The following is a 288,358-nucleotide window of genomic DNA, read 5'->3' on the forward strand; positions in this document are numbered from 1 at the left end:
GCGAGGGGTAAACGAGTGTCCCGGTTTTTTATTACGCGTTACGTTCTAGCGCGAGGCGTTAACAACTTTCCCTGTGTCTTAGCACCATGACTACGTAAAACGACGATTACGACGACGTAGACGATGACAGGAGACGCCAACATCCCCAGCCCCTAAGGGGCCCCTGCCCGCGGTCGGTATCGAACCTGGGATCCTCGCGTTATGGATACTGATTGAGCATCGCATTCCGGGCGCACCGCATTTCCTTTGGGTTCGTAGCGCGGGCGTTGACTTTAGACTCGACCGCCAGTTCTAGCGAGGGCGGCCCACTTTGGGAAAGATGTGGAAGCCTGCAGACGAAACGATCCAGGCCAGCCAGTCAAGACCTTTCAGCGGCCAGTTCGGAAATAAATGTGAGATGCAATAGCCTGCACTCTTAGTCAATTCCTGGTTATACGATCCGCATGCAGGCGGGCCGCCGCGTCAATTTAAAGCCGCTTATAAAGCGGCAGTTCAGGCGGCCTCGAGCACAAGCGGCCCGCAAAACACGCGGCCCACCGAACACGCGGCCCGGCGTTTAAGCGGCCATATTGAGGGCCGCCTAACTAGAGGGCCACCTAAATCCCAGGCCATGTGTTCGGCGGGCCGCTAGCCGTAATTTTTCTACCGTAGCCGTAATTTTTCTATTAGCCCGTTAGGCTAATATATTCCCGCTTACGAGCGGCCCCCAAATCATACGGCCCCTCAAATAAGCGGCCTTGTTGCTTTTCATCAAAAAAAAAAAAAGAAAAACAATCAATGCACTCAGCCAGGATCGGTTCTATCTGTTTTTTTTTCGTACGCATTGACAGGCCAACGCCAGCACCCCGTGGTGAATGCTACGCTACGTTATACAAGACACGCAAAGTATTTATAAGCACATTCACGTAACCCTACGGGGAATCGAACCTGGGTCTACTACAACACATCAAGGGGCGATCAAGGGGCAGACATCATAACCACTGCGCCACGACCCACGGGCTGCTGGGTAGTGCAAGCGTGGGCTTATAAGTATTCTGCATGCTGTTGCGCGTCAAGCATGAGTCTTAAATAACACATTCGGCGGCGGGTGGCTTTCTTTAGACCACCGTTTTTGAATCGCTCTACCAAAGAGGCATAATACTATATGGTTTGCGGGAATTTAAGTACACTGGTACGAGCGGAAACATTTTGTCATGCTGTGTGCCCGTTCCAACAGTATGATGCGCCGTGCGGGGATTTATTCAATCGATGCAAACGGAATTGATAACAGGTATTCTGCCTGGTTACCGAAAGCATTCTTGGCCATTGGTGCAAAGTGTCCCATATGACAATGCTTGCAAATAACTAACACGTAAGGCGCACTGTTGTACTGCAAATAAGAGCTGTCTCGTCACGAGTGGCAATTATACCAAGCATGAAATGGTGTACTAAATTTTTTCTGCTCGTCGTAGCTCTTCTGATGGTGCGGTTACATGCTTTGACCTTTGTTTTTGTAATAGGGGTGCGGTAGTAAAATACGCATCTGGTAATGTAATGAAGCAATATTAAATCACCCACTCTACCTAACATTGAGTCACGACGCCTGCAGAATTGCTGCGTCGACGCCCAGGTAAAGAGCCGTTGGGAGGCCAGATACTGCGTTTTCTTTTATGGATCGTGAGCACACAACAAATATCTTAGCGTTTTCTCGCGCAGGCCAGATAAGCGCCCGGCCGTGTAACTTGTAACGCCCTGCATTTCCAGACAAATGCTGGGGAAGTTTCACCTTTATTCATTATAATATCGTAAATGAAGATCATTGGTCAAACAAAATTTTGAGAAACTAAAAATTAGGAAAAATATAAAACAATGACGAAAAATGGCGACCTGTATAACGATTTGCATTTCCACAATAATGCAGATTTAGCTGAAATTACGCTTTTAATCGTTATCATAGCGTAGATGGAGATAATTGGTCGAACAGAATTATGAAAAACTAAAGAACAAGGACAGTAAAAAATACGGAAATGCTGAGCCTTGTTACGCCCTTCATTTACAAAAAATGCAGATTTGGCGCAAGTGTGTGATTGATAGGGTAAATGGAGATAATTGGACGGACCGGGCTTTGAAAAACCAATAAAATTGGCTCTAACAGACTTACACTCAAGAGAAGCGGCATAAAAATGCGGCGCATTAGCAGACAATTCTCGGAATTCGTGCAATTTTTTTAAGTGGCCTCGTTTCATTAGCGCTTCCGTTATTAACGAGTTATATTATTGTACGCCGGAACGCAAGGTCGCGGTTCAGCATTTTCAATACTTTCAAGGTAGTTCACCAAAACCATAGCACTTGGGGATGAACGCACCCTAGAGCATCGAAAGTTTAAGCCGTATAAAACAATGCCACAAATAAATGGGTTGCAATGGCTGCAATTTCCCTAAATCATTTTTAATTTGTGCCCTTCTGGAACATCTTCATGACCTGTTTTTATGCAATGAGGTTTTACCTTCATAATCTCAGTATATTGCAACCTGATTTATCAGGCCTCAATCAGGCGACGCGCCGCGTGTGCGCTGCCAATGCTATCATGTTTCTGCAAACCGCGAGTTGACACTCCAGACAGACGACAGCTGTGGCGAACACAACAAGATCGGTGCTGGTCTTACTTATACATGTTGCTTCATGTGAAAACTTTACCACTTAAACGCATCGTAATGAACTTTACAAATCGCCGCAGAAGCCAGACTACTCAACGCGCCAGAAAAGTCACGAGCCGAAACGATGACGCGAAAACCTTGTTATAAAAAAACGTTACATAACTTTTTGCTACGCCTACCGAAAATGGCAAGCAGTGGCCATGGAATATTGAAAAATACAAAATTCAAACTGGGTTTGATGTGCCTTGACCTGGACAATGAAACGCATGGAAAAATGCAATTTCTTTACGACACCACGGTACTCTTTACGGCAACGGAAGTGCATCACATGTGCAAGCGTTTTCATTTTTCGCCTGGATCCCAAAACGGCCGTAGCACAGGGAAACCAAATCATCTCTATAAAGCCCTTCAAATTTACCGTACAGCCCCGGGTATCGGAGAACGGTTTTGGCGCGGGCTTCTTACGACGACGAAAAAGGCATAATTTCATGGCCTTTACTAATTGTCTGCAAACACCTATTTTTTACAGTCTGCGCCCCCCACCCCTCGGAAAAAAAAACAAGAAGTCCAGGGATCTATCCTTTCGTGTTCAACCGGGCTATGGCCGCAATACACACACGAGCCGGCTTGAAATGTCGTCGCTGTTCGGCTTGCGTGACCGGTGGCCCTAATATTCCCATCGCATTTGCAGTTGTTTCCACTGTTGCACGAACCTCGAAGCACACATTCGATGTCAGCGGAAGCGAACGTGGTCAAGGAAGTGTGAACGCTCGGAACTAAGTATGAACTACACAGAGCAGGAGTCAAAGCGCGGGTCCCCAACTTGCTCCGCGGTCAAATTCCTCGCACGTGCGCGATAGAGACAAATCACCGTACGACAACAAGCCGCGCGCGAACTTTTTTCCACTTCTACTGCGCATGTGCGCGCGAGACATTTTTGAAGGTTTTTCGGCTTTCGCCGCGTCGTCGGGCGCGCGTCGTCGGCCACCGCAAAAATAGCTCGTGGGCGATTGTGTGAGGAGGAATACGCGCATGCGCCGCAAGCCACACATATCGCTTGGAGCTTCACGATTGCCCCCCTTTTTTATTTTATTTCTGGCGTCAGGCTGTCTGCTAGTTTATAGCCGTGACACTGGCCGTTGGTGCAGCATATAAGCGTGATGCAACCACCTGAGGTTTTGTCACGGAAAAGAAACCTGTCAGGGCCTCTTATATCACGGTATTGAGACTGCCCACCGCATACAACTAGGACGCCATCCGGGACGCGACTAAGAGTGTGGTCTCCGACGAAGGGAGCGGACCGCCAGCTCTGCCTTTTCCCTTGCAGTGCAAGCTGCGCCATTTTTCAAACAAGAAAAAATGTGTAGGCAACGCCGAGTCGCATAAGGTGGAAGAGAGCTTCTACATATTGTGGCACCTCTACATTCAATCGGAACTGCAAGGCTGGAAAATATTTGAATAGTATCGAAAGAACTGTGATACGCAGAGACTTCCAAAAAGTTTTGTAAGGGGGCCTCAAGGCAATAGCTTGTTATTATTATTTTTTATTATTATTATATACTCTGAGATTACCCCCAAAAATTGAAGGGATACTTCAAAAACGATTAGTGTAAGGGGTCGTTTCTATAAACCTTGATGTTGAAAAGGAAACAAAAGCCATTTTGAGTTTCATATAGCCAAACCTTTCGTCTTTCCTTTTTGAATTTTTTGGTTCTACACAAGTTCGTTTTCTCTTGGTGTCTGAATAGTTTTACCAAATGACGGCCCTGGCTTTTGCCCCTTTCATTTCAAACATTCTACATAGTGTAAAAATAAAGCTGGGACATGTTTTCGAGAAAGAGTAGCGGAATGTGAAGAGAAACTCCTACAGAGCATCTTGCAACCTCTATAATGTTTGTATACACTTTAAAATCTAACCAATTGCCGAGTGAGGCATTCCATAAAATCGTGCCCTTGTGTCGCTCTGCTGTTTTGACGCCGTGCTGTTTTGTCGATGTGCTCTTCCGTCGCGTGCGCTTTTGACGCCGTGCTGTTTCGTCGCGTGCTGTTTTGTCGTGTGCCCTTTTGACGCCGTGCTGTTATGTCGGTGCTTTTCTGTCGTGTGCCCTTTCGTCGTGTGCTGTTTTGACGGCGCCCCACTCACGCTATACCCTTCCGAGACCACTCGTAATATCTGTTACGGTGTACTTGTCTAGTACGTGGTTGATAAACACAGTGTCGCGAAGGGGTTTCGCGGAAAGTAAGGGGGGAGGAAAGGGGAATTGGAATGAACGACGCACTAAACAAAAGTGCCTGTACAGTCCCGTGCAACCCTTCGCGGCTTTTTGTTACGGTTGTAAATGTTTAGAACCGATCGAAATAACGGAATGAAATACTACAACTGCATGTGTACGCACGTGCATGGCGTCACCACAACAAAATCAAACTCAACATTGGCGCGAACGAGCGGCCAATCAAGCAATATATAAACCGACGTCGGTTTGTAAGACGTGCTCAAGAGTCGGAGTCTATCTAACAAATTTTGAGGCGATTCTTTAGTCATTCGCTTAGATAATTTAGACTCCCGTATGCACTGCGCCATTCATTTCAATCAGCTTTTCCAGCCGTGAGCGGAGTGCAAGATTCATAAGCAAAATGATAAAAGAATGGCCCAAACGTAACGCGAAAAGTCAGACGGCCCAGCGAGGCTGCGGCACAAAATATCGCAGCAGACATTCTTTCCTCCATGGTAGTAGACGACGGCCGCCACCGGATGTTCTTGCAGACGTCACCGAGAAGCGAGGCACCATGGGCAGTCACACTCGCGCGGTGCGAGGAGGTGGACGAAACGAGAGGGAATCGCGGCGCGGGCGAAAATGCGATGTTTTAATCTGCAATAACTTCACTAATACTGAACGCTTTAACGAAATTCTTGAAGCAGGTTATTACTAGGAAATTAGATTACCTGAAAATTCGAACACCCATGTATCGGCAAAAGCTTTTTCAGAGCCCCTTTAAGAAACAACATTTATGCCTGTCAAATTAATAAAAGCGTTTGATAAAACATCGGTTTGATGACTAGTTTCATTTTATTTATTTTTTCTTTACCAACTACTGTTGCAGCACTCCGTTTCCAATCGGCACACTTGATAAACTTTGTTAGGATCGTAAATATGTTCCCGTGAAAATGTACCTCCTGCATTTGCTTCAACCGCATAAATTAAAATGACGAGGTGTCCTTTTCTTGATTTCAAGCAGGTGGTTGACTATTGCGAGCTTTCCCGCAGTTTCAGCCGCGTGAGACGTGTTCGAGTATGCCTTCAAAATAATTGAGCTATAAGGGATTCCGTACTGGGAAAGACGCGTCTTCCCCGCGAGGGGAAGACGAGTAAATGCAGAGCATTGGGGCCTCAGTACTGGTTGAAGGCAGTGTTGCTTCCATCGCTTCTTCCGTGATGCTGGAGTAGCAGACACGAGTAAACGTGGGGGCGAGCGTCAACCAAGGAAGGAAGGAGCAACGCAGTGACTGAAGCACGAGCGACCGCTAGACGCTTTATATTTGCAGCGCGCGCAGTAGAGGGAGAGCAGTACGGGGGGGAGAGCGCGCATGCGCAAGCAGCGCGCGCCCTTCCACGCCCCACCGCGGTGCTATCACGCACCTGTTACGCCGAGACCGCGACGGAGCGAACGGGCTGACTACGACGCATGCGCGCGCCAGCTGCTGTTGAGAGAGAGGAGGGAAGGAGGAGAGGCGCACCTGCTGCGGACGCGGAGCTGTTGACACCGTCCGACGCAGGAAGAGGCGAGCCTGAGAAATGCTCTGCATTTAAAATAAACGGCCGTTGGAACGCCACGCAGTTGAAGGCAAGCGCACGGTGCAGCGTTTGCGTTGCATTTTTCCTATCTTAAGTACAGCTTGCTTCTCGTCATAATGTCGGTAAAACGTAAAGCTCTTGTCACTAAAGCATAAGATTAGACCGAAGTTGGATTTTGTATTTCAAAGGAGAACGTTAACGGTGTGTGGTGGTCGTTCACCGGCGCATTTCCAAGCAAGAAATAGCAGACGACGCACCGAGATTGATCTCAACTAGAGTTCCTGTATATCGCGTAGCATCGGCGACAGGCCCGGCCCGCGCCACGGTAATGAAAGGCCGAGCTCTTTGCCAACTCGAGTGCCGCCACTGGGCCTTCAAACAACACCTCCTCGGATGCAGATATGGATGCTGATGTCATACAAGAAGGTCACTCGACTGCAAATCAAGACCAGCAGCCATCATCCAACCCCTCAGCAGACACCGAAATGGACTCGATTATCACAGAAGATCACTGTGCCGTAAATCAAGATCACCATCAAGACTTCGTTGAGGTAGTCTCGCGAGCCCAACGTCGCCGACAGCGCAGTGCCGCCGCGGCCAACACTGCCACAACCACGACTCCACAACAAGCCAAGCAAGCCTCGCCGCCCGCAAGTGAACCATTCCTCAGACCTAAGCCCCTGCCGAAGGATGACTTCAAACTAGTATTGCGTCCCCAGGGCGGGCTGGCGCTCGGCAACGTTGAGTACGCTGAGCTGTCCCTGGCGCTACTGAACGCCATCAAGGTCACGTGGCGTCAAGCAAATCTGTGCCTCAGAGTTGATGTAACACAAAACACGGCCACTGTCAGTACTCCCTCCTCCGAGGCCGCACGAGCTCTGGGTCAAGTCCAATACGTAACACTTCATAACAAGCAGTACCCCGTCCAACTTTATGGCCTGGCACCCGACGACTCTGTTAAAGGCGTCATCAGTGGTGTCCCAGCTAGACTGTCTGAAGCAGACATTCTCAACAACATTGATCAGACTACGGATGAAGTGTACACAGCTAGAAGACTTGGCACGTCATCTACAGTGGTTCTGACTTTCGCGGGACCCAAGGTACCTTACACAGTCCGACTTTACGGTGCAGAATATTCATGCTCAATCTACAAGAAAACCATTCCCGTGTGTGCTACATGTCATACCGTAGGTCACAGGTCCACGGCTTGCCCGAACCCTACCAATCCGGTCTGCCATGAATGTGGGAATGTGGGATCAAGCAACCTCAACTAAACCAGACGTGCTCGCCCACCTGCGACCTCTGCGGTGGTTCCCACCTTTCGGGAGCACCAGGCTGCTCAAAGCGTTATGTCGAACCGTTTATTCTCCGGCAAAGGCGGCTCAGACAAGCCCGGGCAAGCGCTCCTGAAACAGCCCGGGTCTCCATACCGGTTCGTGGGCGTGGACGGGACCGTTCAATGACTCCTTCGTCAAGAAAACGCAGCCATTCTCGAAGCAAACCACCAAAGCAGTCCCAGGATCCACAGGATCCGCAGCTGACACCCTATACATCCAGTTCACCCAGCCAAAACAAGCAAACTGGGCCCATAGGGTCTCTCCGGCAGCTCAAACTACTTCCCTTCCGCCCCCGCCCCCACAACAGTCCCAGAATACAACTCCCTGCATGGAATGTAAGCATCTTACCCGAATTCTGGAACAACAAAATGCTCTACTAGCATCACTCAATGCTCGTCTCGATGCACTAGAGCACAACCAATCTACAGCCAGCGAAAAACGCAAAAAACCTAACCCCCCCGCTCAGACACCCGAACTGCCTAATTGGACGCCGCAGAAACAGACCCAGCCGCCGTCGCCCCCACCGGAGATCGAAGAAATGTTTACTAACCTAGCTAAGCAGCTTGCTTCCATAAACCAAGACCTCCAGAATATCGTGCAAGAAAACCAGAAACTACAACAAGATATTCAGTCCCTCCGCACGGAGTATCACACATTCAGGCAGGAAGCAATTTCTGTGAACACTTCACCCACTTCCCTCGACCACAGCAATGACCTCGGCTCCATCCCACAAGACAGAGCTTCAAAAGGCTCCTTAAGGAACCACACCTGTGCCGTCCCATACGCCCGAAACACAGACAACACCATCTCTGCCTCATTACCTGATGAACCGGAAGCAACCTAATCCAACTTCTACGACGCTCCTCCAATGGAATTGTAGAGGCCTCAAACAAAAAGCTGCATCCCTTACTCAATTCCTCACCACCCTTGATTCGAAACCAGCGGTCATTGCCCTCCAGGAAACGAACAGTCATATGGAACTCCCTGGATACATCGCCTACGGTTCCTCAGACAACTACTCAACGCTCACGCTTAATCGTAGCACTATATCTGCTGTTAATCATGTCACCCCACAGAGGGGATGCAATCACATCCTCACCGAGCTCCTATCTCCATCTCCTAAGAACAAGCTCAGCCTTTACATCCTCAATATCTATTGCCGCCCAACCCAGAAGGTTCCCGACATTTTATCACACACTTCGTGACGGTATTAATATAGCTGGAACGAAACCGCTCCTTATTCTTGGGGATTTTAACGCTGCTCATCCTCAATGGGGTTATCCTTACGAAACGAATGATGCAAGCGACTCCAACCCTTCCTGAAGAAAAACCTTATACTCAACAACACGTATGGCTTCAGGAAGCATCCAGCACACAAGACCTTCTCATTCGATTTAAAGAAGTCCCTCCAGCGACTGTTGCTCCCCTCGGGCCATTCTAACCTTGGACTTAAAAGGGGCATTTCACTAACAATTGCATTCTCCATTACCGCCTCAATCAAAAGTCTCCGGCCACCATACGTATTCATACAATCCAATTTTCTTACCCATCGGCAAGCTATTATCCGTGTCGGTGACATTAAATCACAAAGCCTATTGCTTTGGGGGACCAGGGCAAACCTCAAGGTTCAGCGCTTTCTCCAAGCCACTGAATACGCCCTCCGGATTTGCCCCAAAATTGACGTCATCCCTAACATACATCACCAATTTACGAGACGACATCACTTATGGACAGACCCAACTCCATGGGAAACATCCAAGTTTACTATTACGAATCGGCCAGCTCCGCAGTACTTCCCCGCATCACTCCTCGGCTGTTCGGCGAAGCCACTAGATCGCCTTTGAAAACAGGGCCAAATGTCGGTGACAAGTTGCGCCCCGCGTGAGACGCCACTTTCGGCTTATTTAAAACTTCGGCGGCTGCTGGAGGCTTCGTTCCACGCATTCAAGGAACAGAGGCCCCGGAACCAGCGAAGCCTCCTTCTCCCCTTCTTGCCAACGTGGCGGAGGCTACCGACGACCGATCACTCAAAGAGCGTGGTGTGTCTGTGACGTTGTGCGTGAAGCGCTTGTTGCGTTTTGACCATAACCCCTTTTGGATAAATAGACTTCCGCAAGCGTTGTAAACCATTCCTGTTTGAGCAGCGAATCCATGCTGTCGCTCTGCTCGAGTCCTGTATTGTAACCTCACTTGTCGGGGCATTGTTCTTTGGCTTCGGCTCACCTCTCGCTATGAAGTAAACAGTTACGTTGGCCTATCGGCTCTGGACCTCTTCCCGGCTGCGGCTCGACCCGCCGGTCGCAACAACTGGTTGGCAGCGGTGGGATGGCAACTTCGTAAAACCTGGAGCCAGCGGTGCGAGAGCCAACACCACGGACGTCAAGGCGGCTTCGGACTTCGCAGAATTCACGGCGGTCAATGGTGAGTGCGGGACTTTTCTTCACTGAGTTTTTGCCAGGCTTCTGAGGATAGCTGGTAGGGCGTGTGTTTTTGTCGCGTGGGTTATTCGCGCAAAACATTTTTTGGAGCAGTGGGAAAGCAGTACTCTAGACCGGCCATGAGTTTGAAAGCGTTGAAAAAACCGCAGTTGTTGGAGCTTGCAAAAGAGTTGCGCTTGGATGTTACGGACGCGCTGAGAAAGCCAGAGCTGTTACAGGCTATACTCGCTGTCGGGGCTGACGATGAGGAGCTGTCGGAATGCATTGAGCTGATCAATGGCAGGGAGACTGCGAAACGTCAGGCCGCCGAGGATGGGGGGGGGGGGGGGGGGGGGGGGGGGGGGGGGGGGGGGGGGGTGGGGGGGGGGGGGGGGGGGGGGGGGGGGGTGGGGGGGGGGGTGGGGGGGGGGGGGGGGGGGGGGGGGGGTGGGGGGGGGGGGGGGGGGGGGGGGGGGGGGGGGGGGGGGGGGGGGGGGGGGGGGGGGGGGGGGGGGGGGGGGGGGGGGGGGGTGGGGGGGGGGGGGGGGGGGGGGGGGGGGGGGGGGGGTGGGGGGGGGGGGGGGGGGGGGGGGGGGGGGGGGGGGGGGGGGGGGGGGGGGGGTGGGGGGGGGGGGGGGGGGGGGGGGTGGGGGGGGGGGGGGGGGGGGGGGGTGGGGGGGGGGGGGGGGGGGGGGGGGGGGGGGGGGGGGGGGGGGGGGGGGGGGGGGGGGGGGGGGGGGGGGGGGGGGGGGGGGGGGGGGGGGGAGGGGGGGGGGGGGGGGGGGGGGGGGGGGGGGGGGGGGGGGGGGGGGGGGGGGGGGGGGGGGGGGGGGGGGGGGGGGGGGGGGGGGGGGGGGGTGGGGGGGGGGGGGGGGGTGGGGGGGGGGGGGGGGGGGGGGGGGGGGGGGGGGGGGGGGTGGGGGGGGGGGGGGGGGGGGGGGGGGGGGGGGGGGGGGGGGGGGGGGGGGGGGGGGGGGTGGGGGGGGGGGGGGGGGGGGGGGGGGGGGGGGGGGGGGGGGGGGGGGGGGGGGGGGGGGGGGGGGGGGGGGGGGGGGGGGGGGGGGGGGGGTGGGGGGTGGGGGGGGGGGGGGGGGGGGGGGGGGGGGGGGGGGGGGGGGTGGGGGGGGGGGGGGGGTGGGTGGGGGGGGGGCGCGGGGGGGGGGGGGGGGGGGGGGGGGGGGGGGGGGGGGGGGGGGGGGGGGGGGGGGGGGGGGGGGGGGGGGGGGGGGGGTTGGGGGGGGGGGGGGGGGGGGGGGGGGGGGGTGGGACGGGGGGGGAAAGCCAGGGGGGGGGGGGGGGGGGGGGGGGGGGGGGGGGGGGGGGGGGGGGGGGGGGGGGGGGGGGGGGGGGGGGGGGGGGTGGGGACTGCGAAACGTCAGGCCGCCGAGGCAGAGGCTGAGTCTGGGCGCCAGCGCAAGGAGCTCGAGAGGCAGAAACGAGAGCAGGAACACGAGGAAAAGATGCGATGGTACGACCTCGAGCTCAAGCAAATCCGACGGGAAAGGAGGAGGCTCGAGCGAGAGAGACTCCAACGGGAGAGTAAGGCACTAGAGCACGAGATTCAACTCTTGCGCGAAGAAGCGAAGTTGAGAAACCCAGAGTTAGAATTGTTGCTTGAAAAAGACCTCGCTGTCGAGGAAAGCACCGTGCCAGCGCTGCCAGTAGCAGACGCTCGGGAGCGCGAGTCGGAGGCGACAATTGCGGCACAGCAGCGCGGCAAGGTTGCTGAGAGAGATAACGACGGCGCACTAGCTCAGACTGTCGGCAGAGGGGGCAGAGGGCAGTGCGTGTCCACTGTGTGCGATAATGCGTCGGCGTTTGTTTTGGAGATCTCGGCAGAGTGTTCGGACGGTTCAAATTCGCGGGAGGCCTTGAGAACGGCTACCGGTCTTAACATGAACATTTCGTGAGGTAGTGAGGTTTCGCTGGAGTGCGTAAACCATGAGGTTACCGAGATGCCGAACGAGTTCGCTGAAACGGAGGTTGTTCCTTCGGACGGTAGTGCAGAAACGAGCGACGTGGTGGGAAAGCCTGCAGTCGAGGCAGCCAACGGTTTGCAGGGTTCAGTTGGGAGTCATGACGATCTCGCCACTGAGCAAGCCGATTCCGTCCTGCCACCAGCTCAGGTAGCTGACCTCGAGCAACGGTCAGCCGAGCTCGTAGAGATTCAGGTGTCTGGGGCGGCTGAGCCGTCTTTTGAGACAGGGCAGCTTGGATCTAGTGTAGCCTTGATAGCCGCAAAACAGAACAAAAACACCCTTCGGTGTTCGCTAACTAAGGGTGTTGCGGAAAAGGCGAGGGACGCCGAGATAGGATCTGTTGGACGTTACGAGGTGTCTAAAGAGTACGTCGTGCCCTTGTTACTCCCAGCTGATGCTCCCGACGATAGGCCAATATGGGCTAAGCTAGATGACGTTCCGGTGTCTCCTGTGGATGAGCCAGAGTCGGGAACCGACCAGCCTAGAAAAGAGAACGTGAACGCGTTCCGATGTTCGCTTGCCGAACGCGTTCGCGAAAAGGCGAGCAACGAGGAGAGAGAAAAAACTTCCGCGCATACTTGTGGCGCGTGTGTCAGTGCGGGCACGCGGAGGGGCAAAGCCGTGAGCTCGCATCGCGCCAGGGGAACGCCGCCTCCAAGAAGAAGTGCGCGCCTAACGTATGAACGGTGGAAAATCCAGCTCGCTTCTCGGTGCGCTCGACCTTTGTCGAAAACAACGGCCGGTGTCCTTTCACGCAGTCGCAGCAGTCGCTTTCAGGAAGCAGGCGCACCTAAAGTGCGGTACAAAAAGGGAAAAACTCAGTGCAATGATGAGAGCTCGAATCGCAGCTCTCAACGCGAGAAATGGCCTGTAGACGCCTGACTTTCTCAAATTCATTGTTTTTCCTGGAGCAGGTTTCGCCCTTTACGATTACATTTCTTTTTGTGTGGGACATTTCCAATCACGCGAAATGTAACCTTTCAAGTTTGTCACTTGTCTAAAGTACTGCTGGGAAAAAATATAACTAGAGTAGTTAGTTATTAGCGTATTTTATCGCAACTAAAAGCCTGGTGGATCTTCAGTGTTGATTTGTCTTCGCACTTGCCTGCGATGCGGTTGTGTCTTCCTGTGTTGTTCTGTTGCTTGCCTGGCCAAGCCAGAGACGTTCTTCGGGAGCCACTACTCGTCCAGTGACCCGCCCGGTGAAGCTCCAGCACGGTGTCGTACAGCCAAGGTCTGGAGTCGAGCGTCTGCCGAGCACTTCACTTCGAAAGCATCCCTCCGGACAACGGTTGAAGACCCTTATCCATCGGGATCTCTGACCCCCGGCGAAGAAGCTGTTACGAATCGGCCAGCGCCGCAGTACTTCCCCGCATCACTCCTCGGCTGTGCGGCGAAGCCACTACGTGCGCATTTGAAAACAGGCGCCACCATGTCGGTGACAAGTTGCGACAAGCCGCGTCAGACGCTTCACTTTCGGCGCATTTCAAAACTTCGGCGGCTGCCTGCGAGGCTCGTCTCCACGCTCTTCAAGGACACAGAGGCCCCGCGAACTCAGCGAAGTCCTCCTCTCTCCCCTCTCTCGGACTCAACGTGCGCGGAGGCTACCGACGACTAACGAACACTGGAAAGAACGTTGTGTGTGTCGTGACGTTCGTGGCGTGTTGCCGCTTGTTGCGTTTTGACCGTTACCGCTTTTGGGTATAAATAGACCCCCGCAAGCGTTGTAAACCATTCCTGTTTGAGCAGCGAATCGATGCTGTCGCTCTGCTCGAGGCCTGTATTGTAACCCCGCCCGTCGGGGCATTGTTCTTTGGCTTCGGCTCACCTCTCGCTATGAAGTAAACAGTTACGTTAGCCTACGGCTTCTGGACTTCTTCACGGCTGCAACAGCGGCTGGCCGCTCTCATCATACACGTTACCACTCGTATGTCCGAGGCCACGGAGATCGGATCGGGTGCCCCCGCCCGGTCGCAACACTACCTTAAACAGACTACCGACTTCGTTCACAACTATGCCTCCTCCGTGGGACTTGAATGCTCCCCCAAAAAATCTGAGCTTGTCATAATCCGTGAACATCCACCTGCTCTACAGAAAGAACCAGTCTGCATCCACCTCGACGGCCATACTGTACGGCCCGGCTCCTCCCTTAAGATTTTAGGCCTCACCATCCAGGCCAATACACGCAACAATGAAACTTTATCTAAGCTCTCCAAGGCTTTTAACCTAGTCCCCCACGTGCTTCGACGTGTTTCTAACCGCCGCCGTGGCATGAAGGAAAAAGACATGGTCCGACTGGTCCAGTTTATCCTTATTTCACGTGTCACGTATGTCGCACCGTACCTTATGCTCACCAAAAGTGACACGGACACCATTGACCGGCTTATACGGAAAGCATTCAAACAAGCGCTAAATCTTCCTATGAACACCTCCAAGGCCCGTCTTTTACAACTGGACCTCCACAACACGGTGTCAGAACTTATTGAAGGCCATTTATCTAGTCAACGTCTCCTTCTCACCCAAACACCTGCGGGCTTAGCCCTCGTGAAAAGTCTTCACGTCCCATGCCAATCCACTGCCTCTAAGCCCCTCCCTCATAACTGGAGAAGTGTTATCGGGGTTCGCCCCTTACCAAAAAATATGCACCCGGACCTACAACCCGGCCGCCGAAAAGCGCGAAGTCAAGTGCACGAAACCATCTATGAACAGCGTGCAGATGTCTCTTACACGGACGCTAGCACAGTACCCCAACGGACAGCATCAAGTCGCCGTAGTCACCACCAAGACCACCCTCGTAGCTTCAGCAACAATCGAGACGTCGTCAACATCGATTGCCGAGAGTTCGCCATCGCATTAGCCCTCATTCATACGAAGAACCCCGTAATCATCACAGATTCTCAAGCAGCCTGCAGAAGCTTTCTAGCCGGACGGGTGGCCCGCTCAACTTTAAAACTACTGTCTTTGCATCAACCCTGCCGGAAAGTCACCCTCGTTTGGACTCCTGGCCATTCCTCACTAATGGGCAATAACTTTGCTCACCAGCAAGCCTGCGCCCTGTCCCTCCAGGCTACTGAGGATACCGAACCGTCCGTCCCTCTACTGACTTTTCAAGCCATCACTCAATATTACCGGTTCGAACGACAGCACTTACCTCCTCCGCATCCTAAACTCTCAAAAGAAGAAGAATCCCTACTTCACCGACTGCAGAGCAATACCTTCCCTCACCCAGTCCGCCTCCATAGCATGCTTCCCGGCGACATGCAAGTTCTGCTTACAACCCGGTACACTTCCCCACATCATATTAGAGTGCAAGCACAACCCCAGCCTCCCCCCTCTTCCATCCCCCCTTCCCACCCCTGAGCTGTGAGAGAACCTGGTGACCAGCAGCGATCTGGACGTCCAGACACGTTTGGCCTCCAGAGCGAAGGCTGCGGGCTCATCGCATGGCTTCCTGGAGTAAGGAACCACTCCCACTTCACCGGCTCAATAAAATGTTTCTCACTCGCTCTCACTCTTTGCCAACTGACCTAATCTAAAAACGTTGGCACGAGAACGTTGTGGTCACAGCAGACCACCATGAAGAGCTACTGAAAAACGCGGGAATCATCCCGTCGCTGCCTAGTACGTCCTAACAGTGCTTCCGCACAAAATGCACTCCGTCACCGCCGGCGTCGCGTTACTCCGCACCCAAAAACCATCATAGATGCGGTTCCACTTTAAATCCATTCTCTAAAAAAATTAAAAGAATACAGAGCGAGTTTAGGTTATACACAACTCAATCCCACGAATTACTCAATCAAACAAACACATCTGAAAAAAAATGTATTGTTGTAATCACCTCATCACTAATAAACCAAGTCCGAAGCCATGCTTGATGGCTGGAATAGCTAAAATGCATAAAAATGTAATAAGGTTATCGATAATCTAACTACGAAGCCAGCGCATCTTAATGACTGAAATAGTGTCGACCTTGCATATAAATATCTTTAAGGTAAAGAAACAACGACAGAGTTCCGCCAAAATGAATTAAATAGTACTGGAGAAATGTTTAAAGGATATCGCTGAGACAATTAAGAAAGAAGTCTACGCAAAGATAATTACATATATTCTTAAGTACACTGAAATGTAAACGGTTCATTTTTCGAACATATTGTGCCCGCCCAAATAAATAGTGTTGAAAGTACAATACAAACTACTAGTATCAGACAAAAAAAAAAGCTTTGGTCATCATTTCTGGAGCTCCTACTTTTAGCTACGGTATACTTTCCTTCCCTTGCATTGTGAAACGTGCACAAGTAAAACGACGAAGGAGGTAATAACGTAATGTACCATCATTTTTTGTCCCGACACGCTGCACTACGTGCTGCTTTACTGAGCGCAAAAAAAAACCCATATGGCTGCAGCCGATTTTTAAAAAGGAGCACTCACGCAAAAGTAAAATGACCAAACTATTGTTTGATGTCGGTGCAATGCATGGGGTTGCTATTAACTTGTTCTCGTCGCATACGTTTTTTTTTTTCTTTTATTTATGTGCCTCATGGCAGCTGTTCGGGCTGCACGCGTGTGTCGAAACATGCCGTGTGGATGCATTCCGTCGGAGAGAACACGTGGAAAGGTCGGGCAGACATCAAGTTGAGCGTGGCCGCAGACGAGGGCCTTGTCCAACAACTACAGGTACGTCGGAGTAATCTCTTTTCGACTCCGCGAACAACTCGCACTTCGTGACGTCAGTGCCTACTGTGGGTCACTTTTCAGTATGGGTGTCTCTTTCGTGGGAACAAGGTCAGTTTAAAATCAAGAGAAAGCTAGGATACTCCCTACTAGAGGCTCTACTGTCGACCATTTCTCCTCGCAGCACTTCTAAATCGGTCCCTCCAGCTTAAACCGACCCAGGGTAGTTGAATATACGGCGCGAAGCGAATAGCGCTTCCCGAGACACTTTCGTTTTTGCTCTCAACCAGGCATTTCTCAACATCTCGCCTTATATTCCCCACAAAGTTTGGGAAATTCGAGGTAAACCTAGTTTCCCCTGAAAATTTAAAATAAATTAACATATTTATGGTCTCTATGGACTGCGCTATATCCCCAAACAATATTCCCCTAGAAAATTAAACACACGCTGTCGGCATAAGTGACCGAAAATCAAGAGTGAAGATGTCCCACGGCGAATCATTCGACTCTTACGAAATTCGTTTACTCCGACGAGGACCCATGGAAAAGTTGATTGGAAGGGCGTTCCGCCTGTGCATGCTTATAAAGGATTGCCGAAACATGACTGCCGGCATAAGAGAAAATTATTCATTGTCCTCGCACCTGCCGTACAATAAATGCTCACTCGCGTTTTTCGGAGTTGAATATTGTAGCGGTGGCTTGCAGGCCATGCGTGATCGAGCACCTCATTCTCGTACTCCTATACCTCTCATTTTGCTTACACTGCCCGAGTAAAATGGTTTTGTGTCGAATGATGAGGCAAAATAAAGCGAAAACCTTGTGTGTCTCGGCGTTCAATCGAGCCGAGCGAAAATCGGTCGTCAATACCCGTCGTATAAAATTCTTCTGGAAGCATAAGAGAAAAATGGGTACATTAGAGTTCACATGAAAAACCCGGTTGTTCAGGGTACGCAATGCATTACCACAGCGCTGCATCACTTGTTTTGTTATTTCCATACATGTGCCGCTGTTACAAAAGCAAGCATCAGTAACGACAAAAAGACCACATGTACTGAATCGTAAAATCACTGTACGCACCCACTGGGACACAACGCTTGTCGCTAAAGTATTTTCAACTTTGTTAACCTGTGAATGCCAGTCCGGAACACAATGTCGGGCCTTTTTTACTTCAAGGAAAGGGGAAATAGCCTCCTGGAAAGTTTTCCTGACAGCTATGACGCGCAACTGTACCGGAGTGCCGAACTGCCATCCGACACCTCCATATACTGTGCAGAACCAAAAGCATTGTTCGATCGAGGGAAATACCATCATCGTTTTCAACTGACAAATACCGAATACCGTGGGTATAGATTGACACATCTTTTTTCGGAATACGTTGCAGCACGTCCCAAAAGAAAACTCCGTCCTAACAGTGAATAAAAACAAGTTCGATTGTTTCCGGTTCCTGTTCTTCCCACGGCAAAAAAGACCCTTCTCTTGCACCAACGTGTTCGCAAGGAGAATACCGGTGTGTAGTTTGAAGGGGCCAAGATGCAAAGTACAGCTTCTATTTAAGAAGTAGTCTTTGGTAACGCTCGCTAAGCTCCATTCCAGCAACGTAATGCTTTTTTAAACGAAAAAAAAACGCAATAAATACTGAAAAACTCGAATTTCGCGCTGCAGTGATGTTTTATGGGCAAATGCGACGTAATATGCACCAACACTAAAACATTTTCATCAGTGTTAACTGCACGTTAGCATTCAAGTTGTTCAATCAAACGTGACTACGGGCCCCTCTACAATCGCCCGGCAGTAATTGTTTCTTGGCGGTGGCTCGGGTCAGCGGCCGCAAATTGCACGGACAAGATTGCACGAGCAAAACGCCATAATTGGAAGCACCCAAAATATGAGTTTATGAAGCAAGCCGCCGCAGTGGCTCAGTGGCTAAGGCACGGTGGCTTAGTGGCTAAAACGCAGCGTATAGAGAGTCGACAAAAGGAAAGAAAAAGCGCCAAGTACGCGGGTTCGATTCCCGGCCGCGGCGGCCGCTTTTCTGATGGAGGCGAAAAGCAAAAAAAAAAAAATTGAAGCCGTCTCACTCAATGTGAAAGCTGTCGGAAGTGCAGAGCAGTTATTCGCCATAATAGGCTGTACCGCCGTTATCCGCTTACTGCTACCACCCCATGCAATTCAAATTTCCCGCCTTCGCAGTGCTCGCGCGCCCCCTGCCTGAAACTGCGCCAGCGGGAGTTCTGTTCTCTTTGTGCTTTTCTCACCGCACGTGCCGGCGTGGCACTGCCGCATTTTGAGTTTAAAAAACCAACCCAACGGGCGTCCTTAACTAAAGGAACGCGGGCGCTGCCGGTTAATTACGTATATTTTTCCACAAATGTACCTATAGTTTTCTTTGCGCTAAACAACGGGAAGATGTATGACAAGCGCCAGCGTTTCACGAGTTTCGAACGCTTATGACTATATAAACCGCTTGGCTTTGGAAGCCTCTGGGGTACGCCGCGAACAACAGCGTTACCCCGGGACGCCGCCTTGCGCATCGAGCGCTGCCTGTAGGGGCGCCACTGAAATCCCCCTAGCGGCCCTTTTCGAAAGCATACGCGGGAGTCACCGGCCCGCTCACCACTGTCGCCGTTGCTTTTGAGGCACGTTAGCGACCGATATTTTCCGTTTGTATGCTTTGGAAGTACATATTTATGTGGAGCAATCACTCTGTTCGCAAATGTGGTGTATTTACGAGAGTGTAAATGCTTCTGACGCGATCTTACTGTGGTACATTTTGTCCGCATAAGCGCCAGGTGTGTGTCACAGCCCGGCGTCGCGAAACCAGCCTATGCATGGAGATGATTGTAATTACACTGCCCTGAAATTTACTAACAGTACCACTGTAAGCAGCGTTCGCTCAGATGCCCATGCCACCGCTATACACTGCGATGTAAATCGGTTCCGTGTGCTTTCATAATCTAGCGGATCACTCATACCTGACAGCCCGCCAGTTACGCTTCATATCTCGGATATTGATCACTACTCTGAACAAGCCAATGTGGCATAAATTTCACGGACATTCTACGCAATAAGTACGATGGATAATGCAAAATTACACCCGGGAGTCAGCACAAATAATTTACGGCTGGGTCATTTTGTCGCGAGGTGAGCTTTCCCAAACAGTCATCGGTTACATATATCCCCCGCTTATATCCGAGGCCGTGACTAAACGCTTCTTCGAAACATCATCAACTGACACAGGGAGCCTGCAGAATGTAGCACAAACGTGAAATCAGAAGGCCTTATCAGATACCACACTCTTCCAACGACACCTTTATTGCTTGTAAACTTCCGTACTGTATACTTCAAAAAATGTGTCCGCCGAGTGATCAGCTGGGGCGGTATTCTCGTAACTGTCCCTTTTGAAAACGTCCCTTTTGCGTCCCTTTCATCGTGACGTACTTCCGGTTAAGCAGTTAGGCCTTTGATTCAAATACCATAACTGTTCTTGCAAACGCATTTTAAAGAAATTGAAACCATATCAGAGTACCTTTTATGTGCTTATTTTTTCCGCGAGCGAACCAACAATAAGGCAACGAAAAATCGTCTGCTCCAAATCGTCTGCTCCGAGTAGCCACGACTCATAGCTCCGCCGTGCTTGCATGGCGTCACATCCGGGTGTTCTCTTTTAGCCAATCAGGGCTCGCTCAAAAGGGACACTTTTGAAAGGAACACAAATGGGACAAAACACGGAATACCGCCCCTGTTCGTTATAGTCAAAAAACAAAATAAAAGTGAACGCTCAGCTTGTGTGTGATTACTAAAACGGTCATTCATTGAATTCGCTCCGCATTTGTACACAACGACAGTTAGTCGCCCCCCTCCTCCCCCTCCCTGTCTTGAAAAATATCAGTGCATTTCGCATCTAGTTGGTCCAGTGAGTTCAACCTTGCTTAAGGTAAGACGAACGTCTCTAGGATTTCCGAAGCTGTACTGGGTTTTTTTCATTCCCGCACGAGCTATATACATTGCTTCCGGACTTGGCAGACCATTTATTTTTCCGTGGTTTTATTACTCTCATTGGTCCATTCTATCAGGCGGGAGTGGGCCGATATTTAACGACCCACAGACTTGGAATATACTTGACATTATCGCGTGGCCTCTATTTCTATAAGGGCACAAGCTATTGTCAGTAATCACCTCCCCGAATTATATTTTTCTACGACGTATACATTCAAAACAAGGCCGAATTCGTTGTCTGCGCTGCAAAACAATACAAAACCTCTTACTGTGCCAATATTAGGACTAAACGAGGCGTCAAGAGAATTCACTTGCGCCTGAGATATTCGGAGGTGACGACAGTGGTGATATGCCGGTGCCGTCGCCGACGGCCGCAAGGGCGGCGAAGAAGCGCGCAGTACCGCGTCCCCGGTTAGCTCTTGTCGGCGTTCGAGCACTTTAATCAGGACGCAGCTGTTTTTTGAAGTGCCCTAAACGTATTATTTGCTTACAGACATCACCGTAACAAAGATGTTCATGGCGCGGAAAGGTAAAAAGAAGCGAAAGAGAACCAAAACATTGCATGAGCCGCTATCAGCTGCGCAGCGGACATCCCGCAAGCGCCGCGGAGAAGCGGCGTTAGGCGGCGCAGCAATCACGAAGCTCGAGGCGTTATATTCGGTCGAGCCAGCGAGCTAGGACAAGGCGAGCGCCTAAAGTGCGCCGCACTTAAAACGCCCTTGTGTTCGAGATTTCGGCGCACGATATGGCGCGCCTCATCACCTGTGTAGCGTCGGCGCGTTAAACCCTACTACAATCAGTTTACGAAACACCCCCGCGCCCAGACACACACCACACCTCCTCCCCACTGCGCAGGCGCGGGGCGGTCTGACCCCGCGCGTCCTCTTTCTTCTCCGCTGTACCATGCATCGTTGGTTCGCCCCGTTCGTCTGCTCTTTTGGAGGCTCCAGAGTGAGCGAGCAGTTTTAGTGTGATCGACCCTCCCAGTGCTTGCGCACCAAACAGTTAGGGCAGGCATACTTACGTGCGTGATTGAGTCTGTAATGCCTTGCCGTCTAATTTACAGCATGTAAGCTTCACACGCCGCTAGCCGCTGGCACCAGCGCGGTTTTGCTACCCCGCGAACTGCAAACGGTTTGAGGGCAACGCTGAAGAAATTCATAGGGGCTAAATTTACGCGAAAGTACTTTCAAGACTGATGGCTCTTCTTCGAGCTCCATTCAAAAGCTGCGCTCTATTGGTATCGCTCTCTCGATTCGTTCGCTCCCTTTGAACTTTGCCTATTTAAATCATAGGTAGACGGGCAGACTGGTAACTCCATTCGTTTGGGATCCCTCAGGTTGAGACACTAGCATGCAAAAAAGGGGCAAAGAGACTTACACATATTGAACCTCGAAGGCTATGTGCTGGTTGACAACTACCAACGATGTCGCTAGTTTGAGTCTGAAATTCGTCGCTTTCGTTGATTGACTGTGGGGTTTAACGCGCCGACGCTACACAGGCGATGAGGCGCGCCGGGAGGGCTCCTGATTAAGTTTGACCCACCTGGGGATCTTTAACGTGCACCGAAATCACGAACACACGGGCGGTTTCGCTTTTCGCCTCCACCAGAAAAGCGGCCGCCACGGCCGGGAATCGAACCCGCGTCCTTGGGCTCAGAAGCACAATGCCTTAGTCAGTGAGCCACCGCGGCGGTTTCGTTTCTTACGTCCAGTACAAATGAACAGTGACAGGACTTAGTGAAGGCGCTTAAATAATGCCACGACTTTAATGTCATGAGTTCATATTATGCCTGCCATCCACTTCACTTGGTGTGCCCGAAAACTTAAACAATAATGCATCACGTACCCTTATGAAAATTTCTATGTCCAGTCAAAAGACAGTCTGCGTCCCGAAGGAAACAGACTGCGTGCGTCCTGTGTGTTTCCTCTGTGTTGGAATTTCGCCACCGACTTTCTGCGTACTCCAAGTGTCCCGTGTGTTTCCGTCCTCCATGCGTCCAGTCTATCTCCCAAAGGCAACACAGACACCATACGGCCTTTGTGTGTCCCCTATATGTCTTGAAGGCAACAGACCGCATTCGTCCCTTGTGTGTCCCCTGTATTGAAATTTCGCCACCGACTTTCTGCGTCCTCCAAGAATCCTTTATGTTTCCGTCCTCTACATATCCCACAAGCTTCCACCTTTTGAGTGCCCTTTGCATGCTGTCAAATAACAGTGCCCCACAGCCAGCTGCATGTAGAAAATGTCAGCCAGCTCCACAGTCACTGTTTCATGCTGCAGCTGTTTCTGTAAGAGCAAGCTGACGAAAATCACATGAATCACACGACTCTTGCAAACCTGACTATTTTATTCAGGTTGGATCCATACGTGCTGCTGCCGCCTGCCACACCAGGTGTCGCCTCATCTTTACCCCTCACAGGACGGGATAGCCACTGCCACGCTTGAACCTGAAATGACAAACGCATTGATCGCATATGAAGGGGTTTAAACAAACACGTCTCAAACATTTGCTGGTTATGCTTATAAATATAAAGGAGTGTTCCCATACAAAACTGAACCAAGTATCCTGAAAGAGAAGGTATAACTTCTAGGTTGCAAAATTAGCCACAAAATTTAGACCACATAAATTAACTAATGAGCTTACGAACATCAAATATGACATACTGTTACATAGGCAACACAACCCAAAACTAAGTACTGTTTAGATTCATGGCCTCCTCATGACGGGCATTTATACAGCCTCGCAAGAACATTTGAGATGAGATTATTGCAGCAGCACTGTGGGAACAAAGCAATATGGGGGGGGGGGGGAGGGGGGCAGGGAAGGCAACATAAAATTGCATGAACATGCTAAGACAGGCATTGATCAGTCGTCATCATGAGTAGTTGCTTGTGTCTACGCGTTCTTTGGAACCTATAAAGCCAGCAGTTTTATTGTGCATTTCGTTTACGAGACAGCACTTGCATTGTCTAGTTTGTTTGTCTGTGCTTGCTTACAAAAAGCAAAATGTACATCACCATGAACTGACCAACCTCTAGGTTGGCTCCTCACTTTTTATATTTCCTTGTGTCGATGGGTAGCAGACACGGGAACAGAAATAAAAAACAACCCTAGAAAAACGTGGTGGATAGCACACTTGCACCCATCATTGCACGCGTGCCACGTGGTCACTCATCCCAACAGATGTACAGTGCACGGAGTGACCCCCAAGCAGCGAAAGCTGGGCGTGGTCGCTCTGTACTTTGTGAAAATACAAGCTACTAGAAAGATTTGACAGATAGCACAAACAGTGCAGGTGCGCCAACTTTGCACCATGGCACGAATTTTTCAACGGACAACAGAAAACGCACCGGTATGTCAGTGACACAGTGCCACACCCTGCAATCTTATCCTTTTTTAAGGGAACCGTCTTTTTCCCCTTTTTCCTTAGTATGCTGCACCAGCAGTCCTGTTTGATATGGAAAGGGTGTTGCTTTGCGATCCCTATCCTAGCTTTTCCTGTTTTTTATTGAAAATGTTCTCGATCTAAATGAATGAGTGCAAAAGAAACCCTGCAGCATTCAATTCGCCAACGCTCATCCATGCACGTCCCTTTGCTGACTCCTTCGAGGTTTGTGTTTTTTTATGTTTACTGCGGAGCACAAGTTTGCTCCGATAATCTATATTTTTACAAAAACCCTGCATTATCCGTGGCTACATAACAATATTCCAAACAAAGTCTGATACACAAACCAGAACCCCCCACAGCTCTTTCTTCAATTGCTGAGTACCCTTCTACAATTGATTGATTGTAGGGTTTAACGCGCCGACGCAACGCAGGCGATGAGGTGCGCCGTAGTGGAGGGCTCCGGATTAATTTTGACCACCTGGGGATCTTTATCGTGCGCCGAAATCTCGTACACACAGGCGTTTTTACTTTTCGCCTCCATCAGAAAAGCAGCCGCCGCGGCCGGGAATCGAACCCGCGACCTCGTGCTCAGCAGCGCAACGCCTTAGCCACTGAGCCACCGCGGCGGGTACCCTTCTACAATTAGGACCATCATTATATTTGCTAGAGTAAATAGCTGTTCGGGGGGGGGGGGGCTACGATGGCCAGTGAGACTCATTACACTACATGAAACACAGTGGCAAAAAGGCACGCAATACACCCTTTTCACTGCTAGGCACAAGTTGCATCTAGGGCATTGAAGTGAATTCACCTAAATTCTATTTCTGGGTGCATGGAATTGTTTCACTCATGTAATGTAATCCATAATATGACTTTTGAGTAGAAGTCTAAAGATCTAGTTCATCTGTAATAGGCGGTAGAAGAAAAATCCCCACACACTGCCTGTGGGCACTGCGCAACTACCAGTGAACAAGGGTGACAAAGTCGTTATTAATTAATTCATGGAGCAAGGACGCAGCCCTGATGTGACAAAAAAAATAAGAAAGGTACCAGGAAGTTTCTCACCCTCATCGGTTCCTTATTTTTTGCCCCATCTCTGCAATGTTCTTATGTCTTAATATCACTAAGGTACCACAAGAATGCCACAATGGTTTTCTATGTTTTCATGTTCTCTCAGCCTTCAAAATCGAGATTTTCATGCATTTCACAGCCGTAATGAACTCCACTTACAGGTCGTGCAGGATAGAAACAGGAGGCAGCCAATTCTTCTGGTAGCTCACAACGTACATCCTCCATGTCAAACACCTGGCCCTGTAAAAAATGGAAGTTCAAGTAGTAAACAAGCCGTAAATATGCGGTATAATGCCGTGAAATACTCGCTCTGACAGGACATGACAGAATTTGTTTTTTGTAGGTGCAAAAAAGGCACCTTCAGTTCTTTCAAGCTAAAAAATAAGTACAGTGCTCACTGATTGAAACGCAACACTGCGAGCGCGTGGCTGCCAATACATGCAGCGCCGTCCATGGACGCCGCTGTCGCTGACAGCGCACCGCTGTCGCTGCGGGGAACCACTGCCCCGCTTATTGGCAACTGGAAGCAGCAAGCTTATGGTCAAAACACTCTCATCCTCGTGGTATACCACAATGCAACACCTAGCTTCCACGGGCGTCCACTGGCGGCGCTGCATGTAGCGCAGGCCACGCGCTTGCAGTGTCGCGTTTCAATCCGTGAGCACTGTACATACATGACAATCCTTACAAGGCCTTCAGCCATACTTTAAAGGAACAGAAGCATCCTTACACTGAATTAATGTTAAACTAAGCCTATTAAATATCCCTAGGTGGTAGAAATCTGTGGCCCCAGATTTCCACTGTGCAAGCATATTCTCTGGTCCAGAGGGTGCGAAACGTGGTTACGGCTTTTAAAGGAGCCATGAAGAGAAAACACAAGTTTGGTTCATTCAAAGGATTCCGTTGCTAGAATCACGCTGACACCATTTTTAACATAAACTCCATTCAAATAAGCTACAAATTAGGAACAAAGGAAATGGCCATGCGACCCACTAGCTCATTTCCCGCAACAGAACCTATGTCATACCAGCCAGCTCTGCAGTTAGCGGAGGGCGGCAACAGCAAACGCGAATTAGGCAGAGGCTATAAGCTTGCCGAACGAACCATTTGCGCTTAAATTTAGGGCACATTCTTTTTACAGTAGTAAGAATGGTGGGACCAACAGTAAAGGTTAGGAAAGCACACGTAAGCATAGAAGTACCGATGCGTACTGCTGTTGGTACTGCGCGCACTATGCTTGGTTTAGCTGCACAGGACTGCGGGGCTTTGGGGTTGTCTCGGACAACAATGGCCGATTGACACAAGCAACGGTGTCTTACGTGACCATATTTGTGGAGCGAGCACTATGTTTCACGAAACGATTATTTTCTCGCTGAACAAAAACAAGCCACGTTTAAATACGGTAAAAACAAAACAAAAGCAGAAAGCGGCTTGCCACGGTATGATGGCACCATCTAGGTTAACTAACGGTAAAGAAGGTTTCCCGATCGGCTGCAGAGCGGTCGGTTCCTGTGATGTCATTGCAGACCCTGAAAATGCACGATTTAGCGGGAAAACCAAAATTTTAGCTTAAATTAATGAATTTCTCAGTGAATAAAGCATCGTTTGCATTTGGACAAGTGCTGGGGGCACCATACCACACAAAATCTTTCGAATAACACAAACTTGTATTTTGTCTTCATGGCGCCATTAAAATTCTCTCTGAGGCACATGGTGAACGTCTCAGTGTGCCAATACCTCCAAGGGGTAGGCAAGTTGAAATGCTGACAAAACGAAAAAACAGGATGGTGAAGGAGCACGGTGGCAAGCCCACGCCCTGTTGAATCTTTTTTGCACCGCGATTGTGTCCCCATCACATGCATATTTGTAAGAATCAACACGTTTAACCCATGCTCAACATGTTACGGTCAACACAATTTATGCAAGCCAGCTACAAATAATGTCACACCACACAAGAATTGCTGTCTGATCATGACGATGCTGGATGAGCTTAGGAAGGTGGAAAAATTTCTTGCATTAAAACAGTGAAAGCTGCCCTGTGACTGCACCAGCAATGCAGGCTGGAACAGCATGTTTTCAAGCTGCGACGTCTAAACAATTATCTGGTCAAATGTTCACTGCCTAAAGACCTTGTGCATGTGGTACTACTTATAAAGTTGCTAGCAATGCTTAAATGTTGAAAATTCAACGTATATGCAACTCTTACGTATTATAACTACAAATGTAATGCAGCCTCCTTGCATTTCTTTACCCGTAAACGAAAACTACCCGTTAGAACAATGCTAAGCTGCCTACGTCCTGTAAAAAAAATATACTGTGGGTCAACTGCCTCCTAAAAAAAAAAAAAAATCGGGGAGTGGGCGTTTTGTTTTACAACCATTAACGCAGTTTTCTTTTTTTTTTTTTCATGTAACAAGCTTTAGCGTCGAATCCACCCAAGCCAAGCGGCGGCCGCTGGGCCGTCAGCATAATGTTTTCGTTGCCGGCAATGGCAAGGGGGTCGATCACTCACACAGCATACTGGCCGCCGCTCCTGGAAGCTCATTATGACCGCGCCGACGCAGCCGGTAATTTACAATAAAAGAAGCGCGGCGAGCCGAACACCAAGGAATATACTCAACACGTTTAACGAAACAGCACTGCGGCAACGCGTAATAAAATTTTAACATGCACCACGATAAACAATCACTTACGGCAGAACACGCAGCATTTTTCACACGTCGCGTCGACAGACTGGAACTTGCAGTAGAGACTCTTGATTCACGTAGGCACGCACAACTTGTCAGGTATTTTGTCAAATGGCGACCTCGATGTGCGTTTGCTACAGCAGCGCAGTACGGCGACGACACAGACGCTTTGCCAGCACTCACGATGTTTCAGGTGGCACAAGAGCACTAACACGTAATATTACGGCAGGAGGAGCACGTAGTAATTCACGTAACACCAGCAAATCGAAAACAAACCACCAAAACCACGCACAACGAACAAACCACGTCTTTTCTTGCGCACCTATAACAATGACTGCATATATGCTAGCCTAGACTAGACTTATTACTACAGTTGACTATCTAGCAGTCATAGAGTTTTAGCAGTTACTTTCTTCCTTCATCATCACCCCTGAAGCAAACTAGGCAGACGCCATTATAGTATTTTGTTAAAGTTGATAATAGCAAACATATATATAATGGCAGTATATTTTCTTGATGCGAGCAACGTCTTTTGTTGTCGTAAGTTGTTGCTACTCAAAAGCGAATAAAAATGGATTAACAAACGAAGTTATTATCATCGTCATCTACATCTAGATTGACTGTTTTGTGTTTTGTTCAGCGTCCAAGCATTCACCATTCACTGTTTGTGGGCTTTTCACAAACAGAACGGCCGGATAAAAAAATTATTCCCCGCAGACATACGCAAACACACGCGCACACGCGCACACGCATACGCGCACACACACACACACACACACACACACACACACACACACACACACACACACACACACACACACACACACACACACACACACACACACACACACACACACACATGCGCGAGCGCGCGCGCGCGCACACACACACACACACACACACACGCGCGCGCGCGCGCGCGCACACACGCACACAAAAGCACCGTGCGTCAAATCCACGCAGGCAAACAATTCACTCAAATGGAGGCTTAGCAAGACTATGTGAGCTCAAGTATTTATACCTAGGTTTACGACCTGATCGTGTACTGCTTTGGTGGCTTGGAGGTTAAGTACTCGCTTACTGATTCAAAGGGCGGAGGTTCGAACCCCGCTCGGCGACCTTTTTTTTTTTTTTTTTAACCCTGCCTTAATTAAAGTTTTTCTGCCTTAGGTTATATTTTGACATTGCTGTTGTTCTTGTTGCTCTCGTCTGGCTGTGTCCCTTTTTTTTTCTGTCGCAATATATTTCTACCGCAAGCTCTGCCCCAAAAAACAGTACACCGCTCAGCATTTAGTTGCAAGGATAAGCCATTTTACAACGACCCTGAAGGAAAGCACAGACTAGGACAATCGGAAGCCACTTTTTAGGTTGTTTTTGTTTTCGTTGCTTCGTTTTCTATTCGGCTTTTTGTGTTCTTTTTACTTTTTCTGTTCTGTATATTCTTCTCCCTCCCACTTTTTTTTCGTAATGGGAGGGACGAGGCACTTCGAACAGCCTCGTTCAATATGTATCCTTCTTACGCCACTAGGGGCATTTTTTTAACCTGAATTGATGCAGATTAGTGCAGTGTCGTGCAGACCAGTGCAAAGTGCTACTGGGGATATCAATCAGTAAAAAAAAATGAACATATATGCTGCACTGCTTGCCCCAGTGCAGCCAGTTCAGGTAAAAAAAATGCCCTAACTGTTTCATACAAACGTACCAGTTGGTAATATTAATTCTGCGAATTTATCAGACCTCACTAGCACGAAATAACGTATACAGTGCTGCAGAATTCCCACAAACCATCGGCATTGTTTCTTACCATCTCTAGCCAAGCCAAAAAACTTAACCTTTCGAGTATAATTAAGGCTTACATGCTCGACTTTATGTTTACTTGAGGAAGCACAATCTTCAGAAAAAGAATGTAAGGCAACAAATAGTTATCCTTCCTCCCAGTGTCCTAGAGGCAACACAAAAGACATAAGTCAGTCTTTTGACTTCATTTTGCCTTCAGTACATACATAAGCAACAGCATTACGGCACATGCACAGAAGAATTAAGACAGCAAATTCAAGTTCTATCTTACAGCCTTTGTCCTAGAGGCAACACAGGGGAAACAGGCCAAAGTCTTTTGACTTCATTTTGCCTTGAGTACACACATGGGCAATAGCATTGCGGAACTCAGAAAGAGAAGAAAGCAAGTCATTTTTAAAGTTTTATACCTCTCATACGAAATAAAATCTTCGTATAGAAATTTAAACTTTGTCTTTACCATAGTACATATAAAGGTAAAACATCATGGCTGTTTATCCGGCAGTCTATAAAAAGTACACAGCCTGTTTATGTCCTAGAGGTAACACAAAGGAAAAGTCAAAAGAAAGGCCACACAGTCAACATGCAGGAGACACAAAGTAAACAGAAAGGAAAAGTTCATTTTCATAAGGGTAATGGGGCCGCGAATTTAATGGCGTCGCTTACCTGAGGTAGTCGGACGATGTCGTGCATGGGGCGCAAGCGAATTCAACTCAGGCCAGCAAAGACTTCGTGGACAATGTAGAAGCGTCTGCCTGTATTAAGTTTCTTACTTGAACGAGCACGTACTTTGTCAACGAAAAGTCGAAAAGTCCTTTTGTTACAAGTGCAACTAGTCTAGGCTCTGATTTACTGCTCCCACAACTCAGACTTGGAGCATGTTCGCACCGTAAATGATTTGGGCAGCTTTGGCAAAAATTTAGAGCGCGCGAGAGAGGCGCGTTGACTAGACGCACCTCTTTTTGCTGGACTAGAAAGTACACTGCTTTAGTTATTTTGGGCCTTGAAGAGATGCTGTGTATACAACTGTGTATACTATAGACTCAAGACGTGCCGCTAGAAAAACGCTCCCCTGAATTATACTGACTGTTGCATATCTGTGGCTGCATATGCAATTTAACTCATGTAATCCATTATTTGACTACTTAGCGGAAGTATAGTGCCTTACATTTTGTAACGAGCGGTGCTAGCAATCCGCTAATTTTATCCCCGTGGAATTGTCACTGCGTCGATGAAGCCGCGGCATCAGCAATCGACGAACAGGATGGGGAAAAGTTTTACATTTGGGAGCTTTAATGCGCCGAAGTTGCTTGGGAGCGTTAAAGCTGGGTTATGGGCTGTGAGCTAAAGCTGGTCTATAAGGCGCTGGTCTATAATGGGCCATGATGGGCTGGTCTCTGGGCTAAAGCTGGGCTAAAGATGGGATATGAGGCGCGCCGTAGTATTTCTCGGGATTTATTTTCACCCCGGTGAGGATCTTCAACGCACTCCGAAATCTCAACACAAAGGCGTTCTCGTTTTTAGCTTCCATCTGAAAAGCGGCCACCACGGCCCGGATCTAGCCCTCCTCCTTCATTGGTTTCAGCAGACAATGCCTAGCCACTGAGCCACCGAGGCTGGCTACGATGGTGCAAAGAAATGGCGCTATTTAAAGCCCTGGAAAAACATGGTCTACTAATTGTATACATTAATCTGGAAAGGTAATTAATTGGAAAATGTTTACAACGAACTTCCGCGCTCGTTTGAAAACATTGCAGGAGAAAATGAGCGCCGTCACTTAGTTGAAGCCAGTTTGAAACTTTCTGGGGCGACGTTGTGCAAGTCATCCAAGGTTTGGTTGAGTCGTCTTTCGGCAGAAATGACGTAGCCAGTCATAAATTGCAAATGCAGGTCACGCACTTTCAACCAGCCGGTTGCACCGGCGTGCCGTTCGCTGTGCAGCTCGTGTCGACCTTTGGCAGCGCCAGCTGTCCGTACAAGCTGCTCGGCCTGGGTGCTTCCGGTGGCAGCAGCTGTTTGCGTCGAGGTTAGTCTGCAGGACAACCGCTTACGGATATTTTAGACTCCAAATATGTCAGTGACACCGGTGCGCCAGTGCGCCGTTTTCCATCTGACCGCCGTGTGCCCTCGTCGCCATTGCCTATGCATGGGGTACCGGTCACAGTATCAATCAACTTTGTCGCCCATGGCAAAAGCTTGTGTCCGGCAGAAATAATCTTGTCAGGATTCGCTCACCCGCATATCAAACAGAATGTTAATGACAGTGAATATACGCATGACCTTGTGAACACGAACAAAATGATTTCATTCTGGTTATTTGTAACGCGCGCAGCATCAAGATCAAAACAACAGAACTGCAACATCGACGCTTCCTGCACAACTGTGACGGTGAACAGTAGCTAGGTTTTCCCTCTCCCCCCACCCCTTCGTTGTATTTAGAATGACTCGAAAGCACCACTACACGCGTGGTTGGGACCTGACCATGACATTCAAAGAGGTAATTAAACTCGCACAACCACCTCATACCCCGCCGTGACGAAGGTATCCGGCGTAGGACAACGTACGGTGGATCATACTGCATTGTTGGTGCTTTTTACCGGCCCGAAAATGAAATACCAACCCCAATGTAATTTTCCACATCAGCACAAATAAGCTCTCATGTTAAATAGAATAGCCAAAAACGATCGGGTAAATTTAGGGCGTGATTTTATTGTGCCAGGCAAAAACTAGAGGGAAAATTATGAATAAAGCGTAAGGAAGCGTTGAGGGACACTGCATTTGCTAGTGACTCATCATGCAAATTATTACGAAGCCAGAATAGACCATAACACGCAGTCCCTATCAAACAATCTACTTATTGACGACAGGATAACAGAAGGAAGGAAGGAAGGGTGTAGAAGGAAGGCAGGAAAGTTAACCTGGCTAGAGCCTAGTGTGCTATCCTGCACGTGGGAAAGGGAAAATAGGCAAAAAAGAGAAAAGAAAGAATGAAGAGAAGTTGGAGTAGACACGTATACTCAGCGTTGAAGCACTGACACTGATAGACACTGGAGGCGTTCAGTCTATAGTCTGGTGTTTAAGTTCGTCGCCCGTAGAAAGCGTAGAAGTTCCTTAGTCGCCTTCTGAGCGGTTGACAGAGAAGGCCAGTAGCGCAGAATCTTCTCCTCCGAAAATGGCCGCCGACATTCAAGGTTCCTCAGTGCTGTCGACAGCTTTTTTCTTTCAGCCGAGTAGCGTGGGCACTCGCATAAAACGTGCCGGATCGTCTCCGGCGTGCCACGCGTTTCGCACTCCTCACTTGCTGCCATTCCTATTGTGTATGAATAAGCATTTGTGAAAGCCGCCCCCAGCCAGAGACGGCAATGAAGAGTTGCGTCAGACCGTGGGAGGCTGAGTGGGAGGGGACGCTGCAGGTGCGGGTCAAGGGCACCAATGTGTGCACATGTGAATTCTTCTGGAGGCCATTGGGAGATTGCTGTTTCCCGGGCAAGTATGCGGAGGGCCCTAGCTGCGTCCGTCCTAGACGGTGGAATGAGCACAGTCGCCGCTGTTTGATGCACCAACCGGGCGGCAGCGTCCGCACTTTCGTTGCCGACAATGCCGCAGTGGCTGGGAAGCCACTGCAGGGTGACATCATGACCCGCCTGGGTAGCACGGTCGTACACCATTCTTATTTCTGTCAGGAGCTGTTCGTGAGGTCTCTGGCACAGGGCTGACTGGAGTGACTGAAGTGCAGCCTTCGTATAACGTTGCTGCCCATGAGAACTTTCAGACCATAAACTTGCATTGCCTTAAACAAAGCTGTTGGGCAAGTTGGTGTATTATGATCGAAAAAAAATAGAGCGCGACTTAGACAACGACACAAGAAAGAACGACGGGACAAACGATCGTTCTTCTTCGTTCCTTCGTTGTCTAAGTCGCGCTCTATTTTTTTTTTTTTCGATTGTATTGCCTTCTTTTAAACGGGTGCTATCGAATACTACAAAGAGATGAATTACCGCATGTAGACATTCTTCAGAACTGATTGAGGCTTAAGAAAGATACTTGAAAAGTAGCTTGGATTACCCGGGATTGCAACTGTCCACGTTCCATGCGGCGGATGCCGTTAATTGGTTGTTGGACTACATAAAATGCATAGTTATAACTATTGTTTAAAAAATTATCTCCAATCTGGAAGAAAACTGCAGAAAATGACCCATCGATGGATAAACAGAGAAATTATTCACCTCGAGCGAAATCCCTCACCACCTACCACTTAGTCTTCTCTTGCCCACACCCCCCCCCCCTCCCCCCCTTGAGCAATGGGAGACCGCATTGACCTAGTCATCGCAGGAGAAACAGCAAGCCGCCGTGTTTAGAGCCTCGGAAGCAGCGTGGCCTCGCTCTCATGGACAGAGGAGGCTGAACTCTCCCCCTACTCTCCATTTCACGTCAATTAATGTTTATTACTACTAATGTGGTGTTCAAAGGTGAAAGGAAGGGGGGGGGGGGGGGGGGCGGGGGGGTTCGTCCAAGCGGTGCCTGCTAGGCTATGAGGCGCGTCGTAGTGGAGGGCTACGGATTTATTTATACGACCCGGGGATCCTTAGCGTGCGCCGAAAAGCGAAAGATAAGACACAAGAGAAAGAACAATGCTTGGATAGTGTTGTTGTTGCCAGAACAAAATCTGACCACCGCTAATTACTATTACTATGCACTCACATTAGCGCAGGTCACGAAAGAGTCCCCACAACTCTTTCGGCGTCATCTTCCTACCGATTTGTCACTCAATTTGTCGCTGTGAACAAGTCTATGAATGCTGATAAATCACCCAAAAAGACAATCAATATTCTGAAATTATGAGGTTTAACGCACTGAAGCTACACCTGGGCTATAGGGACCGCCGCAGTGGAGGGCTCGGGATTACTTCCAACTGGGGATCCTTAACGTGGGTCGAAATCTCGACATAATCGTGTCCTCGTTTTTCGACTCCACCTGAAAAGCAGCCAGCACGGCCACGGTCGAACCCACGTCCTTGGGCTAACGCCTTAGCCACTGAGCCACCGCGGCGGGCGACACCAATATTTTCATTCTGTATTTGAAACTACGGACTATACTGAAACCAACCCTTGCGGAAAGAACTTGCTAGATGTGTAGTTGGAAGAAGGTGTTGGAACTTTCGAAGGCGACGAAGGCGATGCAGGCACGTAGCTCAACAGACGCAATAGACGAAGGAGATGAAGACGACCAGGCGCGGCGATTAAATGGGCGCTTTGAAGACGGTTCTCGCTAAATAATGCAAATATATGTGCTTTTCTCCGACGACTGCCTCCTCCCTTGCCTCCCTGGACGTTTTCCACAGAAGGGTTAGTTACTCTTTTAATTAATCAGCATCATCGTCATCGTCGTGGTCTTGTCATCGTCAATATCATCCTGGGTCGGTTTGTGTCAACTGCAGGACGGAGTGTCTCCAACGTCTTGCCAACCATTCCTGTCTTGCGATGTCCTAATCCACTCTTAAAGCGACCCTGCAACACATCTTTCAACATTTTTTTTTCGAAATCTTAAATGCTTGCAGAGCATAGTCAACCAACACATCCAGTACTTAGATTAGGGGGTCGCAAAGTACCTCAGCCAACAATTAATGCTGTATGCCCATCAGATAAGTTAGGATTTTTCTCTCTTTCTCGCTGAGCCCAAGGACGGGGTTCGATTTCCAGGCCACGGCGGCCGCTTTTCTGATGGAGGCGAAAAGCGAAAACGCCCGTGTTTTCAAGATTTCGGTGCACGTTAAAGATCCCCAGGTGGTCAAAATTAATCCGGAGCCCTCCAATACGGCGCGCCTCATCGCCTATGTTGCGTCGGCCTGGAACAGGTGATCCTACAAACATGCATGTCTTGTCATTTGGGTCTAATCCCTGCATGGGCATGTGCTATTCATGAGGGGCAGAAACGGGAGCGTTTCTTAAAACGTTTCAGAATTTTTATGTGGACTCAACGACGAAGACCCTTTACCCGCCTGTAACACTTGCTGCGTCATACTTACACCGCATATGAAAATGCTATTAATAAAATGCGCTAGGGCCTGCATACTTTGATATCATAGTCCTTCATCGACCTGCGTAAACGTCTTTTCCTCATTGCATTTGCGTATAGTAGTGCAGGCGAGTTTGGAGGGGCTCGGTGTGTAGCGCTCCATAGCGATACAGGGGGTCTGATGGATTTATTTAATAAAAGGCCCTTGGTCCATCATGCTTTTATATAAGACCACTTATATTGCCCCTGTACAAAGGTATTCCCAGCAGTGCATTTGCGTATTGTAGTGAATCTGGCTCTAACTGGGCTCGGTGTGTAGCGCTCCATAGGTATACTCATGGAATTTTACATAAATTTGTTGTGGCAAGCTAAAGTGAAAGCACGTGAAGTGAACTATCAATTTGTAGGGTCTTCTGATGGAAAGATTTTTCGTGCGGAAGGAGCCAGGGGCACGCGCAATTCGAATCTCTACCGCGGAGGACCTTGAGAAGATGTCGTAGGCACGCATTTCCCATTCCCTTGTTCTCATGGTGGAGCTATAGAGTAGTCACGGTGTCATATTTCACAGCAGATTGTTTTAACGGTGTTCTAAGTAGCAACGAATATTCTCCTTAACGAACATTTTCTGCGCCTTAGTCTTATTCTTGAGGGTTTGTGCGTGTAAGCACAAAGCCTCAAAATAAGACTAATGATATTGAGGCCGGTCTTGAGCAATTGAAATGCTGTTTTGATGTCATTAAATTTACGGAAATTTAGCTCCCATCCGACGTTGAGGGGGCTTAGTTTACCGGATACGAAAGTATTTCCATATACAGAAAATATAAGCGTGGTGGCAGTGTTTCCTTGTACTTAAGAAACTCCATCACCTATAATACGTTGCAGGAATTTACCATAGCACATAATCATTATGAATCAGTTGGTATAGTATATAGTAATATTGCTATTCTCTTGATTTACCGCCCTCCACCGGTAGCATAAAAAATTCCTTGCGCTTACTTAATCTTTTCTGGAACTGGCAAGCACGAATTGCCAAACCGTGATTTTTCGAAACGTAAATATTAACCTTCTTTGTATCAGCGCTTCCAGAAGTAAACTACTTGAAATTATACTCACACATGGTTGTGACACCGTCATAAACATCCTTACGCGAGTAGCCCTACAGTCAGAAACGTTTATTTATTTATTTATTTATTTATTTATTTATTTATTTATTTATTTATTTTTATTTATTTATTTATTTATTTATTTATTTATTTATTTATTTATTTGTTTGTTTATTTATTTATTTATTTATTTATTTATTTATTTATTTATTTATTTATTTATTTATTTATTTATTTATTTATTTACTTATTTATTATACTGCATACCTTTAAGGGCTATAGCAGGAGTGGTTGAAATACAGAGCAGCGATTAGAAGTGCAACACTTCAGGGAACGAGAAAGACATATACTACATCCGTACACACATTGCAATTTATTCAGTACAAAAGTGCCCGATTCTGTAGATGCCAATGTACATAGAATCACCGTTATGCAGCCAATGAGTGAGCACTGTAAACACAACAAAGCAAAGAGCTATTGATTAAACACGACTTTCAAGAAACAGCTGAAATTGATTTATCAATGAGGTTCTAATTGACGTATGTTTCACAAACCTGCCCAAGAAAACAGTCTCGTCATGGGTTTTGCTCAGAATAAGCGATCACTTACCTTTCTTCACTTTGATTTCATTAACGAAAAAAAAAAAAAACAGCGAGCACAAGTTACATGCGGCGAGTCATAAACTGCAAAAGCATTGCTCACATTTTGCTCTTTCGTAGAAGAGACCAACTGGATGAGGTATATACTGAGTCAGACCCATCCGCAGCTTACGATGTATTTCCTGCAAAAATACTCGCAGCTACGAGATAGAATTTCCGTGCGTTCAAGTTAAAAAGCACAGTAAAGCTAAGAAAGTATGAATTGCACCAGCGCTGCTAGGGCGCATCAATATGAAACACCGGTTGTTCGCTTGTTTCTTGCAGGCGGGAGATCAGCATTGTCTAGGAGAATTTTAAAAATTCGGAAATAAGCTAAGCGCAGTCAGGAAAACGGCGAAATCTTCATATTATCAAAACAAATTTCCTTTGGCAATTCATAATTCTAAGTTACTTTGGCAAACATTTGACAATGTTCTCGTTAAACAAAAAGCGTCATTGACCTGCGAAATGAGTATTAATAGTATAGCTTTCTCAAGTGTGCAGTTTGCAAACACATTTAACAAAAAGTTTCTGAATGCCGGTGCTTGCAGTGATATAGGAACAATACGGCATGCAAAAGAAGTTCATTCTTTCATGATTGGTTCTTATCGCGATTCCTTGTTTTTGACACCTACGTAGGAAACGGAAATTCAAACACTTACGAATGCCAAAAAAAAAAAAAAACACTTGCTCACCCGGCAATGACACATTAGCGTTCCTCCAATCGAAACGGTTATCCCCCTTATCGCAGGTCTACTTGCGCATATTTGTAATAGAATGCTATCGACTCGTATATTCCCTGACAACATGTTCATCGCGCGTGTCACGGTAATCTTTAAAGCTGGATCCATATATGACTTCAACAATTACAGGCCGATCTCTGTGTTACCGCTATTCTCAGAAATTCCAGAACGTGTAATCTACGAAAGAATAAGTAAGTTTCTACAAACAAGAGAAATAATTCGTAAGCAGCAATACGGATTCTAGCCCTGCAGGTCAACCGAGACGGCGCGGCTCAGTATTAAGGGAAGCATATTGACTAACCTACAGCCAAAACCTTTCACAGTCGGCATTTTTCGGAACTTTCGAAACGCGTTTGATTGAACAAAGCAGAATAGTTTGATTCATAAATAAAAACATAGAATTCGCGGAATAACCAACAAACGTATGGAAATGGTGTCTGACAAAAAGAAAACAGTATACTCACCTTATTGGAAACTAATCGGAGATAAGTAACATCAGGGAGGGTGTCCCACAAGGCTCAATTCTCGGACCGCTAGTTTTTATTTTGTATATAAACGGCACTGTGAAGATTTCATTGACTCCGAACATAGTCCTGTACGTAGACGATACCAATGTTTTTTTTTTTTTCTGCGGTCCCGATCTTGCATCCATTCAGCGAGTAGCCAATGCCTAGCTAGGTGAAGTGCAGACCTGGCTCAATATTAACCAGATTTCCTTAAGTGTAAACGAAACAAAATATATTATTTTCCGTCCTAAAATTAAGCCTTTAAACTTTAATATACCAAGTACATTCCACTCTGAAAGTACCACTGAAAGTTCCACTCTTGTAAACTCTTGTGTGTCCATTTCATGTCGGAAATGTCCCGATCTGTAAGTCTTAGGCATATTCTACCAGTACACGTAAAAAGCAATTCTACTACTCCTTCGTGCATTTTCACCTTCTATATTGTCACTTTGTCTATGGCATGTGCAACAAAACAGATGCTGACCGGCTGTTTGAACTTCAGAAAAAAGCCTTAAGAACTGTACTGTACCCCAAACACAATAAGCAAACCTGTATGTTCGAATTTCTTGGTGTATTACCTTTTTCTTTTTCGCAACTTTAAAACTTTTCGTTGGCAATTTTGATGTATTCGAACATTAACTCTGGCTTTTCCCTGTTTACTCAAATATTTGAGCCGAAAATTGACCTTCAAACTGCGGACTATTACCTCAGTGGGACCAAGACCCCGAACAAACTATGGAATTCAGACAATAGAAAATCAAACAACATTCTTTATTACCACATATCCCTCAGTGATCGAACAAGCCCACTTGAGCAAAAGCGTGCATCGTTTCAAAAGACAATTAAAAACTATCCATTTTTAATACTCCGGACACCATTCACTGAACGCACTGGAGTGTTATTGTTACTACGGATGGTGTGATTTATTTCTTCCGTATATTGCCCCAAAAAACCAATATTATTCGTGTATCGAGAGACATTCCGTCTAATGGAGTGGCTACCAAGTGACCGTAAACGCTATAGTGGTCGGCCAAGGACTCGATGGAGGGATGAACTACGAAAATGTGGGCGCAAAGGGTGGACTGAGCTAGCACTGGATAGAAGTCGCTGGAAATCTTTGGGGGAGCCCTTCGTCCTGCAGCGGACACAACCAGGCTTATGATGATAGTGATGACCAAGAGATGTACTGTATATATGTCTGTGTATTCCTTACCACTGTTAAGATTAAATGTGTCGTGTTTATTGGCAATATATTTGTACACTGCTGTACACTCTTAGTCGCGTCCCGGATGGCGTCCTAGTTGTATGCGGTGGGCAGTCTCAATACCGTGATATAAGAGGCCCTGACAGGTTTCTTTTCCGTGACAAAACCTCAGGTGGTTGCATCACGCTTATATGCTGCACCAACGGCCAGTGTCACGGCTATAAACTAGCAGACAGCCTGACGCCAGAAATAAAATAAAAAAGGGGGGCAATCGTGAAGCTCCAAGCGATATGTGTGGCTTGCGGCGCATGCGCGTATTCCTCCTCACACGCGGCCCACGAGCTATTTTTGCGGTGGCCGACGACGCGCGCCCGACGACGCGGCGAAAGCCGAAAAACCTTCAAAAATGTCTCGCGCGCACATGCGCAGTAGAAGTGGAAAAAAGTTCGCGCGCGGCTTGTTGTCGTACGGTGATTTGTCTCTATCGCGCACGTGCGAGGAATTTGACCGCGGAGCAAGTTGGGGACCCGCGCTTTGACTCCTGCTCTGTGTAGTTCATACTTAGTTCCGAGCGTTCACACTTCCTTGACCACGTTCGCTTCCGCTGACATCGAATGTGTGCTTCGAGGTTCGTGCAACAGTGGAAACAACTGCAAATGCGATGGGAATATTAGGGCCACCGGTCACGCAAGCCGAACAGCGACGACATTTCAAGCCGGCTCGTGTGTGTATTGCGGCCATAGCCCGGTTGAACACGAAAGGATAGATCCCTGGACTTCTTGTTTTTTTTTCCGAGGGGTGGGGGGCGCAGACTGTAAAAAATAGGTGTTTGCAGACAATTAGTAAAGGCCATGAAATTATGCCTTTTTCGTCGTCGTAAGAAGCCCGCGCCAAAACCGTTCTCCGATACCCGGGGCTGTACGGTAAATTTGAAGGGCTTTATAGAGATGATTTGGTTTCCCTGTGCTACGGCCGTTTTGGGATCCAGGCGAAAAATGAAAACGCTTGCACATGTGATGCACTTCCGTTGCCGTAAAGAGTACCGTGGTGTCGTAAAGAAATTGCATTTTTCCATGCGTTTCATTGTCCAGGTCAAGGCACATCAAACCCAGTTTGAATTTTGTATTTTTCAATATTCCATGGCCACTGCTTGCCATTTTCGGTAGGCGTAGCAAAAAGTTATGTAACGTTTTTTTATAACAAGGTTTTCGCGTCATCGTTTCGGCTCGTGACTTTTCTGGCGCGTTGAGTAGTCTGGCTTCTGCGGCGATTTGTAAAGTTCATTACGATGCGTTTAAGTGGTAAAGTTTTCACATGAAGCAACATGTATAAGTAAGACCAGCACCGATCTTGTTGTGTTCGCCACAGCTGTCGTCTGTCTGGAGTGTCAACTCGCGGTTTGCAGAAACATGATAGCATTGGCAGCGCACACGCGGCGCGTCGCCTGATTGAGGCCTGATAAATCAGGTTGCAATATACTGAGATTATGAAGGTAAAACCTCATTGCATAAAAACAGGTCATGAAGATGTTCCAGAAGGGCACAAATTAAAAATGATTTAGGGAAATTGCAGCCATTGCAACCCATTTATTTGTGGCATTGTTTTATACGGCTTAAACTTTCGATGCTCTAGGGTGCGTTCATCCCCAAGTGCTATGGTTTTGGTGAACTACCTTGAAAGTATTGAAAATGCTGAACCGCGACCTTGCGTTCCGGCGTACAATAATATAACTCGTTAATAACGGAAGCGCTAATGAAACGAGGCCACTTAAAAAAATTGCACGAATTCCGAGAATTGTCTGCTAATGCGCCGCATTTTTATGCCGCTTCTCTTGAGTGTAAGTCTGTTAGAGCCAATTTTATTGGTTTTTCAAAGCCCGGTCCGTCCAATTATCTCCATTTACCCTATCAATCACACACTTGCGCCAAATCTGCATTTTTTGTAAATGAAGGGCGTAACAAGGCTCAGCATTTCCGTATTTTTTACTGTCCTTGTTCTTTAGTTTTTCATAATTCTGTTCGACCAATTATCTCCATCTACGCTATGATAACGATTAAAAGCGTAATTTCAGCTAAATCTGCATTATTGTGGAAATGCAAATCGTTATACAGGTCGCCATTTTTCGTCATTGTTTTATATTTTTCCTAATTTTTAGTTTCTCAAAATTTTGTTTGACCAATGATCTTCATTTACGATATTATAATGAATAAAGGTGAAACTTCCCCAGCATTTGTCTGGAAATGCAGGGCGTTACAAGTTACACGGCCGGGCGCTTATCTGGCCTGCGCGAGAAAACGCTAAGATATTTGTTGTGTGCTCACGATCCATAAAAGAAAACGCAGTATCTGGCCTCCCAACGGCTCTTTACCTGGGCGTCGACGCAGCAATTCTGCAGGCGTCGCGACTCAATGTTAGGTAGAGTGGGTGATTTAATATTGCTTCATTACATTACCAGATGCGTATTTTACTACCGCACCCCTATTACAAAAACAAAGGTCAAAGCATGTAACCGCACCATCAGAAGAGCTACGACGAGCAGAAAAAATTTAGTACACCATTTCATGCTTGGTATAATTGCCACTCGTGACGAGACAGCTCTTATTTGCAGTACAACAGAGCGCCTTACGTGTTAGTTATTTGCAAGCATTGTCATATGGGACACTTTGCACCAATGGCCAAGAATACTTTCGGTAACCAGGCAGAATACCTGTTATCAATTCCGTTTGCATCGATTGAATAAATCCCCGCACGGCGCATCATACTGTTGGAACGGGCACACAGCATGACAAAAGGTTTCCGCTCGTACCAGTGTACTTAAATTCCCGCAAACCATATAGTATTATGCCTCTTTGGTAGAGCGATTCAAAAACGGTGGTCTAAAGAAAGCCACCCGCCGCCGAATGTGTTATTTAAGACTCATGCTTGACGCGCAACAGCATGCAGAATACTTATAAGCCCACGCTTGCACTACCCAGCAGCCCGTGGGTCGTGGCGCAGTGGTTATGATGTCTGCCTCTTGATCGCCCCTTGATGTGTTGTAGTAGACCCAGGTTCGATTCCCCGTAGGGTTACGTGAATGTGCTTATAAATACTTTGCGTGTCTTGTATAACGTAGCGTATATTAGAGCATTCACCACGGGGTGCTGGCGTTGGCCTGTCAATGCGGACGAAAAAAAAACAGATAGAACCGATCCTGGCTGAGTGCATTGATTGTTTTTCTTTTTTTTTTTTTTGATGAAAAGCAACAAGGCCGCTTATTTGAGGGGCCGTATGATTTGGGGGCCGCTCGTAAGCGGGAATGTATTAGCCTAACGGGCTAATAGAAAAATTACGGCTACGGTAGAAAAATTACGGCTAGCGGCCCGCCGAACACATGGCCTGGGATTTAGGTGGCCCTCTAGTTAGGCGGCCCTCAATATGGCCGCTTAAACGCCGGGCCGCGTGTTCGGTGGGCCGCGTGTTTTGCGGGCCGCTTGTGCTCGAGGCCGCCTGAACTGCCGCTTTATAAGCGGCTTTAAATTGACGCGGCGGCCCGCCTGCATGCGGATCGTATAACCAGGAATTGACTAAGAGTGTATTAAGTGTAAACGCGAGGCATTGCCCCCGTCAGGAGATGTTTGGATCTCTTTTGTATTCCCTCGTGGGCATATGTAATTTAGTCCAAATAAAATATTTCATTTTTGAATATTTATTATGGGGACCTTTTATATTGCACTAAAAATGTATTTCCCAGAGATTACTTGTGTACGATATTGAAGCCGACTTCAAAGGGGCTCAATGTGTAACGTTTATTGGGATGCATCGGGTCTTTTAGACGCGTTTAATAAATGGCGCCTTCCTAATTTGGTATCAGACTGCTCATAGGGCACCTGTAGAAATTTCTACCCAGAATTCTATTTGTGTAGTAATGAAGACGGCTTTAAGGGTGCTCGGTGTATAGCATTTTATATATGGGTATACATGGGTTAAAGGTGATTTCATAAAATGCCCTAGGGCCTTTCTACTTTGCTACCAGGCTGCTCATATGGCGCCTGATAAAACATCATCCCAGCGATGCCTGCGCGTGCACTTGTGAAGCTCACTTTAAAGGGACTCCGTGAATAGCAGAGCCACTTAACTCGACAATTCTCGCATGGGAGTTTTTGAAATCGTTTTTTGAAATCGTTTTCCAACGAAATGTACAAGCCATGCCGAATTTTCATTCTACCTCCTGAATTTTACAACAGGTCATAAAACGTGTGTAGAAAATTCCAAAATTTTACCTTTTTACCAGCAAAAAATCGGGGTCAATGGGCACCCCATGATAGTAAGGCATCTGGAGACACCGAAACAGTGATCGTTTGTTTCATGGACATCACAAAGCCGGAAATTCCCAGAAGACAGGAAAATAATTGTACTGTGCAGCTATGGCTTAATCGGCAAGGTTTAGAATGTTTGAAAACGAAAGTTCTTGTACCTGGGGAAAGTGGCCTTCTACGAATTCGCCTACGAAAATCTTTACCAGGCAGAAAAAGGTAGAGAGATCTGTTTAGGGGTGCAGAAAAAAAGAATTGTTATTAAGTCCCTTGAAAGCACTTACCGCGATAATGGGAACAAAAAGTCGGCGGTTAAGCGAGTCAATAAGAACCTCAGAAGAAAGCAGGCTCTTGCAGAAATCTCCGCCACCATGGTTGGCAAGAAACAGTAAATAAGCTACAATATAAGAAAAAAAAGCTTCTGCGATGTTCACTCGATAAAAGTTTGTAACACAGGACACTCCGGAAGTACTTAGAACTAGTCCCCCACAGCCTGCGATACCTTGTAGCTCCCTACGGTGATGTGCCTTATCACCTAGCTTTTCCTGATATCTCTACAAACTTATGGAAAACACGCATGTTAGACATACACTTGGAAATGATGGTATCCTCGAAATCGTACTTCAGTGAAGGGATTATTTACGTAAAGGGTTTATATGACCAACTGGTATCACACGCCATTCGTATCATGTTCTGCTTCGGTGTCACAATTCCACGTCCTCATACCAGCAGGTATTAATAGCACAGTTTAGTTTTTTCACCTCATTCCAAACATCCCGCTTCACTTTGTATTCTAAGAACTGCGATTTGAAGGCAGTTGTTGTATAAATAGTTATATAAACGTGTATTAAATTATAGGAAAGAGGAAGATAAAAAATTGTGGCCGAGTGGTTAGGACTGCAGGATAGGGTCTGCAGGATTCGGGCCCTTAACTTCTGACAGCGTAGACGTTTTTTTTTTTTTTTTTTTAATTTATTGTCGTTGACGAGCTGTCTGCCCCAAAGACTGTGCTTGCTACGACGTTCGGGCCCTCCAATGCACCGGACTTGACTGTCTACGCTGATGTCGTTTTAGGGAACTAGAGCCGTGTTATTTTCTTTCGTTTTAAACGTCATTTTAAGCCCAGCAATATAAAAGGCGGGCGCTCGGCCTTGGCATGTGTTTTGTACAGAAGAAAGGGAGGAATTTTTACGGATGGTTCTTATTGCATTTCGGTGTGTAACGACAGAAAATCGCCTAGACCTGGTTGCAGGAAAATGATCAACCAAACGAAAATCTGGTCGCGTCCATTCCTTCGCGGAACATAAGGAACAGCGAAAGCCACTCTCGGTCATTCGCGCGTGAACCATGTTTGTCCCAACAAACTCACTCACTCACTCACTCACTCACTCACTCACTCACTCACAGAGAGAGAGAGAGAGAGAGAGAGAGAGAGAGAGAGAGAGAAAGAGAGAGAGAGAGGAGGCAAATAGAAAGAAAGACAACGGCATACAGACAAATGCATACAGACAACGGCATACACCGGCATACACCGGCATACACGAAGCGGAAGGGAAAAAACTGCACATGCAAGTTTTGTTCCGTGCTCCGCAACATTAGCGCTTGCTCTAAATGAAAGACTAGGCTCTCTCTCGCTCTTCTATGACTACGGAATCCGGTCTGTAAGTGGCTTTGGTGTGACAATAGAGATTTCCAATACTCGAAGATTTTCGCCTCGTTGAACGGGTGATTGCCTGCAGCCTGCACATGACAACAAATATACAGTTGTTCCCGTCGGGAGAGAGGGAAAAAAATAATTATGACGCCACTATCTGCGCAGGAGCGCCTGCGCTAGTGCTCACGGCTGCAGACAGCGCATCACACCGGGCAATGCTGTGTCCTCCGTTAGTAGACTCCCATGACGAGGGTGAGCTCATGCGGGGGATGATGGGCTGTAGGCGCTTGCGCTCCGAGGGGATGAATGGGTATGCCAATAGAATGTGTTGAAATGACGCATACTAGGTGGTGCAATACGGGCAAGCGTCACAGTAGCGTTGGGGGTGTATATGGGTGTGTATGGGGGTGTACTGGGGTGCTAGTCTCGGAGTAAGACGGGACTGAGTTTGTAGTCCTCAGTATGACGTGGGAGTGATGCATGTGGGGGTGGCAATATGTTGTCTGGTGCATATTTGATGGGCAAGCATGACCGAATAGGTGAGGAGGCTATCTCTTCTGGACATGAGAGGGGGATCGTCGGGTGAATGGGGGTCCATACTGAGCCCACAGGTAAACTGTAGCTCGTTCCCGTATTGGCGGGGTGATTGGTGTGGGCGGGTGCCCATTTGAAGATGCCCGTTCTGTAGGAGTCAGGACTTGCTTTAAGGAGGAGCTGGGTGGTGAAGTGGGGACATCATCGGAGATGTAGTTAGATATTGCAATTTGGAGTCACTATTTATGGTTGTAGTGGGTATGGGGTGTGTGGGCGATTGCCAAAGCTATGAAAATCTCTTCTCCGGCACCGGTTCTCGGTTTGGAAAAAAGGTTGAACGATATGACGTACATCGAAATTTACGACCGAATTCACTGCTATGGTACGTGTAGTAGGGTAGGTTGCCGCATTTGTGTAGAGTGTGGGGAAACCTGGTAGGTATGATTTTTTTTTGTTTTTTTGTTTTTGCGCCTTACGGCTTTATTTTGAAACACTTCCCTTACCCGATTTTACGTGCTCTAATGAGCAGGCCTTCATGCTTCCTTGACTGAGGAAGCCGTTGAAGGGGGTTGGCTAATTTTAAAAGAGTCCTTAGCTTGCATGTCCTTGAGTAAGAAAGCCCGCGGAAGCATCGAGGGACTCCGCTAATACGTAATGGAGAAGTATTAGCCTAAATCAGAAAACAAACACACATCACATCTGAAACACCGGATGTGTTTCGAAGTACATGCTATGTGCGCTCCTTTGGTGTTTCACGCCTATTTTGTAATGTTCTAGATTGGGAAAGTGCACTTGGTCTGGGGTCATCTAGTATTTAGAATGCAACTGCGGTGAAACAATGGAACGGACTATAAAACGGAAGCCACTATATTCGCTCGGTCCCCGCGGGGTCCATTCGCACTAAGCACTCAGTGTCCGTGAATCATATCCGGCAAGTTGTTACGGAAAAGAAAAGCAGCTGATTTGCGAGTTGGTCCGCAATCATCGAGCTTCCGTTGAAAAAGAAAGCCGCCGTTCTATTGAAACAGAAGACGAGAGCGCCGATTTTTTCAACAATCGAAATCGAAATAAAAAGTGTTGGTCGGCACATGGTTCTATCGGATTGCTCTTATCCCGCAAACACGGAAGGTAAATACGCGTGCATATCACCATACGCGAACTGAGCAGCACGGAAAGCATATCTGGGGAGTTGTCGACCTGCCGGTCGCGTTTACGATGTCCACCACGGACAAAGCTGCTACCTCGGCGTTGTGTGACTCGGCCTGCGAGTCACGCAGCGTCGGTGAACGATCCAGTTGTTCGCTCTGTACGCTGCATACATGCCACATGCGTCACCGCAGCTGCCGGAGCCACCCTACTGCGCAAGCGCAGAGTGTGTGGTTGTGCAGTGAAGCACACCTTCAGTCAAAGGAGTGAGGTAAAGTAGCATGAAGGTTCCGTTGTGCATACATAAGAAATGACGATTGCTTAACAAAATGCGTTTAATTAAAAAATTGGCAAGGGAAGGCAGGCCGCTCCTGAGGCATCCTCATTGAGGTAAGGGGTGCTCTAAAACTGAACACTTAGACCTTGTAAGCCAGCGTTCCTTATTGTATGCAGGGTGCATGTGTCTGGGAAAGGGGGGAATGGGTACATAGGCTCTGATGTCGGGTGGAATGGTCGCATTGGGGCTGGTATCGGTAAGCAAGGGATTCATGTCTAGCTGGCGCAGTATGGCGCGGCCGGCGTGGCTGTTAGTGAGGCGAATAAGTCGGGAAGTGCAGCGTGCTTCAAGAGCTCCGTTGAGTGCGGTGGGCCGCCAAGTTGGAGTAAGGTGGTTTTCGGGTAAGGTGGTAGCCCTACAGCTAAGTTGTAGGCTTTGCAGATTATTATTCTGCCTAGTTGTTGTGGTTCAGCTTGTGTGAGGTGGAGGAGTGATTGCCATCTTGGTGACCTTACCAACACCTACACCGCAATTAAGCCCTCACTCTACGTACCAACTCACACTTGTCTCCCAAGGCACCCCTCAGGGGGCCGTCATCTCTCCCTTTCTAGTCACCTTACCAATGAAAGACCCCTATACAGAACCATCTCGCATCCCTCGTTTCTGCTTCTCCTCCTACGCTGGCATTACCCTCTGGACTACACACAGCTCAGACGCCAACATTAAAGACACCCTGCAACAAGGACCCAGATAACGGAAAAGTACCTCGCACAAAGGAAAATCCTAATCTGATCATCCTATAAATCCGAAATTTACATACACGAGCCCTCAAAACAAACTCGACCCCAGATTAATCTTACCACCTTATCTAACACATCAAAACATAACAGTACAGTCAAACCCGGCTATAACGAACCCGGATAGAGCGAATTATGCTATATATCGAACAAAAAAATTCAGTTACGGAAATACACGGGAAACATATTCCTTATAACGAAGTTCACATCCGATATATCGAACTGCGCGCGCCTAGAATGGCCGCCGAAATGCATGGTCTCGGAGCGGCTATTGAGATGTGGATTGGCCGCGACCACGGAGCAAGAGCCGCGACTGGGACATTGCGCCTTGCACTGAGCGACGTGACGGCCGACACTTTCCGTAACTATTTCCGACGCGTGGGACTTACGACTGAACCCGCCCAGTCAGCGAGTCCGGACCAAGACAGCAGCATCGGTGAACTTTGGGAAGAGCTCGCCAACGTTGCCGATGATGTCGCGAGTGAAAGCCGCCCGATGCTTATAGTAAAGCGCTTTCGGCAGTCGATGAGCTCCGCCAATGCTTCCTCGATTTTGAAGAACGCAGACTCGTACTGCTCCAAACAGTGTTTCGTGTAGAGAATGCTATGCTAGTTGTAGCCGCCAAAACGAAAGTGAAAACAAAAATCACCGCTTTTTTTTTTTTGCAAAGTAGACAGTTAAGGCGAAAGAAGCTTTATGAATTGCAATAAATGAATTATTTTGGGTATGGTTAATGGCTACTTTACTGTGTTCGTTTCTGCATGCGGGGATGGTGGAGTTGAGGAGGGGGGGCTACCGCGCAATGCGAACTCGTAACAATAAGCTCGTTATAGGCGGGTTCGGCTATATCGAACTATTGGATATAGCGAATAAATCGCGGTGCATATTGCAGTTCGCTATAAACGGGTTTGACTGTAGTTGCCTCCGGTCCTGATCTCAGGACTCCGCCTCAACTGTAACAGACACCACACCGCCACCGTATAACCACACGACTTCTCGCAAACCTAACCGATATGCTGGCATAAAAGGTCCTTGGTTCGCCTTCTTCAGTCATAATTTCCCGCGTAGCATATAGTAGAACCCTCTTCCTCCACCCCTTAGAGAAGAGTGTCTATAGGCATTCTGGAGATACCACTGAGAAAGTTCAGTCTTTTTACGCTTTCTGAGGGAGGAAGGCATTATCCAGTGTTTTTTTTTTTTTTTTTTTCGGTGCCGGTTATAATTCACTCTCACTCGTGAAACGCTTTTTTGGCCGGCTGTATGCAGTGCTCGACAGTCCCTTCTCTACAAACGAGCCTAGGGCATCCCCTTTCAATAAAACTGCTACTCCTTCAGTGAGCGGCGGGTTTCGAAGGTCAGGATCGTACGTGACAATGTAGCAAGGGGAACAAAAAGAAGAAACAGAAATTCTCTCAGTGCGCTCCACTTCACTTCGTGTCACGTGGGTTTAAGGCAATCGCGTATATGCAGGTCTGCTAAAGGCCTCCCCTCGACGGGAGCATTTCCGCTGGTGGATCAGCCCTCGCACGCATAACTAAGCCGGCGTCGACTGGACTCATACAGGGTGCACGAGATATTTACAGCCTGGCGCGGGATCGACACACTGTCGCGGCTGCCGCCCAGTTGTCCTGGAAATAGGCCTTCTCGAGGGCAATTGCTGTAATTGAACGGGCTGGTTCTCGCTGAGTATACAGGGTGGAATTTTAATGGTTAAACCCATTGGTAGAATAAAAACGTGGCTCTCGATTCCGTTATTCCTGTATTTGTCGCCAGAGAAAATGAGGTCAGCGCGCGCCGAAACAAGGAGGAGGAAAGATCCGGTCGCGATCCGTCGTTGTGCCCTATAGCGCTGTTCACGTGTGTACCCAGAACAGCCTCACGGGCTCAGGCGAACCCCTTTTGCTAGAGACGCAGCAACAGAGTTGAGCGCGTTTCAACTTCGTTCAGCGGAGAGACTGTGTACTGATCAAACACCCTCGCGATGCGCCCCTCCCATGAAAAATATTAGCATAGCGATGCGCGTTCATTTTTAAAGCGGTGGGAAAAAACTGCGCGGTGCTCTTTGTACCGGTGATTATGCACGTTATTCGGCATTGCAGCCGCACTCGTCGTTTGGATGTGCGCTACTCTTAAACGTCTCTGTAAAAAACAGGAGCCAGTTGACTCTTTGATGGCGGATGACCTGCAAAGCTGCGTAAAATATCCACCGCACGCGTGGTGATAGAATGCACACGCATTCATTTTTCTCATCATTTGGCAGTTGTGCTGAGTGTGGCGTACATTTGTGGTTACTCAGCGAAACTAGGAAGGCATAAAGCAGTGATTCTCAAATGGGGATCCGCGAATTCCCTCCCCGAACCCCACCCCCTTCTTTTCTCCTCTCTGAGACGTTGCTGGCATTACAAAAAGTGGCTTTGCTGCATGACTTGTAGGTTTATTTTGTCTCCTCGTGGCGCAAGTTTTAACGTAGGATTTTTGCACAGCAGGCCAGCTATGCGAAAAAGCCAGACACGAAAAAGGCAGTATCTAGGTGTTTGGGTAACTTTTAGCTGCAACAGTAATTGTTTGACATTACGACACGCTTCAGCATAAAAGTCAGGCATAAAAGGCGGGCGTTGAATAAGCGCGTGGGTGACTTCAGCTACAAGTGCAAATTGTTTGACATAATGGCATCGATCAATATAAATCATCGCTGGGTCCCAGATCACTTTCACGAGCCCGCAAGGGTTCCCCCGCATGCTCATGGTTGAGAACCACTGGTCTGAGGTTTATCCTAGCAGCCACTCCTAGTTTCCTAGTATCGTAGTCCTAGTATCCTAGTAGGCTGTCCGTTTCGCTTTCGTAGATGCCCATGTAACGATAGCAGACAGGAATTCCCTAACCTTTGCAACTTCACTGTGCGCTACCTAATTATGACAAGCAAATGAAACTCATCGCAATGATATTTATCAGCTAATTGCAATATACTTTGTTTCGGATAGTTTAGGTAAAACGACGTTGCAGCCGTTCCTTGTATACATACTTTTCCAGTAGATGCATTGACAGCCATGCATTGACAACAGACGGAAATTCTCTAAGGTTTGCAGCTTCATAGTGAACTAAGCAGAACAACTAAATGAAACTCCGCGTAATCATGGAGGCGTCTTAGCGACCAATTGTCCCGCGTAATTTGTGGGTGGGGAGTCCTTATAAAAGAAGAGTTACAACTGTTTTCTGATAGTTTGCGATCAAGTTAATTGGCTTTGCCGCAAGGCGCTTTTGCACACACACAGGAAGAAGGCACAGAACCTTAGCCTTATAAAGCTTCGTTGTAAATATTTATGGCATTTATACAAAATAACACCCTGCCTCACGTCTTAAGCTTATATAATAATAATATCCCGCAGCAGTTTCGTACGATAGGGGGCCCCAGTCGGCAACGTCGCGCAGTGTTTTTTTTTTTTTTTTTTTGTAAAGGCAAGGGTCCTAAACAGGATAAAAGCATGCACGTTTTTTTTTTGTGTGTTTGTTTTGTTTTTTTTTTTTTTTTTTTTTTTTTTGTCTAGGAGGCACGCGAGACTCATCGTGCAACTTTGCACTCCGTAAGCCCATATGAAGCGGGAGTCGCACGCCGCTGCAATTACAGTCTGCCGCCATGCGTTTCTTTTTTGTGGTAACCGCTACCCGTAGTAGTCTCCAAAAATTGCAAACTATGCAAAGTGGTCGCACGTGGTTCCTCTGATCTGGAAGTGCGGCTTACGGGAACCGTTTGATTTTGTGTAGACGAGGTTCACAAATTAAGCTTTCAGCTGAAGTAGATGGCTGTGCGGGATTTTTTTTTTTCCTACAGGCAGGCGTTACTGATAATTTTGTCACGTTTTAGCTGCGTGCTTTCGTTTAGTCCACTACTGCATATCGGTGACGCGAACTGTGGTCAATAAACCCCTCGGGGCGGAACGAACGCGATGATGGGAGTCTCCTCCTTTCCTCTGTCATCATTCGCAGCGGTTCCCGACCCGCAGAGCGCCGGCACCATCACCGGCATTCATTTTTCAAGCAAAAGATCCCGTCTAATAAAGTTGGTTGCAGCGAGCGATGGGAAACCTGGATTGAGGAAAAAAAAATATTCCAACGTTGGGCCAGCGACTTACATACCATCAAAAACGGGCGAGGTTGAAAACCCACCGGAAGCGCCAAAATGCAAGACATTTCCTTTGTCTCGAAATAGCTCCAAAATTTCCCAAACGGAGGGAAACTAACGTTCAACAGCCAATTGAGAGAGAGAGAGAGAGAGAGAGAGAGAGAGAGAGAGAGAGAGAGAGAGAGAGAGAGAGAGAGAGAGAGAGAGAGAGAGAGAGATACTTTATTAAAATCAGGCCCTGTTAGGCGGGGTGGGTGGCCAGCAGCCGCAGGTGCTCAGCGACCTTGCCTGCTCTGTCCATCAGGGCTTGTTGCGTCGTCAGGTCAGAGCAGCTCAGCGCCGCCTCCAATAGCTCCGGTGGGGTGACTGGGGTAGGCGGTCGTCGTGACAGGCTCACTTGTGGTACTGCACGGTGGCCTTCACGCCGCATGATGTGCAGTTGGGAGAGGAGAATAGGGAGGGGGGTATCCGGTGAAGGAGAGCTCTGTTGAGTAAAGATTCTGTTTGTAGGAGTCTCCGGAGTCGCTCTTCCGTGTGACTGAGGGAATTGTGGGCGGGGGGTATCGGAGGCGAGAGAGGCGATAATACGTGGTGGTGTCGTGCTAGCCCAAGAGGCTGTCGCGAGCTGACCTGGCTCCGTGGGAAGCAATGGGGCTGCGGTATGCCCGGGAGGTGAGTGCTCGGGCCGTTGCATGAGCCGCCTCATTGCCTCCAAGCCCAGTGTGGACAGGAGTCCAGATCAGTTCTACTTGGGTGGTGGGTGGATTTTGCATAAGAAGTTTTAGGGCCTGGGGTGAGATGGCACCCGCAGCAAAATTTCGAATGGCCGTTTTCGAATCGGATAATATGAATTCAGGGGTTGGCCGGCGCGACAGGGCTAGTGCGATTGCCGCCTCTTCCGCCGTCGCAGGTTCCGAGGGAGTTGATAGGGGGGCATTAATGATCGCCAGTGCGAAAGAGTTCTTGTGCCGGTACTCGGCGGCATCTACGTACACTGTGGCGGGCCGTATGGGATAGCGTTCTGCTAAGGCTTTGATTCGTTGCTCTCTGCGGCGCTGGTGAATATGGGGGAGCATATTGCGGGGTAGGGGACATACTTTGAGGCAGGCGTGGGTTTCAATTGGTATGGGGAGTTTGGGATCTGTAATAATAGGCGCATTTAGCTGTAGGCGTTGAAGGAGGTGTTTGCCGGGAGTTGTTTTGGCTAGGCGGCGTAGTTGGCTCATCCGGCACTACGTTAACACGAGGTGGCGCTACCTACTTAAAAGCGCGCTATGTATCTCCAAAAAAAAAAGTTTGCGAGTTGTTGCTCCAGAGCAACGTTGGGCATCAAAGGGTTAAACCTGTGTTCCGCATACACACTCTACGGCAACTCCGTGGCTCAGCTTCCGTACGATGCACTTCATTGAGCAGTCCGTGCAGCCAACAATTGTAGCACTTTTTTTCGAAATGAGCTATATCCACTTAACGCGAATTTGAGAAACCAGCGGAAGTTTGCTACCGGCCCTAAATGCAACGCCGTCAAAGCTATTATATGATATGTTTTACACAGGGTGTCGAACCGGAACCGGAGCCGAACCGAAAACCGGAACCGAACCCGAATTTTTGCCCGGAACCGGAACTGAACCGGAACCGTATTTTTTCCGCCATTTTTGAACTGAACCCGAACCGGAACGAATCGAAGGAACCGTTCCGAACCGGTTCCGGGGCCTCAAAAATGCGATTTCTAGTTTTCCATTTCGGTACCCTACCTTGCGTCTGAAGATATTTTCCCACTCGCCAGACAGAACCATGAAATATTTTGCGTAGTCTGCAGTTCCCAAGGCCCATCATGTTCTTTTCTAATTATTGCCCTCAATTTAATGTAAAATCGTCCGTATATGCTATCAATTTGCGTTAGGTACTGCCCATTCCTCCCAATTATCTTTTATATTTACATAACTTAGTTGTAACACATATTACGAGGCAACATATCATGGAATATTCTTCATGGTTTCTATCTACATGGTGTTTAAAATGTGTAAAGTTTTCAATGTGTTGTTAATCCGCATGCATCCCTGTCCGCTTGTGAAGGCCTTCAGGGATACCATCAACAATAAATCCATATCTTCCACTTATTCTAGTTTGAATGGCCAGTTATATACAAACAGCACTGAGACACAAACACTCGCAGTTCTCAAAATTAACGTCACTTTTTCTTGTATACAGTGCCGTTGTGTCCTTTGGTTAGTGCTCTAAGAGAACATGAGATATAAAAAAATGGGGAATCCTAATTTCCACTTTTAAAGTATATTTGATAGCATTTTCATGTTATCTTGAATCTGCTCAACCTTAAACGTAAGAGGCGGATGGATTGAAGTCGATCTGTGCGGGTTAGCGGGTAGACTGGGGTGAATTAGTTAGGTGAGTGAATGAGCTAATATGAATTAGTGGGACTGGTGTGTTGATTAATTTGGATTAAAGGAATTAGCGGGTCAGTTAAAGGGACACTGAAGTGAATTTGTCAAGCTCCCGTTTTTGCTTGCACTGCGTAGACTGGCTCAAATTAGCACACTTTTCATCGTTTATCCGGTTGACAAATCGGTAATTATTTTACAAAGTGCGAAAGAATAAAAACTACCATGCGCGGTTTGCGGCGGCGGCACCAACTAAAGCTGTGACGTTAGGAGGAGCCGCACCGTGATTGGACGATGCCCAAGGTGAGCAACCAAACAAGTTTCGGTTTCGGTTTCGGTTCTGTAAAACACAACCGTTGGCGTTGTTAGATGGGCATTCTCAATAACTCAGTAATCATCGTACGGCGCTTCTGCCATGTTGTCAGCTGTAAAAATGCATAAAGATAAGCCTCCTAGGATGGCTTGGAATCGTAGCATTCACTAGCCGAAACCTACGCAGTGCATGAACGCCCTCCGCGTACCCGCAGATACCCAAATGTCATGCGCTTTTCCCCCATATTTGGAGCTTGCCTCACTCATGAATGTACCGTAAAAAGCGTGTTCCCACCAGGCCAATGGTCCGTTCATTCTGGCCTCTGCCCACTGCCCGCAAGCAGTCGGTGCATATGGCAACAGCACGCCAACGAGAACTCGCTAGCGCGCCAGTGCCAGCCTGCGCGCGTTCTGTGAACTAGTTCGTGGAGCCATGAACGTTGCGGCCCAAAAAAAAGGTGAACTCAATGTAGAAAACATCGGCAGAAAACGAAAAAGTTAACTTACCAAAAAAAAAAAAAAAGCACGTAACCGTGGGGACTCGAACTCCTGACTTGGAAAATACTGGCGGGGGCATATCTAGCGCCCCAAACTACTCGGCCACGGAGAGGGCTCCGCTGGCCTTGGTAATATAGGGTGTATTCACATGGCCTTGGACCGCGCGGCGGCGCTACCTGCGCGGCGGCGGCGACGCCATACTTGAGGTTGCACTCCGCCGCGCGGGCAGCGCGTTTCCCGACGCGAAACGTTGTTTGCAACGTGTTGCTGGCGAGAACGTTCGTGTGGACGGTGTTTTTTCTGCGTGATTCGTGGGTTTGCGAATGCCTCGTCGTAACGAGTAGCTAGCATTGTTCTCGCTTCGAAAATCCGATCTGCGCTGGACTCCTACAACCGCAGACGCGAAGCAGGCCGCACGACAAAATTAAAGCGCCATGTTTTTTTTTTTTTTTTTGCTGTTTCGAAGCGACGGCTAGGGCAGTGCTTGAAGGCTGTCTGTCTTCATTCGACGAATTCCCAAAGAAGTTATCGATAATATGGCTAATCAGTACCAAATCTGTTGGAGCCCGTTTCATTCAGGTGGGCCCCGGGACGATGGGCGTCGGAGCTTTCACCTCGCCCCTCGTCACATGTTTGAAACATTCGCACGCTTAAAATGTTCACAAATTAAGGTAGCCGGCGTACTTTATGGATGAGACGAACCATACTGGGCTCCCAGCCTCAACATGGGCTACTTCGAGTGTTGAGGTGAACGCACGCGTACATGCAATTTCGCTTCCCAGGTAATTGCGGGCATCCAAATCGATGCAATTCTTCTTCGGCGCCTTCGACTGTTCTCTAATGACCAAGCGCGCGTTACGTGATCGGGCACTAAAGCTTGACGATGGGTACACAGTCTGACTACTTCAAAAACAGCGTAGAGACTAAAACGTTAATGTATGCAGGGACAAACTAGAGCAGCCTTTATCACTTGCCTCTGCGCTGATTTCGAAGTAGCAAGGCTGGTTCTGCTTATAATTTCCGCTTCGTCTTTACCGAAAGAAAAAAGACTTGAAATTCATCAGTGGGATCTTTGTCGCCGCCACCATACGTCATTTTATCGCGTACTTACCCCGCGATGGTTTCCACCCAGACCCTGTGCGTAATCGTTCCGCTTCATTAGGAGCTCAAATGGACGACCTTTGTGCTTTCAACGCACAGAACACTGTCGCCAGAGAACCTCGCCGTCTCTCATACTCCTCAAGAAGCGCGCAACATGCCTGGGTGGCACGGTAAAACCAGCTCCTCATCTCACACGCCACCACATCAAATATCCTCGCAGCCTTGGGTGAAGAAATTTTTTAACTCGTGCCACGGTCGCTTCAAGCAACGGAGCAAATAAGGAAATCGGCGCACGGGGATGACATGTACCCCGATCGAGATAGCGCGAAATCGCCAAAACGGACAGGGCTATGCACGCCGCTGTCCGCGCCTGTCAAACCATCGGACAGTTGCATTCGTCGCGCGAAATCATACCGTCTTCAAGCACTGCCCTGGCCTTCGCTTCGAAACAACAACAACAAAAACGGCGCGCTTGCTTTCGTCATTCGGCCTCCTTCGGGTCTGCGGTTGCAGGAGACGTGAACAGCGCATCCGTAATTTCGCAGCGAAAACAATGCTGGCTACTCGTTACGACGAGGCATTCTCAAACACACGAATCACACAGAGAAAAACACCGTCCACACGAACGTTCTTGCCAGCAGCGCGCCGCAAACAACGTTTCGCGTCGGGAAACGCGCTGCCCGCGCGGCGGAGTGCAACCTCAAGTATGGCGTCGCCGCCGCCGCGCAGGTAGCGCCGCCGCGCGGTCCAAGGCCCTGTGAATACACCCTATAGGGTATATATTGTACAACCAGTTTACATTTTTATTTAGTTTTGGCATTTCAAGCAGCTTAGGTGACTATTTGTTGTATTGCGCTCGTGCAGTAAGCGTTGCCCGAGTTTCCACAATAGCTCACGTCTAGCAATTGCATTTCGTAAACGGAAAAGCGTTCGCAGATGCGTAGTCGTGCTGCTGACCGCTGTGCTTGTTCGCCCAGCGCAAAAAAGTGCTTCCCGCACCCTATTTTTACGCTGTACGGTAAAAATATCAGTTGATTTTATTTCCTTAGTACCTATTATGACTTCGCTCACTCTTCTCCCGCCTTCAAGAGGCCTTATATTTTCCTACTGGCGTACCAGTCAGCGAAGCGTCGCATGTGCGCTTGTGCAGCGCTTGTGTGAAGCGACCTTGACTTGGAGCTAGATACAGTCTTCCATTCACAAACGTGTCCTGGCTTCGTTTCAACTGAGCGAACGAATTGCGACGACCCGTCGGCGGCCGGCGGACGAAACGCTGGGCCGACTGACTCTGTCTGAAGGCCGGGGAGCCGTGCAGTAGCGCAGCCAATTACGAGCTCGGCTCCTCTCGACGTCACACGAAAACGCCGCAGAAAATGGGCGAGCGTAAAGAGAGGAGGACAGCATTTTCGAATTAATTTTTCTACTAAATAAAATCGCGTAAACGCGCCCAGAGTGGTCGTAACGTGGCCTGGGAACTCCGGACTACAATTTGCGCAAGTAATCCCGCAATGTTTACATATCACTTCAGTGTCCCTTTAAGGCGGATTCGACGGTCGGACCAAACATGATATCTTTGGGGTCCTTGGCATTTGGAAATTTTGCAGGGTTCTCCTTCTCGACCAATCAGGAAATTTTGTCACGCACAAAGTATCCGCAAAGTTATGTGACGACCGCCTGAATGCTATAAAAGGTATTATGTTGCTGCTATACTCAAATTGACATCTCGCACTAAAGTTAAAAACTAATTGCCTAATGCATATTTTATATTCATCAAAGGGTTTTCAAAACGTGTGTATATATGAGGGGAGACAGTTGTAAAAAACTAAACAGCAAGAAAAAAAGGGAGGAACGATCAACTGGTTTGATGCAAGAGACGCCCGATAGCATTCTTCAATACCTTCTCTTTCTTTGTGTTACCGTTATGCAGCCTCCCACAGGTGTAGTATATCAACCCCCGAACACAGCCCCCTCTAAGCTGAGGAAGCGGCGATAGCACGTGCGCTTAGCCAAAGCGGCGCCAAAACTCTCATAACAGACTCTTAGCAGGCGTAGCCCAACTTTGCCAACGGTCGATTGCATGTTACAACACTTCCGATGATCAATCAGAGACCACATACGAGACCAGTCGCGATTGTATGGGCACCAGCTCATACTGGCATCACCGGCAAACAAGATCAACAACCTCGTGGGTCGAGATTTGACTCGCTTAGTCAGCGCTAATGAAGCCCGGCCCGAGTGCATGCATCCTGCAGTCACAGGTCAGGAAGTTACTCGGCACTATGGCGTCTTTCATAGAACGTATTCTTCCCCGCACAAATCGCTACCGATTAACCGGGAAAGATTACTCCGCACCCTGTGGGCATACACCTCCCCATACAACACCAGATTTCGCCTCTTTGACGGGACACAACTTTCTCCATTTCGTTGCTTCTGTGGAGAGCCTGGGAACCTCATACACATAGTAGGCGGCTGCGTCTAGTGTGCCGTAGATCCATCCAACCTCCACGTTTCCATAGAGAATTGGTAGACAACCATGGCCAGCTCCGGTCTGGAAGATCAGTTGCTCTTGATGGAAACTGCTGTCGATTCGGCCCCCTCGAATGAGGACGCCTCTCTGAAACTTTGCCTGCATTGAATTAAACTCCATTTTCTCTCTCTCCCTCTCTCTCTACAAGTGATCATTACTGCTGCTTGTGACTTCACTTGGCTATCATCTTTCCTACAGCCCCATCTCTGTCACCGGTCGCTGAAGGGCCTTTAGCAAGTTCCTATCTCCGGTGGTTCCCTATCCAATGTCGTCCTATACACGCCGTCGAATGAGTCTTTATAGCCATTGTTTCTTTCTAACAGTTCTGTTAGGAGATAAAAGATGAGCAGAAGGAAATTTCTCTAAATGCCACCTGCCACGCTTGGCAGCCGGCGCCACATACTCGTCACACTACCATAGAAAACATTTTGCAGGTACAGTTAAAGGAGCTCTTCAACACTTTAGATAAACTCGCCACGGTGGCTCCGTGGCTTGCGCTGCTGAGCACACAGACGCGGTTTAGACTCCCGGCCGCGGCGGCCGCTTTTCTGATGGAAGCGAAAAGCGAAAACGTCCGTGTGTCCGAAATGTCGGCGCACGTAAAGATCCCCAGGTGGTCAACATTAATCCGGAGCCCTCCACTATGGCGCGCCTCGTCGTCGGCGTTGCGTCGGCGCGTTAAACCCAACAATAAATAAATAAATAAATAAATAAATAAATAAATAAATAAATAAATAAATAAATAAATAAATAAATAAATAAATAAATAAATAAAAAGCAGTAAATAAATAAATCAACACTTTCGATAAATGCTTTCACTCTTCGCATATGGAAGCACTGCGAAAACTATAGCAATTGCCAGCACAGGGTAACAGTGCGTGATTTGCTCGTCGCTGCGGATACACCTTCCGTTTCTGCTTCGCTTTTGTGGCTTTCTTTTTAAAGTGGCTATCAAATGCGTTCTATTCTGCAACCTAAGGAGAGCCGGCAAACAGCCGCTACACCGCTGTAATGACGTCATTCAGCGGTCGAAGAACGCGAAGACCGGTAAGGAGAGAAAAATATTTTGAGCAAGTTTTTATGTTATCTGACGAGGAGAGAGCAGTCATTTTTGGCTGAGGCAAATTGCGACCCCATAATCTAATGTGTTGGTTGACTACTTTCTGCAAGCACTTAAGATTTATAAAAAAGTGGAGAAAAGTGTTGCAGGGTCGCTTTAATTTGGCGCAGACAAAATATTTGGACAAAGAAACCTTCATTATGACTTTGTTTTTATGCCGACTTGATAAGGAATCGAAAAAGGAGCACAAAAAATTAACAGAAAAAAACACGCTTGCTTTATTTCTTCGAACCCGTTTGAACCTGTTTGAACCGGTTCAAACCGGTATGAACCGGAACGGAATGATGCTCTGGAACTGAACCCGAACCGAACCCGAAAGGCATGAACCCGAACCCGAACCGAACCCGAAAAAATTCCGGTTCGACACCGTGGTTTTACATGTCTGCTAGGGGAAGTTTATGGCCACAAGTAATTAAAAAATGGGCAATATCGGGATGATAAGTTTGGATTTGGCGCATATTGAATTCAAACACTCAAGTTGAGTCTGCATTCTTATGCAAACTTTATTTAATTTGACTTTCAAGCATTGCGCGATAGAGTTTTGGTGGAAACGGCATTAAAAATATGCAACAGGTCCTCAAGAATAGTAGAACTATACGTGGAGAGCACGTAAGTCCTCTTGGCACCATTACAAGCTCTTTTCGAATTCTTCCCTGAGATAATTATGTTGTCACATCTCAAGGCACTAACGAAGTGAGCAAGCAAGCCCTACATTGATTTGCCGTGAATTTCCACAACGCTTTACAAGAAGGCCGCTCATATCTAATTCTTCACCTTGATGAAAAGGTTCGTACTCTCAGAGGGCGAGGGGGGGGGGGGGGGGGGGGATTTGCCAGGGCTTGTAAGCGGCGGCTATTTAGTTAGGTACCTTTATGGTAAATATGGGAGTACAAAAATAATATAATAAGAGTTATTTCGTATCAACGGGGGGACGAAATGAAATCATTGTTTCACATCGTTTAATTTCGTTCACTTCTTCCGTTCACTCCGTCGTTGACATCTGGTGAAAGGTCTTTCGCCGCTCTCCTAATTGTCATCTGTCAGCTCCAAAACGCAAAAAAAAAAAACTTCCGAGAACACCCACGAAAGAGTCTGAACAGTCATGCCAAAAGAAAACTCCCATTGGGCAAATGGATTTGGCTCATTTTGATCCGTGAAACAGCAGGATGTTGCTCATTTCCGATACGAACTACGATCTGCGTACACGTTTGCAGGGAGTTATCTCTACTATTTTCCAGCCACCCCTTTTTTAGGGAAACGTTGCCGAGTTTTTCTTGTCACTGCAGTTTTATTCGACTTAGTTTTGGTTTCTGGATCTGGCTCACTTCGAAAAAAAAAAAACTCCTCAATTATAGTACTTGCGTGAATGGCGACGTCGAGCGTATACGTACGACTCAGTAGTTTGTACGGCGCAGTGGCCGTACGAAATGAAGGCGTGACGTTCTGCACTGCGCAATGCCACAGCTCAGATCGAATTTTTTGATCAAATTGTGTGATGGTCACTGTCATTCGCCGAATTCAATTTGTTGGCGGCATAGATTGGTAACTCTAGCGCCCTGTGGTGAAGCTGCACCGTTCGAGTGCATTTGCGTGCAAGCGCGCTCGAGGTTGCAACGTGAACAACCTTGTATACCTCCCGCGACAAATTCTCTCATACTGCGCCATCACTTGTCTTTTTCAAAGGGTTCTTTCTGCACCGCTTCCGATAAACACTTTCACACTTTCTTTGCTTCTGGAAGCATTGTAAAGTTGTAGTTATCGCCAACACGGAGCGGCACTACGTGATTTGCTCGTCACAGCAGATCCGCCTACCGTTTCTGCTTTCCTTTTTTGGCGATTCTCTTAATGTGGCTACCGAATGCGTTCATTGCTGCAACTGAAAGGAAGCTGGCCAATGGCTGCTGCATTACTCTAATGACGCAATTCGAGTGCTCGGAGAACGCCAAGATCGGGAAAGAGAGGAAAATCTTTTGAGCCAGTTTCTAAGTTATCTGATGGGTATAGAGCGGCAATTTTTGGCTGAGGTACTTTGTAACCCCCTATTGTAAGTACTGGATGTGTTTGTTGACTACGCTCTGCAAGCATTTAAAATTTAGAAAAAAGTTTTAAAATTGTTGCAGGGCCCCTTTAAAAGCATGGCCGCGACGGGAACGAGGACTGCGCCCATTGTGCAGAAATCATGCATGGTTTTAGTTGCGCTGTTGACAAGGCACCCATTACTACACTATCTCGCCAGACGTTGCGTTTTCTCCTCCCTCGCCCTTTTGCGGTCGGCTGGATCCCCTGACATGCATTTCCAATGGGGGCGTAGCGGAGCGGCGCCACAAGCTTTTCTCACGCTCCATATAAAAAGGGCCATGCTTGTTGGATGGTTTCCTTGAATTGTGTTTGTTGATGGCGTGAGGAGTGGACACGGGCTGATCTAGGCTGACATATCTTGGGATGGGGGTGGTGGCATGATGGGTCTGACGCCTTGAAGCATGGCTGAGAGGGTAGGAAGAGAAGACATAAAACCATGGGCACGGTGGGGCTACTTCTGGGCGAGCTTGGAGAGCACCGTCCCCTCTGGATGCGCCACTGGGACTGGAGGATATGTCCCCATAGGTGAAGTAAGAGGTGGGTTAGAATCAAGGAAGGGGTGCAAGGCCCACTTCCACGTTCAGAATTGAGCCCTGAGGGATACTAAATGTTAGGTAGAAGAGTGGAGCTCACGAGCCTGGGGCGTTAGTAGGAGTCGTGGGGTTTGATATCAAGGGCTTTGTCCTGGTAGCTGGTGTGGTCATTGTAGTAAATATGACCGGGTGTGGAACTGTCAAATGATTTCGGGGAGGCCTAGAACCAGCAGGCCGAGAAAAGTTTGGATAGTCGTACGAATCGTGAGAGATGCGAAGCAGCGTCTCTTGCGCGGAATTGCTGTAACGGAAGTACAGCCGGTAAAACGCTTGTCTATAACAGCGATTTCAACTTCAACCAGCTACATCCGAAAACTGCCGAAACATACTCGTTCCAAACATGTCGGAGGCAAAAGCGAAGGGCTAAGACTTCAGAATTCCGCAGCAGTTTTATTCAAGTCCCGCTCCGGCGGGGCAGCTGGATAGGGCTGAGAGTACGAACGCTGTGTTATAGACAAGCCTTTTACCGGCTGTAGGTTTGAGCGAGGAGGAGAAGTATTGTTGTAGATTACGTTCAAGATGGGTAAGCCCCACATCTTCCGACTAGCCTGGTTGGTGAAAGTGTGTACAGTATAGCGTCGTGCGCGTGCATCGCAGCTCCGATGGCGGCGCTAAACGTGGCCGGCTTGGTGACCATGAGTGTCCTGTACGTGGCCATCTTCGTCGTCGGCCTGATCGGAGCCCGCAAGAAGAAGGGGTCCCAGGAGGGCGCGGAGGACAGTGGACAGCTCATGAACGCCGGCCGCAGCCTCGGACTCGTCGTCAGCACATTCACCATGATAGGTGGGCGCCTTCTCACTCCCGTCAGTCTAGCTTCCGCGCGCTCAGTACAGCGAAGAATCCCATTTACACGTTTTTTGGAGAGTGGAACCGCTGTAATGGTTTGTTTGACAGGCGTGACAGGCTTTCTATTTTCCTTTAATATGATCTCCCCAAAGATCACAAGTAATGAAAGATATTGACACCAAATTTCAAACATGTCGACAGCAAATCGCGAGGGTGAAAAATAGCGCGTTTACAATTAAAGGGACAGACAACCGATTTTTGTCGAGTATATATTCTCTATCCCAAATGAAAGGGCATCACCTAAAGCACCTTGACGAGAAACGGTTTTGCTGATAACGCCCTAGAACTTTTTAAATCGAATTTTTTGATCTACGAGCCGTATGTGTCCCTCCCAAAACTAATGTTGGCAACCATGACATAGACTAGCTCGGCAACATACTTTTATCTGTATGCGAAATAAAAAACAATATTTAAAAACTTGTTCCCAGCCAAAAAAGTTTGAATCCCAGGCTTTCCTGTTCCTTTATGAGTTTTTTTAATGCAACGGTCTATTTTGCCCGAATGCGCCATCTGTTGGGATAGACGATAGGTAGAATCTGGCTTCACGTTGTGGAGGCGGGAAGTTCGATTCTCCCCGGGCGCGACGTTTTTTTTTTGTTTGTTTTTTTAAGCTGCCGTTGGCGTATTTGGAAACTGAAATCAAATATTTTGGCAGAATCGTCAAAGCTCCTTCACTGGGTCTGTTTACTGAACGCTGCCGTTGATCCTGGGCATGGAGGCTCAGTTAGCAACACTGAGAGCAACCCAGCGGCGGCGGGCGGCGTGTCTCAAAAAATTTCAAAATAATGCTAAAAAATACATATACAATTTAAGCGTGTACAAATACATGTGTTAAAAGGTTTCCAATACGTAAATAAACATTTAGGCAGTTACAGTAGCTGCTAGGTTTGCAGGTCACGTGACAGGTACACATATTGTAGTGCCAAGTTTTGACACTACGAACCGCCACCCTTCCATTTTCAGGAAGTTTGCTGCCAAATTAAAATTATTTCCGCCAGTTTGTTTAGAAATTGCTTGTGGTTACCGGGCTATATAAAACGCTGGCTTTCATATGAGCTAGAGAACATATACGCGACAAAAATCGGTTGTCTGTCCCTTTAAAAACGTGCTATCTGAGAAGCGAGCCAGTCGGCTGCAATTAAGCGTTACGTATTCTTCGGTAAATAGAATGAAGTCATAAAAAATTCGGGGCAGCTTGCACTTACGCGCAAGCAGTAGCGGTCCCAGAGATTGGTTTTGAAGGGGGGGGGGAATAAGAACTGCTCCTCTCCTTGCGCCAGTTCTGCGGAGGAGGTGATAACCATGCCGGCGCGTGCGCATATGTGGTTTAACCCGCTTGCGCACAAATCACTCAGCGACGCAGTGGTTTTTGACTCCCCGTAGGCAGTGCAACGGCTGACTCGAGCCCGCATTTCTGACGGTCGCGACACGTTTTCGACCTCGCACAAGTGGGATTTAACCTCGCGCAAGTGGAATGCTTCGAAAAAAACACAAAAAAATAAGAAGCTGACGACATCTTTTGGGGGGGGGGCGATCGCCCCCTTCGCGCCCCCCCCCCCCCCCTGGGACCGCCACTGCGCGCAAGGCTATAATGGTGAAGCTGTAGGCGAGCATTGACGGACACATAGTTAAGTTTCATTTTTTTATTCCGTAGTGCTAGTCATCGTCGTCGTATAAGTCAAAGAAGTGGTCGTCTTTGCGAGTGGTGGGTACAAAGTCACTGCGCAGACGCTGCCACGCGAAGCGCTCTTCTACGATACTGAGCGCATGCGCACGACGACACGAAGACTGGCTCTTATACGAACGAACCGAAATGCGCACACTATGACGTGCTTATTGTTCGAGCAGGAGTTGCGACCATTACGTCGTGGCTCTCGCTGTATACGAACGAGCCGAGGAGCACACGATATATAGGACGTGGCGTTCGTGTCTTTCCGTAGTCTAGCGGGTATTGCGAGTTGCGACAGCTGCACGAAGGCTACGCGATAGCGTTCCTCTCGGGTAGTTTTCTGCAACACCGAACTTACGGCCGGTAACAACAGCTACGCTGTTAAAACAATGGCTTCCAAAATTTTCAAAAGTTTGCGTTGACCAGAAAATTCTGGAATTTGAGGAAGGTCGATTAAATATCAATTCACATTTATCACTCACTAAAGACCAATGGGACAAATAACAAATAAAAATGGCAACATCTCCACTCAGTGGATGATGGCGAGGGTGCGGAGTACGGGGACTCGAAATGACATCCAAGTTGCGCCCCGAGTGGCATCCTAATTGCGCCCCGACCGTCATTCGATTTGAGCCGTGAATTGCATCTTGATTATTCCCTAAATCGCTTGATGGTTGTGTGCGCACGGATGGACGCGGACGGACATTGGGAGGTCCTAAGGTACTCCGCACCGTTACAGGCGAGGGAGTAAGCCGTTTGACTCTCAGTTTCTAACTCACATGAAAGCGAGACGAAAGAAAACGAGACAGCGACCGCCAGCAACCCGCGCCCCTCCCGCCCTGCGGCCAGCCAAGGAGCGCCCCCTCCGGAATAGAAGAATAGAGACCCGTCGTCAGGCGCGCGCCAAACATGCCGCCGCCACCCCTGACGGCGAGGATGAAGAGAGGCCCACGTCCAAACTCCAAAGACGCACTGCCGAGAATTCCCGAACAGCACAAAGGGGAACGGAGGCGGCAGCATGGCAGTCAAACAGCCTCCCCCACCACCACCGGCCCGGGGGTGAAGGAACCCGGCGACACAGGCGGCGGCGACCGCTGAAGTAGGGTGCCTCGATGCGCGCCCGCTCCGCTGAGGGTGAGGACAACCGCGTCGTCTGCTAGCGCGACCGCCATTTTCTTGCATCCGCTAGGCGCGGGGCGCGCGTTTGCTGCGTGACGCGCCTCGATAGTGCTGGTCTCGCTAACAGTGTGGGTTTGATTTGGCTTTACTTTTGATATACATTCTTTTTCTAGCGTAGATGAACAGAAGAGTAAGGTTTTGGTGAAGGATTCTCAATTTTGAGGTGATAAGTGAAGGTATGGTGAATGGCTTTCTTTTTTTACGATAGGTGACACGGCGGAAAACTTCACGCCGTCGTGTCATACCGACGCCGTGAACTTGCTGTCGTTGCGTTTAGATATAAACATAGCAGAAAGTAGGCGGAGTACACGAAGGAAGGGAACTGCTGCATATTCAAGTGTGAATGTCCGGCACGCTTACAGCCACTGAAACTATTATTCGGTACTTACATATACAGGATTGCCTGGCGGCAAAGTGTGTCATGCATGCACTGTGCAATCTGAACGTGATTGATTGACTGGTGAGGTTTAAAGCGCCTACGCTACATAGGTGATGAGGCGCCGTAGTGGAGGGCTACGGATTAATTTTGACCACCTAGGAATCTTTAACATGCGCCGAAATCTCGAACAAACGGGCGTTTTGTATTTTCGTCTCCATCAAAAAAGCGGCCGCGGCGGTCGAGAATCGAACCAGCGTCCTTGGGCTGCAATCTAAACATAAAGGCTTACACGGATGTAGGAAAATCATTTAATACCTTGAAGCAAAAATACACTATGCACAAAGTGATGAACGACATCCTCCACTGCTGATACATAATACATTATGTACAAAATGATACAAACACACTTCACTGCAGTTATAATACAGGTAATGATGATTATGCTCGAATGTTTTCGAACTTGCTCTTTGAGGTTTTGAATTGCGTTCTTAGCATGTGTGTGATGTTCTTGAAGTGCGGTGTATCTTCTTTCCAGGTCTGCCAACTGCTTTTTCAACTCAGCTCAATCCCTTTGTGTCTCACTAGCTGTGAGAGTTTTATTTGTCGAGTTTGCAATTTCGACATTCAAAGCTTCGACACCTGGGCTGTTGAGTTGGAGGTTTTCCGATGACGTCTCTTGTGATACCGTCTCTTGTGATACCGATGGCGTCTCTTGTGAGTTGACTCGGGGAGGATTTCCGCTGTCTGATGATGCGTGAAGTTTTTCACCGGGGTTGTCCACCTCTTCATTGTTGGATGTGGGCTCAGGCTGCGTTCTGTCTCCGGGTGGCTTTCGCTGCTTTGGACCGATTTTTAAAGTAATGTACGCACTTATACGAAAACACGCAGTGAATGAAATGGTAAATGCCGACCTCTGATTGGGAAAGGCGTTAGCACAGCATTTGGCTTCAGCTCCTTCCATCCATCTGCACGGATTTTTTCAAAACAGGATCCTTCAAAGTGAGCCTGCACGCTAAATTGTCAATGTAGGTGCCTTTTGCTCCCGAGAAATAAGAATAAATGACGTGAAATCAAGCCAATCAAAGAAACCGGCATCCATGCGTATCGGCTCACATCCCCACATGATTCACATAATAGAGGTGTAATTAACACATTTCTTTTCACCTCCATGCGCTACTTTTATGACATGATAAGCGTCAATAAATGTCTTAAATATTATAATTTTTGCGCACAACAAGATTTATAACAGACCTTAAGTTGGGACAACACGGAGAAACACGAGCATAACGCGTCGCATGCAGTTTTACGCTTTGGGATATATCATTCACACTGCCAAAAAATGGGCTTTTGGGGAAGTAAGCGTGATGCGCCGGGGTGACGCTTCGGGTCTGAGAAAGGTCGCACACCTTTTTACAACGAGCGCCTTATTTCGTGATACAAAGTGAAATGACTAAAGATGCAAAGCGCCACACGTTTTATATCGGCCCCCCGCTTTAAGAGGCCACGTCCGTTTGCATCGATCGAAATATAAAAAGGCCGCTAAAGCATGATGAAACCTCCAACATAAACACGTAAAACCGTGCGTCTGGTATCGAGAAACAGCCACACAGACAAGCTTACAATAGCCCCAAATAGATTTTGCACTGCTTGGAAGCCGGGTACTTGCACTCACTACATATGCAGGAATGCTTCGTCGGCTGCCACTTGTCCCGCTTGATCTTCACCGTCCACAGAAGCCGCCTTTTTGGGTCTCTAGGAAACGAAACATGCTCCAGAGATTTTTAGCGCTGCTAGAACACAAGAGAACGCAGCACCCAGACATTCTGCAAAGAGATTTTGTGAAGAGCGCCGCTTTTCGCGCGCCTAGCGCGGGAGTCGGCGGGGGCGGGATGCAAGAAAATGGCGGCGGCGCCTCGCGAGAACCGGTCTTGGCGGCGACGACCCCTTCAAAGAGTGGCACCACCCTCCGCAGAGCGGGCGCGCATCGAGGCACCCTACGCTGAAGATATTTGGTAAGCCCCCACCCCACAATGACGGCTCCCCTCAACGCGGTCAAAGTAGCGACGATTAACGTAGTAAGCCTCGTTTCCCTCAAACAAAAGAATTGGCTGCTCGACCTTTTGAATAACGAGAACATTGATGTAGCCCTGTTGCAAGAAACTAAATTAACATCTCTTGAGGATAGTCAAAATTTCGTACGCCTATTCGGTCATAACTTCTGGTGCTTCCACACATTAACTCCAGCCCGAGCAGGCGGTTCAGCCATCTTAATCCGGAAAAAACCTTTCTTCAAAATTGTCGACTGCGAGCTAGCGCAAAACGGCCGGTTTTGTATTGTGGACGTCCTCGTGGGGAGAGAGCTGGTGCGTTTCGTATGTATTTATGCCCCCAATGAGGCAGCTGTTCGCTCTGATTTGTTTACCGCCCTACGGCCTTACTTTTGTGTTTCTGGGGCAATTTTCTTTTGGGGTGATTTCAACTGTGTGTTAGGGGCCAGTGACAGGGCTGGGAGTGGCGGTGGCGCTGACTCATCGTCCCGTGTTTTGAAAGCTGTACGTGACCTGTCAGACGTGGCCTCGGTACGGAGCTGGCCAACCAAGCGCTTTAAGGGGTATTCACACGACGGAGCGTTTCAGCGGAGAAATCCGAGGGAGGTCGTGACGTCACCGCAGGCGGACTTCCGCTCGGCCAGCTCCTTCGCTCACACGGAGGATGCGTCTGTCGGACCGGCCATCAGTGTTTGCAGTCGCCTATCTCTAAAGCAGAGCTGCCGTAAAACCGCCGATTCCGCTACGGCGGCAATTTGTGCTAAAGCCCCTACGTACTGATCCTGTCAGCCGCCCGAAAATTGGCCGTGGACGCGATGTAGGCGCTGCGGCGGGTAGAGAACGGCGCGCGACGCGCGAGGCAGTGGGCGGGGATGCGCGCGCTGGGAGCAGCCGGCCGGTTCGCCTAACACTGCGGCGAATATTCAATTGCCACTCTCGCAAGTGGCGCAGATGTAGATTTTTAATGCAACTTTCCATCACATCATTATCCCCTTTCTCGCATGTGCAGCTCTGTTTGCGCCTCGGGGAGCGATGACAAGCTATCGCTCGAGGTACCTGCGCTGGTCTGAGCCACTTCGCGGCCGCCGCTCGCCCAGCGACCGTCAGTGCGCCTGTCAAAATCGCGGCGCATTTTCGCGTCCATTGTAATAAGAAGCAATAAAAATAGAGTGCCTGCAACCGCTCTAGAACTTGAGTCGCGGCCAGCTACCCGACGAGCAGACGAAATCCCGCCGCCTCCGCCGCCATGTGTCGGATCGTTTGTAGCTCGCGAGCAGAAGCTCCGACCTCCGATGGGAGCGGTGCGCCGGAGAGAAACCGTGACGTAGGGGTCACGTGATGCGCACTCCTGGGCGCCAAACGGCGGATTTCTCCTTCACGAGTGACTGCATACACCGTCACCCCTGTTTCTTTTTCGGATCACGGCCTTGTAACATGTACAGTGGCCTTCGATACATACAGGGGGAATCGGAACTCTGGCACGCGGTGGTTAATGAGTTCCACTGTGCTTAAAAGTAAGGCGTTCATCGAACAGGTTCAAGGTGAAGTCGATACACTGCGGTCGGGAACTATAAGCGTGGAAAAGTGGGAAAATTTCAAAGCTCAGATAAAACGTTTTGCAATTACTACAGGACGTGAGGAGGCCACCCAAAAAAAAATGCGTCGTCTCACGGAGACTCTTTGCGCGCCCATTGATGCAGACGAAGAGAGGCCAGGGTCGTTTCGAGAGGACATCCGGGTAATTAAAGAAGAGCTGCGGGGAGAGCTGGAGAAAGGTTACTGGGGTGCTCTGGTACGGAGCAGGGAGCAAAGGGTAGAGTTCGAAGCAAGGCCTTCGAAGCTTTTTGCAGTCTTCGAAAGAGAGCACACGGCCAGCAAAACAATCACGGAGGTCAAGCATCAAGCGGGCATGGCAACGGGCTGTGATGAAGTAGCCAATTCTTTTGCGGACTATTACGCCGACCTATTCTCCCTGCGAATGGTCCCAGACACGATCCCAACAGATGTGCTAAATGAAATCCCCAAAATACCCGAAGAAACAAAAGAGCTTATCAACACCCCCTTAACAGAAGCGGAAATGAGCGTATCATTCAGAACCTCCCGCGAAACAAATCCCCGGGGCCGGATGGCATCATTTCAGAGTTTTATGTCGCCTTCAAAAAAGAACTGAGCCCCACCCTTTGTATGGTCTTCGAAGAGATAAGAAAACAAAAACGGCTACCGCCCTCCATGCGCTCGAGCCACTTAGCCTTAATCCCCAAGAAGGTATCAACCGATTCTGTACTCGATGTCGCTGATTACCGATTAATCAGCCTCCTCACAACCGACTACAAAATCCTTGCCCGAATTCTAGCCGGACGACTTGAGAGCGCACTGAGCTTTGTGGTTGGTCCGCACCAGACATGCGGTTTTAAAGGGCGGTCTATTAACTCCAATCAACATCGCATGAGAGCCGCCTGTGAGGCGGCAGAATCGGGCATTTTACCTTTGGCAGTTGTTCAGCTCGACCTAAGGAAGGCTTTCGATCAGGTGCACCACAAATTTCTGCTTCACCTGCTCCAACACTGTGATATTGGGGACACAATGATTGAGTGGATTAAAACCTGCTACACGGACATTTCTACCAACGTTGTAATAAATGGGGTGGTAGGCACGCCCATAGACATCCGTAGGTCTCTCCGCCAAGGCTGCCCCATGTCGCCCATCTTATTCACGCTTTACCTCGAGCCACTGTGCCGTATGACCCTTGCATCTAAGGTCATAAATGTCTTAACGATGGGAGACGAGCAGCTCCGTGTCCTCGCCTACGCGGACGATGTGGCCTTCATTTGCACTAAAAAATCACAAGTGGGCGAGGTCATCAGGCTAGCGCATCAGTTCTGCCGCTTTTCAGGTGCAGAACATAACCTCCTCAAATCGAGGGGAGCTGGTTAGGTGAATGGGCCTCCAAACCAAGTTGCCTATTTGGAATGGCCTGGGAAGAGGAGATGTCTAGCTACCTGGGCGTCAAACTCAACCAAAGCACCCCAATTACGAATCGATGGAAACCGAAGGTGACAGCGGCAGAAAGAAAGCTTCATCCATGGAGAAACAGACACATCGCTCTGTTCACTAGGGCTCATGTCTGCAACATTGTCACGAAGCCACAGACGACGCAGTTGTCTTCGAGGAAAACACGTTTTTTGGAGCGAACTTGTGCTTTCCTAACAACACAAAGAATACAGAGGTGGCGAAACAGCAGTCAACAAAGTGACGTACGCATGCCGCATGCGAGCTCCGCGGCGAGTCAAATACCCCGGCTTCTGCACTGCAGGCTTTTTATCTTACGGCGCGCGTGGTTCTCGAACCGTCTATTCTCATCTAGAACATTGCAGATTCAAGAAGATTATTCTGGGCTGTTCACATTAGATCGGAATGCTCTCCCTATCAGAACAGATAACACATGCGGCACAGAAAGAAAGAGTTGAACAGGCGCTTCCCTTGGCACAGAGATAACACCGGCGCAGCCGGGTGGTAAAAGCAAAACACAAATAAACACAATGCATGGTTCGCGGCATTACCCCCCCCCCCTTTAAGAGGGCATCGACCCGATGCTAACATAAGCGACAGTTCGAACAAATAAAAATAAAAGTTCGTCAACGTCAGTAGAAAGGTTTTAAGCGAACCACGTGGACGACTTCGGGCCGCGTGTGTCGTCGTGATGTGCCGGAGTCACCATCGGGGATCACTTCGTAGGTAACTTGGCCAACACGTCGTAGAATCTTGTAGGGTCCGAAATACCGTTGCAGAAGTTTCTCACTCAGTCCGCGTCGTCGGATGGGAGTCCAAACCCACACACGATCCCCTGAGTGGTACTCGGCGGCTCGGCGTCGGAGGTTGTAGCGGCCGGCATCCACCAGCTGCTGGTCCGTTATACGAACTCGAGCGAGCTGGCGGGCCTCCTCCGCACGCTGAAGGCATCCTTGGACGTCGGCATCCAGCAGCTGGTGGTCCGTTTTACGAACTCGAGCGAGCTGGCGGGCCTCCTCCGCACGCTGAAGGCATCCTTGGACGTCGGCGTTCAGGTCGTCGTCTTCTACGTGCGGCAGCATGGCGTCAAGCATTGTAGTCGGCCGTCTTCCGTAGATGAGCTCGAACGGTGTCATCTGCGTGGTTTCTTGGATAGCCGTGTTGTACGCAAACGTATGATACGGGAGCACTTCGTCCCAGGTCTTATGTTCAACGTCGACGTACATGGACAGCATATCCGCAATCCTCTCGTTCAGACGTTCCGTTAGTCCGTTCGTTTGGGGGTGGTACGCCGTCGTTCTCCGGTGATCCGTGTTGCTATAGCGTAATATTCCTTGCATCAGTTCCGCAGTAAAGGCCGTTCCGCGGTCCGTGATTAGGACTTCCGGGGCTCCATGTCGCAGCACAACTTGGCTTATGAAGAACTTTGCGACTTCCTGTGCAGTCCCCCTGGAAGAGCGGCGGTCTCTGCGTAGCGCGTCATGTAGTCTGTTGCTACGACAATCCACTTGTTCTCGGATCGTGACGTAGGGAACGGGCCCAGTAGGTCCATTCCAATCTGTTGGAAGGCCTCGATGGGACGGCGATCGGCTGCAGAAGTCCGGCGGGTCTCGTCGGTGGCGTTTTTCGTCGCTGGCAGTCACGGCAGCTCCGGACGTAGTGGGTGACGTCGGATGTAAGGCGGGGCCAGTAGTACTTCGCCTTGATTTTTCCAATTGTATACGGGCTGTGCCGAGATGTCCGGAAGACGGGTCGTCGTGGCACGCTTCCAAAATTTCGTCACGAAGGTCTGCGGGGATGACAAGAAGGTAATTCGTTCTTGTTCCGGGGCTGAAATTCTTCTTCACGAGGACGGAGTTTCTCAGGCTAAATGCAGATAAACTGCGTTTGAAGGTCCTAGGAACGGCGACCTTGCATCCCTCGAGGTAGTCGATTATGATGGGTAAGTCGGGGTCGGCATGCTGCTGGGCGGCTAGGTCGCTCTCCGTCACGATTCCGAAGAACGCGCTGTCTTCATCAGAGTCTTGTAATGGTGGGTCGACCGGGGCGCGTGACAGGCAGTCGGCATCGGAGTGTTTCCTGCCGGATTTAAAGACGACTGTAACGAGTCGAACTCCTGCAGGCGCAAGCTCCACCGCCCAAGACGTCCAGAGGGGTCCTTCAAATTGGCGAGCCAACACAGCGCGTGGTGGTCTGTCACAACCTTGAATGGTCTTCCATACACGTATGGGCGAAAGTTTGAAATCGCCCATATGATTGCCAAGCACTCTTTCTCAGAGGCAGAGTAGTTTTTCTCCTCCTTCGACAGACCACGGCTGGCATAGGCGATTACCTTTTCGCAACCGCTTTGTTTTTGGACGAGGACGGCACCCAAGCCTATATCACTGGCGACCGTGTGCATTTCCGTCTCGGCGTTTTCGTCGAAATGACCGAGCACGGGCGGGATTTGCAGGCGTTTTTGCAGCTCGCAGAATGCTTTTTCTTGGTCGTTTTCCCAGCTAAAAGGGGTGCTATCTTTCGTCAAGCGTGTGAGTGGCTCTGCAATGCGTGCGAAGTTTGCGACGAAGCGCCGGTAGTATGCGCACAGTCCAAGAAATCTTCGCACGCCCTTCTTCTCTTTCGGCCTTTTGAAGTTGGCAATGGCTGAAGTTTTTGCCGGGTCAGGTAGTACTCCTGCGGCGTTGACGACGTGGCCCAGAAACTTGAGCTCCTCGTACGCGAAACGGCACTTTTCGGGCTTCAGCGTCAACCCCGACGAGCGAATAGCCTCGAGTACAGACTCCAACCTTGCAAGGTGTTCATCGAAAGTCCGGGCGAATACCACAACGTCGTCAAGGTATACGAGGCAGGTGTGCCACTTCAGGCCAGCTAGCACAGTGTCCATGACCCTTTGAAACGTGGCTGGTGCCGTGCACAGCCCAAACGGCATCACCTTGAACTCGTATAAACCGTCCGGGGTTATAAATGCAGTCTTCTCTCGGTCTCTCTCATCCACTTCGATTTTCCAGTAGCCGGTCTTCAGATCCATCGATGAGAAGTACTTCGCGTGGCAGAGGTGGTCGAGGACATCGTCGATTCGTGGCAGGGGGTACACGTCCTTTTTGGCGATCTTGTTCAATCGCCGGTAGTCAACGCAGAACCTCAGTGTGCCGTCTTTTTTCTTCACTAGTACGACCGGTGCAGCCCACGGACTTTTCGATGGCTGTATAATGTCGTAGAGCATGTCGTCGACTTGAGTCCGGATGGCTTCGCGCTCGTGTGAAGAGACGCGGTACGGTGACTGTCGGGTAGGGCGGCCTCCATCTTGGGTTATTATTCGGTGCTTCGCTAGAGGTGTCAGACGTAGTTTTGCGCTCGACGAAAAACATTCGCTATAGCGACGCAGCAAAGCCAATAATTTGTTCCGTTGTTCTTGCGGTAGCGCCGGATTCACGTCGAAGGGCTGCGGGAGCTTGAAGGTTTCTACGGGTGTGCGTTCAAAGTCGGCGACCGCGATCACATCACTTGCTTATTGCGTTTCTTTGAGGAATGCAATTGCCGCGCCCTTGTTTAAATGCTGGTACTCCTCGGTGAAATTAGTAACCAAAACATGGGATTGGTTTTCTCTGAAGCGCGCGATGCCTCTTGCGACAGAGACACCACGGTCGAGAAGCAACCTTTGATCACTGTCTACGATAGCATCGACGTCAGGAGCAGCATCTTCACAGTAGACTGCGATCATCAAGCTTGCGCGGGGTGGCAGGGTGACATGATCATCGGCAATCCTAACAGCAGCACGACGTTCGGGGTTCGGTTCCGGCGTCATAGAGCGATGGGGGGGGGGGGGGGGGGGGAGTTATTGACTTGGTCTGCAGATCGATTATTGCACCGTTGTCCATCAAAAAAATTGGCCGCGTATCTGCTCCTTTCGTTGCAAATGCCGTCAAAAGACGATAGTCTTTATCGGCTTGTGCGAAGTAAATGCCTCCTTTCGCTTTCCCGCTCCCTTTTCATGTTGTTCCTGTTGCGTCGCGCTCCTCCCAAGGTAAAGTCACCAAAGGTTTGCTTAAATCATTTTAAATTTCCCGCGTTCCACTGCTCCAAACCGGGTGTCTCGATGCGAACGCTGCCGTACGGCGAAGACGCGCGTGAATCCAGGCGCCCTACTTCAACGTTTATAGAACCGCGTTTACCTACTCCACGTGTGTTGCAAGCAGAACGTGGAACCTACCTAGTGGAAACTTTCGTAACTGTTGCCGGTTGATTTCTTAAAATGGCGCCAGAAGCTATAGTGGCACGGGCGACAGCAGGCGACGGCGGAGTGAATTCTCTTTCTGCAGTTGATGAAGTATTTAATTTCGCAAAAGTCAAGCATGTTTGATTTTTTTATAAAGGAACACTGCAAATATCACTTCTGTATTGATTTGTTGTCTCATATTTGCGTAATGTCTTGTTCTTCTTCAACAATGCTGACAAGTATGAACATTAAACTGGACATAGACGGGTAGATTTAGCTGTGACTATATAAGACTATTCCGCAGGCATTGTTTTGCTTTGGCCGGGTGGCTGAATCGAGTCACAGATAGACAGACGGACAGACGGACAGACAGACAGACAGACAGACAGACCAAAATTTCTGGGTTTAAGTAACCCAAGAAAGACTATCTTCTTTAAAATCCATTCCAAGAATTACGTCGCGGGAGCAGTTAGGCAGAACGACGAACGCCGCAGGGTACGTTGTGTCGTCTATGGTGACGCGCGATGTGCACGTTCCTCTTGGCGTCACGAGGTGGCCTCCTGCTGTGCGTATGTGCGGACCGTCCCATCTGGTCATAACTTTCTTCAGCTTAGACGCAAATGGTCCGCTCAATACTGAGTAGTCGGCTCCCGTGTCTACGAGGGCGACTACATCAAAGCCGTCGATGGACACCTCTACGTCGGACGCCGCCTTCCTCGAGTTCCGGGTGCGTCGGGGCGTCGCATCTCGGCTTGTGCGTGTTGAAGGTCGGGCACTGTGCGTCGTCGCCGCGTCGTCTTCTCAGGGGCAGGCTCGGTCATGTCGGGTACGCGTCGAGCCTTGTGGCCGTGTTCGGGAGTCACGTCAGGGTTAGGTCGGGTCGTCGGGATGAGGGCATGTCGTGAGTCACAGTCTTCGGCGAATCGTTGCGTCGTTGGAGGGTTTTCATTTTTCCGCCGTTGTGCAACTTCACCTCCAGAAGTTGCTGCCTTTAGTTTCCCCCGCGTGGGCTGGGGGACCTTCCACGTGCGATGTCAGCACTGCTACGACGGTCCGGCGACTGGTACGGGTAGGGCGACGGCGAACGGTTGAAACGGGTTGGTCCACGGCTGGTGTTGGACAGGTATTATTCGATCTCAGTAGGGCGCTGGCCGGGTATGGGGCGCGGTGCGTCGACGGAGAAGCCTCGCAAACCGAGCCTCTTGTAGGGGCAGCGACGGTAGATGTGGTCGGCTTCTCCGCAGTGGTAGCACAGCGGTCGATTATCGGGCGTTCTCCGCTCGGTCTTCCTTGGGGCGGGGGGTTGCACCGCAGGTGGTCGGGCCGGCGACAGGGGGCGATGGTACAGAGTTTCGTGACGGTAGGGCGCAGTTGGGCGAGGTCGGCGAACAGCAGCCGCGTAGGACATGGCTTGCAGCTCGCGGGGTGCTTCTGACGTCGTTGAGGTTCCCAGCGCTTGCTGCACTTCTTCCCTAATCACATCGGTAAGGAAAGCGACTTGCGGCTGCGGCGGTGTGGGGAGAAGTTTCCGCAGCTCCTCCCTCACTATTGCGCGGATAGTCTCACGTAGGCTGTCTGCCGGGATCGGCATGCTGTCGACGTAGTTCGCATTGGCCGTGCCAACAAAGTTGCGGTCATACTGCTTAGTACGCATTTCAAGAGCCTTCTCAATTGTGCTGGCTTCGGTCACAAATTCCGCGACGGTTTTGGGCGGGTTGCGGACAAGTCCAGCAAACAATTCCTCCTTCACACCGCGCATTAAGAAGCGTAACTTCTTTTCTTCCGCCATGCACGGGTCAGCACGCCTGAAGAGCCTCTTCATCTCTTCGACGAACACAACAACACTTTCGTTAGGGTGTTGTGTCCGCGTCTGCTGCAAGACTTCGGCCCACTCTTTTCGCACAACCGTGGTGAACGTCGTTAAAAATTGCGTTCGGAAATCGTTCCAAGACTCTAGGGAGCTCTTATGGTTTTCGAACCAGATCCGTGCTGGAGTCTTCAAGGTAGAAGAACACTTGCCTCAGTATCTCCGCGTCGTCCCATCGATTGAACAGCCTGACCCGTTCGACTTGCTCCAACCAGTCTTCAGGGTCCTCCGAAGGTGACCCATGAAATGATGGGGGCTCCCTGGGTTGCTGAAGAACGAGGGCAGGACTGGGAGCGATGGTCATGGTGCCTGTGTTGATCATGGTGGTGGTCACGACGTCTTTCTTCACTTTATCCGGAAGCAGTCCAAATTCCGGCTGAAGACCTTGTTGTCGGCGGCTGGCACGAGTGGGACTTGCTTGTCGGCCTGACGAGGGTGTAGGGTTTATGTACCCAGCACCTCCACCAGATGTCACGAAGCCACAGACGACGCAGTTGTCTTCGAGGAAAACACGTTTATTGGAGCGAACTTGTGCTCCCATAACAACTCAAAGAATACAGAGGCGGCGAAACAGCAGTCAACAAAGTGACGTACACATGCCGAAAGCGAGCTCCGCGGCGAGTCGAATACCCCGGCTTCTGCTCTGCAGGCTTTTTATCTTTCGGCGCGCGTGGTTCTCGAACCGTCTATTCACATCTAGAACATTGTAGATCCAAGAAGATTATTCTGGGGCGGTATTCTCGTAACTGTCCCTTTTGAAAACGTCCCTTTTGCGTCCCTTTCATCGTGACGTACTTCCGGTTAAGCAGTGGGCCTTTGATTCAAATACCGTAACTGTTCTTGCAAACGCATTTTAAAGAACTGAAACAGTAACAGAGTATCTTTTATATGTTTATTGTTCCGCGAGCGAACCAACAATAAGGCGACGAAAAATCGTCTGCTCCAAATCGTCTGCTCGGAGTAGCCCATAGAGTTTCATACTAATATACACTAGAGGGAAATCTGGCGCCACTGTCTAGGGGAGCCGCGCTTCAGCGAGCGTGCCGTCATGTACCCGGCAGGTACGTTCCACTTGTCCTTGGCATGGCTCACGAACAGGCTGAAAAGTTGACTTTGGCTGCAAAAATGCAACAATATTACTGCAGAAGATTAATAAAATTTGTTCTGTTATTATAAAATTAAAGCTCCAGAAAGATTTAATTGTCAGGGATTATTTAGAAGTTTCATGGATGATGAACAAAAGAACGATGCTACCCTTTTGGCTTCAAGACGAAAAAGAAGCCATGTGGCTAACCAAGCCAAGGAAGCGAGGAACGTCGCTAGCTGCAATGGCGCCGCCCACGGCGGCACGCGAATGCAGCGCCAGATTTCCCTCTAGTATACATTAGTATGAAACTCTATGGAGTAGCCACGGCTCATAGCTCTGCAGTGCTTGCATGGCGTCACATCCGGGCGTTCGCTTTTAGCCAATCAGGGCTCGCTCAAAAGGGACACTTTTGAAAGGGACACAAAAGGGACAAAACACGGGAATACCGCCCCTGGGCTGTTCACGTTAGACCGGAATGCTCTCCCTATCAGAACAGATAACACAAGCGGTACAGAAAGAAAGAGTGGAACAGGCTCTTCCCTTGGCACAGAGATAACACCGGCGCAGCCGGGTGGTAAAAGCAAAACACAAATAAACACAATGCATGGTTCGCGGCAATATGATAGCATACCCCGCTGTCCTGTACGGGGCCCGCGTAACCACCATCGACGCAGACTCCCTGAATAAGCTGCACCGTTCCTGGGCGGTATTGATTGATTGATTGATTGATTGATTGATTGATTGATTGATTGATTGATTGATTGATTGATTGATTGATTGATTGATTGATTGTAGGGTTGAACGCGCCGAAGCAACGCAGGCGATGAGGCGCGCCGTAGTGGAGGGCTCCGGATTAATTTTGACCACCTGGGGATCTTTAACGTGCGGCGAAATCTCGTACACACGGGCATTTTTGCTTTTCGCTCCTGGGCGGTATTCCTCTGGCGTTCCACGTACGAACCCATGCGCCGCTCAAACCTCTTCTGGAGTCTGGAAAAGGGTGGCTTGGGTCTCGTCAATGTGGACCTCAAACTGACAGTTCAGCGGTTCCTTTACTTCATCGACCTACGCGATCCGTTTCTTGTGGCAGCCACGCAGTGCTTGGGTGCCAGACATTTGACCTCATGGCTCGCTACGACAGCATCTCTCTGCATGGAGACGCGAGCAGTGAAGTTCTACAGAGAAGTCACTCTAGCTCTAGCCCTGCTTGAGCAGTATTTTTCCTGGGAGTATTTACTCAAAACAAAGCCCATGCAGGAAACTGTACTGGGACCTCGTGGAGAAGGTCTTGCCGCCCCCTCTCTACCGACAACCCCCAACATCTGACGATGTCTTTAAGAGAATAAGAAAACTCCCTGTTCCCACCGGTACAAAGGACTTCTTCCGCCTTCACATGGGAGTGCTGCCCATGGAGGAGAAGGAATTCTTTCTCCACGGCGGCGCGGAGCGCCCCATTTGCGGGAAGCGGGAAACGGCGGAACACGTTCTCATTGAGTGCAACACCGCAGCAGTCTTCTGGGACGAGCTGCAGACTGCGTTCGCTAAGCGATGGGACCTGTCGTGGTCAGATCTCCGGCGCCTGAGCACACCCACCGGAAACAAGGCGCTTCGAGACTGCGGGCTCGTCATTGGGCTCCACTCTCTGTGGAGGGCTAGAGTGGACGCAGTGGAGTGCGCTAGGAGCCCAAAGCCTGCCTGGCGGCACTTTACGGTAAAGGTTGAATGGACCGTGAGCGCGCTGGGGGATCCAGACGCCGACTCCGAGCTGCGCGACTCGCTGCAAATGGGGGTGCCAAGCCCTGCAGCACTTCAAAGAAAAAGAAATGCGTCGCTGGCAACGGCTGTCACTCGCGGGTGGTCCTACCACTGCGTCCTCGCAACGCCGTTTCTCACCGATTATGCGTCCCTTACATCAACCCAGAGTACACATATACATGTTAACACAGTACTTTTACAACATTTTCTGTTTAGCACTTTTGATTTTACAGTGTTTTGCGCCGTCATAGTTTCCTCTTAGAACCCTTCGTTGTACTTACAGTCTTATATGCGTTGTGTATTTTTTGACTAAGCGAAGACTCGCTGGAGTCGTGACTAAACGTTCCGTCACGACAGTATTTACGTCTCCCGTCGGCAGTGCCTCGTGCTTGTCAGTGCATCAATGTATATATGTATACATCTGGGTAAATAAACGTTGTGTTACAAAAAAAAAACGGTTGTAGCCCAGTGGGTAAGACGGCTGACACTAACTCTGTCCGGTCTACCAGACACAGGCTCGAATCCTGCCGGTGCCTGTGTGATTTTTGCGATTGTAAATGCTATGCGCACGGACGCGGACGGACATTGTGCGGCCCTAAGGTACTCCTCACCTAATACAAAAGACAGCCCTACTGTTTCAAACACTGTATTGGGACGGCGTTAGTTGTTTTAAACATACAGTTATTCATGTCTTGCAAAACATGACTAACGCATGTAACACAAAGTAGCAACGTCATTATTGATCATGTATTGTCGAATAAGCCTCCCTGTCAAGCTTTATTTGTTTGCAGGTATATCCGAAGCTTGCTTTATCACACCACAGCCCAGTGACATTTGTTATCTGTAATTCCTTGAAAAAAGTCAGAGCAAAAATGATGAGAGCGGAATTCCACCCTATGCACGCTAGAAAAGAATTGCCTACCCATAGCTGTAGCTGTCAGCGGGACTTATTTGTCGTCTTTGCACTTTCATACAGCAAATGCGCAGGGATGTTGTTTAAGGGGCAACCACATGGAGCAATTTTGGCGAGCGATGCGACAAATTTAACTCAATAGTTTACAGTGGACTAGTATTGTTCGCGACAGCGTACTGTCTCCCACACTGTTACCTATTGAGTTGCGCTTGTCTCGTCGCTCGCCAATATCTCTCTATGTGGTTGCCCCTTAATACTTAAAAATTGAGGTATCCCTCAGTGGTAGAATGACATAGATAACAACGTTCTGAAGCGCCGGAATAAAAATAAAAGCTGAAATTTTTAATGAGCAAATTTAATTCCCAATTTCTCGCCGGTTCGCAGCTTTCCAAATAACAGCCGTTTTCTCCACTAGAATATGAAAAATGCTAGAACCCGAAAACGAGTGACTCTGTATAATGTTGAGTCCTTGACCACCCCTCCGAAAAATCCTGGAGTCGCCCTTGAAATGCTTACAGTTACCATTACTGAGTGACTGGCGACCCCGTCCCGTGTAGAGCGCAAGTCTTTGCAGGATGAACCCTTCAAACTACTTTCATCGAGCATGAATCTCGAAAGGGCAAACATATGATCGGACCTTGTCTATATCTCTTTTTACTATTGTCCTCCGTGATTCACTCTGTGACATTATTCATTTTTAACATACTTTTTTTGGAAAATTGTATACGTGTCAATTGTAGGCTTGCACGTGTGATTGGCTGTTTTTGGTCAATTCTTGAATGATTATTGTATAGTATTTTGGCATAGTTTTGTGTATATCTGCGTAGAGTACGTTGTTGAAATTTTGACAATTTGCTGTGTTCTGAATCCCACAGCCAAAAAAAGTTGTTTTACTTTGCCGTGACAATGTATTGTTTCGCCCACTCCCCTCTACAATGCCTTGCGCGCTTGAGGGTATGTGAAAATAAATAAATAAATAAAAAAAAAAAAATAAATATTTGTGCTGCACTATTTTCTTTCAAGCGTGTTTTTAGTTGCTGTTTCATTATTTTGCATCGAAATCAAATTATTCTTTGCCCCGGTTACGTAATAATGCCCCGTGGTCTGTGCAAATCCTATGAGTGCTATGAAATGAATGCATGCGCCAAGCTCATGCGATGATACTGCGCAATGTTCGGTTGCAGCCACCTGGGTCGATGGCGGCTTCCTCAACGGCACCGTGGAGGTCATCGTCACAAGGGGCCTGCTGTGGTGCCAGGCGGTGTTCGGCTACTCCCTGAGCCTCTTCATGGGTAGGCGACGCCCCCCTGGCTGAGCGTCATTTGTGTCAGCAACACGTTCCGAGATTCGCAAACGCTGACGGTTGCGTGAGCATGTCCACACTCTGCACCGGAGCTCTCCACTCTTGCGAGATCGAAAGTATCTTTCGGTGGCCCAAACGCGGTGGTCATCTTCGAGCCCATGCTTTGATGCAGCCATAAAAACACGCTTGGGAAGATAATTGGCGCGTAGTAGGAATGAGCTGCAAGGTCTTCACGCGTGACAGGCACGATACGATATCACGCACCTTTTGAACGGCTAGCCCTGCAGCCGATTATCTCATGCGAGTTATGCTTGTCGTCAATGGCGAAAGAAAGAAGCCCAACAGCCATGGCCGCTGTAAAACGCTGTTGGGTATATTTACACGAAGCTGTGTTTCAACTGAACAGTGCGAAAGCGCCACTCCACGTTCATCAACTGTAGGGAGTGCTTTGCACAGAGAGCAAGACACTAGTCTACAACGCATGGGTGACACATGGGTGACGGCATGGGTGACACATACAGCGCACAGTTTGAGATCGCTGTAATGCATGCATGCGTAGCACCGTGAGTGTGATTGCCGCCTTCTCGCGTTGCCTTTCACCTTGGTACAGTAACTATTTAATGTTTTAATAACATTCTATTTCACCGTAATCTTGGCTTCAGCACCAGCTTTCTCAGTGAGGTCAGCGGTGTTGGGCCGAGAAACAAATGCGGAGGTTACTCGGCTCAGCACGCTCTATACAAATTTTTCGCGTGCATTCGCTTTGGCGCACAACCTTTCGTTGTGCCAGAATAGTTTGGAGACTTGTATTAAGACTTACTTATTATTACAATATCCCTGCACTCAACCTCGGGGAATCTATTTTATGTGGAAAATTACGAGGAACTGATGCTAAATACGCAAGCTGTCGACTTTGTCAGGAATTGTCGGAAGTGTAGTCAGTATTTAACGACATCATTTGATTCTCGCCACATGACGAACAAAGTATGCGTTACAACCGGTTTAATTGAGAATTCAACCAGCCCTTTTAAATGCGGAGCATTTCTTAGTCGCACGATGTCGCGCTTCGGCGTCGGCGCCGTCCACACGCTCATTGCGCATGCGTGTGGACGCAGCGTGGAGCGTGTGGCGCAGCGTGGCGCAGTGTGGAGCGTGTGGACGCATGTGGAGCGTGTGGACCTGCGCCCCGCGTCGAGGCGCAGGTGCGCGTCTCTCCTCCGTACCCTCCTCGCTCTCAACAACAGGTGCGGGGGTGCGGGAGGAGCGCGTGTACCCCGTGCGCTCCGTCGCTCTCAACAACAGCTGCGGCGGTGCGGGGGGAGCGCGTCTGTGCGCGCATGCGTCGTAACTACCCGTGCGCTGCGTCGCGCTCAACAGTAACGGCGGCAGGGCGTGTACACGTGATAACAGCGTGGTGGGTGCGTGGAAAGTTCGCGCGCTTGTGTACGGAATTGTGCGCATGCGCGTCTCTCCCCCGTACTCCTCTCCCTAGAACGCTGGCGGTGTGTATATAAGCAGCGGAGCGCGCGTTCGGAATTCAGTCAAGGGCATCTTTGCTTGGCTTTCGCTTGACGCCGGACCCCCGGATCTTGACCCCCCCCCGACCCGGACCCGGACCTGGACCCGCTGCCACCACCATTCTTGGACCGGACCTGCTGCCTACCTCCGGGCCCGGGGAACACGCCTCGGGCCTGGAAAGTGGACCGCCAGCTGAAGCCCGAACCAGCGGGGAGCCGACCCCCGCGCGCGCGGTTGCCTTCCTGGCCCTCCTGTAGGGCCTTCCCGGCGCTTCCATGAAGTTCCGGGCCCCGCCTCCGAAGGAGCACTGTTTCGAGTTCAGTGCTCCGAAGGAGGCCACCGTCGACGACATTATCGACGGAATCTACATGACCGTCGGCCCTGAGGGCCTGCGGGCCTCCAGCATCAGGGCGCTTTCGATTCTGCGCGGCCGTGGCCTCGGCTGCCGCCGCGGAGAAAGTCAACGTGGCCGGGGACTTCAAAGTCCTCGGCAAAACCTGCCCGGGGACCTGCGTGGGGCCGCAGATCGTCTTTATGACGGCTCTGCGCCTCAAGCTTTTCATCAGCAACGACGACCTGGCCGCTGCGCTCACCCCCTACGGACGAGTCATCAGAGTGCACGACCAGACCTTCAAGGGCCACCCAAAGGTGGACAATGGCATCCGAGGCATCAAGATGGAAATGCGGAAGCCGGTGCCCAATTTCATCTTCGTGCGAGGGTGCAAGGTCCAGATGGAGTACCGGGGGGTGAAGCGGGTATGCTCGCGGTGCGGTCAGCCAGGCCACAATCGGGGCGACTGCCAAGCCCTCTGGTGCGACCGCTGCCAAGCCTTCGGGCACGAAGCGGAGCACTGCATCGCCGAGTGCCGCAAGTGCGGGGGCCACCACCCGACCGCAGACTGCCTGAAGCCCCGCTCCTACGCCGCAGCCCTGGACGAGTTCCCGGCCCTCCCAGGTGGTGCAGCGGAAAAGCCAGGAGTTAGCGACGACCCAGACAACGAGGTGGAGGGCTTCCAGGCAGGGCGCGAAAACCCAGACGACGACGACAACGAAGACGACGACGACAACTTCTCCTTCTCTCTGGACGACGTGTCTTCGCCACTCTCTCCCTTCGGGGAAAGTGACAGTGTCACTGAGAGCAGCGCGGAGCACACTGCGGAACCACCTGCAGTCCGAGAGCCCCAACCAACCAGCCAAGGACTTCAAACAACGGCTACGACAACTCCCCTTCCACCGAGGGGACGCGGGGTACCCAGCCGCATAAGCGCTAAGGCCGCCAAGCCGGCGTCGCCTGGCGCGAGTGACTCGGGACTCCCTGCGACCCCGCCCTCAACGGCGAATTCAGCCTCCCGCCCGTCAGAGACGCTCGCGACTGAGCCCCCGGACTCTGGTGCGCTGGCTCACGCCAGCGTGGTAGCCCCCACTGCCGACGTGCAAGACATGGACCTGAGCAAGGACCCTGCCAAACGCGGCCCGCCTTCGTCCGGCGAGTCGGACAGCGCAAAGGAAGCATTGACGGACTCTGACTGTAGTAAGAAGCCCCGACCAACTTGATTTCTATTAAATGCAGAGCATTTTAGTAACTCACGATGTCACCCGCGTTGGCGTCCGTAGTCCGCATCACTACGTAGTCCGCACCCTACACTATATAAAGAAATAATACCTTCCGGCGCCAGGTTTCGATCCCACGACTCTGCGGGCGGAACGCAAGGTACACGCCACTTTACCGACTGCTCCACGGAGCCGACACAGAATGGAAGGTTTACGCACGCGCCTTGTGTCCTTGACTCATTCAACCGTCGGCCACAGGTGCGCCCTCTCCCCCGCGTCCTCCTCGCCTTCTCTCCGCTCGCAACACCCTCTCTCGCCGCGTTCGGTTCGCGTTCATGTGGTGGCGCGATTTCGGCGCTATAACACTCCCTCGCGAAGGGCATTGGATTGGATTCGATTGGATTGGATTGGCTTGGTTTGGATTGGATTTGGATTGGGTTGGATTAAAGTGGATTGTGTTGGATTGTGTTGCGTCATAGCCGCGCCACGTTGCGTCGTAGCCTCTCCACGTTGCGTACTAGCCGCGGCAGGGGGTTCACGGCACGTTTCACGTTTCACCATCGACTTCATCGACAATGTCTACGCTGGAAGACATCAATTACAACAACAACCAATACGTAATCCACAAGACTTGCAGGCACGCCCCCCGCGGAAATGCTCTGCATTTGATCGTGCCCCTCGCGAGGGGGATGTTTACTGCTCGTTTTTTTGTTTACAAGAAACAAATGTCAACGCAAGTAGCGTCATACCTTATAATAATGCTTGTGCATTTTATGTCTTTGAATGCCCAAGGCTTCCGCAGCCTGGACAAACAAAGGGAAATTATGCACTTCGCTCGAGCGCAAAACGTTGACATTTTGTTTCTTCAGGAGTGCAATTTTCATTCACCGCTCGATGTTTCCTTGTTTCGCACTCGGTTTTCCGTAGACGCTTTTTTCTCGCTTTCCAACTCAGTTGCCTGCGGTGTAGGTGTCGTTTTTTTGCGTTCAGCCCTTCGCCAGAAAGCGCATGTTATCTTCGGTTTAGACGGTCGTACGATCGCCGGCGAGTTTTATCTTGGTTCACGGCGTGTGCGCGCCGTAAATGTGTATGCGCCTGCGCAGCACAACCTTTCGTCTGATTTCTTTCGCTCGCTTGATGTTTATTTGCTTGATTCTTATCCTACGTTTTTAGTTGGGGGACTTTAATTGCGTCCTGGACCCACAGCGAGACGTGAGAGGTCCAGGGCAGCGTAGGCCTTACTGGGGTGCGCGCGAGCTGCGCGAGCTCGTGTCCAACTTCCGCCTCACGGACGCGTGGGTTCACTTGCACGGCAGCCAATTTGCAGCCACGTGGGCGAGGGGGGCAGCGGGGAGCCGGCTTGATAAGTTTTTCTTTCCCCCTGAACTCATGCGCAGCGTGGTGGGCTGTGCGGTGCTCGCGTTTCCGCCGGGGACGCCGCGCGTGTCTGACCACCTCCCGCTATCGTGCATGTTGCAGTGCGAAGCCAAGGTGCCTCACCATGACGTGTGGCGCATGGACCTGGCCTTGGTGTCTGAACCCCTTAGCGCAGCAGGAATCAGCGCCTCGTTAGCGGCTGAGAACGCGAACTGGGTAAGGGGCGAAGGGTGGGACGCACTGAAGGCAAGGTGGCGTGAGTCGCTGGTGAACGCGGGGCGGGAACGTAAGGCTCGAATCACGGAGGAGCTCAACAACACGCTGAGGAGGCTGCGTAGCGCCAAGGGTGGGGGCGACCTCACCTTCGCCATGCGCGATTATGTCAGCCTCCTTCAGGCCAGGTATGAGTGACTCCTGCGGCAGTCCTCACAGGCGGCTAGCCAGGCATACGTGCATGGGCGACCTGTGTCGGACCCAGCGGTCCTACGGCACGTTAAGGCGGCCGCCACAGACAGGCAGGGTCACGCGTGGGTTCCACATGTCGAGCTCGAAAACGGGGAGCTCAGTGAGCATAGCGCGGACATTTCAAGGGTGTTTATGGGGTATTTTAAAAGCCTGTTCACGTCCGAGGTGTCCGCGCTTGACGAAGAGAGCTTTGAAAGGAGGATACGAAGCTTTTGCGGCAACCTACCGCGCGTGCCGAACGACTCTCTCGCGCAGCTGGTAGCGCCGGTTTCGGAGGACGAGTTGTGGGAGGCAGTAAATGGGGCGAATGCGGCTTCGGCTCCAGGTCCTGACGGCATCCCGGCGGCCTTCTATAAGGCGTTTTTTTGTCGTAGTCCGCGACCCCCTGTTATACATGGTGAATCGGATTATCGCGGGAGGCGCGAAACCCACCAGTTTCTGTGAGGGCAAGGTCATCCTGCTCGCGAAAGAGGGAGGGGAGCCATCAAACCCCAAAGGATACCGGCCGATTAGCCTGCTAAATGCAGACTACAAGCTGATAGCCGCAATCATAGCGAAACGGGTCAGTTGCGTGCTGCCTGACGTTGTCAGCCTTGCCCAAACGTGCTGCGTTCCGGGTCGAACGGTTTTCTCGTCTCTATCCCTGACAAGGGACCTTTTCACCTTTGCCTCACGATGTGGCATTGCCGGTTGCTTCGTCTCGGTCGATCAGGCGAAAGCCTTCGACCGGGTGGAGCACCGGTACTTGCTCGCCGTGCTGCGCTGTTTTGGGTTTCCGCAGGAGACAGTAACCCTAATTGGTGACCTTTACTCGGACCTGACAACTCGGTTGCTCGTGAACGGGCAGCTAAGCCCTCCCTTTGGCGTCACGCGCGGTATTCGGCAGGGCTGCCCTTTATCTCCCCTCCTGTTCGTCCTTTGCCTCGACCCGCTCCTTAGACGCGTCGCCGACAGCGCCGACATCCGCGCTTCCCCCTACCCGGCCAGGGCCAGGTCAAGGTTTCGGCCTACGCGGACGACGTGACCCTGTTTCTGCAGGACGAAGACAGCTTCGCAGCGTTTTTACGGCTTTTTGCGGAGTATAGCGAGCTGTCGGGTGCCCTGCTGAACAGGGGCAAAAGCAAGGCGCTACGCTTTGGCACGTTCGCGTCTGACCTGCCTGGCGGCGTCGACTGGGTAGCGGGCGTGAAAGTCCTGGGCGTCGTGTTCCACGCGTCGGGAGAGGTGGCGAGGAGGTCATGGAGGGAGATGTTAGCGGTCGCCGAAAAGAAACTCGCGGTGGCATCGGAGTTTCCCCTGTCTCTGACAGAACGGGCGTTTATTATTAAGTCGTCCGCGGCGTCGGCCTTTTTCTATGTTGCTCGCGTGGCGCGACCACCCGCGCGGGTAGCACGGAAACTTGCCACGCTTTTCGGTTCTTTCTTTTGGGCGGGAAAAAGTGAACGCGTTAAGCGTGCTTTCCTTCGCCTACCCCGCGACATGGGAGGCTTCGGCATTCCCTGCTTGCCGACCATGTTTAGAGTTTTGGCTCTCAGGGGCTTCTCGGACCTAGCAGCCGATGTGGACTACCGCGGAAGGGCTCTACTGCAGTATTTCCTGGGGATGGCGCGTCGCGAATTTTTTGACGAGAGAGTGGTAGGTCCCACCGCGGAGCAACCACCAGCCTTTTACAGGCACGTCACGAGCGCCCTCCGGATGCTGCGGGAGAGCGCACCGGAGTTAGATTGGAAGTCAATGCGACCAACGAAGGTATGCGAGGCACTGGCTATCAAGTCGATTGCAGAGGAGGAGGCCGAAAAGGCTCGGCGTATTCACTGGAGGCAACTCACCTCCCAGGTACTGCCCCCAGACGTAAGGGACTTTGGGTGGAGGAGGGGCTGGGGAGTACTCCCTACGGGAGATACGCTGGCTGCGTGGGGGGTGACGCGTAATGCGAGGTGCCCTCAATGCGGCCAGACAGAGACGATTGGGCATGCGCTCAAAGACTGTCGCGTTGCAAAAACGTTCTGGCGCTTGCTAACCCGTACCTTCGGCGTGGCGGTCGGCGCCGGCACTCGTTCACGCGACGCCTTCACGGTGTTCCTAGTGTGCGTAGGGGCTTACCTAATATGGAAGAGACAGGGCGTGGCGGCGCTGCGCGCGCAGCCGCTGCGCGCTATGTTCCCACTTTTGTGGAAAATCCGATCGAGACTGATCGAGAACCTTGAAACCGAGTTCGCCACGCTGGGGGAACAGGCCTTTCTCCAGCGCTGGTCTACACGGTTCATTAGAATTAGCAATAAGCAACTGCAATTAGGTATCGTGCCCTACTAACACACTGAGTGCGTAGAAGTGTAGGCCGAGAGGCCAGAAGGATGATCACTCCGCGGAAGGAGCTGACTTTAAAAAAAAAAGTGTGATGACTAGCGTGGACCTGTGGGTGCCATGTGTTAACACAAATCACTCACAGGTCGAGCGTGGTTTTTTTTATATACTTGAACGTAACTTTGATTACGTAAACGTGACAATGCGCGCCTCTGCCCGTCCTAGCGACGTCGCCAGAGCACAGATTCGGATTGTTTCCAGTCACTAGATGCAAGGTGTGCGAAAGTATTTGACACACACGACTTGGTTGCAATGCGTGTGAAGCGCGTGCACTTTTACTGGTTTTTGTAGTTGTCGGCTCGATTTAAAGACCTAACTCCGGTCTAAGCTCTGACGCGTAAAGCTAACGATGTGATTATGTTGGGCACATGGATCCATATGTGTTCTCTGAGACTGCCGGAAAGTGTTAAGAAAAATTATTTATTTGTGACAAGTGCTTGGAATGCATGTATATCTGTAACTTGGATTAATAAACTTCTCTTTAAGACTTGACGCTTTGCTTGACTCGAGTAGATGCGATGGAAGCAACGTCTTCACCAGTTACGCAATCGCACGACCGCTCCTCAAAGACCCCTTGACAGTGCACTTTAGCGACCACAAAGCAGTCATCCTCTCCGTCCAATACAACGACGGCACCAAGCAATAAAGACAGACTTTAACTTTACACACCTTGCCTTCGCTTCTCCTTCATTCAATAAATAAGAATAATAAAGACGAAATAACAATTAAGCATTCCCAAACCATACCCAATTACGCAACATTCACGCGATACCCCCACCACTCTGCGACGCATTTACTCGAGTTCCCCCCGTGGGAAAATGCGGGCGGGTTTTTTTGTAAGGCGCGCACTTTCAGGACGGACTGCAGTCACTCTGCATGCAACTGTTGCAGGTGGCCTGATCGTCGCCGGTCCTGTGTGGCGCGCGGGTTACGTGACCATGATGGACCCTCTGCAGGAGACGTTCGGAAACAGCATGGCCAGCCTACTCTTCCTGCCGTCCCTCGTCGGGGAGATTTGCTGGTGCGCATCCATACTGAGCGCCCTCGGTGCGTACGCGCTCTGTATCACGCGTATCCCGGGAAAAGCCACACCATCCTCATCATCTACATTCGTTATGGCGGGATAATCCTCATTTGGCTGCGCGAACGCCACCACGGCTTTTACCAACTACACCTGTGTCCACGTCAGCGTATTCCTCTTTATTGCTTTCCTACATTGGAAATGTTGAAGGGACCCTGCAACACGTTTCTCAACTTTTTTCTCAATATTAAAAGCTTTGCGACTGTAGTCAATAAACACATGCAATACTTAGAAGGGGGGTGACGAAGTACCTCAGCGAGAAATATGTGCCCATCAGATAACTTAGAAACCCAGCTGTTCAAAAGATTTTTCTCTCTTTCCCGGTATTGGCGTACTTCGAGCGCTTGAATTACGTCATCAGAGCGATGTAGCGGCTATTGACCGGCTTCGTTTCAGTTGCAGCAATAAACGCAATCGATAGCCACATTAAAACAATCGCCACAAAAGCAAAGCAGAAACGGTCGGCGGATCTGCTGCGACGAGCAAATCACGCAGTGCCGCCAGTGCCGCTTTGTGCTGTCCATAACTAAAGATTCCAGACCCTGAGGAAAGAGTGAAAGCGTTTATGGAAAGTGTTTCAGAGTCCCTTTAAGTAATTTATACGTTATCAGCGATTCCAAAAGCTGAGGCAGTATACCCAGAGCTCGCCATCTTGGTGCAAAAGGTGTTCCGGTGCACTTAGATGTGCTATATAGTGTTCTAATTATAAGTAAATGGTGGCTCAAGACAAGGTTTCTGTACTATGGTTTGAGTTTCGTCAGCGTGTACGCGCAAAACGTTTTAGGGCAAAAGCTCTACTTCGCCGTGCCTCGCAAGGTGACGACGCGATGAATGCATCGCGTCGCAATGACCTTCAGCCACCTGGGCGCAAGTGCGGCAGGTGTGACTCCGCGCCACATGATTTGCCGAGGAGAGGCGCCGCAGCTGCGCTCGCTCGGAGCCTCGCCACTGCGGTACCACGTGACTAGGCAGGGTTTTAACGTCTGCTTCGCTGACGCTTGGTCGCTAAGTCCAGCAATGGATGGCGTGCCGGCTGGGACGTCTGTGCGTGAGCATCAGCGCAAACGACAGGCTGAATTCAATCGTCCAGTTGATTTAGCTAGAAGGCAGGCTGCGAAATCTTAAGCAAAGGCAAAGCTGGCTGCTGAAACACCGGAGCAAAGTAAGGCCAGATTAGAACATTATAGAGAAGCTTTCCGCCTTTCGCTAGTGATACCTATAGGTTTACAAATGTTAAACCTGACCCGTTATTTTAGTTTTTCGCGTGAGGGCGTCAAAGCCTATAGACAAGTGGGCTTTGATACTCCCGCCTCCTGTAAAGGCGGCTTCATAGGACTACCGTTGTGCATTCCGAAAAAAATCTACTTTCCAAGGCATATACAGTAAAATCTTGTTACTTTGAACCGCAAAGGAATGCCATCTCAATTAGAAATAATGAAAGTTGGAACTAATGAGAGCGAAGAATTAAAACAGTAAACTGCGATGGGGAAGCAGTAGGGCCTGTAAACACTTGGAAAAAAAATGGCGCAGCCTGCACTAGTGGTGCAAGGCTGGAGAAACAGCAGAGCTGGCAGCCCCTCTTTCTTCGTCGGACACCCGGCTGTTGCCCCTCACATTTATTTCCGAACTTGCCGCTGAAAGTTCTGCGTGACTGGCAGGCCCGGATTGTTTTAAAAAGTCCGCAGGCTTTCACATCTTTCCCAAGGTGGACCGCGTTAGCACGCACTCGAACCCGCGGCCAAGTCCGAAACCAACGCCTGCGCTACGGACCCAAAGAAAACGCTGTGCGTCCGGACCCGTTTCAAGATTTGTAAATAGTTCTTGCATATGTTTCTCTATATTAGGGTCGAAGCCCCTTAAGGGCTGGGGCTGTTGGCGTCTCCTGTCGTCGTCGTCGTCTTAATCGTAGTCGTAATCGTCGTTTCGTGTAGTCACGGTACTAAAACACCGGGAAACTCGTTTACGCCTCGCGCTAGAACGTAACGCGTACTAAAAAATAAACACCGTGACACTCTACGCCTCAAGCTGGAGCACTTCGAAACGCGTACTAAATAACACCGGGACACTCGTTTACGCCTCGCGCTAGAGAGCTTCGTGCTTCAAAGGCAAGAGACTTTTACAGCAAAGCTGTAGACCTCTACCCCCAACGGTTTCATCTCCGTTGGCTAAAACGCCAAGGCGTTAAGAATACACTTATAAAAGGCGTGCTTCGCTCCTCCCCAGGTTTCGCGTTAGTGGAGATTGCCCGGGATTTTTGAACTAAATATCATGCAATAAAAAGAAAATATTTCAGGGAAGCTTGCACTCACGCGCAAGACTTGAATGGCGGAGCTGTTGTATGGTGAGCATTGCCGGGCACATGTAGAGTTAAGTTTCAGTACCGTTGTTTATCTGCATAGTTGCGGTGTCTTCATATGCATCGAAGAGGTCGTCGCCTTCTTCGCGGTGAGTGGAGGATGCAAAGTCATCTTTGGCGTTGTAGACTTTCATCAGCTCAACTGACGAAGCTTGCCCTAAGTCGCGCAAGGCTTGAACCATAGCGAAGCTGCGGAATTTCTTTATACGTGAGCTTTGAAGGACACATCACCGCGCAGTTGTACAAGTTTGCAATTGCTTATTTACATGTTCCAGCGGTGCTTTGCACTGTGCTAGTAGTATAGTCATCGTTATATGCATCGATATCATCGTGTTCCTCATGCCAAGCACTACATGCGCGGTAGCGCTCGACGACAGCGCTTGGTTTTTTTCTGTTTGTGTGCTAAAGCCACTGTGAGAGCCGGGGCTGAGCGGTCGCCGCGAGGCACGCGCTCACGAGCACTCTGCATTTTCTTGCTCCTCGGGGTTTTGCCATTTGGTTTTTTTCTTCTTCTTCTTCTTCTTCTTTTTTTTTTTTTTTTTTTTTTGCTAAAGCCACTGCAAGTGCCGGTAACGCTCGGCGGTCGCCGCGACGCACGCGCCTACGAGCACTCCGCATTTTCTTGGTATTTTTTTCCGGCAACGACGAGTCTTGTACAACAGCTTCCCAGTTAAAAGATGATAGCTCAATTGGATAGACGCCGGTTTCATAACGCGGGTGACGCAGGTTCGATACCAACCCCGGGTAACGCTTTTTGTTCTTTCCAATTGCGTGCACACGTTTCCCAGCGCTGCTAAGCCCGCACCCCTCTGTCCGTTGGGGTGGCCCAGTAGTTAGGTTGTCGGTTACACGGCAACCACGTTTTCTTTCTTGAGACTTCAAAGTTTTTTGTTGTGACGGACCGATAAAGCTCGGCCTAAACAGCTCTGCTGCTAGAAATCGTCGACTGCAGTCTGACTTTTGTCCGTGAAGGACAGACAGCTGGCACTTTTTGCTCTAACGAGGGAATGTAGCGCAAGGGCTCCTCTCTGCTTTTTTCAAAACTGAGGTCGAGACGGGCAGCATTCAACCCGGATATGACTTCTAAGCGGACGACCGAACTAAAACTTGGTCCTCCTCCTCCTCCTTTTCCTAATTGGCAGCAGCATGTTCTGCGCTTGTGACCTGAGATTTGACTTCCTCATCAATCAGCGCACCCCACACCACTGAGCTTGCGTTAACATTATCGTAGTACGCAAAGAATGCTACTTCCAAAATGTAGGGTTTTGATTGGATTTACCGTATTTTACCTTCTCTATTCGTTCTTCTCTTCTTTCCGGAGGCGACTCGGCCTCGTATGCAGGCAGCGGGTACGTTTCTGTCACCGTGTACCAGGCGCCAAGCAGCCGGCGAGGAGGCGCCTAGTTTGAATTATCCGTGGCGGAAACTGCTCCCGTTCATTAACGGGATTAATTGGACATAGGCTTCTATGGAGCTTGTCCAGACCGAATCGCGCAGTGAGAATATTCCATAAATTCAAATATTACGTTCTAATTAACGAGTTTTTACTGTATATATGTTATATAGATTTCACTGCTCTGCACAGAGGTAGTGTGGGAAGCCAATTTTACACTGACCAACTCGCTTATAACGGACTTGGTCGGCTTCACTACCATACACAAATGTATCCCCGGAAGACAAATTTATAGGGGCAATGTGAGCAGTCATGAACAAATATAAAGGCCCTGGGGCGTTTTTTTTTCTTTTATTTTTTTATTTCGACTGTGCTCCGACGCGTACCCATTAGAGGCCACGCGTATCATGGGCCGAAATCGGTGTGAGAAGCTAAAGAATGGCACGAAAAATAAAATTCTAGCAGCGGTGTCCATTACGATAAAGCTTTCGAATTAAAAAATAATTCGGCGGACACTTCTTACCTGTAGGTAGGGGAAAACCTTATAGCACCGCGGGGGAAATGTTTTCGAGTACAGGTAATATGGGCGCCGCCATCTTTCTTGCCGCCGAGAGGAGCAGAAGCGGCCACAGGGTCAGCTTGGAGTGAGGCGGTACGACGCGTTGGTTCGCCGGTGAATGCTACGCCGCTGGGTGAGGCAGCGGTGAGGGGCGTGAAACTTGGCTGGCGGTGCCACGGCTCGGTGGCTGCGCAGCTTCGGCGCGTGCTTAAATCCCGTGTCCTCTTTCTGCTCCGCTGGGCCAAAGTTTGTTCTCCCCCGTTCGGCGCTTGCCGCACCGCCCAGCCAGTACCGCCGCCGCGATAGATAGGAGCTCTCTTCTACGCGCAGGCTCATACGTCGACTAGGAACGGAGGGTGTCCCTCTTTTTTTTTTTTTTTTTGTTAGTTCAGAAGCGCTGTGCGTGCTTGATATATTTTTATGACCATCTTCGGGGACGCAACAATGCCATCGCCTTTTCTTGTAATGGAGCCTTTAAAGAAGTACGGAGGTGACCAGGACCCCACCAGCAGCCTGAGCTGCAGATGTCCTTGTGGCGCTTCGCAGGCAGCACTGTGAGCGTGATGACCGGGCTGAACAGAGTCATTTCTGTGTGCGTGTCCGCGGCCGTGGCCGTGGTCTACACGGTGATCGGAGGCGTCTACTCGGTCGCCTACACCGACGTCGTCCAGCTCATCTTCATGTTCATCGGCCTGGTAAGCATTGCCCCGTCTTTAGGTTGTCATGGTAGTGGGGGCTCAGCGATGTTTTTGTGACACTGCGAGGTGCCGAACATTTTTTCTCCAGAGATGTGTTATTTGTGTGCGCCCGCCAAATGGTTTCGCATGAAGTTCTAAGTGACACGTATGTGTATACCAGCGAAGACCAGTTGGGGAGGCTGAATGAATTTGAAATTAGGCGTTCCTGTGCGTCGCTCTAGTGCCGTCCTATATTGCTGTGGCAATCGACGAATATGTAAGCAGGATGAACGTTTCCAATTTTTGAAATGGGTTAATTGCGAGCACACAGAGGGAAGGCGTAGGCCACTGCCAGTAGCAGTTTGTGTGTTTTTTTTTTAGCCGCTTTGGCTAATTCAGCCCTTCTGACCTCATGGGGAAGCACAATTAAAAACGGTTGAAACTCGGTGTCACCAAACGCTTAGGTACGCGCACCGCTCGGTGAGTTTGAAAGCCTGAAAACGCGAAGACTAGGACACTGCTGACGCTAGCAGCTTACACAAGCCAATTCCACAGGTTTGCGTACATTTTGTGACAACATGTACGATAAAATATATTCAAATTTTACTGTTGTCCCAGAATTCCTGCAAGAAAGAGAAATATTTTGAGTGAGTTTGAAATGTTACTGTCGCCACAGAATTCCTGCAAGAAAGAGAAATAGTTTGAGTGAGTTTCTAAGTTATCTGATGTGCATAGAGCAGTAGTATTTTGGACTTGTATTTTGTGACTACCTAATCCAAGGACTGGGTGCACTTATTACCCTTTGAAAAGCGTTTCACATGTCGAAAAATAGTTGAAAATTGTTGCAGGGGTCACTCAAAGACCAACTGCTCTCAAATTTTTGACAGCGTAGAGACACTGTCATCAAATAGTGCACGTAAAAAGACAGGTGCCTGAAAAACACCGTGTTTGAAACAGGAATGTGCGCGATCCAAATGTCTCATGAAAATTGACGCTTTCAAAACCCAAACTGAAAAAAAAAATCAACTACCCCTCGGCCGAAGCAACAGTGATCGGGGAGCGCGAAGCTTTCCAAACTTGTTAAATAGCAAACGAACCAACACAGAAGTGAGCGGACCCGTATCGGGATGGTTGACTGCACTCCGATTGCCCTCTCTAGTGCTTCACTGATACAGGCATTTCATGGATTTCCCTAGCCTTCAACCATGGTCATTTTATAGGTGGAGGGGTGCATTTTCTGTCTAATCTTGCACGTCCATGCACCCCTCTCCAAGTCCAAACTGCTTCGGCCGTGCCGGAATGGCACTTCTCCAACTAGACCTGGAGAAAGCTTTTGGTTGTGTCTCCCATGATTTTTTGTTACTTATTTTGGACTAGGTGATTGTAGGGACAGTCATAAAAGAGGGTGTGGCTCTGGCGTACCGGAAGTGCACCGCGAGATTAATCGTTAGCAAGACTCTGGGGGCCCCCATTAGCGTGGAACGGTCGGTACGCCAGGGCTGCCCTCTAAGCCCACTTTTATTTTGTCTGTATATTGAAACTTTGTGTGTTTAAAGATAACCGGAAATGAACACATTGGCGGGTTTCGGCTGTGTGAGGCGGAAGTGAAACTTCTCGCATATGCTGATGACATTGCTGTTTTTTGTATTACGAAGGAAAGTGTTAGAACTGCAGTAGACAGTGTTAAACGTTTTGGGGTAATTACAGGCAGCGGGGTAAACTGGGGGAAGTGCCGGGGTTTCTGGCACGGGGACTGGCCATCGATACCAGACTTTTTCGCTAACGTGAGTTGGGAAACCAGCCCTGTTAAGTACCTTGGTACGCAGCTTGAATGCTATAAGGACAGCGAACCGTTCTGGCGGGTCCAAACGCAGGACATACGGGGAAAAGGGGAAAAGTGGAAAGGGGCCTTTCTGTCAATGTTTGCGAAAGCGACCTATGTAATTTATTTTTTGTTGCCAAGCTGTGGTATGTTATGCAAGTATTACATTGCTCACGTGTGAATGTGCAAAGAATGCACCGAGCATTCGCGGTGTTTATATGGTCTTCCACTTGGGAAAGGTGTAGCAGGGATGACCTGTTTCGGCGGGTCAAGGAGGGCGGTCTTGGACTGACCCATCTATTTGTCTGCCAGTTAGTGAGCAATTTCTCTTTCTGCGAGATACGAGCGACCCCTTCTTGCGGACAGTTTTCCAAGTGCGGCTACGCGTTACCGGAATTTGTTGTGTCACGTGTGCAAATGCAGGGGCGGATTCTGGGTTATTTTAAAGAGGTTGTAATGTCGGTAAGGTTTCTATCAACTCGTTTTTCTGTGCAGTACTTGAGTACAGTGTCACGGAAAAAATTGTACAAGGATGTGTGTGATAGTCTGTTCCCTGTTCCGCGCTACAGAGCGCTGTACAGTACAGGTCCAGGGCAGGACGTATTCAAGAGAGTGAAAAGGATACCTGTGCCATCCGGGGTTAAGTCCTTTTTCTTCAAACTTCATTCAGGGACACTAACAGTGAAAACATGGTTAAAAGAAAAGGGATTAGAGACACCATGGGGTACAGACTGCACAATTTGCAAACAACCAGAGAACATAGAACACGTTTTCATACTGTTGGATGGCGGTACACTTCTGGGATGTGATGCAAAGAACACTACACAAAGACTTTCCACTTAATTCACACGGTATTCGGTACCTATGCACAGACAATGAAGAAGGAGTCCCCTACGACTTAGTGATGCTTTTGGGCCTCCATAGCATCTGGCGTGCACGCATGGCCTGGCTCCATGGCGACGCGAACGCTCGACCGGCGCGGAAGTTACTGCGAGAAAGCGTTGCACAATTTGTTGAGGGGCAAAGAACGGTTGAATTTCGTTGAAACACTGTCTGCTATTAAGTAATGAACCAATGACAAAGCCAAGTCGGAGTGACGACTGGCTGCTTTTTGTGTGCGCCTGTGGTATATGGTGTGTTGAATGACTGGAGTTATGTCGAAGACCGGCAATAAAGAAAAAAAAAAAAGTGCCGGAACGGCGCTACCTGAAAGACGCCGGCTTCACAACGCGGGTGAACCAGGTTCGATTCCGACCACGGGAGCGAAGAATTTTTTTCTCCACTTCACTCACAATCATTATCATTGTCTGAAAAATTTGGCTTTCTTGCAGTGAGGTTTCGATGGACTCAAGGCGACATCATTCAGAGGCTCAAAGTTTCGCGTTAAAGAGTGTTGCGACCGGGCGGGGGCACCCGATCCGAGCTCCGTGGCCTCCGACATACGAGTGGTAGCGTGTATGATGCGAGCGGCCAGCCGCTGTTGCAGCCGTGAAGAAGTCCAGAAGCCGTAGGCTAACGTAACTGTTTACTTCATAGCGAGAGGTGAGCCGAAGCCAAAGAACAATGCCCCGACGGGCGAGGTTACAATACAGGACTCGAGCAGAGCGACAACATCGATTCGCTGCTCTAACAGGAATGAGTTACAACGCTTGGGCAGCTCTATTTATACCCCAAAGCGATAACGGTCAAAACGCCAACAGGCTGGAACACGCACAAACGTCACAGACACACGCAACGCTCTTTCCAGTGTTCGTTAGTCGTCGGTAGCCTCCGCGCACGATGAGTCCGAGAGAGGGGAGAGAGGAGGACTCCGTTGCGATCGACGGGGCCTCTGTGTCCTTGAAGAGCGTGGAGACAAGCCACGCAGGCAGCCGCCGAAGTTTTGCCGAGAGCAAAGCGTCTGACGCGGCTTTGTCGCAACTTGCCACCGACATGATTGCGCCTGTTTTCGAAGGCGCCCGAGTGGCTTCGCCGCACAGCCGAGGAGTGATGCGGGGAAGTACTGCGGCGCTGGCCCATTCGTAACAGCTTCTCCGCCGGGGGTCCGAGATCCCGATGGATAAGGGTCTGCAACCGTTGTCCGGAGGGATGCTGTCGAAGTGAGGTGTTCGGCGGGCGCTCGACTCCAGGCCTTGGCTGTACGACACCGTGCTGGAGCTTCACCGGGCGGGTCCCTGGACGAGTAGTGGCTCCCCAAGAACGTCTCTGACTTGGTCAGACAAGCAACAGAACAACACAGGAAGACACAACCGCATCGCCGGCAAGTGCGAAGACAAATCAACACTGAAGATCTACCAGGCTTTTAGTTGCGAAAAGTACGCGAATAACTAACTACTCTAGTTTTATTTTTGCCGAGCAGTACTTTAGACACGTGAACAAACCTGACAGTTGACATTTCGCGTGATTGGAAATGTCCCATACACAAAAAGAAATGTAATCGTAAAGGGCGAAACCTGCGTCAGGAAAAACAATGAACTTGAGAAAGTCAGGCGTCTACAAGCCACTTCTCGCGCTGAGAGCTGCGATTCGAGCTCTCATCATTGCTCCGAGTTTTCCCCTTCTTGTATCGCACTTTAGGTGCGCCCGTTCTCTGAAAGAGACTGCTGCGACCGCGTGAAAAGCACCGGCCGTTGTTTTCGACAAAGGCCGAGCGCGCGGAGGAGCGAGCGAGATTTTCCAGCGTTCGAACGTAAGGCGCGCACTGCTTCTACGAGGCGGCGTTCACTTGGCGGGATGCGAGCTCAAGGCTTTGCCCCTCGGCGTGCCCGCAGTGAAACACGCGCCACAAGTAGGCGCAGACGTTTTCCCTCTCTCCTCGTTGCCCGCCTTTTCGCGAACGCGTTCGGCAAGCGAACATCGGAACGCGTTCACGTTCTCTTCTCTAGGCTGGTCGGTTCCCGACTTCGGCTCAGCCACAGGCGACACCGAAATCTCAACTACACTCTTAAAAAAAAGGTCGGAGCATTCACTAATGGAATACTAACAAGTTACTTGTCCCAGTATACACTAGGTACTTAGTAACTGGAGGTAGTAAATGTAGCACTTGTCAAAATTACTAACCGAAGCAGGCAGTAAGCACCACTACCCCCACTAGTAAAGTCCCAGCAATAGCACTTTTCTGAGCTACATGCGTTTACTAGCTGGCCATGCACAACCTAGTCATAAGCACGACCTTAATCTAGTGCTACCACTTCCTACACTCAGTTAATTTACTAACCATGCCGTTGTTAGTGACAGAGCCTACGTACAAAACCGCGGGGTAGTAAGGGTCGTAAGGAGTTAGTAAATACGGCCGTTACTACCTTTTTACGACCTTTTTTATTAAGAGTGTAGCTTAGCCCATATTGGCCTATCGTCGGGAGCGTCAGCTGGGAGTGACAAGGGCACGACGTGCTCATTAGACACCTCGTAGCATCCAACGGACCCTATCTCGGCGTCCCTCGCCTTTTCCGCAACACCCTCAGTAAGCGAACACCGAAGGGTGTTGTCGTTCTGTTTTGCGGCTGTCAAGGCCACACTACAACCAGACTGCCCTGTCTCAAAAGACGGCTCAGCCGCCCCAGACGCCTGAACCTCTACGAGCTCGGCTGGCCGTTGCTTGAGATCAGCTACCTGAGCTGGTGGCAGGACGGAATCGGCTTGCTCAGTGGCGAGATCGTCATGACTCCCAGCTGAACCGTGCAAACCGTTTTCTGCCTCGACTGCAGGCTTTCCCACAACGAAGGTCTCTTCTGAACTGCCGCCGTCCGAAGAAACAACCTCCGTTTCAGCGGACTCGTGTTGCCTTTCGGTAGCCTCATGGCTTAGGCACTCCAGCGAAACCTCACTATAGGCCTCCTGCGCTGCCCAGGGGGCGCTGCGCAAGCGGCTTCCGGGCAGTACTTCCGGGTAGTACAAAGCTGCGCGGGTCCCATAGGATCCTGTGTTGACAGAAGCAAAATAAGCTCGACGCTCCCGATTATTTTGCAACGTGGTCACCAGCTCATCCCCGACGCGTCAGATCTATTTCAGCGATCAACTTGGCATTAGGGGAAAAAGCTTTGCAGCGCTAAACACGTTTACAGCGCCGACGAAAGTGCCGGGACCGTGACGGCGTCTGCTACTCGCAGGTTCACCTATCGATGGTCGTACGAAGTGAAATTTTAGGTAAAATTTCTAGTTTAAACTAATACTCTAGGTGACAAAGACTTCTCAAAAACAGCCGATCAAAAAAGAAGAGTGACGCAATCGGCGATGATCGCGCTTTAAAAAGCCAGCGAGTCCGACATAACGCAGGCTCGCCTGCTGCGGTGCGCCGCTCTTTTGCGTACCTGCACACTATGCGTGCGCTTTCATTAAACAGTGCTCGTTTGCGTCGCCGTTACGAATACATGGTGCAGCGTTAGCTTGCCGTTTTGTTGCGTGTCTCGGTGACAAAATGCCGCGACCGTCAAAAGCGTGAAATCTGTTTTCGATTCCGAAATTAGTGGCCGTAAAACAAAGTGGTCGGGCGAACTAAGAGGCCGCTCGCTTTCCTTGTTTGCTCTCACTTTACTTAATTACGCTCTTGCAGCATACATTCCCAGTTCGCACCTAATAGCCTAGGATCAGGGTCAGCAACGGCTGAGTTCCATGCAGCCTACACAGCCGAGGGCTGGACGGCAAATAGGTGGGGGGAGGAGGAGGAGGAGGAGGGGGCTTTGAATGCAAAGAGAAAAAATTCAGCGAATTTCTAATAATATTTGACAATAATATAGCGAAGTGTGAAGATGGGGGGGAGGGGGGGGGGCAATTCAACTGGAGGACGCCACTTCTCTGTTCTTGTCTCGCTGTCTAACTCAATTTGAAGTTTGAAGTCATAACTGGCGTGTCGGCGTACGACCCCTGCACTAGAAAACCAACACAGTCAGTGATGATCGTATAGAAATACTCGGGGCCCCGCGCCGTGTATGCGGCTGTGTTATGTGATGTTATAGAAGTACACATCTCTGCAGGGCGTGTGATTTGGTGCGTGTTTTGCGTCCTTTAATAGCGCTTAATTTGTTTATTTAATGGGCGCTATTGCCCCACCTACTCGCTATGTACCCTGCCGTTCGTAAATCGTGCGGCGTAAAACGTTACGCAAGAATAATTTAGTTTGCGAAAATACGAAACAAAATTTCCACTCGTTTCAAAGGCGGTGCCAGGCCAGCAGTGTCAGCTGAGTCGGCTGCGCAATTCTTGCGTTCGCTTGCATGCTTCCGATGAAGCAACATTTGCAGTTACCTCAGGATGTAAGATGAGCAGCGTTCCGTGTTTATGCTACTCGTGAACTTTCCTTTGTCGACCACACGCAAGAAGAAAAAACTGTAACTGTCGTCAAACGGTTAAACCACCCGACCTGGCGATATACTGTCCCACGCCGCGACCACCGCGACAGCTCGCTCAAAAGAAAGCCGACAAATCGGCTCCTTTTTGCGGATATTATTTTGTTTAGCCTCTGCAGCTACTTTAGGGGCTATTTCATACAGTATGTAGTGATTTAAACACGCCACAAAGCGCCACAACCAACTTTCACTCTGGCTTGTAATTGAAAACACATGGAGGGCGGCGAGGGTCGTCTGCTTTTGTACTACCCGAAGGCGTCGGCCGCTAGGGGCGCTGCATGTCGCCAAAACTCCAGCGCAGGAGGCCTATCTCGCGAAATGTTCATGTTCAGACCGGTAGCCGTTCCTAAGGCCTCCCGCGAATTTGAACCGTCCGAACACTCCGCCGAGATCTCCAAAACAAACGCCGACACATTATCGCACTCAGTGGACACGCACTGCCCTCGGTCGCCTCTGCCGACAGTCTGAGCTAATGTGAACTAGAATGATCTAGTGGCGCGAACGGCGAGGAAGGGGCGTGCTCTTCTGTGTAGAAAACACCAGGTGGCGCTGCTGCGCCATCTTCGAAAGGCGCCGCGGCAGGCTGTCGCTGTTCCGATGTTGGGTAGTAATTAACCCTTAAAAAAAAAATGCTACTCGCGTCTGGCATTTCCGTACCTTGCTAGGAACGTTTTGTTGCAAATCTGCCCGTTTGAGCTGTAGGGAAACGGCTATAAATCGAGTTGTTTGGTGTCGTCTGCTACCTGCGCAGACGATCGATGCGAGCGTACGCGTTCGATGTGCTGCCGGCGGACAACTGCTATGTTTAATTCTTTACGAATGGATTTACTTTTTATATTTACTGTAATAAAGTCCCGGCATGAACCTACTTGTGAATTTCACTCTACAAAAGCAAATTATACCCAGTATTCACGCGTCCAGTAGCACCCGGCTGATTTTCTCAGCAGCAAAGTTTGCAATAAACAAATTACCTTCAGAGGAAACTTTCCCCAGGCACTTAGTGCTGAAGGCAGCGTCTCCAAATGTGTCGTTTGAGATCGCAGCTTCTGTGTTAGCACGTGTAATACATCACTAAACCTCCTAGTCGTCATGGCCCCTTTGCAGGCCGAACTGCTGTCAGCTTCTTGCAGCACACTGTTCGCAACAGCTAGGGAATATATGTCACCGCTTCCGCATAACACACCACGAAAAGAATGTTTGCGACGACACTTTGTCGTCATGTGGATAGAAGAGCACAGATTTCTCGTGAAAATGTCTAGCTTTTTTTTTTTTTTTTTTCGTATCGATGTCGTATAGCGAAACGAACGTTTCGATCGTCGGCACAATTTAGCCGGCACCAGAGCTTTGAAGGAAGCTTGACTTCTTGAAGATGGCTCATTGTGAAAGCATCATTCCACAGAACTTACGACTTCATTTGATGAGCACTGCGGAGAGAGAGCCTCGTGTTGTGGCTGGTGCACCTCATCTTTTTCGGCTCTTCAGCTTGCTTGCTGGCTGCCGAAACTGAAACTCTTGCCCGCCTTTTCCTTTGCGGCTTCCGCGTGCATGCTCCGCGCAGAATTCGAAGCACAGTCAGGCAGGATGGTAGGTACAGCACCTGGAGCCAGTGACAGCTTCCCGCGTACAAGTCGCACTTTACAGCCGTTTATTACGTGGATGTAATCACGCAATAAGCACTCGGGCTCAAAGTGGCGCTCACCAACGGCTGAAGATATGGTCAAGAGTTTGTCCAGTCTTCCCAAATTTTGTCCCCACTTTTTGCACAGTTCATCGTCCAAAGGAGCGGCGAACAAAGACGCCTTGGGAGCACCTGCAGGGTAACCACTGTGACAACCCGGAGCAAAGCAATAGGTGTCCGTCCTTCGTTTTGACATCGCGTACCCGGCCTGGCCAACCTCTATTCGACAGCACTCGCAATAACTATATTCCTGACGATTGTATACCTCTTGCTTCTGTGGAACATCACGGAAACGTAAAACACGCAGAAATGAAAGGCCGGCCTCAGCCATAAACAGACGGAGAGTTTGTCCGACCGCGCGCCGCCAACGTATCGCACATCCGCTCGTATCGTCTGCGCCGCTAGCAGACGATTTGTTTGTAGCCGTTGCCCGATGGCTCAAACGGGTCTGATAAGCAACAAAACGTTCTTAGAAAAGTACAGGGACAACAAAAGTGAGCATCTTTCTTCCATAAAGGTTAATTACTGTACCACAGTAAAAAACGGCAGCGGCAATAGCTGGCGAGCGCCCCAAGGAACGGCCCGTGCAACCGCGGTACCGTTTTCGAAGAAGGCGCAGTGGCGCCCCTGGCGGCGGTAGACGCGCTTTGCTTCAGCCCGACACGGCCGGGCTGGAGGAGCGGCGGGCGCGCACTTTCATACGGCCTGCGCTTCGGGTATAGTCCCCACCTATGACCGCCGCTAGTTCGTGTCGCTGCGGACCAACCCTCGCCGGTTGACCTACAGCACGCGCGGGGTAGGTAGAGCGGCGGCGCGCGCGCACTTGCTACTGCTCTAGCCCTGCCGTGGTTACACGCGATACCTGTCCGTGTAAATTTACATGTGCGTCATTAAAATAGGCGACTCCTCCCCCCTTCTGAATTTTCGGTCTAATTGGGTCAAACAGCCTAACATTATCACTCGGAAGCGCCTAATCAAAAAATTGAAAGAAACATTTTAACTCGGGGCGCATGAAGAAAAATATGCGAGGCCTTCATATCTTATCAGCGACTGTATTATATGAAAATGGTGAGACAGGCAAATAAACACGGCACTTTCCGTGACTGAAATATCATTTCTTATTTTTTATTTTTCCTTTCGGATGATGTCTTGGTTTGCACACGCACAGGGCACGACCAGTGACGCGAATGATTTCCCGTCGAGGGAGATAGGGTTATCGCTTAGCTAAACGTGATTCTGCTATTCACGCTCCGGTCGGGCTGAGCGGCCCGCCGGCAGCGAAGCGCACTGTCAAAAACACACAGCTGCTCTTCCAGAGGCGATGCGTCGACTAACAGAAAGGCGGGTTGGAAGGGCAGAGGGTTGGTTCGAAGCGCCCCCACTGTAAAGAATCTGCTGTATTGGTTCCTTCTTGGGTGCGCAGGCCGTATGAAAGTGTGCGCTCGCCGCTGCTCCAGTCCGGCCGTGAGCCCGAACGCTGCAAAGCGCTCCCGTTCGCGCCACTGGATCAAGACATTCTAGTTCACTGTACTTGCCGCTCTGCTCTGCAACCGTCACCTCCGACTCGCGCTCCCGAGCGTCTGCTACTGGCAGCGCTGGCACGGTGCTTCCCTCGACAACGAGGTCTTTCTCGAGCAACAATTCTAACTCGGGCTTCACTTCATCCTGATCGAGTTGAATTTCATGCCCTAGGTGCTTGTTCTCTCGTTGCAGTCTCTCTCCCTCGAGCTCCCTTCTTTCCTGTTCAAGGCGCTCGAGCTCGAGGTCGTACCATCGCATCTTTTCCTGGTGCTGTCGTTCTTTTTCCTCGCGTTCCTGCTGTCGTTTCTGCCTCTCGAGCTCCTCTACTCGCTCTCTTTCCTCGTGTTTGAGTTTCTGCTCTCGCATTCTTTCCTCGTGTTCTCGCTTTTTCTCCTCGCTTTACTCACGCTGGCGCTCAGCCTCTGCAGCCTGACGTTTAGCCTCTGCCTCGGCGGCCTGACGTTTCGCGGTCTCCCTGCCATTGATCAGCTCAATGCATTCCGACAGCTCCTCATCGTCAGCCCCGACAGCGAGTATAGCCTGTATCAGCTCTGGCTTTCTCAGTGCGTCCGTAACATCCAAGCGCAACTCTTTTGCAAGCTCCAACAACTGCGGTTTTTTCAACGCCTTCAAATTCATGGCCGGTCTAGAGTACTGCTTTCCCACTGCTCCAAAAATGTTTTGCGCGAATAACCCACGCGACAAAAACACGCCCTACCAGCTATCCTCAGCAGCCTGGTAAAACTCAGTGAAGAAAAGTCCCGCACTCACCCTTGACCGCCGTGAATTCTGCGAAGTCCGAAGCCGCCGTGGTGTTGGGTCTCGCACCGCTGGCCTCAGGTATTACGAAGTTGCCATCCCACCGCTGCCACCAGTTGTTGCGACCGGGCGGGGGCACCCGATCCGAGCTCCGTGGCCTCCGACATACGAGTGGTAGCGTGTATGATGCGAGCGGCCAGCCGCTGTTGCAGCCGTGAAGAAGTCCAGAAGCCGTAGGCTAACGTAACTGTTTACTTCATAGCGAGAGGTGAGCCGAACCCAAAGAACAATGCCCCGACGGGCGAGGTTACAATACAGTACTCGAGCAGAGCGACAACATCGATTCGCTGCTCTAACAGGAATGAGTTACAACGCTTGGACAGCTCTATGCTCTATTTATACCCTAAAGCGATAACGGTCAAAACGCCAACAAGCCTGGAACACGCACGAACGTCACAGACACACGCAACGCTCTTTCCAGTGTTCGTTAGTCGTCGGTAGCCTCCGCGCACGATGAGTCCGAGAGAGGGGAGAGAGGAGGACTCCGTTGCGATCGACGGGGCCTCTGTGTCCTTGAAGAACGTGGAGACGAGCCACGCAGGCAGCCGCCGAAGTTTTGCCGAGAGCAAAGCGTCTGACGCGGCTTTGTCGCAACTTGCCACCGACATGACTGCGCCTGTTTTCGAAGGCGCCCGAGTGGCTTCGCCGCACAGCCGAGGAGTGATGCGGGGAAGTACTGCGGCGCTGGCCCATTCGTAACAAGAGGCAGCAATTACCGCGGCCGGACATTTCGTAGGTCAGCGAACGGAAGCGGGCGTGCCAGTGCCAGCGACCGCCCACAGCAGCCTCCAAATTCGCGTCGTTGTTTTCACAGAAGAACTGCCACTGGCATATACGTGTGCAATGCCGAGAAACGCGCGACATCGCGCTGCAACGAACAGAGACGCAGTGGACCAGGCGGAAATCGTGTTAGCATTAAACTACCTTCCGGAGGAGCAAACCTTTGCGTTGAAAGTTAAATATAGTGGTCAGATTGGCAAAGTTAATTGGTCGTCCGAGCAGCTTTGACTAGCCAACGCCTTCGCAAAGTCCAGAGCCCTTCAATGTATTAAAGGGCTCTGGACTTGGTTATGTCGCTTTTGTCGGGGAGCGAAGTACGCGCACAGACGACGGGAGATCACAAAGTGAGGTTACTATGTCAGGCGTGCGAATAGCCTTGTGTAGTAACTCAGCTCAGTAACTTCCACCTCGCTGCGCGTTCAGAATCGATTTGTAAAATTGGCTTGAAGCTGTATGCCAGCTTACAAAGCTTGATGGTGTACTAAAACACGAAAAATGTACCTTTCTATGGCTGCTTCCCGACCACTTTGAATACCTGGAACATGTTCACTGTATGTTTGTCTTTAATATAATATTTTAATTTCGCGGAAATTCAATGGAATGCTCCACAAAAGTGATTGATTGATTGATTGATTGATTGATTGATTGATTGATTGATTGATTGATTGATTGATTGATTGATTCATTGATTCATTCATTGTTGTTTCTATTTAATGTGTTGTTTCCTACCAAAGTTGCCGCAGCTGCACCGCCACTCTGGCCCCGTCAAGCTGTCTCTACAGCTTCCTGCCAGAGTGACTGTAAACATTGTCCACTGTACCAATGTTGAAAAATAAAACTTGATTTGATTTGATTGATTGATTGATTGATTGATTGATTGATTGATTGATTGATTGATTGATTGATTGATTGATTGATTGATTGATTGATTGGTTTTTATCCAAACGAGCAAGGGACTGTTGTTACGGGCACCACCGTGTGGAAGGCGACCATATTCCGGGGCACTGGGGACTCTGCTGGTAGTCTTCGCACTCATGACAGAGCGGACTAGATGTCGGGACCCGGGCTGGGTAGGGAATCCATCCACTGCTTGTTGGATGGATTCCCTGGATTCCCACACCATCTGGAATAAGGTGCCGGGTTGAGGATAGGGTTGTCAGAATGATGGGTATTGTGTACGGAAAATAAAATGGAGGAGAGCTTGGGAGTAGGTGCTGGTCTGTAGTCTTCTTAGAGTCAAAGATTCTTCTCTCGTGAGGCGCTGATGTGGGTATGGGTACTAGCAGCGTTCACGACGGTAATGTACTGGGATGTCCGTGAATTTTCTAAGCGGCTGCAGCGAGCTCTTCTTCGGAGCTCTTCTGCTCATGTGTGGCCGTCTTGAACAATGGCTCAGTCTATCAATTCGCGAGTTTGGTGGCAGGTATCCATACTATGCGGATTTTGGTCTTGCGATGTATAAGTAAGCGCAAAGCAGGGGCAGAAATTATTCCCAGTTAGTAATTTGGGCATACGGACTACGAGTCTGTCAAGATTGTGGCGGTTTCGTTGTTTGCCGTTGCTGCTGGAGGCATGGCGATCACTTCAGCAGTTTCAATGGATGTAGTGGTCCCGGTGATGGCCGATAGTCGTTGGCCAGTACCGTTGACAACGCTGGCTACGTGGCCTGGACGCTGAAGATATGGTGTTGCATCAGTGTATACTGTAGTGGGGTCATTGCCATGGCGTTTGGCCAGAGTCCTTGCCCTGGCGGCTATTTCTGCGTTTTGTGTGGGGTGCATATTGCGAGGTGTGGGTGCTACGCGGACGTTGGTTCAGATGATGAGGTCAATAAGCTTCTTCTGGTCATTCAGTAATATTTGCTGATAGGTCAAAGATAATAGAACCTGTCCACCAGTCGGTGTCAGTTGTAGGTGTGAAGTCTGCCGAGCTGTGGGATTCTAGCAACACTTCCCATGATATATGAAGCGCGAAAGCAAGTATGTCGATGCGGTTGTTGGTGAGCTGAGAGCAGCCTCGTAAAAGCTTATCGGATCATAGTCTTGAGGCGGGATTTCTGGGAAGTGCGGCGTATGGAGTTTCGTATGTAATGCGGCTAACCAGCAGTGCTCGTATCATGCACATCGTGTCTTGTTCCTCAATGCCATATCGCCGGTGAGAGACTACGTGGATTAGATGCAGGAGTTGGGTGGAGTATTCTGCAAAGGAGCATCGATGTAGAGTCTTGGTTCATTCTTTGGTATTGCGAGACCCTATGATGCTTAAGTAGAGGACACTAGGAACTGATTGGTTCGCGATGGTACTGTTCTGAGATGCTTCGGGCCCACTTACTGGTAGATTGAAATGACATTTCCGCGCTGGAAGGCTTACGAAATGGTCCTTTCGCGTATCAGTAACCGCGCGCCCCCGTGGCCTAATGGATAAGGCATCGGTCTCCTAAACCGGGGATTGTGGGTTCGAGTCCCACCGGGGGTGAACGTTTTTTTTTTTTTTGTTCCCCTTGGATTTTTTTGTTGATGCGTACATTTATTGATTCATTCAATAAATTTATTCAAACGAGCAAGGGGCTATTGTCACGGGCCTTCTATGTGGACGGGCGTCATTATTCCGGGATACCTTGACTTCTGCTGGCAATGCTCGCCCTATGTCACCAGGGTGGACTGGATGTCAGGATTCGGACTAGCCAGGGAGGCCTTCCACTGCTCGTTAAAGTGGTTGGGTATTTGAGTGGTCTCTGGGGCATTCTGACACTCCCACACGATATGATATATGGCAGAGGCTCCGGAAGTGGGCTTTTAAAGGCCAATAGCACTCAGATTCCACATAGGCCAAATTTATTTTCAACGTACAGTAAGTACCACTAAACCAACTGGGACATGACTGGTGGCCCCGTTCGGAGCTACTCGAACGTCTGTGTACGTTCATCCCCTCCCCGTTGTACATCCGCCCCAGTTCCGCTTGATTTTATAAATTTGAGGGATAATGGTGTGTTTTTAATACATCACTCTGGCCCTAAACAGATGAATCCAGCCGCAGATGTGAAGCCTCAATTAAGAGAGAGATATCCCTGCATTACGCTACAGGTGTGAGCAAGAAAAGTTCGCCCATCTGTTCAACTTACATGCTTTCTTCTGCTGCACTAGCAGTGGATAAACTCTTGCAGTGAAACTGCGGCATCTTCACTTAATTCTATAGCAGCCTCATGAACAACCACACATATCCTGCAGGGAGGCGAGGTGTAGGGGGAGTTCCACAACAGCAGTCATGGTGGCAATCATGGTGGCCCTAGGGTTTCTTCAGGCCACCATGATTGAGAACCCTTTGGTACCGTGTAGAGGACCGAGTTGAAGACAGTGGTGAAAAAGCAATGGTATTGGGTAGGCAATAGCAGACTGAGGTGAGCTGGTGTGTGTGTGTGTGTAGGGGGGGGGGGGTTGGTATGTAGCATGGTGCGAGAATATGTATAGGAGGGGAAGCAGCCACTTGCGCCAAGCGCGGGCAACCGGCCAGATAAAGTCACAATTAAAACCAACGCGGACTACAAAGCTTCGTAGCTGAGGTGGTGAAGGAGAGGGTGGCGGCACCCGATGGACCAAATGTTAGCGGCCACAATTCCGTCCGGCGGCTGCGCAGTGAAATGCCGATCCCGGCGGCCTCGCAAGTTCTCCCGCTAGCTTAACCTCGGCCAAGCGCTTGTGACGTTATCTGACCGCGCTAGGAAGCGTTGTTTCCCCTCCTGTCTTGCTCTTGCTCCGTGGCCTGTAGTCTTCGTAGAGAAAAAGTAAAAACGTTTGTTATTTAGGAGGACAACGCTTTCGGTAGCATTTATAGTTCGCGAAGGCGACGGGAGATTTCAACGCATATATATTTGTTACCATGAGCACTGCATGCCACGTGACAGGTGAACGCGACGGCAACTGAGTAAAAGAAGTGCGCGCCAGTCACATGCAGAGAGCTCTTTTTCTGGGAAAGGCTGTCGTTTGAAGGAATTCATGGTGCTAGCGAACATTACAGAAAACGAAGCTAAAGGAAGGACAAAACGCATGCTAGCGTGTGTTTCGTCCTTTCTGTAGATTTGTGTATTGTACGCCAGCACCATGAATTTCTTATAGTTAGCAAACTTGCCCAACCTTCAGCTTTAAGTGTCGCTTTAAGAGTGCCAGTAGACCTGTGGAAATTCGCGTCAAAATACGACGAAACGAAAGCAAAAACAGAGGCGCAGACGCGATAAAAAAGTCTTTGACATGCATATATAGGCTTCCGCATTCAAAGCGCGTAAGTCGACTTCAGTGCCGGAGGAATTTGTTTTAAGAACTGAGGGTAGGTCACAGTATCAATTACCTACTGGTAGGTTAATAAAGTACCCCAGAACAACTGTGAACAGGCTGCAATTTTGTTTCCAGCGCATGAAAATCTCGAAAACAGTGTTTGAAAAATTTGAACCAAGATTAGGCGTAACTGGAAATTACCGAGACAGATTCTTACGAAACGTATTGAATTTCACTAATGAGTACCTGAATATAACAGTATAGAATAAATTGATGCCATCTAGTGGTCACCCCATTATAGAGAGAAAAAGGCTAAAATAATCGAATCTTCAAAGAAAAAATAGCGGGTAATTAATCTTAACACGCACTTCGGCGTAACTGTATCTACGCCCATGCATTGAATACGGTACTAGTGGATTTTTACTAGTCATAATAAATTTCTGGCATATCGCGCGCGTGCCCCTTTGAAGGGGAGGGTAATTTATCTTAAATCTCAAAAGAACATGGTATACGCAAATACTGACAATAAAGGGGAAATCCGGCGCAACACTTCTGCGCCTGTACGCGGAAAACGAAGTTTCGACTTTTTAGCAGTAGAATTAGGCAGAATAAAACTTAAAAATAAACCGAACTCAAGGACAATTATTAGCACAACCTAAGGATTTAGGAATCTTGAATAGTTTTTAAATAGAGTCCAACTGAGAATATTTAAAAATTGGCTCACAAGCACTAAAGAAAAGGCGAACATGCAACGTTTAAATTACGCGGGACGTGCACTGATTCCTTCCTGCGCGGTGCTGTGCCGCGGCTCTGTACGATAAGCAGATACGTGTACACCTCCCCACCACCGAGGCGCCGCTGTACAGCTCCACTTGCCATCCACCTTTGCACGTCGTAATGGCCTTGAATTTAAAAAAATCTCCCACCTCCTCTCGCGGGAACCCCTGTGTAGATGCGACGCATAGGGGGTTCACGTTGCAGCGTTGGACAGCAGAGGAACGGCGCTGGAACGATGGAGCGGAGCGGCGCAGGCACCGCGTTTTATAGCGCGCATAGCGGTTAGGGGACGCGCCGGCGCCAGTTGCTGCGTTCCAATTCGCAGACAGCTTGGTAGACGTCTAAAGGAATGAAATTGGAATGGCACCGTGGTTGCAAACGTCGCAAACGCAACACCAGCGCAGACATGAGCGCAGACGACAGCGTCGTAGCAGACATGTTGAGTTGAGCAAGCCGCAAGTTTTGTAACTAATATTACCGTTGTTATTAAAAACGTTACCTGATTTAAAAACTAGGCGAAGTCACCTTCATCACTAAAATATTTCATTAAATATATAAATAAAGGAAAAGTGCTTTTGGTTCAACATAAAAACGCAAAAAGGTGGCGCTGGCGTCGCTTTTCAGTTTAGACAGGAAGGTAGCCTGCATCGTTGCTGACTTCGCTGCTGTCTCCTCGAAGCAGTCTTCGTTGACTGCTTCGTTCGAATTGGAACGGGGCTTAACATGGCGTACTGTCCGCGAAGACGGCAACGAAGCTGTCTAAACGGTAAATTGGAACGCACCCAGTGTGTCTGCCGCGGCTATGACGCAACACAATCCAACACAGTCCACTTTAATCCAATCCAATCCAATCCAAGCCAAGCCAAGCCAAGCCAAGCCAAGCCAAGCCAATCCATTCGAATCCAATCCAATGCCCCTCGCGAGAGAGTGTTCGCTATCGGAGGGGAAAGGGGGTGAGCGGCGGAGAGCGCAGCTCACGCGGCGAGGAGAATGGGGGAGGGGCGGACGCCGACAACAACGCCGACGCCGGATGCAGGGACAAGGCGAGTGAATGAGATGCAGTCGCATCTAAAAAAAATTCCTTTATAATCCCCAGAAAGTACACTGACATCCTGGCCCACTACCACTTGGGACGAAGAACCTTTACGCCTCCACATCCCAACATGTCTCGCGAAGACACGGTCATCTACAGACAGTTACAAACTAACACATTTCCACATGGTACATTACTACACTCAATGCATCCGACATTGTACATATACACTTGCAAATTCTGCATAGAGCCATGCACTCTCTACCACATGGTATGGGAGTGCCGCCACACACCATTCCTTGCCCCAAATCCCAATCCCTCAGTTAAGCAGTGGGAGGGTCGGTTGACCAGCTCCAACCCGGATCACCAAGAACATCTGGTAGACCGGGCGAGACAGGCTGCCAACCCAGGGCTTCCTGGACTAGGGAGGTCCCCCACCTGGCGGTCAACCCAACAACGTTGACTGCTCAAATAAATGTTTCTTCCTCCTCCTCCTTATTATACGTAAATATCTCCCGTTCGGCCTTCTCCACCACTACAGCGTATTCTGCCAAGGCTGTCGCATTTAAACCTTCGTTAGGAAGGCAAAACTGCGCAATCATTTTTTGTCTCGTTTCTTTCTACTTCGAAGACAATGTATGGGAAGTTGAACCGCTTTACGCGCTCGAATTTCTCTCGCAGTGGATTTGCGTGCCCTTCACGCTGCTCAACGAGCACGTCGACACCATTCGGTCCATACCCAGGGAGGAACTGGTGGGCTCCATTGCTGCGAGCGAAATTCCTAGCTACGTGGACACGCTTCTGCTCCTCACCTTCGGTGGCATCCCATGGCAGGTTAGATTTCTCCTGCTCCCCATAATCGAGACTCTAATGAAGTGCGTAATTCGGCTGGTCTCGCTTCCCTCTCAGTCAAATATCCTGTCGCACCGACTGAATGAGACAGAAGCGCTATAACGACTGATCTATCGAACCCATCGGTTCAGCGACTTGAAAGGTAGTAGTGTTCTTCTTCAAAGGTGCACCGGTGCCTGTACTCCCAGTTGAAATATTCGCAGCAGTTTTTATGGCGATCAAACATTGCTACTGCTACTACTACTGCTACTTTACCACTAATAATCAATCAATCAATCAATCAATCAATCAATCAATCATTTATTTGCGTGCCCAGGAACAGCCGGGGGGGCCTTTGTGCTGGCGCACGGAAACAGAAACACACGAAACATAATGTACACATCTTTCAAATACAAAATAAAATACAAAATACAAAAAAACGAAAGGATAGCTTATGTTGAAGTTACGGAATGAAAGCCATTTAAGTGCATGAACTCAAGGATAAAAGACAAATGCAGAATAAGAAAAGTTGGCAGTTACGCCAATACAAACTCACAGACATGTTTGCGAAACAGAGTAGGACAATCATTAAATATATCAAGGTAATCCGAGTACCGATTGTACGTGCATTGCAGTCGGCACACAGGGCACAAGACACGCAGACAATTGGAGTTGCAAAAGGTATCATGTTTCCTGGTCCACTTTTGCGGCACATAAAGACGAACATGTTGTAGCAGCTCACCACAAGACACTATGCCGTGCATAATTTTAAAGAGGAAGAGAATATCAGCCTTGTTCCGCCTGGAAGTTAAGCATGATAGCGTCAATGAAGAGGGCGATCCAGGGTTATAATTACTACTATCGCCAAAGCGATGGTTGAAGATAGATATGAACTTATTTTGGACTCTTTCTACAAGCTTACGGTTTGTTTTACTCGTGCTGTTCCAGACAACAGATGCATATTCAAGCTGAGGACGACATATAGTTGTGTAGAGCTTGAGAAGAGAAATCGGCTCCTTGAACTCCTTGGACACGCGACAGACAACGCCAAGCGATCGAAGAGCTCTACGAGTAATTACCTGAATATGTGGAGAGAAGCTCAGTTTACTGTCGAAAGTGACGCCTAGGTCATTAACCTCTACCACACGTGGGAGTAATTCACCGTTAATGTTATAGGGAAACAAGATGTTGTCAGTCTTTCTTGTGTATGTCATTACCTTAGTTTTAGATGTATTAATGAGGAGTTTGTTGCATGAGCACCAATGCGAGAAGGACGAGATTGCTCTCTGGAGAGCGGAACAGCTGGCAGAGTTGGAAACAGATTTAAATATTTTTACATCATCGGCATATAAAAGAAAATTACAATCATTAAATATTGTCGCGACATCATTTATAAAGATTGAGAAGAGAAGTGGCCCGAGAACTGAGCCCTGAGGGACACCACTGGTGACCTCATAGGAAAGAGAAGACTGTCCATTTACATGCACGAAACATGACCTATCACATAGATAATTGCATATAAGAGATATCAGGGATGGTTGTATATCAAGCTCAGATAGTTTTTTGGCTAAGAGCTCGTGGCAGACGACATCAAAAGCCTTGCTTAAATCAAAGTAGACTACATCAAGTTGACCTCTCCCTTGCACAGCTTCCGAAGCATGCAGCATGAAGTTGACGAGATTAGTGGTGGTCGATCTCCCAGCGAGAAAGCCGTGTTGCTGAGGTAATAATATAGCTTTTACGCTGAAAGAGAGTACTGTATGTAGTACAGTCTCAAAGAGTTTTGAAGCAGCGCAGAGAATAGAAATCGGGCGGTAGTTTGTGGGGTCTAACTTTGACCCTGACTTAAATATAGGAACAACCCGCGCAGTCTTCCAACGAGTAGGGAACTTGCCGGTATTGAGTGACGTTCGAAATAATCGCGCCAAGACCGGAACAAGAAGATCCCCAAACGCCTTCAGTACCGCCGAAGGAATGCCATCAGGGCCGCACGAAAATGAGGGCTTAACTCGCTTTAGAGCTCTTGATACAAGACTTTCCGAAATAAAACATTCTGAGCTTTTATCATACCCCGGAAACACTTGAGGGGGGCAGGCTGCACTTTTCTTGCCGAATACTGAACTGAATTGTTGAGCAAAAGCATTAGGAACGTCAGGAATGCTGTCACCCCTCTTGTCAATGAGGTTAATATCTCCAGGGTTGTTTTTGGAAGTTTGTGCACGGACATGACCCCAGAAAGCTTTAGCATTGCGCGGCGCATCGGCTTTAACCGCGGCAATATAACTGGACCTATCGCGCTTAAGCAGAGTTTTACAATGCGACCTGAGTTGACGAAACTCGCTCTGCCACCTCTCTTGGCCAGTTTTTTTTTGCTTGTTTGTGAGCTCGATTCTTTCTACCAAGGGCCTTTCTTAGTTCAGATGAAAACCAGTACGGATAATTGCTACTTTTTTTAGTTTTTTTGGGTACAAATCTGCTTAAGCCATCGTGAAGTACTTCGGTGAAAAGATCGGTCATTTCGTCTACGTCATTGAGAGTGTCCAATGGTGACCAATCCGTCTCAGCAAGGAAGTGAAACAAGCCAATATAGTCCCCACGAGCGAAGTTGTAACCACGGACGCCTGGTGGGTTGACGGGAGGACTGTGGTGGGCAAGGGATACGTTAGAAATTGAAATGAGTAATGGGGGGTGAAACCTGTCTGGTTTTACGAGGTCAACATAACTACGCGACACCTCAACGTGTTCCATGTTAGTAAAAGACAAGTCCAAAACGTTTCCACACCGATTCCTAATGAAGTTGCATTGCTGTAACGAAGTGAAAGAAATAAAATCTAGCAAAATTTCACACTTCTGTGATATCGGATGGGACGCCCGATCAACCAACTGAGTTTCCCATGTAATGCCGGGTGCGTTAAAGTCACCAGTTATTAGAAAATCGTGATCACTGTGAGAGGTTACAACATTCTCTATTGAATTTAGGGCATGTTTGAAGTCAGTGGCATTTGTCTCGGGTGGTATGTAGTAAGTACATAGTAAGAGGCGCTTGCCCCGAGAGCAAAGCACCTCTAACCAGATAGACTCAGTTTCCAATTCAAGGTCCAGGCGCCGTTTACATTTAATCGAATCGTGTAGGGCAACCAAAACGCCACCTCCCCGTAGTTTGCCGCACGAAGGGTCGCGGTCATGCCGAAAGACTTGGTAGTTTGGGGGAAAGAAGGAATTAGAGCTAATTTCCGGGCACAGCCAGGTTTCTGTAAGAATTATTACTGGAAAGCAAGAAGAAACTACATTAGAAAAAAATTCGGCAGATTTAGTACGTAGCCCACGGACAGTTTGGTAGAAAAAATCAAAACTGCAGTTACTCGCCATCGAAACAGTGTTCCTCGACATAGATCATTTGTTCACACAACTCACCGCGGAAGGGTTTAAACAGGCAGTGCCGCGGCCAAAGCGCAGGGTCTCTCAGTTTCTCGAAACACACGTCGTCCACGGCGACGTAGAAGGAAGCGTACGAGTCATGCCTCGTTTTCAGTCGCTTGCACATGATCGGCACAGCACCCACAGAGCACAAGTGCTTGGCTACTTGCGCCGATGTTGTAGAAGGACGCAGCTTGGTGAGAAACATAGCTTTAGGGGGCCTGGGACGACCGACCGCTGCAAGTACCGTCCCGTCAGAAACGCCAACTGTCAGCGGACGCGGGTTGTGCCTTGCACGGCGTTGCTGCTGCTGCGTCGGTGGCGATACGTTCTGGAGAGGCGGAGAAGCCGAATTCACCGGCGTCGGGCTTGGAGGGGCAGAGGCAAGCAGCACGGGATTCTGCGAAGAGCCGGGCGTCCGCGGGGTAGGGGGTTTTGTTTCCGCCACCGTCCTGGTTGGCAGCGGCGGGAAATCGGCCAGCCGGGGCGCACCCCTCAGCCGGGCCAAATCGCTGCGCAGGGAATGTACCTCTTGGCGCAGCGATCTCACGGCATCGGCGTGAGCCTCTGCCTTTGTTGCGCCCTCACGGCGGAGCTTTTCGTTGTCCTCCCCCAGCTTAACAACCTGGTCGGAGAGAAAAGAGATTCCCTCCAGGGCGTCCACGAGAAGGGCACGGAGGGAAACCAGCTCGGCGGCGAGGTCAACGGGGTGCGTGGTGGCGGCTGCGAGGGAAGGGCTGGACGAAAGAGCCGGCAACGCTGCCGCTTGCGAAGAAATGCCGGGGTCGATGTTAGGACTAACCGGCGGCGAAGCAGTCTTGCACAGATTGCAGACGAAGCGCCTTCCACCTGACTTGAGTAACTGGAGGTCGTCGTCCGGCAACGTGATACATTTCGCGTGAACGCGTTTGTTGCACTCGCCGCAACGCAGAAATTTCTGTTTTCCGAAGAAAACACAGGAACAGAGTAGGCAAGCGTCCTTGCTTGGCGCCATCTTGGGAAAAAAAAAATAATAATAATAATAATAATAATAATAACAAATTTCAAAAGATTCCTAAGAATATTATTAGGACGAGAGAATGCGAAAGCGTTTTAATTGACCATGTTCGTCGGCGAGCCTCCTACCGATGCTGGCGCTAAGCCTGCCATTTCGACATCGGACTTACTGCAGCTACTTGTTGCACAATCATTATCCATGCTGCTGCGACACTGCCTCCACAGAAGCTGAAGTCCAGGTGATGCTGCGGGCGAGATTTCTGATGTACGCGCTTTTATTTGGGTTGTATTCAAAAGAAGCTTCTCTTGGCTGATTTTCGCCGATGGTGGTGGAGTACGCCGAAACACCTTGAGGCAAAGCCAACTTTATCCACGTGCTCTAATGACGATGATGACGATGCCCTTGAAGTGTTTGACACGTACCCACTCGGGGGATTTGCAGGGATAAAGTGTTGACTGTACCCCTGTTAGAGCTTACAGAATAGATTGAATTATAGACTGAAACCTACTTTATGGCTCATTAAAGTTTCGTACTACTACTCCCAAGGATTCCCCTTTGCGGGTGCAGCTCTCGCTCGCCGTTCGCAGCTGGCGCGGGCGCGAGCGCACAGGGGCTGCGCTTGTTGTTGTTAAATCTTTTATTCAAAAAGGGCAGGCTGGAGGCCTTGTGGGGGTGTTGGCATGGGAGGCTTCATGGTTGAAGGGGGCTCGTATGAGTTCGTGGTCTTCGGGAGGCGGCATCAATTTCTCACAGGACAACTGTTCAGCATTGAAGGGTCCATTCACTGGTGTAGGCCATCGCTATATAACTCGCGCTAGACCGCTCTTAGTGGCGAACCGTATTATACGGTTAATGGTGTGTTCATCTAATGTGAGGGGATCGATACGGGTTGAGTGATCTGGGTTTGGGGAAGTGAAATTGCGGTATCGAGAGAATTTGGGGCATATCCAGACCAGGTGGTGCAAATCAGCCTTGACGGCTTGCTGACAGTATGGACATTTTGGGTTGATGTGGGGTAGTACCATTTGCGAATTGTTTCCGGTGAAAATGATGCGTCTGTATATAATTTGTTAATACATATTTCTTGGGTTCTTGTTAGGGAAGGTCTTTGTGAAACGTGATCCTTCGGCGTAAGTTGCTTGAGTCGGAGTTTCTTTTCGTGTTTGTACCGGTGTATGCGGATGGCGGAGGGTACGCTGGTACTTTCGGTCGTGTCCAAGCATTCAGGAAGGTCTGAAGGCTGGGCGACTGCGGGGTCAGCGGAGGAGAGAAAAGAGCAAGCCTCCTGCGCAGCTTCGTGGGCTGCCTGATTCCCCGGTGCCGCCAAATCATGGCCAGGAGTCCAGTCTATATATGCGGACTTGAATGCCATAGAGTTGTAGGGTCATTGTTTGCCTCATAATTTGGTTTACGGAAGGGTGCGTTGAAAATGGTCGTCGAAGTTCTTAAAATGCTTCGTAACGATAGGTTAATATTCTCATATTTTTTGGTATGGGTTGATGGTGGTCGTACATCAAGTATTCAAGAGCATGGGTAATGGCGAGTAGTTCCGCTTCCGTGGGTGTGACAGTAATTTCGGAGTGTCGGGTTCCTATAATGGTTCGGTCATCTGGGGGAAACCCAGGCACCTGCGATGTGGCGCGATGCGAGCCACGACGCTGATTGGCTCCCATTGTGGTGTGATTTAGCGCGGCACCGGAAGTTCAACCTCGATCCAGTGCCGCGCTAAATCACGCCCAAATGGGAGCCAATCAGCGTCGTGGCTCGCATCGCGCCACATCGCAGGTGCGCTCACTCGCTCCCGTCGGACAGTTCACCTTCTAGTGCGGAATGGGTAGACTGATTACCTTGTTTGGAGCTTTGCCGAGGCGGCCGACGGCTCAAAGCCTAAAAAACATGTTAGTGCTCGGATACACGCCACATTTCTCAGGGAAGCTCCTGCAAACAAAGCAAAGTAATGTAGTAGAAAATGAAGTTGTAATAATTGTGGTCTAGGTGGGAATCGAACCAGGGGTCTCCGAAATGCGAGACGCGCAGACATCCCCAACACCACACCAGACCCAACTGGCTAAAGGGGGACGACCAAGTGAATGCTTTGGGGCCTTCGAATTTGAAATGCATGACATGCATACTTAGGGCTACATGAGTAATTTGAGCATTCAGGTATATAAGTAGCAATTATGGTAGTAACGAAGTACGTTTCCTCAGTAGCGCTTTCCCCCAACGAGGACGATTCGTCAATGCTCTAGCATCCAGCTGGAGTGAAGATTAAGACGCAAAAGGGAAAATTATGACGATTATGCCAGGGACAATTATCCCAGCCAATGGGAAAATAGCAAATGATGACGATAATGATATGGCATGTTCGGCAATCGGACACTAACGCTGTCGCTTTCACTGCTTCATAAGGAGTGTCCTCGTATTTTTTCCTTGGCTTTACCCAGGCGGCCGTGGGCGCTTTATGCACTGACGCTTTGTCTCCCCCCGCAGGATTACTTCCAGCGGGTCCTGTCGACCAAAAGCGCTTTCCGGGCAAGGGTTCTGTCCTTCGTGGGATGCGTGGGCACCTTGGTCATGGCGGTGCCTCCTGTGATTATCGGGCTCGCAGCCAAAGCGACGAGTACGTCTCAGCTGGGAGTCATTTCTTACGCACTGCTGGGAGCTCCACGGTCGCTAGTTGGGAACGGCCGGTGGAAGCCACAGTAGTCGCCTAGTTGGACACCCCCCCACCGCAGTATTAGCTTTACGGTCACCGCAGCGCCGCTGCTTGAGACGAGTGGCCCCACAAACGCGCACGTCAGCCACAGTACAGAAAACTTGCCATATGTACAGGTGCCGTCAAAAGCAACTGGAACACGGTATCGTACATTTACAGGAATTTCTTCTTCCGAAACCCCCTGACTGCATTGATGTGCGTTTAAAGGAGTTCTCCCTAATAGAAAAAGCTTCCTGTAAACCCGTAATGGCTGTCATGAAACTAGTAAGACAAACATTTTGTGATATTCACAAATCATTGTTCCAATTACTAATGATGGCACCTGTATCACCTATGTGTACCACCTACGCCAGGGTAGGCAACCTTTTGAGGTGGTGGGCCGAGTTGCATGAAGCCGACATGGCGGAGGGCCGGACGCAGTGCCGGTGTCCAGTGCAGTCGCACAGGGCGACAGCGAGAAGGGGGCGCCGACTTGCACTGATCGCCGCCCCCCTCCCCGGCCTCTACACCCGGTCCCCTCCCGGTCTTCCGTCCACTGAAAGAAGAGCCTTCGTCCGTGCACGTTGAAGTGAGGAAAAAAGACGCGTATGTCCAAATTATCCCAAATCATCAGGCCTATACCGAGAACCAAGCACCCACTATTTCACACAAAACAAGGGTGCGAAGGGAAAATCGGCCTAGACAGAAACCGCCAGAGGAGCTGGGCTTCGGAACGTGGCTTCCGTATTATCAAACCTAACTCAAGTATAATTTTTGCCTCTCGGCCCTTTCCGGCGCCTTAATGCGTTTCAAGAACAAAACTTACGCTGAAAGGGTGCCTTGTCTCGAAGTTTTCGGCCCGAGAAGTAAGCTATACTTAGGGCAGAAAAAAGTTGCGCACAAATTGGAATTGATATTATAGTCGAGTAAAGAACGATTCATTGCTGGTATTGTTACTGTGTGCATGGATATGGACAAAATTTCGTACTATGGTCTCGCTACTTCGGAAAGGGGGTTGCATTTCCTGGGTCCAGCATTAGTTTAAAGCCCGGGTTGGCTCATTTTAGGAGGGATAGGAAGAGAGATAGAGAGAGAGATAGAGAGATAGAGAATTAACCTTTATCCAGCAAAGGCTGATGTTATGGGCTTCGCCCCGTGGAACGCATCCCTTGTCCGGGTTTCTTTGCCTTCGATTGAAATATCCTCTCTCCCGCGTTGCAAACAGACTGAAGAAAAACTTTCTTATGGCAACCCGTGGCTATACAGCTGCCTGCTCCTACGCACATTTCTAAACAGGCTACTCTACTTGTTAAAGAAAAGAAAGACAGAAATACTAAAATTACTGGCGTGTGGTGAACGTTTTAGTCACTAACAGAAAAGACTGAAGAATGCACTTTAAAGGAGCGCTAACAAAAGTTAAAAGCTGAGATAACTCTGCAAAAAGCTTCCTGTATATATTAAGATGCCTCCCACAAATTTTAACCGTAACCGTTCAGTATGCCATGTTTTAAATAAATCGCCAGATTGTCATGTCGGCTTTTCTCACGTTCTAAAGGGGAACTCTTCCTTCATTTTCACGGAAGAAATTTACTGCAAGAAAAATCTGCAAAAAAAGTTATTCAGCTAAATTAATAAATTCATACTTCCATACTGCATGCAGAAGAGTGCCCTCCACGAAAACGACATGCAACAAGTGCTATTAAAAAATCCCGGGCCATCTCTACTAACGTGAAACGTGGGGAAGGGCGAAGCATGCAATGTGCGCCGGTGTTTCCCACAGTGAAATCGCTGCTAATAGGCAATGAGAGACAGAAGACGATTTTGTTGCTACTACATACATATGTACATTTATTATATGCAATCAGCAATCGCGTAGTTAATCCCAGTCAATATGCATAACGTGTTTCTTGTGTTCTTCTCTCTCGTCCTAATGCTCCTGGTGTTGATGACGCTCCTGCTCTTCAAAGTCGTAGATCGTGCGAGTTCAGGTAGAAATATACAGTTTTGCTATAAAAGTCTCGTGTCTTTGAAGCACGAAGCGTTCTAGTGCGAGGCGTTGGAAAATGAGTGTCGCGGTGTTTTAGTGCCATGACACGAGACGACGACAGGAGACGCCGACAGCCCGAGCCCCTAAGGCGCTTCGGCCCTAAAAGAGACATTTTACCCGTGTCTGCAAAGGAAGAGTATTGGATCGCGAGAGCGTCGGTAGCAGTGACACATTTCTCTGAGCTGCCTCCTCCAGCTGCAATGTGGATGACATCTGTGTACATCAAAGAGTAGGCTGTCACCTGTAATGTTGACACCGAATTAGGCGTTACTGCGATTCCTCCCCAAATGTACAGGAGACACTTCAACAATCTGCATCACCGGAAGCCAGGAAAGGCAGAAAAAGCCTTGAACGGATTCAATCAGGAGGAATTTTGTGTTTCCGGCATAACGGCAGATATAATATAAATGGTCTTCAAATGCCTCTTCTTTCAAAGGAAGTTAGGAAAAAACTTGGCATTGTTAAGCACCTTAATGAAGTCATCGTTCCGAAAATCGAAGCTGTCAAACCAGACGGTGAGTTTCCCAAACTCTTTACTGGTCTTCGTAAAATTGTCTCGCACACACGATCACGCTCAAAGAAGATGCTGTACCGTTAGCGTTGACCTCTTCTCAAAAATTGGTGCAGCTTGCACTAGTGGTGCAAGGCTGGAAAAACAGCAGCCCCTCTCCCTTCGTCGGAGACCCGGCTGTTGCACCTCAAATGGATTTCCGAACTTGCCGCTGAAAGTTCTCCATGACTGGCAGTCCCGGATCGTTTTGTCCGCAGCCTTTCACATCTCTCCCAAACTGGAGCGCGTTAGCACGCGCTAGAACCCGCGGCAACCGGCTTCGCGAACTGGGCGTCTGTAGCGCGAACTCGGCGTCTGTGCTCACCACTTTAGGCGCGAACGCACATGAACTGGCGAGTTAAAGAGCACGCGAGAGATCACGTCGATAACTCTGGACAGAGGGTTCTCGAAGGTCAAGCTGGTTGACGCCATGCGCTCCTCACGAGGCGCACGCTCACGCGCGCTCTGTATTTGCGAAGCTGTTGAGCAAATTGTTAGTGTATGGTATCCGCAGTTAAAAATACCAAGAAAATATCGAGCGCGCGTGAGCGCCATCCTCGCGACGACCGCCCGACAGTTAAAAAAACCAAGAAAACGCCGAGCTCTCGTGGGCGTGTGGCTCGCGGGGACCACCCAGCGTCCGCGGCGCACGTTAGTCAAGCCAATCATACGATTCATACCAACTTGGAGACTGACTAAGATTGCCACGACCGCCCGGCAGTTAAAAAACAAGAAAAAGAAAACGCCGAGCGCTCGTGTGTGCGTGCCTCGGGGCGACCGCCCAGCGTCCCCGGCGCATGTTTGTCAAGCCAAGGGAGATTGGCCTGGCAAAAAAAAAAAAAAAAACTCCAGCGTTCGCCGTAATCGTGGAAACACTTGCTCGGAACGAGAAAGACGCGTCATAGAATACGCCCCTCCGCGGTGATGTCCAATGATTATCACTTCCAAAAAAATGAAGGAAGTTCAGACTTTTAGCAAAAATAATGGTGTATAGGTCGTTGCGGCAACGAAGAAGAAGCAAATCGTCTACAATCGTGTACTTAATCCATCGTGATGATCGTGAAGGTTGCGCACAACTTCGCTACCTTCAAGTCTTACGCGTTAGTGTGAGCTTGCTTCATTTTGTTTCTTGTTATTTTTTTTCTGGTAACTCTATATGGCGGAACTAAAAGCTTACACAGCTGTGCTGTTAAACAAGCTATCAGACCGTTAATATATAAGTCTGAGGTTCAATCGTTTCTTCGAGAAATGACTTAGCTTTGCGTTATCGAGCCAGTCGAAGAGGCAACATAGTGCAGTTGTTGAATGATCGTTGTTTAAAAGCTTGACGAGGATGTGTGCGTATGCGTAGACCTGACTAAGCTAGACATGTTCACTGACAGACAGATGGCGAACTTCTCGCTCGAAAATATCTTTGTGCAGCTTCTTGGGGCTCAGTACTTTTCCAAAGTCGACGCCAATTCAGGGTTTTGGCCGTTCTGGCTGGTGGAAGAGTCGAAACGAGGCCACGCCCATAACATCGTTGAGCCAATACCGCTTCCAAAAACTACATTTCGGATATATATTTATGAACCTGAATTCTTTCAAAGGGAGATGCCACAGTTTCTGGATTAGCTGGAAACCTTCGTGAGAAGCGTGGATGATGCCCTGATGCAGGTCGACAACAGTCGTCGCACGAACCGACGCCTGTGAGAAACCGAAAAGTGTCACGAGGAGAGGTGAGGGTGAGAGATTTCAGGGCGACGAAATGCGGCTAGGGAGAATAGAGCCCCAAGAATTCGTCAAACGAGGGTACAAGACGACAATCGGACGCAGTGGTTTTAAGCGCGCTAGGGAAATCTGAGCTACGTTTTTATTGCTGATATGCAAGGAAAACCTGATCCCGGTGAAAGAATTGCGAAGGCGCGAGTCGGGTAGGGGAACTGACAAATGAAAACATGTTTGCACCTTTCGCGCCCTCACTAAACACGAGAATATCCACGCCAAGCACGGGCCGAACGCCCAAAAGCAGGAAAATAGATCCGCTACCCTCACGACTTTCCAAACAGAAACTCATGTCTCCATGTTGGCGCGAAAAAAAGTAGAAGGTTTCGCGTATGCAACGTAATTGCACAGAAATTTGTTAGAGTTGTCGTTCTGGTTATGTTCGTCATAGCGCAAACGTCTATGGCCAATGTGACATAATTTTTATGTGACCGGTCAAACTCTGATGCATTATTCCATGTGAACGCATTGAATAGGTCGGGCTTAAGCTTTCAATACGAATATGCACCATTGAAAATTTGATAGATAGCACCCCAAATATAGCTAAAAATAACAAACATTACTCGAAAACATTTCGAAAGAAAACATTCAAGAGAGATTTTGTACATGACAAAATAATCCCATATTTTACAGTCACGAAAAATAAATTGCACCTTTTCAGTAACACTTGATTTTCCCCGCAAACAGGGAAATTTGCCGTCAAATTTACAATGAGGGAGGGAATTCGCAACACTGGAGCCTGATGGAAAGCAAGCTAGCCTATTTTCCGGACAGCCGGACAGATTTGCAGCATCTCCTTTTTTAAAGTTACTTTGTGATGCACCGATTCTCCCGTTTGTGCATGTGTGCGGACAAAGTCTAAGGACAGAGAAGCGTGCCTGAAGCCAAGCGAGTGTACGACGCAAAACATATTGACCGGGACGCAGTCAAAACGATTGCAAGAAACGATACCCCGTTGTTTGTAGTTTGTGCGCTTGTCCTGTGTACTCCTTTCTGCGTCCTGTTACGTTTGCGCCTGGTTTCATTCAAGTTTGTAGTTTGTGGTTATCACACTTCTCAGTTAATCAGCTTAATAAAACTTGGAAGGACTACAGGTTTATTCTAGCACACAAAAGTAAGGCTGTTCATTTCAGGGTTGGCCATTAATGTGATAAGTTGTGGACCTGCTATGGGATCCGCAAGTTTCTTATATGTTCTTTTGCACAGGGTTAAAAGGGCGGATTTTCCGGGGGCGAACTTGAGACCTCGTGCTGGCAGGTATTGTTGAGTCACTTGGATGGCTGCTTGAAGTGCATCTTGCTGGTCGTCCGGAGTTGCAGTGGAAACTCAGAGCGTTAGGTCGTCCACATATATAGTGTGGCGTAGATTCGGAATGGCTTTTAGAATAGGGGTCATAAGTATTTCATGCTGACGTGGAAGAGTAGTGGGGAAACTACCGACCCCTGCGAAGTGCAATTTGGTATGGTTTGGAATGCGTTGGATATGAGGTGCCCAATACTTGTTGCGGGTGAGGAATGAGACGAAGTATTGAAATGTGCGCTCACCACAGCTTATTGATGAAGAATGGCTTCGGCGCGCCTCATCGCCTGCGTTGCGTCGGCGCGTTAAGCCCTACAATCAATCAATCAATGAAGAATGGCTTGGTACGAATCGTTGCCGAAGGCCCCCTTTAATGTCGAGGGAGAACACGGACTGCTTACTGTGGTTATTAAGGTTGTCCAGCACTTCCTCCTTAAGCTACAGTAGTATGTCTTGGGTTGATAGATGTGTGCGGAAGTCATACATTGTGTCAGTGAAGTAGCCGTTGTCTTCAATGTTGGGCGAGAGCCGGTTGTATGTAGAAATTAGAAATTCAGAATATTAAAGCCGTCGGAGAGCTCCATGTTGGACGAAACGCGTGAAGAGGAAACTGGGCGACAGACGCCAATCAAAACAGCACTCAAGCAACATTAATGTGAAATTTCTTGTGATTAAGTAATCTATGAACGTACGCTACATAGTTGGACAACGGTCCCCATTCATAGCAACGCTAAAAAAACCGTCAAACTCGCCCATCAAGCCGCGCCGGCGCTCGCCGTTGCGCATGGGTGCCAGCGAAGGCCATGGCGAGAAACGCCTATTATGGTCCCTAGAAATACTTCTAGGGACCATACGCCTATAAAGCCAGTCATGGTGAATGACGTCATGTCGGCCAGCATGGCCGCGCCCAGGGCACCGCCCTGTAAAGCGTCTATAGAGTTACCGCCGATAGCCTCCATCCATGCCTCTGAAACCATGCAGAACCACTATTTTGAAACTTCGCATGAAATAAGCTGTCTCTATAGGGAGACTTTTGCGCACATACTTCGCATAACACTGGGGAACTCCAGAGTAACTCTAACTGAAAGAACTGAAGTGCGCTTTGAGAGCTGCACCTGACTCCAATTACTTTTTTTTTTTTTGCTATCAGGGGCGGAGGGCGTAGGGGATAAGAAGGGTGGAGTAGGGTCACCGGGACAAACTTTGGAAAGCAGCTTCGGCCACAGCTGGTTCCTGTTGCCACAGTCGATCCGGAGAGGTTGCCACGGAGGTATTAGCGGATATACTGTAAGGCCAGTGGCTTCTGGGACGCCGTGCACTCTATGAAAACAAAACAGAAACAAAGAGACGCGGCACACCCGTTGCAGTTGCTACCCTTTCATTTATTATCCACTGGCATGGTGGTGGTGCCTGTGCTACCTCGAGCGTGTTGCAAAAGTGAAGAAACGTGGACCATGCCGGTAGCGGGGAAAACGCTTTCGTCCCGATGCTTTAAAAAAAAAAATGGCCGCGTATCTGCTCCTTTCATTGCAAATGCCGTCAAAAGACGATAGTCTTTATCGGCTTTTGCGAAGTAAATGCCTCCCTTCGCTTTCCCGCTCACCTCTCATGTTCCTCTTGCGTCGCGCTCCTACCAAGGTAAAGACGCCAAAGGTTTGCTTAAATCATTTTAAATTTCCCGCGTTCCACTGGTCCAAACCAGGTGTCTCGATGCGAACGCTGCCGTACGGCGAAGACGCGCGTTAATCGAGGCGCCCTACTTCAACGTTTATAGAACCGCATTTCCCTACTCCACGTGCGTTGCAAGCAGAACGTGGAACCTATATCTAGTGGAACCTTGCGTAACTGTTGCCGGTTGATTTCTTAAAATGGCGCCAGAAGCTATAGTGGCGCGGGCGACAGCAGGCGACGGCGGAGTGAATTCTTTTTCTGCAGTTGATGAAGTATTTAATTTTCGAAAAGTCAAGCATGTTTGATTTTTTTATAAAGGAACAGTGCAAATATCACTTCTGTATTGATTTGTTGTCTCATATTTGCGGAATGTCTTGTTCTTCTTCAACAATGTTGACAAGTATGAACATTACACCGGACATAGACGGGTAGATTTAGCTGTGACTATATAAGACTATTGCGCAGGCATTGTTTTGCTTTGGCCGGGTGGCTGAATCGAGTCACAGACAGACAGACAGACAGACATAGAGACAGACCAAAATTTCTGGGTTTAAGTAGCCCAAGAAAGACTGTCGTCTTTAATAACCTTAGGCGCCTGTTGTTCCTGGTAACAACCGGCACGCCCTGGAGACGGTCCTTCCAGGTTCTTCAGCGCTGTAACAGTTGCAGAACGGTTTTTTAAAGCCGATAGTCTTTCTTGGGCTACTTAAACACAGAAATTTTAATCTGTCTGTATGTCTGTCCGTCTGTCTGTCTGTAACTCGATTCAGCCACCCGGCCAAAGTAAAACTCTTACTGCGCAATGGTCTTATATACTCACAGCCCAATGTAAACGTCTAAGCCTGGTTTACATGTTCATACTTGTCAACTTTGTTGAACAAGAACAGGGTATTACGCAAATATAAGACAGGAAATTAGTACACAAGGGATATTTACAGTGTTCCTTTATTAAAAAATTCCTGGATGCTTGGTCTTTCCATAGCAAATGATATTCTACATCTTCTGCAGAATCTGCAGAAAGCCTCCACCTGCTGTTGCCCGTGCCACCTCCTGGTGACATATGAGAAATCACGTGGCAACAGCAACGAACGGTTCCACTAGCTAGGTTCCACGTTCTGCTTGGAACGCACGTGGAGCACGGCCACGCAGTTCTATAAACCTTGAAGTCGGTCTCCTCGATTCACGCGCGTCTCCGCCGTACTGCAGCGCTGGCATCGAGGAACCCGGCCTGTAGCAGTGGAACGCTGCAAATTCAAATCGCCTTGAGCAAACCTTAAGTATGTTTACCTTGGAATGAGCGCAACGGAACAGGAACAGCATGAGAGGTGAGCGGGAAAGCGAAGGGGGCATTGTCTTGGCAACTGTCTACAAAGACTATCGTCTTTTGACGACATTTGCAACGAAAGGAGCTGATACGCTGCCAATTTTTTTTTTTTTTTTTTCGCTGCGATGTCAGGGATCGCAGTGCCGGTGGCTGATAGCTGCAGATGTCACTACGCAGGGTGGAATGAGACGTCCTTCCCGAGCGACGTGGACCCCACGGACGAGGAGCACGCGCCCATGATGCTGTCGGTGGCGCTGCAGTACCTGACTCCGACTGCGGTGTCGTGCGTCGGGCTGGGCGTGGTGGCCGCGGCCGTCATGTCCTCGGCCGACTCTTGTTTGCTCAGCTGCGGCTCCATCGCCGCCAGGAACATTTACGTGCCACTGCTGAGGCCAAAGGCACGTCTCATCCTAGCCGGGGTCGGCCGCATGGCTCACTAGGAGGGGGGAGGGGGGGTAATTAATGCGTGCTATATTTTGCTCTCGTTGGCTGCTCAACGCTCGGTCGGCAACGTTCGCCCGATCGAACACTTCAAATTCAAACGAACACTTATGCCGCATGCGCCTGATGTAGAGGCTCCCTCTCTTGCCCACCCGGGAGTGGAGGAGGGTGTGGAGTAAGGAATGAGGAGACGCAATTCGCCAAGGAGAGGAGTGTTGAGCGTGAGGAGGGGGGATTTGTGCGTTGTACAGGTGATAACCGAGTGCGCGTTTTTCGCTGTGCTCGCCGACAAATAAACAGCACCTTCGACACGCGTTCGTCCACCGCACAGCCAGATCGACTGCTGTCGTGCTTGTGACAGAGACTGCCGTCGGCGGGCCCACCGCTCCCTGGAGCTCCGAAGCATCGGCATACAGGCGACGCGTTCTCGCTAAAAAGATGGACGGCGGGGGGCACGCTTTCGTACCCGTTAAGGACGAAAGCGCTCGCCGCCCGATGCCATGCACAATCGGCTGCTGCGCCTGGTGTTGTTTGACTTAGTCGCGCCTCGTTGACGTGCGTGAGGTTTCCGATGCCAGATGCTGTCATTCACCCGCCGCTCACCAGCGTGCGGGCGAATACGGGGCGGAGACAGTCCGCCGAGATTTCTCCAGCCCCGGGAGAACCGTGGAGACCGGTTGGCCCGACCTGCAGGATGCCTTCGACAAGTCATCTTGAAGAGGAAATGGTGGAGTAACATGACTCTCGGCGCATGTGCTACATTCTCCTGAATGGCCTGCCAGTTGGTTGGGGTGCGGGGGTCAAGTCAGTGGAAGGTGGGTCGCCCGTGGCGCCAACCGCCCACCGGAGTCCCGCCTGCCGAGTCGCGAAGACGCAGCCAACGCAGCGGCTATTTCTAATATTTCCTTCGGGGCAAAAGCCAACTGGCTGCACTCCGTCTGCTCCCTAAATACTCAGCTGCAGCTTGGCTGTGTCACTTGTGTCAGCTTGTGAACCAACCCTGGTTGGCAGTCCAATTTAGCGCTATCAAAAAAAAAAAAATGCCGCCACGAGAATACGCGAAACAATTCCGCATCTTCCACTTCTTGGAGAAGTTTTGTAAGAATGCTTTGCAGATATTGATCCATCGGCGCATCGTGAATAGTACGCATTTAATTGTTTTTCGATTTCTGCTCTTGCCTGGCCATTAACGGTGTCCCAGCCTGCGCCGGATACGCCGATCCTCTGATCAATGCGCTCACGCTTAGAAAATGGATAGCTCGGCGTCCCTAATATCCCTAGAAAGATGGAAGTATAGAACTTTCAACACCTTTCATGCGCAGGTGTTCGAATTTTCCCCCCATGGAATGTGCCGTTATTTTGCGAGTGGGCCGCACTCAGCTCTCTTGCTAATACACAGCTGGGGTGTTGTTTTGCGACGTCCCAACTACAGGCGTCGGGCACCGAGGTAGTCTGGATCCTGCGGCTGTGCGTGGTCGCCGTGGCATGCGCATCGGCCGCCATGGCGTTGGCGGTGCGTTCCGTGTACGACCTGTGGGCGCTGAGCTCGGACCTGGTGTACGTGGTGCTGCTTCCACAGCTCTTAGCCGCTGTGTTCCTGGGACGCCGGTGGTGCAACTCGGCGGGCTCCCTGGCTGCCTTCGCGTTGGGCCTGGCGCTGCGCGTGCTGGGCGGTGAGCCCGTGCTCGGCATCCCGGCCGTCCTGCTCTACCCGATGTACGACGAGGCGTCAGGCAGGCAGCTGTTCCCCTTCAAGACGGTCACCATGCTATTGTCCGCCGCCACGCTGCTCGCAGTCTCACGCCTGGTCGACTGGACCACGGGCTCCAAGCGCGCCGCCCGAGAACCCCCTTTAGCGCATGAACAAAATGGGCCGCACGTGTCCTCGAACGATCTGTGGAAATAGCGGCAGCCATCTGCAGGCTCACCGACTGTTTCGACACGAAGTCCCTCAGCGGCTCTTAAAAGTGCTGCTTATGTGCGTATGGCTATGCTGAAGATTTCGATGTTAACCATGCTGTTTCATGCCCGTCCATCCGCCGTACATTCGCTTCCCTTTTCCAGTTTCGTTGCTGCTGCTCCGGGGGCGATTAAAAAGTCAAAGCCCTGCCACCCTGGGAAAAGGCAAGTCTATCGAAGCTGGTGGTCTGGTTGGATATGCTATGTCGGGGTTTAGCTATATTGGAGATTTGCTTTATTGAACTATAAGGGCAGTGACCCGACCTCTGCGTCACACACTAAGGACACACACACGATTGCTGGGCAGAGACAATTACGTTTTATTATAACTCGGCTACGCCAATCACGGCGCAGGTTCTAGTGCGCCGCACAGGTGGCCGCCGAGGAGCGCGCCATTGCACGGCAGGGGAAGACAGACGCCGTGCGTGGCTACGACTCGGTAAATAGGCGGTGGCATTGGAGGGAGTATAAATAGGGGCTGTAACTATACTCCCTTTGTAGGTGGCCGTGCCTCACTGCGCAACAGTCAGTGTGGAAAAGCCAGCTTCTGAAAGCCAAGCTTACACCGCGATCTTTTATAAGATCGGCTTCACCTCAAAACACAAATGCATTACTGGAAAACCACTACTTTCAGGGGAAATATAATGCACCTTATGTCAAAATATGTCAGAAATCCCTAGGGATTTTTTATAAATTTTTCCACACGCCGAAAACACGCCGCTCAGTAGTAAATCGCCCACGTCACCGCAAGAACCTGTGGGATTAGACATACACAGCTTCGCTGTAATGAGGCATTCAAGGCAAACTGAAGGACACTCCTTTTTCTACCACCATTAAGCTATGATTTTAAGAATACCACCACAGGACGTCTCAAGTTCTCTCTTGACAACAGTGGCGGGTTGTACCTCGGGCGTGCAAGTTTATTGGATGCTTTGACATCGCAGTTTTTTTTTACCTTGTTCTAAACCTTCTAAAACCTCCAGTTTATTTAGTCAGCTGATTCGAAACGAGAACCAAGGGCGACTGTATCGTTATGTGTAAGTCCGCAGTGAAGCTCTTTGAAGGGTCCTGGAAAGAGAGGGAGAGAGAGAGGACTCTTTAGTGTTGACTGCAGAGGTCAACTCTGCTAGCAGCTTTGTTTGCTTCGCCAGATGGGGATGATTACAATGCAACGAGGTGGATGTGGGAGATTGTGGAGACAACAATGACAGAGAGGATATAAACACTAAATATAAAAAATACACGCCATAAAATGCAAGAAACAAAACTTTAAAATAAAGTTGGATAACAAAATGTGGCCCCAATCGACGCTGTGAAAGTGGTTGGACTGCGAAGCTGTAAACGACACCCACAAAGATTACCCATGCGACGTCACTTGAATTCTCACACGTGGGTCTACAAAAAGTGAAACCAGATACCTGGCTGTCCTTCTGGCGTCTTTAATTTCCGTGGTCTATCCAAGGTAGCCTGGGATGAACTGAAGCAGGTGCTATACCGGTCTCCCTTTTTATATATATGAAAGCGTGGTGACGTCACTACGTGATTTTTATGCTGTTAAGCACTTTTGCACTCGGAGAAGCTTACGCAACCGTAATCTTTACCGGTATGACTAGTCCCCTGGGTAGGTATGTGCCTGCCTTCTTAATGATGATAGTTTTATGCTGACATCGCCACGAAAATTCGCTCGGATGGTAGAGGTATACTGCTTCGCAGTAAAAAGTAGAGCAAATGGTACCGAGGAAGCACAGAACGCCAAACCAAGAACAATGAAAAATAAATGTGTACATGACAACGCAAACACGTACAGATGCGCTGTATATTATATGGTTTCGATTAGTTTTTCCCCCTACCCGGCGCCTAATGGTGTGCAACCGCCCTGGCTTCTAGGTTCATGGATGCCATGGGTATCGTGTACAGCAAGAAAGCCAGCCCGAAAACGCAAAACTGAGCGCTGTATACTTGACTGCAATTCGAAAATGTGGAGCCTAGCGGTTAAAAAGAAAGATCCGAGTACAGCTAAGCACTCCTTATGAGTTGTGGACGCGGAAGCATCAATGTCCAATTGCACGACGCAGAGTTCTTTTGTTTTGTTGGCGCCGCAGACAAACGGGAATTGGTGAACCGGCCGTGAGCTTCTGGCGACAGCCGCCATCGTGGTTGGCCGAAATACGCGGTCGGCAAGTCCCGAATCGTTCGGGGTGCTAAAACTGTCGCGTGGCTTAGATTATCGAAATTTCCTTCAGCATGCAGCAACAGAGCTGCCGAAAAGCGGATGGGGCCTTTGTTACTCCAGTAATGTGACCGAGTCAGTTACTCTTTGTGGGGTTCAATGAACTTCTCCGCGTGCCCGAGGACTACTACTTCCGTTATTAACCTGCACATGCTCTCCACTGCACTTGGTCTAAATGACGGGCTCATGAGGACATTTCTCAGACTCTGGAAACAGAAATCAACCAGCTAAATTTCCACATATTACGTACCTGTCCGTCACTTCGCGACCAGTTGATGAAGCGATTCGAGGGAGCATGGCTGGCGTTTTTAATAAATTGCACAAAGTAGTTTACATTATCTTGTAAGGCCATGGTGTCTACGGCCATCTGCAAATGACACAGCTCTGGTTCTAAAGGCGAAGAGAACTACGACACGTGGCTCCCGCCACGCTGGAGCAGACTGTACTGCACTTACGGGAAACCTGTTCGCACCGTCGGCGTCTCCCCGATGCTTATGAATTAATATATGGCTCAGGAGGGGTAACCTGAGTCCACAGGCGGAGCTACACGATAGGCGATGCACTGATCAACTGGGTACGAAAGAAGCAGGCCGACACAGCTTCGCCAATCTTATTTGAGTTTGAAAATTGGATGTTATTGATGTGTTATTTTTGTGGTATTAGTATTATTGAGTCGCGTAAATTACAAACAACGTAAATCAATCAAACGATAGTTCTGTTGTCCCAAGAAAAAAAAATTCAAGGCCATTCCGCCCTGTAAAGGGGGATTGCCAGCGAAGTTGTAAGTTGTGGTTATGCGCGAATTGCAGTGAAGACGATCTAACGGTCATCGCAAGAGGCTGTGTGGTTTCTGCTGAAACATGACATGCCTTTTAAGGGCCGTTACGTCGTGTACATTCCGACGTCTATGCCGGAAGAGAAGACCCGCGTGCACAAGACGAAGGCGAACACCGATAAAACACTCCAAAACTAAATCCGAATTGTCTGTTCAGATTTCTCTGGAATTTTGCGTACGAACCATTAAAACTATCCGCTTCGGCAACATGGTTCTTGCATCTCTTGGCCGCGTCTTTTGGAGCTAATATAAATCAAAACACTTCTTCGATTTTTCTCATATTCTCTCCAAATGTAGGCATTTACATATACTTGCACTGTGATCAAAAACATGTCGCATCATTTTGTTCCTGGAGCGCTCAGCGCGAGAGAGGAGACCTATACGCCCCACTCTCCACGACGTACTGTAGTGATAGCGACTTCACTGAAATTTGTATAAATTATGCATATTCTGTATAGAGAGAGAGAGAGAGAGAGAGAGAGAGACGAGAAGGCACTTTATTGGAAAAGCAGAGAGGTTTGCCGGCATTTACAGTCACCTACATGCTTCTCTGCTGTGGGTTGGGGAGGGGGGAAGAAAAGGACCAAGAAAGAACTGGGCAGGAAAGAAAAAGAAAAAAAAACTGTCGTGGAATTGGCGCGATAACGGACTTGGGCCACATAATTTACAATTTTGAAATGAGACCAATTTCATCCAAATAAGACAACAAACTCCGTAGAGCTTGGCGCTGCTTCGAGGGACGAATCCATGGTCCTAAAGTAATCCTGAGTCCATGTTCTAGACGTTCAATGTTTTCAAGGAAGTGGGATCTCGGTTCCATGTAGGTTGCACATTCTAATAAAATGTGTTCATTTGTTTCGGCACAAGCACAATTATCACAGTGCGGATTTGGCGTCGCTCGAAGGTGAAATTTGTGCATGCACAGTTCAGCCGTAGACGACGGTACAACCACGGCCTCCGCGATCGGCTGCCGGCGGCGCGCCGTTGCTCCGGCCGTCCCATTCGGCGCGTCGCCCAGCAAAAAAATGTAATGCGGCTCACTCCGCAACGTGCCGCGAGGTGGCGGTGGCTGAATGGCTTGGCAGAGATAGCGCGGCTGGGTGTCTTCGCTGTCGTAATTCCTCTTGCCTCCCCTGCGGGCGTTTTGTTTTGATGAAATAAGAGACTTGACAATGATTTTATGAAGTCGGCTTGTCTCAGCAGCTTAGAGAAACTTATTTAACTGAAGCAAATATGTGCCAGCGATCAACGAAAGGTTGACCATGTTTCAAGCGTGGAGCGAGCATACGGAGTGGTACGCAGCATAGAGTCACTGGTACGCAGTACTTTCTCGGAGGTTATTTATAGAGTTATTATAAATAGTTATTTGGGGTGATGAGAACAAGTTTGCAGTTGGCGTGCCATGTTGTTGCAACGGTCACCTACCAGGCCCCATCGCGCAAGAAACTGACATCCAGGGCACTGCAACGTGATTTCAAATTATAAGCATATATGTAAATTTTTTTCCCGCACTGACATATTTTCTGCTTGTGTCAGGCACACGCTTTGAGATCCTACATTTGTCAATACAACTACTGCGTATATTAAATCTACTGCGTATATTAAATCTACTACTGCGTATATTATATACTAAGGGTGCAATCGAAGAAGTGCATGAAACAAACATTGTTTGTAATTTGTGATTGAACGTATACGGTATAATCCTTAGTTAATTTGTTTAATGAAACTGGACAACCATATGAAGCTGTTCGTTTCCCTCACGTAAATGTATAGACAGCAGACGGGAATTCCAACTTCAGCTGCGAACTACCTAATGGTGAAAAGCAGATAAAACCTGGCGTAATGTTCGCGTCGTTTCCGCTAATAATTGCCATATTTATTTCGCGATAGTTTTGATGAAACAAAAGTTACAGCCGTTTTTTGTATCCATACACTCTCCACAGGGCCATGTAGATCAGACGGGACTTTTGTAACATTTATAACGTCACTGTAAACTAATTATGACACTTAAATGAAGCACCGCGTAATGATGCAACCGCCCTGGCGACCAATTTCTTTATGATTTTTTTAGGACCGAGATGAGATCGACATATACAGAGCAAACGCCACAAAGTTGGCTTTGCTGCAAGATAGATGCTGTCAACGCGACTTTTTTTACGCACCCTGTCGACGTTCGCAGCTACTGATCGGAACCTAGCCTGTAACACTTCCCCTTAAAAACGTTCACAGAGACACTTTGCTTACTTGCAGGAATGCGAATGCATTTTAATTTAAGCTGTGCGATCCTCAACGTAGGTCCGTCGCGGTTGTGTCACCTTCTAATCTACGTGTCGTAACGGTTGAGGAGGCGTCGATTAGGAATCGTTCTAGCGGCAGCGAGAACTTGCGTCTTTGTAGGCCTTGCGTCATTTTTTGTTCGTTTGCATCTTCTTGCGAGCCCCCCCTCCCGTGGTCGCCCACGTTTCACAGCTCCCGCTGAGAACTGTGGACCTGAGTACCGGTCTATAAGGCCACAGCGCCTTCACTGGTTATTTTGCAGGCGTATAGCGTGTTTGACAGCTGGCAACCCTTCGGCTCCGAATTTCATTTCCTGATCCAAATACACCGTGTTTTCTTTCATTTTATTTTCTTTGCGCGGCCTGCAATTTTTGGAACCATATCTCGCTCGCACTGACCCCCAACTCGAGATTTTTGCGTAATGGGGTATTTAGTGCTTCCGCAGTGATTATGTAAAAAAAAGCCACGAGGCCCCTGGACTCGCTTGTGCGCTGTGGTAGGTAACTGTTTAGGGTGAACCGAAATTGCTAACATTCAAATCAGATAAAAGCTAAATTACTTCTCAGATGGGACCTGAAATCAGTAACGAAAAGTTCGTGTATTTTAGGTATTCATACCACTCACAGTGCTTATTGCGCGTCCCAATAGGCACCGCAGTGCTTATTGCGCTTCCCAATAGGCACCGAGATACCTTTAAACTCACAGTGCTTATTGCGCTTCCCAATAGGCACCGAGATACCTTTAAGACCGAAATAAAGACGGAGTACATCTAAGTTAAACTTAATTTTGGTTTGCTGCCGCTGTAAACGAAATAGCATAACGCAGATGTGCCACGGAAATTACGATGTCGCTCAGGAATCTCAACATAATTCCCTTCCAGCGTTTTTCAGTCTCAACCGGTATTACGACCGATAAAGATTGATTCGAATACCAGAAAAAACAGCGGCCACCCGTTGTCTCAAGTTAATAGCCTTGGCTGTACAGAACTGAATTAAGACCGTACGCCAGCATAAGAAATAACAATACCTGTTTATGATTTGAACATCATTTAAACGCGGGAAGTTTCGCTACCGCCGTATTATCGGAAAGGCATAGTCGGTTCCGTGGAGCGTAGTGCGGGACAGCGCATGTGAAATAAACCCGTCTTGTCGCCACCGTAGCTGACATAAAGGCATCACCAGGTGTTGTAATATTACTTTCCATTCCTAGAAGCAGCTATGGCCGTTTATTTTTGTCTTACGGAGCGCAAAAGCTGTCAAAAGCCATTTCGCGGACCGGCACCATGGAGGAAGAAAAAGTTAGGAGACGGCGCCACCGGAGAAACATGAAGCCTATACATAAAAAGTAAAATCGAAATCGGCCCAGGCGTCACTGCACCACGTGACTCCACCGCGCCGCCGCACTCTTCAATTTCGTCTGCTCGAAACTGCTCTGCGGCCCGTTGTCGCGAAGCCTGCTATTGTCTTTCGCACGTACGCGGCACTCCTGCCCGCACGCGGGCATGAGATCGCCGAGCAGATAAATGCAGGAAGGATGGGGAAAAGCTACCGCCAACCAAACACGAGAGAGGGCACCCTGAGGGAAGACCGTGCGCTGAAGCCCTCCGAAGTAAACGTCCCATGAGTATTTCTTTTTACTACCAAAACACACGAGGCCTATAGACAAAAGCGCAACAGTTCTTTGATAATGTGGTTCTTTTCGATCATGACGTATACTGCATTACTGAGACGTGGCTCTCAGACCAAATTGCTTCTACAGATTACTTCCCGAACGAGTACACTGTCTTTCGCCATGACAGAGACTACGAACGCACCGGTCAAAAGTACGGTGGAGGAGCTTTAATCGCCCTGCGAAAGTCCATGGTTGCGTTTCGCCGAGCTGATCTCGAATTGGGAAATGAATGCGTTTGGGTCGAAACAAAGACAAACCGCGGAAAAAACCTGCTCATTGGCGTGTATTATATGCGTCCAACTCTAGACTTCCCCGCATTCGCGTCCGTTTTTCAGCACCTCTCAGAAAGTATAGACCCTGGAAAGTACAACATTCTTTTATTCGGTGATTTCAACATGCCCGGCCGGTGGTGGAATCCCGGGGAAAATGTTGGCAATTCTACCAAAGCCGCTCACTTGTTTAACTTTTTCTCATTCGCTGGATTGGCATATGCTGCACTTCCTCCTAACCCCGCAGGAAATGTCCTTGACATCGTCTTCTCCAACTTGACCTCCTTAGACCTTAAACACGCTCGAGAAGCCCTTGTTCCGGTCGACCCATGGCATGAACCATTCACTGTCACGGCTTTACTACCGGTTGCCTATGAGCGGCGCATGGAGACCCCATTCTTTGATCTTCCCCGTGGCGATTACAATGCCCTCTACATAACGCTCCAGGAGACGAATTGGGAGCCAGTCTACACATCGCATAATGCAGACGCAGCGGTGCAGCTGCTCACAAAAATTTTCCAAAAAGCAATGGACGAGCACATACCAAAAAAGTCTAAGCGCCCTCATCAATTCCCTTTCTGGTTCAGCAAAGAACTCCGCAGCGCTCTGCGCAGTAAGCGTCGATTCCACAAACTAAGGAAAGCTAAAAACGACACGTCCGCCGACACTAACTTCAAAGAACAGCGCTCACTTGTGAAAGTGCTGCTCGCTCGCGACAAAAAACATTTTTCGGACTTCACAGAATCTTCGCTTACCCGATCCCCGAGCGACTTCTGGCGGATCTTTAGCACGCGCACAAGAAAGGCCCCTGAGCGGATTACTCTGCAGGATGGCGACACCATCGTTTCCGACCCAGCCAGCATTGTTGAAATATTAACAAAACACTTCTTGTCCGCGGACTCCTCGTCACGCGACAGCGGCTTCCCGCTTCGGCTCGCGCAGATAGGTGATGTCATACACACTAAACTTTTTTACACCCTTTTAGCCAAAAAGGGTGTAGCATAAGTGGGTAAAGGGTGTTGGGAGGCCTTTACACCCTTTTTCTTGAGTCTCAACACCCTTTTCCTAGCTCTACACCCTTTTTGTTTGAAAAAAAGGGTGTTGATCAACTTCAACACCCTTTGTTTTTCTTAGGGTGTTGAAAGGGTGTGGAAAAGGTGTTCAGCGGTTCATTAAATAAGGCCATGTTTGGATGCATAATAGCACTCTAAAGAAGAAGACATCCCCTCATATACTTCTCTACTCGCAAGAAATTTCCAAACGCAAAAAAATAAATAACTGCTCTTATGCAATGATCGCTCGTTTCCTTATTCGGTGCACCACATTCCCCAAGTTTAGCTTTGGCACGTGAAACACCAATTTGAACCTTCAAAATTAAAAAGACTGTAGTCGTGTGGCGAAAAGGATGTTTACCGACTGCAACAGGCTTGGCTTTCTGTAGGTTATTGAAACGGTGTGAAATAGGTGTTCAGTTGCAAAAAAAGAACAGCGGAGTTGGGGGTCGACCTAGTTTCTTCCGGTGTTGCTAAGTTTTGTTGTTTCCTAAGCTTTACAATGTTCTTGCTAAGCTAGAATGACCGCTGAGGGGTGAGGCCAAGTTTAACCGGATTTTACAAGGCTGATCCAGTGTGTCGCCCGCCCCCCCCCCTCCCCCCCCCACTGCCAGGGGATCCAAGGGGGTAACAAGCTAGGTCTGCCTCAGCTATGCTGTTTCTCCATCCTTGCAATACTATTGCAAGCTCGCCAGTTTTTCTGCCTTTTAGAATAAAAAAAAGACTAGTACATTTGAAATGGTACAGTAAGAGGTGCGGATACGCATACACCCCTTGCGCTCACACTCTAACAAGCTCGAAAGCTGACTTCACTGTTATAATACCCTATCTGCGGTGGTGCACCCTTTACAGGTGTTGCAGTTATTTTTGTTTATATTTGTTTGCTAATGCCACGGAAACTAGCTCCTGAAGCTTAAAGAGCTTCCTGGTAATAAATTATGCCAATTCATATTGCTGTAAACATCGTGAGGTACAAAACACCACCCGCTTGTAGAGAATGCTCAGTCCACCCGTGTAAACAGCTACAAAATGCCTCAAAAATTGGAGGTCTCTACTCCTTTTTTTCTTAGTTGGCGGTCTTTTCTTACACCCTTTTTCTTACACCCGTTTTTCTTTACGCCCTTCTTCTTAGTTTCGAACACCCTAATATGTAGCTTTACACCCTTCTGGAAAAAAGGGTGTTGAAATAATGACCACCCTTTTTAAAGGGTGTTGAAGTGGCGAGAAAGATTTGTGGGATATTTAATGAAATTCTATAAGTTATGGATCACAAAAACTACCGCGTAATTAAAAAGTTTTTGCAAATCCGCGTGTTGGTTAGTATATTCCCATAGTAAAATCCATACTTCCGAAATTAGCGCTAAAATATCAGTTTTTTGCGACAAGCCCACCGACTCCATCGGGGGGCTTTCCTCTGCTGGGTATGAAAGCAAGAACAGCACATCTATTATTAAGGAAGTATGCACTTCATGTACCGCTTGTATCCCGTGTTCCAACTGTAACTTGTGGGTACTGGCTGTTTGTGTTGAATGCTGCGCGCTCCGCCGTTTGACATTGCCTCTGCGCATGTCATCACCTCAAAAAAGGGTGCGAGACTCAACACCCCGTTTTTTATCCTCAACACCCTTTTTTCATCCGTACAACCTTTTTTTGCCAAAACACCTTTTAAGGGTGCTAGCCATGGGACAAGATTTTTACACCCTTTTCGGCCAAAAAGGGTGTAAAAAAGTTTAGTGTGTACACACGCCCAACATAACCGTTGAGGATGTCACGGCTGCTATCCGCAGCCTACCTTCGAAGAAATCCTCAGGCCATGATAACATCCCATGCTTCATTGTAAAAGGCTGCTCTGCCATTTTCGCGCCGTTGCTCTGCCACATTTTTTGTCTCTCGCTTGAAGAGCGGCACTTTCCGACAAATTGGAAACCCGGCGTTGTTTTTCCTCTCCATAAGTCCGGAAATGCGTCGGTGCCTGGGAACTATCGACCAATATCTCTCCTTTGTTCTTTCTCAAAAGTTTTCGAAAAAGTAGTACACCGTTATCTCTTGTCCAAAATCCGGCCCCTCATTCATAGTAATCAGCACGGTTTTATACCTGCCCGGTCCGTCGAATCAAACCTTGCCTGCTTTCTGAGTGACGCCAGCAAGTACATACTTTCACGTCAACAAATGGATGCCATCTACTTCGACTGCAGCAAGGCCTTCGACCGCGTAAACCATGATTTACTCCTTCGCAAACTGTCTGCTTATGGCTTGGCTCCTGCTTTCTGGTTTGCAACCTACCTCAAACAGAGAACAAACTTTGTTCAGTACGCTGGTGCTAAGTCTCGCAGCTTCACTGTACCGTCCGGGGTTCCCCAGGGCTCTATTCTCGGTCCTTTCTTGTTTAACTTATTTGTGAATGATGTGCAGTTAATTATAAAGCATTCATCTCTATTGCAGTTTGCAGACGACATGGAACTCTATCGCGCAGTGGGATCACAGGCGGACTGCGCCCAGCTTCAACGCGACGTACAAGCAATCTCCCTCTGGTGCAAAACTAACTACTTAGATTTGAATCCATTGAAGACCGTTACAATTACATACACTCGAAAAACCTCTCCTTTAACCTTCCCATACCACCTCGACTCTCTGACGATAAGAAGAGTAAGCGAAACACGTGATTTGGGCGTTCTGGTGGATTCGAAACTACGATTCACACAGCAAGTTAACTACCTCGCACGCTCATCTCTTCGGACTTTGGGCGCTATCTCTCGTGCAACAAGGGACTTCTCAGGAGGTTCGTGTTTCCTTGCTCTGTACAAAGCCCTTGTACTCCCAAAGCTGGAGTTTGCATCGGCAGTCTGGAACTGCATGAGTGCGTCGTCGTCTTTGCGCTTGGAAAGGGTTCAGAAAAGGTTCACGCGCATCTTCTCTCGCCGCTACACCCTACACGAGAAATACGCTTACAAGGATGTCATCAAGCGGCTGAAGCTCGAAGAACTGCAATCTAGACGCACAAACCGCGATTTAGTGTTTTTGCTCAAGTGTATCCACTCCAGATTCGACAGCCCGAAATTAGTGAGCTCTGTTCGGCTAAGGGCACCAATTCGAGCTCTCCGCCCCCACCTTTGCTTTGATGTGACCACCTCAGAGATGCTGTCTCCAGTGTGCCGTGTGCAACGCGTGTATAATGATAACTTTCGTGCATCTTTGGACGTCTTTTCCGGCAATGTTAACTCTTTAAAACGCGCCCTGAAAAATGCATGCATTTGAAGCCGCTGTTGCCCATTCAGTATGGTATAGAAGTTATCTCGTGTTCGTGTTTTCCGTTCCCTTCCCATTTTCTACACTTGCACCGTTTGCCGTACACATAGTCCCGTGTACCTATGTATGTGTGTCCGCACGTGTGTGTGCATGCATGCACGTGCGCATTTGCCTGCACTTGTTCACCTTCACATGCACCCGCGTGGGCATGCGTGTATGTATGTTTTGTTCGCACTCACGAGCTTATGTGCCGTGCATACATATAAATTTTTCTTTATATGTACTTATTTCCAGTATCCAGGTAAGTTACGACGGTGGATTGTACTCCCCAGTAAGTTACGACGGTGGATTGTACTGAACTTGCGTGTATGCCAATGTACTTTGTAGTATACCTTGTCACAAGCCCTGTCTCAGCGCGTACTAATGTACCTGACTGTAATCTTAGTTCTTTAAATGTATAAATTGTGTGTGTGTGTGTGTGTGTGTGTGTGTGTGTGTGTGTGTGTGTGTGTGTGTGTGTGTGTGTGTGTGTGTGTGTGTGTGTGTGTGTGTGTGTGTGTGTGTGTGTGTGTGTGTGTGTGTGTGTGTGTGTGTGTGTGTGTGTGTGTGTGTGTGTGTGTGTGTGTGTGTGTGTGTGTGTGTGTGTGTGTGTGTGTGTGTGTGTGTGTGTGTGTGTGTGTGTGTGTGTGTGTGTGTGTGTGTGTGTGTGTGTGTGTGTGTGTGTGTGTGTGTGTGTGTGTGTGTGTGTGTGTGTGTGTGTGTGTGTGTGTGTGTGTGTGTGTGTGTGTGTGTGTGTGTGTGTGTGTGTGTGTGTGTGTGTGTGTGTGTGTGTGTGTGTGTGTGTGTGTGTGTGTGTGTGTGTGTGTGTGTGTGTGTGTGTGTGTGTGTGTGTGTGTGTGTGTGTGTGTGTGTGTGTGTGTGTGTGTGTGTGTGTGTGTGTGTGTGTGTGTGTGTGTGTGTGTGTGTGTGTGTGTGTGTGTGTGTGTGTGTGTGTGTGTGTGTGTGTGTGTGTGTGTGTGTGTGTGTGTGTGTGTGTGTGTGTGTGTGTGTGTGTGTGTGTGTGTGTGTGTGTGTGTGTGTGTGTGTGTGTGTGTGTGTGTGTGTGTGTGTGTGTGTGTGTGTGTGTGTGTGTGTGTGTGTGTGTGTGTGTGTGTGTGTGTGTGTGTGTGTGTGTGTGTGTGTGTGTGTGTGTGTGTGTGTGTGTGTGTGTGTGTGTGTGTGTGTGTGTGTGTGTGTGTGTGTGTGTGTGTGTGTGTGTGTGTGTGTGTGTGTGTGTGTGTGTGTGTGTGTGTGTGTGTGTGTGTGTGTGTGTGTGTGTGTGTGTGTGTGTGTGTGTGTGTGTGTGTGTGTGTGTGTGTGTGTGTGTGTGTGTGTGTGCATGCATGCGTGCGTGCTTACGTGTGTGTGAGTGCGTGTGCGTGCCTGCGAGCACGCGCGTGTGCGGTGGTACTATGTACTTTGTGACCCCTGCACTTCATAACCAGTCTCCATGTTTTACCGTTTGTTTATCTGTGTGTCGCCCTGTCCTTTTTGTGTGCACCACCCAAGAAGGCCTAGTGCTGTTGGTGGGCACCACCCAATAAACAACAACAATAAACAAACAACAACCGCCGCCGCCGCCGGCCCAGCCGACCATGGAGGTCACGTGCTGGGCCGACTCCGGCGGCTGAAAAAGGGAAACGACGGAGGGAGCGGCTTCAGAGAAGCTGGGCTTGCGAAGGGTAGCTGCGTGACGTCATGCCGTCTCCTACTTTTTCTTCCTCCATGACCGGCACAGCACGGACGGTTGTTGCTTTCAACCATCGGCTCCGCGCGCCGCGGTGCGGCGGAAAGCGCCGAAACGGCCCCTTTGAAATTACGCTCTCTCCGGCCGAATGGGACGGCCGTAGCAACGGCGCGCCGCCGGCAGCCGATCGCGGAGGCCGTGGTACAACGTTTCCCGGTTACGAGGAAGCTGTCTCGGGAATCTCGATTTCAATTCTGGGTCAATAGTGTGGAAAAAGCAGCGAGTATTTTGTAAGTTGCTTCATAGACGGCTTTTTTCAGTCACCGCAAAGTGGTGAGCCATGGCAGAAGCTTCTGTTTTCGTGAAATAACACCTTGTGGTATGTCCGGTAAAGAAGGCATTTACGGCCCGCTTCGTCGGTGTTTTGGTTACCTTCGATGCCGCTGTGTCCAGGTATCCACTGCAATTTAAGGTTGTGTCCAGCAGACCAGCCAAGATGGTGAAGGTATGAGATATATCACAGGCTGCGATCTGGTGGGGAGGAAATCTACTTCTCCTAAATAGAATTTTCAGAGCTACTTTGGAGTCCATGAAGATGCTCCATTGGTGCGGCACATGGCGCAGGATGTAAACGATTGCCTCCTTCAGAGCATAAAGCTCAGCCGCTGTTGAAGATGTTTGTCGGTCCAGACGAAATGAAAGCATTTCACCAGTTTGTGGTATGTATGACCAGAAGAAGAGCTTTGCATGGTTGATGAACCATCGGTGAATATGAATGTGCTTGCTGAATGTGGCCTATACATGTAGTCTAGAACGATGTGGAGGATTTATGACTGAGGCATAGTCTTTTTGGGGCCAATTCCTGGGATACCACATTCAATTTGTAGGGGAGCAAGGTTCCACGGAGGGAAATGCGGTGGCATTATTGGTGAGGGCTGGGTTGGAACAGACAGTGGTATGCTATGAATGGTCTGGGCGAATCCGGAACTGCTGCACTTGGAGGGGACACGACTTGGGAAATGATTTCTTGCGTGTAGACGATGCCTCAAGTTTACTCTAAGGGTCCCCTGTCGTCTAATCACTTCAAAATGAAAAAAACGTGCCTCTGCCACGGTTTTAACGCTCGAAGATCCCTTCGGAAGTCCACGACAGGTGTGTAAGTTGTTGTTTCTTGCCGCCTCAAGGCTTTTCTTGCTTGTCTCAGATATTTTATGCAGGATAGGGAGGCTTTAACGCAGCACTTCTCCATCCACACAGCTCTTCTGCAGCATAACCATTAAATGGTAATCACTGCCCCAGCGTGGACCTGCAAGACATTTAAAAACCTGAGTGGCTGAAGAAATGCGTCTTCGTATCCGTTTGACTTCGGGTGACCAGGTCAAGTTGCGGTCTATTAAAACTCCTAGAAATTTTTAAACTCGTGCATACGAAAGTATGCGCCCGCCCAGTATCAATGGATAGCGATCCATATTTCTTCCTGTGAAGGCCATGGCCACGCTCTTATCTGGAGAAAGTTGAAGGCCGCGGGCTGCGAGGTAGTTAGAAATGTTTTACAGGGCTCTCTGTAATCGCTGCAGATATCATCTGCGTACCGCTTGATCTTCACTTCACGCGGAAGGATTCTTTTTAGTGAAATGAGGGTCAGGTTTAACAGCAACGGACTTAGTGCGGCACCCTGTGGTACACCCTTTTCCATGGTGTAATGCCAAGTTGAGCCTTCCGGAGTGATCATGAAAAGGCGTCGTCCATCAAGGTAGTCCGCTATCCATGCGTATAACTTGCCCTCAAAGCCATGATCTTCAAGAGCTGCAAGAATTGCTGTGTGGAGGACCGAATCAAACGCGGCCTTTATGTCCAGGAAAATTGCAGTTGGTGTGCATCCAGAACTAAGTGATTCTTCGAGTGAGGACAATGATATTGAGGACAATGATGAGTGAGAGCAATGATATTGTCTATCGCTGAACTGTTCTGACAGAAACCATTCATTTCCTGTAAATAAGCCTTCCTGCTCTCAAGAAACCAAGTCATCCTGGCATGTATCATCTTTTCCATTAGCTTTCCGATACAGCTGAGCAAGGCGATAGGTCGGAAGGATGCATAACTGGTTGGCGCTTTCCCAGGTTTTAAAAGTGGTACAATTTTTGCAAGCTTCCACTCGGCTGGCACTTTACCTTTTTGCCATGTTGAATTGTAGAATTCTAGTAGACGTAGTTCAGAGGGCCGGCAGATAGATAGATAGATAGATAGATAGATAGATAGATAGATAGATAGATAGATAGATAGATAGATAGATAGATAGATAGATAGATAGATAGATAGATAGAGAGAGAGAGAGAGAGAGAGAGAGAGAGAGAGAGAGAGAGAGAGAGAGAGAGAGAGAGAGAGAGAGAGAGAGAGAGAGAGAGAGAGAGAGAGAGAAACTTTTATTCTGTTGAGCCCCTTGCGTGAGGCCCAGCAGCCAAGGCGTTGGAGTCTCAGCGGTGGGCCTCAGAGTCAGTCGGTGCCTATGTTGCCAAGCTCCCTCACCTCAGCGACCCGTGTGAGAACGGTTAAGTCCCCCCGGGCCCGCATGCCCCGACACCCCGGCGCCCTCGTGAGAGCGGGCCACCGGTGCCGGAGCGTCCAGAGCCAGGCGGAACAGCCGCAGTTGATCTCCGGGTCGTTGCTGTGCAGAGCTGCCTCCCAGTCGGGAAGAAGTCGGTGGTGCGCCTTCGGGCAAGCCCAGATTATGTGTGCGAGTGTGGCTTTATCAATCTTGCATCTTGGACATTGGGCGGTATAAGTCTCTGGCTATATGCGGCTGAAGAGTTTGTGGTGTGGGTAAGTATTCGTGTGTACGAGTCTGAGTGTGGTAGTCTGTTGTCGGGTAAAGTGGCGGGAGGGGTTAGGATATCGCTGACGTGTTTCGCGATAGTAGTGAAGAATGTCGCTGAATGTGAGCAACGGGTGCCAGTGCAAGTCGGGAGAGACGGGTCGATCGACTGGGTCCTGGTTCATGCATTCACAAGCCCAATCGTGTGCCGCCTCATTTCCCTCCAGCCCAGCATGTGCCGGTGCCCATATCAGGTTGATTTGCGGGAGTGGGTGCATATCGTGGATCGTCCGTAAAACTGCTAGCGTGTGAGGGCTTCCCAGGCCGTTCGATATAGTGCGATAGGCGTCCTGGCTGTCCGACGATGGTTCCTGGGGTTCCGGAGGCCGTTATCCGTACTATGGTTAGGGCAATGGCGCATTCCTCAGCAGCCGCTATGTTCGGCGTTGGAACGGTGCAGGCCATGAAGCTGGTCTCTGGATTGTTGCAGGCGACCGCGCAGCAGCTGGGTCGTTGGGCATAAGGCGTAGCGTCAGTGCACCATACGTTGGACTGCTTGCGGAGTGTTTTGGTTAGCTGCCGAACTCGTGCTTGCCTTCTCTCTGGATGTAGATCCTAGTTCATGTTGCGAGGTAGCGGTGTCGCGTGTATGGCTGCTTGAACAGTCGTCGGTAAGGAGCGGACGTCAGGGGTTCGTAGTGGTATGGTGATCCCCAAATGCGTGAGAAGCGTGTGACCTCCAAGAGATTTCACTAGACGTTGAATGTGCGCTGTACGCACTGCTTCTGTAATTTCAGCAGTCGTATTGTGAGCTCCAAGAGCTGAGAATAACACCGTTGATGTGGCGGGAGGGAGTCCAAGGGCCTGCTTCTAAGCTTTGCGGAGCAGGGCACCGACTTTTTGTGTCTCCAGCTTTGAGAGTTCAAAGTAGGGTAGTGCGTACGCAAATTTAGCAACTATAAATGTGCGTACCAGTCGGAGAAGTGTCGACTCAGGCATTCCCTGGCGCCGGTTGGCCACCCGGGCAAGCATTCGCCCTACCTGCTGGAAGAAGTGTGACAGGGTCTCAATCGTAGTCGTGTTACGCCCGTTGGCCTGGATGGTCAGACCAAGTATACGGAGTGTAGTCACTCTGGGAATGGGATGCCCTTGGGTTGTATATACTTGGATGAGTTGCGATCCTGAAGGTTGTAGTGCAGGGTGTATGGTAAGCAATGCCGATTTCTGCGGCGAGCAGGTAAGTCCTTTAGCTATGGCTTCATAGCTGACGCCGTCATGGCCTGGTGTGGAACGCTTGTTCGCTTCAAAGATAGCCGAAGAATGCTCTTCTATAGTGGAGGGAAGATCAAGGGCTGGCTCCGACGCTTTCGAGGTAATTGAGGAGAAGGCACGTGCGAATCGTTGGTGAGGCATTGGTGATGATGAAAGAAGCTTACAGTATTTTTCGGCCACTTCTTTCAAAGATGCGCGCTCGTGCAGGGAGAGGGCACTGAACGGGTGCAGCTGCTGGGTGCATTTTCGCATTCCATTCACAATTCGCCGTATGCGTGTGACGTTCAGCGTAGCGCAGGAGCTCCTCCAACGTTGCTGGCGTAGCTTGTTCAGGTGCCGTATGACATGCCTTTGCGCTCGCACCAAGAAGCTCGCAGGCCCTCTATGGTTTTGGTACGCAACGCCTTCCTCTCCGCCCGCCTTCGTATGGCGCATAACCTCTGGTACGCTGGATCATTTTTTGGTATGTCATGGCGATTGGTTACGCAGCGTGTGGTGTCCCGCAAACAAGATGCAATTGAGTCAACAAGTTTGTCATCCTCAGTCACTGCCACACGTCTACTCGAAGCACTCGTAAATGCATCCCAGTTCGTACATTTCACTTTCATAGAGGGAGATGACCCCGAGACGTCGATGGCGGTTATCAAAATAGGGTAACGGTCACTTCCCGTTTCCACGTCAGTGGTCCATGTAAATCGTCGAGAAAATGGAGCGGAGATGAATGATAGATCAATGCAGCTGGTGACGGTGGGGGACTTGAGGTAAGTGATGGGGCCATCATTTAGTGGTTCAATACCGTAACTAATTAGCAAGTCAGCAAGCTTCTGCCCTTTTGCGCTGGTGTGCGTGCTCCCCCACATTACATTGTGTGCATTGAAATCCCCACAAATAATGTAGGGAGCGGACGTAATCTTTATCAGATTTTCCAGCCGCGACACGCCGAAGGCAGCCCCTGGCTCGAGGTAGGCGGATATTGAAGTAAAGCGTTGATGGCAGATTACAATAGTCCCACATACATACTCATTTGTGTCGTGCGGCATGACGTCAGGCTTTAGCAAAGGGCATATCATTACGAAAAGCGACAAATAGCTGCAGCTGCTTGGCCCATTAAATCGCCGCTTGGCCCATTAAATCGCCGCAATAGTTGATAACCGTTCATACGAAATTCATCACCCACACGAGACTCTGAGATGACAATGAAAGGAAAGCGGTAGGTGGTAATAAGGTAACGAAAGTCGGCAATCTTAGACCGCAAGCCACGAGCGTTCCACTGAAAAATTGTGCACTTCCTGTAATTGGTTTGTAGTGACTGTCCAGGGCCTGCAGCTTGCGTTGTTATGGTGTGCCTCCAGACGAACAGCACCGCCCTGAGAAGGAGGCGTTCACCAACGGCTCCAATGCCAAGACAGCTTCGACTTCGTGGAGGCTTCCAGAAGACGGAAGTGAACGGACGATAGCCTCGATAGCAGCAAACAACATTGGTATTAGAACCTGCCCGAGGTCAGTAGTGGGAGAGCTGACTGTCGTCAGGTTTCGATAGTGTCGTCAGGTTTCGATGCTCTGGCCTACCGACAGCTCCGTGGCTTCTCAGCGGACGCGCTGTGGGCAGGAAGAGTGGGAGTGGGTTACATCAAACGACTTGTCGGTTCCTGTACAGCTCCTTGCCGAACAGAATGAGGGTGTGATAAATTCTGGGGAAAACCCACCTGCTACTGAGCTTAGGGTGCTTCCGAAAGTGCACCCACACGCAAGAGAGACTTCGACCAGTAAAGCTTCGGGTGCCTCAGCAGCAATATCATTTTAGTTGCTAGTAGGCAGCTGTCCTTGTGGTTTTTCACGCTTGTTGCCTATGTTTTGCGCTACATTCGGCCTGACGCGAGAAAGATCTGTGGGGGCGGAAAATCTACAGCAGAGGCCAGGAGATTGACTGACCCATTATGAGGCGTTTCAGCACTGTGATTAATACATCGACGTTCAGCCTGCTTTATCATGCAAGCAATGCCTTACATATAGCGTTGCATACGGCCAGGCGTACCCGAGCCGAGCTCCTTCGCCTCCAGCATGCGAGTGTTAGCGTGGTGAAGCGAGTGGCCAGCAAAATGTTGCTGCCTTGAAGATGACGACAAGAAGCCGAAGGCAAACTCAACTTGTTTAGTGCATGGCGAGAGATAAACCGAAGCAAGATAAGAACAATGCCCTGACGGGCGAGGCTACCGTACAGGACTCGACCGGAGTGACAGCATTGATTCACTGCTCCAACAAGAATGAACTTCGGTGCGTTGGGCTCTTATTTATGCCCAAAGCGCTAACGGTCAAACAAGCGTTCCCTCTGGTTTTTGCACACGACGCGACATGGTACAGGCACGCACAAAGCTCTTTCCAGAGTTCGTAAGGGGTCGGCAGTAGTGGCGCACGCTGAGTTCGAGACAGGGGAGAGAGGAGGTCTCCGCAACAGCATCCGCGTCCTTCGCACAAGTATCTGCATGCTTCGTCTGCCATCGCAGAAGTTTGAATCACGCAACCGGAGAGGCATCAGCGATCCGGCCTTTCCCAGGCATACAGCGGCGTGTTGGGATCCCCTCGAAAGGCGCACGTTGTGGAGGCTCCGCCACACAGCTGAAGAGTGCTGCACGAAGCTTGAAGCACAGAGGCGCGCTGATTCGCAACAATAAACAAACACTTGCATTGTGGACTCAACATACTCTGCTATTTTTTTTTAATATCGCGGACATTTGTGGTCGATTTCTATGACTTCGTTGGTCACATTCGAAGTCGCATTGAACAATTCGTGAGCGCTTTCGAGCTAGACTGAGCATGCAAAGTGAACACTCCGATAAAAAAAAAGCGAGCCAAACGCCATATCCGGGCATATGGCCATCTGCTTTAGAGAGCACACGCAGAAAATAAAGCTTTGCTTCGCGGCCCTGTTTACTTCCAGAGTGCCGTCAAGTCCTGAGAATGCCCCACCGCGGTGGCTCCCCAGCTGAAAAAAACCATTGGCCGACCAATTGGACCAATTTGCCACCCAATGGGTCCAAATGGAATCCCAATGGGTCCAAATGGAAACCCTATTGGAGCGATCCGAATTGGTCCCATTGGGCCCATTGGCTCGATTAGGATGGCCAGTTGGCCCAATTGGACCCATTGGCTCCAACTATAAAGTTAATACTACTGACTGCTCCAACATGATGACCCAATCGGGGAGCCATTTTGGATAGTATTTGAATAGTATTCAATTACGACATCAATTGGAAATTTATTCTCTCTCTCTCACTCTTAATTTGAAACCTTCAGAAATGTTCAGAACTTCAACCTTTACAAATGTTTATTTATGAGGCAATTAATTTTGATATTACAATCAGCAATTCAAGATAAAGTCCTTAAAAAAAACATAACAAACAAACACTAATGAAAACTTTCCGACACGAGTAGCAAAATTGTTTTGAAATAAAACCCCGATCCAATCCAATCGAATCCAATCCATAGACGGACAGTGGACAAGTTGTATTATAGTGCCTAGAGTATATTCTAGGCACTATAGTTGTATTCAACGTGGTGTTGGCGGTGTAGGTTGTAGGCGTGTTGGTCGGTTGCACACGCAGTCTTCTCTGACTGCATTGGAAATTTCAGGTGGTCTGCAAGATTGTGAGAAGGGAGAAGTGGCGACGATGATGTCGCACACCCATAGCAGTGTGTTTCAAGATGCATCTTTACGCTGAACGCCGCTAAGCCTCGCACCGAAGGAAGCGTGTCTCTGTTTATGTGAGTATACTGTTTATATGTGTTTTCCTTGCCATTTTCACTCCTCATAGCATGAGCGGTGTTATTAAGAATTATTTGTCTGCCTAAATATATTTCAGGGCTGTTCATGTTACGATTGATGGGTTCACGACATCGCCGCGCAACGCAGTTCGCCATGCACGGGACGTTGTTGAAGAGGTGAGCTCACGCCACGCAACATTTCAGTGCCTTGTTGTTTTAATGCGCGAAACTGCGGTTTATTATAAAGTTAACCCATTGTTCGCTTTTGCCACTCACTTTGTGAAGGTCCAGCCAGCCTGCGGCGAGCGGAGCGCGGCATGGACAATGGCCTGTGAAAAATTGCTTAAACGACGAACTGTCTGCATGCTGTGTATACAAACAGAGCAATAAAGATATTCATTCATTCCAAGAGTTCTTGTATTTGTGATACAACCAGCGCACTGCAGCGGCAGCTCAGATGGAGTGGCTGCGGCAGTGGGATGAACCAACTAAAAGTGCAACAAGTTGGCGGCCAATGGGAAGACCTATTGGCGTTCCAATGGGTCGGCCAATAGGTCGCCTAATTGGACGGCCAATGGGTCGCCCAATTGGCCGGCCAATGGGTACGCCAATGGGTGCCTAAAACATTATTGGCCGACCAAATGGTCGACCAATTGGCCGACCTATTGGAACGCCAATAGGTCGGCCAATGGTTTTTTTCGGCTGGGTCAGTGGTTAGGGTACTTGACTATGCTCAGCCGGAAGACCCATGTTCGATTCCGGTAGCAGCTAGGTGCCGCGTTTCAATAGATACGAAATCCAATAACTCGCGTTTGCCGCACGATATCAGTGCACGCTAAAGAGCCCCGGGTGGTGTTCCGGAGCCCTCCTCTACAGCGTCTTCATAGTCAGAGTCATTTTGCGGCGCTAAACCCCATAACCCTAACCAAACCAGTCCTGAAATGCTTGCAACAATGCATGCATTTAGCTGGAATCGTGGCACTGAAACGAGGAAGCGCTCAGTTGTCGCAGGCAGAAACCACAGAACGCGCCGCAGTGAGTGAATTGCGCTTTCCCGCAACGCAATCGCGGCGCGCTTAGACGTGGCTTAGACGTTTCAAGCTTGCCGGAGTTAGGCGCGCTTCACAGCAAAGCAAGCACGGCGCGCTCCGAAGCTTGCGCGCCTGCGCCGCTTAAAGGGCTGGTGAAGAGCTTTTCAAGAAACAAAAAAATTGTCGGGGGCATTACTTTACGGTTTTCTTGACGCTGAATTCGAAAAGCATGTTTATTTTATGTGTAAATACCCCCAAACCATCTTTTTAAATGCAGAGCATTTCAGTAACTCACGATGTCACCCGCGATGGCGTCCGTAGTCCGCACCGCACCCCTCCCTACTATATAAAAGAAAATACTATCCGGCGCCAGGTTTCCATCCCTCGACCCTGCGGGCGGAACGCAAGGTACATGGTACTCTTCCGACTGCGCCACAAAGCCGACAGAGAATGCGACGCTACGGACGCGCCTTATATCGTTGACTCATTCAAATTACTGCTGACGAGCGCTTTCTTGTCAGCAGTTGCCACAAGTGCAACAACATTAACGTAACGCAAACTACTTAACGTCGTGCGCCACCGGAAATGCTCTGCATTTGATCGTGCCCCTCGCGAGGGGGAACGAGCTGGAAGCATTTCTGCCTCTAGGCGGCCGCGTGGCGCCATCTGCATGCTTCTCCGCGAGACTCGTAGAAGCGGCCTCAGGGCGGGAGATTCAACTTTTCTACGTGTAGCTAATGTTTGAAGGTCAGCCCTAGCATGCAAAAGTGATACAGACTGTGTTCTCTTGTAATTTGAATAAATAAACCTCGCTGCCAGTCGTTGGACTCTTTCAAGTTTTTTCGTCAAAACACTACCCCTGCCCGGGGGGCACGGCGGCAGCGGTCGTTTGAACACAGCACCGATCTCTAGAATGACTATCAACGTGATGGTTCCATATGCGAGAAAGGGGATGACAGTGTGATGAAAAACTGTGTTAAGGATAGTCATTCGTAATTGTACAGATAGCAGCGACCAAATATCTTCCTCAATGCTAAGCCTAAAGTTCCCAACAGCCTAGGCGATCCGTGCCACCCAAGCCGGCTATAGCTGTTGGGGGAGGCGTTCTTCTAAAGCTCGTCGCGGGCCAGCGCGCTGCGTTTGGGTTTCTCTACATTTTGGGGGGCCACCAATGTTAGGTTCCCCTATTCTAAAACTGCGTATGTGCAGCAATGCCACATTCCGCTGACCGGCCGCGCAGCAACCCGGCACCAGCACCTCCGCGCGACGCGGCGACCGGCCACTCGCTAGCTGCTGCTTGCGTGCATCGCGGCCCGCTGCACATAGCTTGTTACCGCCTGTCCAGTGGCGCGGCCAGAGGGGGGGTTTGAGGTGTTCAAACCCCCCCCCCCCCCTCTCCTCAGTGCCGTAGCCAGGGGGGCCTGACCGAACTTGTTGTTGTTGTTGTTGTTGTTTATACGGTTGTTGTTGTTTTCTTTTAAGTGAAAGAACCTGACTTTCTGTGTTATTGCATGAAGTGGTAGTATGGAATATGTTTTTGAAATTGTGCGTGTAACCTAAGCTCTCTCCGCTAAGCTGTGAACGAAAAGGGCGTCGGGGCCCCGTCAAGCTGTTCAAACAGCTTTTTGTCTCGCCTCCTCCTGTAAAAAAGGAAATAAAAGAATGAATGAATGAACGAACGAATGAATATTGAAATGCTGAATTTTTCAAATAACTGGCGCAATAAAAATGGCATCAATGTAAATGTGAAAGCATTGCAGTAGATTATTGGACTCCATAACCCAAGTTACGCGGAAATATAGAATGACTGTTTAAAACAAATAAGCACCAGACAGTCGTTTCCCGCAAAGCTTGTGCACCGAAACGTGCATGCACCGAAACGTCCGTGCACCGAAATGTCCGTACACCGAACTGTCCGTGCACCGAAATGTCCTAGACCCGAGCGGAGAGGGAAGGGAGGGTGGGGGGGAATAGCGTTTACCGCCATCGTATTTTGAACCCTCATCGAAATTATCGCAGCTAAGGGAAGAAGGAATAAAGCCCCAGTGCTACTTCGCGAAAGCGGTAGACCCAATTTTCTTCTTGAAAATATCGTCCAACTTTACTTTACTCTAATTTAAAAAAATTACAGTCACTGAAAAGAAAATGACGCGCCATAATATCGCCCCGGGAGAATGGGTCGGGGAAACTGGCATCAGGGCAAATGGCACGCGAGGATACTGCCCGCGGGGCAAATGAGACAGGGGACTAACGTTGCGGGGTTTTCGCGGCGGGGATTCTGTGCGTGGGGCAATCGTGATACACCCCCTAAGAACATCCTGCTCATTAGTACAATAAATGATTGTCTCTCTCTCTCTCTCTCTCTCTCTCTCTCTCTCTCTCTCTCTCTACGTTGGCTTTGGAACCATTTTTTCCGGAACTCATTTTTTCCTACCTTGGCTTTGAAACCATTTTTTCCGGGACCAATTTTTCCGGGACCATTTTTTTTCGGGACCATTTTTTCCGGGACCATTTTTTCCTACACCCGCTGCAAGGACATGCCTTTGAGAAGCTCATGTTCCGAGTGCCAACACTCAAAAGAGGCCTCAAATTGTAAGTCATTTTCTTCCATTGATTTTTCCTTGCATGATCACTGATGTCTTTTGACGATGGAGGCTGCTGTTCCTTAACCATGAAGAGAAAACAAAAGTTTGTTTTATTCGAAAGATTAGGTGTTTCATAGTACCCCAAGCGCTTTCCCGGAAGCAAATGATGCTTTATTCACTGAGAAATAAGGCAATTTAAGCCAAAATTTTAAATATCCCGCTAAAATTGCACATTCCGTGACGTGAACAATGGCGTCATACGAGCCGGTCCATGAAACAGATACTTAGTATGTCGACTCCATATAGCACCCACACGCGGGAGTCGACCGAGCCGGCGGCCATTTTAAAAACACTAGTAAAACCTATAGCTAGTGCACCCGCAGCCCTAGTCATGGAATCGCCTGATCCGGAGAACAAAACTCTCGCCGAGGAGCTCGGGCTTGCATTTAACAACCTCACACCACTTGAACGCTCAATGCTTCTAAGTGCACGAGCGGCAAGAGTTGTGGGATACGTGGTGGACAGGAAAGCGACCATTCCGCGATAGCCACAACAGACGAACGCCCTGCCGTCGGCACCGCTGCCTCGTCAGCCCCGTCGCGACGGACGAATACAGACTGGTGCGTATGTGCCGTATTTTTATTACGGTTAATAATAGTTCAATTTCAGTAGCAGTATCGCTTATGCCAGTTGGCCGGTGTCGTGTATGGAAAGCCGTTCGCGCGAGCTCTCTGCTTCGACCAGAAAGATACGAGCGTCAATGCGCGGTGTTTACGGCATTTTTTCCCCCAAGGTCAGAGCGCTTTACGGCGATTTGACGAAGTCGGCGACGAGCGCCAGCATGTCCCAGGAGTGAGCTAACGTAAGGGTCCCTGCCGTAATCACTTCCTCGGAAATGAAGCGAGCCCACTCGTACTTCCTTTAGCTCTCTTTCTCCTCCGTTTGCAAAGTTCACAAAACGTAGCCACTTGCTTCGCCGAGGTTCCTCGTTGGGCAGCGCATGAAAGGAGATCTCCTCACCGGGGATGTCGCACTCCCTCGACGATTTGCCCGTACTACATGGGCATTTCAAAACGTAGCAACGAAATTTCATTGTAAAGTACTCGAACAAAATGAAGTTTTCAGTGGTTGTAAACTGGAAACGAGCTCCTAACAATGGCAGCAAGCCAACACCATTCCGAAACTGCGACGACTGTCACTATCTCGTCGCTGCTTGCTGTTCCTTACTCCCCTCGTTTCTATTTTTACCTTTGCTGGTTGGCGATATGACGGCCAACCTCCTGTGAAGGGATTACGATACCAAGCAAGGTCGCGGCTGTGCGTGCTGGGACGGTTCGTTTTAGAGCCTCGAACCCGAAAATTCGTCTGCGCGACGGCGAGATGTCGAGCTCGACCAGCGGTAGTTTCGTACGCATTGGCGCACAGGCTTGCGTGTTCGTTCGGAACTTCAACCGTTTACTCCACCGTTCTTTGTCTTAAATAGAATGTGCAGTATGTTTCACGGGCATTTAGCTCGCTATGCAAACTGTAAGCCCTGCCTAACATGCGTTTGCTTTTACCGGCCTCCGCCAATCGCAGAGCATTCTCGAGTGGCATCATAGGTTTAGGTTCTGTTGCGGAAAATGAGCTGGTGGGTCGCATGGTCATTTCCTTTTTTCCTAATTATGTAGCTTATTTGAGCGAAGTTTGCGTTATAAGTGGTGTCGTTATGGTTCTAACGAGGCAATCTTTCGAATGAACCAAACTTGTGTTTTCTCTTCATGGGGCCCTATTCTCGACTGCACAAATTGCCGGCAATTCAGGCAATTTTCCGGAAGTCTTTTCTGGTTGGCTTTCAATTTTGGTCACGTGATTCCGGTTGACAAAGCGGTTGTGTGTGCTGTCGTCATTTTGACGTTTCATGTCGTCTACGGACAGCAGTTCTAAAGTTCGCCTTATTTCTTGTTACTAAAGGCGCATAATTCTTGGCCGGCAATGAAAAACCAGACTAAATGCAGCGGACATGACAACGTAAGCCTGTCTTTGCTATTCAACAACAATACTGCTTGTAATACACACCCCCTCTGTGATTGGCTGAGAAGGCGTGACGTAATTTAAACACTTGGCGGGAACGATCACGTCATGCATTGGCAACTTCAGCCTGCGTAAAAGTGACGTAATGCTACGTAACAGCTTGAAAATGGCGGCTGTTTTTGTCGCAAAATACAAGCAAAATGGGCCACAATATTGCCCCGGCTTACGGCGCCGCGAAATGTGCGGCCATTTGCAGCAGGCGCGGTTTCGCATGCGCGCTGTTTAAAGCATGTTTCCTACCGAAACAAATTATCGTTTCAACTGCTTCCAAGCCAGCGATCATGGAACATACAAATAACATGCAGTATTTTGCTTTTATGTTTGGCAATGAAATAAAAGTTCTTTGTTTGGCGTAACCGCAACATAAGAGGGCAGTACAAGCCTCTCCATGACAAAGAGAACCCAATACATGGCATTTGTCCATACTTGTCCTAGTAAGCTGTTGGGTCACATGATCCAACTCAAGAGAAAAATAACAATGAAAAGTGACTATTTAGTTCATTACAGCGCTGATTGCAGTCGAGCTTGACGAATGAGTGAACCGGCGACATCGGTACGCTCCGCGGTTATCAGGCGTAGCGCTTCGCTGCTCTTATGTGTCATAGAAGCGATGGTCGCGGCCGTCTTTTTCTGTGATCACGCCATAAACTTGTAACATAGCAGCAGACGATGGCGTGGCGGCGGTGGCGGCAGGGAAGGTGATAACGCAACAAAGCTTGCATTGAAGCAGAGAGCCCAGCTATGTTAATAAAAGCGATTGAAAGAAATAAATAGATACGGTAAAAAAATTGTGTGATGTTCTTTAGCTAGACATCCGCCTTTCGCTCACTTTTGGATCAACGTTACTCGATCGCCTTGTGGTGTTGGCGCCAAATTTGACCTCCAGAAATGTGTTTTTCTTGTCAGCCTCAGCTACCGTCTTAATTTTAATAGTACATGCCAAGTGTTTTTATATCTTTCTTGCACAAGATTTGATACCTTGGTAGCGATCTTTATGAGTGACTCGTCAAATTACCCTGCATGTCGTCATAGCTATACACACAAAACACAAGTTAGCCTGAATGGGAGTTTCTTGGCTGGAATACGTCTTTTAAACTCCTCACTACAAACAGCCTGCTCCCACGTGTGGTAGTATGATGGTGGAAAAACTGCCAGTTTACACCGGGGGCCACAAGCCGTAGTAAATAAGCGCATTTACCACGGCTGTACCTCTTCACAAAACGCAGTATCTGGCTGTGATTACTGCGTTTGTCCTAATGGGAGTATTAAAAACTCCCACGCCACCTCCATTTCCTTCTCCTCCTCCTTCACCCCTTCCTCCTCTACGCGTCCTTACAAAATGGCTGCCAGTTGGTGTCGTGTGTCGTGTGAGCTCCAGCGTCCCCGAAAATTTATTGCCAGTGTGAACTTGCGGCCGGACGAACGGATGTGAAGTGCTTCCCAACAACCGAAGCTCGTTGCGAACATTGTGGAACCAGCCTGGACCGACGTGCGACGGACTGCAACGTCGCCTCCGAGTCACCGACCTTCGAGCCGACGGAATACGCCAGCGAGCCGACGCGAGGCCTAAATGCAGTGATCGCTGAGAGTGGCTCGTTAAAAACAACGCGGTTGTGCCTCTGCGAGGTGGTTGAAGGTAAGATTTTCACGTTTTTTATTGTACGCAACATTTTGGGAGACTTGTGCCCCTTCTAGCGTCAAATAAACTCAACGTGTTTCCCGCGCCACTGCACGGGCGATTCTCCACCACTGGAGGTGAGCGTTGTGCGTGAAAGACGGCACCATGCCTGGAACGTCATTGGGGAGGCCGAATGGTGTGAAAGCAATGCGTATTTGCGCGGGTCTCGAGCAGAACACTCACTCATTCACACTCGCAAGCAGAATGAAAACTGTCCGAAATCTGGACGGCTGTTAGGTGTTTTTGTTAGGCTGTGTCTGTGGCTTACTGGCAAGCGAGGGTGAAGTTGACCGGTCAAACGTCGCAGGGCCGCCGCTTTTCTTGAGAAGTAGGTGTGGTGCCAGCCGCGCCTGCTACGAGGAGGGTGACTGCCGCGTGCCGACGGCGATTAATTGCTTTCACTGGAAAGGGAGAAGGTCGGCGCCCCGTGGGAGCTCTCCGTACGCTAGGCGCGTGTAACTATAACCAGCAAACGCCATTCGAGGGAGCATTCTGTAGAGTCGACAGACGACTGCTTATTATATTTTTTTTGAAGGGGGGCACGCGCAGCTGTCACACCGACCGAAATTTTTCCTTAACTTTCGGTGAGGGGAGAGAGGGGTAGTGCGGGGGGTAAAACCTGAAGCTCGTTCCCAGAACACTACACGCAAGGAAAAGAGGGAAAGAAAGCATTTTGGGAAGTTGGTCGCCACAAGGGTCGCGCACCTTTTTCAACAGTAGAACACTTCGTTTTGACGAACTAGTGAGGGCAGGTGTCTCGGACAGAAGTGCAATTTTGCGTAGCTTTAAACAAACATTCAGACATTAAGGAAAGTTGGACACAAGAGTGACAAGTTCAGCGTCTTTACAGTGCCGTTTCTTTTTTTTTTTTCAGGTCAGATGCCCAATATGCTTATGTATTTGTTACCGCAGATTTAAAGCGTTTTGCTATCCCTCTAATGAATGTGCTGCTGTGGCTTCCAGAAGAACGTGCCAGGGGGTGCGGCAACGTCAGCGTTTGGGAGGCAGGTGCAAGCAAACAGCGCACCGACGACATGCTGACCTCATTGTTTCCAAATGGCTTAAATTTTTTTCTTTGAGGAGTGTTGTAAAGATAAAGTTGTCTTCTCGATGTAGGTGTTTTGTTGATTAAGCGTTTTTATTGTCTTATTAACGTGTTCACACGTATATCGTATTCATGTAATTTTTATGCAATAAATTGACTGTGCAGAAAACAAACTTTTCACGTTTCGCCATTCAACGTTTGAAGCGGAAAAAGACTAGAAATTACGTGATCCCCAACGAAAAATAAAAATGCGGCCTGTGCCCTTATTAAGAACTCCCAAATGCAGTAATAAATTCCACTGCAGCGCATATATATGAAGCGCACAAAAACACACACAAAAAAAAACCTCGAATGCAGGTCAACACTGCTCCCAATGCGCCCCCTGAAAACTCCCAGTTGGAGGAAACAATACACTCCCAATGGTACCCCTGAAAACTCCCAGTTGGAGGAAACAATACACTACCAATGGTACCCCTGGAAACTCCCATTGTAGTGGCAGTAAAATGAAACTCCCATATGCTACTGAAAAAACTGCCGAAATAATGGGAGTAAGGCGAAACTCCCATTGGAAGGAGTTTTGAAAACTCCGAATTGGTACTGAGTTATGACACAAGCCATTTACTCCCATTCCGGCTTATTTGTGTTCTGTATGTAGGTGCAGCACGTCACTGATTGCTTACGTCGTGCTTACGCAAAACAACTCGGGCGAAATGCCGGCAATCCGCCTCTTTCATTGCGGTGTGCTGCCACCTAGCGTGCCTAGCGGAAGTTGAAGCTGTAGGGTTTGCCGGCGTTTCCTCCGGCTGCATTCTCGTTGTATGCACGGCAATCCCACATTACGGCGAGGAGCAGCCGAAGTTTTTCTTCTGTGTTGGTGTTATAACGCCTTAAGATGACAGCCCCTGGCCATCACATAATACCAGGCGGCTTCTTATCATTGAATGAGGGCTGGCAGAGAAATCTCGGACAGATCCGTGTGCCGTCCGAGTAGCAGAGCGAGCAGTACTTGGAGTCGTCTGGCATGAAGTGCGATCGCCAGCTCAACAAAGGCCGGTAGTTCGCAAAATTCCTTTAAGCGCTGGACACATGCACGATTGGTACACGCGATTCGCATGCGACTGATCGTTACGACTGTCGCCACGACTAGTCGTACGCGTGAATTTGAGACGGCCCGATGCGCGCATGAGATGCGTCGTCGGCGTCGCTCCGCCCATTGTTTTTGCTCCATGGTCAACTACGATGATCGCTTTGCTGAATTTGTAGAATCTGCGCGTTTGTTCGCAAGAAATAGATAAATTAAGCAATCGTGAAGCGTTTTCTGCCTTCGGAAACAGTCCGCGCACACGCCGGCCGCGCCTGCCAGCTCGGCACACTCAGCGGCTCGAACCGGCGCAGACCACGGTAGCAACCGCGCTTGTCGCTGCTCTTCTGAATCAATCTGATCGCTAAAAAGTTCCACATGCGAGAAAGTAGGTGTTAGTGTGGTGAAAAATCGTGCTGGGGATTGTTGTCAGGGCTTATTTTAAAAGCGGCGATCAGATATATCTGCCGCGATGGAAGCCTACGCCTGCCTACGCTCACCGGTCGCCGCGGCGCGCGGTGCGCCGAGCGGCCGAGAGATGGCGATACCTGCGCGGAAGCATCGAAACAGGCTACGCAGATGTCTTGGTCACCGATCGCTCAAACGGCAGCCATAACTTAAATACAGTTCCACATGCGAGAAAGGGGGTGATAGTGTAGTGAAAAGTTGTGTTGCGGATTGTCATTCGCAGTTGCACAGATAGCAGCGATCAAATATCCGCCAGGATGCTAAGCCTAAACTTCCCATCACCCGAGCCGACGCGAGCGACGCAAGCCTCCGTAGCCGATCGCGTGCGGCCGACGGGAAGCGATAGAAGCCGACACCGTTCCCTATTCGGCACTCCGAGTTACAGCGGAACGCAGCACAAGTTGTGGACATTGTTCCGCGCATAACGAGCACACACAAAAAATCAAACGATGTAAATACAACCACGACCCCTTCCCGCTTGTGCGGTAGCTGTGGGGAATGTCGTCTGCTGCCCCTACTGGACTGCTTAGGGACTTGTCCGCTAGGGGATTGCGCATGCGCAGTGGGGCTAAAGGAGGAATGCGGCTAAAAGGAGGAAATTATTCCACGTTTTGATTGGCTCCTGAAACCACTATCAGTTGGGGACAAAAGTTAGGGACATTTAGGGAATTTGTTGTTGCAGCGAGCAGGCTTGATGTGGCTTCGCGCGTCGCCTCCTAGGGAATTCCCTCTAAGAAGCTGAGTGCAGCGCATCGCCTCCTCTAAAAAGAGGAGGCGATGGCCAGCGTCTAGCAGCAGACGACGCAAGAAACGGCTGGAACTGACGCTTCCTTTTGTAATTACTTCAATTTTTACGGGTGTCTTGCTGAACGATTTTTTTTTTAAATGCGGAGCGTGCCTGCCTGACCGTGTCTATGGTATCGCCCCGAGTTTGTCCTGCGCTGGTTCCTTTATTCTTATAAACTTAAACCGCTTAAACATTTCTATATCCTCTGTGTGGCCCTAATATTACTGCTGCCACGCACCAACCAATCATCAGACTTGGAGGACGTCTTCTTCATTATTTCTCCGACACTTAATTACCTCTGCGTTTAGTTTCTGCTTCTTTCAAGAACGATGAGAAAATCAAAGAGAAATTCCGTTCATGGCTGCGAGATTTCCTACAAGCGCGCGTGTACCCGGGAGAAGAGTTATCGCAATAGCAGTTTTACTTGTGCAGTGTGCCACTTTTAAACTAGAAAGAAACGTAGGATGAGATATTGCCCCTTCAAGTCAGTTTCCAGATGTGGTCATTCCAAAATGCGCATTTATTGGCAATAGATGGTAGCGTAGCTTATTTAGTGGCTCGAAGTCTAAACAAATTTGTTATTGCAGGATGCTTGATTGCTATGACACTAGCCCTTTGTAGTAACCGATGTAAAGCAAGCATTAGATTGCTTCCAACTTACAGGCTTCAAGAGCAGATGTGAAGGCCAGTATTAAAATATGCAAAATCTTTAGAACCTGATGTTGTAAGTGAACCTGCAGTATAGCATCTCAATCTTTAATAATGTCTTTTTGTGAAGACCTTTAACATGTTCCTCGGACAAATCACATAACTTTTTAGCTTGAGAGGTACAACTTGAAATGGTTGTGAATGTTGGCTACCTGGCAGTTCGGTTAAACTGCAGCATAAATACCAGATAAGTGACCAGGGGACGATGATGTGCAAGTGCTTGTGCATTGTCCTCCATGTTATTTCCACGTTCCTGCACAATGTAAAAGGAATATACCAAATGAAGGAGACAGTTTTTAGTTTTATTTATTCCCAGTTTCACGGCCATAGAAGATGACAGATACCAGAGGTGCTCAGCACAAATGTTGTAGGTGTATCCAGATGCTTGTTGAGACCTCTGTCACTGAAAAGTAAAAATTAAATAGCATTTTGAAAACTGGTCAAGCACTACATATGTTTCCTTAGGAGCCTCCCATTCACAATTCAAATGAACAAACAGCTTAAACACAGTACACTATTATTGTTTCTTGAATGTATGTTTTTTAGTTGCGTGTGGACACTGACATTTCTGCTGTATCTTTTTTCCTTTATTTTTTCTTGTACGCACATGGCAGAATTCTCTTAGGTTATTATTCTTCGTTTAATCTGCTCAGGTACCACACCCCTCATTAATGCCAGTGGGGCCATAAGGGTATCTTGAATAAATAAACATAGAACACCAAATACATGGTGCTACATCTACAAATTAAAGTTCCTGTAGCAGTTAAAAAATTTATAAAATAAATAATAAAATGGCACATTTCCACACATTTCCTAATACAAATAAAAACACGGCCAACTCCAGCTTTCCTCAAAATGTTGTATACCAGTCTCTTTGAACCAGGCAATAATACTGTAAACATCTTGAAAACAATTTTATTTGCACGTAAATTGCAGGCAGCTTAACTTAGGTGTCACAGAAGCTGTCGTGCAACGATGACTTACTTGCTCGTCTCTATTTTTCTGATCTTGCCCTTCTACAAACAAGTCACATCCTACAGTCGCCATGAGGTTGGTCGACCTGTTAACATGTTACAGAAAAGAAAGCTATTGTATTGTGCTTATTTCTAACACTATTTTAAAGTTCTTACTCTCACTCCTGTGATACCTAAGGCTGATTCAGCTGGAGAGCACCCCTATGTGGGCAGCAAATTCTATAGTGGTCCGAAGTGGAAAAGATGGAGATTGCTTCACCTTTGCACGATAATGTAATCACGACTAAGTTCAGTTAGGTGTCCTCGACATTTCAGAGAAGTGCCGAGCAAAAATAGTTTTGAAGAACAACTCAGAAATACTGATGGCCAGAAATGGGCAGCCAGAATGTTACGGTCTCTCTTAACTCCAAACTAAAAACAAGTCAGCTTAAAACAAGTAAAAAATACCTTAAAGGAGTAGCACCACTATTAAACGTTCATAGCATGATTAGGCTCTACTTAAAGTAGTACTTGAAATATCAAAGCTCAGATAACTATGCAAAAAAATTCCCCCGCATTTCCCCGAGGGGGAGAATGTGAAAGTGCGAATGCACGGTTGTCGGCCCGCTTGCGGCGCTTGCGCTCGGCCCCCGTAGCCCACCGCCTCGCCGCCTTCTCTTCCATCTCATCCATCGGGTTTCTAGTATCACGTGTACACCACGCAGTTATCAAGCCGCTATAACGCCGCTGAGTCGCCAACGCACGCCGCTGACGACGTAGTTTGAATGCGTTAAAGATATAAGGCGCGTCACTAACACTGATATCACCGTCGCGTCCGTGGCTTGGTCGGTAGAGCGTCGCGCTGCGGCCACAAAGTCCTCGGATCGAAACCTGGCGCCGGATGCTGTTTCTTTTTTAAATATAGAGGAGCACTGCGGACGGCGCCGCCGCCGCCGCCGGCGGTGGATGGTTTGGGGTCGCTTATAAAGTGCATTCGCACTTAAAAGTTTCTTTTGTAGCTGCAGATTTTAGTAGCAACCATTCAGTATAGGGTAACATATTTTAAATCAATTTTAATATTTGCATGCACAAGAAAGCTCCGACTGAATACCCTTTCGACACTGGCATAAACAAGATACGCGGAGTGCCTCGCCATGCAGTTTGCCCCAAACTGCCGACATTAGGGCTCCAGTGACTTAGCTAACACACTGGCTGCTGATGGTGCACGCTGCACTGCCTTGTGAATCATGTCACAGTTTTGGGGTTGATATCGTGCGGCCCAGACGCAAGCGACCGTGGCCAGCTTGGGCCACTCTAGGGCACGCATCCAGTCTGACCATGATGCAATGAGAATAGCGACATCAAGAGTGTCATTCTCTCATGGCGGCCGCCTTGGTGTTCGCTTTGTCCAAGCCGAAACTGACACAAATAAACAAGGCTCAAAATAATTACATACCCTGAGGTCAACTATCTAATGTTCCATTCTATGATTCCTGGGCTGGTAGGCACCCATAGCAATGGGAAAAATGTAACACGAAAATTTCATACCAGTACTTTTTTAGAATGTTTACATAGACACATGAGCTGCGTGCGAGTGGCCCTTTCTGCCAGTTGTTGCCCCCATCTGTCCACCATTGCTCAGCTGAGCATGAAAGACTGGTACAATAAAGTGTCAAGATTTGACAAGTTTGCAAGCTCAGTGATTCACGCTGAACTTTTTGTGATCTTTCTTTACAAGGATTTAACCTATAACCACTCCTCCCTGGCTTGGCTCATGTACAGTCATGGACAATTCAAATGCGAACCGGTGAGCGCATGGCCGAAGATACTGGTGCCATCACCTGGCAACGGCCGTGGGAGACGCATGGACATGCGCAGTTGAGATGACGGGAGCGAGGCTGCGTGTCCCAGTGCGATATGTTGCCCCCTCCTCGCTCGCATGCCTGCCTTGTCACCATGCCGCCAGAGCGCTGCAAGCACTGCATGAGCAATGCGGCGCATAATTGCTTGCGTGGGAAACGCGTGCACGCTCTCGCAAGGCATACTGTTGAGCTCATCATGCTTTCTTGAAAAAAACCAGCGCGCATAAATGGAGACAAAAATAAATGCACGCCGCCTAACTTCTGATGGCACCGCATCGTTTTGCGTTCGTGGTGCAGTGGCTTGGGAATTGAACAATGAGCTGGCCGCCAACAAGAATGCGCCTTTGTGCAACGGAGTCCAGGCTGAGTCACTTGGCAGATTCAGTGCTTGTAGCAAATAGATATACCACGAGAATTCATATGGAATCATATACATTAACTGCAAGCGTTGTGTGGGCTGGAAAAATCACTGGCAGAATTCTAATATTCACAAAAATTAAGAAGATATGCAGGTCCAACCATTCTATAGGCCAGTTGCTCTTGCACATCAATTTTGGCGGCCCGATTTTTTTCGTTTTTTTTGGCAGGCACCTCACTTCTTGTAGAAATCCACGGAGCGGGCATTGCTGAGCATGGTGTAGGCGTTACCCAGGTGTCCATCGTTATTTGATCAAGTTACTGCCTTCCATATGCAAAGCTATGTCGGCAATGTGACGCCGGCACACACGGGGAGCAGGCGCTCGTGTGAGCCGAGCACACAGTCACACAGTCACCGCAAATACTATCTCGTGCCGCATCGCTAACAATTGTTGTCAGCGCTCTGGCGGCATGGTGACAAGGCAAGCATGCGAGCGAGGAGGGGGGCAACATATCGCAGTGGGACATGCAGCCTCGCTCCCGTCATCTCAACTGCACATGTCCGTGCGTTTTCCACGGCCACTGCCAGGTGACAGCACCGGTATCTTCATCAATGCGCTCCGCGGTTCGCATTTGAATTGTCCATGACTGTGCAATGCTTAAGCTTCACGCACATACTGTACTTGGTACAGTTTCATTTACTAAAACGAAGCTTCCAGCCTCTCCCTGATGTGTCTGTAGTCCACCCAAAATGCACAGCAGGAAAACCAACTTTTTCTGATGACGATCGTGGGTGAAGTGAAAAAACATTAAAACACTTCCCGTGATCTGAACTGAACCTAGGTCCCTCGTGTTATGAAGCTGAAGCCTATCCCATTGCGCCATTCCAGCACAGTCGAAGCAATTTGGATTTGCATGAACATGGAAAATTACACAGAAAATGCACACCTCCATCTAACAACAACGGTTGTACGCTACGGTAGGTCATTGATTGCTTGCATCAGTAAAGCTCTAGAGAGCACAACTGCAGTGCAGCAGACCATCCCGATAAGGAACAGGTGCTCAGTACTGGGCTGGTTAATTTGGTGTTGGACTTGATTTTGCAAAGCTTCACGTCCCCCGTTTTTGTCGTTTCGAGCAGATGGGCAGTTGATTTTTTATTATTAAGTCTTGCCGTCAGTAACTAGGCCACAGCTACATATTTGGTTGTCATACTACCAGGGTGGTCTGCGAGCACAGGCAGTCTGCCTGCTGCTAATTTCGAGTGTACCACAAAAACAGCCACTTGTGGAGGCATTCACCTGCTTTCCATGGGTACCCAGAAAGGATGTAGACCAAGGCTTGCCCTCCAGGCCCTGCACCAACATCGTAGGGGCCAGGTCCAAGCACTTCTTTTTTTCCACTGGAAGCCCTCCTATGTAGATGCTGCAGGAACAGGATTAAATGCTGTGTCAGCACAACTGAAAGTTGGGTAGGCTAATAATACATCTCTGAAAAACAAAATGCGTAAAAGATGGCGACGTGGAATAAGATCACACAGGACAACGAAAAAGAACACACAGCACATCGTCCTGCGTGTTGTTTTCTGGAAAAGCAAAAGTCAGCAATCTCTGCTGCATTGTTAATAACAAGGATAATCCGAGGAAAGGGAGAAATGAGTGCGGTGTTAAGCATGCGCAGCTTTTAGTTCGTTGTGCGATTGGCATGATTTACAGTATTCTGTTGTCATGTAAGTCCGTGTATATGGGCCAGACAGGACGCTGTCTAAGTGTCCATCTCAGGGAGCATTTGTTTACGATCACGAATTCAACGGGTGAAAATCTTCCTGCGCATTATAAAAAGTGTGGGTGTCGTTCTTTGTTTGACGAGACTGTGATGTTGCACAGGCATAATTATCAGATTTTTAGGGAACGGGTTCAGGCCTTCTTTATCGATGAACATAGTAACAAGTGTGTCAGCAAATCGTCTATAACTCTACACGGGCAGGAGCACGTGCTTATCAGCACCATATTTCTTTAATCTATGAATTCTTTCGTATATAAACTTCATGTTTTTCAACAAAATGGCAGTTGCCAGTAAGTGCTTGTGTGTGTCCCTCCTGCCTGTACACGTTATTTGTGCGCTTTCAAATTTTGAATGGCTTTATGCCCTGCCACATACCATTTGTCCCATACGCCGCTTCTTCCATTCACCTTCAATGTACACCTCACTGACAGTTGCTCCTGGTGCCTCCTCATAAAGGGCCCAAAATGTTGCGTAACCTTCACAGCCCTTCGGGTGATTTGATTCTGCCGCCGTCATTTGGTCTATCCTTTCTCTCTCCCTCTTCCGTTTTTTTTTTTTTTTTGGCTCACGGTTTCACGCTTTTTTTTTTCCCCTTTGACCGCGATATCCTTACGTTCTCTGTACAGAAGTGACGTTTCCAATTCCTCTCCCGCAACGCAACTTAACTGCCCGAAGACCTAGAACGTTGATGCGTGCACACGGCATACTCGCGAGATTAACGCTATCAAACACATGCATACTTACGATCGAGGCACTGCACTTCAAACATCCAGGACAGCAATTCGGGGAGTACACGCCACCACCGGTTCGATCAAACTTGAGCAATGTTATGGGCTCCTACACAAAAGGAACAATGAAACGCTTGAAACTGCGGCCGCAGTGTGAAAGGACATAGCATCGTAATTTGAATTTAGCGTGTGCTGCATACTTGGGCGAGAAACAGGGAGTGGGAAAAGAACCCACACGTACGTTGGATACACGAAGCAGGTGTTGGTTTGCGCGCCAACGTCTGGTTTGTCGTTTTCCATTGTGTCTGTTCCTCGCCCAAGTATGCAGCGCACGCGCTAAATTTGATTCAAGATTATACAAAAATCGCTAACATCACAATACGATCGGGAATGAGAATGACAGCTAGGAGGCCGAGCTAGGCGGCCACGTAAGCAAGAATTCACCCAGCTTTAGGGTACACAGTACAGTGGTATAAACACAAAAACTACAACAAACATAAAATAACGATGTTACTGACCTTGCTGGGAAAATGAGCGCATAGATGCCCTCTTTTCCGCTCTTCCGTGTCTGTGACAGCAAACGCCGGAAACCGGCATGGCTGATCTACGCTGAGCTGAGGTACAGGAGGCGATGGCTCACGCTGCAAGTCTCTCTTGAAATGTCGCAGTAGGTATGTCGGATACGGAGATATACTAGCATTCACGGTATATTCACGCATTTGCAGCTTCATTTGGTACTAGTAGCAATCAACACAAACACACGCTGGGCACTGACAGCGCAAATCGTTCACTCGGGGGAGCCAGGGAAATGCTGCGCCTACTTCGGCGTTGTCCCTAGGCGCTCAAAAACAAGTCAAGTGACGTCACGATTTGATCACGTGACCCAAGGATTTCTTTCCTCCTTTTAGCCGCTCTGGAGAAGCGGGCCCATGGCTCCTTTAAGCTGTGCGGTGTAGATCAATTGATCACTTCCTAAATTTACACGATGTTGCAGTACCTTTGTTTCTGTGAGATAAAAAAAATGTGTGTCTTGTTTTATTCGAATGCAATATTTGCGTTTGAATTTGCCGTTGAAAGAAGTGCTCTGGGTTAACCGGATAGGCGACTTTCAATGAACGAAAACGTAAATTCAACTCGTATAAACGCCTAAATATTTTATTATGTACAATCTTGGGAGGGATACTCAGAGTGTATTGGGACAGCATTAGCATCGGTACATGAAGAGTTAAAAATATATTAGTTCTCGCTGCAGTTAGTAGTTTGCTTTTACAGGGACACATCTCCATGTGATGTAGCCGCTGTCGCATGGTGTGCCCGTTATGGAGACTGTTGTCACCGCGTTTTATACGAACGCATGCATCCACTGCTGCACCCAACTTTAAAATCACCATGCAGCGTGCGCAAGTGAAGCACCTTCGTAATCGTGGCGCAGAAACGTAAGTGCCGTTTTGGTACAAATTTCCGTTAGCGCTTCCTTACCTTCGAAGTTCTATGTGCGTAGGCGTATCGTTCTTTCAGTGCTCAATCGGTCTGCCATGACAACAGAATTTCGTAATTAAACAAACAGTCCCCCCCCCCCCCCCCCCCCCCCCCACGCCCCCCATACGGGTGCGCGCTAATGTGATTCTTTCTGCCTGGATCCGCAACTGTTACGTATACATTCTAAAACCTCGAATGAAGGTAATTTCGAGTAATCGTCAGCATTGCTTAATAACCAATATGACCGACGAGGAATTATCACTGTAAAAAACTTCGCAATTTTTAGCTAATCTATCATGTCGTAGTCTGAAAGGTGAACATCACGGTCGCTGTCAACCGAGGCAATACTGTAAATGTGCCATTCTGTTTCACGCTGAAAAATGGCAGTCTGTAGCATTTATGTATGCGGGGCCATGCCGTTACGCATGTTTTCTTGGTGGACTCTGGGAAACGAAAGCATCGCACCACGCGCGAAGGTGCTGCTGGCTCTGTACAACTGCCCAATGCTCCGTTCTTTGGTGGACCAAGGAGCTTCCCAACATAATTTACATTTCCAGAGTCTCTAACGAAAACTACAACATTCCTGTACGCCCTATACATTCCCGAGCCAATCATGCTCATACACTGCTCATACAGTGCAATGGCAGTGCACGAGTCAGCTAAAAAGTATGTCCTTTCATTAAAGATTGAAATCAAAATGGTAGGACCTCATTATAACTCCTTCCTAAGATCTCACGGCAAAATTCTGAACACAGCAATATTTTGCTCAACTTGCACAGAACATGCCTAACCATAGAGTATGGTCAGACACCACAGTCTTTGCGTTATTATTTTATCTTGCTGGATTTAAAGCTCGATAAAGAATTGAATGGTCAACTTTGCAGTGACTTACCCTACCTTATCCAGGAGTGGTACCTAGATCTAAAGGGAATGGCCTCCCCAGAAAAGTTACTGGATAGTGCACGTCTTCAGACAGGCTATAGGGCATTTATGCACGAAGCATTGAATACTTGACAGAGAATAATGCAACTATTTCAGGATTGACAAGTCAATTGATTTGATTGATTACGAGGTTTAACACGCCGACACTACACTGCCGATGAGGCATGCCGTAGTGGAGGGCTTCAAATTAATTTTGAGCGCCTGGAGATCTTTAACATGCACTGAAATCTAGAACACACAGGTGTGTGTGCTTTTTGCCTCCATGAGAGAAGCGGCTGCGGCGGCCAGGAATTGAACTTTCTTCCTTGGGCTCAGTCGCACAACGCCTTAGACAGAGCCACCCCGGCAAATTGGCAAGTCCCATCCACAGCCCCAACTATTTCATTGAATGTGATTACAGGCAGAGTTTCTCAGACCTCTATTCCCAATGCCAGTATGCTGCCGTCAAGACTGAGAGTTGTAGTTATGTGCCTTGCAAGCTCAGGGATACAGCAGGTCCATGATTTTTTCAAAGCACAAAGCAAGCATGCTGGGGGAGGCAGGAACAAAGAAGGAAAACGGAACTCTCATTGGTACGAAATGCAGCACCAACTTTTGTGCTTTCGCAGCCCATTTGAATTGTCCTTGGAAGAAAATGCCAGACACGTAGAAAGATAACGGTATTGTATTTCTTCTTACATAAAACCACCAAGCACACAACAATTTGACAGACAGTACATAAAGCCTAATACTACATCTGTTGCTTTTTCAGGTGTTAAATTTTTTTGCTGTTTTCAACATCTTAGAATAAAAAAAGGGAACCTCTTCCTAGACACTTTTAATAAATAAGGAGCAGGCATTTATATACAGGAATAATAAAACAAACACATCACAACACAAAAAATTTTGAGCTATGTACATTTCAGCATATATTACAAGAGCCAACTGAACGGTAATAGAGGGAAACCAAGCGATTTCCTCACACCCCACTTCAAACTCGGCACAGCAGAATAGTTTAGTATGTCAATGCAGTAAGGATTCTTCTGCCTGCTTTGCGAATAGAGGTTGCCTGTACAGGTATTGTGGGGCAGAACCTTTGGTAGACCTTGCCATTTCACTTGGGATCACACTGGCGACCGGCAAGTAGGGAGAAGTTTCCAGCCTCACAGTGAAAGCAGCTCCAGAGACAATTGAAGACGGAGGAACATGTTTGACAAAGAACGGAATCCGCTACACACGTACAATTGCACTCAGCCCTATACTCTGCAGAACACTTCAACATGTCACATAAAGTGAGAGAATGCCCCCTGGGACATGCAGGAAGAGGGAATTCCCCAAGCAGCAGTTAACAGTTTCAAGGTGACTCGCGCACTGCACACAACACCCCCCATTGGTGCTTGGTTGGGCAGCACACACTTGTATCGGGCGCCTTGCTCCCCGGTATTGCTTCCTTTCCACCATCATGCTGGTGCGAATGAGCAACACAAGGTGCCATGCCGCCAGCCAAGCCGTGGCCAACACGGGTCTCAATGGGGCTCCAAGTTTTATTGCTGCTGCATTACCAAGACATCGTGATAACAGCAAACAATTCAGCGACGCAGGCGTAGAGGCACACAATGGGGACAAAAAACAAAGCAGTCAGTCACGGTGAAAGCAAAACAAACCAAACGAAGCCTGGAAAACAAAACAAAACAAAAAACAAACGCTGCAAATGAGCAAACAACGCACCTTCTCTGGGGAAATGTGCACTGAAGAGCGAGCGAGGCTAGCCCAAGCTTAGGAGCATTGACTTGCCAATCGCTCTTCGAGTGAACCAAGACCCTTCCAGCCAGTAACGTGCACAAAAGCTCTCACTTCCACTCACACCTGGAAAAGACAAATAACCCGGCAAACACAACAGCCCACCCTTCTCACCTACCGCAGCTATATCTAAGTCCACTTCCATGCACCCAGTTAAATGTTTTGCCATGCACACAGTGAGGATATATGGGGAGATATGGAGATAGGTCAAAAGAGGAGATTATGAACAGAAGCAGCCTCGGTGAAGAAAAGCCTGTGGTACCGCCCGGCAAGGACTGCTGCTTCCTTCCTTGCCTCCATCTCACACAGGACACACTCACCTTTTAAATTGTGCAGAGACTGCAAAAACAGCTGGCTGAATACAACAAGGACATATTTACACTCTGTATACAAAAACCAACAACCATATCCGCCCAATCACACCGCTCATGAAATTACACCTTCCCGCCCATTGTGCATTTAGCGATGCAATTTAGAACAAAAATGAGAGGGGCAGTCTTCTGGGAGTATGGAAACTGAGAAGGCATGGAAGGTGCTTCTAAAGCGGTCTTCGTCTATGTACATGCATGCAGCAAAGTTGAAAGGGACCTTGGCAAGTGTTGGCAAAATGTCTCAGTCGGGTGCACGGACAGTGTTGTTCTGCTGCTTTCTGCAACCCAGTCAGGGGGCTGAGAAGTTTTCACAAGCAGTAAATGTTTCCTCAAACACACTGCAGATGCACTTTGACAGAAAGACTCTGTGCTCGACAGCATTGTCTAGCAATGTGCGTGTTGCAGTTCAGGAACAGGGCAACAAAAAAGAAGAGAGAGAAGTTCTTACAAAGTATACTTTCAAAAATCGAACAACACATTAGGAAAAAAACCTTTTGAACAAAAACTACAGAGGCCAACTGGCTTGTAAACTACCGGGGGTGGCAAGCTGCACTGTGCTCGTCCCCCAGGGCGGCGAGCACAGTGCGTGCTCCAAGGCGGGCGCACAGCGGGACATCTTCTGGGGACGTGAGGAAGGCGCAGAGGCCCAACAAGCAGCTAACAGCAGTAACGCGGGGTCACAAGTCTGGCGAGCACAGAGGGCAGCAGCCGAGAACAGAGAGCGCTGCCAATAAATAAAGGGGGGACATGGTCCTTGGCGGTGGGAAAAGGCCCTCAGGAGCAGCGCAGGGCACTGTGCTCCACATCGCTGGAGGCTTCCTCCTCGGGGACCTTCATGACAATGGACTCGCCTCCTCCCCCAACAAGCGGCCTCGCACTGGCCGCAGCAGGGGCCGGGGGCTCTGCCTGGTCGCAGTCCATGGTGTTCCCGTGCGAAGGGCTCTCCAGGCCCGAGGTCTGGGCGGGGCTCTCCTCCTCGTCCGAGCTGAAGGACGACGACTCCGAGTCCGACTCGGCATCCTCCTCCTCCTCGCCAGCAAAGGAGGCCCCCGGGCTGTCGGAGTCCTCGGCGTCTATGTAAACCTCCGCACCAGAGAAGATGTACGTCGATGGCGGAGTGAACAGGTAGTGGCCCTCTGCAATCACGGAACACACCAAGCTCAAATGTCGGCTGGTGGACAGCAAGGTATGCAGAGCCACAGGCAGGGAACTCAGCTTTGCCTTGCAAGGCAGTGGCAGTGCGACAAACACAACTCAATCATTGCCTCAAACTGCTTACTGAACTGATGCGCAACTTATACCTTGCGACCGTAGACGACGTTTGTGGTTCTAGAAAAGCCGCTGAATCCTTTCCAGCAGTTATTGCCAACCCATCATTACGCAAACGCCTCTGGGGGCGAATGCAACCAGTGCTCAAAAGGCCAGTCCCTCACACGATACACGTGGTATGTACCGATGAAGAAATTGCTTAGGCAGTGTGGGAGTTGGGAGGCGACCTTGCAAAGAATTCTTTCGGTGCTTAAGGGGGGAGGTGGGTCTTTAGACAATTTTTTTATTATTAGTGCCAGCTAGATGGAAATTAGCAGTCTTGAGCAGTTTTTTACACTGATTTCAAATATGTAATTGGTTTTAACATAGCTTCATTTGTTCAAGAAATACAACACTTTGAAATTTATTTATTGAGGCATTTCTTACGGGGGTTTAGAGCAATTTCGCTTTAGCAAACTCATTAATCATTTATACGGACATAATGCCAAAGGTCTACTCTGGGGGGCTATGCTATTTTTATTCATTTTGAAGACTTTTGCAAAGCATGAAAGTGGTGAACATTTGATGTCAACAATTCGTATAAAATTGCCTCATTTTTATTAATTTTTGCAAATAGGTAAACAATGACAGAGAAATAAAAATAGCATCACCCCCTAGATCAATTCAATACGAATACAATGGTACCAGTCTTGTCATCCTAGCCTAAGAGCAACACTACAAAAACCCGCGTAAGGCAGAGCTTGGTCTTGCAAAAAAAAAGAAACTGAGAAAAATGCATTTCAAGTTACAGATCACGGTAACTTTTGCTACAGCATAGCTACAACAATATAAATAGCATCATTTTGTAGCTCTATTCTTCACGAAGAAAAGCATACCAAGTATGTGACTGTAACACAAAAGTAACTCTGGAAAGATTGACGTAAATTCACACGGTTACCGTACAAATTGCGAAGGAAAATTAAATTTTCTAATGTTACACTTCAGGAACTGTATATCCTCATTCACCTTTTCTGTCAGTGTCTTTACAGAATACAGAAAGGCACAAATACCATGTACTGCTGTTATTTTTGTGCTAACAATGAGACTAAAGCACAGCAACCACCTAGAACTAGAGATTGCCCTGGAATGCATCTCAAACCTACAGCAAAGCTGTAGGTGAAATGCACTTCGGTGATCAATGCTTCAGTGATACAAATAGCATCAGCTGCTAGACCAATTCAATACAAATGAAATTATACCAGTCTTGTTATCCTGGCTCAAGAGTAAGATAAGGAAACACCCGGCAAGGATGAGCGTGACCTCACAAAATAAACTGTAGAGCTGCAGGTGGACTTCAATTTGGCGATGGATACCAGAGTGATACAAACAGCATCACCTGCTTGATCTATTTATTGCAAATTAAATGATCTTAGTCTTATCATCCTAGGTCAAAAGCTCGTGAAACACTCAGTAAGGCAGAGCATGACGTCGCAAAGTAAGAGAGAAAAATGCATCTTTAGTTTCCAACTCTTGCTACAGCATGGCCCAATATAAAAAGCGCCGTGTCACTCTGTTCTTAAAAAAAAGAACCAAGTATGCGACCATACCACAAACATAACCAGCAAGGCTATATGCAAGCAATTAAAAACTTTTGTAAACAGCGCTGGAAAACTGCACTTTTTGCTGAACTTCACCTACGGTAGTTCCGACTTTGCACTTCCTTCAACGTCGAAGCAAACTAAAGAAAAGCACAAAGAGATTGTGCTGCAGACTTTTTTTTCACAAATAAAACCAAAGCACAACAGCTAACTAAAAATCTGGACGTTTCCACGCGGCGGTTCTCAGACCAGGTTCGTACGTGACAGGCGATCTCGGCACCGCCGTCTACGGCGTCTTCCATCGTGTTTTCGTACGCTTGCAGTGCGTAGTTCCTTGAGGTAAAGGTCTCCAGGAATTGCGGCACGAGACATAAAGACGTTGTGACAGAATCGCAGTCACTAACGGCAGAGAAAACGCACCCGAATTGAAAATACTGCGGCGGCGAACGCGCGCCTGCAAAAACAAAACGAAAAAAAAAAAAAAAAATGGCAGCTCGACGGCGCCGGCCAATCAGACGCGGAACGGGGGGCTCGACTTGAGCGCGCGTGCTCCTGCCAATCAGCGGCTCCAAAACGACCTTTGGTAAATCGGCGGTTATGCTCGTTCTCCTGATGCCACGCCATTTTGAGATTGCGCAAAATACGCACAAAGAAATCACCTACAAAACGAGCCCAAGATGGCCGCTGCCGGCAGTCTGCTTCGAGTGTGGCGCACGCGCGAAGTTCAAGCTTTTTTAGCCCGGTTTTCGGCGTTTTGCGGCTCCCGCTGTGTTTTCAGAGTCATTTTTGAGATTATTCCCGATCAAATTCAGCGGTGAAACTTTTAGAGTAGGTGCTTGAAAGTATAAAGACTTCAAAAATGTGTTTTCCCCGAAATGCGTTTTTTCGCGATTTTGGACCATTCTAAGACCCGCGTCCCCCCTTAAACGTCTTTGGAGGGGCCTTCAGGAACAATTGCACAGTAGATTATTCTCAATCTATGAGGAAAACCAGCATGCAAATAGTTTCCATATTAACATAGTTTACATGAAATCATTTCCAAGCCTTCCCTGACATTTCCTAGTAGCTGGCCACCCTGACTTTGTTATGGCAGTCTTAGCAAGTGTAGTGCAAAAGAGAAGAGTAGAAAAAGGAACACTTGTATGAAGCAGCAGTCCACGGCTCCAACAGCAAAAAGCAGATATTTGATGACATTGCTCAATGCAGTGGAACCTTTATGACACATTTCCACTCTCTCTATTCATCCATCATCACCCCCCCCCCCCCCCCCCCCTTGCAATGCAACAAACCACTTGCTACGATACAGCAAAGTGGTAACAGCAAACTCGCCACAGAAGCTATAAATACTGCTAACTATTAACACGATGCATTAAACACCTTTATTACATAAATAAAGAGAGCCCAATGTCCGCCTGACATTAGAGATTACGCAAAACTAGAATACTCAGGCTGCTGGGACCAGCATTTTTCCCACATTAGGGGACACTTCGTCCTACTGTTCAATGCTCTCCCATCTTTTGTGCTTCTTCCTCTGCCTCCCCATCCATTCAGTGGTTCTTTCTTTCCCTTCATAGCTTTACTTGCCCCACTGGTCATTTTAAAATTTCGGGGGTTCTACGCTTTGAAGCTACACCTCGGCTATGAGGCATGCCATAGTGGAGGGCTACGAATCAGCACAGGCCACCCGGGGATCCACCATAACAAGCGTTGAATTCTCGACACTGGTGTTTTCGCCTTCGCCTTTATCAGAAAAACAGGACTGCCAGTTCCGTCCGCATCCAATTCCGCATCTTCAAGCTGAGCAACACAATGCCGTAGCCACTGAGCCACCCCGCTGGGTCCTTCAGTACTTTCCATGCTGCTTTCTACGCTGCCAGTCAACCACTTTCTCCTTGTGGTTGTCTTTTTCAGCTTGCCTATCTCATGGACTTTCCTGCCAGCACGCCCTTCTGTCCTTCCCACTTTGCCAGTGGCCATTAGAAAGCACCATACAAAGTTTGTCCCCCCTCCCCTGGGCTACTGCCTGGAAGCTGTGCTGCACAATGCTGCAAAATGGAAGGCCACCGACGCTTGGCTGAGTCACATTCTTGTTGCCCGTTCTTACTTGCCTTGCTCAGTCGTGTCTGTCTTTTTGAGCTTATCTTGCATTCACATGGCACACAGCTAGAGGGCTGACACAGAAAGGTGTCGGCATGTGAGAAATACGCGAAGAATTTTTTTCTCAGGAGTTCAGAATGCTATTCAGGGCAACTGAGGCAGCGTTTCCAAAGTATTTTTCAAGGCAGGTAATCAACTTTTTTTTATGCACAGAGTAATCCCTTCAACCGACCTGGTAGTCTGGATGCAACACTCTCCCTCATCCGTGGCTTCCACAGGACATCAGACGAGCAGTCAGCCTGGCATTCCAGGGATGTGGGAGCCAACTCTGCACAGGTGGAGTCCGGCATAACCTCTTCTGCTGTGGGCAGCAAGAACAGAACAGCAACACCTTGAGCCATGCTTGCCACAGAATTTCCGCATACGCTCGCACACAACGCGAGAAAAATAGGGAAGGCACTCAGCACATTAGAGCAAATGCAACCCGCTTTCAAGTAGTATGTGCACCAACAGAGATAAAACAGCAGGAATAACGGTAGGATTCTGAACACACAAACCTCCAAGGTGTTGGCCTATGAGAGGAGGGAAAAAAAAAAAACAGTGATGTGAACCGAATGCGCCTGGAAAATGCGATGAACACTTTGTTACTGTAAAGGAACCGTGCGCTTATCCTTTAAGAGAAGAAGAAATAACCCATCTAGACACTGCCTCATCCCGAGTGTGCACACGAATTAAACACCTAATAGCAACCTTCACATTTATGGTGTATAACTGCTCATGTAAACATACAGCACAGCTAGTAATACAATCAGTTAAGAGTCAGCACTGTGTGTGTTTGCTTTTCGTTTGTTTCTTGATTGATTGATAGTGGGGTTTAACGCGCTGACACTTCACAGGCAATGAGGCACGCCGTAGTGGAGGGCTCCGGATTAATTTTGACCACCTGGGGATCTTTATTGTGCGTCGAAACCTCAAGCACACAGGCGTTTTTTTTTTTTTTTTTGCTTTTCGCCTCCATCAGAATTTTCGTTTGTTTCTGTCTACTGAGGTGTTCTTCGGAAAATTTCACTGAAGGGTCAAAGTAGCTGAAGTATTTTTACAGAGCTCTCACACTAAGCATAATAAATAATTCCCTTTGCTTATGGTCATTTCCTTTTTATTTTGATTTCCCTTAAAATTGATTTTCTTAACACAGGGTTAAATGTTGCCCCAAAATCCAGGTCACACCACATATTGTTCCTGCGTTTGAAAGCTTACGAATTCTCTAGTGTAACAAAACCACCAATATATTACATTTGTAGACTTTTGTGTAGCTGATTTGATCAAGAAATTACTTTTTGAAAGATTTGAGAATACTGAAGTTACTACTGCAAAAATCAAATACAAAAGACAGAAACACTGCAAAAACTGTTGTCCAAGTAAAAATATTTGCAGTTTATATGAGCACAGCTTCTAACAGACATTTCTATTTTATTTTTCCCCACTTTTTCCACAAATTGTAATTACGAAAATAATTCTGGGCATAGGAGTTAAAATGCTTTTTCCTAGGAGCTTTCAAGCCCTGCGGGAGTTAGGATGCTTTTTCCTAGGAGCTTTCAAGCCCTGCGGTCATTGAAAACACACACTGCAAAAACTCATAAAGATTGAGACAGGACTTTAGCCATTTCGGCCCTGGTGTCCTACATTTAGGACATTAACCAAAAGACTTATTGCAATTTCAGAAAAAAAATCAGAACGGCTAGTTTTCTGGGGAATAGTTCTTCAAGGATGCCTCTTTCTATATATATCTCTGTTCGTTTTTTGCTAAAGTTAAATGCTAGAAAGAGAAAGGCATTGCAGTGGAAACCAAACTAATGTCAGGGTAGCCCCTAGGACTGAAGTACTAGTAAATCTAAAGATACTTGCACTATACTCTGTTACAACTCAAGAACGGCACCACCTCATGTAGTGTATCACTCCGCCAAAGCGCCGGACTCGTGACGTCAGTGCACGCGCGTTTTGAAAGGGGTTTGCTATGAATGCATGATATCGTCTGCCTTGTCTCACGCAGTTTGTTTGTCCTCACTGGAGTCGTTTATAAGCATATTAAGTCCAAAAAATCCCGGGAACGGCTCACGCCATGTTCAAAATATTCCCAGCAACGCCCTACTTGCGCCGCGCAGAGAAACATCCGGCTACGGTGATAAGGCACAGCGGCAACTTCCGGTGCCGTTTTTAAGTTGTCACCGAGTATACCAGCTTTTTTTTTTTTTTTAGTGGGCTCAGTGCATTCTAAAATTTAGGAAAACAAGCAAAAGAATTTTCTGCTGTATTTTTTTTTTGTTTTATTGTTTATTGACAAAAACAATGTTCAATAGTGGTCTGCCTTGGTGCCAAGGCCAAATTTTAATTGCCTGATGACCTAATTAGAAGTCATGCTCGTAAATCGCTAATTACTTGTATCACAAGCTCAATTTTTCGTGTTTAAGCTTAAAGGGTCCAAATATGCAAGAAAACACACCGAAAAAAAAAAAAAAATCTTTTTGATAGAACGAAAAAATTCAGGGCTGAAACGGTTTATTTTGACACACTGACATTAAAAGGACACTGAAGTGATATGTAAACATTGCGGGATTACTTGTGCAAATTGTAGTCCGGAATCCCCAGGCCATGTTTCGACCACCCTGGGCGCGTTTACGCGATTTTATTTAGTAGAAAAATTAATTCGAAAATGCTGTCCTCCTCTCTTTACGCTCGCCCATTTTCTGCAGCGTTTTCGTGTGACTCAGGAGGGGATAAGCTGGCAATTGGCTACGCTACTGCACGGCTCCCCGGCCTTCAGACAGAGTCAGTCGGCCCAGCGTTTCGTCCGCCGGCCGCCGACAGGTCGTCGCAATTCGTTCGCTCAGTTGAAACGAAGCTAGGACACGTTTGTGAATGGTAGAATTTGCCTTTCTTTACTTGGTTAGTTTGTACACTGTATCTAGCTCCAAGTCAAGATCGCTTCACACAAGCGCTGCACAAGCGCACATGCGACGCTTCGCTGACTGGTATGCCAGTAGGAAAATATAAGGCTTCTTGAAGGCGGGAGAAGAGTCCGCGAAGTCAATATAGGTACTAAGGAAATAAAATCAACTGATATTTTTACCGCACAGCGTAAAACTAGGGTGCGGGAAGCACTTTTTTTGCGCTGGGCGAACAAGCACAGCGGTCAGCAGCACGACTACGCATCTGCGAACGCTTTTCCGTATACGAAATGCAATTGCTAGACGTGAGCTATTGTGGAAACTCGGGCGACGCTTACTGCACGAGCGCAATACAACAAATAGTCACCTAAGCTGCTTGAAATGTCAAAACTAAAGAAAAGTGTAAACTGGTTGTACAATATATACCCTATATTACCGGCCCCAGTCGAGCCCGCTTCGTGGCCGAGCGGTCTGGGTTGCTAGGTGTGCCACCGCAAGTATTTTGCAAGTCGCGAGTTCGAATCCTCGCGGGTATGTGCTTTTTTTTTTTTTTTTTTAAGTTAACTTTTTCGTTTTCCGCCGATGTTTTCTATATTGAGTTCACCTTTTTTTGGGCCGCAACGTTCATGGCTCCACGAACTAGTTCACAAAACGCGCGCAGGCTGGCACTGGCGCGCTAGCGAGTTCTCGTTGGCGTGCTGTTGCCGTAAGCACCGACTGCTTGCAGGCAGTAGGCACAGGCCAGAATGAACAGACCCTTGGCCTGGTGCGAACACGCTTTTTACGACACAGGCATGAGGGAGGCAAGCTCCAAATATGGGGGAAAAGCGCATGACATTTGGGCCTCTGCGGGTACGCGGGCGTTCATGCACTGCGTAGGTTTCGGCTGGTGAATGCTACGGTTCCAATCCGTCCTAGGAGGCTTATCTTTATGCATTTTTACAGCTGACAACATGGCAGAAGCGCGGTACGATGATGACTGAGTTATTGAGAATGCCCATCCAACAACTCCAACGGTTGTGTTTTACAGAACCAAAACCGAAACCGAAACTTGTTTGGTTGCTCACATTGGGCATCGTCCAATCACGGTGCCCGCTCCTCCTAACGTCACAGCTTTAGTTGGTGCGGCCGCCGCAAACCACGCATGGTAGTTTTTCTTCTTTCGCGCTTTGTAAAATAATTACCGATTTGTCAACCGAATAAACGATGAAAAGTGTGCTAATTTGAGCCAGTCTACGCAGTGCAAGCAAAAACGGGAGCTTGACAAATTCACTTCAGTGTCCCTTTAAAAGGCCCTACTCGACATAGTGACGGATGACCTGACTGCATAACTGGTTGTAAGCATAGCCAATGGACGGCTACTTCAGGCTCCTTGCCCATGCTGCTAATGACAAGGGAATGATTTCGGGCCAACCAATGTTCCATGCCAAAAGTACTGCTGATGAACAAAGTGACAGAACCTGGGCAAAACGGAACCTGGGCTGTCAACATGAAGGCACCGCAGCACTGCCGAGTGCCTCGCATTTTTGTGTGCCCACTCTTGAAAGGCGAAGCTAGGGTTAGGGTAAATTTTTGTATTACGAGGTCGGAGTAAGCTTGTTTCAATTCACTGTCTTGTAACGTAGACCAGTATTCAAAGTACAGGTTATCAAAAATTTGAACCCAATGACCTGGTGTAACGCTATTTTCAAACTAACACATCCCATCGACAAACAAATGAAAAAAACATACTAAACCCGAGGAACTTCCCAATTTTAGCATTCAAGTTGACACTTTCATTCAATCGTATCTTGATTGCACCATATGTTAAAGGCCAACTGCATTCAAAATTTCGTCCTCTTGAAAACACTATTTCCGTATAGTCTGCCTAACAAGAAAGCAAGATGCAAAATATAACAGCTTAAATAAGCGTGTGGATGCCGCAAGCAATCAGCCAAAATCCGCAATTTCAAAACTGAAATTGAGCAGAGCGCGGCCATTGAAATGACGTTGCAGCCAGCCAGTGAGCGGCCGGATGGTCAGCCGCTCGAGAACAAGCCTGCGCGCGATCTTCACGTGTGCACAGGGCACAGGGCAAGCGAAGCGTTCACCACAGAGCTCAACTGGTTCTCCAGCTGTGTGGCTGGTCAGAGGACGAAGCACCGGCTGGCTAAAGCGTGACAAGTGCTCCATGGCAGCTTCTGCGATCCGCTGACAGGTGCAGCGTCGTCTGCGACGGAGCTATTTCACATGCTTCTGATTGATTAACAAGGCATTTCATGGGGCTGCCACTCATCCCCAGTTGATTTGGTGGAACATACAGCACATTCAAAATAAATTTCGTCGAGGTGAAATTTGAGTGCAGTTGGCCTATAAGTGCACTGCAAGCACCGGCGATAGTTGTTTCGTCAGTATCATTTTACGAGCGGAGTGTCACTTCACGAGAGGCTTGGCACTCATCCCTAGGAATAGTCAGCTTTTGCAACTGGGCCTGAAATCAGCGCCACTTACCAATGACACCACTGCTAGAGGGAGTGTTTCCGTTCTCGTCCGCAGGGGCTGTGCCATTTTGTTCGGCAGCCTCCTTCACCTCCAAAGTGGCCTGGCTGGGGGGAGGCAGCGATGTTAGCTGCACCAACGGCGCCACTGGCTCTTCGTTCGGGGACAAGTCCCAGCCCAGCCTGCAAGGAGCACATTGCATGCCCATCACCCACTGCACACCACCGACAGTGCTGGCCACACCAACAAACACAACGACGCACCTGTTGCAGAGCTCCTTGATGATGACGTCACAATCGCCCAGGAGCTCAACGTCGAAGGTGACGTGCTTCAGTGATTCTCGGTTAATCAGTATCTGGGGCACCTCTGGAGGAATGGAACCTGGGGGAGCAAAGCCATTTATGCTACAAAATCAACCTCACTCTTGCAGCCAATACACCAATGTAAAAAGCACAATATTAGAGATTGTAGAACAAAAATTCGAAATGGCCTCCACTTTTCCTCACATTAGGCCATGGTTGCCGCCAAGAGTCGTACTGCTCAACTTTTCTCAGCCATATGTGGTGCTCCTGCTCACCCATTTGAATGCATGACCTTCCCATACGCTGTTTCCTAAGGAACGCTACAATTGCAAAGCGGCAGATCTCATTTTAATCTCATTCCTTAGATCAGTGGTTCTCAAACAAGGGTCTGTGAATGCCTTGCAAAACAGTCCCCTCTCCCAAGCTACTGCCCAACCACGAAGCCCTCGCAAAAGAAGTCCGTGTTGCAGCTAAATTAGGCACTTCAGACATAAACGGGACATCTTTTGACAGTATATGTTGCATGCTTGTCTACCTTGTGGTGACATTTTTGGTCCAGATTTAGGCTTTCTTTCTAAGCTTTCGCATCAAGGGCATTTTTTTTTTTTGTGCTAAAATAATTTAATTTCAGGCAGCCTTGTTTCGTGGCTATAAATATTTCTGTCAGTGAAAAATTTTTGGGCAGCACCCGCGTTTAAGGGGAGACGTGGGTCTTGAAATGAACTTTTTTATTAATTGGTCTGTGGTAATGAAAATCACTGTGCATATGTGTTTTGTCCTCCTCATTTCAAATATGTAATTAGTTTTCAAGTGGTAGAATTATTTTTTGAGTTATAAAGAAAACACTGGAGCCTAATTAAGTAATTTCTTACGGGCCTTTAAGGAACTTTTTATTCAATTTTTTTTTTAAATAAATGGTATGGATGTGTAGCTTAAGACCTGCCATGCATGCTGAAGCTATTTATATTCCTGTAAAGATAGTTGATTGGATAGAATTAATCTAATTATGCCAAGTACAGTTTTCTGAAAACTTAATGACCTCTAATTATTACTCATAACATTTATTTGAGGCAAAATGAGCCAATTAAAATAGCTTCAGCATGCAGTTCATTTTATCCCGAATTCAACGGTATAACACTTGTAGAAATCGTTTGAAAAAAAACTACCTCAAAACCCCTGTAAGGCTAGGCACATATGCAAAAAAAGGGAAGCTGAGAAAATCGCAGTTGAAGTTTTACTACAAGTGACAGTTTTATCTATTGAGCATATGAAAAAAAGAAAGGTTCTAGAATGTAGCTCGCGTTTCGCTCAACATGAGCATACCAAGTTTGCTGAAATCAGTTGGTGGGAAAATCATGAAATCCTCTGTCTACAGATGGCACCTGGCAGAAAAACTGAACAAAAGCAAAGCCAGAACGTTGCTTCAATTTTTATGCTGTTGGCATCGCGCCGTCTCTCTTTGGCGACAAGGGCTGAGGTGCCGAGCGTGCACCACAGTTGTAAACGCTATTTTGTTATGTTACTGCTTCATTTATAGCAATCAAATCGGATTAGCATCGCGTGAAGTGAGTTGCAGCGAAGGGGCTGGTAACGGAATGCCCGCCACTGTTCTGTAACGTGCATGCGCGTGGCTAGGTGGGATAACCACGTTTTCGGTTTAATCTACCCGTATATCACGTCACCAACGCACATTGTGCACAGTGCGAACATTTATAATTCTCAAATCGCTCATCTATATGGTAACCTGCTGACGAGGAAGCGCGCGCCGGAGTGCGGGCCGAACCGCCGCAGCATCGTTGATAACAGAATGAACACACTTCCTTTGCGACGTCGGCATGCGGCATCCTCCACTTTATCCTTTCTTTTCTTTCTATTTGCTGCTGATCGAAAGATAGACGCACCTTAGCGCCCCCGCAGGCGTAATCATATCGCTACGCTATCGTCTCGGCAGCCCGCGCGGGCGCTAAGCCTACCTCTGTCTCGGCGCCGTTCTCGCGATAAGTCGTCGTCACAGGAGCAGAAAATCATATTTCAGGCGCTTTTAATAATGCCTGTTCTTCCTTTCGGCTATCGATAGACATCTTTACTTTATTTTTACGCCATGCGGGGCTTTTGCCGGTCCTCGCATAGACGAAAACATGAGTCGTTGCCCTGTGATGATAGTGCCGAGCAGACGACCCACGGCGCCCAGCCAATGAGGTTGCGCCCTGCGGTCACGTGCAGTCAGTAACCAATTAGGCGGCGCGATCCGTCTCTTTTCTACCCCGGTTTTACTCGCAACCAACGGACGAAACGGAGTGGTTCTGGCGGGGAATTGAAAACGAAAAGACGCGCTTTCGAATGAGACCAAGATGGACGCCGTGGCGCATGTAGAACCCGAGGGGCGAGTCGTCGAAAAAATGCTATTTTCGCGTCGAATCTTGGCCGATTTTAGCGGGCGTCGGTGCTATAAATTGATATTATGGCTCAAATACGTACTCCTGGGTCTGGATATTTTGCTAACCGGTAGAAAAATAGCTCTACTTTCCGAAAATGGCGATTTCTAAAAATCGATTTTTTGGCCAAATTTCGGGATTCCAAGACCCGCGTCTCCCCTTAACCCAACTTGCAACAACATCGTCCGGTAGGCAGGACAACTACTGAGCAATAACACTTGCTTTGCTCGAAAACAAAGGGCCCTAAATGTTCACAAGTCAGTGCAGCATCCCTGGACACGGGTGCTGGGATTGGGGCTCAACTGCATTCCCCTGGCCCCTCTATCCCCAGGAAATAATGCCTGGCACACCAGAGGCGGAAAACAACGGGACAGGCTTTGACGGTGCTGGGGCCCGCCAGAAGAGCGACAGTGGCATGCCTGCGCAAACTCACTGGGGATCAGGGCGACCGGCCGCACTTTGAGCGAGGAGCCCATGACGATGAGCAGGTCGCACTGGGTCTTGTCCCGGCTCATGGCCTGGTGGAACTCCTGGGAGAGGCCCTCGCCAAAGAACACTATGTCTGGCTTCATGACCGCCATCTCCCCGCTGGCCTCCACCTCCTCAGGGCTGCACTGGGGACACACTGGGATGCGCTGTGGTGGAGAGGGGAAAGGGCAAAAAGAACAGCCCTTGAACAGGTTGCCTAGCACTTGTCGACCTCAAAATTTCCAGAATTGCACAATGGCAACACCCACTGTGGTTCCCGCCAGAAAAAGCCCGCCATCAAGGAAGTCATGCATCCTACAAGGTGGAGTGCAACCACCACTTCTGTTCAGAGTTTGTACACCATTAAAATTTTGTTACTACGCTGCTTGAATAATAGCAGTCCCAGTACCAAATGCATCAAGCTACAAGAAAATAACCTTCTTAAGAAATAAACCTACTGCAGACTACTTACCAGCAGTTGTGTTGCAAAAACACCAGAACAGTAAAATATAAATTAGACAACTCCTTTTGTATAGTTAAAAATACTCATGTACAAAATTAGTGCTATTAAAGGGGTCAAGAGATTTGCAAAAAAATTGTGTTGTGTGTGCGCTTATAACCGTGGAACCTTCATAAACAAACAATGCATACCAATTTCATTGCCCGATATTGGCAAATAGGAAAACAAATGCAGTTACGGTTTCACCGAGGCTTTCCTCAACTCGTGAAGTGATGTTTCAGTAAGTCAGTAAGAAGCCAATCATAGTTCTCCCTCGTCTGCACAATTAGTCACCACAGAGTGGGCTTGCAAAGGGTCAGATAAAGCTACAGCATCGGTGCCATGATGAAACTTGCCCTGAAACTGAACAGTAGATGTCTGACCTCTGATACGACTGATCAACATGGTCGAACTTTCAGTCAACAGTGCGGGCGAGTGGCGCAGGCAGAAGTAACCATGTTTAATCTAAACTGGGCATTCGTAAACTGTTTACGCTATTTTGCACGAGTCTAAATTGCTAGCCGATATTCTTGCACAAGTTTGCCGACGTCTGTTTCACGTAGCCTGTAATGTGAGTCGCACGAACGTGAAACTTCTGACCTGACGAGACAAATGACCGAACGTTTAAAATGAGAATTTATTACATAAACACATTTATCGAAGGAACTTCGAGTAGTCGGAACTTAAAACCCATCTATCATTTACTCATCAAGCGCAAAAATAACTAGCGAGAAGCAGCGATACAGCGATACAGCGCCGAGTCCCACCATCACGCAGTTCGACGATTGCTTTCCTGTTTCCTGCAATAAACAATGCTATTAATGCTGTTTTGTGGATCGTATACACTGCCCTTTGGCTTACTGCAGGAGCATTCAACAGTAAGTTAGCGGTTAAAGCTCTGGGTTGATTAGAATTTATGAAAAGATGACAGAGTGCTGGGTAACAAATGCGAAGTGGCTTTTATGCAGCAGTTTTTTGCCGCACGCGCTTCTCACTTCAATAGTGTAGTGGATAAAGTGTCCGACTAGGCTGGCCGTAACGTTGGGCTGGCCCGGAGGCCGCAAGTTCGAATCACACATGGGGCACTTTTTTTTTTTTTTTTTTTGCTTGAGCAGTTTTGTGCCATTTCATACAAAAAAAGGTAAGATTCCGAAGAGAATTCGGTAAAAGAACGTGAAATTTAGCGGGGAAACTGGCTACAAACTGTACAAACAGCTAGGTCCGAGTTCTGCAACAATGGTTGCCGGACAACTGAAGCAGTCACGACACCGCTCACGTGGATAGAAAACCGTTTTTTGGCAACGAATAAAGGATGCACCGTTTTTAAAATATCGGGTTTGCAGCTTTGCAGAACAATATACACAAAGAACGTTGAACGTGTTGAACTCTTGAATGTACTTGACGAGACGTCACTACTAGTTGCACTGCGGACCGACGACGCGTGCATGGTCGCTTGCGATGCGCCTCAAAACGAGAATTTCAAAGGCGCCTCCTAAACTCCAGAAGCAATGAATTGTGAAAATATTTGGGATTTATGTTCTTAAAAGGTCGTTCAAGCAGACAAAATTAAGCAAAGACAAATGCATTTTCTCTTCACGACCGTCGACCGTTGGCCGTCGACTCTAGTTACGCACGCAAGGGCATCCAGCTTCTCGCTCATTGCAGCAAGCCGGTCGGCACTGTGCTGGAGCCTTGCTATGGAAACTGCGGCCTCCACGTCTTTGTTGTGCTCTAGAGTAGGCGTTATCTCGGCAATAAGCTTCCGATTGAATTCTAGAAGGCTATTCTGGGTAATCCGGAGCCGGTTCCGCTGTCTCGACGCCTCCTCCTCGCTTCGGGGAGAGCATGGCGGTCGAAGAATTGAATTCCGCAGCATGGCTCACCTCGTCGTGTCGCTTGACGTCCCGGGTTTCGGCACCATGTGGAAGAACATCCAGGGAGGCAAAGGAGGAGGCCGTCGTCAATAAAAAGCACATATATTTATATTATGTACAGGGAACCATCTAAAACGCGTCCATCTTGTAGCCGCGCCTGGTCGTCTTCGTCTTCTTCCTATGCGTCTGTGGCGCGCGGTACTTGCATCGTCTTCATCGTCATTGAAAGTTCCAACATTCTCCCGCCCCACAAGAGTTCGTGTAAGCGAGATGAAGCAGAGTCTTGCAGCTACTGTCAACAAATATAATGTTCCGTGACCTAGTCTTGGGGCGAAGATATTTAGTCAGTATCTCGTTTGTATCCAGCCGATGTCTGATTTCGTCTTTTTTCTTGATCTTCGGTCTTCACTTTCTTCTACTCTTTGCCTTTCTTCGAACCTTCGATCGGTTTTTTTCTATAAAGGCTATGTCCAGGAATCGCTCAGAGGCATAACAGTTCGCGTTGTCAAGAATGGGCACTGATTTCCGATGTACTTTCAGTGACGTCGTGCGTTTGCGCCTAACGCAATGTCCTCCATGTTCCTTCGAATTCCGAATTGGTTTAGTGGCCTGGGGAATCTTCGACGTCATTATGACCGTGGCATCATGTTTGTCTGGCCTCTTTCTTGGAGGAGCGAAAGTGTGGTCTTTTGTAGGGTCCCTCAATCCGTTTTCAGGGTTTGCAGTTGTCAAGGGGTCTAAGTCTTTACGCGCAGCGCGTTCGAGCAGTTCGTATCTTGCGGCCCTTCCATCGTGTGGTAGTAGCTGCAGAGTCGAGGTAACTTCAGGCTTGCCTCGTGGTGGTGTCTCTGTACTCTCGTCCGCTGAATTTGCCTCGACTGTTTCCCTTAGCCCATCGCCATGCAGTCGCACAAATGCCCCCCCATAGAGGTCCTTCCTCATAGAGTCTGCACAATACATTCTGGCGGCAGGGAAGATCTCAAGCCCTTCTTGCACGTAGGATTCGGCAGTGATGCCTTCCGAAGCCGGAGCGTGATTGTCATCCACGATATCCTCTTCTGGCGCTGATACGACCGACTCAGGTAGCTGCGAGACTTTGACTTTCTCTTTGTTGTGGAGAGGGCGAATGCGGTATCACGGCGTCTTGAGGTCTCAGTGAAGGGTGAAAAGATGTATGGTGTATCTCTAGCGAATCCTCAGTCACGTCTCTCAGAAAGGCGCATGCCGTCTTTGGTACAGGAGAGGCAATCACGTTTGAAGATCCTTGGGGTCGAAGACCGGTTATCGTAATGTCCACCAATACCGTTGAAGTGATTTGTGGGTAAAGGGTTCCGTTATTCTCACCGTGTCCCTTGCTTTCATTTGTACTAGTGAACTCATCTATCTGTCGGTGTGGCCTTCTGTCTTCTTTTGTGAGATTTGGCTCCTTAGTGGCAAGTACTTTTCCTCCGTAAAGCCTTCGTTGAAGTGCGCCAACGATTCTGTGGGCTTCTTTGACCGACTCTAGAGCGTCGTCGTGTTGGCCGTCGACTCTAGTTACGCACGCAAGGGCATCCAGCTTCTCGCTCATTGCAGCAAGCCGGTCGGCACTGTGCTGGAGCCTTGCTATGGAAACTGCGGCTTCCACGTCTTTGTTGTGCTCTAGAGTAGGCGTTATCTCGGCAATAAGCTTCCGATTGATTTCTAGAAGGCTATTCTGGGCAATCCGGAGCCGGTTCCGCTGTCTCGACGCCTCCTCCTCGCTTCGGGGAGAGCATGGCGGTCGAAGAATTGAATTCCGCAGCATGGCTCACCTCGTCGTGTCGCTTGACGTCCCGGGTTTCGGCACCATGTGGAAAACGTCCAGGGAGGCAAGGGAGGAGGCCGTCGTCAATAAAAAGCACATATATTTACATTATGTACAGGGAACCGTCTAAAACGCGTCCATCTTGTAGCCGCGCCTGGTCGTCTTCGTCTTCTTCCTATGCGTCTGTGGCGCGCGGTACTTGCATCGTCTTCATCGTCATTGAAAGCTCCAACACCTTTAAACATGAACTAAAAGAGCGCACAGCTTGACAGGCATGAACAAATGCAATCCACTTCTTCCTTGAAAGCACTGAGCACGCAATGTGCAAGGTGTACAAGCATGAACCGGTGTTTCCGTTGTCGTACTACCCCCAAGAGAAATGCCCTTCATAATGCAAGGCAAACCATTTGCTATAAGACCATTGCCCTCACCCTCTTACATTCCTAAAAGCAATCTTAGCTAATCCTCGTTGCTTAGTCTTTAGTACTGCTCCCAGCACCAACATATATAATTGTTTTCTTCGTAATAGGGCAGGCGGGCTGCCCAGAACCCCTAGTGCGCCACGTGTGGTGCAGGCCTGGTCCACATCATCGACCCATATTGTGAAGTTGTCCTAATTTACAAACAAAACCCCCTTGCGCACAGAGGGAGTGTCTAGTACCCGAGAACAATGACACGCTAACATTGTTTACACACCTGGCTAAAGATGTCCTCCTTAATCATGTTGCAGCCAACCTTGTGGTGACATCTGGTGCAGGATGCTGTTGCAAAAGACCCTGAAAAAATATTAAACCTGAATTTAGGACCATGCAGATAGACATCAATTTGAAGTCCACAAAATACAGAATCAACAGGAAAACTCCAAAACCCACAAAAAATGGGCAACTTCCCTCATGGTGCAGAAATAGTTAGCCATCAGTAGCAAAAACAAGCAGTTCTAGCGAAGTTAGAGTTGCATTAAATGAGAAAACCCAAAGAGACCGGGTCTGGCCACATTGCTGCCAATGAACTGTTGCTCAAAGCAGCTCCACACTCACCATGGCATGTGATGACGTTATGAATGCCGCAGGTTTGCTCCAGGGTGTCAATGTTCTGTGTGTAGTTCCTCAAAAGTTTGTTGTGGTCCTCCAGCAGCTTGATGAATTGGTGGCTGGCTGATGGCATGAATTGGCCTGGGTAGATTTCCTGCGAAGGGAACAGAAAAAAAGGATCATCATTGCACACCACACAAGGGCGTAAAGACCTGAGCCCACCCCTACCACAGCGCAGCCATTAGGGGGGAAGGGGGGGCTTTGCAGCCCTAAATTGTGAAACCTATAGGCTACATACCACAACCGGGATAAGCTGGCACGGCAGAAGTTGGCACAAAATGCAAAGCGCATGATAAGCAGTAGCAGCTTGTAGACCTACGCTACTAACAAAGCAACAAGAAATAGTTGCCTCACCAATTAACATTCCAGACTATGCAGCACCCCCAAGTGAGGTGCTACTTTTAAAACATCACAAAACCCAACACAACCACTAAACCACTAACACAAACTACAATTACCGTGAAATGGAAGCTTTCTGTCTCTACGCCCATGTGTGCAGGAGCTACCGTCACAAATCTAAGTTCGTATAATTAAATCACTAAGGCATTACCTCTCATAATAAGTGCCTTAACCTTCTTTATGCAGCACGAAATGCTCGACTATGGCAAAGGAAAATCTTCAGAGCCAGGCAAGGGCATGCCCCCACAGCAGACAGACTTGCCTTGGCGAACTTGAAGAAAGGCCGGGGGTCCTTGCGGAAGTAGTGGATGTCAAACATAGCCTGGGGGTCTGGCAGCGCTGGAAAGTCCTTACTCAGGCGTGCATAGATTCCGTTGCGGGAACGGAAGTCCGGGATCCCGCATGAGACCGAGACCTGCACCCACGGGATAACGTGCAATGTTGACCACAACCCCACTGCAAAGGCAAAACTAGAGGCCCTGCGGAAAAGGCCTACTCAATTTTCCTTGAGAAAACAGAAACAGGGTTAAAACAGAGTTAAACTAGTTTCATTTTTTTTCTTCACAGCTTATTATCATTACCTGAGGTTGCTGAACGGGGAAACTGCTAATTGCTGAGGAATCTGTTTTAGGGGGAATGTACCCCTTAGTGCTCCCATCTGATGTTTGACCTGAATTTCAGGGGACCAATTTTGGCGCCGTGGTCACGCCAGGATTGTTTACTGCTCGCACACCGTTGCTGTCACGGCGGATGAGTGAGTCAGAAATGAGCCCCACTGGAGTGCCAGAATTTAGCGCACTCATTGGCCCTCGAATGGTCCAGCAGCCCCTTGTGCAATTTCTCGAGCAATAGGTAGGCCCCCCGCCAACCAATTCCCATTGCGGGGTTTAGCTTGCCAAAGCTATACCTGGGCCTTGAGGCTGCAGCATAATGGAGAACTGCGAATTAATTTAAACCCCCTAGGAATTTTTGCTTTCAATCAAAACTTTACGGGCGCTTTCGATTTTTTGTAAATGGGGGAAAACCAGTGATCAGAGCAGTGTGCTTGAGCTCTATGGCACTGACACGACACACAGCCTACTGACATTGCCCAAATAAAGAAGGCACACAGTAGCACGTGCATTTCTCACTTGTTTTTAGTCCATGTCACAAATTAGAACATAAAAAAAATGTTTTGATTTAATGCAGTAATGTTACATGTACAGCATAGCACCTGAATAAAGATACACTAGAATGTCATGGGTAAGTTTCTCATTGACATACTTTTGCACCAGATACATGGTAAAAATTTGGCCCCATTGTAGCTTCCGCACTACACAAGTTTGGACATAATGTTTCCTCAAATCACACAGTTTTTTTCTGTAAGCCCCAAAAACACAGAGGTTCAGCACATGGGGTTACTGTACTGCTTCAAGAAAGAAGCTCATAAATGGGAGGCCTCCTGCAATGAAGACTTCAATCTTGCCCAGCAAAACGAGTCAGACCGCAAGAGAGACAAATGCCAGCTGGGGCCCGGGAAGTGGGGGGAGGAAGGGGGGGAGGCTACTCACGCCGGCGCCCGTGAGCACCAGGACCCGCTTGCAGGTGCGCAGCAGGTGGACCACATCGTCAAGGGTGTTGACGTGGGCCAGCTTGGTGCGCCGGGGGGGCTCCTCCTCGCTCAGCATGCTGATCAGCACCTTCCACAGGGTGAGCCGGTCCAGGCTCGCGGGGATCACCGCCCCGTCCGGCAGCAGCCGCTCCAGCAGGGCCCGGGGGTCGGCCCCCACACTCATCTGGCGGTGCACCCAGCCCATGGGCCCTGCACATGCCACGGGGCATTACTTACCCCGCTCCAGGGGCAGCAAGACACAACTACGCCCTCAGCAGTACCAACCACCAGGTGCCAGCTCCCCAGATATGGCTTTTCTAAAAAATGCAAATTTAGCAACTGTGAGCAGTGTGGTGAAGGATTGCCCTATACTCAAAGGCTGCTACAAAGTTCTCTTTAAAAAAAAAAAAAACCCAGATGCAACCTGACCTGACACTCAAAAAAGTGCAGGCAAAAGCACCCCTCCACAAAATACTGCACCGGTGTCAGATGCCACTACAGCTTGAAATCAAGACAATGCATCAGCCGCCAAGTGTGTAAAAAAAAACAAGCCTGTCTCCCACTAGCTATGTGGGCCTGCGCACGAGCTCACCTATGAGCCCGCACAGTCAGAAAAAGGCTTGTCTCTTCTGCAGCCAACAGCACAGCGTTTCTAAACACCCAGGAAGCACTGCTAAATGCCTCGAAGATGACCATGATGAACAGCTTAGTACGACCCATCCTTTGGAACTGTGCTTCCTAATAATCTCACCACTGCTTGCCTCAAAGGTGCTCATAATGTGTGGCTCAGTACAACACTTCTCTCCCAACTTTGCTTCATGCCGCTTGGCCTTTACCAGTTTGGGAGCTTTCTTTATGCTGGCAGATGACCGGCAATGCCTCAGCTTGAACTCATTCCTACCAGCAGTGGCAGCCAAAGCATGTAGTGGCCAGGCATCACGCAATGGCTGCCACCTGTCCTCAATCGACGCAAAGCACATTTGCTGTGACAGATGTGCTCAGATTTAGTGGCACCTACGCGACCATGTCTGGCAGCAAAAACCGTCGCAAGCAACATCAAATTTAACATTTGGAAACATTGCTCCCTGGACCACCTTCCAGCCACAACAGTTGGGTGGCAGGCATGAACCTTAAGTGGAATGTTGTGCCACAAGTTCTTGGTCAATGGGACTCGCCCCTCAAGGAAACATGAGGGACTCTGAAGTGCTGCAGCTTCAGCCTAGCAGTCGCAAAGAAGGCATTCAACGGCAAGTGACATGCTCCACACTTTGGAACAGCAGTCCAAAGGGACGAATTGGCAGAACGAAACAACACGAGGCAGCGCTTGTGTTGCACCTTTCTGCCAACCAAGCCACGGCCACTCGATTTAAAGGACCCCACATGCACCTCATATCTCTAGACAAGCTAGATATTTTATTTCTGAAGAGATGTGTGAACAAGCTCGACGCATGCTTTCCTACCCCTATAAGCAGCAGTATACACTATCAGCTGTCTGCTTACGCTTCCACCCTTTCCTTTTTACGCACTCACCTTAGACGTATCGAAACAGGAGTAAACCAACGGGACTTCTTGTGCACTGCTTGGCTCTACCACCACTTATACTCTCACTAAAGCTTCCACAAAAAACAGCCTGACTTGGCAAGACTGTTCGAGCGTACAGACACACGTGAGGGGCGAATTCTGTAAAACTTACAGCTGTCATTATGCGCATTTTAGAGATTTTTGTCCCCTGCCTAAGAGAGAGAGAAAGAGAGAGAGAGCTGGTGGCCCACCTTCGCTAGTGGGCTTCCACTCAGGACCAGCTAGGTCCGAGAGGTCCGAGAGGCCGGACAGTTCGCTGATGGTCGAAGCCACCTCATCTGCATCGTTGTCACATACGTCGTCCTTGGGAGCCGTGTCCATGGCACCCAGGGCTCCGAGAAAAAGGTGGCCTGAACTGTCCACTTCGCGTGCTACGCCCGCTGAAAACCCACAACCAAACTGTGAGCACACAGCTAGCAAGGTTGCTCAATGAATCCCTGCCCTCTCTTTCTTTATTCAAAGTGCACCACAGCAACGCCTTGAAGCCAGAGGCCAGACGCTACTCCAAGTGCAATCACTCCTCATAAGGCAATTGAAACAGTGCAATAAGGCACAGAATAATTAATAGCCACTTCCAGTGCTCATAAACTGCAGTGCTCATAAACTGCAGCTACTGCAGCTCAATATTTATAGCACTACTGCAGAAAAATCATTTTGTTTAGAATTATATTTACTATGCCACTAGGAAAACGTCATGGTGTACCATAAAAAAAATTGCTCTTAGATGAAAGCTTAGACATGTTCACGCGTGCGCAGACAGGCGTACTAAGCCAGCCCAGAAAGTAATACGAGGATAATCATGGACTGCGCTTTTGTACATAAATTTTATGCCCACTGCGGCTAAACATTTGAGATGCCCCAAAACAGGTAAATACCACTCTCAACTGAGGCGGTTGTGAAGGCATTTCTCTGTTCTTGGGGTTTTTGTACAGTCGGTCAGCCGGAAGATCCATCCCTATACTGATGTTTCCGCACATTCATTTCAAAACTTCTTAGGCAGGCTACACTACAAATCATTCTAGTAGCGATTCATCGGAGTTCATCAGGAACAAAGAATGTGCCTTTGGGTCCTTACACCAGTACCTTGGTTCAAGCAAAAAATAGACATGACAGAGCTTACTAAAACTGATGGTCACCATAACCAAACTGAGCAGTGTTAGAAGACGCGTGACTGATTAATTTAGACCGAAATTTCCCATGCTTCAGGGGGCATGAGAGCCAAGATTTGCAGCGGTATAAAAAAGAATGGTAGGGAGAGTCGTTTCAGCAGTTTTGAGAACAGGCCTTTTTTATGGTACTCAAATAGCAGCCTAAAATAAAGAAAAAAAAATTGGGGGTGGGGGGTGGGGGCCTACCCTTTCTTGCTCTCTCTACATAGGCAATGGTAGACCAGCATGCGCTGCGAGCAAGGTGGAAGCTGTATGGGCAACTAAATTCAAAATAGCTCAGCGTTCTACTAGCTAAACTGACCTTTGGCAATTAGCCTCTTAAGCTCACACAAATAAATTCACACTACAAGCGACAATTATGGCATCCCTTGCATCTTGTTCACACAGAGAATCCAAGCTCACCCACAGCATCAAAGCCTACCAGGTTTTTGGAAAAGTTAGTTGGACAATCTAGCATCCCCCCCCCCCCCCCCCCCCCAAATTCTGACACAATTACTTTGACGATTTGTCTCTATTTCATTAAAAGATGAAACGATACGTCTATTGTGAATGTTGCTTGGAACTACTTTTAAAGATTATTTTCTGCATTGATGTTTTACAAACTTCTAATCAAACAATGCCGTTTACAATATAACCATTTCCGCCGCATCCAAAATCTTAAATACTGCTTGCCAAAAAAAAAAAAAAACACACAGTGCGAAAAAAAAAAAAAAATCGTACTAGCATTCAGAATTGCTGTCACTGGTTTTAACAAGCTTGAGTGAGAAACTTTGCTTTACAAACCGCATGAATATGATAATTAGAAATAAGGCAGAAAGCTTCTTTTTTGTAGCTGGGGATACCATCACAGGCCACATAGTGACATTAATCAGAAAGGACAAAAAAAAAAAAAAAGGCTGATTACGACCAGGATCAACCACCAATGCTGGCAGATGTACTGACATGGTCAGCTAGCACAGCGGATGCTCAGCACCTCCACCCATATGACATGCAAGGTTTTGATGTGGCCCCCAGCCTTTATCCGCATGACCAAACCTGCTTAAATTTATTCTGGACTTACATGCAGATTTATTTACAAGTTCCATGCCCTTCTGTCTTGAAGGGGTCATTACAAAGCTGCAAAGTACTCAGTGAGAGTGCCAGCATCGCAACACAAATTCCTGACACAGGCCGGTGACACCTGGCAGCAGGCTGCGTCCTTTGCAATAGGGAAGAGCAGATGCCAGATTCTTCTCTCCCTAATCATGAAGGACACAGCCTGTCTGAAGCATGGTTAGTCTCCGTGGACCGCAGATACTTTCAATGCCTCAGTAAGAATGTCAGCGTTAAAGAGAATGCCAAGATTATCGCTTATGTATTAGTTGCTGTATGCAGATTAGCAGGGCACTAAAACAAGTGCCGTACAATGATGCAAGCCTAAAATACATGGTTAGGATACAGGGCAAGGGCAAAACATTAACCTGCTGTACTGCCACTCCCCTCAACTTTGTGCTGCTCCCAACTAGTTTTCGTGTTGCACTTGCCCTGCCTCCAACAAGCCCCCCCCCATCTGGATAGCTTAACATATTTTTGCCTTCTAATTTTGCAACATTCTTTGCCCAGGCTATAGAAATGCCAGCTGAGGAACAGTGAGTTTACTAAGTTGAGGAATCAGGTCATTTGATGCTTATTTTTCAATCTCTCCTGGGCTACGGGACGGTGATTCCGAATATGGAACTGCCCTGCAAAATGCGAGATGGGTGGCCATCCTGGTGTGCTGTGCCTACACAAGCAACAATACTACCAAGTTTTTATCATTAATCCCACTGGAAAATGACACTCTTTTCGTGCTTCTTGCACTGCCTTAAAAATCTCGCAATGCACAAGGTGCACTCGTACTCTTTTGTACGAGTTTCTTGCATGAGATGATCGCTCGGTTAAAAGAGTACTAACATGAAATTTCAAAGCTGAGATAACTATTTTAAGGGCACAGGGTAAGGCGAAATTTCAAAAAATGACTTTGTTTTTCTTCGCAATTAGGGAAGTTCAATTCCTTGTGCACATTTTCTATATTCATACTTGCCTTAAAAAGTCTTATTTCTCGCTAAAAAGCAGTTTTCCCGTTAGCAAGTAGTAAGTGCCCACATCCTCTTAAGAATGTTCTCAGGGTTTATTGTCATTTTTTTCCTAAAAAAACTTCGTTTCAGATCAAAATGCTTTTCTGGAACCAGCTGTAGTAAGAAATTGCTTAGCAACCATTGCATAGCTGATTTTTCAGCATGGGCAATCCTAAGACCCTGTTGCCTGTTTTTTCTACATTCGCCTTAGAAGCTGCGCATAAAAACATATTTTTTGGGCTTCACACTTTAATGATTCAACATTGGATGCTGTTCTTTCACTAAATGAGGAATCAACGCATGAGCCAGCATTTTAAAATCATTCAGACCAAAACTTGGGCGCAACACCACCATCAAGTGACTTAAAGAGGTTGACCACAAGCAAAAACTGTGTGAACAAATCTGTAGGATGGTGCACAAAACAGTCAAGGAAGGACAGATGACCGGGTGAAAAGCAAAAAAATGACTTTGACAGTGGATATGAAGCTGGTGCTTTTTAAATAAATGGTTCCATTGGTGTTTTTGGCAAAAAAGTATTGTTTTTCACCTCTTTTTTTACTTTAAACTCAATTATCTCAAAACAATGTTTTTCTTACATAGGTACCATTATTTCCTATATCTTCCAAGACAACGAGCTGATTTTTTTCCCCTGTCATCTACATAACTTGTCACACCTGCTGTACTAGAATGGAAAATATGCACGTAAGAGTTTTTTTGATACACAACTTTTAATACTAAAATAATGCAAAAATTTAGGTAATAACGGACAAAAAATTATAAAAAACTGAATTTTGTAAGAATGTTCCTAATTCTAGTACAGTTAAAAGGGCACAAAATTAGAAAGAAAATGATATATACGTTATGTAGATACCTTTATTATATGCCAAGAAAAATGTACCTCAAAATGGCCAAAAATGCATGGGAAGTATAGGGCTTACCCTGTGCCCTTAAAGGCTTCCTTTTGTATATGGAGACATCTCCCAGCAATTCAACAGCAACTGTTCAGTATAACATTTTTTAAATCTATTTTAATCTATGCACACACCAGAAAGCTCACAGAGGATACCCTTTCAACATCGGCATCAGCATGACGCTATCTGCTCCTGGCCCCAAACTGTCGACGCGAGGGCCCCTGTGACGTGGCCAACTGCGGTTGGCGCGCGCTGCCCTGGCGCATGTATCACGTCACGGTTTTGGGACTGAAGTCGTGGCGATGGTGGAAACCACGACCGGTCCGGAGGCACAAGCGCGCAGGGGTGCGACAAGAACGGTGACGCCACGAGCGTTGCCTTGTCATGGCAGCCACCTCGGTGTTCGTTTTGTCGAAACCGAAACTGACACAAATGAACTAGGCTGTATATAATGATTTAGGCTGAAACTGACTATCTAATGCGCTATTCTATGATTAGTGGGCTGGCAAGCACCCATTGCAGTGAGGAAGGAGGGAAAAAAAATAAAAAAATGACAACACAAAAATTTTGTGTCAGTACTCCAAGTTTCACTAAGGCTAATCATACTGGCCAATCCTCAGTAAGGGTACGTGCCATCGTTGTTGTGTTTACAGCAGTTTGTGTGATTAGTCTCCCCCAAACACAACGCTCTTCCTGTTGCTCCACTGCACAGCACAATGTCATTAATCATCATACAATGCACCAAATGTAGAACCTTAAATCGTGCATTATGTCAGATGGCCGCCAAGTTTCACCAGAAGGGGCAAATTTATCATAATGACCAATGATCGACGAGCATATGTGCAATCGGTGTGCCACATTTATGGGCAACAACACCGTTATGTTTGCACCATTAGTCCAACATGGCGAAGCCTATCATCGCTGTTATTGATGTCCCGTATAATGTAGGAAGCGCCAGTTCAGCACTGTTTATGAAGCTGAAATACGGTTGTCAATTCACCCCACTCATAAGCTTATGTGCCGATGCTACCTCACTGCACTACCCTCATGATCGTGCAGTGAGATGACACAAGATTGTCACCAATTTTCCACAAGGCACCATTTTCCGCACTGGCCAATGCCCTGCTAGGGCATGTGCAATCAGTGTGCTGTTTATGAGCAATGAAACAAGTTTGCATTAACCCCGCTCAATGATTCTGCTTCACTGCCCTGCCTTGATCTACATCATCATGCCAGATGCAGAACCTTCAGTAAAAGCTTTGTACACTAGATGGCCACCAGGCTAAGCGTTAAGATATTCTCAGCGTGTGAAAAAACTACAAGGCCACCTAAGCTAATAACTTTAGCAATGCAGTGAATGCAAAAAAGCACTGGTGTCCAGTTTTGCTGGAACATGTCCCCTCATTATCATCATCATCCTTTTCACTATTTTTTTTATTAGTATTTGTTGCTATGCCCAAAAACCTTGGTAAAACCCCCTTATTAGGCTTATATCTACGTTAAATGCCGTCATCCTTCTCGCCTTTTTCCTTTTGTTTATTACTATGACCAACCACCTTGGTCAACCCGTTCATTAGACATATCCAAGCTTAACATCATCCTTTTCAATTCTTTTCTTTTCCCTAATGACCAAGCACCTTGGTCAAACCCACTTATCATTTTTCGCATTGCATCTTTTTTTCTCTTTTTCCTCTTTTTTTTTTCTCGACCAAGTGCCTTGGTCGATGCCCATGATTAGGCCTATATCTATGCTTAACATTAAGTTGTGAGAAATGCTAAGCCTTACAAGCAACATCAAACTACTACCACTTCAGAGGCAAACGTTTCCTACCTATTTACCTGCTTAACAAACTACTACTAGCAACAGTTGACGCCAGAGCTAGAAACATTTTGTTGGGCCTAATGGGAGGCTTGCACCCACTGATTTGCGTTGTTCACACACCATCTGTTGGCACAGCGCCACATGATCACTGCTTTGAGTAGAGGCCGCATGATGGCGCTACCAACGTCAGGCTGGCACATACCCCCATTTGCATTGCCAAGTAAAGAGGACATTTAACGGGGACGTACTTTGCTGTGCACCCAATTGCTACTTCTGTAACGAGCATGCCCAAATTGCTACGTAGGCCTGAGCACATGCCTCTAACAGACGCTTCTACGTCAAAGGCTCCAATGCCAGCCGCTAGCCACTGGGCTGCGGTGGCTCACGTTGGGGACGCATCCTTGGCCCTCATTCCAGAGGCTGTGGGGTCAGTTGCCCTCTACAATTTTTTTTTTTTTCCAGCTTATCTTTGTTTGGGCCAACAGCCATTTTGCACGTCGTTTTTTGTTTATCAGAATGCCAGATTTACTACCTACCAAGACAGCGCTTTTGCATAAAAATGGTTGGGGTAAATTGCAGGAAAGGCCCCATTCGTGAGCATTTGCTTCTTCCACTCACTTCTTTGTATGCCTTGCATGCTCCCATCAGCTTAAAAAGAAAAAAAAGTGCTCCTCCCAACCAAACACTTTTTAGTATTTCAGAAAAGACCGTGGTCATTTTTTTTTAGCTACTAAAATCTTGGATTTAGAATTTCGTGCCACAAGACACCAATCACCAATGGCACTCAAGTGTTTTTCTTGATCTGATTGCAACACTTTGCCCTCTGCAGGGTGCAAGTGCTGGTGACTCAGACATAAACAATATATCAGCAATACACAGAACTCTTTATTGTGAATCATATGCAGCACATTACGCTTCCATAGTTCTCCCCATACCATGGCTACAAGCCAAAGCAGCTGAACCAAAGTTCAGTGTTTGTTTGGACCTTATGAAGCCCAAGACGCACTGCGCTACAAACCACTGTCAGGAGTAGCTACAGTACACTGCTTTTATTTGCATTGAGGATCTGAAATCCAAACCCGTTGCAAAGTGCCTTCGAAACAGCCACCCTTCCAAGCCAAAGGCAGAAGGGAACCCCACTGACATTTCCTGTTCATAGGTGTTCTCGGCTGTTATTGGTGAAATCTCAACCCCACTGTAACTTGAGGAAATAATTGCCACGCTTCAACCTGTTTGCTTCAATCCTACTTTTTTGTCTTGCACTTTTTCTGACAAATGCGTCTAGGTTCTACTGATGTTTAAAAAAATGGCCGTCATAAAGAGATGCGATCACCGTCCCTCAGTAGTCTCTGCACGTGTGCACTAAAGGGCCAACTGAAAAGTTTGGCATGGCGTCGATGCTCCTTCAAGTGCAAAATTTATGAGATTTAATGAGCAGTGCATCCTGAAAGAAAAGCCAGCGTAAAGCCTGAACTAGTAGTCGCATGCATGCGCTTACTACGCAAGCATAGCACGCCCTTTTCTTGAAGGCAGCGCAAGTGATAAGATGCAAGAACTTGCTACGAATGGCTTGTCCAAGAACATGCAGGGAAGGATGATGATGAGGCCAGGGAAAACCCAGTGGAAGAGTTGCAAGCCCGACAGCACCTACCACAACCCACTTGCACATGGATGGGCAGGCTGCAGCAGCTTCCAGCAACTAGGTCTCTAATTCCACCAGCAGTGCAACAGATTGGTATTGCCAACAAAAGCAGTTTTATTGCGCCTACAAACACAGTATGAGAATGACTATGCACCTAAGAAAGAATTGGACCCAAAGCCGAACAAGCATTTATTATACTGACTTTCACACGGATCTAGAGCAAATACAACTGTGGCAATACCATCCACTATTCTGACCGTCATTGGCATTGGCAATACGCATAGAAGCTTACTGAGTAACGATGTAACACACACACTAATAATAACTGTGTGAGGCAAGGAAGAAGCAAACAGGAAGCTATCAGATGTATTTGTAAAAAAAAAACAAAAACGAATGCATTCAGACCTTACCTGTGCAAAGCAAACTGTCAAAAAATTCATAAGGCAGAAGTAGCAATGCACGCACCCACCTTTTCCACAATTGCTGGGAGGCCTCTTGTAACTGCGTTACAAGAGACCCCCCGAAGCTTGAATACAAGAGAGAAGTCGATTACACCAGTAAACTCAAGTCCAGAATAGGAGGGGGGGGGACAGCACCAAGGTGGTGTTACCTACTCCTGGTTTTGCGACAGCAGGCAGTCTAGCTACCGTAGGTAGCTTTTCCGTGAATCGAGATTAATTGCAACGCCAATAACTGAGACAGCACAGATTTCAACTCGTATTGAAGTCCGTGTTGTCCAGGCAACGGTACACGCCACAAGTTCATGAAAAATTTGTTCGCACCGAAGTACGTATAAAAACAACGGCACAAGTAATGGAAGGGCTTTATGAAGTCCCGTTTATTAGGCGACGCCGCTACATGACAACCGCGCGATACAAACGAAACTAAAAAGCCACAACGCACAAAAACACTTCGACAAACGAAACCGCGTGTTTTAATTTCAAGTCCCCACCGCTGCCACTTACTAATACTTGAGAGACTTCCTGGTCTGGGATGGACCGGCTGCGTCGAAGGAGAACGCGTCTACAATACCGACGAGCAAAGTTCACTAAAGGGACAAACAAGATTTACTTACAGCCGCATAAAGTATTCTTGTGAGCGTAACGAGAAAAGGGGTGGCCGGCCTTGCGGCAAGGGCTATCTGACCGCCCTTGCGCGCGGTGCACGTGAACGCTCGATTCGAGCGCGCCGCCGCTCACCTGTCACAAGGTTGTCATTATCCGGACACACTCCATCAGCGCTGGCGAGATCACCGCCGGTTGTGGAGCTAAGTTCGTGAAAACCGGAATCCCCGTTGCACATTTCCGAATTTGCGTCGCTTGATGAGGTCACTTCTGAAATTGTCACAGAAAAAAAAAAAATCACTCTGTCAAACCGCCGCTCAAGTCCCGTTAGACTCGCACGAGGGCGACCGCCGCGCCACGGATTAAAAGACGCCGCTTTGGTCTGCATTCGCGGGAGAATAAAAACAAGTCACAAAATTCCCTAGCCGAGATAACATTAAAATACAGGGAAATTCCATCCCCAAAGTCGACCCCGGGTCCGAGCTGACCACGGTCATCAGCTGATGAAACCAGCGCCAAGCGATGTAAACAAACCAACGTGACAATAACCCGGAAATTCGAACACGAATTGCGCTAAAAGAGCAGAAAAGAAAAATTAAGCACAAAATTTGGACAGAAACGCAGGTTTATTAACGCTTCCAAGCACCCTTAGCTCGCGGCGCCTTGGCCGCGACAGCCCTCGCGCGGCGGCCACGATCGGCCATTCCACCCTGGTCGGGAGGGAAGCACTGGTTAGGCTTAGCGCGCACCTCTTATCCAATGAGCGTATGCCAAGCGGGCAAGGCTTCTGGTGTGCTAAGTGCAGGCCTGGCAGCCTGCCGGACTAGGAAGCGCACGTTTAAAAGGGTCAATCTTACCGTTTGCCGCATCCGACGCAAACCTTTGGCGCTTAAACTCTTTCGGGGGCATTACTACATCATTTGGTATGCTCAATCCGAGTAAATTGCTGTCGTTTTCCAGTCTAGGACGCTTGTAAGCTGGCGAAGCACAGAACACCTCTCGTCGATCCGCCATGTTTGCGAGTGTGATGACTGCGCATGCACGCACTCGATGCAGCGTCACAATGACGTCAGGGGGCGCGTGAAGCACGACTGGAAACCGCTGCGCGCGTTGCGAGCGCGCGAAGTTTCCTTGGCGCGCGTTTTGACTTGTCTTTTAAACTGAAGACTTCTTTTTACGTATTTTCAGTTCATCGCCTGCTTAGGCGATGTTCATCGCCTAAGCGGACGATTAGTTGATCGTCTGCTTAAACGAAAAAAAAAAAAGTGAATTGAAAAAAAAAAAAAATTCAAAGTAATGTCACACCAAAAAAAAAATTGTTTATGAAGTTAAAAATTTTGTTGAAAGTTCAAAAAATGTTTGAATCCCCAAAATTTTTCAAGTACCATCTTTACAGCCCACCATGTGAGCAGCTGCAGCTACCAAGTACGAGTGCCGTGTCCTGCTTCCCTTATTTTCCCTGTAATATGCTGTACCACAGCAACACACGAAATTACCTCCAATATCACATTAGCCTCTATTGTAACGCTACATTCTCAAATGTCTCAACTATTGATCTTCTTTAGCAAAAAATTTCAGTCAAGAAAACTACTCCCATTATTCATGACTATTTATAATGCAGCCAATTCTTAAATCGGTACAGTGGTGGATCTTATGTGATGGAGTGTAATTTTATGGCACAAAATCCAAGTTTTCTTTTTATTGCTTATCTAAGCTTTTACCTTCCACCTTTATTGAATAACCTTACTACAGTGCAACTAAAATTTTTCAATGTTTAATAAAGGACAGCAAGTTATATCACCACTTTCAAGAATTAGAAAATGTTCTCATCAAAGGAAAGCGTTTGAATTATAAAATATACATGTGCAGTAAACATAATCCCGTAAATGCAACCTTAAATAAACATTGCAAACAAAAAAGCACATGTACCCAAGAATAGCATGCTGCTATCTGCAGGCACGCACGTAGTATTAAGGCAAAGAAAAAATACGAGGCAGCATTACTGTGCTCAAAATTTGCCACTGGTTAGTACACGCACAAATGAGAAAGGCAACTAAATTACGCGGCATAGGTGTCCTCCTCACGCTCACTGGCACAAAATGGCCTTTCGACTTGACAGTTACTAGTCCATCCCCTACAGCAAGAAGAAAAACGTGTTTCAAAAAGCCACCCACAGTGTCCCAAGATGATTCGCAGAACCGTCAGTGAGTGGCTGCTGCCAGGCATTCAGTCACCTCAGGTACATGTGATGCCAAAGATCAACCGCTGTAACGAGATGTGTGAACCCAGACTCCAACAAGCCCACACTGAAGCCCCAGGTGACGAGTGACCAGTGGCTACAGCAGCACACTGTGCAAGCACAAAGTCAGCAGATGACACAAGCATTCAGTCATTTATTTGCAGGCACATTCACGATTGCTCCGGAATAGCACCGACGAGCCAGCACGGTCACGCTGGCTCCTCAGAAGAGCAGCAACAGTAACGATTCATTTTACAAAACACAAAGCACCCTGTGATGCGTAAGCTACAGATGAGCAATTACAGAGAGGCAGTGTCATCAACAGGCCACAGAGACAGAGGTGTGAGCAAGCCTTGGCACACGATACCACCAGATCTCACCTGAAGAGAATGAAACCAAGCTAAGCTTTCTACACGGGAGCCTGAAAAGACAAAGAGAACAGACATCACACAATAAATCTCCTGCAGCTAGTTTCTGGCACTATACTGGCAAGAAGCAGTGGTTGACGTGAACAATCTGTAATCCTGTGTTTTCGCGACACTCCAGCTCAACAAGGCACGCATGATTCAAGCATCCTTCTGCAGGGACCCAAAACACCCGAATGTGCAAGTACAAAGCTACATCACTGCTAGCGAACATAAAGATGAGAAACACAAGACACCCCACAGAACTCGAATGAGTTTAACTGTTATCACACCATGCAAATTAAGCCAGTTTGGGCGAAACCAACTCAGTCTTTGCGGTAGGTGCTGCCAACAGTTGATCAAATCATTCACCACACAACCATTAAAATTTGTCCAAATATTCCCAATGTTTCTGCACAAAATTAAGCCCACGCTTGAGCTGCACAAAGCATCTGAAATGTCTTCGGCCAACTGTGAAAAAAATGAGCCCCTGCACCCTGTACAGGTGGTCAACCAGCGAAGCTGAAACTTGGGGTCGGTGTTTATCCGTGTGTCGCTCCTTATTTATCATTAATGCCTGTTGTTGTGTTTGGGCTGCAGCATTGGCACAGCGCAGACCATTTGGTTCCTGCTCCTGCTCACGGTGTCGCTGAACGTAAGCTCCTCGGGAGCACGCATGACACGAGGCCTACCCATTTTGAAGTAATGTGCAGTCAGTGTTCGCCATTGCCCCATCGATGCTGCTTTTTTACACGCTTAGCACAATTTCAATGCCAGCAGCATTGCTAGGCTTCTATAAAAAGGTTTGATGGCTGCATGGCTGCACTAGTGTCATGTGTGCACTGCGGTCCCACATGAGGAATGGCATCCTCCTCATCCAGCCCAAAACTAATCTGGGGAACGGGACCCGACTGATCTGTGAAGGAAAAAAGGACCAAAAGCCACAACTCACTGGGATCCCCGCATCAGTGACAATGGGATGAAGCAACAATGTTGATCCCATCACAGGACATTGTTCGTTTCTTAACAAAACATTATGTGATGCATCCAGCATTGCTCACAAGGATCCGAGCAACTGCTCGTTATTGTTCAGATTAATTGAGTCAAGAGTTAGTATAAAGAATCAAGCAACTTGAAGAGACGACAGCTAACTACTCTTGCAAGTTGCAACGCACTGAGCAATACTTGCAGTAAAGCGGTTGCTTTGTACTCATATACATATGTGCTTATAACACTAAAAATGCAACCCCAGTTCAAGCACTGAGCACCAAAGTGGGTTGTCTCTCTGGCTTTCATCATGTGCAGTCTCTTTTATGTGTCCACAACCATTAGTAGCAAGCGCTTGCAGCTGGGATTGCATGTACAGTCTTTGTCAAAAAATTCTAGGCCACAGCGACCGTGGCCAGAGCAGGCACGCGGCCAAGCAAGGGTGCTGTGCTTTCCACTGTCGGCTGGTTGCGCGGCTAAAGAGTGAGGGGAACTATCACCCTTGCTTTCGTAGTGTGGCTGGCACGATAAGTGCAACGTGCAGTAGGTTCCTCAGAGAAGGCACACTTTGCTTCAGAGCAGGCACTTCTCGCAGCATTTGTTGCGCCAGCCACGCTACAAAAGCAAGAGCGAAAGTTTCCCTCGCTCTCTTTAGCCGTGCAACCAGCCGACTGTGGCAAGCGCAGCACGCCTGCTCCAGCCACAGTCGCCATGGCCTACAAAACTTTGACAGAGACTGTACCTGCTAGGCAGCTCCTTTTAAATACGATAGAATCTGGGGCACTTTGTTGTTTTTGGATGCTTTGTGGAAAAAAGAAAATCGCTCTTTTCGCAAGAAGTCAACCTTGCCTTATTATGTAGTTATTCAAAATGTAATGGACGCTCCCTGGTCATGAATGGGCGCCATATCTACTACTCTGTTCCCAGAAAATTGTAATTCCGGTCTTTTTAAAAGGCTTGGTTCACGTTATGTGGGATCCCGTCACCTACCCATTACTGCGTGCACGCGCACAAATTTACCTGCAACCATTTAGCCTTATTTTAAACTCTCACAGGCATGCATGATGGCACAAGGAGAGCTTCGACAGTTTGCTCTGCTGCACCCGGGTTTGCCAAGCCTCTGGCCTATTTTGTGTGTACGAGCCCCTCTGGAAAAAAGCTCCAAACTGTATTGTTAACTTTTACTGCAGAGTTGGAGCCACTGTGGCTCAGATTTCAGCACGGCGCATGCGCTACACACACATGGCCGATCATGGCCACAGAGGATCAAAGCAAATCCGGCATTGTAAGCTTGTTTCAGCTCAATAGTCCTCTTGCGTGCGTCCCATTCCTTTCATACATGGCACAAAGCTGTGCCCACTAGCAGTGGTGCTCAAAGATGACTCACCAATATGCCACATCCACTGTCAGTGTTCTGTTTTGGGCTTGCGATAGCTGCTATTAACACTTCGGGACAACGGCCTGTGCATAACATTGATGCGGCGTCCTTCAACAAACATGGACAGGAGAGCTGGAAAAAGTGTGTCAATGCATTAGCCTCTTCCACGAGTGAGAAGAACTGAAGAGAGCCTGCTGTGCCTTATTTCGGATTGTTTGGCAGGTCTCTCAAATCAACCTTTTTATCCAATAATTTTCTACACGTGCATGCAAAATGCAAAACGCGAGGCATTCCACTATGTTCTTCTTAAGTTATTTTAACTGAAAAAAAAAAAAAAAAAAAAGAAAACTGCGGCCTGACAAGCAGTGTGCTACAATGCTGCATTGCAACGCGCTGATCCCCCTTCAATGTAGGACCTTAATTAGCATTGTGTACAACTTTTGTACAGAATTCAGTGTTTACCAAGTATCTTGGTCTGGCCTAATTGTCCACACCCAACACAAAACAAATATGCGACACAAAGCTGCATGACCAGGAGAAAATAAGCACAAAAACAGCATGTCACTTTTCATGTCATCTCACTACACTTACATGCTGAATCAATAGGAGGTAGTTTTGACGATGAAGACCCACTACTTGTGCAATCCATTCTGCTTGATATGGAAGACATCTGTAGAGACGACAAAAGGCATGAAGGAGCTTAAAATCACTGCGTGTGTAGAACCAGCAGATATGACATCGAACACGGTCCCACCCATTGTCACTCCATTCCTTACGCTGGTTAGGACCAGAATGAAATGCCTCGATCACCAGAAGCCCCGAATGAAATGCCCTCAGTAGGAGAGAGACGCCCCCCAGCATTCTTCATGCAAGTGAGGAGCAGGATGAAACATGACCACCCCTCACAAAAAGCAGGATCCCAATAAAGCTTCAACAAATCCAAAACAGTTCTCAAGACACATGTGGGGTCTTGAGAATCCATTTGCATCTGATGCACCGGGCAGTAATCCCCAGCAGGAATTTTTGTAACAGTACAGTAAAACCTCGTTACAAGAGACACTGTTACAAGAGACACTTGGTTATAAGAGACATTTGGATGAAAGCAGTTTGGTTCATTTTCCTATGTTCGCCATGTTAGCAACATTGCATACAAGAGACCTTGGTTACAAGAGACACAATTTTTGGTTCCCTTGAGTGTCTCTTGTAACGAGGTTTTACTGTACCTCCAAATGGGTTCCAATGCACAATGCCACCACTGTTGTTATCAAGAGCTGCCGCCACTGAACAAGGTGACCACAAGCATGCTTAGAAGAAAAAAAAGAAAAAAAGAACTGCCAGTTCGGAATTAAACTTTTTAATGCACCAATCACAATAGTTTATTTTTGTTAGCCTTGCGTGGGTGTTAAAAAATAAAATAAAAATGTTCTGTGTCTCGCACACTGTGTTACAGGGACAGCAAAGGTTGAATGAATTTATGCTTTAACTGAAAGATCACCCCCCCCCCCCCCTTTTAAAGCTCTTTTAGCTGCTGCTCAATGACAAACAATCCTTGTTTTAAAAAATAATCAAAGCTCCCTTTATTATTGAAAAGAAAGGTACAAAATCAATGCCTCCACCAGCCCAAAGGCGAGTTTTTATCACTACAAGATAAGGCAGCCATCATATCCCAAGTCACTGGCCCAAGTGACCGATTTGGAACTGCCTGCAGCTCGCTCTACCATTTTGAAAAGCAAGGTCACCACTAGAGTTCACTAGAAGGATTCTTCTAGCACACTCTACCACCACTCTTTAATGGCGCATGTGCGCAATGGCACAAAACAAAACAGTGACAGCTGCGGCCTTTCCGGATGTCACCAAAGCAGTGCTGAATCGGTTTTGCGAACAGCATTGAAAAAAAGGTGCCCCTCTCTGGCAAAGCTCGTCAATAGAAAAAGCTGGATATCACTTGCACCTCGGACCAGGCAGAAAAACATGCAGAGAACGCGAACCCCCGGGATGCTTTGGAAGCATTTGACAATTTGGTCGTTCTTAGGCACGCACAATGACTAGCAATGAACCACTTCTTGTAGTGCGAGAGCTGAACTGTGAAGTTGCTGCAAAGTAAAGCTCACAAAGTAATATGACCGACTCTCGGAAATAAATGTTCAGTTTGTGGGTGATTTTCCCAAGGGGGGGAGGGAGGGAGGGAGGGAGGGAGAGAGAGAGAGAGAGAGAGAGAGAGAGAGAGAGAGAGAGAGAGAGAGAGAGAGAGAGAGAGAGAGAGAGAGAGAGAGAGAGAGAGAGAGAGAGAGAGAGAGAGAGGATATCTCGGCAAGTGGACTCTGCTCGCAGGTTTAAGTCTCTGCATGCTTCCACTTGTCCTAGATTTTGCAAATGCCATGGGCATGAGTAACCGCAGCAAGCGCCCGCGCGGCAGAAACACTCCGGCTTGCAGCATGTTCGAGGAAGGCAGGCTCTGCCGCCAAGCACAGGGAGCTTCCCCACACTACGCAAAACTTGCAGCACGCATGCAAAGGGTAGTGGCACGCTGAATCGTAGCACTACATATAAGCTATGGGTTTCCCGGCGAAGAGGTCTACTAAAATGTGGGCTCTTTGCGTTCACCTCAAATTAACATGCTGTGCCAGGCTAACACAGCCTCAGCTTAGGGGAGCGCTTCCCTGGAGGGTTACACACGAGTCGTAACAAAATTCAAGGATTCCACTACGCCCATGCCAAAAACCAATAAAAAAAATCATGAAACTCCACACACAGTCATCACAAAGTACCAACACCACACAGAAACTGCACTTCACCTGTGTCTGGTAGCCATAGTCGTTGCAAGTTGTATACCCTGCGGTTTGTGAGTGCTGGCAAAAGTCAGTGCATGCTGTGAAAGCAGGCACAACTCATGCTACAAGGCCTATGCCCACTAAACATTAGGCGAAGTAAGCCTCGCATTCAGTGGATTATGTTTGAGACGCACAAAGCTACTGTGAAACATTACAAAAGAAGAACATGGTTGCAGTCAAAATACTCAAACTAACCTGTCTTAACCTTAACACAAAAATGGGTGAGAAGTAAATGGGAGAAAAATCAGTGGGAAAATTTGGAATACGCAGTCGCAACAGTCGAGGGGATACACTGGTGGATATGCAGTGAGAAACAACAAGAGAATAATTAACATATTCTTCTGCAAATGAAAGAATAGGAAATGGACATGGACAAACAAATGGTAAAAAAAAATCAACTTCATTTTAAGTGACAACCCAGGTATGGTGCAGGACATGGAGGTGCTAAGCAAGATTCGGTGCAGTGATCATAGGATGGTTAGGTGAAACGTAAGTCGTAATCTCAAAAGAGAAAAAATGAGACTTGTGGAAAGTAATAAACCCAAACTGGAGTCAGTCAGAGCCAGGACACAGGATTTTAAAATAACTGTTCATGACAAATTCATGCTTTAAGTGAGGAGGACGCGGATGGCGTTGACATGCTAAATGACAACCTAACAACGGCAATCAGAGTCAGCAGCAGCTGTGGGACAAGCAGCCAGTAGGAAACAAACTGGAAAACTAACTCAGAAAACAAAGGAACTAATTGCGAAATGTGAGAACATGAAACTGTCGAGTATGGAAGGTCAGACTGAATTAGCCGAGCTGTCGAAATTAATTAGCAGACGTAAAATGAACGACATTCGTGCGTACAACATGGCAGTGATCGAAGAAACACAGTAAACAGGGGGAAGCTGAAGAGCAACTAAATAGAAGCTGGCTATAGTCAAAGACAGAATGCCACACTCAGAGAAGAGCAGGGTAACATTACAGACAACATGGACGAGATAACTAAAGTAACGGCACGATTCTACACCAGGCTATATGCCAGCAACGTTAGACCAGGGCCAACTACTGAGTATACAAGCTTTGGGAATCATGAAGAACCATGACCCACGATCCCGAGCCGGTGCGCACTGGGAGAGATGCGATACGTAGAAACCGGCCCAGCACAAGCTAGTTCAGCAGTGCCCCGGAAAATGGCACCACTGGTCCGTGCACAGCATAGATGTGCTGGCTGCATGAACATGTGCGTGAAGAAGACAGACAGAGTGAGATCGGAGAGCCGGTCTGAGAGAGATCGACAGAACAGCGCGGCCGCAACGAACCATGGGTCCGTCCCTTTCACCTGTTGGTGCCGAAGCAACATTTGTCACGGTTGAGCGTGATGCCCGCACCTTGGAGAGCCGTGAGAGTACCTGCTGAACACGATGGTCATGCCCTTTAAAAGTCCTGCCAAAAACTCTGAGGGCAGATTGACTATCTGTGCGGATGGTAATTTGGTCAGTTGAATGGGTTTGCAGCATGATCGAATCGGCAATGGCTTGAATTTCAGCAGCTGTAGAAGAAGGTACATTACAGTGTTGACGGATGGTTTCTTCTCGTGGACCTACCGTGACAGTTGTGGCCATGTTGTCGGTAAACGTGGCGTCTGTGTAATATGTGTCATGTGATGGGCTGGAAAGATGGAGGGCTCTACTTCGGCGCCTGCCGGAGTCTGAAGACAGGTCCATGTGGCGTGGGATGGGCTTGACCATTATTCTAGAAATTGTGTCCCATGGTGGAGGTTCTTTTGGTAGAGGAGATAAGTGAGATGTCGCAAACCCTATATCAGCCAGGATGGTGCGACCTTGCGTTGACGTCGTGAGCCTGTGCTGTTGGGCAGCGAAGTGCGCGGCTTCTTTCTCCTCAAGAGTATTGTGAAGGGCCGTGTCGACAAAAAGATAGTTGGGGGCGTACATGGGCACACCGAGCTCAGTTCGTAAGCATTTCCGGATGGCGATCTTCAATTTATTGTTTTGAGTTTTCGCGAGTTTAAGGTAGGGAAGGGCGTACAAAACTCTGGAAAAGATAGTTGCTTCTACTATCTTGCGAAGCTTGTGTTCCTTGAGGCTTGTTGTGTGGCGGGTGACTCGACGAAGCATGTTATTGATTAGGTAAAGGAAGACGTCTAGGAGCACTTAACAAGAATGGTGTTGCCCCGGGCTTCAAACAAATTGTGTAGACTGCGGGCAATGCTCCCAGTCCCTCAAAGAGGCCAGGGTCTAAGAGCTGCTCTCCAGACGGCTCCTGAGAGCCTGAGACATGGTCAAGGAACTTGCATAAACCCAGGGCCTGAATTGCAGGAAAGCCTAGCAAAGAAATTGTTTTGGAATAGACTTGCCTTTTCCATGTTCGCTTGGTATGTACCCAGGACAGGCCAAGTATGGTTACCGGGACCTTTGAGCTCGCCTTCTGGCATCTTAAGTTTTAACGGAATGCCAGAAAATGAGCTTGGTACAACAGAAACTCCCGCGCCTGAGTCCACCTTGAACGACAGTGGGGAGCCATTCACGAGTACTTTGATGAACTTGGTGTTCGGATAGTTCTCTGCCACAGCATGAAGCTCAACGGAGCTTGCTTAAGACTATGTGCACCTGCATCTTTTGTTCTTCATGAAAGACAGTTTTGAAATGATCCTTCTTGCAGCAGAAATTGCAGGTTGCCTGTCGAGCCAGGCAGTCTGCACGCTCATGCGAAGGATGTTCGCATAAATAGCACCCTCTTAGGTTGGGTTTGTGTGGTGACCTAGTCTTTCCTTTTACATAACGAATGCGCGCGGTGTCGACGACAAGCGGAGTCGAGTTTTGCATAAGCACCTCTTGCAAGGTAAGCATCGGACTTTGGCACAGTTTATCTATGAGGTTGTGGTCGAGCAAACTGATGACAAAGCAGTCGCGGACGAGCTTTTCCCTGACTTCCGGCGACACATAGTTACAGCGTTTCACCATTGACCGGAGAGCCGTGTAGAAGGCATCGGCAGTTTTGCCTCGCTGTTTGGCACGGCAGTGAAAGTAGGTTGTTCCATACAGCTCGTTAGGAGAGTGAATGAAATGGTCGGTAAACACTTTTTTGACGGCGGCCACGTCTTTGAGCTCGGCGTCTCCCAGCAGTGTTGTTGCGAGTATGATGCGCGCTTGCGGGGCATGAAAAGCAGCTGAACCTCCTGTGGTGCCAGTGGCGAAAGTGTAATGTTTGTACTGGAGCAGCCATGTAGTCCAAGAGCCGGGGTTGTCGATGGGTGGCGGTGGGCGCAGCTGAGTGAGCTGCGGCACGGTGGCGGCAGGGGTAGTCATGGCGGGGGTGGCGGTTGCCTCGTGACGGGCATACGGGGTTGAACTTTGGACAAGCATTGAACCGATGAACTAAGGCCACTTCTGACACCATGTTGAGGACTGCCCCCGGCAGAGTTCAGCGTTGAGAGACACACACCGGATGCTACCAGCAGGAACAAACAACTGGCTCCAGCAGGGAGCTTGCTTTATTAGCGCACACTAGTGTACTAGCTTGTACACTGATGATGATGGTCATCATGGTGCCATCTACCGTATTTACTCGCATAATCCTCACACTTTTTTTTCGGAAAAGTCAATGCGAAGTTAGGGGTGCGAGAATTATGCGGGGAAAAAAAATCCGGTGCACAGTGTTGCCAATTTGCCTCCTGCCAATCCCACTAAATGTAGCGGTCGTTTTTCGTATATGTAAGCTCAGTGTTGCCCACAGCAGCTATTTCTTTTTATTTTATTATTTACAACGTAAACAGTCTCCCGTCGATCAGCGATCATGAAATTGCCGCCTTTGCTTTCTGGCGCGCGCCCTATCTTGCCGTCGTCATGTGCGTGCCCTACTCCAGAAACGCACGTTGAAGTCGGTGACGCCGAAGTGCCTGCCTGCGGCGCGGTTGCCGTGTTCGATCGCGTACTCTATCGCTTTCAATTTGAAAGCGGCAGTCTAGCTGGCGTTCTTCCCCATGGCGAAGCGGCACCAAGCACAAAACAGATCAAAAACTTCTCAAAATGGCAGCGAGCTATCCACCATTGACGCGAGTGATTCACTGACTGCTGCTGCTCGACGGGACAACGACGACGACACGACAGCGGGCTGCGCGAACGCCGTCTAGTTACGTGCACGCGAAACCGGCTCAAGGACAGTGTGAGTAGCATGACCATGTTAGGGCGCCTGTTAGGGAGTAGCCATGCAGGTTGTTAGGGCGCCTGGATGGCCTTGGATGGCCTTGTGCTCCACCGCCTCTCCGTTCGCCGGTGGAGCGCACAGCGCTCTCCGCCGAACGGAGAGGCGGCGGGAGAGGGCGCGTGTTGGAGAGCACGTGGTTTCGCGAGCAGGACTTTCGCCGCTGCAAAGTTGGGGGTGCGAGAATTATGCGAGGAAACGAAAAATCCAAGTTTCGGTGGCTCACATTAGGGGTGCGAGGATTACGCGAGTGCGAGGATTACGCGAGTAAATACGGTATGCGAGACCCGACACACTGCAGAATGAACCCTGCCTTTCCCACACTGCACTGTCCCTGGGAATTTTCATGTGCATTGATCCCTGCTCCAAGATACTGTGCTCCCCAGCTAGGCCAAAGGGCCATTCTTTCCTAAATAAAAAAAAAAGGTCCTTCATTCACTCAAGACCATCAGGATGAGAATTTCCAAAATAAAAAAAAATAAAAAGAAGAAGAAGAAGAGAAGATAAAGAAGAAACGTGCCTTCAGCCAATGATACAACACTGACTGTTGGAGAACAGCTGCACGCCGCACCTCCAACAAAACAAATAACTCAACATACTTAAATGTGCACACTTCACCATGTTCTAATTTAGCTGTGCCCGCACTCACAGGCACGTGGCTGGAGCTGCTGCTCCTGCCCCCGGAGCTCAGTGGTGGAAGCAGGGGTCGTTGCCCTGGCATGCACTTTGATGCCACTGGTGGTGACTGTGGCCACTGCCGGACCCCACGTGGTCCCTGCGGCTCAGTGCTGGCCAACCTCTGCCTCGGCAGCGACCGTGCAGTGCTTGACCTCGAAGACAGGGTCCGAGAGGAGCTGAAATAAAAATATGCGTTCATTATATTTTCTTTTTCTGTTGAAGTGTTTGCTTTTTTCCTCCTCAAATTTTTTTTGTTTCCATTACTGGAGAAATTTCTGCAACTAGCAACTACGGCGAATGGTTTATACCCTCTGCAGCAATACCAGTTTCCGTCTCTCTCTCTGCCATGTCACAGGGCCTTTGACCACACCATTCACAATTTTTAATGCAGCCAGAAAAATTTAAAGGAGCCATGAAGAGAAAATGCAAGTTGGTTTTATTCGAGAGATTTCGTGTTTTATAGTGCCCCCAGCGCTTGTCCGGATACAAACGGTGCTTTATTCACTGAGAAATTAAACAATTTAGGTTAAAATTTTGACTTTCCCGCTCAATCGTGCGTTTTCGTGGATCCAAATGACATCACAGGAACCGACCGCTATGGTCCCTAGAAATATACGACCGCTCTGCAGCCTAGAGTACCTTCATTCACACATCCGCCGTACAGGGTAGAGACACGTATACGCTGGCGCCGCCATTTTCGGTTGCTCGCTCGCCGCCGAAGCACGTCACTGTGTCAAAACCGCGCTAAAATTATCGCCGCAACGCGGTTTACTGAAGAAGTTTGAATCATATTGTCTGTTCCGCGTTGCTAGGTCTCGTGGGAAACGAAAAGAATAACGCGTTGAGCCCGTTGGCCCAATTGCGGCGGCACAGGACCGTTCAAAGGTTGTCTCCACCCTGTACAGCGGTGTTGGTTTGTTCCCGAGTTTCTTTACGTTCCGTAACCTAGATGGCGCCACCATACCGTGGCAAGCGTTTGGTTTGTTTTTGCCAGCATTTAAACCTGGCTTGTTTTTGTTCTGGGAGAAAATATTCGTTCCCTGAAACAGTGCTCGCTCGACAAATGGGGTCACGTAAGACACCGTTGCTTGCGTCAATCGGCCAGTGTCGTCTGAGACAACCCCAAGCCCCGTAGTGCTGTGCAGCTAAACCAAGCATGCTGTGCGCAGTACGAACAGCAGAACGCATCAGTACTTCTATGTTTACATGTGCTTTCGTAACTTCCACTGTTTGTCCCATCATTCTTATTGCTTTGTAAAGAATGTGCCCTAAATTTAAGCGCAAATCGCTCGTTCGTCTAGTTTGTAAGCTCTACCTAATTTGCGTCTGCTTCTGCCAGCCTCCGCCAATCGCAGAGCTTAGCTCATGTGACATCACAGGTTCTGTTGCGGGAAATGAGCTGGTGGGTCGCATGACCATTCCCGTTTTTCCTAATTATGTAGCTTATTTGAGCGAAGTTTACGTTAAAAGTGGTGTCAGTATGATTCTAACGAGACAATCTTTTGAATGAACCAAACTTGTGTTTTCTCTTCATGGCTCCTTTAAGACAAGCCACAACACCACTGCAAGTAATGCTTGTACAGTGCGCGTCAGGCTTGTCTAGGGCAAGCGAGAGCGCTGCTTCTGAGCGTGCTGGCGACACCTGCTGATAGCGGCTGGGTTAGAGATAGCTTGCCATTGCGCGTGCGCGGATTTCGGACAGGGTCAGGCCGGTCGTCGTTTAGCATGTGCCACTCTAATATGCAGGCGCCACCACCCTCGAGGGGCGCTTATCCTCCACAGTGCCAGCCGTGATTGCTGACAGGCCAGATTATCCCCGCGGGTGGTTGCGCTATCATACAAAACGACCTGCGCTAACCTTCTGAACCTCAAGTTTTGTAAACGAAAAGCACGCAACAAATGCACTGAAGCGCTTTCCGTCGAAGCTTTTGTGCGATTACGTAACGGCTGCGATGATAATCCACCACGTCAAATTACGCTCTTACCCCCGTGTCACCGCCTACGGCTGGCACTGCATAACAAAAGCTCCCCTTGCGGGGTGTGGCGTCCGTAGGTTTGAGTGGCCTATGCTAAAAGACGACTGGCCCGAGCCTGTAGGAGAACCACGCAAGCGCAATGGCAGGCTATCTCTACCCAGCTGCTATCAGCAGATGTCGCCAGCCTGCTTCGAAGCCGCGCGTTCGCTTGCCCTAGACAAGCCTGACGCGCACTGTACATGCACCAAAGTTTTTGTTTCCCTGTTAATCGGCAAGTATGTGAATGCTTAGGGAAGGAAACTTGGCTAAAAAACAGCTGAGTCAGTTCATAAACATGGCAATGAGAGGGAGCTGTGCGCTGTCACAATGACAACTACATACTGCAGCCACTTTTACACTATACATAATGATAGCCCCAGTGAGGAGCAATTCGATAATCTTGGATGACCCAGTTTGGACTTATGACGGCTAATTGAAGAGGGCCGAAACTTGAATGTTTGCTTGGATGACCAAGGGGTCTTAGATTTTGTGCTGAGCTGATTGGCATGCATGTCCCATAAGCGGTGAACGTACCCTTTACTGCCTTGAGACCCTGAGAAAATGTTATTGGGCGCTTATCTTGTCGTTTTTGTCGCGACGTCAGTATGGTGAAAAATCAAAGAAATGAAGTGTGTGAAGCAGGCCACAGATGGGGGAAGCAAAATCACCAGCCACGTGCTGCCCTGTAATTTACTTCCTTTTTTAACAGGACTTGAAGCAAATTTAAAAAAACAGAAAGCCAGTGCGATCTCCTCTGCAATGATCAGGAATCAGAACTCTTGCAGATACAAGTGAGCAAACAAGGGAAAACTCCTATCGGGACACACCAAGGCTATAATACCATAATGGAAGGCTGCCGATTCATTTACACTAGACATGGGTATTTTGAATGTGCGCAGAAATCTCCACACATGGGCTTGTTCTTCACCACCATTAGAAACATTACTGGGGCAATAAAACCTGCAACCATGTGCTCAATAGTGTAAAGCCTTAGCCACAGAGACATCCAAGTGGGTGCTAAGAAGAAACTGCTCAGTAGCTTCCTGTGCGTGCGAATAACCCGACTACCGTTCCGTGACGTACTACCTTGGCATGATCTTTACTCTTGATTTTTGGGCCCCAAAGTGGCTTGTACATGAGCACAGCCGTCGCGCAAACGTACATGGCATGCCTAATAATTTACAAGGGGCTAACTAGGGCCAAATGATATTTTTGTCACAAAGCCTTGAAGAGGCTCATTGACAACAAGCAATTTATTTCAATAAACACAGTAGCCAACTGATTTTGCAGACCTGGAGGGGAGCAAAAAATAGTTCGAATAAAATAGCAGTCCGAAAAATCCGTGAGTCACCAAAAACAAATGTTACTTCATTTAAATAGAACTGAAGAAGTCGCAAATGGTTCCTTCCCTTAAATTCTTCCTTCGTGTGAGAATGTCTGCTTGCATCTTCTGCAAGCGTCACGTTCCCTGCAAGCGTCAATGTCTTGCATTGACGGTTGCGGGCGAATGGCCTCCAAGATTAAAGTTTTTACCCTGACGGGAGTCGAGCCAATTCCCCATATAATCCGAAGCTAGCCAGGCGGCTTAGGATTCAAAATGGCATGGTCCTGGAGTCTTACCATAGCTCTGTCGCAGAAAATTTGGTCCGGAAAAGCGAACTTATGGCTTTATTCTGTCCGAAACATCCATTGTTCATATACATTACTCCTATGGGACAACTGGCGGTTCTTCGGGAAAGTCCGGAATATCCAGCAAGTCCAAATTTTTGGAGTTCGAAAAAATGGTCGGCTACTGAACAGATTCCCTCAACCAGCAGTTGCGCAATAATTTTTAAATTTGCCAAATCCAGTCTACCAAATCCAGCCTCTCACTCAGTGCAATTTCTACATGGGTGCTGCACCTCCCACAGATTATATTCTGCAAATTTGCCTAGTGTGCATTGCTCTAGTCAAAGCGTTGTATTAAGAACTGCACACTAACCAATGGCCTTCAATTAGCTGTCTTGCGCAGTCTCCACATGCCAGGCCTAAAGCTTGAATACAAGCTTCCTTTGTGAGCTACATTTTGGAGCTTAAATAAATTTTACCGAACAAAAGTGTCAGCCTACTTAGTACACACACCTTAATGCAGGTAGTCTGGGAAAAAAAAGCATATTCAATTTTTTTTCTCCTAAATGGTCAATTGGATGGACTTGTCTATGTGCAAGCACAAAAACTAAATCTCACCTCGCTCTTTCGGAGAAGCGATCCCTAAGGAGCTTCGGTGTCACTGTCAGCACCCCTTCCAAACTGTCCTCGCAGACATCAGCTTCCTCATCTAGTTCCCAGGGTGACTGTCTTAAACCTGCACAGCACCGAAAAAGAAGACAGGCCAGGCTAAGTAACAGCAAATTACACATTTGTAGCCATACAATTCAAGTGTGAAATGGGCAGGGGAATAACACTTGCAGCAGTGGCACGGAACCACACTGAAACCACCAGGGGCAAACCGCCTGTTATAAGGGTGTGGATTTTTGTTTTTACCTGCAACCATGCACACAGCCTTTTAAATGTTCTTGATCACGGGTATACAAAGTGGAATATCATGCGAACCGGGAATGCAACAACAAGGTTCCACCATAAAACATAAGGCATTAGATCCATAGCATTAGATCCTTTCCACAGAGGATATACGGGACACAGCTTTTCTGCAAGCTTCAGCACAAAAAGGGAGAAATGGCTCAATCACCTTAAACAATGTGGACAAGCCCAGGGCATCACTGAGATCTCATCCGCCACTGTGATCGGTTATCCAGGTCCGTCGTAAATAAAGTGAACTCGCCCATCAGTTTTTTCTAATAACATTTATAAACCTTGAATAATAGCAACAAGGTACCTAACAGACCACAAGTAGCCCTTTAAAGGAGCCATGAAGAGAAAATGCAAGTTGGTTTTATTCGTGTTTTATAGTGCCCCCAGCGCTTGTCCGGATACAAACGGTGCTTTATTCACTGAGAAATTAAACAATTTAGGTTAAAATTTTGATTTTCCCGCTCAATCGTGCGTTTTCGTGGTCCCAAGTGACATCACGGGAACCGACCGCTCTGCAGCCTAGAGTACCTTCATTCACGCATCCGCCGTACAGGGTAGAGACACGTAACGCTGGCGCCGCCATGTTCGGTTGCTCGCTCGCCGCCGAAGCAAGTCATTGTGTCAAAACCGCGCTAAAATTATCGCCGCAACGCGGTTTACTGAAGAAGTTTGAATCATATTGTCTGTTTCGCGTTGCTAGGTCTCGTGGGAAACGAAAAGAATAACGCGTTGAGCCCGTTGGCCCAATTGCGGCGGCACGGGACCGTTCAAAGGTTGTCTCCACCCTGTAGCGGTGTTGGTTTGTTCCCGCGTTTCTTTACGTTCCGTAACCTAGATGGCGCCACCATACCGTGGCAAGCGTTTGGTTTGTTTTTCCCGCATTTAAACCTGGCTTGTTTTTGTTCTGGGAGAAACTATTCGTTCCCTGAAACAGTGCTCGCTCGACAAATGGGGTCACGTAAGACACCGTTGCTTGTGTCAATCGGCCAGTGTCGTCTGAGACAACCCCAAGCCCCATAGTGCTGTGCAGCTAAACCAAAGCATGCTGTGCGCAGTACGAACAGCAGAACGCATCAGTACTTCTATGTTTACATGTGCTTTCGTAACTTCCACTGTTTGTCCCATCATTCCTATTGCTTTGTAAAGAATGTGCCCTAAATTTAAGCGCAAATCGCTCGTTCGTCTAGTTTGTAAGCTCTACCTAATTTTCGTCTGCTTCTGCCAGCCTCCGCCAATCGCAGAGCTTAGCCCATGTGACATCACAGGTTCTGTTGTGGGAAATGAGCTGGTGGGTCGCATGACCATTCCCGTTTTTCCTAATTATGTAGCTTATTTGAGCGAAGTTTACGTTAAAAGTGGTGTCAGTATGATTCTAACGAGACAATCTTTTGAATGAACCAAACTTGTGTTTTCTCTTCATGGCTCCTTTAAGGAACAAGTCTACATTAAGTGAGAAGAACTTCTTGCTGGGCTAGTTGGTGAATACATGCCATGATTTGAAGTGCGACAACAACACACGGACGAAGAACAGAGTAGACGAGACAGGCGCATGTACATTAAGTACATGGCTACGCACTATGCTGAACAATGCACACGCAATGAAATTTCATCTGCAACGTCAAACGAAACTTTTGATGGTGCAATCCAAAGGGTCGCGAATGCGTGCCTTGATTGTGCTCATAAGGAGAATGCAGGAGACCGTGTTTCCCAAAGAATCCAGCTAGAATGAACATGACCCACAGCATAAGGATGTAAGCACGGCCACTTCAGCATCCTCATTCTCTGGATGTTGGACTCCTTCAGGGAAAGTGCTCCGACTGCATGCAGCATTGCTGCCCTTGCCACTCTCCCATACAGCCAGCCCTTCACCTTGATTGGAGTGCTATTCCTTTTATGAAATACCCTCGAAACTATTTTTTTTTTTGCAGTTCTGCCATGCTGCTTGGATTATTCTGGCTACTTTGTTCTTCTCGTTCCCCATTTTGTTGGCTGTTGCATTCCCGTATCTTCTGAAGTTCGTCACCCTCCTGATTTCGAAACCATACCGTCCGATGTCCTCCCACTCCTGATTGCTTGAACTGTGGGCTACGTATTCTGCTGATTCTCCGTCTCCATACAGTCTGCGTCAAAGAACTTTGATTAAACTTCCAGGCTCAAGCTGTAGTACTCTATCTAGGAGACTGCACAGATATCGCAAAAGACAGGACAACTCATTACGGCCCCAGCGCTCACTCCTCACTTTGCTTACCAAAGACAAAAAAAATGGGGGAGGGGGGAGGGAGGGCTGTAAACCAGTTTCAGTTTTTTCTCTCACACAAGAGAACAAGTGAACTCTGGAGAAAAAGCCTTTTTGCAGGCTTTCAGCCTGCAGAGGGTGCCCCCCCAGTTTAGCAATGTGCATTTTCTGGAAATTCCCCTAGTTCCAACAAAGCCAATCACTTATGAATGAGCTGAATGAGTCGTTCTTGATATGATTCTGAAGCTGAACAAAGGTGCATATCAGACAAAGCACTTGCTGCATTTACAGGGAACAGACAAGGCTAGCCAACTGCACATGGCAGTTGTGACACCCCTGACACCGAGCTGCAGCAACACCTGAGCTTTGAGGCATAGCCCAGTTGTAGCTGCGGCAAACCTAATGCCACACAGCTAGGCCAAATGACTCAAATTGCCTGATTGTTCTTCCATAGCAGAATTCAGGCCAATTAATGTTTTTTAATGCATCCAAAATCACAAATATGGGCATTTTTGCATTTCGCTTTCCCAATAAGTACAATACAGCCTCCTCAAATGAAAAGTTAACCTGTGACCTTACCTGGAGCAGTACAGCATCTTTGAAAAGCAGTACAGTTTGAAAAGTTTGCCTGGGTAACAGCCACTAGTAAAAAAAGAAAGTGCCAAAATCAAACTTGCCAACTTGCCATTGTGAATCGACATACTGAGATGGCGGGGCAAATAAAAGAATGTTGCAAAAACACTGAAGTGAGCCAGTAAACGTACCAACAGTCTGCTACCAACGCACAGTGGGGGAAATATGGGAAAAAGTCGACATCAAATGGCCATGCCAAATGATCTAAAATTTCCAAATTCTTTTTCCTGGCCATTCATTTATAACAGTCACCATTCATTTATAACAGTTGCTTTCTGACAGTGAGTGGGTCGATTGTTCACACATTACTGCACTGCCATTTGGAACCACTGCCTGTTTAAAATGAGTAAAGCTTGTCCAGAGCGCAAGGCGAAAGTACACAATTCCTGGGTGAGCCACCTTAATCTTTGGAGCTGAAGGGGTTCGCACAATCACCGTACCTTGGATTGCAACCAAGATATACATGCCAGCATGAATGCTCTTTTGTGTAGGGCAGCAGTAGTGATACTTTTGAGAACAGTGAACGCAAGAGTTTTTTTTTTTTTTTTTTTCCATTTACTTTGTTGGCCCCTGCCAGAGTTTGCAGCTAAATTGTTGAGACCAAAGCACTGTGCCTCCAACCCTATTCTGACTTTGCCTGCAAGCAAGTCAGAACGAGCTTTTGGGAAGATGGAACAGGCCCCCCGTATGACCTAAAGAATGCAGTGATGCCCTCAGACACACTTGCAAAGCATCATCACAGACAAAGTTGCTGAAACAGGGAAGACCAACACTGAAGCTTCGCTTCTGACATTTGTCCAATAAGCACGAAGTGGACTACTAATGAGTTATGGGATGAGGCCCAACCAGCAGCAACTGAAGAAAGCCACCTTGAATTGTGTGCCAAGGGAAGCGACATTAGAAAACAGAAGTTTTAGCATTTCACCCAAGCCTCGTTGTCCCACAGCATGCAGTGCGAAATGGACCACCAGTGGGTCATGCGATAGAACCCTAGCATAATACCTCAGGAGATTTGACCAGCCTATACAAAGCCACAACTACAGGAACACTGCCGCTATCCCTCGCCAACCCAACAAAGCATGCTGAGTGGACGGCCAACACCACATCACGCGACGCAAAGGGATCAAGATGAAACAGGAGCTTGCACGGCTGCCTCATCACTTAATCGAGGGGTTAATTGTGCCATGAGCAGACTATGTTTCGAGTCTTTTCAGTCAGTTTACTGATTTTTTTCCTTACTAGAAAAGCTCTCAAAATGGCCACTAGCTTCCTTTGCATTCAGTCTTTTCACCAATTTGTGATATCAGATGCTATGGTGCAGCCACGAGTATGCGGGATGATACTGCAAGTATATATTTATCCCATATAAACAGCGTAAAAGCAGGCAAGGTCAACATTGCCAATGAAAGACAATAAAATAAACATTCTGGAGACCAAGGTAGACGTACACTGCACTGCCAATGAGAGAGAGAGGAACAACATTTATTTGTCCCACATGGCGTTGAAGGAAAGGAGATGGAGCCCCTTCACCCTCCTCGGACAGCGGCTAGAAGCCCTTGGGCTCCGGCAGCATCTTCGGCCATTCGGGCAACCCGGACATGGACATCCGGGTCAGAGCTGCGCAGAGCGGTCCCCCACTGCTCCTTGGTCAGAATTAATGAACAGGATTCTTCTGGGGACATTCCCAAATAATATGGCCCAGGTCTGCCCTGCCCATACATAGCTAACACTTGCTCGTATAACGCCAAGGGTAAAAGTGACCATACGTGACCGCATTGGGGAATGCCTTTACCTATAAGACATGCCATCCTACAAACTGCGATTTGTCGACAGAACTGTGAACGGGGGGATATTTGACCTGTTCCAATCTGGAATGGTTAATTATGTCCCTGAATGAGACTATGCGGTTCCTCCCCATTCCATCCCAGCAAGCAAAAAGTGCTCAGATGTTTCCTCAACGTGATCGGCTCAGTTAGCCAAACCTTGAGCCGCGTTGTGAATGCTCTCATTACTAGGAAGAGGCGAGCGTGCAGGCGTCCATATAATTTTGACCTTCCTCCGGTCTTTGAAGCTGATCTGAATTCTCAGGGCCTCGGACAAGACTTGTCCCTTTGCAAAATCCCAAATTGCAGTCTGAGTTACTGATAACAAATTCAGCTTGTGAGGAAAGCCATCACCACGGCAATGGCCACCTTCTCTGCCGCTTCTGGCAACGACGCGAGTATCATGCTGCTAATTGACGATGCGGTTGATAGCTACCACGGTCATGCCATTACGGGCCACGTATTCCATGGTGCCCACATAAACTATGTTATCGGTGATTTTGAATCTCTTTTGTAAGGCAAGGTCACTGAAGTACTTTGTGAGGCAGTCACCATGCACACCTGGAGTTTTCTGTCCTCACCAAGTTGCAGGAATAAACCAACGCCCTGGAATAACACGTGGAATAAGATTACATGAACTGAACTACACATCTCTCATAAATAAGTTCAAGGAACACCTTGCAGCTACTGAAGTTCAGCATCCAGTTAAGCCTCAACTTAAGCTGCTGAATGCAGATCCTTGAAACAACAAATCTTGCACTTATCAAATCTAAAAAAACAGGAGAGAGAAAAAGACAAAGAAAAGGCTTACTGAAGGAATCGTGGTCACAATGGTGGTGTGAAAGGTCTAACCAGAGCTGAACCTGTGACAAGGACACGTAACAGCAGCAAGGTCAGTGAACCATGCACAATTGTAACAGTGCCAAAAAATGGTTCATGTGAGCAGCTAAACCTTGCATCCCCCAGTGAAATGACACCGCACGCTGCAACTTCCAAAGAGGCCTGTCAGCCTAAGCAAACAGGTCGCAAGCACACGCATGAATTGAGTGAGAAAGCCATTGCATCGCTTGCACTCCCTGCAACCGACTGCAGAAACTTGGTGCAGACACTACTGTGGCGTTCGGACTTTGATACCGGCAGCCGACACCGTGCACCGTATTCCGAAAGAGCCGACGCGCGTCCAACCCCGCGTTTGCGCAATGACCGTCCTTCGGAGACATCCCCATGCTGATTCCCAGGCGCCCCGGGCGGTAAGGATTGGATTGGAAAAAACTTTTAGGCGTCGCGTATGAGCGCGGAGCGTGCAACGACCGGCCAGCCATTAGTTCCCCAAACCAGCTCCCAGCCCTGCCTTCCCTCCACGCACCAGCGGAGGGGATAACAAGGCCCGCACGCCCCTCAATCAGGCTCCCCACCCGCTGTCGTCAAAGCCGCCGTAGGAACCATCCGAGCGCGTGCTCCCACATTCCAGCCGAGATTGAGACAAAAGTATCACCACCTCCCTCGTACCCACCTACGCAGGCCAGTGAGCCTCCGGCACCTCAAGTTCCAGAACAAGAGTCCCAACCTTCCCGGGACAATAGAGCAAGCACACCCTGTGCACCCCGACCCCAGAACGAAAGGTTCCGTAAGCGAGGTCCAGTGCCAGCCGCCTTACTGACCCGCTCTTACGAGTCACAGCATCTAGCTGGGTAAGCGCGCCGGCACCAGCCCAACTTCATTGTTAATTAAATTGTTTCTATAGCCACACCTGTGTTGCCTCTTTTCCCCTAAACTCCGTGTGGACCCACCTAGTTGGTAGTGCGAGGCTACCACCCTATCGGGGGAGTCACCGCCAGCTCCTGGGGAGCATTGTCTGTCAAGTGTGCCAGCATTAGCTCTAAATCTCTGTAACCCTCGGGTGCATGGATCATGACTTGCCGATGTGGCATTTTAAGCACTCCACTCCAGCATCTCCCTCAAGTCACTTGGAGGTAAGCATTACGTTGAGAATGTAGATCATTGCCTCGAGCTATTGCACGATACGTCCACATTAATTTCTGCAACGCAAGATGCCCATGATGAAGCGCAACACGCAAATTAACATGCCAACCGGAATCGGAATAACTAATGAAGAGGGCTTTCCAAGTCATCTCTTACTGAATGAAGTGCGGCAGTTCATCACGCAAGCTGCAAATGCTGTAGCAGCTTTCAAGAGCAAAGACACTACACACATGCCCTTCATCTGCACCAGGCTTCTAGCATTACCGCCATTTCCCCCAAAGCTGCACGGAGCGCGAGCGAAGGCTCCAAAATCGCCTAAACAGTTGAAACAGACTGTATGCTGTAACGAATAACATCACAAAGCAGTGCGCACCACAAGCATAAGACATGCTTTTTCTGCAGATTTCCACATAACACAGTTGCTGAAATTCACTACAAATGCCAAGCACCAGACGCATGCTCTAAAATTTAGTGACTGACTAAATACTGCATGCCATGGTACAAAGCAAAAACAATATGAAGTCGCAGTCACAAGCATAAAACACTTTTTCTGTGGATTCATGCATAACATAATAATGGAATTGCAAGTGGTGACTCTGCTTTCCGAAGACCTGCTAGTGAAGGTAGCAAATAGATACAGGCACCAAGGGGAGCCCATCCTCTGTGTTGTTTGTGGCCATTAAGTATGGCAAAGAAGCACCTGAGGTGCAACAAGGTTTCAGATCAAACAAATCTACCCAAAGCTTTCCACGATACAATGACATCTACAAGAGAATTTGGGTAGTTCTCCCCTATAAACTTAGTCGTCGTGGAAACTCGTGGTAACCTCTTAGGGCCCCAATAAGAGTATTAAAAAGCAGCAAAAAGTAAGCTTTGATGTTGTTTGTGCCTTAGCTTTGTGCATTTGAAATTTTAATGAAATTTTAAAAATTCCCCTCAGGCAAGAGGTGCCGTAGGAATCTGGTCTTGCTAACAATACAAATCTGCCAAACAACCAGCAAGTTGCATTCTGGCTAATCTGGAACAGGCAATTGACGAGACTTACACCTCTCACTGGTAGTTTCCTCACTTGTTATAGCTCTACTGCCCTCGGCTGTCCTGCCACACACCTTGCACAAGGATGCCGATTTGGTAGTCAGTTTTATGAAACATGGGCAAACTATGACCATCACAGTGGCAACTTCACGGCTTAAAGAGGTTCCTTCAGCGACAAAAGGATGTACGCCAGATATGCACATGCAGACAAGCATTTCAGCTTTTTGCAGGCTGGAACACAGCTAGGAAAAAAACTGACAGTGTGCTTAGAAGAGGACTAGGCTTTGAGTTACGTCAAGCCAGGGCCTGCTTTTGTATGTTTTTCACCTACTCAAGAGGACTGACTATTCCCTTTCAAGAAACCTCTTCCAGGCTGCTTGTCCCGAAATGGCACTGGCGCTGTCACGTTGAGATTACACGGGCCTTCCAGCATGGAGCCATTGTGCAAGAAACTAAGGAGAAACAAGGCTGAACCAAGCAGAGCAGTGCGTACGGTGAAAACCTAACAGCTGCACCCCCTCCCCCACAGTACCTCGGGCCAAAATGTGGCAAGGAGTTCATCTACAACTTTGCTCTTTAGCACCTCGTCCTCGGCTGACCAGCCTGGCTCAGTGTCACACTTGCTGAAGGGGGGGAACAGGGAGAAACGAGAGGCTTCATTAGCTTGTCCACACCTTTACGAACTTGTCCGAAGAAAAAAAAACTGCTCTTAGCAAGCGTTACTATATCGTCTCAAAATACACATCTAAATGGAGACTCAAATGAAATAGTCTGAACAAACCTGCAGCCGCAGAATGCATAATTTCGTGTTTGGCATTTCTTCATGCCTGGCATCCTTTGCCATTGAGCTTCTGTATTTTCATTTTTTACATGGCCTTCAAAGAACTAAATCATTATCCTAACCACTGTAAAAACTTGGCTATTCATCTCTTCTTTAGATGACCTACATCCTACTTATACAAGTAAACACTTGTGCAAATACTGTCTCTTCCAAATATGAAACAAATTTAATTGTTTTTAATTTTGTACTAGCTTTGAGAACTCCTATGTTCAATATTTACATAATTTTCATGTCGGCAATCGACGGAGCTTCCGTTCAATGCCTGCCTGCCTCCAAGTCATGTATTTCCTGGCCAGTGCCTTTGTGAAGTACTAGAGATGCAGCAATAGACATATTTACCTGTCTGTTGAAGCAGAACCCGAGTTGGCAAATACATTTTTAGACGCACTGGTCATGGGAGAGGCAATCCTTTTGCCGGTAATGCTGTTGTAAGAAAGAATGTATAACTTAATTAATAAAGCCCATAACAAATAAGTACACTGGACTTGTGAACTGGATGATCAAAAAAGAGCAGAAATGTAAAAAAAAAAAAAAAAAGTGAAGTTTAGGTACAGCATTTTGTACTCAGTCTTCACCAGCTTACACATTGCAAAAATACAGCTCCTAATTGAGTGAAAATTCGTGAAACTATGCAGCATTAAAAAGCTCCCGAGAACCCTGACCACTACAATTTGCGAAGCTCACTAATAGGCTGCGCGTTTTTCGGGCAAAACTTCCTCGTCATATGAAAGGCAAGCACTAACTGCATTGATGAAGAGCACTATGTTAAGGCAAGATGTACGGCTTTTGTTACATCTTGATTAGTCGAACCATATAACATAGTACTTTTCATGCCAAAAGTGTTCCAACAACAAAACAACCAAATTTGCTCACATTCAATATCACACCATTTGGGAGGTATCCAGGAAACTTCCCTCAAATGAGGTCTTATCAAGAGAAGTTTCAGCTGGAACAGGACAAGGGCAGTTGCTTGGCATGCGTGGCACCCACACTGGGCTTTAAACCTAACATCAGTTTAAACTGCGGAATGCAATACATTACCTCGCACAAAATTCTGCAGGGCCATTTTGGAGTAAATAAGCCGTGGTGCCACTATTTATATGCCACACACACGGAGGGCAAGGTATGACAGCAACTCCTACTGTAGACCTCAGCCCCTCAGCAAGCGCCTACAGAATGACAAACTCAAGGCATAGGATTTCACCGAAAGTAAGGAAACCGCTGCTTCCATCGATCGCACTCAAGCTTGAGCTCCTGGCTTAGGGCAGCTGCCTCTCCATCCTCGTACAGGTAGTTGTCCACAGCATCAAGAGTCTGCTGAACTTGAGCGGTTGTGATGGCATTGAAGTCCTGTGTAAGGAGACCCAAAGCAAGGTCTAAGCACACCCACCGATAGAAAAAAGGGAGTGTGGTTGAATTCTATCCCCTAGTCTGGTTAAAAAGAAAAAAAAAAAAACAGCTCTCACACTGTGTTAAATCTTTTGATACAGAGGAGCTGTGGTTCTCTTGTATCGGCTCGAATGTCAAGATGTGCTTGCCCGAGAATGGCAGCACCGTCACCGCACAAATTTTATGGTTCACGCAAAGGAATCGGCAGCTAAACGTCAGCGGCAAGAGGCTCCCTCCCCCAGCAAAAGGGGGAGGAACACGCCCCGGCTGGAGTTTCTGTATATCGCGTAGCACCAAAGTTGCGCGTCTGATTGCCACACGCCGCAGGTTCCCCCTTACGACAGGAAAGTCTGCTTTCAGTGCTGCGCGCAAGACCCCGTTTCCAGTCAATTCTGCTCAAGTGAGCAGCAGTAGTTACAGTGGCAGCAGCCGCACAGCTGATAAAAGCCATCGACTATCCCCGCAGCTGCTGGCACACGCCCAGTCCTCCGCGCTGCCGCCACTGGCGCAGCGGACTGGCAGCGGTTCCTACATGCGTGACGAGCAGCTTCCCCGCACAACTTCAGAACTTTAAGATGGCAGATGGGCACACAACTCTGCTCCCCTGGGGGAGCTATATACAGGAACTCGAGCCCCTGTGAGACCACTGTGCCCTCTACCGATGGGTCTAGGAACCTGCTCCTACACCTGCACACGGAGTAACAAGACAGGAAGGAAAACGACGCTTCCTAGGGTGGCCAGAGAGTGCTTGGCCTAGGTTAAGCTAGCTGCGCCTGTCGTGGTAGATGAAACTGCGCGGCTGTTGTGATCGGAATTTCCGTGTGCGGCCCCGGAATGAAGTGTGGCCACCATCATTTTGTCTCAGATGCTGCTACCCTCTCCTTCGCCGTTGCAACTTCGAAGCTTTGTATTTCGCATTAGTTTTCATTGTGACAATATCTGGTCGCTCACCCTCGCTCATTGCAATGGGCTGTTTCACCTCCTATATATATTCTTGCTCCATGCCCCTGTGTGACGCACGACCTACAGCAGATGGATGAAAGGCTCGACCTATAACAGCTCCGCTGTTAAAAAAACCCTAACAACTAGCTTAACATACAGTCAAACCCGGTTATATCGTACTGTCAAAAGAAAACACCTATCAGTTTGATATAGGGGATAATTCGATATAAGCAAGTTAAGGAATTAAACGTCATAAAAGCACATACTATATTTAAAAACACTTTATTTATGAAACTGCCTTACTTTCGCACAAAATAGTCCAGTATTTTCTGCTTGAACAACCTTCGCTGCCTGAGACCGTATGCACTTCTCCACACTGTTTAATGAGTCGGGCAGCTGAGGCTGCAATCTTTCACCTTCGCAAAGAAGCGTTGGACTAGTGCGAGTGCACCAATCACCACAGAGGTTGTGAGAAAAAGATCACAGTTGCTTTCGTCATTGCGCCTGCTTTCACTTGCACTACGATGTTGGCAATGTAGCCTTACAAACTCTTCCCATGGTCGTGCACCATCATCCACAAGCTTGCCGACCTATCTGGCAATGGAGTCTGGAATTTCCGACAGCTTGCTCCACACTTCGGCAACACCGGCAATGGCTTCATACGCTCAGGATTTTCGAAGTAATCACTGGTATGCACAGGCAGCAGATTTGAAGCAATTTCGGGCAGTTTCTTCAGTAATATCTGCCCAGAACCTTATTCAAGAAGATTAATCAAAGCTCCCTGTTGACCATGCTGAGGGCACTCTTGGGATCTCGTGCGCTGCAGGGATTTCCAACCTCTCACCGCGTTCGACTGGATTTATGATTGCCAGCTTCCCGGCAAAATGCGAATTCGGCCGCTTCACGCTAGCTAGAGCAGCCAAATAGGCATTTCTGGAGCTAGCCAACACAGCTACACTTTGGGGGGGGGAAAAAAAAAGCCCATAGATGGCAAACAGCACAAACATAATGGACGAAAAAAAAAAGTTCAGGGAAGCTAGCACTCCCGCACAAGATTTGAATGGTGAAGCTGTTGTAGGTGAGCATTTCCGGACCCATAGTTAAGTTTATTTTCATTGTTTATTGTTTATTATCATTGTTTATTTGCATAGTTGCGGTGCTAGTAATCGTTGTCATATACACAGAAGATGTTGTCATCTTCTGCGCAGCGAGTGGTGGATGCAAAGTCATCCTCGGCATTGTAGACTTCCACGAGCTCTTCATCATCAACTCGAGGCAGCGGTGGCGGGATGTGCAAGTCGTCTTGCGAAGGAGTGGGACGTTCGTAGCCATGTCTCCAATTATCCATAATGGCTTCTAGAGAATGCGGCGGCCACGGTGACCTCTCCCAAGCAGGGTGTCTCTTCCTTGTGGAGCAGTGGAGTTGCTTTTTTTTTAATTTTTACATGCGCAGTTTTTTTTTTTTTCCTAAAGCCACTGTGCGTGCAGGGAACTTGGCAGTCGCCGCGAGGCACGCACTCAAAAGCGCTCAGTTGCGAGCGCTCAGCCTTTCGTTGGTATTTTTTCCAGCAACAGCAAACTTACAGTTCGTAAAACAGCTTTGCTGTTAAAAAAACATGGAGGATCGGATCGGCCAGGATCATTTTCTGCATGGGGGTGCGATAGTTCGCCTTAAAGGGTAGAGGGGCACCACGATAGGGAGAGTGAGGGGAAGGAGGAGAAAGAGCCGCCCGCTGCCCGTGAGTGATTGATTGATTGTGGGGTTTAACGCGCCGACGCAACGCAGGCGATGAGGCGCGCCGTAGTGGAGGGCTCCGGATTAATTTTGACCACCTGGGGATCTTTATCGTGCGCCGAAATCTCGTACACACGGGCGTTTTTGCTTTTCGCCTCCATCAGAAAAGCGGCCGCCACGGCCAGGAATCGAACCCGCGACATCGTGCTCAGCAGCGCAACGCCTTAGCCACTGAGCCACCGCGGCGGGTTGCTGCCCGTGAGTGGCTGGGCTGAACCACTTTTATGTGTGTGCCAGCGGAATTTTTCCTCCGCCTTGAGGGAAAGCCAACTTGGGGGGGCACTCCTGCGGCATTTGCTGTTCAACGTCGCTGGTATTTTTGTTCGATGTAGGCGTAATTTTGGCTACATATTCTCACTGCAAATATACTGTGACCAGAAATATTTCGATATACAGAATAATTCAATTTAAACAGATTCGATATTGGCCTCGAGACATACCGTGGCGCCACCTACAAGTGATGTCACTTGTAGGACGCCGAATCGTGTTGTCGTCTGCTACAACACATTTCCCGCGCGTATGCGGAAGCGCGTTTTTTTGTTGTGGCCACCGTCTCACCCCCTCCTTGTGGATTTGATGCAAATTACCCAAAAAGTTGTCTGTAAACCAAATAATTTGGGCAAACAATCAGCGACTTGCTTGTTCCCGGCGACACCACCGCATTCAGGTAGTTGCTACCATCGCGACCCACAGCTCTTACGCAGCCAGCTAACGCCAAGGACGATGTAACTAATGCCGAGAAAAGTACGCTGTAAATTCATTATGAAATACTTGTGATGGGACATGTGTGTGCAAGCAAACACCTTGTAACAGCGACGGAAACGCGCCGCTCACTTATGATCTCACCGCGCGAACTGCTCGTATTGCCTTGCAAATGAATGACTACACGAGAACGATGATCAGATTGCTTCGCCGCACATGCTTAAAAGTATTGTTATGGTCTGCAGTTTGGATTAATCAGTGCCTATTTCCCCTACGATGTTTTTATAGCCATGCCCGGATTTGATTAACGATCACTGCCGTAGCCTGTACTCTGCATGGCTGATGTTTACTTTTCGCCACAACTCGTCCGCAATGTATGAACGGTAAGAGGAGGAGGAGGAGGAGAGAAACGTTTATTGGAGTTTTTAACGCCTTCGAGCGGGTTTGGACAAGGCTACATTTAGTCTTCATCAGGTGCTTGGCCTGGTAATTTATAATTGCAGCATGTTTTGTATGTTTACAGTGAGCCGGTCTTTCTCAAGAATCAATTTCAAAACTCACGACTGCTCACAGAAGGCGAGGCTGCGTACAAGGCGAAACACGTCGTTAATGTTTTCGGGTCATAGGGAGATTTAGAATAGGAGAACCGAGCGTTGGGGGTCCCCATGAAGTTAGAGGAACCCAAACGCAACATGCTCATGCGCGACAGGAGGGCCTTCTCCAACACCTCGCAGCCGGCTTCGGATGCACGTAATCGGATGTTGGCAACTTTAGGCTTGGTGTCGCAGCAGATATTTCATCGCCGTTAGAGTTGCGAGTGACAGTCCCTAACAGAATGTTTCACCGCTCTGGGAACTCTGTAAGCGCGGTGATTTCCGTTTAAGGGGGGACACTGGTCTTAAAACAATTTCTTTTAATTTTCAAGTGAACTCTGTGAAACTTGTCAGTCTTGCTGCTTTTTTCCCACTGATTTCAAATATGCCAGTATTTTTTCAGTTGGTCAATTAGTTCCCAAGATAATTAGAGATAATTAGCCATTTTTGCCCCCACAATTAACAAAACAGTGTTGGTCACAAAACTGTAATCTTTATATTTTCCATTACTATGAACCCTGCTGAATGCAATCTTGGAAACAGTTTTTTGATGCATCGCTTGGAACTAATTTTACAGCTCATTAAACTTCGGTGTTTGAAATGGGCACTGAAAATGGTTCCTTGCCACTGGTGCTACCGAAGTTTAATGAGCCGTAAAATTAGTTCCAAGCGGTGCATCAAAAAACTGTTTCCAAGATTGCGTTCAGCAGGGTTCATAGTAATGGAAAATATAAAGATTACAGTTTTGTGAGCAACACTGTTTTGTTAATTGTTGGGGCAAAATGGCTAATTATCTCTAATTATCTTGGTAACTAATTGACCAACTGAAAAAATACTGGCATATTTGAAATCAGTGGGAAAAAAGCAGCAAGACTGACAAGTTTCACAGAGTTTACTTGAAAATAAAAGAAGTTGTTTTAAGACCAGTGTCCCCCCTTAAGTGATCGACGATCAAGATACCTGCACGGCCTCGGCCGATTCTTGCGCGCAAGCATAGCCATCCTTCGGCCGCTGGCCACACCGTGCGTGAACAGGCCGGCGCTGCCGGGACCGACCTCTGCGGCCGGTCGGCGTAAATCGCGGCAGATATTTGAGCATCGCTTTGAAAACCACAGCTGATGACACTACCTATCAGAATTTTTCATCATACTAACATCCACTTTCACCAATCTGGAACTTCTTTTCCACGACTTGTGTGGTTTTAAAAAGCGGCGACAAGTTGTTGCTGCCACGACCTGCGTCGGTTGGAGCCGCACCGTCGGCCGTGCGGGCAGGCACGGCAGGTGCGTGTGCTTCTGCGAGCAGTTAACGCTTCACGATTTCCTGCTTTATACATTTCTTGCAAACAAGGGAAATCTAGAAACTTCACTCGGCGATCGACGTAGTCCACATTGTTGATCGGGGAAACAAGCCACTGCTTACGCTTCGGTCGCATGCGTAATACACCACCACGCTCATGGTGTTTGCGGATAATCTACCACAGTTGATACGGTTATACAGTCACCATTAGGTCGAACTGCGCTTGACGCACTGAGAATTAACTTCAAACAACGGAAATTAACACGAAAATACTTTTAGAACGCGCTTCCTGAACGAAGTGTCACTCGCTGCAAGCCAACTACGCAGCAAGATAGGAACGGTGATCCTACAAGTGACGTCAAAACGATCGCAGCGCCGGCCTCTCCAGTGGTGGGCCTCGCGGCCAATAGTCGGGTTCGACTGTGTTTACAATTAGCAAAACGTTTCCAAAGTACTCTCAGACTCACCAAATTCGAGGGGCTCTTCTAAAATACCTGAGGCAACAACTCGTCTAAAGAGTGTGGGAATCATGGAGATCCGTGACCTCAAGTCAGCGCGCACTTCGGGTAAAAAAATCGTCACACCTTTTCGTGTGTTTTGAGTATGAGTGCATTCATGTTGTTTTTGGAAGCTGGTGGCAGGACCGCTGATACTCATCGCTGTACACTGCAGCGCCTTCCATTCAACAGTTTCTATCAAACGTAGAATCTAATGAGCAGCCCAATTTTGTATTTAAGCACTCTTTTGAAAATTAAACTTGTCGTCAACAGCTCACTAAACAACACGTCCTGCCATTCTCCATGTTTTTTCTCTTGGCAACAACAGGGCGCGAACAATACGGGTGACCAGTAACAACATGCTGAATCCAGTTGGTACTACTAAGCGTCCACTAGAGGAATGGCGATGACGCAGTCGTTAAGTGAAAAAGGGCAACGACGAACAAAACTATCGAGGTTAGGATGCACCCAGGAGTGTCCCCCCGCTACAAAGTGGAGCCGCCAAGCCGTTATCATCATCATCGTCACCACCTAGCCATATTCCGAAATCTGACACAGTGCATCCCTCTAATAACCAACTACTGCAGAGTGGAAGCAAAAAGGCCTCTCGCTTCCCCATACTTCAGTCTTGGTCCTAGCTTCTCCCACCACCTTTAGGCACAGTTTCTGTCAAGAAGTTTGCAGGCCAGGCCATAAGTATTTAGGCAACAAACAGCTCAAACCAAAAGCTTAAATCCTGAATGCAACCGAAATATTTTATGCCACAATGCTGGTAAAATAATATTTTTCTTGCCCTGTGCAATCCTTGTGCTAATAAAGTTCCTTCTTTCTTACTGGTATAAAATATCTCGGCTGCTATTGAAAGTTCCCTAAATTTCTACTTTGTAGCCTTGAAACTTTTGGCATGGCCTAGCAGAGGCAGATCCAGACTGACCTTTCGAGAAGGCGTGCAGGTACTTTGAAACACGACTATGAGAGGAGGGCTTTGAAACACGACTATGAGTATGTATAGGGAGCATTCCCTCTAGGCTTGGGATTTAAAAGTGCTTGGGTGGGGTGATCACCCTTTTCCCCCTCTGGAACTGCCCCCATGGCCTACAACTTTAGACAAAGGCTTCAGGTCCATAGCCCCCATCGCTGCCACTTAACTGAACTTATTCCTATACACACATTGCTTAAACCAGGAGTAAAACCCGAGCCGCCGAACGCTCAAAGCTCCAATTCGCAAAAAGTGTAGTGCTGTTAGCGTTTTTACATGGTTTAGAAACAGCACGGTATTACGAGAACACAAAGAAAAGAATCAGACAGCACAGTGCTTGTCCTGTCTGGTTCTTTTCTTTGTGTTCTCGTAATACCGCACTGTTTCTAAACTATGTCGCAATACCAACTCCCCCAACTTTCCATCCTGTATGTTTTTACGATGGATACAAAGGTAGGTGGTGGATGGAGCCATGCATAAAACAAATCCTGCATGAAAATAAAAACAGTAATGCCTACTCAGAAATTCCCTCGTATGCTTTGTATAAAACAGCCAGTTGCTTGTTTTTTTTTTTTTAAATAGGTCCATATCTTCCTTTCCTCCTCTTCTAAAAATAAATATGCCTGTAACTCTGCACAAGCCAGTGCCTTACTTTATTTTTTTTTTATGGACATAGGAGGCTGACCATATCGCCAGCCCAATACCCTCTCACTCTTACAAATGTTTACTCCTCGTTAACCCCCCCCCCCCCCCTTCCCCCTTCGTATCTCACTTGAAAGAAAATGTTCCTAGGCCAGAGAAAAAGTTGTCACACGAAGGAAAATTTTTTTTTTTAAATTGCAACCAAAATGCGCACGCACACACACACACACATTGCTGCTGACTTCCTCGTAGGATGTCTCCAAACACACACAGCTAACGTTTCACAAGGCTTTGGCCCACCACAAGTTGTGATTACAAAATTAGTTAATCAGTCAATAAAAAAAATTGTTGCTTGCTTTCAACCAGGTGGTTTTACAGAACACTGCACATGAGCATTTCATATGCCGTGTTAGAAGTTTTGCAGCAAAGTATAAGAAGAGCATAAACTGGTTGAAGCCGGAGAATGGCAGCATTCACGTACCTCATCCCACGAAGATGTGGCAGTCGGTGCAGTCTGCTCGGAACAAGGGCTAACATCTGCACCGCTTGAGCAATCCACGCAGTACGTGCTGGAGAGGAGGAGGCAAAGGTGCACCATGAACGCTACTGATAACACAGCAGTAATGGCATGCAGCGCTGCCTCCTAACTTGCACGAGACCAGGGTGTGCTGATTAGCTTAGGCTGCCACAACACTCAGTTACACTGCGCGAAGGGTCAGAAGGCTCTACACACAAGTGTGGGGGCAGGGCAGTTTTTCCCTTCCGTTCTCACAAGCCCAAAGTAAAACCAGCCTCCCTGGACCTGTTACAACACTGGCCACAAAGTGAGCTTCCACAAGGCCTGGTCAAATTAGCATCAAGGAGTGGCTTCACCGGACAGTGATGTGGTGTTCAAGTCGTGCAGACTCCAGCTTGGCTAGAGTAAGCCCGGCTGTGGTTTGTGTACTTCCTTCAAACAAAGGCTATTGCCCAGTTCCACAGCTGCATGTTGTCCCTCTGCCTTTCTTTCCCCAGCCTTACATGCATGACAGAGTTTGGAAAACTGATAAATGGCAGCAACTCGCAGACACTCTCTCACTTAGTACTTATTACGTCACTGGTGGCCAAGGACCAAAGCCACCACCAAGAAACGCAACTGTGCGATTGCACTGGTGCCTCTAGTTTTGTTTGATCTTGGATGCTAAAATGAAGACCCTACGCTGATGACCCTGTTTTAGAGTTTTAGCCCTATTGCAACGCTGGTGACTTTGCGTAGCATAAAATTTCAAAGTATTTTAATATTTCATTTCTTTTTTTTGGTGAAAGCAATGTCTTTCAGAGCCAGAATGAACTTCAGCGATATAGCAAAGGGTAGTTGTTTCAAATTAAACAAAGTTGTATTTTGTCTTCATGGTTTCTTCAATGACTAAGCACAAAAAATGTGAAAGCCTTTGTAGTTCTGAAGAAAAATGTTCGGCCAGAAAGGGCTAAGATGTTGAAGGGGTCAACCTCCACCCTACTTCCTAATAAGTGCACTGAACTGAGGCAAGGAAGCTCAGTAGAAGAGAACTAAGAACAAGTTGTGCTTTTAGGAAAAAGCAAGGTTACCCGAAACATGTCCCTTACCCCAAACAGTTCTGGCTGTGCTTTTGTTACATATCACTGGAAGATTGAACCCTTTTTTCTTGTAACACATAAGAGACTAGTGAATAAACAAAGAGTGAAATCCAGGTATGCCAATGCTAGTGAAGTGGTAACATTATAGCACGACCCAGGATTTCACCTCCATGCATGTGCGTAACAGCGCCTAAAGCCATCAGTACATTAGACCCCACCATAGACACACAAAACAAACTCAAAAATTCTGATGGCCATGTAGCACTTGTACACTGTAATAAGAGTTCATACACCGGCTTCCATTACCCCCAGTGCATGCTTTGACACTTCGGCTTCTTTCATTTATAACAGGTTTCTTTCGTTTATAACATGGAGTAGGGCCACTATAACACGCTGGTCAAGGGGCCATTATATGACGGACTCAAGATGACAAGGCAGTAGGCAGTTCTGGGTCCCCAGAACTTGCCGACTGGTAAAAGTGTTCATTTTCCAGATCTATGCTAAAGAAGTCTCCACACACAAAAACTTGAAGATGGTTTGATTACTGCTAAATGAATTTCATGCCAAAAATAATGAAAGTTGGGATTTCAATCTTCTGTTTCGTTTTCATTTATTGGTGATGCAAAACAGTATGCCACAAATTGAACCGACTGACTACCACCAAGACAGCCAAACCAGTGCAGCGCTGCTACTTAGCAGAAACTAGTGTCCAGCAAATGTTCCCAGATGCATTTATCTTGTGTTTACATGGCCCATCTCCCTACTGCTCTTTTCAGAAAAACGGCTGAACAAGCTCCCTTTCATCATTCACAGTATGTTACATGGCAAACAGTAGTGTGGAAAATGTACGAGATGGCAGTATTTGTTTTTCAGTTTCGGCACTCTGCATTTGTAAACAACTGCTGCTGCTGCGACTGGTATATTTGCATTCTTAGGATACAGGCCAACTTGCTTTCGCCTTTTAAAGACCTTTCAAATTAGACCACCTAGTGTTCCTTTTTGAGACCTGAAAAGCTTGTACATACAAGAATTTTAATGCTGCAACTCCACAAGAAAACCAATCAGCGCATCCAGGAATTCAACCAACAACTTCAGACGTGGTAGCACAACGCCTGGGCGACCAATCCCTTACAGCATGCATGCACATGCACATACACATGCAAAAAATCTGCACCAGTGCATAAGTATCGCACAGAGACAGCATGAAAACTCCTCGGCTGAGTTGGTTCAAAGCACAGTATGAGACGACTAACCCAGTGCTTCGGGCGACCTCCTCTTCTGTTGCTGCTGCCGCCTTCTCTACTGGGAAGCATAGGTGCATCAGCCTTGGCCAAATTAAATATGGCTATGGCAACCTGCTATCGCATTAGGCCTTACCCGTAAGCAGGGGGACCACAAGCTTCGTTTTTTCAGGTATGTATGTTCTTAAAGATACAATTGCATTATTTATTCGACCTTCGCAGTTTTTTTACAGTGAAACAAAATTGGGAGCATTGACTTTGTTTTAAGGAATGCATACGGAGACGAAAATGCGTATATATTGCAGAAAAAAAGCACGCAACAGCATTCCTTCACACAACCTGTTCGCATACAGGCAAGAACAAAGCTGTATGCCCTTCGCTGTTAAGAGATGGGGCCGGCTAATTAGAAGCGGCTTGGCATCACTAAAAGTTAAGTTCAGCGCAACAGATGATGAAAACTTCGTAGATTTTCGGTAATATTACAGCTAAGAATGGAAAAACAACGCCAGCCGTCACCGCCGCTGCGGAATTCGACCGTAGTCGTGTGGTGATGCCACGTTACATTGCACGGATTAAATTAAGGAACACTATGAATTAGCCCCTGAACAGCACTTTATCTAGTGCGGCTTTCGACACAGCCGGCAAGACTCGGATGCCCAAGAAGACAGATAAAACCAAAGGTCAGCCCTCTGTTCCATACGGCAGGCACTACTGCATACGTGACAGTCACGGCAGCGAAGCATACATGTCAATGAATGCAGAGTGCAACGGTACCTGGCATTTGGTGTTTCGTAGCAACTGCCAGGAAAGCCTGCTTAGCCTTAACTCCACTTCCGCTGTGATCGCCACCTGGATAAGCTCCCCGAAAAACTAAGCCGCAAGAATCGCATCATATGCTTCGCTATATCAGTGCGTGCATGAAAGTTTTGAAAGCAACTTACACGGCCTCTTCGTCGCTTAGGGGCCTGTCCGTTTCAACAGCGAAGTTTGGCTTGTTCGCGAGGACTTGGGCGCCCGTGACGCTGAACGAAAAACACGCAAAACGCATTAGCGGACGAAACCCGAGCCCAGCTCGAGTATGTTTGACCTATGGCCCGACCACGTACCGTTCTCTCTTGCGCAGGCACGTTGCCATTGCCGATCCAGCCGTCGAAATCGCCAAGCTTAACGGGCTATCAGCCACGCAGCGAAGTCATTTTTAAAAGGCATACTCTTTCAATGAAAGCTGAGTTGAACAGCTTGCAAGCCGAGCAAAGACCAAGGCGCTTGTAAAGAAAGAAGCACGGGGAGCAGCAAGCGGAAAGGAGGCCCTCACTGGGGACATGACGTCACATCCGCACAGCTGTTGACTTGGCCGGTGCCGCCGGCGTTGGCTGGTTTCATGCCGGTTTCATGTTAGCCTAGTAGCTCGAGCGTTGGGCTAAGTGAATTTATTTTCATATGAAACTTTCATTTATGTTCATATGAATGAACTATAATTACTGAGGGAGGGTGGCGCAGTATGAAACTATCTGGGCGGATATGATTGAGTGTAGACAAAAAGCAATAGCACTGCTGTTAGTAAGATTTGCAAAGTTATGAATAGCCGCAACGTACAAAACGGGGCTAATAGCCCGTTTACATTGACCCGACGAGGGCGCGTTGAGTCGAAATAAACAGGTTTTCGGGTTTTCTGGACTCAACCGGGTTGGGTCAGAGAGCCGTCGCGGCGAGTCCAGTCGACTCGGAGGCAGGGGTGGGTTGGCTCGCTCGTCGGCTCGTCGGGCTGAGTCGGCTAGAGTCGGCGGGCCGCGGGGAGCAGGATACCGTATTTGCGCGGTTCTAACGCGCGGGTAAGTTCACGAAGGAAAATTCGAAAAAAAAAAAATAATTTGACACTGACGGTACTGCGCAAATGAAAAAGACGTGACACCACGTACCTGGCGGAGAGATTTTATTTGGCGTATGCAGCTGTGGAAGCCAAAAATGATTGTGCTTCATAAGATTGCTCATCCAAGCGCTCCTGCTGGAAATAATACCGGGGAGCATTGAAGCTGTTTGCGATTTCAAGTGCTTTGATCTTCATAATATTCTAGACGTTACGGGCTAATTTCAGAAGCACAAAAAAAATGTGCAACAGCTGACCAAGGTACGCGGGCGCCATTGAGGAATTCGTGCGCCGAAATTCACTCACGTGGTGTTGACGGATTGTTTTTATTGGATTGAGTTGGATTTTGGGGGGACTTCGTGTCCGCCGCCTGGCAATGTTGTTTGCTGCTTTAAAGCTTATTTAGGTTTTGAGCCCGATTATAACGCGCACACAAATATTTAGGCTACCTTTTAGCAAAATATGGTGCGCATTAGAATCGTGAAAATACGGTAACTCTTTTTCCCGGAACCCCTCCGCGCCCCTCACCTCGATTCTTTGGACGGGGTGCATATAAACGCGGGAGAAGTCGAGGTAGCTGAACCCGCCAGTGGACTCGACCCTTTCTCGTCGAGTCCATGTATCCGGGGCTTGGCGTTCGTCGGGCTGAGTCGGCGGACCGCGGGAAGCAGGGTACCGTATTTGCGCGGCTCTAACGCGCTCCCAATCGTAACGCATGGGTAGTTCGCGCAGGAAAATTTGAAAAAAAAAAAAATTGACACTGACGGTACTGCGCAGTGGAAAATACATGACGCCACGTACCTGGAAGAGGGAGATTTTATTTGGCATATGCAGCTGCGGAAGCCAAAAATGATTGTGCTTCATATATCTTATCCAGCTCTTGCTGGAAATAAAGTCTGAAGCTGTTTGCGATTTCAAGTGCCTTGAAGTGAGTGAAACAGTTTATTAAAGACGAGAGGCCATGAGGCCCTGCGGGGAAGTGAGGATGGGAAGGGGAAGGAGAAAGGGAAAGGTCACAATTCACACAATGTACTCAGTTCTAGTCTTGGGGTCCAATTCACAAAAGGCACAGTTCAATTGATCTTCATAATTCTAAGCGTTACGGGCTCATTGCAGCAGAACAAAAAAAAAAGGGCAATGTCTGACCAAGGTATGCGGCATGCCATTTGAGGAATTAGTGCGCCGAAATTCACTCACGTGGTGTTGACGGATTGTTTTTATTGGATTGAGTTGGATTTTGCGGGGACTTCGTGTCCGTTCCGCATGGCAATGCTGCTGGCCGCTTTAAAGCGGTTTTGAGCCCGATTGTAACGCGCACACAAATATTACCTAAAATTTAGCAGAAGAGGGTGCGCGTTAGCATCATGAAAATACGGTATCTCCTTTACCGGAAACCCTAGGGAGCCTACATGCCGGCATGTAGGCTCCCTAGGGAACCCCGCCGCTCCCCTCACCTCGATTCTTTGGACGGGGTTTATATAAACGCGTAAGGGGTCGAGGTAGCTGAACCCGCCAGTCGACTCGACCCTTTCTCGTCGAGTCCATCTATCCGGGGCTAAAGAAAAGGTCCACTGTACAAAGCCCTAAACAGCGAGAACAAAAAAAATCAAAAAGTCGTTGCCACGCGGCGCTCGTCTACGCGAGGAGGAACCAACGTTTCTTTTCTTCAAATTTAGAACAGATGGGTGGCCGCTTTTGTCCAGGTAGCCGCGTGATTTCGCTGCTCGGGTGGCCCTCTGGATCAGCTATAGGTTCGGCTGGTACTGAGCAGGTCAGCGCGCATTCCCACTGCTCGGGGGTAGGGAAGGTAGGGCCCCCCCAAGCAGCCACCGGACGTCCGTCGGCCGCGGCTGGAATCAACGTTTTACAGCGAGGCAGTATCTAACCCCCGTTTTATTTCCGGTGAAGCCGGTTTACTGGGTGCCGCTGCGGCTCTCCTCCTCTCCCCCGCCGGCATCGCTTTCACAACTGTTATTCCCTCGCCACCACCGATGCCTTTTTATCAAGCTGCGCAATCGGCTGATAACAGGCATTATCAGGCGCTACCAGAGCAACTTTGCATAATTGCTTTTCAGCATGAAAGGCTTTGCGCGCGCCAATTTCGCCCGGTATTTCACTCCTAAACACGCGCCCATCTCCGGTTGCCGGCTTATGCGTGCACGCTGGTCGGGGTGGAAGTGGGGGGCGTGCATGCACAGTCATGCCCACGGAGCAAGATGTCATGCCGCTACCGATGACGATCGCTTTGTGCTGGCGGGAAATTTAAACGTGAAAGTCTCGCTGCTCAGTGCGACCTGCCAGCTGTCATCAACGGTCAAGCGGTTTGGGTTTGGGTTGGTGTGTTATACAGACAGGGAGATAGATGCCTTCGATGTGGGACGGAATCGGACACCCACATGTTTGTCCACTAGAATAAAGCTCGAGTCCTTACAGGTTTTAGCTCCCTATGGAGAGAGAGAAATCAACTTTATTGCGATACGTAGTTAGGAGGGGGCGGTGACCGGTTGTTGCAGCTTGCCGGTGACCAAGGCAGCCCGTTCCCTCAGACTTTTTTGCATCTGTGGGTCGGAGCTACCCAGCGCCGCCGGTAGCATTTCGGCTGGCGTACCCGCAAATTTTCCCGCCATTTTTTCGCTTCGTCGCCATGGTTGCCAGACCAGGACTGCCCTCCCCTTTACGGACTTTACGGGCCCCATACGTTTGTAGTACCTCCCGTGGGGACGAAGTGAAATAATTATCAACGTGAACGTGATCGGTGTCGTTTGGTATGTAATTGCCGAAATTACGCTTACTTGACCACTGAAGTTAGCCACCAGTGGAGGTTGAGTAGGGGTAACAAAGAACAGGCGAGTCGTTGCGCATGCGCACTTCACTCATGGGGGCATGTCGATGCACGGTGATGTAGCCGTGGCCATTAAAACTGGGTGTTCATGACTGAAAATCAGCGCGGAAAAAACACAGCACAAAGAAAGAAAGAAAGCCGCCCGCATCTTCCCACGGGGGGAACTCGAGTAAATGCGTCGCATCTACTCGAGTCAAGCAAAGCGTCACGTCAAGCGGAAGCCAAGCAAAGACGTCCTTGACTGAATTCCGAACGCGCGCTCCGCCGCTTATATACGTTGCGGGGACTGCGTAAGCCGGTCCCAGTCGACGACGTTGGCGTACTTGTAAAGCGGCGTGGACTCTAGGTGTTTGAGCCAAGCGCGGATGTTGCTTCGCCGGAGAACGGCACACCGGTTATATGCGCAGCGCGCCCGAAGGAGAGGAAACCGCGGAAGAGAGAGTATAGCACATGCGCCGGCCCCAGCGCGTCTGCCGCGGCTTTGACGCAACGTGCCGCGGCTATGACGCAACACAATCCAACACAATCCACTTTATCCAATCCAATCCAATCCAAATCCAATACAATCCAAACCAAGCCAAGCCAATCCAATCCAATCCAAGCCAATCCAATCGATTCCAATCCATTGCCCCTCGCGAGAGAGTGTTCGAATCCAATCCAATGCCCCTCGCGAGAGAGCTCGCTATCGCCTCGACTCGACGCGCATGCGCAGTGAGCGTGCAGACTACGGACGCCAATGCGGGTGACATCGTGAGTTACTGAAATGCTCTGCATTTAAAAAAAACCCGGGCTCGAGCCCGAGCCCGCGTGGCGAGCGCGCAGGGGTTTGTAACCAGAGCGGGCTGACAGATCCGCGGCCTTTACGGATGATGCGAGGCCGCAGTGTTGTACACGTTCCTCCAAAATAGGAACGAAAGCTCGTTCCTCGTTCCTTGCCAATTTTGAAACGAGTTCCCGTTACAAGTTCCTTTATTGCGAAAGGAACGCGTTCCAGTTCCACTTCGAAAATTGGAACGTGCCGTTACATTACCGTTACAATTACGTTTTTAAATTAAAATATAGTGTCGGATAATCCTGGGTCGAAATTAAGTGAGACATTTAAAACTCACATCGAACTACGTATATTATACGAATATTAACACCACCGGCAGCAGATTATCTGGAGATACAGATAATCAAAAGAAACGCTCCTAGGCGAATTTTTTCAGGGAGCACCGGAAAAACTCCAGACGGCTCGAGGACATTTCGGTGCAGGATATTTCGGTGCGGAAATTTCGGTGTACGGACATATCGGTGTATGGGCGTTTCGGTGCACGCACATTTCGGTGTACGGACACTTCTGTGTACGGACATTTCGGCGACCAAATTATCCCGTGCTTGCCTGTTTGCGACAGCCGTTATATTTTTATTTCCGCTTAACGTGGGTTATGGACAACAATCTGGAGCAGGGAATTTATTTTCTTGATTGATGCCGTGTTCGATCTTTGCCAGGTATTTTTAGAAATTCTACATTTATATATTTTAAATGCAGAGCATTTCAGTAACTCACGATGTCACCCGCGTTGGCGTCCGTAGTCCGCACGCTCACTGCGCATGCGCGTCGAGTCGAGGCGATAGCGAACACTCTCGCGAGGGGCATTGGATTGGATTCGAACACTCTCTCGCGAGGGGCATTGGATTGGATTCGATTGGATTGGCTTGGATTTGATTGGCTTGGATTGGATTGGCTTGGCTTGGCTTGGCTTGGCTTGGATTGGGTTGGATTGGATTTGGATTGGATTGGATTGGATTAAAGTGGATTGTGTTGGGTTGTGTTGCGTCATAGCCGCGGCACGTTGCGTCATAGCAGCAGCAGACGCGCTGGGGCCGGCGCATGTGCAGTACTCTCTCTTCCGCGGTTTCCTCTCCTTCGGGCGCGCTGCGCATATAACTGGTGTGCCGTTCTCCGGCGAAGCAACATCTGCGCTTGGCTCAAACACCTAGAGTCCACGCCGCTTTACAAGTACGCCAACGTCGTCGACTGGGACCGGCTTACGCAGTCCCCTCAACGTGTATAAGCGGCGGAGCGCGCGTTCGGAATTCAGTCAAGGGCGTCTTTGCTTGGCTTTCGCTTGACGTGACGCTTTGCTTGACTCGAGTAGATGCGACGCATTTACTCGAATTCCCCCCGTGGGAAGATGCGGGCGGCTTTTTGTTTAATACCTTTTCCTGGGGACACCTGTTATGCAGCCGATTGAATTCTTTAGCACTCGCTTTTTTTTTCATTTATGACAGGTTGTTAATTTATATTCGCTCTTTTTTAGCTAAGACAATTACCCGTGTTTGCGATGGTCTACCGCCTCTTTTGTATTTTTTTTAAATTACACACCCTCAAATTGCATAAATTACAGGCACACTCAATATCCAAAAAAGTAACATTAGCTAGCCCCCAGAATGAAGAAAACCTTATGAAGAGTATTACGTAGGCTGGGCTGCCTTGCTAAAATGAATTCGCGAACACTGGTCTAGGATATTGTCGGGGAGGAAAAACGGGCCTTTTGGAAAACAGTTGCAGGTTCTAATGTCCTAAATGCTGATTAAGCGCGTACCGGTTGTGCATACAAATTCCACCCATTGTGTTCGGGACAACCAACCTTCGTTTAATGTTTACAAGCCTACATTTACCACATTTTAATTCTTTGTTCTAGCGCCCCACCCTCGCCCCCTCCCACCTCCCGCCTGTACGCTCGAATCTCGACCAGATTTTTTTCAGCCATATTATTTTCGGTTTCCCCTGAAAATCCTACTGGTGTGGTGTAGTTCACGTTTTTCGAAGCGTCACCACAGTGATTTCTTATTTTTTATTGAGAACATACTGCAAGCCTCTTAGTGGAGGATTTTGCAGGAATTGGGTGATACATTCAGAACAATGACATAGCACACTTCACGTTTAAAACAGAGAAAAAGCTTTACATTCACCATGGACGCACGAAACCTCTATAATGTGACACAAAAAGCCAGCGAAAAAGCCGCTGAGAACACAATGGCCACTATCGTTTGCTGGCTACGCCCCTCCGCGTGTCGCGGTCATATCGACTGCGCCCCCACTCCAGGAATCGCTCTTTCTGCGCCTTCAGTCGCCCCCTTGAGAATTTACTCATCAAGTCGCGCATATCATGGACACCCCAGGTATACATCGCTTCCTCCCATTATAAGGAGCAAAAAAAAATGAATAGACTAGTGTGACGAGAGCGGCAACAGTCGTCTTCAAGTTTTCGAAGTCCAGTCGACGCAATGGTAAAGCACAAGTGACACTCCTCTCTCTCTACTTAGGGGGATGATTGCCGGCGGGGCTCAGCTTTCCCCTCCCCTAAGTAACGCCACCGTAAGTGCGATCGTTGGTTTGTTAGTTTTAAGTAGAACTGACACTGAATGCAACGAAGGCGAGATAGATTGATGGAATAATTAAAACGAAATGCACCCGCGCCTAATCGACCTCGTTTTTCTCTTGTTGTTTTTTCGCGGAAGTTTTGCGGGGGGGGGGAGGAATAAACTAAAAGAAGCAGCGTCTGGCGCCCTTGGGTGAAGTGAAAGGAAAGCGCTTTGGTAACACTTAAAGTATTAGGGTTGTTCACATGAATGTTAAAATAACAAAAAATGGTTGAACGGATCGAAATTAACAACGTTAATTTTTACCATCTGCTACAGAAATTGGGTTTCACGTGGCAATGCTCCGCCAGGGTTTAGCGTTCGTTTCCACGAACGCCGGCGCAAGCACAAGTCTCGAACGTAAAATCATATAAAGTCACGAAATTACAATATTAAAGCTAAAATGTTCAAAGAATGCCTGGGACACCCCCTCACTCAAAATGTCTGGGCCAAGACGTCGTGCACCAAAATGTCCGTGCACAGAAATGTCCTGGACCGAAATGTCCGACACCGAAATATCCGGATCCCGTTTAGCAGCCTGTCCGTTTCGTTAGCTACGTTGTTCCCGGGTTGACCGGGACCGGTCTGCTCCTGAGCGCGCGGACGGGCGAGTAGGAAGAGTGCGGAGACATGGACATGGCGAAGGCAGGCCCGCGGAACTAATCCCCCTATCGCGACGAATGCCCAAGTGGCCAGCCTGGTCCCGGTCAACCCAGTAACAACGCATACGACAGAACGGACGGACTGTTAAAGCTCTCTATTCTTTCCCCGCCAGGGAACAATTCTATCAGCCAGACGCGCATTCTGGCCTCCCCAGACAAACGATGAAGGGTGAAAAGCATTTTCGCGGCCACGCTATTCACCCGTCGAACGCTGCGTAAGCAACCAGCATGAAAGAAAGCACAAGCTGCGGCCTGCTGCGTGGCTATTCTTCTGCCTTTGACTTTCGAGGAAGCACGTACGGCTGAAGGGCGGGCAAACTGACCATCTTATAGGAAGAGAAACGCAGTAGCGCTTTGTGGATTTTTGTACTAGACCCTTGGCATCAAAAACAGCCAAATCCTAGCAATGTAACGGCAGGAACGCCGTTCCTGCCGTTCCTTCAAAAACGTAACGAGTTACCGTTACAGTTCCACCGACCCTTAATGGAACGGTGGCGTTCCTCCGTTCCTCCAAATAGGAACTAGTTCCAGGAACGCCGTTCCTTGTAACGCCGTTCCGTACAACACTGATCTGAGCCAACGTTTTTAGATTGATGCGAGCTAATCAACAGAGGGCAGTCCTGGTCTGGCAACCATGGTAGCCCCGCGAAAAAATGGCGGGAAAATTTGCGGGTACGCCAGCCGAAATGCTACTACAGTGATGCTACCGCGCCGCCTCCCATAGCTCGGTGGTACCAGAGTCCTTCAATGCTTTACTGGTCACGAAACTGCTCCGTAACTAAATGGGAGAGCTTCATATGCTGCGTTTGGCCGCCGCGCGGTGGCGCCACCCTCTCACTGTGGTCATTCCTCGGGCGGCGTTGCGCTGGCTCGAACCGCGGAGCCGCGGCGAAGTGTGTTTGTTTTGTGCGGGAAAAAAATGTAACGTGCATATCGCGCTCTCGTGATGCGACTTAAGTAGTTCAACGACGATGCCGAACATGTGTTGCGTCCCGGGATGTCGTTCCTTGTACAACGGTACCACAGAAAATGTTTCCTTGTTCTGTTGACCGAGCGACGGGCAGCTGCGTGAGTATTTGGAGGGGCGCCATTCCAAGGCAAGCAACGGGAGATTTCAGCTTCGATAATAAGTCTGCGACAGTGTGTAGAAATGCACTGTGTGTGAGAATGGAAAAAGCAATGTACCATTTTGAGAGCATCGTGGACGTAGAATTGTACAAGGCTAACTTAAAGCCGGATTTTTGTCATATCAGTCAGGTTGTCGCTGTGCTTCATTACCTGTTTGCAAACTTGTATTACCTTGCGCTCAGGCTCGCATGTAAAATAGCTTTGGGACGTCCTTGGGCTTTTACTTTTCATATTTCCGCAAATTATCCCTTAGGGTTCGTTTTGTTTGTTTTGTAACCGCGCGTGCGCGATTCCGGTTTCTTATCTCGCGTTTCAACCGGAGCGCCCGTTTGCTTTGTTTGTCGTACGTCCCGCCGGGCAATATTGTTTGATATGGATAGGGTGCCACCTTGTCGCTAACTTGATTTTTTGTTTCTTCGACAATGTTCTCGATCCTATTTCCATGGATCTGAAATTAATAACGTTCCGAGAGTAATGCATGCATAGCAAACGCCGCGCAACTCACTTTATCGACGTTCATCTGTGCACGTCACACTGCGGACTGCTTCTTCGACGTTTGTGTTTCATTCTAGTCTTTTGTAGTGCAGGAGATCGCTAGCTCGCTGCGTTCAGAAAAGCTTTGCTTCGTTCTTGGCTACGTGGAAATATTCTGTTTCCTCCGTGTGCTGCAGTGCACATCGCAGCGCGAAAAAATAAATTTTTGTACGCTGGACCCTTCGTAACATTGAATTTTGTTGTTTCGTGTGATAAAATCAGTTTTATTGTTCTTTTTTCGCTTCCTGTTTTTGCAAGTATTGCAAAGCGTGGATGCAGAAAGACTCATGGTGCAACATCATGAGTCTTGATCCTTCGCATTTTGATCCTTCGTGTTTCTGCATCGTTTTTAGATGTTCTCAAGTATGTACCCACTCATCGAAACAACAATACTATTGGGCTATCTCTTTTATCGTTCGGTGCATACCAGAGCAATCGACGGATTCATTAAGCGTAGTCTGAACGACGCGTACTTGGTGTCTTCCAGTTTTTTTATTGTATTATCGATAGGCCCGCAGCTATCCGTGACTACACAGCTACCGTATATGTGTTAATTACAACTTTGCTTTAAGAAAAGAAGCAAAATAGATTTAAAAATCCGTAAACACGACGGCGCAGCGCTTGTGCCAGAGCACACAGAAGCCGTTGCCGTTCGCGGCCGAAGTCTACGGTAATTTACTTCGACAAATAAAATCCCATTTAAGGAAGGTGATATACACAATGACTGGACTATTCATCGCTAACTACTACGAAAAAAAAACACACTTAATCAGCGCGCAAACACCAAAAGCAGCAAGCGTTTGCACGCCAAGAGCTGGCCAATACGTCGCACGCGCGGCGGTGGCGCCTGTAGTGGCGCGCGCAGTCCCTATATGAAACGAGCGCCGAAGTTTCGTGACCAGTAAAGCATTGAAGGACTCTGGTGGTACGGATGAGTGGGAAGGGATCTTCGGTACATGTGCAAATGGAATGAATGATGGTGTCTTTCAGGCCACACGCGGGGCAGTCGGGGGATTGATGCAGGGTGGGGTGAATGGACCTTTTTCCAGTACCGATCCTCCTAGCGGCCGCCACGGCGAACTAAAATTGGCAGCAATGCACGCCCACAAAAAGTCGAGCTTTCGTAGAACTCGTTCACAAAAAAATATCGTGGTACTGTAGCCCCTTCCGCACCAACCGGTCATCCATGCCTTTCACGTGAATGTCACGGTAGCAGGCGTTGTTCCCGTGACTAATTTGCAGTGGTCGATGGTGATGATGATGATTAGAGGCCCCCCCTTTGTATCGGGACGTCGGTTGTCACCAACCGACTTGCCTGTGTTGTTCTACTTACTCGCCCTACCCTTCACTAACCTAATGGGTTAGTGAAAGCGCCCCTTTTTCTTTACTTTTTTTTTCATTTTTGTTACTCCCTCACTGGCTTCCATGTGCTTCCAGCGTGGTCAGCCTCAAATGTCTTTGCCCCTTTCCCTAGAAAGCCCTTTTTGTGTGCACTTACGGACCCACTTCGAGCAGTTGAAAGAGAAAAAATAAAAACGCGCAGCGCTGAACAGCATAGCCTCTCCCCAAACAGAAAGCTGGGGGGCGCCCTTTTGTTTATTTTGCCGGAGGCGCCTACCAAGAATGGCGGACCGGCAGCCCGCGTTGCGCAGAACGCTACTGGAAAAAGGTCCATTAGGTGCAGTTTGGCGCGACAGGGCAAATTGTTTGTTTGAATGAGGTGCCATAAGTGTTCTTTAGAGTGAGAGAGCCGGCGGGAATATGCGGCGGGCGAGGCGGTAATGCTCCGTGTATGGGGCGAGGCTTGGGCCTGCTCGGACAGTGAGTTCTCGAGCTGCTTTGTTAGCTGCCTCGTTGCCCCCCAGCCCTCTATGGACAGGAGTCCAGATCAGCTCCACGGGGTCTGTAGGGGGATTTTGAACAAGAATTTGGAGTACAGCTAAGGAGAGATGGTACGCCTTGTAAAGTTTAGAATGGCCGTTTCGAATCAGAGGTGATGATTGTAGGGGTTGGCCGTTGCGTTAGTGCTAGGGCGTGTGGGGATCCTTGTGCCCCCATGCCTTGACCGCACACGTTTTGGGGCGAGCTGGTAGCCGCCATTTTGGGTAGCCAGCGCGTCACGTAGGTCGTCCTCTCTTCATGACCCCGCGCGACGCGCCGAACGCCGCGAACGTGTGCGGGGGGGGGGGGGGGGGGGGGGGGGGGCGGGGGGACAACCGGTTCGTCACCTTCTCCCTCGCCGCCCACTTCTCGATCGCCGGAGGAGACCTCCTCTCCTCCACCCGAGCTGACGAGCGGCCCGTGAGAGCGTGCCGCAAGGACTCTTCTCCCTGTTCTGTGACTCTGCCGAGGGATTCTGCCCTGATCGGTCGCCACGGGATGCCTCCCCTGCTCCCGCGGCCGTGATGTCGGATATCGAGGTCAGAGTCCAGCGGCTTGAGCGAGCGACAGGAGCCACTGTCTCCCCGCGAGCGATAGTCGTGTTGTCTGGTATATTCCCTGTATCTGCCAGGCAATAAAGCCTCACTTTGGATTGCCGGAGCCTGTCTACCGCATGTGAGTACCCGAACCCGTGCGTGAGTCTTCGGATTCCGCAGGGCTAGTGTACGGCGCGTAGCGTTCTCTAGCGAAGCTAGCCGGAGTCATCTGCTATCCCGTACATTAGCCCACAGGCGATTGCTGCTTCCTCCGCCGTTGCCGGATGACGGGTGCGTATTGTGAGGGAGCTGAGGGGTGGGGAGTTAAAGCTGAATATTGCCGCCACAGCGTACGCGTCGCGATGCCTGTAGTCTGCCGCGTCTACGTAAAGCGTGCTCGGGTTAATGGGGTATTTCTCAGTCAAGGCCCGTGCTCGCTGTTCCCTGCGTGCTTTATTGTGCACTGGGTGCATATTGCGTGGGAGAGGGCGGATGCAGAGGTGCGCGGGGGAATGGGGACTTCGGGATCAGTTATTAGCGGAGCTTGAATCTACGCATGATCTGTCGACCAGTGTGTGTTCCCATTCACCCCACACTGCATTCCGCCCCTCATCCTGACCTTCTCAAAGAGATTCGAGCGATCCGCGCGGAAATCATCCTGTTACGCCAGGGGAAAGCAGTGCTCAAACGTGAAAATGCAGCCTTGAAGAAGTAGACTACTGCTAGCATAGCAGAACCTACCCCTCAAAGTGAACCGACAGGACCAGCTGCTCACGAAAGTCCCCTTCCACTACCTACCAAAAGGAAAGCAGTCTCTAACGAGACTGCCCCTCTATCACTCATACATGTCGAGGGTCGAATAGCCGCTGTAAAAGACGCCTGCCAACAAGCTCTGGCCGAACAGAAGCAGGAATACATTCAACTCCACCAAATTCCCTTAAACAACCAAAACACAATCCAGGCTACCATTTCTACAAATCTCCAGGCTACAATCCAGGCTACCATTGAGCCAAAGTGCACAATTGCATACAACAGTTTGCCATCGTCGGTGCCCCAGTGGGCCGGGTGCCAATACCACACCCCCATAGTTAGACTTCCCCAATGGTCAAGCCCAACGAAATGATTACAATCTGGCAGTGGAACTGCAGGGGATACATCAGAAAACGATCAAACCAACAAATGCTCCTATCGAACACACTGGAGACCCATTTAGTAATTGCTCTTCAAGAGCCAGGCCTTAATGTCAAACTCTTAGGATATCGAACATTTCAACATCCCGATAACCCGTTCACAGCCACCCTTGTGCATAGGAACATGCCTGCAGAATGTGTACATTTTCGACAGCATAGACCACGATCTTGTCGTGCTGTATCCGCCTAAACGCACTGCTCCCCGAATGTTCATACTAATCGTATACAGCAGCCCTCATTTCATTTAATTTATTTCAACCTTAAAGGCCCGAGGGTATTACATAAGGGAGGGCAAGTGACGATGTACAGGGCAATTTTCATACATAATACACACAAAAAAAGGAAAAGAAAACATACAGAAACTAGAATCGAATACATGTAGACAGTAAAGACAACCAAAAACAGGAATGTTGTCTGAAAAATAGAATTACAATTTTAAGGTGCGTACAAATCCAGAATTCTTGACAGAAATACATGAGGTAGTCAAATTATCGATAACAAGCAGGTTGCTCAGACAAGTGGTCGGTGAGCTTAGAGCGGAACATTTCGCGGTCGGTGCATGACGTGCAGTGCTCCGGTAGAGCATTCCACAGGACTATTGCGTTGGTAAAAAATGAAGTGTTAAATGCTGATGTTTTTCCGGAGTTACGAGCGATGGATTTGCTGTAATTAAGCCCTCGTCCCCATACACACAATTTCTCTCAGCTCTTTAATCCAGCAACGCAGACAGTGGTTCCCTACCCTCTAGCCATCCTGGGAGACTTCAACGCTCCCCACGCGGCGTGGGGTTATACCAGAATTACGACAAAAGGTAGCATCCTATGGCAGCTGGCGCAGACCCAACGGCTCACGATTGAGTCCGATCCGACTATCCCCACAAGAATTGGCAATAGCGCGCCGAAAGACACTTTCCCGGACTTATCATTCACACACAGAACAAAATCGCCAAATGGAGTTGCACATCCCACACTTTGGGCAGCGACAGTTACATAGTCCAACTAAACATATCTCCCTATCTTCCAACCTGAAACCACGTTTAAGATACCCCGAACTGGGATGCTTTTAGATGCACATGCGAACAAAATACATAAATATCGCAACACTGAACAGCTGGGTAAACCAATTAGTCGAAAAAAAAACGACACCACGACCAACCGCTCGACCCGGATATCCCAGCGGAAGCTCTAGACGCACACCTACACCATTTGTGGAAGGCATAGTCGGCTGAAGAGACAGCCATCGCTCTGGCAGCAACCACGGCTTCTTCCAACTACGTGGCAATCCTCGCAGACTCGCAACAGGCTTGCCGCAACTGCTGTACAGGCCGCATCTCTCCCTCAGCGCTCAAGATTCTATCCTCAACCAAGGATCCTCCCCACATCCAGATTGTGTGGACACCAGGCCATTTTTCCCTCCAGGGAAACGAGGCGACACACGCCGCTGCCCGCGCTCTATACATTCTGGCCGTCTTCGTCGACGGAAGAGGACCTTAATTTCCGAACCCTCCATCTATACACTGAAATCTTATATAATTATCCCAACTACGGCTTCAATACCCAGCTCCTCACCCATCCCTCAGCACACAGGCAGCTCGCATTTGGCGTCGACTACAGACCAACACATCCTGCAACACGATCGATACTCCACTACATTTATCCCTCCACTTACCCCTTGTCACCGTTTCCTTGATAGGGTGTACTGTTAGGAAGATATGGGGAGTTGACTCAGACGAGCAAACCCCACCGAATCTACAGGGCACAGGTGACGAGAGGGATGGCCGTCTGATATGCCGACCAGAGCGGTAAGAATGAGACAGAGCCTTGAACGAAACAACAACAGAAATACATATTTGATCAGGCAAAACACTGTACAAGCACGAGGACATGAAACGTAACGAGATGTAACTTGGAATGAATACAAATGCGAGAGACGGTTCAAAGTTGGACAAAATAATACAATAAGGAGCGTTAACAATGGATATTACGAAGTAGAGCAGTTAACTAAAACGAAAAAAAAGTTTGATGCATATGAGAGACAAAGTCCCATGATGCACCGCTGTCGGAGTAGATTCGGCTACCTTTGAAGCTTGCACCTTTGTCGTAGGCCAGGCCGTCCGAGAAAACCATGTGATTCAAGACCCGGGAGGGAGCGGGTCGCCGATGGTGGGGCACACAAAGGCAGAAGCCGTTGTCACATTACGACGTCCAGACGTAACCAATCTGTCCCAACGCGGGTTTTCTTTTAACCGCGCCAGCGTGGGGAGAGAAAGAACAACACACAAAGCGTCCGCGGCCGTCGAGCGCACAACTTCCCTCTTTCTCCCTTCTGGAATCAGCGGCGCGCCTTAGCACTGGTAAAGCTAAGCTCGCCCGACTGGAACAAGTTCCGTTCGGAGTACACGACTTCGGCCCCCATAGCTCAACAAGGCTACGCCACTTGGTCTCAACACCTTGTGACATCACTTCGCCAAACTGAGCCGACGGTCCAGCTCTCAGAGGCCGGCACAGGCTCTTAGGGATAAATATATCTTTGGCCCGCAGGACTTTATCGGACCGGCGTTCTCATATGCAGGCTCGGAGAACGCAGACTTGGATCGTTGCTTTCAACTCCACGATCTGAAGGCGGCCCTGTCGAAAATGAAGCGAGGAACGGTGCCAGGTCGGGATAAAGTGACAGTTAAGCTTCTAGCCAACCTCCCAGACCCAGCATACCTTCAACTCCTCGACTACTTCAATCAAATTTGGGAGGGGCGCGAACCTCTACCAATTGATTGGAAAACGGCTCTGGTAATTTTTATTCCCGAACCGGGCAAGTCTATCACCATCGAAAATCTACGACCCATTTCCTTAACCTCATGTGTGGGGAAGCTTCTGGAAACAATGGTTAGAGATAGGCTCTCCGATTACCTCGAGGTCCAGCACACCTTTGCCGACACTATATATATATATATATATATATATATATATATATATATAGGAAAATGAGGGGCTCGTTGAAAATAACACAGAAATAAGGGTTGGCAGTCGAGAAAACCTCGGAAAGCAAAGGGGAGGATGTGGTAGATCATTGAAACAGATTAAGAATTTGGAAAGAAAGAAAGAAAGTGAAGAAAAAATGCCCGCCAGGTGGGATCCGAACCCACGACCTCCAGAATACCGGTCTGGTGCGATAACCACTACGCTACCGGCGGGGCGATTTTCCCATTCACTTTCTGGGGTATTTATGTTAGGTATGTTTGTTTCCTGTGCTTGGGGGTGGTAGCCAGCGCCATTCGGACTGATCGGGGTGAAGGGGACCTTCTTTTTAACCCCCGGGTCGTGACTCGAGTGTCTACGACATGTCCAGAGTGGTCGACCAGCTTTGAACCCTCTTAAGCTCCCTTTGGCAACAAGACTGCCAGAACAGAGGCCCTCGCTATGCATATAGCGAATCAGAATAGGAAAATGAGGGGCTCGTTGAAAATAACACAGAAATAAGGGTTGGCAGTCGAGAAAACCTCGGAAAGCAAAGGGGAGGATGTGGTAGATCATTGAAACAGATTAAGAATTTGGAAAGAAAGAACCCTTATTTCTGTGTTATTTTCAACGAGCCCCTCATTTTCCTATTCTGATTCGCTATATGCATAGCGAGGGCCTCTGTTCTGGCAGTCTTGTTGCCAAAGGGAGCTTAAGAGGGTTCAAAGCTGGTCGACCACTCTGGACATGTCGTAGACACTCGAGTCACGACCCGGGGGTTAAAAAGAAGGTCCCCTTCACCCCGATCAGTCCGAATGGCGCTGGCTACCACCCCCAAGCACAGGAAACAAACATACCTAACATAAATACCCCAGAAAGTGAATGGGAAAATCGCCCCGCCGGTAGCGTAGTGGTTATCGCACCAGACCGGTATTCTGGAGGTCGTGGGTTCGGATCCCACCTGGCGGGCATTTTTTCTTCACTTTCTTTCTTTCTTTCCAAATTCTTAATCTGTTTCAATGATCTACCACATCCTCCCCTTTGCTTTCCGAGGTTTTCTCGACTGCCAACCCTTATTTCTGTGTTATTTTCAACGAGCCCCTCATTTTCCTATTCTGATTCGCTATATGCATAGCGAGGGCCTCTGTTCTGGCAGTCTTGTTGCCAAAGGGAGCTTAAGAGGGTTCAAAGCTGGTCGACCACTCTGGACATGTCGTAGACACTCGAGTCACGACCCGGGGGTTAAAAAGAAGGTCCCCTTCACCCCGATCAGTCCGAATGGCGCTGGCTACCACCCCCAAGCACAGGAAACAAACATACCTAACATAAATACCCCAGAAAGTGAATGGGAAAATCGCCCCGCCGGTAGCGTAGTGGTTATCGCACCAGACCGGTATTCTGGAGGTCGTGGGTTCGGATCCCACCTGGCGGGCATTTTTTCTTCACTTTCTTTCTTTCTTTCCAAATTCTTAATCTGTTTCAATGATCTACCACATCCTCCCCTTTGCTTTCCGAGGTTTTCTCGACTGCCAACCCTTATTTCTGTGTTATTTTCAACGAGCCCCTCATTTTCCTATTCTGATTCGCTATATGCATAGCGAGGGCCTCTGTTCTGGCAGTCTTGTTGCCAAAGGGAGCTTAAGAGGGTTCAAAGCTGGTCGACCACTCTGGACATGTCGTAGACACTCGAGTCACGACCCGGGGGTTAAAAAGAAGGTCCCCTTCACCCCGATCAGTCCGAATGGCGCTGGCTACCACCCCCAAGCACAGGAAACAAACATACCTAACATAAATACCCCAGAAAGTGAATGGGAAAATCGCCCCGCCGGTAGCGTAGTGGTTATCGCACCAGACCGGTATTCTGGAGATCGTGGGTTCGGATCCCACCTGGCGGGCATTTTTTCTTCACTTTCTTTCTTTCTTTCCAAATTCTTAATCTGTTTCAATGATCTACCACATCCTCCCCTTTGCTTTCCGAGGTTTTCTCGACTGCCAACCCTTATTTCTGTGTTATTTTCAACGAGCCCCTCATTTTCCTATTCTGATTCGCTATATGCATAGCGAGGGCCTCTGTTCTGGCAGTCTTGTTGCCAAAGGGAGCTTAAGAGGGTTCAAAGCTGGTCGACCACTCTGGACATGTCGTAGACACTCGAGTCACGACCCGGGGGTTAAAAAGAAGGTCCCCTTCACCCCGATCAGTCCGAATGGCGCTGGCTACCACCCCCAAGCACAGGAAACAAACATACCTAACATAAATACCCCAGAAAGTGAATGGGAAAATCGCCCCGCCGGTAGCGTAGTGGTTATCGCACCAGACCGGTATTCTGGAGGTCGTGGGTTCGGATCCCACCTGGCGGGCATTTTTTCTTCACTTTCTTTCTTTCTTTCCAAATTCTTAATCTGTTTCAATGATCTACCACATCCTCCCCTTTGCTTTCCGAGGTTTTCTCGACTGCCAACCCTTATTTCTGTGTTATTTTCAACGAGCCCCTCATTTTCCTATTCTGATTCGCTATATGCATAGCGAGGGCCTCTGTTCTGGCAGTCTTGTTGCCAAAGGGAGCTTAAGAGGGTTCAAAGCTGGTCGACCACTCTGGACATGTCGTAGACACTCGAGTCACGACCCGGGGGTTAAAAAGAAGGTCCCCTTCACCCCGATCAGTCCGAATGGCGCTGGCTACCACCCCCAAGCACAGGAAACAAACATACCTAACATAAATACCCCAGAAAGTGAATGGGAAAATCGCCCCGCCGGTAGCGTAGTGGTTATCGCACCAGACCGGTATTCTGGAGGTCGTGGGTTCGGATCCCACCTGGCGGGCATTTTTTCTTCACTTTCTTTCTTTCTTTCCAAATTCTTAATCTGTTTCAATGATCTACCACATCCTCCCCTTTGCTTTCCGAGGTTTTCTCGACTGCCAACCCTTATTTCTGTGTTATTTTCAACGAGCCCCTCATTTTCCTATTCTGATTCGCTATATGCATAGCGAGGGCCTCTGTTCTGGCAGTCTTGTTGCCAAAGGGAGCTTAAGAGGGTTCAAAGCTGGTCGACCACTCTGGACATGTCGTAGACACTCGAGTCACGACCCGGGGGTTAAAAAGAAGGTCCCCTTCACCCCGATCAGTCCGAATGGCGCTGGCTACCACCCCCAAGCACAGGAAACAAACATACCTAACATAAATACCCCAGAAAGTGAATGGGAAAATCGCCCCGCCGGTAGCGTAGTGGTTATCGCACCAGACCGGTATTCTGGAGGTCGTGGGTTCGGATCCCACCTGGCGGGCATTTTTTCTTCACTTTCTTTCTTTCTTTCCAAATTCTTAATCTGTTTCAATGATCTACCACATCCTCCCCTTTGCTTTCCGAGGTTTTCTCGACTGCCAACCCTTATTTCTGTGATATATATATATATATATATATATATATATATATATATATATATATATATATATATATATATATATATATATATATATATATATATATATTATATATATATATATATATATATATATATATATATATATATATATATATATATATATATATATATATATATATATATATATATATATATATATATATATATATATATATATATATATATATATATATATATATATATATATATATATATATATATATATATATATATATATATATATATATATATATGTATATGTATATGTATATATATATATATGGAAATTCTCCTACAACTCCATAATGACGGTATTGAGCCGATCGAGCATCCAAGTAACGATAAGGTAGTCCTCACCTTAGATCTTAAGGGCGCTTTTGATAACGTTACCCACGAAATCATTCTTACCCATCTGTCTCAAACGAACTGTGGGCATAATGATTTCAGGTACTTCCGTCAGTTCCTGACTGAACGGCAGACGTACCTCCGCATTCAAGACAAGGAGCATGGCCCATATCCTCTGGGTACTCGAGGAACACCACAGGGAGCGGACCTCTCTTCTATTTTGTTCAATCTCGCCATGGCTCATCTCCCCCCACTGCTGAAGGATATCCCCGGCGTACGGCACGCTCTGTACGCCGACGATATCACGCTGTGGGCAACCCAGGGTTCCCTTGGCAGCATTGAGGCCAGCCTGCAGCATGAAGCATCGGTCGTAGATGAATACGCCCGCCGCTGCGGCCTCGAATGTTCCCCTGAAAAATCGAAGTACGTACATCTTCGCCCCAAACCAAAAGACACGACTCAAATCGCACTTTTCTTGCGCACCGGGCCAATCCAGGAACGCGAAGAAATCCGCGTCTTGGGGCTGTTCATACACAACAGCAGGAAAGTCGACACAACCCTGCGCAAGTTACGTATGGACGGGGATCAAGTGGGCCGCATGGTCCGTCGGGTCTCGAGCAAAGCAAGGGGGGGGGGGTCTCAGAAGCCGCTATGCTTTGCGCCTCGCCAACGCTTTCATGACCAGTCCGATCCTTTATTGGACACCCTACCTACGTTTGCGCAAATGTGACGTGCACACGCTCGAAGGCATTCTCCGCAAAATATACGTGCGCCCTCGACCTCGCGATCTTGACGTCTAATCAGCGTCTTGCAGATTTGGTCATGACCAACACGTACGGGGAACTCAAAAGAGGCCCATCTCCATAACCAGAACCAGCGGCTTACCAAGTCGCACGCTGGGAGATGCCTCTTACAACGCCTCCATATCTCCTACACCTATCAGGCAGAAGAGCGGACCACGATCCCAGAGGACTGGCGTGATGCCTTGGATATCCAGCCTTTGCCCCAAAACATGGCTAGGGGGACTCACGAAGGCAGGCGAACTGCGCGGGTTACAGCCTTGCAAGGACGCTATGGGTCCCGGCTTGGAGTATTCTACGCGGACGCGTCTGGCCCTCGCCACGGGGGGTGGTAAACGGCAGCCGTTGTCCATCAAAACGTGCCTGTTCAAGGGCTCACTTTTCGAGCCCCGGACATTATACACGCGGAGGAAGTCGCCATAGCTTTCGCCGCCGCGTACCCCGCATCTCAGATCATTATTACCGATTCGCGGAGTGCGTGCCAAAATCTTACGAAAGGTCGCATCACCATTCGCGCTGCTCGAATCCTCAAAGGCTGTTAATATATAGACCGCCCAAATACACGTTCCGTCATCTGGACTCCAGCTCACGCAGGACTAGGTGGTAACGAGGCTGCCGATGCCTCAGCCCACGCGCTTGATTCCCGGGATCCTTCTCGCCCTCCATCGCCTGACGATCCAGAACCTAACCCGGTCACCACATTTCGCGACATCGCAGAGATGTACAAATCGAACAGGCTCCGATTTCCGCCTCCGGCGCCGGGCCTGACTAAGGCTGACGAGCGCTGGCGCTTACGCCTTTACACTAACACGGTATTGTGCCCGGCGATACTTCAGCATTTTAATCCGGCCTTCTCCGGGGAGTGCCCACACTGTGATCATCCGTTTGCGGATACTTTCCACATGGTGTGGGCATGCCCATCTATCCCGGCGGTAGCCCCAATCCCGTCCCCTTCCCCCCCTACCCGTGAGAGCTGGGAGGCTGCCCTGCTCGGCTGCTCGACCTTGGAGGGCCAAAGAGCCCTCATGGCCAGGGCGCGTGCCGCCGCGGAAGCCACAGGGGACCCGGACTAGGAACTCTTCCTAGAGTTTGTACAGGGTCGGCCCTTAAGGCCGTCCCTATCTCTCACTTGTACCAGAGTCTGCTTGTACATAGACCTAATAAATGTTTTTCACCACCACCACCACCACCTCACAAAAGCGCCCGAAGCTTCGACGAAAGCTGAGCGGCGGAGGTTTTGTAGCGTGAGCTACACTGGCCGAGGTTGAGCAGTTTCGCGTGGCTCCTGGAGAGCCGTGCTGCGCATGCGCAAGAGGCAGTGACGTCACACGGCGCACAGAACGTTTCTCGCTGCCCGGCGTCTCTCCCACACCCCACGCGCCCAGCATCTTCGCCGACCTCCGTTCCGCACGTGGCGGCCCGGTCCACTTGATGATCATGCGAGGGGTGGCCGGGTGTGGAACCGATGGCTCGTGCGTCGCAGCAACACCGGTGTGCGCCTGTGGAACCAGCTTAGATCTGGGGCCATTGGTGACGCTGCGCCGGAGCCGCTTTATAAATATGCATGTGTCACATAATGCGTATACCGTGTGTGTGTCATTGAAGTAGCAGTGAGCATGATATGCAGGTATCTTGGCCTCACACTCTCTCCTAAGAAAACAGCCCTTCTCACCGTGGCCAACGCATGGGGCCGTCGGCGCTTGACAACCTCCCCTATCCGTCTTTCGGTTCAAGGCACGCCTATACCAACAGCATCTACCCTACGGGTGTTGGGCTTGGATATTACAGCCACCGGTTCTGCAAAAACTTGGATTCGTTCTGCAAAGCATCAAGCTTCACAATCGCTGCATCACTTCCGTCGCATGTCTCAAAAAGCCGGCGGTGCGGCCTCCAAGATGGCCCGCATGCTTGTCCGAGCCATTCTTCAGCCTCGCATAGTTTATCAAGCGCAATTCCACTTTCTTACAAAGTCATGAACACTACTCGAATCAATAAACAATTCGGCTATGCGAGCTATAACTGGTCCTCCAGCCCTCACCCCCGTCCCTATTCTCCAACAGGAAGCACAACTCAGCACGTTTGATGAGCTAGTACGTGCATCAGCGTCGACAAGCCTGCCTCCAAAAACAAGCCCTTGACCCAGATTCCGCCGCTCTTGCAGCGTACATGACCGGTTCACCAGCCCCACCACTATCAAACACCAATATACGGCCCCCATGGAAGTTCCACCAATTAACGGATACACGACCTGTTGCCCGTATTCATCCCCGAACAGTTGGTGCTCCGATTCCGCCTTCTATGGACATTGCTATCCCATCCTCTACGCTGATGTTTGTCGACGCCAGTGCTTCCGATACCTTAGTTCATACCGCTCTACTTTGCCCGACTGTGGCTACCGATCCAGTGACCTGCACTTACAAACAACGGAGTAGTGGCCATCAACGCAGGCAGAAGACCTTGCAGTGCGGGATGCTCTGCTACACACATCGTTGATAATCAACCACGCTTCACCACAGTGTACAATTTACACTGATTCGTCGGCAGCTGTACGAGAGCTTCGTAAAACTCTCGCGTCCAACGAACTTCTGCTATAAATCCAGAACATAGTGGACATTTACTCATGTCGTGTGCGCGTGTCATGGCGCCAACGGAACAGCCACCCCGCAATGCAGGCTGCAGGTGCCGGAACACACCCCGAGCGTGTGCAATATCCAGCTCCTCTTGCACCTTCGTCAAACGGTGTTCGCCTTGCCAGTGAAAAAATTAGTAGTGGCTTATCTCTGCTATGCCAGGATATACGTAGCGTGAGCTAAGGTTCAGCAATCCAGTCCAGTCCAGTCCAATTCAGTCTAATCCAGTCCAGTCCTGTCCTGTCACTGCTCCCATAGAGTTTCTTAGTAAGTATACTAGAGAGGAAACTGCGCCTCGTAAGCCATGCCGTCATGGGGGCTCATGGGAAGACCTCCTTTTTGGCTTGGGCTTGGCATGACAATTGGATTCTTAAGCGGTTTTGGGGATTTGCTTTCTTCACTATGCATTAACACGTTTACGAGCTACAAGGAAGCCAAAAGCCTCCCGTTTTAGATGCGACTGCATCTCATTCACTCGCCTTGTCCCTCCATACGGTGTTGTCCGTCCACACCCCTCCTCCTACACTATAAAAAAAATAATAGTTAGCGGCGCCCGGTTTCGATCTCACGACCCTGTCGGCGGAACGCGAGGTACATGGTACCCTTCCCACTGCGCCACAAAACCGAGACAGAATCAAATGCTACGAACGCGCCTTATATCCTTGACTCATTCAAACTACGTCGAGATGCTACTGATACAACGCATGATGGGGCAATGATTAACACTTACAATAAAAGAAAAGAAGCTCCCACTTACAGCAACAATGATGGAGTAAAGGTCGTTGCGACAGCGAAGCCCCAAGCATACCACTTAGAGAGATTGACCAAGATTGGCCAATAAAACATAATAATAATCATAAAACATAATAATCATACGCGTTCCCGACACGTTTCACGCGATTTCAGAATCAATCCAACGGAAACACCAAGTGAACCCCACGATGCGTCGCATCTACACAGGGTTCCCCTCGCGGGGAGGTGGGCGCAATTTTTTTGTGGTAGCCGTGTTCAGCGAAACAGCAGGCAATGCGTGATCGCATGCGATCACGCATTGCCTGCTGTTTCGCTGAACACGGCTACCACAAAAAAATTCCCCCTCAGTCATACGTCCTTCGACTGCGTCATGAGCAACGTCAGGTGCACCTGACATTGCTCATGCCGCAGTCGAAGGACGTATGACTGAGGGGGTTATATGGCGCCGCGAAATTTGTAGCCGACGAAAAGAAGAAACAAAACGTACTTCGACGAAGACAAGATACGGCAGATACGGGCGCTTGTATGCGTCCTATCTTGTCATCATGTACTGTTTGACGCCCCATTTTCTTTTTTCTTGTTAAACTAGCTGGCGGTCGTGGTGCACCGGTTCACCACGAAGCCTTGAGGCCAACTTTCGGGGACATCCCGAAAGCTTCGAAAATCTGACACCACGTGGCGTTCCGAAGTGGAGACTTTTTATTTTTTATTTTTTTTTTCTTTCCTTCTCCCCTACTCGGGAGGCCCGAAGCCGCTCTTACCAACGCGCCCCAAGGGTTCCCCTCTTTCCGGTGAAGCATGCCGAATTATCAAAAGAAGCAAATAGGAGGGTCGGGACGTGCACAAAAGGCCGTGCCCTTTTGTGCTCTTCGGGTCTCCACCAGTCCTAAACATACAAGAAAACACGGATGGGCGCTCGCGGGCCGCGCACGAGTGGGTGTCTTCGGTCCCGTGAATGCGACTTCTTACCTCTAGAGATGTAGCCGGTTTATGCTCCTTGCGCTGTAAAATATTTCAGCAGTGTGCCTGCGAGGGGCTGCAGCTGTACATATGTGTTGGAAGCAAGCGCTAACAGCAATTAACTGCACTTCTCCATGCGTTTTAACGTAGTAAATATTCAGGGAGTGGTCTACAGTAAAATTATTATTCAAAGGCTTGTGTTTAGAATTGTGTTTAGTCATCGCAACTGAATATTTTAGGTGAGGCGTTGCTGACGGTTTTTTACTTCGCGGGCAACTTTAGCTGCCGAAAAGGTGCGATGTTTATAGCGTATATTATCTCGGGAAAAATTATGGTGGGACCTGACAGATCTTTCATCACGGCGAGTTCATTTACTTGTCGTAATTAGGTGGGCCACAGTGAAATAGTAAACGTTGAGGAATTGTTGTAAACATATGAACGTCTACGGGATGAGAATGGTTACAGAAAATGGCTGTAACTCTTGTTGTGCTGAAGAGACCCCGAAACATATTAATGAAGTCTGACTGCTCAGGAGGCTACATGTTCATGTATAGTTTTATCTTAGGCGATATCGCGCGCGGGTAATTACGAGTCACAGTTTTAACACAAAGAACATGAAGCCGCTGCCCTAAGACATTCCATTAGCGTGTTGAAAACACCGTAAAACAGACAGCCTCATGTTTGTCTGCTTGAATAAAACTGCAGGCTTTTCAAATTTGGTTACTATATTGAACAGAAGAATAGCTTAAATCGCAAACAACAATCGTGTCGTGTTCCTTGTGCTCGTTCGGACTACGTCCGGTCAATACGCTCGCAAACAAGATACAATCGACTCCCGACAATCAAAAGTCGCTTAGTTAGAATTTTCGGTTAACTTGAAGTGATGTTCTGGTTCCGGAAATTATACGGGCAATTCGATTAAAAAATTGCCTGATAATTCGACGCCAAAACCAATTTTGTCGGTTAATTGGGAAGTATATTGAATAAAAACATACAGGTAGCAGTCATTTCTCGAAGAACTTCAAATTTTTCGGCGTCAAAACACCACCGTGATGTGTTATGTCGGCGCCCTCGCAACTGAGGTCGCCCGCAGCCATGCAGTTCACTTGAAACTCGCGCCAGCGTTCGCATGTCTACGTTCTTTGCAGTTTCCTGGCTGCACACAACTCCGTGCAAGCATTTGGGTGGTGTAGGCTTCAGGCTTCAACTTTAGCGATAAGTCTTCACACTCAGAACAAACCATGTCATGCGCTTGTATTGGTAAGGGAAGTCGAGGTTGTGACCAAAATCAAGAAGGAAGACGTGTAGCGTAGTTATGGCATTGCTCTCATTGTGCTTTCTGTTTCATTGATTGATTGATTATGAGGTTAACGCTCCGACGCAACACAGCCGGTGAGGCGTGCTGCAGTGGAGGATTAATTTATACAACCTGGAAATCTTTAACGTGTGCCGAAATCGCGAATACATGGGCGTTTTCACTTCTCGCTTCCATCGGAAAAGCGGCCGCCGCGGCTGGTAATCGACCCCGCGTCCCTGGGCTCAGCAGCACAACGCCATAGCCACGGCGGGATTCTGTTTGTTTGAGAGTTTTGTTAGTTCGAAGCTTTGTACGGTCCACATGGAGTTCGTATTTGTAGGAGTCAACTGTATTGCGAAATTGCAATTCGAAGCGCTTTTGTAACTCATTTCGTAGAATCATTTTCATTAATATCTAAGAGCTTAGCTGTCTGATCAGCTGAGCAGGAGTAATGGTCAGTTTTTATACGAAGATTCCGTATTTTGGTACCAACTGTGCGCATCGCTGTCGAAGTTGTTCATTTTGGCTTTCTGAGATTTTAAAGCGAAGCTTCAGAAAGGTTCACATATTCCAGCAAATATTCTACAAATAAACACGTTTTTGGCAATGCCGCACAACCAACCCCTGGCCTAACTTATCGCAGGATCGCGAACAAGAACATCTGTAATAAATAGGTTCGTATACTAAGTCCGAATCAAAAGGTCCGCGGGCCGCGTCTTTGAGACCCCTGCCTCAGAAGAACAGATCAGGAGCCCGGCGGGCCAAGAACGGCTAGCGGGGCTCCGGCCGTGGTTGGGGTCAAGATGACGACGTAGGCCACGTCTGAAGCAGTATTGTACAGAACGGCGTTCCTTGCAAGGCCGAACGTCTGTGCACCGAAATGTCTGCACCGAAACGTCCTGCACCGAAATGTCCTACACCGAAATGTCTCAGAAACGGAAAAAATGGTCCCGGAGGAAATGGTCCCGGAAAAAATGGTCGCGGAGAAAATGGTCCCAGTGACCATCTAGGAAAAAATGGTCCCATGGCCCAGTCAACGTGTTTCTCTTCAATTCTCTTCAAGTTAGTCGGGTGTGAACTTTTTTGAGGTTTTATTCTGTCCCTTTGCGTTTTAGCTAAAGGGTTTAGAAATAGATGGAATGCTTTAACATTTCTAAAGGGGCCGAAATTAACGGCATGCGGCACTACACTGGGATTTTTTTTTTTTGTGTGTGTGTGTGTGTGTGTGTGTGTGTGTGTGTGTGTGTGTGTGTGTGTGTGTGTGTGTGTGTGTGTGTGTGTGTGTGTGCGCGTGTGAACGCCTTTGGAGGCTAAAATCTAACAAAGAAAATTGGGTAGACAGACGGACGGACGGACGGATGGATGGACGGATGGATGGATGGATGGATGGATGGATGGATGGATGGATGGATGGATGGATGGATGGATGGATGGATGGATGGTAGGGCTGAGCATGGATTAAAAATTTTAATGCACGTAATTGGATTAAAACCGCACAAACAACTGCGAGGCCTCGAACCGTCCATACACGCTTTAGCAAGATTTAAGAGAGATAGAAGCTGCAGCTGTCCTCAAAACGGCCCATTCTTTCTTCACGACGATATTCTAGACTCAGTAAGAAAAAGCTGCCGACAACAGTATTTGCAAGTTTATTTTAGCGTCACAGCGCTGCCGGCATGAAACACTTCATATTTTGTGCATTTTGGGAGCAACAGGATGTTTTTAAAGGTGCTGTCTTGCGATAGTGGGAGTGTGCCTTTTATTTAGAGAAAATTACTTGCAAAATACATCGTAAACATTCGCTGATTTTCTTAGCTAATGTGCATGCGACAAAAAAGAGCGAATCTACATTGTAAAGTGCTGTAGTAAAAAAAGGGTCTGCGAAAGGATTTAATTAGTTGGCTGCGTAATAAATGTTTCCTGAAGAAAGTATAAACAGAAATATTGAAATACTCAATTTATTCAAGTACCTGGCGCCAATAAAAATGGCATCAATGTAAATGTGCAAGCATTGCAGTAGATTATGGGCTCCATAACCCAAGTTACGCGGAAATATAGAATGACTGTTTAAAGGGACATTGAAGTGAATTTGTCAAGCTCCCGTTTTTTCTTGCACTGCGTAGACTGGCTCAAATTAGCACACTTTTCATCGTTTATCCGGTTGACAAATCGGTAATTATTTTACAAAGCGCGAAAGAAGAAAAACTACCATGCGCGGTTTGCGGCGGCCGCACCAACTAAGCTGTGACGTTGGGAGGAGGGGGCACCGTGATTGGACGATGACCAACGTTAGCAATCAAACAAGTTTCTGTTTCTGTTTCGGTTCTGTAAAACATGTTTGACATCCGATGGCGTCGTTGGATGGGCATTCTCAATATCCCAGTAATCGTAGCACCGCGCTTCTGCCATGCTGTCGGCTGTAAAATGCATAAGATAAGCCTCCCAGGACGGCTTGGAATCGTAGCATTCACTAGCCCAACGCCGCCTGTATAAACAGTGCCTAACGCGTGAGCGAAAAATGGCCAAACAGCCACTCTCCTGTTGCTCTCTCCTACCCTTCCCCGCTCCGTAGCCTTCCAGCGTGCTTTCGTGTCCGCCAGCCAGCGCCGCTTCTCGGAAACTATGCAAAATAGTGAAAAGTTTCTTTAGCGTTCCCGAGGCGGCGCTCATACGCCTTCTTGTTTTTCACCATGCCTGTCTGTCTTGGTCTGTCACTGATAAAACTTCCTTTGTCACGAAGCAAAATCCCTTGCGCTGCCGCAGGCTGATGCCGGCTTTGCGCGCTTATCTACTCGGATCACAGGCCCTGAAATTTTCTGAGTGGGACATCCCCCCTCTATCCCCTTCACATTTAGGTATTGTTTTGACCCCCCTGTTCGCACTCCGCATCGGTACGCACTTCTAAAATTGAGGACTGTACTGTAGAAGCGCCCGGACAGCGTGGCGGGATCGCAGCTGCTTATCCTTTTGTTTCCTATAATTTTCTGAAGTTTACAAGCACATGATATTATTGGAAAGTAATCGTAGAAGTGAGCGCCTGAACAAAAAAAAATTAGCGCCAATCCACACTGTGAATGTGGTTGGAAAGCAAAGCTGTAGTAGTAGTAGTAGTAATAACTTTATTTTGCCCAAAAGTTGTGGTGATTGCACCACTGAGCTGTTCGCTCAGTTATCTAGACAGCGGGGCTCCCGGTGTTTTGGGAGCTCGGTGTCTTCAGCCAACTGGGCGAGGGCTTCTTGCACGTGGGGAGCTGGGCTAGAGATGGCAGCCTCCCACTCGGTTAAGGATGATATGTTATGAAGGATGGGATGATGATTGTAGTGAAGGGGTCGTGCAGAGTGGGGGCCAATCCGCCGGTACCGGTGGCGTAACGTGCGCGCTAGAGAAAGCAGTATCGAGGAAGCAGGGAAGAAGAAGGACGTCGGAAGCTGTTCGTTTCGGAGGCAGCAAGACGGCCACCCTCGCGGTGTAGGCCCGAGGACCGTCGCCGGCTCTCCCGTCTGAGCTACCGCCCGCGCTGTCAACGAGACGACGGCCGACGAGACCACAAAGGTGTTGCGCCAGTCAGGGTGAGCGGTGTTCCGGTGGCATGGAGCGCGGGCAGCGAGGCCTCGCCATGGCGCAGGCCTGAGCACTTCCGTCCCGCCGCTAGCCATCGGCCACTGTCACGTCCCTGCCAGCGAGAGGGCAACTCCTCATCGACTTCACTAGTCTGCCCCGTCGCCATCCAGAGAAGTACGTCTCCGCGTCGTCGCATCAGCGATCGTCTCGCCGCGCGATCGGCGTCTGTGAGCGCGTGACTTTCTTCAAGACTTTGTTTACTGTCTTCCGCACTTGAATGTTCCCGCATCTAGTTCGCTCGTGTGCTACAGTGTCTTATCGGCTTTCTCCATTATCCAGCTAATATAATGTTGTGTGTGCGTGTGCGAGAACACAGTAGTCAAGTCTCGTGACTTTCTATGCGGCCCGGCCCAACATTCTTTACAAAAGTGGCGAGCCTGCCAGGATCCGCAGTTTAGAGAGGAGCCCTACTACTGTTCTTCGCATTTCGCCGGCACATCAAAATGTATATAGCCGGACTGGAAAAAACAATGAAAGCCGGACAGGGGCTAGGCTTGACCGGCGAAGAGCTTCGGAACTACTTCGACAGCGAGCGCGAGAAACTTAAAGTGGAGTTAGCTCTGAACAGAGAGGCCAGGCGACTTGGTGTCGATATTGCTGTATTAAGACAAAGTGGTTTGCCCAAAGAAGAGGTCGCGAGGCAATATGAGCAAAAGAAGGATGAAGAGGAAAGAGAGGCACTCAAGGAGTATGAGAAGCGGAAGGACGAGGATGAACGAAGGATAGCCGCCCTCAAGAAGCAGATCGCCGCTCTGGAATCGCGAGCATGCCTCGTTCGTCCTAACGACCTATCTCTTCCCCCCGTACATGTGCCAGGCTCCGAACATAGCCCCCCAGCTTGTAGCTCAGTGCCAGTTCAACCAGAACTTGACTTACAAGCCCCTGACACCAATGACGTTAACGCAGAAGGTCCTGAGGCAGATGAGCCACAGGGTTCACTTCGTCCGGAAGCATGTTCAAATAACGGCCCGGAAGACATCATTCCAAAACAACCCCAAGGTGGCAGCGAGAGATTTTCGAGCTCACAAAGGCTACCGCGGAAACAAAAGATCCGCAAGAAGGCTGCGATGCATCCGGCCATAAAAAACATCGGTCTGTACGTCGCGCTGTCGCAGATCCCAGAAGCGACAGTGCCTTTTGAGTTTTAATCACTTCGAGACTCGACGTGTGCCGATGTTGAGCCGTAAAAACAGCCGTGTTATGCGTCAAGCTAAAAGAGTTTTAAGAGGCTTGCTACTCCGTACGAATGGATTCTTGTGCAGTTGTTACGCAGGACGACTTACCGCCTTCCGGCTCACCCAGCGAAGTGGTACGCCTCGTAAAACAACTTCACTCAAGCATCCGCGCAGACGGATTAAGATCAGACGCAAGCGGAGGAAAAAGCCACGATTCCGCAAGAAACGTGACATGCTCACCACATGGCAATACAGCCCTGTTCCTACCGGATTAACTATACATACACACTCTACTAAGAGGCGCAGGAATGGGAATCACGGTGTGTTCCATAGCAGAGGGTCGTGCTGCCCGACGCGGAAGAGGCGCCGAGTGGTATAGGCAACCGTAGGCTCTTCTGGTGTAGATGCATGCATGGATCTGGAAATGACTCTCAATGACAGTTTCCGGCTGTACATAGCTTTGTGCCCGTCTTCTTGTTCTTGTGGGGCACTTAAGGAGACGACGCCGTAGACTTTTCTGTTTCTCGTGACGTGCTTGAATTTGGTGTGTGAACTGTTTCTTTTCTACGAACACGGACACGGTGACTGTGCTATATGTTTTTGCTAGATGGATTAGTTTTCTTTTACCACCTCTTCGATAAGGACTGGCCTCCACCCTCATCAGCGTCTCCAGAATAGTTCTCCTAAGAACTTTCTGAAGAGGGGGGTAGTGTAGTGAAGGGGTCGTGCAGAGTGGGGGCCAATCCGCCGGTACCGGTGGCGTAACGTGCGCGCTAGAGAAAGCAGTATCGAGGAAGCAGGGAAGAAGAAGGACGTCGGAAGCTGTTCGTTTCGGAGGCAGCAAGACGGCCACCCTCGCGGTGTAGGCCCGAGGACCGTCGCCGGCTCTCCCGTCTGAGCTACCGCCCGCGCTGTCAACGAGACGACGGCCGACGAGACCACAAAGGTGTTGCGCCAGTCAGGGTGAGCGGTGTTCCGGTGGCATGGAGCGCGGGCAGCGAGGCCTCGCCATGGCGCAGGCCTGAGCACTTCCGTCCCGCCGCTAGCCATCGGCCACTGTCACGTCCCTGCCAGCGAGAGGGCAACTCCTCATCGACTTCACTAGTCTGCCCCGTCGCCATCCAGAGAAGTACGTCTCCGCGTCGTCGCATCAGCGATCGTCTCGCCGCGCGATCGGCGTCTGTGAGCGCGTGACTTTCTTCAAGACTTTGTTTACTGTCTTCCGCACTTGATTGTTCCCGCATCTAGTTCGCTCGTGTGCTACAGTGTCTTATCGGCTTTCTCCATTATCCAGCTAATATAATGTTGTGTGTGCGTGTGCGAGAACACAGTAGTCAAGTCTCGTGACTTTCTATGCGGCCCGGCCCAACATTCTTTACAGTGATTACCCATGCGGCGTCCCTTAAATTCACTCACGTCGCCCTACAAATAGTGAAACCAGACAGAAGTGAATGCACTTAACCACACCCTCTGTTACTTCAAAGAGATATTTTTGGTAAGGTTAACTTAATGCACGATGCATGAACGGTGGTAGATTGAGTTGTATTGGTGTAGCAAATGAGTGAAAACTCTTTTTTTTTATAAAATTAAAGCACAATCCCGGTTAGACGACCTGGCTTCTCCGTCTCTGCCGTCGCGGAAGGATGCAATGATATCGGCTGCAGAGACGGGGGAGGAGGAAGAGGAGGAGGGCGAGCATAAGGAAATACTTCTATTCAGATTTCTGAACGGCACAGAGTGCCGCCCAGGGGAGTGTTTCCTTCTTCACTGTAGCGCATATTCAGTCCGCGCCGCCTGTGCTCTGCCCATCAGCTGAAACTGGGTAGGCAGAGAGGCGCTGGACCGCAGCATCTCACATTCCTCTTGTTCGGTAGTTGACGGAAAGAGAGGAGGGTGCTCAGGGCTAAAGTCGCACACCCCGATTATGTGGCAGAGTGTTCCTACTTCTGAGCAAAATTTACATCCAGCGTCCTAGCGATTCGGGTGCGTTAAGTGAAGACGCGTCGGGCGTGGGAAGGAGCCGGATCGAATAAGCCGTAGGCTAGTTTGATGTTCTATGGAAAGGTCAGGGTAAGGCGAGGATAGGGTCTGTCTCAGAAGGCGAAAATGCTGAGTTATGTGCCTGAACGAGACAAGCGGGTGACTGTCCCCGTGCAGCTCCATAGCACGAGGGTGAAAGTGCAGGCTTGGTGGGCGTATTCGTTGCCCTCCATGGAAGCGTGAGCTGGTGTCCAGATGAGCTGAATGGAACCATTTCGTGAGTGGTGTTTAGCACTCGCAGTGCAGGTCGGGACACCAAACCTGACTGCTTATTCTTGTAGCCTCATTGGGAATCGGCGACTACTTTACGAACCCCTGTTAGAGTGAGAGCCAAGGCGATGGCTGCCTTTTCTGCTGCCGTCATTTCTTCGGCCTCTAGTGAGGCACACGCAAGAAGGTTGGTTCTGGAGGTTGCCACAACGATGTCGTACTGCTGCCCTCAATGTTGGGAGGCGTCTGTGTAGATAACTACATGATGCCCACCGAGGATGCTGTTGAGCGCTTGAGCCTGTGCTTGTCGGCGACCTTCGTCATGTGAGGGGTTTATATTTCAAAGCCAAGGGAGCATCTTTATTTCTTGTCGCCAGAAGTCCAGGAGTATATCAAGCGGATTGGCATTCTGTGCTGCCCAGCTAATCTGTAGAAGGATGCTGCGACCCGCCTCAGTTCTGCTCATTCGGTGCTTCTGGATAGAAAGATGGCTCTCTAACCGCTCTTCCACCGTGTTGTAGAGCCCCTTGCTAAGCAACCTTTCGGTGGACGCACTCATGGGAAGAGAAATGGCTTGCTCAACCGCCTTTCTAATCATTATATAAAGCATCTAAGTCCTCCTTGCCAAGAAGAAGGCAGGGGGTTGACGTAAGTGATTCTCAAGATGACCAAAGCTTGAACTAATCGAAAGGTATCAGATTGCTTGAGGCCTCGCTTCTTGGTGTAAACTCGCCTGATCATGTGTATGATTTTATTGATAGTGTGTTTGAGGCGCTGCAAGGATCCGTCACTATTGGTGGTGGTCTGAAGATGTAGGCCCAGGATCTTGATGCTGGGGCTTGGAGTGATGGCCTGGCCATCAAGGAGTATTTGAATGTGTTCTTTGGGGTGTCGTTTGTCGTGAGGGCGGACGACAAGGAGGTGAGAATTTTACGTGTGTAGTGGAAGCTACAGGCTTTAGCACACAGGGGTACTAGAAGTGAGATGCCATGGGATGGTGTGAGCTTCCTTTAATCGCTATCGCGTGGCAATCAGCGAGAATGCAGGGGTTAAACCCGTAGATGTGCTTTGTGAGGGCACCACTTTTCTTTCCCGTCTCCGCGTGGGCTCGTAGCTCAATCGGTAAGATAACGGGCTCTTGCTTTGTTACTCTGTTAGTTCCAGGTTCGATTCCTGGAAGTGCAGTAAATTCTTTTATTTGTTCGCGGGAGTTTTATGGTGACACCAACGGTCGCGAAAGAACCCTTGGGGGGTAGAGGTAAAAAGCTTTGCTTTAAAAACGTGCACGCAATTTTTTCTTCTCTAAATACTCCAGAAAGAAAAATATCAGTAAAATAATGGCTGCCCCATCCGAAAATATCGTTTTTCTGTTAGCTATATGTCTACCCGACAATCATTATGTTCTTAGACTATTTCAGTCCGCCTCCGTCTTTATCTTTGGAAAAATGCAGCAAGTATGAAGCGAGCGACACGTTGAACGAGATCCCCAGTGCGCCACAGAACTAGCGCCCCGTCACGGCTAAGATGTAAGCGAAACGGCCCTTGAAGCCCAACAGGCAAGCTGACAGACACACGTCGTAGAAGAGGGTACAGCGTTCGCGACTCGTGAGCAGTGACGTAAGGCGAGATGTCCGCCGGCACGCGCCACATAGCGGATCAGTGCCTGAACTAAGCGTCCCTACCCTTCCCATTGAAAAGCGCGCGACGCGTCAGGCAATGTTAATACAGGCGGCGTTGACTAGCCGAGGCCTACGCAGTGCATGAACGCCCCCCGCGTCCCCGCAGACGCACAAATGCATGCGCTTTTCCCCCATATTTGGAGCTTGCCTCACTCATGCCTGTATCGTAAAAAGTGTGTTCGCAACAGGCCAAGGGTGTGTTGATTCTGGCCTGTGCCCACTGCCCGCCAGCAGTTGGTGCTTATGGCAACAGCACGCCAACGAGAACTCGCTAGCGCGCCAGTGCCAGGCTGCGCGAGTTCTGCGGACTAGTTCGTGGAGCAGTGAACGTTGCGGCCCAAAAAAAGGTGAACTCAGTATAGAAAACATCGGCGAAAAACGAAAAAGTTACCTTATAAAAAAAAAAAAAAGCACGTACCCGCGGGGATTCGAACTTGTGACGGGCAAAACATTAGCAACGATAGACCTAGCGCTCCAGACCACACGGCCACGGGCGAGTTTTTTTTTTTTTTTTTCTTTATTGACGGCCACGGGCGAGAGCGCTGCAGGAAGTGGAAATATAAGGTATATAATGTATAACCAGTTTACACTTTTATTTAGTTTTAGTATTTCAAGCAGCTTAGGTGACTGTTTGTTGTATTGCGCTCGTGCAGTAAGTGTCCCTCGAGTTTCCACAATTGCTCACGTCTAGCAATTGCATTTCTTAGACGGAAAAGCGTTCGCAGATGCGTAGTCGTGCTTCTGACCGCTGTGCTTGTTCGCCCAGCGCAAAAAAAGTGCTCCCCGCACCCTAGTTTACGCTGTACGGTAAAAATATCCGTTGATTTTATTTCCTTAGTACCTATATTGACTTCGCTGACTCTTCTCCCGCCTTCAAGAGGCCTTATATTTTCCTACTTGCGTACCAGTCAGCGAAGCGTCGCATATGTGCGCTTGTGCAGCGCTTGTGTGAAGCGACCTTGACTTGGAGCTAGATACAGAGTACAAACTAACGAAGTAAAGAAAGGCACATTCTTTCATTCACAAACGTGTTGTGGCTTAGTTTCAACTGATCGAGCGAATTGCCATGATCCGTCGGCGGCCGGCAGACTAAACGTTGGGCCGACTGACTCGGTCGCGGAAGGTCGGCGAGCCGTGCAGTAGCGCAGCCAATTGCCAGCTCCTCTCCTGCTGACGTCATACGAAAACGCCAAAGAAAATGGGCGAGTGTGCAGAGAGGAGGACAGCATTTTCTAATTGATTTTTCTACTAAATAAATTCGCGTAAACGCGCTCAGAGTGGTCGAAACAGGGCCTAGGGACTCCGGACTACAATTTGCGCTCGTAATCCCGCATTGTTTACAAATCACTTCAGTGTCCCTTTAAAACAAGTAAGCACCATATAATTCGTTTCCCGGAAAGCTTGCGCACCGAAACGTGCATGCGCCCAAATGTCCGTACACCGAACTGTCCGTGCACCGAAATGTCCTAAACCCGGGCGGAGAGGAAAGGGGAGGGGGGGGGGGGGGCGGGATAGCATTTACCGCCATCGTACTTTGAACCCTCATCTAAATTATGGCAGCTAAGGGAAGAAGGAATAACGCCCCAGTGCTACTTCGGGAAAGCGGCTGACCCAAGTCTTCTTCTTGAGAAAATCGCCCAACCTTACTTTCTCTAATTAAAAAAAAAATTATAGCCACTTAAAAGGAAATGACGCGCCATAATATAGCTCCGGGAGAATGGGTCGGGGAAACTGGCATCGGTGCAAATGGCACGCGGGGATGCTGCACGCGGGGCAAACGTAATACACCCCCTAAGAACATCCTGCTCATTAGTACAATGAATGTTTGTCTCTCTCTCTCTCTCTATCTCTTCCTACCTTGTCTTCGGGACCATTTTTGCGGGACAAATTTTTGCCAGACCAATTTTTCCCAGACCATTTTCTTCTGGGACCATTTTTTCCTACCTTGAATTTGGGACCCTTTTTTCCGGGACCAATTTTTCCGGGACCATTTCTTCCGGGACCATTTTTTCCTACACCCAAATGTCTGGATCCCCGGCGGAGCTTACGCGGCGTTCGATGGAGGAATAGCGCAGCCACGGGTATGGCTTTTCACCTTTCATCGTTTCTCTGGAATGGCCAGGATGCGCGTCTGGCCGATAGAATTGTTCCCTGCCGAGGAAAGGTTGTCGGAAAAAACTGTCTGGCGTGGTGTGCCGACGGGGGAGTTGCGCTCGCTGTGAGGGCATCCGAAGTGTCGATTGATTGATTATAGGGTTTAACGCGCCGGCGCAACGCAGGCGATGAGGCGCGCCGTAGTGGAGGGCTCCGGATTATTTTGACCGGCTGGGGATCTTTAACGTGCGCCGAAATCTAGTACACACGGGCGTTTTTGCTTTTCGCCTCCATCAGGAAAGCAGCCGCCGCGGCTGGTGATCGAACCCGCGACGTCGTGCTCAGCAGCGCAACTTCTTATAGCATCCTCGATTAACCGCACCGGTGCACACCGGGGCACACCGGTGCGCCTTTTCATCCTCGATAAACCGCACCGGTGTGCCCCGTCTGTCCTCGATAAACCGGGGCGCACCGTCGCGGGGCAATTTTTGGTTGCACCGCCGCGCACCAAGAGAGTCGACGGTGCGCCGGGGCGCAATCCCGAGATGCATCGCGGACGACGCCGGCGAAGGGGCTTCCTCCGCCGTCTGCTGCAGCGACGGCGCATCGCCGCACTCGTGTCAAGGCGGGAGGAGCTGTGTATTGTTGCTGACAAGGATGGCGTGCTTGTGAATTCATCGGGCAACGATGCGACAGGCTCCTATCGGGCGGTAACAACGGCCAGAGATTGTAAATGAGGGCGCGAACTTCGTGCACTTCAAAGACGGCTGCATGCATTGCCAGACAGTTGGGGATTGACATTCGTTTCGTTCGATCGAATTATCATGAACTGTCACCGGAGTGCCTAGGCGATGAAGACCTACTTGTTTTGCTGTAACGGAAGGGCGGAACAAAACAGGCACTCGCATTATGGCTCAAACAAAGATGAGAAGCAGCTTGTATGTAGCTGTTTAGTGGAAGCGGTGGCAGTACGTTGTTCCGCATGTGTGACGGATTTAAGTTGTGCATACATATAATCATTGGCCTTCAATAAATACCACTTTCTAATAGCGCTGTGTTTCATTACAGTGCTGTATTGCTACTTCTGAACGTTTTTATGAGTTGATTTCTTAGATTAAGAGATGGCGCCTGGGTAGAACCGCCCCGTTTGTCTTCGATCAACGCTCCGTGCCGGTACGCACCGTCGTGGGGCACTGTGCACCGCGCCGGTTTTGGGGCAACACCGGTGCGTGTTTATCGAGGACGCTATTAGCCACTGAGCCACCGCGGCGGGTTCATCCGAAGTTTCCCCGGCTATGAATAGGGCTGGGCGCGCCGCAGTGTCTCGGTATGCTGTACTGCTCAAAGTTAGAGTACGCATGCAGTTCGTCACGGCGCGGTCTGGGGGTCGACGGGAATGGGTCGAAGGGAGTGCCAGGACCTTTTGTATTGCCCGCGTCGTGTTGACAAAGGACAGGAATTTCGTCATTGTTGGGCATACTTTTGTCGCATGCGGTATGGACAATACCTGATAGAGGCCGCTGGAACGCGGACGGCCAGCGTTCAGAGTTACTTTAGTTGGTCGGTTTCAACCTGTGCTTTTATTTCCTGTGCTTTTCCCTTATGCGTATTTCTAACCACAGCAACTGATTTGTGCGTCGAGTCAACATGTTTGGCTATTTTCTGTTGTTTACTTTATCTACTACCCTGATTGTGTTCGGTATACTTTGTAATTCTTGCGCGTAGATTTCATGTGTGACTACCGTGCTGACTTTTACTTTTTTATTTTTCTTGACTAAAACTTGTATTGTGAAACTTGCAGCCATTACTTGTTCTGTTATGTTTTGTTACTCGCAAGTTTGTGCTGTATGATCTGCAAAGCTTACTCAATTACTCTTACAAAGCTTACTCAAAGCTTACTCAAAGCTTACCCCCTTACTCAATTCCCTGCGCAGGGCCTGTAAGGCATTTTAGATAACCTGCAATATTGTAATAACCATTCATTAAACGCCTATGTATTGCTCCTTTTGACACAGTTCTTTATGCAAGAATTTTAATTATGTGCCTGCATGCAACTTTCTATCTGCACATCTCAAGCGCAGTAACCTTACTGCGCATTCGTAAAACCGAAGTTGAAAGTGCCATATGTGTTGCATCCATAATAGACGAGCACCAAAATCGCAGTTAGACATGTCTGGAGTTTTTCCGGTTCTCCCCGAAAAAAATTGTCTAGGGGCGTTTCTGTGGATCCATTTTATCTCAAGATAATCTGCTGCCGGCAAGACTCCTATTCGTATAATATACGTAGTTTGGTGTGAGTTTTAAATTGCACACTTTATTTCGCCTCGGCATTATCCGACACCACACTTTTATTTAACAAATGAAATGTAACGTTAATGTAACGACAAGTTCCAATGTTCGAAGTGGAGCTGGAACGCGTGCCTTTCGCAATAAAGGAATTTGTAACGGTAACTCGTTTCAAAATTGGAAAGGAACGAGGAACGAGCTTTCTTTCCTGTTTTAGAGTAACGTGTACAACACTGGCCTGAAGTATATTTGCTGACTTTACTGCATGATCAATAAATATTTCTTCCAGTCGATATTGAAAAAAAATATAAAATGAATACAACATAATCGAGGAACGATTCTCAATAAAGAATGACAGGAGAAATCATTTCAAGGAAGACGAGTGCATTTATATTAGGCTGTGTTTATATGCCGTCCGACAGTATTGTAAGCCCTCCACTGAAGCGCGCCCACCGGCGTTGTTTCGATGAAAAATGTTCAGCCTGGCTGTAGGGCCTAGAATGTACTAGGCACTGTAGTCTGGCACTGCTTCGCCTTCCATTAACGCACCTAAGGTGAACGAATCTAACATAACCTAACGAACAGAAAAAAAATTGAAGACACCGAAAACTAACCTGAGCTGCGAAAATTACAATAAAATATGAAGATGTAAAAAATAATAAGCAGAACCGACAAAGACTCCTGGGTTATGAGGTTAAATGGATCTTTTTTCCAGTACCGGTCCTCCAAGCAGCCGCCACGGCGAACTGAAATTAGTCGTAAGGCACTTCCCCCCAAAGTCGGGCTTTCGCAGAACCTGTGCACAAGATATCTTCGGCCTGCAGTGCCTCCCGCACCCACGCGTCACCTGCGCTATGCACGTGAATGTAGCAGGCGCACGCTCGCGTGACCAATCTGCAGTGGCCGGAGCGCCCCTTTTTCTTCACTTTTTTTTTTTTTCATTTTCGTTGCTCCCTCACTGGTAACCAAGTGATCGCAGGGTGGTCAGCCTCAAAAATTTTCGCCCCTTTCTTTTGAACGCCTTTTTTGTGTGCACGTACGGATTCGCTGGGAACTGTCCGAAAAGAGGAAACAAAAACGTGCAGCCCTAGGAAGCATAACCGCTCCCTAAAGCGGGATTCACACGACGGAGAAACCCTCTCACGGAGGCGGACGGATGTGTGACGTCAACAGCACGTGACCGGATTATCCGGCCTGGCGGCGCATCCACACGTGCGGAGCTACGCGGAGTGAATAGCAGACGACAGCGCCGAGGAACAGGTTCCATTCCCCGCCGAGGGCCACCGCCGTCGAGCGAAAACATGCGGAGGCCACCGCGGAGCCACCGCGGGCTATCCCCACCGAGGGGCGGAGCCTAAAACCGGTCACGTGAGCGGGTCCCGCGGGCCAAAAAGAGAGGGTTTCTCCGTCGTGTGAATCCCGCTTAAGTAGCAAGCTGAGGGGCGCCTTTTTGTTTATTTCACCTGAGGCTACTGCCAAGAATGGCGTACCGGCAGTCCGCGCATGCGCAGATCGCTACTGGTAAAAGGTCCATTAGCCAGTGTTTAAGGTGTGGTAATGTATTTTTATGTAGTTTTCTCTAAATGAGCTTCACAAACATTCGGTTACCTGAAAAAAATGCTGAAAATCGTATGAAAAGATTTATGTAGGCTGGACTGTCACGCTAAAATGAATTTGCAAACACTGTTGTCGCTAGCTTTTTCACAGACAAGCCTATAGGATATTGTCGTGGAGAAAAAACGGTCCTTTTTGGAAACAGCTGTTCAAGCTCGTACGCGTTGTGCTCGCAAATACCACTCATTCCCGTATTAGCGCTTTCTGGTTGCACGCGTACTTCCATTTCATTTTAATTCTTCGTCCAAGCCTTCACCCATTTCCTCCCCACCCTCGTCTTTAGGTTTCAATCTCCCCCGGATTCCTTTTCCACTCATATTCTATTCGGTTTCCCTTGAAAACCTTACAGGCCTCTGAAGCCTCACTGCATTGATGCAAGAAAAAGCTATACGGTCACCATGAGCTCACACAACCTCAATTACGCAACAAAAAACCACCCGAACTTGAAGCCGCTGAGGACACAATGTCCAGGTATCGTTGGCGCCTGTCCACCCATCGAGGAACAAGCTTGCTGGCGACACCTTTTCGCGCGTGGGGTCTTGCCGACTGCGCCTCCCCTCCAGGAATCGCTCTTTTTTCGCCTTCTGTCGCCCCACCGGAAATTACCTCTTCAAGTCGTGCATATCATAGACACCCCAGATAAACATCGCTTTCTTCCATTATAAAAAGGAAAAAAATTGAATAGGCTGGTTTGGCGAGAGCTGAGACAGTCGTCTTCATGAGAAAAACAAGTGACACACCCCTCTCTTTACCAAGGGGGCTGGTAGATGAATAGGAGAAAGCCTGAAAATTACCAATAAATATAGTTATCAAATGAACTAGAAATGTACTCGGAATTGTGATTTCATA

General features: G+C 48.6%; 3 protein-coding genes, 2 long non-coding RNA genes and 1 other non-coding gene across 11 annotated transcripts; 2 read left to right on the top strand and 4 right to left on the bottom strand.

Moving 5' to 3' along the window:
• The first annotated feature begins 16,705 nt into the window (after positions 1 to 16,705).
• Positions 16,706 to 134,261, top strand: LOC144141781 (high-affinity choline transporter 1-like). The gene is made up of 9 exons (XM_077673278.1): positions 16,706 to 16,837; positions 64,030 to 64,215; positions 83,585 to 83,692; positions 91,870 to 92,025; positions 96,914 to 97,062; positions 115,769 to 115,921; positions 122,823 to 122,952; positions 131,860 to 132,080; positions 133,556 to 134,261. The coding sequence occupies exons 2-9, from the start codon at positions 64,035 to 64,037 to the stop codon at positions 134,027 to 134,029; spliced, it is 1,572 nt and encodes a 523-aa protein (XP_077529404.1). The 5' UTR covers positions 16,706 to 16,837; positions 64,030 to 64,034; the 3' UTR covers positions 134,030 to 134,261.
• On the bottom strand, positions 22,691 to 28,334 carry LOC144141773 (uncharacterized). Its single transcript, XR_013316700.1, has 3 exons — positions 27,987 to 28,334; positions 25,453 to 25,533; positions 22,691 to 23,280 (listed from the first exon to the last, which is right to left on the bottom strand). It is a non-coding gene; the product is annotated as an uncharacterized LOC144141773 (long non-coding RNA).
• On the top strand, positions 111,412 to 111,484 carry Trnar-ccu (transfer RNA arginine (anticodon CCU)). Its single transcript has one exon. It is a non-coding gene; the product is annotated as a tRNA-Arg (tRNA).
• Positions 134,262 to 166,360: 32,099 nt separating the features above from the next.
• Positions 166,361 to 173,282, bottom strand: LOC144141790 (uncharacterized). Of its 3 annotated transcripts, XR_013316705.1 has the most exons (5): positions 172,894 to 173,282; positions 172,392 to 172,484; positions 171,164 to 171,287; positions 167,675 to 167,750; positions 166,361 to 167,093 (listed from the first exon to the last, which is right to left on the bottom strand). It is a non-coding gene; the product is annotated as an uncharacterized LOC144141790 (long non-coding RNA). The 3 variants fall into 3 exon arrangements; XR_013316704.1 differs by lacking the exon at positions 167,675 to 167,750; XR_013316702.1 differs by having other exon boundaries at positions 166,361 to 167,750.
• A 2,160-nt stretch (positions 173,283 to 175,442) lies between these two features.
• LOC144141803 (NAD-dependent protein deacetylase sirtuin-1-like) lies at positions 175,443 to 209,087 on the bottom strand. 2 transcript variants are annotated; one of them, XM_077673304.1, is made up of 12 exons: positions 208,900 to 209,087; positions 208,178 to 208,312; positions 199,530 to 199,718; positions 197,717 to 197,967; positions 196,429 to 196,581; positions 195,714 to 195,861; positions 195,373 to 195,452; positions 190,483 to 190,684; positions 187,576 to 187,693; positions 187,325 to 187,494; positions 182,122 to 182,247; positions 175,443 to 178,082 (listed from the first exon to the last, which is right to left on the bottom strand). In XM_077673304.1, the coding sequence occupies exons 1-12, from the start codon at positions 209,054 to 209,056 to the stop codon at positions 177,721 to 177,723; spliced, it is 2,091 nt and encodes a 696-aa protein (XP_077529430.1). In that variant the 5' UTR covers positions 209,057 to 209,087; the 3' UTR covers positions 175,443 to 177,720. The 2 variants fall into 2 exon arrangements, with proteins under 2 accessions (XP_077529430.1, XP_077529425.1); XM_077673299.1 differs by having other exon boundaries at positions 182,122 to 182,250.
• Positions 209,088 to 209,491: 404 nt separating this feature from the next.
• Positions 209,492 to 246,901, bottom strand: LOC144141820 (uncharacterized). Of its 3 annotated transcripts, XR_013316711.1 has the most exons (13): positions 246,687 to 246,901; positions 246,522 to 246,602; positions 243,225 to 243,312; positions 235,110 to 235,255; positions 234,245 to 234,328; positions 233,597 to 233,687; positions 230,858 to 230,909; positions 225,010 to 225,127; positions 220,740 to 220,944; positions 213,642 to 213,720; positions 213,060 to 213,182; positions 210,662 to 210,702; positions 209,492 to 210,391 (listed from the first exon to the last, which is right to left on the bottom strand). XR_013316711.1 is itself a non-coding variant. In XM_077673312.1 (12 exons), exons 1-11 carry the CDS (start codon positions 246,713 to 246,715, stop codon positions 213,079 to 213,081), a joined length of 1,077 nt encoding a protein of 358 aa, XP_077529438.1. In that variant the 5' UTR covers positions 246,716 to 246,901; the 3' UTR covers positions 210,416 to 210,702; positions 213,060 to 213,078. The 3 variants fall into 3 exon arrangements, 2 of the variants coding, with proteins under 2 accessions (XP_077529438.1, XP_077529448.1); XM_077673312.1 differs by lacking the exon at positions 209,492 to 210,391 and having other exon boundaries at positions 210,416 to 210,702; XM_077673322.1 differs by lacking the exons at positions 209,492 to 210,391; positions 246,522 to 246,602; positions 246,687 to 246,901 and adding an exon at positions 245,593 to 245,675 and having other exon boundaries at positions 210,416 to 210,702.
• Positions 246,902 to 288,358: the final 41,457 nt, after the last annotated feature.

Source organism: Haemaphysalis longicornis, unplaced genomic scaffold (assembly GCF_048455015.1).
Source record: "Haemaphysalis longicornis isolate Haplotype H1 unplaced genomic scaffold, Haemaphysalis longicornis Haplotype H1 scaffold_1, whole genome shotgun sequence".
Lineage (NCBI taxonomy): Eukaryota > Metazoa > Arthropoda > Arachnida > Ixodida > Ixodidae > Haemaphysalis > Haemaphysalis longicornis.

What these genes read in the sequence shown, in the direction of transcription:
- LOC144141781 (XM_077673278.1), top strand. Translation starts at nt 64,035, where the DNA reads ATGGCGGCGCTAAACGTGGCCGGCTTGGTGACCATGAGTGTCCTGTAC. An exon ending in CTCCCTGAGCCTCTTCATGG is followed by an intron (nt 83,693 to 91,869) that starts GTAGGCGACGCC and finishes CAACTGTTGCAG; the next exon opens with GTGGCCTGATCGTCGCCGGT. An exon ending in ATCCATACTGAGCGCCCTCG is followed by an intron (nt 92,026 to 96,913) that starts GTGCGTACGCGC and finishes GGCGCTTCGCAG; the next exon opens with GCAGCACTGTGAGCGTGATG.
- LOC144141803 (XM_077673299.1), bottom strand. Translation starts at nt 209,056, where the DNA reads ATGGCGGATCGACGAGAGGTGTTCTGTGCTTCGCCAGCTTACAAGCGT. An exon ending in TGGTGCTCACGGGCGCCGGC is followed by an intron (nt 196,582 to 197,716) that starts GTGAGTAGCCTC and finishes CCGTGGGTGCAG; the next exon opens with GTCTCGGTCTCATGCGGGAT. An exon ending in CTCTAGCAGTGGTGTCATTG is followed by an intron (nt 182,251 to 187,324) that starts GTAAGTGGCGCT and finishes TGCTGCCCACAG; the next exon opens with CAGAAGAGGTTATGCCGGAC.
- LOC144141820 (XM_077673312.1), bottom strand. Translation starts at nt 246,715, where the DNA reads ATGGCAACGTGCCTGCGCAAGAGAGAACG. An exon ending in TGCCTGCGCAAGAGAGAACG is followed by an intron (nt 246,603 to 246,686) that starts GTACGTGGTCGG and finishes TTTTTCGTTCAG; the next exon opens with CGTCACGGGCGCCCAAGTCC. An exon ending in CCACATCTTCGTGGGATGAG is followed by an intron (nt 235,256 to 243,224) that starts GTACGTGAATGC and finishes CTCCTTACACAG; the next exon opens with GACTTCAATGCCATCACAAC.